Source organism: Felis catus, chromosome C2 (assembly GCF_018350175.1).
Source record: "Felis catus isolate Fca126 chromosome C2, F.catus_Fca126_mat1.0, whole genome shotgun sequence".
NCBI classification, from domain to species: Eukaryota; Metazoa; Chordata; class Mammalia; order Carnivora; family Felidae; genus Felis; species Felis catus.
The window spans coordinates 1,912,287-2,187,642 of NC_058376.1; the positions used below are offsets into that span (position 1 = coordinate 1,912,287).

Here is a 275,356-nt window from a genome sequence, read left to right on the forward strand (position 1 = left end):
CATGAACTGGGGAGGGGCAGAGAGAGACACACATACACAGAATCCGAAGCGGGCTCCAGGCTCCGAGCTGTCAGCACAGAGCCCGACTCGGGGCTCGAACTCGCAAACCGTGAGATCATGACCTGAGCCGAAGTCGGACGCTTAACCGACTGAGCCACCCGGGCGCCCCAAGCCAAAAGTATTCTTACTGGCAATGTTTGTTTATCTAGAAAAACGGGAGATTCCAAAATCACTTAGTGAATCTGAGGTTGAGAGATACAAGATAGTTTTCTTTCTTATACCACCAATAACTAATTCAAGTTACTACCAATAACTAATAACCTGTGGAAATAGGGGGGTTGTGTTCATAAAGGCGTCAGTAAGCGTATGGACGTTTACGGGGATAATTTTACCGAACACGTGTTGGGCCTCGGCAGTCACACTTTTTTGATGAACTTAATTCAAGGTTGAAATAAACAGAGAGATATCCATGTTTCTGAGTGGGGAAGACTTCATATCATAGAAATGGCCATTATTCTGAAATTAATCAATAAACTCGTCGCCATTCCAATAGGTATCCCTATAACATTTTTGCTCGTTTGATTTTGGTTTTGGGGATGGAAATGAGAACCAATAATTTTTGAAGTTCACATGAAAGAGAAAATATGAAAGAGAAAAAGAGAACAGTTAATACGTTTTTGAAGTGAGAAAACTAGTGAGTTTGCCCTTGATCTGTAGGTATGAACACTTACTCCAAACATTCACCCAAATGACGTGCTGGTAAAGGAAATAGACAAAGAGATTAGTAGAACAGAGACTGATGGAATAGTTCAAGTATGCGTGAGGCCTAATCCATCATAAATGTGACATTTTAAGGTGGTGGGGAGAGGTGAGGTATTTAATAAATGGTGCGTGCATAACAGCTTTCTGGAAACACAGCAACTCGCTGCATTCCAGATATCCAAGATCACACCCCAGATGGCATGGAGAGCCAAATATAAACAGACGATATAACAGCAGAGAAATTTAAGAGTTGTATTTGAAGACGCATAAGGAAAATGCTGCTGACTAGATAATAAATTTAAATGCCTGGCAGAAGACAAAAACGTCACAAAATTATTTAAACTAAGGGTCAAAAAAGAGGCGATCGGGGGAAAAATATTTGCAGACAAAGAATGAATTAAAAGCGCTGCTGTCCAAAGGGGTCATCACACGACAAGGCAAACTCTCATTCTCTCATCCAATAACAAGCCCTCTCCTATGAGCTCACTCTCGGAACGGAATTCTAGCCTGCGTTTCTGGAGACGGTGGGCCAGGGGCCGACAGGCGAGCGCTGGGTGCTGGGCGGGGGCCAGCTTGCCAGGTGCTCCCGAGTCTGTCTGGACTGCGGTGAGCCAGGCGCTCTCTTCAAACATCCTTAGAACCGTGTTCATTACGAGTCAAATTATGGCATACGTTCTGGAGGAACTTTTGAGTCTGAATTGAAAGCCCCTGTGGTTCAATAGTCCCCCCCCCTCAGGTGACAGGCTGGTCTCCCCCACGGGTGACAGGCTGGTCTCCCCCATAGGTGACAGGTTAGTCTCCCCCGCAGGTGACAGGCTAGTCTCCCACGTAGGCGACAGGTTAGTCTCCCCCATAGGTGACAGGTTAGGTGACAGGTTAGGTGACAGGCTAGGTGACAGGCTAGTCTCCCCTGTAGGTGACAGGTTAGTCTCCCCCATAGGTGACAGGTTAGGTGACAGGTTAGGTGACAGGCTAGGTGACAGACTAGTCTCCCCCACAGGTGACAGGCTAGTCTCCCACGTAGGTGACAGGTTAGTCTCCCCCATGGGTGACAGGCTAGTCTCCCCCACAGGTGACAGGTTAGGTGACAGGCTAGTCTCCCCCATAGGTGACAGGCTAGTCTCCCCCACAGGTGACAGGTTAGGTGACAGGCTAGTCTCCCCCATAGGTGACAGGCTAGTCTCCCCCACGGGTGACAGGTTAGTCTCCCCCATAGGTGACAGGCTAGTCTCCCCCACAGGTGACAGGTTAGGTGACAGGCTAGTCTCCCCCATAGGTGACAAACTAGTCTCCCCCACAGGTGACAGGTTAGGTGACAGGCTAGTCTCCCCCATAGGTGACAGGCTAGTCTCCCCCACGGGTGACAGGTTAGTCTCCCCCATAGGTGACAGGCTAGTCTCCCCCACAGGTGACAGGTTAGGTGATAGGCTAGTCTCCCCCACGGGTGACAGGCTGGTCTCCCTCACAAGTGACAGGTTAGTCTCCCGCATAGGTGACAGGCTAATCTCCCCCACAGGTGACAGGTTAGGTGACAGGCTAGTCTCCCCCACGGTGACAGGTTAGGTGACAGGCTAGTCTCCCCCACGGTGACAGGTTAGGTGACAGGCTAGTCTCCCCTGCAGGTGACAGACTAGTCTCCCCCACAGGTGACAGGTTGGGTGACAGGCTAATCTCCCCCATAGGTGACAGGCTAGTCTCTCCCGCAGGTGACAGGCTAGTCTCCCCCATGGGTGACAGGCTAGTCTCCCCCACAGGTGACAGACTAGTCTCCCCCGCAGGTGACAGGTTAGGTGACAGGCTAATCTCCCCCACGGGTGACAGGCTAGTCTCCCCCACGGGTGACAGGCTAGTCTCCCCCACGGTGACAGGCTAGTCTCCCCCGCAGGTGACAGACTAGTCTCCCCCGCAGGTGACAGGTTGGGTGACAGGCTAGTCTCCCCCACGGTGACAGGCTAGTCTCTCCCGCAGGTGACAGGTTAGGTGACAGGCTAATCTCCCCCACGGGTGACAGGCTAGTCTCCCCCACGGGTGACAGGCTAGTCTCCCCCACGGTGACAGACTAGTCTCCCCCGCAGGTGACAGACTAGTCTCCCCCACGGGTGACAGGCTGGTCTCCCCCGCAGGTGACAGGCTAGTCTCCCCCACGGGTGACAGGCTGGTCTCCCCCGCAGGTGACAGGCTAGTCTCCCCCACGGGTGACAGGCTGGTCTCCCCCGCAGGTGACAGGTTAGTCTCCCCCATGGGTGACAGGCTAGTCTCCCCCGCAGGTGACAGACTAGTCTCCCCCACAGGTGACAGGTTGGGTGACAGGCTGGTCTCCCCCGCAGGTGACAGGCTAGTCTAATAGAACCAGCTGGGTGATCGGCTGATACCAACGTCTTACTTCTCTAACCTGGAGTTTTTGTTTCACGTTTCTCCCATTGTGAGTCCTCGTCTTCCTGGAGAAAGCCCAGTTCCCTACTGGGACATGTGGCCCAGCCCCTGGAGAGAGGCAGACACGCTGCGGCCACGCTGGGATGCTCCAGGGCTATTGCTGCCGCTTGAGGAGGCCCGTGTCCCCAGCGGAGCGGATGAGGCCCTCCTCTGTCACCACAGTGGACAAGGGGCGTGAGGGCGTGCCCAGAGTTAAGGCGACGTCCCGGGGACCTCCCGAGGCAGTCAGCAGACCGGTAGGTAGAGCGGCCTTCCGGCCAGTTCCAGGCTGGCGGGGCCCGCGTCTCCATAGCCATCAGGGACCTACCCGGCCTCCCCCAGGTGAAAACCCGACTCTGGGAGGCTCGGACACGTCCCCAGCAATCGCGGAGCGGCCCTGGTCTGTGATGTGGTGGCGGGGACCTCTCTGTTACACACGGGTTGTACGTCAGCGTGGCTTCTGGGCCGGTGGTGAGGCGTTTCTGAGGCGAGGGAGCCCTTTCTGGCCCTGGCGGGCTTGGGGTCCGAGGGAGGGGAGGGAGGGACGTGGGCCCCGGGCCTGCGCGTCTCCTGCTTGCTGAGCGTCTCAGAGCCCGTGTGCAGCTGCGGCCTGACGTAAACGACACCCGGCATCTGATTTCTAGGCTCCCGCCTTGAGGGTCTCACCGGGCGCGTTTCGGCGGCTTGTCCGGGGTGACCTGGGAACCGGTCCGGAGGAGGAAGTTCTGAGCTTTGTTTTCTGCGTTGAGGCACGCGTTTTTGCAGTTGTAAATGTGAACAGGATTTCCACTAATGAGCCCTTGTGTGTCGAGGGAGTGTGGCTAGTGTTAGTGGGTCAAAGGTAATAGAAGGAGACTTTCCCGGAAGCCTCAAGGTAGCAGCGTATCGATTCTTCAGATCTGCTTGTTAAAGAATGATACATACATGATCATTTACCAACCAGCCAGAGACTTGGGGTCAGAGGTCGGTGTCAGGTGGGAGGGGTCAGCAGGAGTCACAGTGATGCTGCCTGGGTCTGTGTCCCCTGCCCTCCTGACCCGTGACCACCCAGGGCCACCGAGACCCACAAAGTTCTCATCAACTGGGAAAGAAGAGAGGGCGACTGTTGGGTTCAAACCGCTGTCCTTCCTCCCGCGGTGAGTTCCTCTCTCGCTTCTGGGGGGCGCCTGCACCGGTGGGGTCAGGAAGGCTGCGTCCCTGCGCTGTGTGCCGCGGGCCTGGGCTGGCGGGGGACCCGGAGCAGGGGTGCGGGAGGCCACCCCGGGGCCCACTGAGGCTGCTGTACGTAGTCATGTGCCTAACGAGCTTTTCCAGGCTTTCCTCCTGTGACCTCAGTCACAGGGTGGCGGCCGTCTGTTAACCTCTGTTGGAGATGTCTGTCTAGAGACAGAGACAGAGGGGCAGATGTCTGTCTAGAGACAGAGGCGGGGGAGATGTCTGTCTGTCTCTGACTGTCTAGAGCCAGAGACGGTGGGGGAACAAAATCTCTCCAGTCACATGGTTAGTTTCATGCAGAGAGGCTTCAACATCCTCTTTCCCTCCTGTCCTCTGTCTATCTCTCTGTCTCTCTCCCCTCCCCCCTGCCGGCCCCCCTCCCCCCAGCAAGCCCTACCCCAGGGGCTGGGCCCCGTCGCAAGCACCTGTGTCCCCCGCAGCCTCTGCCCAGACCCGGGGGCGGGGCTTCCCTGGAGGGAGTGTGGTGTTTGCAGCCACGGCAGAGTCATTCTGCGGCGAGGAAAAAGGTCACCGGCGGCCTACGAAAGGGTCCTGCAGATCCCAGGAAAGGGCCCAGGACGCAGTGTGTCCGCACACAGGCCATCGCCCCCCGCCGGCCCTGGGTGCTCTGGAGAGGGGCGGGCCGGGCAGGGCGTCATAAACAACAATAGTCGCGCTTAAGAGCTGTCCTGCCTGGAGCAGGCTTTCCCGTCTGCTACCCTGCCCGCTGCGGTTTGGAGAGGTCAGACCCAAGTGACCCTCGGCCTCGGTGAAGGGCAGCTCCCGCCGCCGTGAGCTGGGCCTCGGCGCTCCCCGCCCCCGGGCCGTCTTCCCGTGTCTTCTCATTAGCTGTTCCCGCGGACTGGCTTCCCTCCGGAGGGGAATTCCTGAAACCCACACACCCTCGGGAGGGCTGGGCACCAGATAAAAGCCGTCCTCAAAGCCCGGCCCCTCCTGGGACCCGGTGGCTGTGCTCGGCGCGCAGCTTGTCCTCCTAAGGCAGGGGTCTGCACCCACGGAAAACAGGTTCTCGGAGTTTTTCTGGTTTGCTCCCAGCTCTCCACCGGCACATCTATTTCTGTCTTTCCTTTGGGAGAAATGTGCTTTGCCAATGACTAACCGCAGTTGTGCTGAGATGCTATCACCTGTCACCTGCACGGCAGGACCCGAGCCCATGCGGAAATGAGATAGGCCCGCGCCACCTGCCTCCCCGCCTGGCAGAGCCCTGAGAAGGTCTGTGCCACCCGGGGCCGCCTCTGTCCTGTCTCAGGACTCGGGCATGGGGCCATCACAGTGACTGCCCCAGGGCCCCCTGCTGCCATCCTGAAAGGGCCCACCCGGGTGTCTGACGAGCAGCTCCCTCCCTGCGGGCCGAGGGCGGAGCCCCTGGATGGAGCTTGGGACCTATACTCCTCATGTCTGTCCTGCTGATGCTGTGTGTCCCGCTCCTGGCCCTGGCGACCCCGGGCCGAGGCACCCGGCGATGGGAACCCTGCACAGGTAAGGGGGGTATTGAGCTGGGGGCCGGGAGGGGGGCAGCTGCGCGGGTCAGGGCCACTTCCCATCCCCCGGTCAAGGTCACTGCGAGCCGGGTTGGCGTCGGGGGCACCGGCAGGTAGAGGGGGACGGGCAGAGGCAGAGATGAAAGGGGTGGGGGGGCGGCACAGTAGAAAGCTGCTGACAGGGTGGGGACTCGGTTCAAAGCCTTAACCAGCCTCCATCCAAGGGCTTCACAAGTATTTTCCTGTGCATCCTGGGGAAAGGCCTTGCACCTGCTTCAGGAATGAGCCAGCCCGCCCCCCCTCCGCCAGCCCCCCTCAGGCCGCAAGCTCAGAGAGCCCCCAGGTCTGCGCTTAGTAAAGCACAGCCCCAGACACCCACGCCAGCGCTGGGGAGAGTGCCACCGGCTGGCTCCTGGCGGGGGCGCGGTTCTGCTCCCCCTCGTTCGGAAAGGTTGACTAGCTAACGGCCATGACATCACTCTGTCTTTCTGGAGTCGCTACCAAGAGATTTTACTTATCAGAGCTAACATTAAACACAAAGTGGCCGGAGGAGGAGGCCTAGCAGCTGGAGACCCGCCGCAGGTGGGTGAGTGGGGTCCGCGGCGCGGGGCTGGGCGGGGGGCAGGTGCCAGGGGATTGGCAGGGCCCTTCCAGCTTCAGGTGCAAATTACTCAGCCGGGGTCCCTTCCATGTGAGGGCTCTTTGCTCTGATGGCCCCTGGTTCCAGTGACAGGACCGGCAGATGACTGATGCTGACCCAAGTTTGGAACGCTGACCCACAGGGTGGACGGGTGCCCCGTGAAGGGGAGCAGCCAAAGCCCTGGGGCGGGGGCAGGACTGAAGCCCCCCTTCCCCCCCGCCCCGCACTCTGGGCTCCTGTCCGCAGCGACTGCCTTGGGACTTGTGGTTTGCGAACGGTGCAGGATTTGAAGGTCACCTGTTGCAGGCAAAACCCCCTGCACGGAGGCCACCGCGCGGTCCCGGGGGGCCCCAGAAGGACCCCCAGGCAGCGCTGCTGTAGCCGCTGTCCTGAGTGCGGCAGTCTCCCCGGTGGGGAATGAATCACTGACGTGTACCTTCACGTTCCCTTCAGCCCTGGGAACAGAGTCAGCCTGCATAGTAATAATAAAGGTGATTTATAAAGCCCGCCCCCTGTGCCCTAAAGGCTTGCTGCAGATAGTTAAAAGGTGACCCAGTTATAAACACCGGGACTCGGGAGGAAAGATAAAAGTCGGGTGCGTTTGGAGTGCTCCCAAGGCACTCGTGCTCGGCGGTTCGGGACTTCAAATGGTTAAAACAATCACTTTGATTCCTCTCTGTTTTGGAAGGCACCTGAGTTTACACCGCAGGGTTGTGTGAGTGTGCGGGGGGGAGGGGGCATTTCGCCCGCCTGGGGGCCTTGTTCCTGGTCTGTGCCACCGTGTGCACGCCAGGTGCCAGGAGCCTTGGCCGCCGCAGCCCTGGGCTGTCATGTCCTGCCCCGAGTCTGGGAGCACGGATGATACCAGCCTGGGGTGGTGACTGTGGGTGCCATGCTGTCTGCGAGGGCTTTAGTGCCCCTGGGCGTCCCACCCCGCTCTGTGGAGGGTGCCGTGCTGGGGAGATGGGGCGGCTTTGGCTCCCAGTGCTGCCGTCGTCTGCCTCTGCTGCGAGGCTGTTGGGGGACTATGGGCTGGATTTGGGGGTACCCTCACCCCAGCGGGGCAGTAAAGGTACCCTTACACCTGCACTTTGGGAAGAGGTAACTCAGTGCTGGCGATGGCAGGGCGGCCAGAGGGGCCCAGGAGTCGGCAGAACTGGGAAGTGGGTCTGGAGGACTCTGAGTTCGCCGTTGGGGAGGTGTGGGCAGGACGGTCCAGGAGGCTGGGGGCGTGGGGGGAGGGCCTCGTCTGGACGGTAAGCGGGCCACTTCTGTGCGGCTTTTGTGGGAACGAGGTGGCAGGGCCGTGTGCCGGACAGCCAGGGCGGGCACGGGGTCCGGGCGGGAAAGCTGGCAGGGTCGCGTGGGTGCTCACGTTGGTGAGCAGCTCACTAGTGCTCTTTGGAGAGGGGGGGGGCTCACCACTCCCAGACACCTTACGGATAGGTGTTTTAGTGGTAGGGCAGTTGGGTCACGTGTCTGCCCAGGAGACCACCTGCCGAGGGGCGGGGCTTGGGGCCTGGCCTTTCTGCGCAGGTGTGGGTGCAGGTGCGTCTGAGGTTGGGGCAAGTCTCAGAAAGCCTTGGCCAAGCGGGACAGAGGGGCCGGCGGGCAGGCCGCATGCACGAGGCCACCAGGGGGCAGGTGGGAGGTGCAGGCTGGGGAAACCTACGTGGTGGCCCTCGGACAGGTTTCAGGGCTCAGGGGCGCAGGGTGTGCACGTGGTGTTGGCGTGGCCTCCCGGGGGGTGAGTGTGGCCAGCAGGATTCCGGGGCGACATGCCTCTTATAAGCCGTTGGCCTCCCTGGCTCCAGGAGCCAGCCCGGTCTCCTGACCCCTAAACCCCCGGCCGCTCCGCCAAGCGGGGCCAGCTGCTTTGGGACCAAAAGGTTGAGGTTCGGGTCCCTGAGGTCCTTCCTGGGTCCTGTAGGACATCCGTGGTTCTCGGCTGCGTGGTGTGCGTGGTGCCGGGAAAGTGGCTGGGGCCGTCCTGGGGGAGACGCCTGGATGGGCTGTGCTGTGGACAGTGGGGTGAGGGGGACACTGGGGGGAAGTCCCTGGCATCCGTCACACCCAGCTCACGTCCACGGGGACGGGAGGCTGAGGTGGAGGGACGCAGCTGGACCCTCCCGGGCTGGCCCGCTGGGGGGCTCCAAGGGGCTGGGTACGGAGAAGGGGTGGGGGGCACAGTTGTCAGCTGCTGCCGGACGTCAGGGTCACGGTGTCTCCCCTTCCATTTCTTCCCCTCCTGCTGCCCCCAGAGCACCCGGGGGTGGGCTCCTCGCCAGGGCTCAGCCTTGGCGTCCCTCGGAACCTAGTCCGAGTGAATCCCTTCACTCACCCCTTCTTACCCCTCCTTCCCTCCTTCATTCACTCCATACCCAGGCAAGGGTGGTGCTGTGCCCACCCCTGGGGACACTAGAATCACAGAGCCACCAGCAGCTGTGACATCCTCCAGAGTGGGAGGGGCCCGGGGGGGGGCTCAAGAAGGAACCTTGAGGGTGGCAGTGGGGGACCCAGGGTGCCAGGGACCCCAGGCTGCCAGTTGCAGGAGCAGGTGGGGTGGTCAGACCTGGGCTCTGGGTGCCTGCGGGGGCCCTTCATCCCTAGAGCTAGAGAAAGTACTCACGAAATGACAGAACAGATCCGCATTTTATTTATTTATTTTTAAAACGTTTGTTTATTTTGAGACAGAGACAGAGAGAGAGTGCGCGAGCATGAGCAGGGGAGGGGCAGAGGGAGGGCGAGAGAGTGGTTTCCCCGTTGTCAGCGCAGGGCCTGCCTCCAGTCTGGAACTCACAAACCCGTGAGATCGTGACCTGAGCCGAGCTCGAAAGTTGGGTGCCCCCAGACCTGCGTTTTAAAAGCTGCCTGGCGGTAAGGAGGCCGGGGAGCTGGCCCAGCGGGCAGCATCTGGCCCCTTGCGCGTTTGGGGGGCAGGAAGCCTGGATGGCTCTCTCGGCCACCAACTTTGTCCTTGCACTTGTTCAGCCAGAAGCTTGCAGGAGAGTGGTGCTTTCCAGCCTGAGTTCTGGGGAATCCTGGCCCCTGGGAGAGGCCCTCAAATCGGTTCCTGGAGACCCTGTGTGGGCACGACGCCCCCTCCTGGCGGCTCACGGAGCATCCTCCCGCAGGAAGAAGAGGCTTCGGTACTGTCTTTGTCCAGGGGGGGACTTCCCACTGGGGCTGGGGGCCTCCCGGCGGAGCGAGCGCAAGCAGCCAGAGCCCCAGGTCTCATCTGAGTGCCGCGCCCCCAGGAGACCCCTCCACACCCCTCACCTTCGTCTCCCCAGAATCACACCTCAGAGAGAACCACCCCACTCACTCCCCAGTGCAGAGGAGGTGAGATGCCAGCCAAGGCCCCGCACTGCCGCCAGGGGAGGCTGACTCTGTCACCCTGACGTCGTCCTCTTTAAAAATTCTCACCCATTAGGCCAGGGCACTTTTTGTTTGCACGAAAGTTAGGAAGCACAGAATATTAATTAAAAAAAATTTTTTTTACTGTTTATTTTTGAGAGAGAGAGAGAGAGAGAGAGAGAGAGAGAGAGGGAGAGACAGCACGAGCAGGGGAGGGGCAGAGAGAGAGGGAGACACAGAATCCAAAGCAGGCTCCAGGCTCCGAGCTGGCAGCACAGAGCCCGACGCGGGGCTCGAACTCACGGACCGTGAGGAAGTGACCCTGTCTGGGACTGAGGCCTGCTGTGGGGAGCCCTGGGAAACGTGGGGGCCCCGTCCAGACAGCCTCGAGGGAAGTGCCCTGGAAGGCAGCACCCCTGGGCCTCAGACGCCAGGGTGTTGGAACTCAAAGTGGCTTAGCCTCTGGGGTCTTCCTCTTGACCTCTGTCACACCGGGCGGGGTCTGCGGCCGGGGACGGCATGGCACATTGGCATGTGCAGTCAGAGGCAGGGGGACGTTTGAATAAAACACTGAAGTTCAAGGGCAGATGGAGAGAGAGAGACTCAGAAGGCAATGCCCCTTTTTGCTGTCTCCCTGGAAGGCCCGGCCCCGCCTGCCACCTGGCCCAGAAACCACCTTGGGCCCTGCATCCTGGTGCTGGACTGACCGGGGAGAGTGAGGCCTGGGGCAATGGGGCCTTCTTGCCAAGGGGCCCGCTGTCCGGGTGGCTGTGGCCACCTGAGGCCCGAACATTCCGTCCAGCCACCCGGAGCCGCCTGGAGGTGCAGTTGGTGACCACCAGGGTGGGCCTCAGAACTCACTGCCATTGGAAATGTTGCCAGGATGTGGCTCGTCAGCAGGATTGCTAAAGCCAGGGTTCCATCAGCCCGGAGACTGGGAGAGAGGGCCAGTGGAGGCCAGGACTGCAGGTTTATTTGCTTAGCTCCAGATGTGTGCTTGGGAGGAGGCAGACAGCTTCTAGGGCCAGGAGCCCCAGTAAGACTACAGAGCTGGGGGCCGTGGCTGCCAGAAACAGCCTGGGGGCCTTTCAGTAACGGGAGGGCTGGCTCTGGTTCATCTGGTCGTGATGTGAGGCTGCGAACCGGCTCGGCCCTGGTTATTAGGGTCCGAAGATGGTGAACATTCACGCTGACCTGTGTGCCCAAGATTGTGCTGGGTTAGATCGTGAAGGAGGCAGGGAAGAGCCGGGGGTCCCCAGAGTGTTCAGCTGGCCCTGGGGGGACGTGCCTATCAGAATGGTGGCCTCAGCAGGCAGGGCGGGGGCACACGGGGCGGCAGAGCAGGGACACGCTGGAGGCCGGGCGGCAGCAGGAGGAGGCAGGGGCGCAGCAGGCGGGGCGGGGGCACGCGGGGCGGCAGAGCAGGGACACGCAGGAGGAGGGTCTGCAGCAGGGGCTGGGCTGGCAGCAGGAAGAGGCTGAGCAGGGGGAGTCCTCGCAGCACACAGGGGTGCAGCAGACGGGCTTGCAGCAGACGGGCTTGCAGCAGACAGGGGTGCAGCAGACGGGCTTGCAGCAGACAGGGGTGCAGCAGTTTTCCTGGCAGGGGGAGGAGGTGCAGCAGGACGGCTGGCAGCATGAAGAGGTTGTGCAGGGGGAGTCCTGGCAGCAGACAGGGGTGCAGCAGGCGGGCCTGCACACGGGGCGGCAGAGCAAGGAAACGCAGGAGGCCGGGCGGCAGCAGGAGGAGGCAGGGGCGCAGCAGGCGGGGCGGGGGCACGCGGGGTGGCAGAGCAGGGACACGCAGGAGGAGGGTCTGCAGCAGGGGCTGGGCTGGCAGCAGGAGGGTGCTGAGCAGGGGGAGTTCTCGCAGCAGACAGGGGTGCAGCAGACGGGCTTGCAGCAGACAGGGGTGCAGCAGACGGGCTTGCAGCAGACAGGGGTGCAGCACACGGGCTTGCAGCAGACAGGGGTGCAGCACACGGGCTTGCAGCACGCAGGGGTGCAGCAGTCTCCCTGGCAGGGGGAGGAGGGGCCGCACAGGAGGGTCAGGCAGGGGGCGGGGGCGCAGCACGGGGGCTCGCAGCAGCTCTCTGGGCAGTCGTCCACCTGCCAGGAGGAGTCGGGGCAGGAGTCCGAGGCCCCGGGCAGGCAGACGCGGCTGCCATAGCTCAGGTCGCTGGAGCAGACGGACAGGGTGGACGCGGCCATGGTGGGGGCGGTGGGGCTGGAGGAGGGAGGGAGTGGATGTGGGTGTGGGTGTGGGTGTGGGTGTGTGAGTGTGTGTGTGAGTGCGGGTGTGCGTGCCAGCTGTTCGGGCTCACTTTTATAGCCCTCTGTGTTGTGTGTTTCGCCAGCAGAGGCTCAGGACATTTCCCCTTCCTTGTTGGTGTTTAGAGCTAGTTTTCAGGGACCCCTCATTACGGCTTGTTTATTTTCCCGGAAGATGCCACCCAGCTCGTAAAAGTCCCCCTGTGTGTTGGGTCCTGAGCGAGTCTGCTGAGTGGGCGTGGGGCCATCCAGCCAGGCTGGAGCTGAGGCAGGTGGATGTGGTGTGTGTGGGGGGGGTGGGCTCTCAGCCAGTGGACACTCGTCTTAGGGACGTGGTAACAGGGGAGGTGACTCGGATTCTGGCCTCAGGAATAGCTCCTGATGTGGGTGCCTGTCTCTGGGGCACGTGGTCCCCATTCTCTTGCATTTGTCACCAAGTGCAAAGAGATGAAGGGAGGGTAGAAATGCCTGAGAGGGCTCTGGCCGTGGTGCGGGCTGTCTCTGCCTGACCACTGCCTGGGTGGAAGGCTGTGGCCTGGGGACGAATGGGCTGTGTGCTGTGGGGTCAAGTTCGTGGGCAGGGGGAGGGGTGGGCCTGTGCCTGGCCAGGCAGCCGCCATAATTCTCCGGGCGTGTCTCCTTTCCAACCTCTGGGCTCCCAGGGCCCCTGTGGCTCTGGCCACAAGGTGGGCGTGGTGGGGCAGGGCATGTGGCGCCCCTCACCTCCCCCCCTGGGCTGTGGACCGGTTTCGCACCCCCCCCCCCCCGCTTGCTTGCCAAGCAGCTGGTTGCATTTCCTTCTGCCCCTTCTTCCATCTCCCTCCCCGTGCCACTCATTCTCTCCCTGCCATTGTATCTTTCCTGGGGCTGAGCCTGGAGTCCCCTCTGTGGGCCCCCGGGACGCCCCTGTGGGATATTCAGGGTCCCGGAAACAGTCACCGAAAGCTCTTGTGCCAGGCACAGCCAGGGGCCGGGGCAGCAGGGGGTGGGGGCGTGGGGGGTGGGGGTGGGCGAGCAGATGTAGATCAGCCCTGGGCCAGGGCCTCTGCCGGAGGAGGGGGAGGGGAGACACAGGCAGGTGGGTAACCGGAGGCAGGGTGCCTGTGGGGGCTCAGGGAGTCAGCGGGGCCGGCACGCGGAGGTTCTGTGATATCTCAGTCACTGTGCAGGGGTGTGGTGGCCGTGCGAGGGGTCTGGGGTGGTGGGAGGGCAGCCGGCTCTCAGAGGCCATGCACACGCGACTGGGTTAGCGTATCTGCCAGGTTTGGGGGTGGCTGGACCAGACTCCTTAGAAGGCTGAGGGTTTATTTTATTTTTGAAATTATTACTGCTCTTTTACATTGTCTCGGCGACATTTCAAACCAGAATCCTTAGAAACGATGAAAGCTACGTTCATCACACAAACTTGACCGTGCGCGTGTGTATTTGCTTCCTGGGATTGGGTGTAACAAACCACCACACTCCCGATGCTTTAAAACAACAGAAATTTATTCTCTCAGTTCTGGGGACCAGAGTTCTGAAAGCAGGTCTCTCAAGCTGAGATTGGGGTGTGGGCAGGGCTCCTGCCCCTCGGGAGACTCTGGAGGAGGGTCTCTCCTGCCCTTTCCAGCTTGGTGACTCCCCCTGGCTTGTGGCCACAGCGTCCCGAGCTCTGCCTCCCGTCACATCTCCTCCTCCTTGTCTGCCTCTCTGGTGTAAGGACCCCAGACGGCCCCTGGATGTCTAGGGCCCACGTGGCTGGCCCGGGTCACCTGCCCACCGTGGGATTCTGCATTTAGTCAGCCATCCACAGGTACCCTTCGAAGTCCTTTTTTCCGTGCAAGGGCACAGGCGCCGTTTGGGGTTCTGGTGAAGCTGTCTTTGGGAGCGTTATGTGACCTATCGCCGTGTCCCTGCAAACATACCTGCACTGCCCACTGCCCACCACTGCTGGGGCTTGAACCACATCAGCTGGGCCCTCTGGGGGCCTCTGTCCCCTCTGTGGCAAGATGGGCTCATAGGGTTATCTGAGGATGGTGTGATTTAGACACGGCAGGTGCCTGGAGCTTACTAAATGCTTCACACAAGTCGGCCGCTCTCACTGGGGTTTTATCAGCCATGTGGTGGCGTCATGCTTAACAATGCGACCTGAGTATCCACTAAGCTTAGAAAAGTCATGATGCAATCAGCTAGAAGGTTCTCAGCGGCTGTCAGGCACGTGAGTATGCCCGGAAGGTGCACAGCAGGGCCCGAGGCTTCAGGTCCCGGAGGGCGGTCACCGTCTGGCCCTGTGGTAAGGTTCAAAGCACGGATTTCTGGGACATAGGTCCTGGCGAACTGGACGGCCTTGTCCTGCACCCGCTGGGGCTTCCCTTTACAGGAGACCACGTGCCGGTCCTCACTCCCTAGATGCTTTGGATCGAAAGGGGGGCTCCAGGAGGTCCGTGCTGGCTCTTCCCGCTCAGACTTAGCAGTTCCGCAGGCACAGAGCTGCAGGGCGCGGACAGGACCACACGGGGACGGGCGAACGCTCTGCCATGTGACCTCAGTGCCGGCGCTCCCCGGCCTGCCCCGGCCGTCGGCGTGAGGGCGCAGGGCCCCGGAAGGCAGGGTCCTCTCACAGTCGTTGAGTTCCCATCATCTTTCTGCAAGGGCGGCATCTCCTACCGGACCTTCCGTAGAGGGATGGGCACGAGCCGCGGGGGGCCTGTCATCTTCTGGCCTGGCCCCGTTGCAGCTCTCGGTCCCCGTCTTATCTGCCCGGTGTTGTTTAGCAAACGAGGGACCCCTGTTGCCAGAACCAGGGAAATGGAGGCAGGCACAGACCCTGAAGGCCCCTCCCTGGAAGAACCGCCAGCCGGGCAGGGGGTGGGGGTGGGGATGGGAGGGCCACGGCAGGAGCCCCATTCCCCTGGAGGGGGGGCCAGTTCAGCTCAGATGAGCCTAAGCTCAACTTCTGCAGGTCCTGGGGGGTCACATCTGGAGGTGCACATGTGGCCTGGAGCCCAGGAGAAGCCGGACGTGTCCGGAGAGAGAGCCAAGGTGCAGGGGGAGGGAGGTCAGGGTGGGGCCCTGCAAAAGTCAAGAGCTGTGTCCTAGAGGCCGGGGCCAGCTCTGCAGGGACAGATGCATAGGAGAGGGAGCAGGAGTGACACTAACGGGAGCAGGGGGGCCTTTGGTGGCTGTGCCAGGCTGGGTCAGGGGCTGGGGTGTGGGAGGGTGGGGGGAAGGGTGTCTCGGTGGAGGGTGTGCAGAAGGAGGTCACTGAGAGCCGAGGCTCTGCTCTGAAGGGGACAGACACAGGCTGCTCTGGGCCGGGAGCGGGGTGGGCGCTGTGCTCTAATCATCACTACAGAGGGAAAGGCATTCGGCCCTGTGTGTGCGGTCTGAGGACGCAGCTCCGGAGACAGGAGGGTGTTAGGTGCTGGAGAAGGAAGGAGGGGCAGGAGGGCTCTGGCGGCCAAGGGGGTGCTTGCTGGACCCCTGCACCCCCCCTTCGTCCCCAGGGTACGCCAAACCCTGCGTCCTGCCGGGCTCCCAGCAGAGGGGAGAGATGCCCAGGGTTGCTGTGCCCAGGATGGCTGCCACTGAGTCCCTGAGGGTCTGCCCGCCAGGGCCACGGCCACGGCCACCACGCCTGTGACTGGCCCAGATCTTGCGGGACTGGAGCCCCGTGCCAGGCCAGTGAGAGGCGGGGCCCTGAGGAAGGGCTGGCGTGGCCGAGGACCACAGGGCAGCCAATCCTCACTTCTGCGGGGACCGGCTGGGTGTTCAACTAGGATTGGCCCCAAGAGAACCAGGTGACACGGGGTTAGTGCAAGTACATTTATTAGGTTTCCCCAAGCAGCTTCCGAGGAGGGGAGGCCATTGCGGCCTGTGCTTCGGACGTGGTCGCAAGTCATGACCATTGGGACCCCGGGAGGAGTGTGGCAGGGGGGTGGGAAGAGTCATCCTGAGTTGGGTGGGAACCCCCTCCCACCCAGGCCTGAGAGGAGGGGGTGCTGTCTATACTTGGCAGGGGCCTAAGAGACAGACCCCAAAGCAGCTGGGAGGCTGGTAGGTGGGAGCGCTGGGGGTCCCCACAGTGACGGCTGGTCACATCACTGGCAGCAGGACTTCTGGGCCGAGGCAGGGCAGGAGCAGGCAGGGCGGGGGCACACGGGGCGGCAGAGCAGGGATACACTGGAGGAGGGTCTGCAGCAGGGGCTGGGCTGGCAACAGGAGGGGGCTGAGCAGGGGGAGTCCTCGCAGCACACAGGGGTGCAGCACACGGGTTTGCAGCACACAGGGGTGCAGCAGACGGGCTTGCAGCAGACAGGGGTGCAGCAGACGGGCTTGCAGCAGACAGGGGTGCAGCAGGTGGGCCTGCACACGGGGCGGCAGAGCAGGGACACGCAGGAGGAGGGTCTGCAGCAGGGGCTGGGCTGGCAGCAGGAGGGGGCTGAGCAGGGGGAGTCCTCGCAGCAGACAGGGGTGCAGCACACGGGCTTGCAGCAGACAGGGGTGCAGCAGGTGGGCCTGCACACGGGGCGGCAGAGCAGGGATACACTGGAGGAGGGTCTGCAGCAGGGGCTGGGCTGGCAGCAGGAGGGGGCTGAGCAGGGGGAGTCCTCGCAGCAGACAGGGGTGCAGCACACAGGCTTGCAGCAGACAGGGGTGCAGCAGACGGGCTTGCAGCAGACAGGGGTGCAGCAGACGGGCTTACAGCACGCAGGGGTGCAGCAGACGGGCTTGCAGCACGCAGGGGTGCAGCAGTCTCCCTGGCAGGGGGAGGAGGGGCCGCACAGGAGGGTCAGGCAGGGGGCGGGGGCGCAGCACGGGGGCTCGCAGCAGCTCTCTGGGCAGTCGTCCACCTGCCAGGAGGAGTCGGGGCAGGAGTCCGAGGCCCCGGGCAGGCAGACGCGGCTGCCATAGCTCAGGTCGCTGGAGCAGACGGACAGGGTGGACGCGGCCATGGCGAGGGCGGTGGGGCTGGAGGAGGGAGTGCGTGTGAGTGTGTGTGTGTGTGTGTGTGGTGGGTGCTCGGAGTGTTTGGGGCTTATATACACCTCGGGGCTGTGTGCTCTTCATCACGAGGCCTGAAAAGCCTGTCCGCTTGTTGCTGGAGCATGTCCCTGAGGAAGCTGGTCACGGGCCCGCGGCGGGTATCTTAGCCCATTAATGACGAGGGAGGGTCAGTCACCCCTGATGCCCGCCCTCCTCTCCCAGCGTCCCTCTGCGGCTCCTTACTGTTACTTCCCGTGCCTCTCAGCACCAGAGAATTCATGGGCCTATTTTTTCATGTTGTCTTTATTTGGGGAAATACTTCTGTTCCGAATCCATCAACCAACGGATAGCTTGGGAGCTGTATTTATTTTTGGTGTATGTGCAAACACGCGTGTGTAATAGCTCTTCTGTGCCCGCAGCTATTCGGAACAAGTTTGTGTACATTTTTTTAAATGTTTATTTTTGAGAGAGACAGAGCACAATTGGGGGAGGGGCAGAGAGAGAGAGAGGGAGACACAGAATCCGAAGCAGGTTCCAGGCTCGGAGCTGTCAGCACAGAGCCCGACGTGGGGCTCGAGCTCCCAAACCGTGAGATCACGACCCGAGCGGAAGTCGGACGCTTAACCGACTGAGCCACTCAGGCGCCCTGAAAGTCTGTACATGTTAATTCCGTGACCCTGAACCTTGTGAAGTAGGAACTGTTGTTCCCATTTTACAGATGGGGAAACCGAGGCACGAGTGAACACCAACACCCATACAAAGTGAGCAGAAGGGCCCGGATCAGAAGTGGGGGGCCCATGTTCTCAGGCCAAGAGTCCTGCTGTCCCAGAGGGCAGAGAGCAGGCTGGCTTCTGGGAGATGCGAGGGCACAGGATGAACGCAGATTTAGAAATGGCAGCGAGAGGTGTCCGGGAAGGTGTGCGGTGGGTGCCGGTCGGCAGGCAGCACCTGGTAAGGCGGTGCTTCTAGAACCTGGGAGAACGTGTGCTCAGTGGCCGCAGGATCTTGTGCACGGACTGTGGGGCGAGGTTGCGGGAGGCAGGTGGTCGGTAAGAGCGGGACCTTGCCCGGCTGAGAGCAGGGAGCGTGGGACAGGGCGAGTGTCCCACGTGGGCTGAGGCAGCGGCCTGCAGGACCCCGGCAGGTGGCGCTGGTGAGCCATCAGCTGGCGCAGGCGGGGATGGGGACTCGCGGCCAGGGGAGGCCCTGCGCACGGCCTGACTGAGACTGCCAGCTTGGTGATCGCCCCCCCCCCCCCCGACTGTCCACACTCGCAGCGGGAGGGACCACTGCCCTCTGTGCGGGGAGGCCGGCCTGCAGTGGCCGCTTGGGCTCCGAGCGGGAGCCTGGTGTCATCAGGAGAGCAGGGATGCAAGGGGGGGGTGGGCAGAGCCCCTGAGCGCCCAGAAGCCTCAGGAGTGGAGGGAGAGCAGGTGGGCCCCCAGGGTTTGGGGGGCCCCTTCTGGAGGTGATGCGGGGCATTTCTGGGGAGCGTGGGGGCTCCGGGGAAGCAGGCTAGAGGGCTGTGGTGGGTGTGGCTGGTGCCGGCCAGACGGGCCGCCCTTCCTGAGCCGAGGCAGGTGCAGGCGCCGGGGTCTCTGCTCACGCGGGCACGGACGGGCCACACGCGGCCAGACGCCAGTGCCCCGCAGGGAAGACAGACTTGAATGAGGATGACGCGGCGGGGCCGAGACTTGGGCATGGAGCTGAACGGGGTGCCCCGCGCAGGCAGCAGGGTGGTTGGCCAGAGGGGAGCAAACGCTGACGTGCAGAGGGTCTTGGCTGGGGCGGGGGGCATCCGGGTTTGGGACTGGCAGTGTGGGGTGGGGCCCCTGCCTCCCAAAGAGACGGGCAGGCCACTTTCCTGATGACGCTTCAAAAGGATGGCGCCCTGCTTTCCGCGAAGCTGCGCTTGTGCCAGGCGCGCCTCCGGGGGGCTGGGGTCTGTAGCTGCTTTGCGGGGACACCTCTCGAGCGGGGGCTGGGGCTGGGGTCGGGGGCGGCCAGGCTTTCCGGGCACGTGCTTCTCCAAATGCTCCTGCGCTGAGAGTGAAGGCAGTGCCCGCCTCGCTCACGGCCGCCCACCCCTCTGACGCCTGCCCGGACGCACACTCGGTCCCCTGGGACGCTGGCGCTGCTCACATTCGTGGCCGCCCAACAGGCGAGTGCTCTGTGGGCCAGCGGGGAGCCGTCCCCCCCTTGTCGCGGGAGCAGATGCCACACGGTTATCTCGAGTCTCCCCGACCCGGTGCTGCGCCCACTGGCGGGGGCTCTGCCCGTGTTCCCTCCGCTCACCGCCTCCCTGAGACGGCCACCTGCGGCCTCCTGTGCGCGTGTGCAATTATGAGCACGCAGGGGACCACTGGGTGGCTCAGTCGGGTGGGTGTTTGGCTCTGGATTTTGGCTCAGGTCGTGACCTAACTGTTCGCGAGTTCGAGCCCTGTGTCAGACTCTGTGCTGACGGCAAGGAACCTGCTTGGGATTTTCTCTCTCTCTCTCTGACCCTCCCCCATGCGTGCTCTCTCTCAAAATAAATTAAAAAAGACTAAAATTATGAGCATGCAGTGGTTGTTATATGTTATTATTGCAGCTACCGTTACAAGTATGACAAAGCCATATTCTTCTGTTTGACTTTCTTTAAAAAAGTTTTTTAATTGTAGTAAAACAGAAATAACAGAAAATCTGCCATTGTACCCATTTTCAAGTGCACAGTGTCGGGGCACTAAGTGCATTCGCGATTGTGCAGCTGTCTCCACCGTCCAGCTTCAGGACTTTTGCCATCATCCCGAACTGAAACTCTGTCCCCGTGGGACACTGCCTCCCGTCCCGCAGTCCCCCCAGCAACCCCCTCCCCCCCATCCTACTGTTTCTGAGTCTGGCTGCTCTGGTACGTCATACGAGCGGGGTCAGACCATCGCTGTCCTTTTGTGGCTGGCTGACTTCACACAGCATCATGTCCCCAAGGCTCATTCACGTCGCAGCGGGTGTCAGCACGTCTTTCATGTCGTGAGTGAAGAATATTCCACTCTGTGGACGGACCACATTTTGCTTAGCCATCCGTCAGTGGACCCCTGGGTCGTTTTACCTTCTTGCTGTTGTGAACAATGCTGCAAAGAACATCTGACTGCCTTCTTTACTTTTGGGGGGTATATTCTTAGGAGTGGAGTTTCTGGGGGCGTGTGGTAAGTGCCAGAATGTTTCCAGGCTGGTGCACGACTTGATAGTCCCAGTGATGATGTTTGAGGGCTCCAGTTTCTCCACATCCTTACCAACACTGGTCCCTTCTTTTTTCTTTCTTTCTTTCTTTCTTTCTTTCTTTCTTTCTTTCTTTCTTTCTTTCTTTCTTTCTTTTTCTTTTTCTTCCTTCCTCCCTCTTTCTTTCTTTCTTTCTTTCTTTCTTTCTTTCTTTCCTTCCTTCCTTCCTTCCTTCCTTCCTCCCTCCCTCCCTCCCTCCCTCCCTCCCTCTCTCTCTCTCTCTCTTTCTTTCTTTCTTTCTTTCTTTCTTTCTTTCTTTCTTTTCTTCCTTCCTTCCTTCCTTCCTTCTTCCCTCTCTCTCTCTCGCTTTCTTTTTTCCTTCCTTCCTTCCTTCCTTCCTTCCTTCCTTCCTCCCTCCCTCCCTCCCTCTCTCTCTCTCTCTCTCTCTTTCTTTCTTTCTTTCTTTCTTTCTTTCTTTCTTTCTTTTCTTCCTTCCTTCCTTCCTTCCTTCTTCCCTCTCTCTCTCTCGCTTTCTTTTTTCCTTCCTTCCTTCCTTCCTCCCTCTCTCTCTCTCTCTCTTTCTTTCTTTCTTTCTTTCTTTCTTTCTTTCTTTTCTTCCTTCCTTCCTTCCTTCCTTCTTCCCTCTCTCTCTCTCGCTTTCTTTTTTCCTTCCTTCCTTCCTTCCTTCCTTCCTTCCTTCCTTCCTTCCTCTCTCTCTCTTTCTTTCTTTCTTTCTTTCTTTCTTTCTTTCTTTCTTTCTTTCTTTTCTTTCTTTCTTTCTTTTCTTCCTTCCTTCCTTCCTTCCTTCCTTCCTTCTTCCCTCTCTCTCTCTCGCTTTCTTTTTTCCTTCCTTCCTTCCTTCCTTCCCTTCCTTCCTTCCTTCCTTCCTTCCTCCCTTCCTTGCTCCCTCCCTATCTTCCTCCTTCCCTTTCTTTCTTTCTTTCTTTCTTTCTTTCTTTCATCCTTCTCTTTCTTTCTTTCTTTCTTTCTTTCTTTCTTTCTTTCTTTCTCTTTCAATTTTAGCCATCCTAGCGCATATGAAGTAGTGTTTCATTGTGGTTGTGATTTGCATTTCCCTGATGACTAATAATGTGGGGCATCTTTTTGTGTGCATGTTGGCCCTCTGTACAGCTTTGTTGGAGAAATATCAATTCAAGTTCCTTTCCCACTTAAAAAAAAGTGTATTTATTTTGAGAGAGTCAGAGAGAGTGTGAGTGGGAAAGGGGCAGGGAGAGGGAAAGAGAATCCCAAGTAGACTCTGCGTGCCATCAGCGTGGAGCCTGACACGGGGCTCAAACCCATGAACTGTGAAACCAGGACCTGAGCCGAAATCAATTTGGACGCTTAACTGATTGAGCTACCCAGGTGCCCCTCTCTGCCCATCTTTAAATTGGGTTACATGTCTTTTTGTTGCTGAGTTGTGTGGGTTCTTTATGTTTTCTGGTTATAAACTCTTATCAGACATACGACTTGCAAATATTTTCTCCCATTCTGTGGATTGTCCTGTCACTTTCTTGATGGTGTCTTTTGAATCACTAGAGTTTTTAATTTTGATGATGTCCAATTAATTTTTTTCTTTTGATCTTCATGCTTTTGGTGTCATAGCTAAGAACCTGTTGTCAAATCCAAGGTCACGAAGTGATTCCCCTATGTTTTCCTCTAAGACACTTTGGTTTTAGCGCTTACATTTAGGATGTTTATGACTTTTAGTTAATTTTTGTATATGGGGTGAGGTAGGGGTCCAACTACATTATTTTGCATGTAGGAATCTGGCTTTTCTGGCACCGTTTGTTGAAAAGATGATTTCTTTCTCCACTGAACAGTCTTGAAATCCTTGTCAAAAATCAGTTGGCCACAAATATATGGGTTTATCTCTGGACTCTCAGCTTTACTCCGTCAGTGTGTATGTCTGTCCTATATGCCAGATGCCACACTGACTCAATCACTGTACTCTCGTAGTAAGTTTTGAAATCAGGAATTGTGAATCCTTCAACGTTCTTCATCGTTTTCAAGTTTATTCTATTCTAGACTCTTACCAGTTCCATATGATTTTGAAGCTCAGCCTTTTCATTTCTAGAGAAAGAGGCTTTGGGATTTTGATAAGGATCACACTGGGGAGTACTGTCACCTTCAGGTTAAGCGTTCCCATCCATGAACATGGGATGTCCTTGCTCTTATCCTCGTCTCCTTCGGTTCTTCCAGCAGTGTTTTAGAGCGATCGGTGTACAGGTCTTTCACCCCCTTGGCTAAATTTATTGCTAGGTGTTTTATTCTTTTGGATATGATTTTCACTGCCTGAAAAAGTGTTGAAAAGCAGATGACCACGTACACACAAAATACAGCTACTTAGTTTTAGCAAAACACTCCTGCTTATTTAATACGTCTATTGCCAAGAATGTGTTGTCGTGTTTACTACTCACTTAAGCATCGTTTACGTAGTTTTCTACTCATCTGTTTACTTATAGCACACCCGTGTTTGGAAGCACAGGTTGGATTGTCGCCAGGACTTTGTGAGCACTGCTCCCGAAGTTTGCTAAAGCGTGCGGTGCTGTTGATGGCAAGTCTGATGCCAGTCTGATTTTTACTTTTCCGTAGGTGACTTTTTTGGCTTCTTTTGTTCTCCGGAGACGCTTTTGGGAACCACTTATTACCCATCCCATTCTGCAGTTCCAACAGGATGTGTCTGGGTTTTCCCCATTCCTTTTCTTGGTGTTGCTTAGTCCTTTAACCTGGGGACCGTGTTTTCCACTGTGGGAAGTGCTCCTCCCCGGGGATGCATTTCCTCATCCTCCCTGTGTCCTGACTGCCTCTCCTCCCGGCATCCCACACACCAGAGGCTGCAGCCCCCAGATGGGTCCCCAGGCTGGTTTCTTTCCTCTCATACTTCCTGCCTCTTTGATGTTTTGTTCTAAGTCTGAGAGACTTCTCAGCCTCACCTGCAAGGCCCTTTGTTTCATTTCAAATACCAACAATAGACCTTTTTGGGGTACGTTTTCTAACCGTTCCTTTTCAAAGCCTCTCGCCCCTTGCTCTATGGCTGTGACATCTTCTTGAATGTCTTTGAGTGTATTTAAGATTTGTTAAAAGGTGATTTCTGCTTCATGAGCTGTCCGCCTGCTCTGGGGTGTGTTTTCTGTTTGCTACCCCAGGCTGGCCTTCTCACGCCACTGGCTTTGCTCATACGCTGGGGTGAGTGTGGGAGTGGTCATGGCGGCCGGGCTCCCCTTCCGCTGCGTGTCTGTGCTGAGTTAGAGAAACCTCACCCGTGTAGGGAAGTTGACATGGTGCTCCGGGATCGGGGGTGGGGCCCTGCCAGGTGGCGGGCTTACCTGGGAATAAGAAAGTTGGGAGCCCAGAAGCCAGGATGAGACTTATGTACATGGGGTGTCAACAGCCCCCCAGGAGCCTTAGCCTTTCCCGGGTGAGGTGTTAAATTGTCCTAGAGATACACACTGGCGGCGTTCTGGGGAGTTGCAGAGCCTCTGGGCACTCTGCCTCCGATGGCCCCGGGTGCCCCCTCCCCCGTAGACACACCTTCCTCCACCGGGCCTGCCCATGGGGACCAGGTGCTGTCGTGCTCCAGGGCCCAGGGCTTCCCACCTGCTCCACCCTGCCTGGAGGTCGGCACATCTCTGCTTCCCGTTGGCTTTGTTGCGTCCCTCACCCGTTGTAGGCTGACTTCTCCCCACGGCGGGTCTTGGGAGGTTGAGATGGGGACAGTAGGCCCAGCCTGCCATCTTGAATGGAAGCATCAGCTCTCTTGGAGTGCTGGCTTTCCCACTCCCCCCTGGCGCTCTGGTTTGGCTGACCCACAGTCCTCCTTATTTCATTTGAATGCGGGGTCCCCAAATTCTCTTTTCACCCCAGTTCACCTGGAATATTAGGCTGCCACGGCATGAAAGCTCTTGGTTAAATTTCCCATCCAAAGCAGGAATCCCATTTGTGCCTTCTGTTTTCTTTTTAAAGGGAAATTTTATTTTGAACTACTTAGCTCAACCATCATTTTCAACTATTTTTATTTTCATTTTATTGTGAAAAAAATCTCAGACATACAGAAAAACTGAAAGAATCACTCAGCGTGTAGCCACATATCCCGTTCTACAGTCAACAACTAACATTGTGCCTCACTTCCTTTCCCAGATTCTTACCCACAGACCGTCCCTCTACATTGCCAAGTCAGTCGCAAACAACAGTACGCTTCACTCAAACACTTAGGAAGCATCCCATTAGTAGGAGTTTCTGTGCTCTTGTGTGTGAAGTACCGTGCCTCTTACGTGTGTCATTTGATGGCTTTTGACAAATGCGTGCATCTGAGTAAACCCTCTTGGGACCCACCACTGGACTGTGCAGCCAACCTTATCGGGGCCCTGGACACAGCCTGTGCCCAACCCTTTCGGCCCTGGCCCTAACGGTCCTCCCCAAATGTCCTCTGCCACCTGGTCAGTTTACCTGAACCCCCCAGAAGCAGCCCGTGTTCTGGCCGTTAAACATGTAAAGTAGTTCAGCTTGTCGCAGAGCCTCACTTAGACACAGTCGTGTGGCGGGCGCTCTCTGCCCGACTCTGCTCACCAACACCGTGTTGCTGAGACTAAACAGTGCGGTCCTCTAACTGCTGATTCGTGTGACTGTCGTGGTGTTTATCCATCCCTGTTGATGGGCGTGTGGGTTGATTGCAGTTCTGTCTGTTATTGAGAGAGTGGAAGAAACAGACCTCGTCTTCACGGCTTCGGTGCCCGGAAGCCAGGACGGTCCCCGGGTGCCTGTTATTTTGCAGGGCAGCTCTGGCTTTTAGGGAACTTTTTGTTCTTTGAGCTGAAATCTGTGTCCCTGTCACCTTGGCTCTTTGGTGCAACCTCTTTTGCAGTATACTTTTTTTAACGTTTGGTTTTGAGACAGAGAAAGAGCGTGAGCAGGGGAGGGGCAGAGAGAGAGGGAGACACAGAATCCGAAGCAGGATCCAGCCTCTGAGCTGTCAGCACAGAGCCTGACGCGGGGCTCGAACTCACAGACCGTGAGATCATGCCCTGAGCCGAAGTCGGACGCTTAACCGACGGAGTCCCCAGGCACCCCTCCTTGCTCTGGAAAGCCCGCATATGACTGTGAGCAGCCGCGGTCACTCAGGCGGTGCCCCCCCTCCATTCCTTACCCTTTGTTGCGCAGTTTCTAGGCCCTGAGGAGCCCAGCACGAAGGTCCTCGCTTGAAATGGGGGGAAGGGAGGCCCCGTCGGGTTTGACAGCCTGGCCGCCGCTTCTGTCAGAGGGGCTCCCCAGCATGCCGAGGGGCGTGACCACCCCAGGAGGCCACCCAAGACAGGAGTCGTACTCAGACATCGGGTTGTCCAAGGGGACAGGTGACAGGGAGAAACGGCTTTGGGGGACACTCACAGAAAGAGACAGCGCTGAGCAGAGAGAGGGATTTTTAATAGCTCCTGAGCTCTCATGGATAAGACACTGGGTGGGGATTCTAGCGTCTGTGGAGTGCGGCCCCGTCGGGGATTCCATCATGAGATGTGGCGGGAGAGCTCACGCTCCGGGTGATTTGTAGCCGCAGTTAGGGGTGCCGCAGGGAACAGGCCTGAGGACCAGGGTGGGGCAGGAGGGCCGGCAGCACCCGGAGGACTGGCAGGAGGGGGTCACACACACAGCAGCCTTGCCGCTCACGGGCACGCAGCAGGCCAGCTGGCAGGAGCTGGGCACACAGCTGGCGCTCACCCCCATCCACCTTCGTGCTTCCTCTTCCCACCTGCAGTCTCCCCTCTCCCCCCTAATGCTCCCTCTTCCCACCTGCACACTCCTCCCCCATCCACCCTCATGCTCCCTCTTCCTGCCTGTGTTCTCCTCCTCAGTGCTCCCTCTTCCCGTCTGCATGCTCCTCCCCCCTCCGCTCCCGTGCTCCCTCTTCCCACCTGTGCGCTCAGCCCACCCCACCTTCCCCGCCCCCCTGCGGTGCTTCCCTCCTGCGAGGGCCACTTTACTTCCCTTTCTCTGAAATGTTTCGCTTCACCCGGTTTCAAAGGACTTCTTTTTTGCTATCCATGGAGCTCTCGATGGGCAGTGCTTGTCCCCAGCACCTCAACACCGTTGCCACTTCTGTGCCGCTTCTGACGAGAAGTCAGCAGCTTCCTTCTCCTTCTTTTTTTATTTGTTTTATTTTTTTTAACGTTTATTCATTTTTGAGAGACAGAGCGAGAGCGGGGGAGGGGCAGAGAGAGAGGGAGACACAGAATCGGAAGCAGGCTCCAGGCTCCGAGCTGTCAGCACAGAGCCCGACGCGGGGCTCGAACCCATGATCCGTGAGGTCGTGACCTGAGCTGAAGTCGGAGGTTCAACGGACTGAGCCCCAGCCCCCGCCCCCAGGCGCCCCTGGTGTCTTTTTTTAAAACCAGGTTTTGGAAGCTCGTCCATCGTGTGTTCAGCACATTGTTGGGCTTTGATTTCATCCCTCCTCCCGAGGGTGACCTTGCCTGTGTGTTAGACGGTCAGATACCGGCTCACAGGCTCTTCTCAGTTTTTCCTCACTCTCGCTTCTCCTGCAGGTTAGATAATTTCCCTCGACGCGGATTCACTTTCACACGCTATTACTTCCGTCGTCGGTCCGCCGTTGGGACCTCCCAGTGGATATTTCATTTCCAAGCGCTGTGCTTCTCGGTTCCAATTCCCGGTTTTTAAAGCAGTTTCCACTTACCTGCTAACATTCCGTATCCATTCACTCACAAAAGTAATATTTTCCTTTAATTCTTCGAACATCTGTTCCTTGGATTCTTGAAACATCTACAGTCGCTGCTCCACAGTCATTGCCCAGCCACTGTCCGGGCCATCTCGGGTTTCACGACTATTGATTGATTTTTTTCCTTAACTGGTGGATTGCATTTTCTCTGCCTCTTGTGGCCAGTGGTTTTGTTGTTGTATATTGCAATTAATTACGGTGATACATTTAGAAGGCCTGCATTCTCTTTTCCTGCCTATTCACTTTGGTTCTGGGTGATCGCCAGTTATTAATTGATCATGTTGAACTTGAGCAGGTTTTACACCTGCTCAGGGTGGCTCTGCGGGAAGCCCAGGGGGATTACTAAGCTCCTTGTCTTGGTGGGGGTCGAATTCCAACCGTCTTCTCTGGAAATGTTGCCACCGGTTGGCTTTGTTGGGGCAGGCCCGGAGTAGGGCTTCCTGTGGGTCTGGTCGCTGCTCCGGACGCCTGACCGTGTGGGGTCCTAGCAGCATGTGGGGGCTCCCCCTCCGTCCTGCGGCACACGCTCAAAGTTAAGCCTCCGGTGGTGTTGCCCCGAGCACAGACAACCCTGCCACCTTGGACAGATTTACAGCAGCCTCTCACGCAGACTCACGCACGTTCCCTCCCTCCTGATGCCCCACTCCTGGGATTCTAGCTGCTTCTGCTGCCCGAGCGCGGGGGGCCTTCCTCCTCGGCAAGCGGGCCGTCTGTTCTGCGAAAACCCCAGCCCACTGAACGGCCTTCGGGATGCTGGCCTGGGCAGAGCCGGGCGAAGGCCGAGCGTCTCTCGTGTGCACTCTTCCTCTCAGCAGCCGGTCTGTGTCGGTCGGACCGGCCGCGGCCCGAAGACAGAAGGCTCGTCGCTGTTCTTGGGTCGTGTCGTTGAGGGAGCGCTAGACTACCAGCGCTCCGCGAGTTTCCCCGGTATCGTTCCGTTCTCCAGACTCAACACTTGTCTGTTCTGGGAGGTTCCTGGTCCACACAGCAAAGGCTGTGGCTTGAGGGGCCCTGCAGGTGTCATTCCTGTCTGCCTCGGTGTGGGCCCCACGGAGACAGGCAGCTACCGGGCTCTCTTACCCCCCTATCGCCACTAGAACGGTTGGAGGACGTGGCTAGGTGTGTGGCTGCTGAGACAGAACCAGGCAGACTCCTGTCAGGGACAGCCTGTCCTGGAAAACCGTAGATGACACCCCCCGCCCAAAAGAGGTCACGGTTTTACGCTGAGATGGCCCCGTCCAGGCAGACCCCCGCCGGCGCTCTCTGCAGGCGGGCGGGCCCCAGAGTCTGCGAGCAGAAAGGAGTGGAGCGGGGGGTGGGAACACTGACGGACGTCAGTCCTCACGGAGGAGACCTCGGAGTGGGGAGCGGTGTCTCCCTAACAAACAGGGAGGCCCACGAGTGTTTGTCTGGGCCCGGATGTGCATGCCTCTGTGGGGGTGCCTGCACCTCCCCGAGCTGTGTGTCCATCTTTGGGGCCGTGCGCCAGAAAATTCTCGTAAACCAGTCCTGAGTCTTGTGATGCAGCAGCCTCCTGCAGAAGCGTTTTCAGAAACGCCATCAAGTTCTCGGGGTGTTCTCACTGTCGGCGGGGCGGGGGGCATGCAGGTGGCAGGAGAGACCTCGGATTCTTTGTAGGAAAGGTATGGAGGTCATCCAAAGGCGCTCTCTGGAGTTCACAGGCCAGAGCCCCGAGGAGGGTGGGGAGTGCTCCTCCAGGCCGGCTTTCAGGCCCGAGACGTCAGGCGAGAGCCCCAGGGAGGAGAGGAAGACCCACCGCTGACTCAGCCCGTCACCCGGGTCCCAAGTGACCCTGTGTGTCCATCCGCGGCCCCCCGGTCCTCACGCGCTTCCCGGGGACGCCCCTGCTTCCTGTAGGGCCGCACCCCTGTGCAGCGGATGCCCTGGCTTTGTGCAGCCTGCTTCTCTAATGATGAGGTTTTTCTCACGACGAGGATCAGAGGTCACTGCCCGCCAGGAGTTCTCCATGACCCGTGCCCTCAGTCCACACCCGTGCTGTGGGCCAGTGGTCACCGTGTCCTTCCCGTGTACCGGCCGCCGCGTGACCTCCAGCTTCTGGGACACTCGGACGTGAGCCCGACACTCTCGATCTCCCCGTGTCTGCCCCGGAGCCTTCCTGATGGGCAGAGGCTGTTCGGGGACGTCATCGCACACAGAGGGAGGTCGGGAGGTCCGCGTTTTCAGATTCACGCAAACGTAGCTCGTGTGAAATGGTGAGGAACGAGGCGCCAGTGACACACTCGGGCAGGTTTCCAAGTGCAACACGAGCGTGGGGAGGGGCAGTTAGTCACGCGGGCGAGCGCCAAACAAACAAAACACGTGCAACAGAAAACTAAGTTCTGGGAGACGGCCCGGAAGCAGCACAAACCAGGAAGACAACTGTTCTGTCCCGTGTTGCCGGGACGCCCACGGCCCAGTATAAAGGCGGCCCAGGCAAGGAGCCTCCAGACGTCCCCGCCCTCCTCCCTCCCGGACACCGGCCGAGCCCCACGCCAACATGTGCCACACCAGCTGCTCCGCGGGCTGCCAGGCTTCCTGCGGCTCCTCCGGCCCCTGCCAGGCGTCCTGCTGTGTGCCCGTGAGCTGCAAGCCCGTGTGCGTGCCCGTGAGCTGCAGACTTGTCGTGTGCGTGCCCGTGAGCTGCAGGCCCACGTGTGTGCCCTCCTGCCAGTCCTCCGTGTGCGTGCCCGTGAGCTGCAAGCCCGAGTGTGTGCCCTCCTGCCGGCCCTCCTGCCCCACCCTGGTCTGCAGACCCGTGTGCTGTAGCTCCCCGTGCTGCTTCTGACCAGGGGTCTCCTAACACCTGCTCTGGGGGCAGAGGGGGCCCCACCCGTGCCCCTCCGGTGAGGACCAAGTCTTCGCCCGGCCTCCAGTTCTGCACGTGGCAGCTCAAACATTCCCGATGAGTCGTCTGAACCCTGGGGCGAGGACGGAGCAGGACGAGCCGGATCCCCCTGTGACCCTGCGTGTCTCCGCCAGGGTCCTTCTCTGTCTCCGGCAGGGAACCCAGCCCGTGTGAGCCCAATAAATCGTGCCTTCCTGAGGCAGCTTTCTACCCCTGTCTCTCTGTTTCTACGTTTCCTGCCCACTGAGTCGGCGCTACGGAGCGGGGAGGGCTAATCCCCTCCTCAAGGCGGCTCGTCCGCGCTGGGGGCTCCCGGTGGAGGGGGTGGCCGCCGGCCTCAGGCCCCCATGACCCGTGGCCCGGTGCGTGTGGCCGCGGCCAGCGACTCGCCCTTTTCCAAGGCTGCTCTTGCTTCCCCTGGCTGTCAGTTCCGGCCCTCAGTTCATGATTCACTTGTGTCGCTGGTCCACGTGCGGCCCAGTGTTAATTGATCGATGATCAGTTATTATTATAATAAACCCCACGAACCCACTACCCAACGTGGAAGCTAGAGCACCGTCGGTAATTCACCCCGGGCTTCTCAGGGAAACCGCTGTTAGAATCGTGTGCTACCTTCTAAAAAAGAGAGCGGAGTCACCTCTGCGTGGCCCCGAAGCGCGTGTTTTCTCATGCAGGGCCCTGAGGGACGTCGGAAGGTATTGTCCTGCACCCCTGGCCTCGGACTTGCTTTCTTCACTCCGAGCACTGTTGCTAGGATTTCTCTCGGGTCCCACGTCGTGTCCTGTGTCCTCTTGACCCTTCCCGCCTGCTCCATGCTGGGGCTGTTTCGGCTGAAACCTGGTCCCGTAGATGGGCAGGTGTGGGTGCCGAGGGAACAGGGGACCGGAGGGCCTGGCCGTGGACTGTCCATGCCCTCCTTTGGCACCTGTGACCTTTCCATTTGGGGCAGCCGACCGCCCGTCCCCCGGCAAGGCTCTCTGTCTGTCTGGCAGAGTCTCAGGCTGGTGGGCAGGTGCATGGGAGCCTGCCCCCCCCCCCCCCCCACCCCCGGGAACACGCACCTGCCGCAAGCCCCGGGCGACGGTGGAGAGGCAGGGACACCGGCTTCTCACCCACCTTGTCTCCAAAGCCACTGCACCTCCATGCCTGGTTTCTGGGGGTTGTTTTGTAATGAATTTTCTGAGTCGGAGAAGTGGGTGCGTTTGAGACCCACCGGCAGTGTAGTCTGCCGCCACCTCCCCCCACCCCCGCCGCCCCCCGGCTTTGCTCCCGGCTGAGGTCGAGAGGCCTGCACTGCGGACTGGAGCCTGGCTGCCCTCCCACCCCAGGGATGGCCTCCGGAGCCTCAGTCCTTCCTCCTCACCCAGCTCTGCGGTGACTAGATGTCACAGTACCTGGATCCTGCCCGACCCCACCCCCAGGCCCCATTGTCCCTGAGCTCCCGAGGAGGCCGGTGGGGGCCGGGAGGCAGGTCAGCTCTCTGGATGTGGCTTTTTTTTTTTTAATTTAAATTTTAGTTAACATGCAGTGCAATGTTGGTTTCAGGAGTAGAATTCTTTGATTCATCCCTTACATACAACACCCAGTGCTCATCACAAGTGTCCTCCTCAGTGCCCATCACCCACTTAGCTCCTCCCCCACCCACCTCCCTCCATTCTCCCCCAGCTCATTCTCTGTCATTGAGAGTCTCTTGTGGGGGCGCCTGGGGGGCTCAGTTGGTTAAGTGTCTGACTTCAGTTTAGGTCATGATCTCCTGGTTCATGGGTTTGAGCCCCTTGTCGGGCTCTGTGTTGACAGCTCAGAGCCTGGAGCCTGCTTCGGATCCTGTGTCTCCCTCTCTCTCTCTTTGCCCCTCCCCTGCTCATGTTCTTTCTCTCTCTGTCTCTCAAAAATGAATAAATGGTAAAAAAAAAATTTTTTTTAAGAGTCTCTGTGGTTTGTTTCCCTCTCTTCTCTTCACCCCTTTCATATGTGTTCATCTGTTTTGTTTCTACATATGAGTGAAATCATACAGTATGTGTCTTTCTCTGACTGACTTATTTCACTTTGTGTAATATATTTCAGCTCCATCCATGTAGTTGCAAATGGCAAGATTTCATTCTTTTTCATTGCTGAGTAGTATTCCATTATATATATATATATATATTATATATACCACATCATCTTTTTCCATTCGTCACTGGATGGACATTTGGACTCTTTCCATAATTTGGCTGTTGTCAATAGTGCTGCTATAAATATCGGGACGCGTGTGCTCCTTTGAATCAGCATTTTTTGTATCCTTCGGGTAAATACTCAGTAGTGTGATTACTGGGTCGTAGGGTAGGTCTATTTTCACCTTTTTGAGGAAACTCCATACTGTTTCCAGAGTGGCTGCACAAGTTTGCGTTCCCACCAGCAGTGCAAGAGGGTTCCCCTTTCTCCACATCCTCGCCAACACCTGTTGTTTCCTGAGTCATTAATGTTGGCCGTTCTGACAGGTGTGAGGTGGTATCTCATTGTGGTTTTGATTTCTATTTCCCTGATGATGAGTGATGTGGAGTATTTTTTCATGTGTCTGTTGGCCATCTGGATGTCTTCTTTGGAGAAGTGTCTGTTCATGTCTTTTGCCCATTTCTTCACTGGATATTTGTTTTTTGGGTGTTCAGTTTGAGAAGTTCTTTATAGATTTTGGATACTAATCCTTTATCTGACATGTCGTTTGCAAATATCTTCTCCCATTTTGTCGGTTGCCTTTTAGTTTTGCTGATTGTTTCCTTCACTGTGCAGAAGCTTTTTATCTTGATGAGGTCCCAATAGTTCATTTCTGCTTTTGTTTCCCTTGTCTCTGGAGACATGTCAAGTAAGAAATTGCTGAGGCCGAGGTCAAAGAGGTTGCTGCCTATTTTCTCCTCTAGCATTTTGATGGTTTCCTGTCTCGTATTTAGGTCTTTCATCCATTTTGAGTTTATGTTTGTATATTTTTATTTTTGTGTAAGAAAGCGGTCCAGGTTCATTCTGCATGTCGCTGTCCAGTTTTCCCAGCACCACTTGCTGAAGAGACTGTCTTTATTCCATTGGATATTCATTCCTGCTTTGTCAAATATTAGTTGGCCATACGTGTGTGGGTCCATGTCTGGGTTCTCTATTCTGTTCCATTGGTCGGAGTGTCTGTTTTGGTGCCAGTACCATACTGTCTTGATGATGACAGCTTTCTAATACAGCTTGAAGTCTGGGATTGTGATGCCTCCAGCTTTGGTTTTCTTTGTCAGGATTCCTTTGGCTGTTTGGGGTCTTTTCTGGTTCTGTGGATGTGGCTTTTGCGTCCTGGAGGCACCAGTACTTCCAAGGGCAGTCTCACTACTGGCCGTCTGAGATTTCCAGCCCCTTTAGTCTTCCTTAGGGACAGGTGATAAACTTAGAGCTGCAGAACTGCTTTTACAACCTTTTAGCTGCACGGACTAGAACCTATTACATTGTTTGAATTTGGGGGACTTTGGTAAACTGAGCCAGTTGACTCGGATGTATGTAGACATGCACCCACGTACTTGCATATGATGTATGTATGCACACACACACACAGTATATATGTATGCACCGTGCACACACCAGTGTATGGCCCTCCTACACACACGCACACACATGCACGAGGCATCTGGTTTCCCCAGCCAGCAGTGGGAGGTGAAACCCACAGAGTAGAGATGGGGTGCGGACAGTGACATAACAGCACCCCCTGAAGCTCCTCCCCAGAGGCCCCACTCAGCCTGCTCAGAGCCTATGGGACCCTCAGGCCACTCGGAGCCTCTGTTCTGTGGTGCTGCTTTTCCACATCGGGCATGTCTTAGGAATGAGGTTTTACAACATGAGAACCCAAAGAGGAGAATGGAAATCTGACAAATGTATTAATTAGGAAAAGGTCCTCCAGGAAAGTGCGATTTTCTTCAAAGCCACGATAAAGGGAAGAAAATGAGCAAGTCCGAAACGGGGCCTGTGGGCTGTGTTTCCACCCGTCCCGGGAAGGAGGTCTGTGGAGAGGGGAGGCTGGTGTGGGTCGGGACGGGACAGATCTCACTGGGCTCCTTGATGTGACCGGAGTGATTCCTCCAGGACTTGGAGGCCGGGAATGGATGTCCTGCAGCAGGTGGGGGCACCAAAGGGGACAGGCATGCAGGCGAGGGCAGGGCAGGAGGACTGTCATACACAGGGCCACCCGCACCTCACGGGGCACGCACGTGTGCATACACATGTGCACACACACCCAGCTGCACACAAGGGCACACACACATACGCGTGTGGGCACACACAGGGCACACATGTACGCACAGGTGCACACAAGGGCACACACATGCATGCACATGCACACACACACACGCGCGGCACTCACACACTGTGCTGTGCTTATCGGGTCCCTTGTCACACTGGCTGATGGGAATTCCCGTGAAGCTCACAGTGTAGGCGGGACACAGGACACAGGACGCCGGTTTGGGAACCTTTGGCTACTTTGCCGTGTGAGAGGCACATGGTGAGAAAAGGCTGCTGGCAGAGTCCAGAGAAGGGAAAAGAGTTTTACTGGGTTGGAAAGGCCTCCCTAGTGCCCCCCACAGGAACCCTACTTGAGGCTGGGGTGGTCACTGCAGGGTGTTTCTTCATCCATGTTCTGGGACAATGTGTTACATTCCTTAGTGTGTTTTTAACATTTACAAGGCATCATAAACTGTGCACCCTTTTAAACATTAAAAAAATTTAATGTTTATTTATATTTGAGAGAGAGACAGAATGTGAGCGGGGGAGGAGCAGAGAGAGAGGGAGACACAGAATCCAAAGCAGGCTCCAGGCTCTGAGCTGTCAGCACAGAGCCCGACGCAGGGCTCGAACTCACAGACCACGAGATCACAACCTGAGCTGAAGTTGGACACTTAGCTGACTGAGCCACCCAGGCGCCCCCTGAGTCAATTTCTTTAATGGTTTAAAGTTATTCAAGTTTTAAATGGCTAATTTGGGAAAGTTACATATTTTTAGAGATTTTATTGGGATTAAGTTGTTCATAATAGTCATTATTTAAAAAATCTCCATTATATCTGTAGTCCTGTCGCATTTTTTATCCCTAATTTCCTAGTAGTCTTTATTTGTGCTTTCTTGTTTATTCCACTGGCCAGTCTTGTCACATAGTTGTTTTTTCATAGAATCATCCTTGGCTTTGTTGATCTGTGTGGTGTGATTATTTTCTATTCCATTAATTTCTGCCTGTGATTTTGCTATTTCTATACCGAGTAACTTTAACAACATTTCCATGACACTCTCCATAGAAAATCTTCGGAAAACCGAGTACAGATGCTTTCAGTATGTCGTAGAGTGGAAGGAAGCCAACAGGGAAATCCCGGCCCCTTGTTTTATAGCGACAATAAATTCATATTTCTGACCTGCTATGGCTGAGCCTCATTCATTGTGGCAGAAACCAGTTTTTTTTCAGTCTCATTGAAATTCTTTGTTGACAGGTATAAAGGAGTCAGTGTATATACACCATGAGCTCAGATTTTTAGGCCACAATGAAATACATAAATATAATGTTTAACCTGAAAATAAAATACCCGCTATCTTACCGGGTACTGGGAGGTTTTTGAGACAGAATACTGTGTCTCATCTATAGCTAAAGAAAAGTATTTGCCACTTGTCGAATTCTGAATATGTTGACCATCGATGTCCTTTTTCTGCTTGCCCCTGTCATGTTTGAGGACAGTGTGTCACAGTCTCCCTGTGACAGGAGCTGTCACTCCTCCTTGGAATGCACCAGACATTGATATTTGAGGCTATACTTTGTGGTACATAGAAGGTCAGGATCATTCTGTCTTTCTGGAGAGTTGGATTTTATCATCACCACTGAGACATTCTCTTCATCAGTAACGGTGCTTTCTACCCTCAAGAACGTGTTGTCTATTAAAATAGTTGTACTAGATGTTTTGGGTTAGTGTTTGCTAGGTGTCCCTTTTTCTCTGTTCACTTTCAACCTTTCTGTCTGCATGCTCTGGACCAGGGGTTGGTCTGTCTGCATTCTCTGGACCAGGGGTTGGCACCCTTTTTAGGTAAAGGACCAGGCAGCAGCTGTCTGCAGCCTGAGGGCCTCCCGGTTGCTGCTGCAACCACGAAGCCCTGCTGTTGCAGCACGAGTTGCCATAGACCAGGCACAAGCAAGGAGCGTGGCCATGTCCAGTGAGCCTCGTGGACACCTGGGCAGAGGCCCAGCACTGCCCCGAGGGAGGGGTGCAGCCTGTACCCTGACTCAGACCACAATAGCACAGAGCTGAATTTCGTTTCTAAAAGATTCGATCTCTGTTTTTTAACTGGAGAGTTTAGTCTATTTATATTTATTATGATCACTAATATATTTGAATATATTTCTATCATCTTATTTTGTGATCGTCTTTGCCCCACCTTTCCATGCTGCTTCTCAAAGTCCCTTTCTACCTGCTGTCATGTTGACATTTTACAAGTTTCCTTTTGTTTTCTGTCTTCTCTGGTTCTGAAGTTCCTATGCTTTCTATTCTTGGATTGGCGGTCCTTAAGATTTCCGTGGGCATCCCTCATGTGGTCTGGCATCAGTCATGTCCCTTCTCACCTGTACATAAAGCAGGTTCCCTCCAGCTTACCGACATTGTCTGTCCAGGGCTCTGGTTTGCCTTTAAATTTTTTCTAACCCCACTAATTAGCATTGCTGCTATTCTCCTCAGTTAATATTTGTTTATCCACATATCTACCAGCTTCTTAAGTCACTGCCCCGCTCCACCTCCCCGATGGTTCCCCCTGGGTCTGGTGCTCCTCCCTGGGGGCGTCCTGCAGGTGCTCCTGTGTGTGCACTGCTGATGAGTGAGCTTGCCCGGGAACGTGCATGGAGGTGGAGGGAGGCACGCGGACCTTTCCATCTGTCTCACTGCCTCCTCGGGGGCAGCTATGGAGCCCACTGCAGCCGCTCCCCGTGGGCAAGCTGGGCTGTTCTCTGGCTGCTTCCAGCACATTCTGTCCTGAGAACTCCCGGTGCTCGTCATGTGGGGGGGACTTGGGTCTCTCGCACTTGCCTGTGCTGCTCTTTGGGACCTGAGGACGTCCTTCGTCATCCCTAGAAGACAGCTTCTGCCCCTAGTTCTCTCTGGTCTCTTCCTCTGGAAGAGCAATTCATCGACTACCGGGTCTTCTCCGTCTATCTTCCAAGTCTCCGGGCCACGCTTTGTCCTCACGGGGTCCCTGCAGCTCAGTGCTGTGGCTCGTGGCAGCCCGTGGCAGTGCACCCGCCCCGCCGTCTCTCCACGCAGAGGGCTTTCGCTTCAGTGGTTTCACCCGTTTTAGCTTTAGAGGTTACATTTGGTTCTCCCGAGTGCACGGATCTTAAAAAAAAATGGAACCTTCTTCCTCTTTCGTGTTTCTTGTTTCATCTCTTAGTTTCACCCATTTGAAGCTCATGTATTCAACGTCTGTGGTGGGATTTCTACGGCGTGAGGTTCTCGGGCGGCTGCTGCCTCTGTGGCACTTTGCCCGCACGGACGTGTGCGCTCATGCGGTCGCGTCTGTGTCGCGAGCTCACGCTTCCGCTTCTGTAGTTGTGCCGACTCTGAAAAGCCCGGACTGCAGGTGTGAGCCTCTGGAGAGGTGCGCCAGGACTGGCGTTGAGCTCACGGTGCACGGCGTCTCGCTGAGCACCCACGACGGCCTCCGGAGCCGGGCACTGGCAAGCACCCCCGTCACAGATGGGGACGCGGAGGCTGCGGAGGGGCTGTCCCAGGTGACAGTCTGTAGATGGCAGGGCTGCCGCTCAAACCCAGCTCCGGCCGCCCGTGCAGCGGGGCTCTTGAAGCCGCAGCGCCTCGTGGATGGGGGCACTGGGCCACCCTGCAAGTGAGGGGAAGGGGAAGGAGGCCCGGCCCGCCGGGAGAAGCTGAGAACAGGGAGCGGCTGTGAGCGCACAGCACGGTGCACCTGCTCCTGGCACACGTCCCTCCGCGGCCTCCTGTGTTCCGTCTGCAGCGGCACCTTCACCCGGCCTGATGGCACACAGCCGTCCACCCCGGGCCCCGGGGCGGATGTGGTGTCAGGGCCAGGGAAGGGCCCCATGGCGGTGTCCTGCTCCTCTCCGTCCCCAAGGGAAACGCGCCAGGAGCACCACAGCCCCGAGGTGCTGATGGCCACAGGCGCTGCTCGGGACACTGGCCAAGGAGCCTGTAGGCGCCGCGCTCAGACGAGAAGGCCGCGCTGCTCTCGGCCAAGGGCGGATCGGTGGCAGAAAGCGCCAGCCCACGGAGCCGAGGGGAACGGCCCAGTCGGGCTCCGCCGTACCCCGTGCCAGCTTGGTGCCGGTCTCCCCGCGGTGGCGCTGACCCAGGAGTGCTCCCTCATGGCTCTGGCCCAACATCCCGGGCGCAGCAGTGAGGGCAGCGCGGCAGCCAGCCCCGCGCGCTCGGCCTCGCAGGCTGCAAACAGTCTCATTTGTCAGTGCAGAGCCCGACGCGGGGCTCGAACTCACGAACCGTGAGATCATGACCTGAGCTGAAGTCAGATGCTTAACTGACTGAGCCACCCAGGCACCCCTGAAAAGTATTCTCTATACAAAAAAGTCCAACTAACTAACAAGCAATGCCTCCACGTACAGAAGCACATAAAAGGTAGTAATGTTCTGCTCACATGAATGCAGTGTTCCTACTGGTCTTCCTAATTGGGTTTTATTTACATATTTTGTTTATATTTATTCATTTTTTAATTTACATCCAAGTTAGTTAGCATCTAGTGCAACAGTGATTTCAGGAGTAGATTCCAGTGATTCATCCCCTATGTATAACGCCCAGTGCTCATTCCAAGTGTCTTCCTTAATGCCCTTTACCCATTTAGCCACCCCCCCCCCCCAACAGCCCCTCCAGCAACCCTCTCTGTTCTCTATATTTAAGAGTCTCTTATGTTTTGTCCCCCTCCCTGTTTTTATATTATTTTTGCTTCCCTTTCCTTATGTTCATCTGTTTAGTATCTTAAATTTCTCATATGGGTGAAGTCATATGACATTTGCCTTTCTCTAATTTCACTTAGCATAATACACTCTAGTTCCATCCACGTTGTGGCAAATGGAAGGATTTCATTTTTTTTTTTGTTTTGATTGCCGAGTATATCTCATTGTGGTTTTGATTTCTATTTCCCTGATGATGAGTGATGTGGAGCATTTTTTCATGTGTCTATTGGCCATCTGGATGTCTTCTTTGGAAAAGTGTCTGTTCATGTCTTTTGCCCATTTCTTCACTGGATCATTTGTTTTTTGGGTGTTGAGTTTGATAAGTTCTTTATAGATTTTTGAATACTAATCCTTTATCCGATATGTTGTTTGCAAATATCTTCTCCCATTCTGTCAGTTGCCTTTTAGTTTTGCTGATTGTTTCCTTCACTGTGCAAAAGCTTTTTATTTTGATGAGGTCCCAATAATTCAATTTTGCTTTTGTTTCCCTTGCCTCCGGAGATGTGAGTAAGAAGTTGCTATAGCCGAAGTCAAAGAGGTTGCTGCCTGTTTTCTCCTCTAGGATTTTGATGGCTTCCTGTCTTATGTTTAGCTCTTTCATCCATTTTGAGTTTATTTTTGTGTATGGTGTAAGAAAGTGTCCAGTTCATTCTTCTGCATGAAGAGACTGTCTTTATTCCATTGGATATTCTTTCCGGCTTTGTCAAAGAATAGTTGGCCATACGTTTGTGGGTCCATTTCTGGGTTCTCTAGTCTGTTCCATTGATCTGAGTGTCTGTTTTTGTGCCAGTACCATACTGTCTTGATGATTACAGATTTGTGATACAGCTTGAAGTCCGGGATTGTGTTGCCTCCTGCTTTGGTTTTCTTTTTCAAGATTGCTTTGGCTATTCGGGGTCTTTTCTGGTTCCATACAAATTTTAGGATTGTTTGTTCTAGCTCTATGAAGAATGCTGGTGTTATTTTGATAAGGATTGCATTGCATGTGTAGATTGCTTTGGGTAGTATTGACATTTTAACAATATTTGTTAATCCATCAGCATGGAATATTTTTCCATTTTTTTGTGTCTTCAATTTCTTTCATAAGCTTTCTATAGTTTCCAGTGTATAGATTTCTCACCTCTTTGGTTAGGTTTATTCCTAGTATTTTATGGTTTTTGGTGTAATTGTAAATGGGATTGATTCCTTAATTTCTCTTTTTGTTGCTACATTATTGGTGTGTAGGAATGCAACAAATTTCTGTGCATTGATTTTATATACTGCAACTTTGCTGAATTCATGGATCAGTTCTAGGAGTGTTTTGGTGGAATCTTTTGGGTTTTCCATCTGATCTTTTTTATATTGTGATATGGTGAGCGTGGAGGGCATGGAAGCTCCACGTGCTCTCCTCACGCCTTACCCTCCACATCCTTCCATCTGGCTGTTTCTGAGTTCCGTGAGCTGCTCTAAACAAATCAGTTGAACCCAAGGACCTCTGATCTGGAGCTGGTTGGTCAGAAACACAGGTGACAAGCTCAGCTTGCTGCAGGCATCTGAAGTGGTGTGGGGGTCAGTCTCTAGGACGGAGCCATTAACCTGTGGGATCTGACACTGTCTCCAAGTAGGTAGTGTCAGAACTGAGTTGAATTCCAAGACACCCTGGGAGGGTGTCCCAGAGCACTGTTTGTTGGAGGTGTGGGGAAGCCTTCTCACACCTATATGAAAATTGGGTCCAAGAACCCAATTTATGTATTATTCACAGTTAGTTAATTAAAATTTTTTTCAACATTTATTTATTTTTGGGACAGAGAGAGACAGAGCATGAACGGGGGAGGGGCAGAGAGAGAGGGAGACACAGCATCGGAAACAGGCTCCAGGCTCCGAGCCATCAGCCCAGAGCCCGACGCGGGGCTCGAACTCCCGGACCGCGAGATCGTGACCTGGCTGAAGTCGGACGCTTAACCGACTGCGCCACCCAGGCGCCCCAACACAGTTAGTTAATTAATTAGAAGCCTTCTTTGCACCACACAATTCAGTGCTTCCCTCCTCCCCACAGGTAATTATCATCCTAAATTTAATATTTGTCATTCTCATGCTTTTATTTATGGATTTACCACACGTGTCCTCCATAAATATTTGCATCTCTTAACTTCTCTTACCTATTTGCCACTTTGACTCTCTTTTGCTGCATGCTGGATGCTTTCTTTGGACCTGCCTTCTGATTTTTCTAATTCTCTCTTTAGCTGTGTCTAATATTCTGTTTTAAGTTGTCCACGGAGTTTTTAATTTCCATCACTTGACTTTTTTGATTTCTCGAAGTTCTCTTTGTTTCCCTCAAGTCTATTTCTTCTAGTTTAATACATTTATTCTGTTTTCATATTTACATTTCTCTCCCTAATTTCTTTAAATATAAACACTTTTTTTTATAGTCACCATGCTATACATTACATCCTGAGGACTTTTTAATTTTGTAACTTGAAATTTGTATCTTTTGACCCCATACCCATTTCACCCCCCAGCCCTGGAAAACATCAGTATCTTCTCTGTATTTATCACCTCGTTCTGTTTTGTTTTCTTTCCTTTGGTTTGTGTTTTAGAATTCACATATAAGTGAGATCATACAGTATTTGTCTTTCTCCAACTTATTTTGCTCAACATCATTATTTTAATGTTTCTGTCTGATAGCTCCAACATCTGTGTCATTTTTGAGTCTAGTTTTGTTGATTGCTTTGTTCTTAGAAAATGGATTGAGTTTTTTCCTTGCTTTTTTAAAATATGTCTTCTAATGTTTGATTGAATATCAGATATCTTGTATTAATTGAAAGGGACATACCCAGTGTTTCTTCCTGGAAACGGGTGAGTCTCTTCTGTCAGGTCACCAGGGTGGTGGGGGGTAAGTTTCGATCAGCCTGCTCAGATGTTGACCTTGGCTTGGGCGTTGCTGTTCTTGCGATGACCTTCAAGGTACCTAAGACTTCGGATTCCTTCGTGCTGGGCTTCCAGTGCCGTGTGCCCAGGGCGAGGGCTGGAGGCGCAGAGTTCTTGCTCTGCCCTAAGTTTCCAGCAGCCCCTGTGTGCCCCGCCCACGGAGGGGACCCTCCACATGCCTGCCTCTCCCCAGTGACCGCTGTTGCTCCTGCAGCCGTGCCGGCCAGGCCGAGTCAGGGGCAGGAGGGCTCTGTTGTTCTGGCCCCAGGTCAGTCCTGAGCAGGCCCGTGGGCCTGGGTCTTGGAGGGCGAGGCTTCCTCACTTCCGGCTGCTCCTCCCCGGGATGGTCAGACTCCCCTTTGTAGTGGGGGTGGGTTTGTGCGAGCTTCCCCGCCCTCCCTGTTGTAGCGATCCTCGAAGGCACCACGTCAGGCCCGGCGCCCGGCCCGATTCCCGGCCCCTGTTCAGCGGGGCGGGTTACCCCTGCACTTCCCCTTCTGCAGTGTGAGTCTCTGTGGTGGGTGTGTGGATGGCACCGCCCCCCTGCGGCCTCCGAGGAGCCCCCACCTCCAGCTGAGCTGTTGGAAAGGGGGCTCTTTGAGGAGGGGCGGCCGCGCTTATGGTTTGTATATGCCGTCGAGGAAAGAACTTCAAAGTCTGTGAAAATAAGACAGGGGCAAGCTGCCTCAGGAAGGCACGATTTATTGGGCTCACACGGGCTGGGTTCCCTGCCGGAGACAGAGAAGGACCCTGGCGGAGACACGCAGGGTCACAGGGGGACCCGGCTCGTCCTGCTCCGTCCTCGCCCCAGGGTTCAGACGACTCATCGGGAATGTTTGAGCTGCCACGCGCAGAACTGGAGGCCGGGCGAAGACTTGGTCCTCACCGGAGGGGCACGGGTGGGGCCCCCTCTGCCCCCGGAGCAGGTGTTAGGAGACCCCTGGTCAGAAGCAGCACGGGGAGCTACAGCACACGGGTCTGCAGACCAGGGTGGGGCAGGAGGGCCGGCAGGAGGGCACACACTCGGGCTTGCAGCTCACGGGCACGCACACAGTGGGTCTGCAGCTCACGGGCACGCACACGGTGGGTCTGCAGCTCACGGGCACGCACGTGGAGGACTGGCAGGAGGGCACACACTCGGGCTTGCAGCTCACGGGCACGCACACAGAGGACTGGCAAGAGGGCACACACGCGGGCCTGCAGCTCACGGGCACGCATGTGGAGGACTGGCAGGAAGGCACACACTCGGGCCTGCAGCTCACGGGCACGCACACGGCGAGTCTGCAGCTCACGGGCACGCACACGGGCTTGCAGCTCACGGGCACACAGCAGGATGCCTGGCCGGGGCCGGAGGAGCCGCAGGAAGCCTGGCAGCCCGCAGAGCAGCTGGTGTGGCACATGTTGGTGTGGGGCTCGGCCGGTGTCCGGGAGGGAGGAGGGCAGGGATGTCTGGAGGCTCCTTGCCTGGGCCGCCTTTATACCGGGCCGTGGGCGTCCTGGCCACCCAGAGGCACAGCTGTGGACTTCCTCATGGCTGTTCCCACCACGTTTCCCCAATACCCTCTTGTCCTGAGACGCCCTCCCCCGTGTGACGCTCCGCTGTAAATTATGTTTAGCTTAGAGGCCAGTTTCTTCTTCTGTAAACAGGACGTCCTGGTTCGACTTTACTTGGGGTCCCTGTCACTTCTCCAGGCCAATACTGTGCCCGGAGCACCACTGGTTCGACTCAGCGCCGAGCCTTTATTCCTTTTTGCCGTCAGTGGAGGCTTTGGGGCAATAATGTGTTTTGAGCTTTTATGTTGCACGGGAAAACATTCAAGTGGGGATCTGCAAACTGGGGAGCAGAGACGTCTGTGGGACAAAGGTGGCCTGCCGCCTGTTTGGCAAATAAAGTTTTATTGGAAATGGCCATGCTCGTTTGCTTACATGCCGTCTAGGGCTCGCGCTGTAATGTGAAGCGGTTATGAGACAGACCACGTCACTGCAGAGGCTGAAACATTTACTGTCTTCCATTTATAGAAAGGTGACCGACTTCTGCCTTATAGCCATCTATGTAATCATCGATTTGTTCGTGCAACAGACATATACTTTGTGCTGGCTATAGAGATGTCCTAGCCTCATGGGCCTTCCGGGGCAATGGATACATGAGTGCGTACAAATCAACGCCTGAAATAATTACAGAGAGGGCCGAGTCCCAGAAAGGAAAGCAGGCTCAGCAGGTAGAGAGTAATGGGGTGTTGGTGGGTGGCTGGGGGCCTCTGTGTGGAGGTGACGCTGAACTGGCTCCTGGGAGATGCGGAGGGGTCGGGAGGCAGTGTTCCAAGCAGAGGCAGCCGTGGGAGTGTTAACGACACTGCTGTAGGATGGGCATGCTCCAGGAGCAGTGGGAAGTGTGGACGAGCGCAGCGTGGATGCTCGTCTTTAGGTGTGGGTGGACGGGTTCAGACCGTGCAGCTGGGGGTCCAGGCATGCCAGTCCTGGGCCGACAGAAGAAGAAAGACAATGTCAACTTGAAGACACGTCGGGAGGAATCATCCAATCCGAAGAAGAGGGAACAGAATTACGAAAAACGAAGAGGGTCCCTGGGACAATATCGGGAAGTCGAACAACAAGCAAGTTCAACACAAGAAGGAGAAGAGAATGATACTGAAGCACAAGAATGTTTTGAATAATGGACAAAATACCCAAATTTGATCTATTAAAAAAAATTCTACCTAACAGCTCCAAGAATCTCAGAACCCCGCCCCCCCCACCAAAGCCCCAGCATAATTTGGCCCAATGGTGAGGACCACGGACTCCAGAGTGAAACCCAGCAGCTTCCAATTCCTGCTGCTTGGCCGCCCCGGTGAGAACGTGCACACAGCACGGAATCCTTCCGAACCTAATTGCACATATGTGTAAGTGGGGCACACCTGCCCCTCGAATGGTGGCAGGGACCGATAACTAATCAGTTATGAGACGATCCACGTGAGATGCTTAGCACAACACCCGGCACAAAGCTGGGACTCCCTCATTGTTATTCTTGCAATAACGTGGCCACGGCTCTCCCCGATGAGGAGCCCAGCCGCCTGGCCCTGGCCAGGGGGGAAGGCCTTGTAGATCACTGAGTTTCCAAATCAAAACGGGGGGACCGCCCCCACCCCGTTCCCCCACCCCGGGTCTGGTGACTGGGATGGTACTTGTGTGGACAGGGGGCAGGGTGTATAAACTTGGGGAGGACCTTGAACGTCCTGATGTGGAGTCCCCTGTCCCTGCTGACGGTCCTTGGCCATCCAACCTGGGGTCTGAATCCAGAAATCGCAGGGCCGCTGGGTCACAGTGAGCCTGGGGGCTGAGACCGAGTTTCCTGAACGGAGTCACTTCCCACAGAACCTCCAGGAAGAGACGCACCCAGGAGGAAGAGGAAGAAAACAAGCAGGCAACCAGGAGGAGGGCACCTGTGTGGCTTGTTGCCGGGACGCCACAGCCTGGGTATAAAAGCCGCCTGGGGAAGGAGGCTCCAGACCAGCCCCGTTTTCCACCCTGACTCCACTCCAGCCCTACATCGCCATGTGCCACACCAGCGGCTCCACTGGCTGCCAGCCGGCCTGCTGTGTGCCCAGCTCCTGCCAGGCATCCTGCCACGTGCCCAGCTCCTGCCAGACAGCCTGCTATGTGCCCAGCTCCTGCCAGGCGTCCTGCCATGTGCCCAGCTCCTGCCAGACAGCCTGCTATGTGCCCAGCTCCTGCCAGACGTCCTGCCGCGTGCCCGTGAGCTGCAAGCCTGTCGTGTACCTGCCTGTGAGCTGCAAGCCCATTGTGTGTGTGACCCCCTCCTGCCAGTCCTCCGGGTGCTGCCGGCCCTCCTGCCCCACCCTGGTCCTCAGGCCTGTTCCCTGCGGCACCCCTAACTGCGGCTAGCCCGTGGCCTCCTAGGACCCCTCCTCTGTGGGGCCAGAAGCAGCTGCTGTCTGAACTCCCGGCAGGCAGACCTCGCCCACCTGAGACCTTCTGGACCTGACTAGACCATCTTACAGCAAAGCCGCCTGATCCCCACTAACCAAGCGGACAGAGTCACCCCCGGCGTCCCCCGACCCCAGCCCGGGTCGTCCACACGGCACCCACCCTGGCTGGTGCAAGCGCCCAGGCTCTGCAGCCGCCAGCACCGAGCTCTAATAAATCCCAGAGCGCATGTGAAGCCCACCCGAGCGTGTGCTGTCTCTCCTTAGTGCTTTCCCCAAACTGCTTCCTCCAGGGCTCGCTCCCAGGCTTCTGGAAAGCTCCTTCTGCAGAGAAGCCACAGGGGACCAGATGGCTGTGCCCGGGGGACTGACCACTCAAAGGCGGCCCCTTGGGCGCGTGGGCACTCCTAGCTCAGCCTGACAGGCCCCCAGGGCTTCCTGTGTCCCTTGAACGTGAGGTCAGTTCTCACTCAGCTCTGGGCGGGACCCAGGGTGACCCTCTGACTTTGTGAGGTTAAAAGTGCCCTGCTCGGCAATTACTACGCGAGCCCACCCCGGTCTAACCATTAAAACTGTCTGCTCCATACAGAGTACAGCTCCTCCTGCAAACGTCCGGGGGCACAGGGCTTTGTGGGTAACTTCCGTGGGCCCTGGAGATGTCCGCGTCCCCATGCCCGGAATCAGCGACTGCAGCCCTACAGGCAAGGCGGCTTCCCAGACGGGGTGCACGGAGGGTCTCGCAACGGGAGACGCCCTGGAGTAGCCGGGTGGGCCCGTGTCATCCCAGGGACAGGCGGGAGATGAGCAGAGAGGGCGTGGTCGTCGGCACAAGGAAGCCGAGGCACACCGGGGTGCTGGGGGGGAAGCTGTTTGGGAACCGAGAAATAGTGTAAGAGGAACACCATCAAGGGGGGGTCCTTCCTACAGCGAACACATATCTGGAAACTTCCCTTATCGTGAGGTCACGGGATCATAGAGGATGTGAAATTCAGGAGTGGCTCTCAGAGCACCGGCCGTTCGCAGCCCTTCCTCGTCCTTGGTCCCATTCAGACCCCACCGCCAGCCACTGTCTCACTGTCATAGGTGCTCAGTCGTTGCATCAGGCCCTCGTCTTGTACACACCCTCCCTCCAGGACCCCGGGGCCACGGGCCCACCCACCAGGCAGCGGGGAGGCCCTCCCAGTCTCCTCAGTGACGCCTCGGAGGGGGCGACCGTCCTGGTCTCGGGCCTGACGGGTGACAGGGTGTCTGGGGTCGGGAGTTGCCCACAGACGGGCTCCCCCGAGATCTGGAGGGTCCCAGAACATGCTGCACCATGAACGGCGTTCAAGAAACTTCCAACGGTAATGACGGCCATCACCTCCGACTCATTCTCTCCTGGGCAGCGGTCCCCGCTGACGGTGTAGACGCTCTAGCTGGGAGTCGTCCCGCTGACGGTGTAGACGTTCTAAGAGCTGTCTGGCTGACCGTGTAGATGCCCCGTCTGGGAGCAGTCTGGCTGACCGTGTAGATGCCCCATCTGGGAGCAGTCTAGTCTGGCTGACCGTGTAGATACCCTGAATGTGAGCAGTCTAGTCTGATTGACCATGTAGATGTCTATCTGGGAGCAGTCTGGCTATGTAGACGCCCTGTCTGGGAGCAGTCCACTGACCATGTAGATGTTCCAGCTGGGACTAGTCCTACTGACTGTGTAGACGCCCCTCTGTGAGCAGTCTGGCTGACCGTGTAGACGCCCCATCTGGGAGCAGTTGGGCTGACCGTGTAGATGCCCCATCTGTGAGTAATCTGGCTGACCGTGTAGACACCCCATCTGGGAGCAGTCCAGCTGGCCATGTAGACGCCCCAGCCAGGAGCAGCTTGGCCTCAGGGTGGACGGCCACGCCTTCTGCAGCTGTGACCGACTTTCCCGGGGAGCCATCAGAAAGTCCTGGATGTTCTTGTGCCACGGGGCAGGGGTGGGGGCGGGGGCACGTCCTGCAGGGGCCCTGCCCCTCCCTCCCATGCACTATCCTGGCACCGTTGTGGGTTGTGGGTTGCTGGTTTCCACGTGAGTCAACATCCGTGCACTGCACTCTTTTTGGTTCCCGATGAGGCGGAACTTCCTCACGTCTCTCACTCTGTGCTGTGAGGAATCCAATCTGCCCGTCTATCTGTGCAGACGGTGGAATTTTTCTTAAAATTCGAATGGACGAGGTTTTGAATAAATGTGGGGAAACTGAGGGATCTAGGAGTCAAGGCAGGTAACAATCCAGCCCCTTTCTCTTCACAGGCCCCTGGGGATTTTGCTCTGTCTCTGCTTCCCTGGGAGGGGGGTGGGGAGAGCCAGCCTCTGCGAGGAGGTACCCCCCTCTCCCGGCTGCCGGCCTCTGCTGTTCTGCTCCCGAGGGCCTCTTCCGTCTGTCCCTGGCACCAGGGACAAATAGGGAGCCTGATGCTGACCTGGTGGGTCTGGCCGGTGCTCCCTGACCCTCTCTAGTGCTAGTGGTCCACTGAGACTGCAGGCTCGTCCTCTTCCACTGTCCTGAGGATTTGTTCACAAGGCAGCGTTTAGCTCCCTGTCTCCTCAATCAGGCCTTGAAACCTGGAGCAGAATGCGTGATGCCTGAACCGACCCCTGCACCCCTCCTGGGGCCCGCGGGAATCTGCTGGTGCTTCAGAGCGTCAGCCCTCGTGCCCAGACCAGCACGCAGGCGTTCCTGTGTGTGGACGCCTCTCTCCAAGGGCGTCAGCGAGGTGTTACTGGGCCCTCGGGTTCCCACCAGGTAGGGTCCCACCTTTAACCTGCACGGGCAGGGGGCCAGGCGTGGGCAGGGCCCAAGGCCCACTCAGGGCGAGAGGCTTCTGCAGCCGCACTCACATGCCGGGCCCAGCCCGGGGAAGGCCTGGCTCTTCCCCGGAAGGAGGGTGGGGCCGTGGGGTGGGAAGGGAAGTGGAGTATGCGGATGGTGTCCGCGTGCAGATCTCCTCTTTCGGGGGCTTTGAACTTGGACTTGGAGGCTACGTCTTTATCACTTGCTTCCACCAGGCAGAGCAAACGCTGCCCGCGTTGGCGTGGTCTCTGGGCTCAGAGGAGAGGGAACAACACAGCCATCTCTGTTTCATGATCCAGACATTTTATTGATGATAGCAGTGGCCTTTGTCACCCGGAATGAGAGCAACCAGCCCTGCAGGGGAGGGCTCCAGGGTGCAGCAGCCCCCCCACCCCCCACCCCGTTGAGGGACCTGTCTTTGCAGAAAGGGAAGCCGGGCACGTCCAGATCCCCGGGAGGCAGCAGCTGTGCGTCCACCGAGGGGCAGGGGCATCCTGGCGCCCCCAGAGGGGTTCCGGGGCTCCTGAGAGAGGACGCCTGTGCTCTGGAGCAAAGATAGCAGCTCTAGAGGCAGAAGCTGGAGCCGGTCAGCAGCAGGGCTGGCCCGAGACAGGGCCGCAGCAGGCAGGGCGGGGGCACGCGGGGCGGCAGAGCAGGGACACGCAGGAGGCCGGGCGGCAGCAGGAGGAGGCAGGGGCACAGCAGGCGGGGCGGGGGCACGCGGGGCAGCAGAGCAGGGACACGCAGGAGGAGGGTCTGCAGCAGGGGCTGGGCTGGCAGCAGGAGGGGGCTGAGCACGGGGAGTCCTCGCAGCAGACAGGGGTGCAGCAGGGCTTGCAGCACGCAGGGGTACAGCAGTCTCCCTGGCAGGGGGAGGAGGGGCCACAGGACGGCTGGCAGCATGAAGAGGTTGTGCAGGGGGAGTCCTCACAGCACACAGGGGTGCAGCAGACGGGCTTGCAGCAGACAGGGGTGCAGCAGACGGGCTTACAGCACACAGGGGTGCAGCAGGCGGGCCTGCACACGGGGTGGCAGAGCAGGGACACGCAGGAGGAGGGTCTGCAGCAGGGGCTGGGCCGGCAGCATGAAGAGGTTGTGCAGGAGGAGTCCTCACAGCACACAGGGGTGCAGCAGACGGGCTTACAGCACACAGGGGTGCAGCAGTCTTCCTGACAGGGGGAGGAGGTGCAGCAGGACGGCTGGCAGCATGAAGAGGTTGTGCAGGGGGAGTCCTCACAGCACACAGGGGTGCAGCAGACAGGCTTGCAGCACACAGGGGTGCAGCAGACGGGCTTGCAGCACACAGGGGTGCAGCAGACGGGTTTACAGCACACAGGGGTGCAGCAGACAGACTTGCAGCACACAGGGGTGCAGCAGTGTCCCTGGCAGGGGGAGGAGGGGCCACAGGCCAGCCGGCAGCAGGAGCCGGTGAGGGCCGACTGGCAGGGGCTGCACAGGAGTGTCAGGCAGGGGGCCGGGGCGCAGCACGGGGGCTCGCAGCAGCTCTCTGGGCAGTCGTCCACCTGCCAGGAGTAGTCGGGGCAGGAGTCCGAGGATCCGGGCAGGCAGACGCGGCTGTCATAGCTCAGGTCGCTGGAGCAGACGGACAGGGTGGACGTGGCCATGGCGGGGGCAGTGGGGCTGCAGGAGGGAGTGGGTGTGAGTGTGAGTGTGTGTGTGTGTGTGTGTGTGTGTGTGTGTGTGTGAGGAGCTCCGGCTGTCTGTCGGCTTTTATACCTCCCGGCTGCGTGTTGTCCCAGCCGACGGCTCACACGCCTCCTTCCTTGTTGGTCTGAGAGCTGCTTGCAGGGTAAGCCCTCATTAGCACTGCTTTATTTTCTATGATTGGATTTTACTCAGTTGTCTTGTGAGTTTGTTGCAGGACTCTGTTTTCCCACATGTTCATTGTTTGGTTCCAGAAAACTTGTGGAAAATATTTGAGGCAGGTTTTGCTGAGTGAGGTTAGAGGGGAGCCCTTCTCCCAAGTGATGAATTCTGGTTACAGCTCCCCTGTTTGGAACTGCTTTAAATATTTTAAAATTCCTTTGAAGTCTGATAAAGTGCAACTCACCTTATAAAATGCAGAGGACTGGCTCATAGAAAGCTAAGTAACCACCCTGTGCCTGCGTCAGGAGCAGTGTTTCCATGCCCCCAGACAGGCTCAGTCTCAGCTCCTCTTCGTCCTCCATGACTAACTCAGAGGCCCCTTGTTATATTTCGAGATACATTCTGGACTTCTTTTTTCCATTTTCATTTGGCTATGTTAGAAGATCAAAAACATTTTTACATGTGGTGGTCGGTTTTATATTTTAGGACTTTTTTCATGTCTGAAATGCAGCAATTTATGATAGTTTGGCTGGGTATAGAATTCAGATTTTTAACTGCTTGTTTCCTGAAAGCCTCAAAGGTACGTTTCCATTCTCTTGTGCTGCCATTGTTTATTCACCTTTTATCTCTCTCTTTTGTTTTATACTTGAGGAGCACTTGGTTTTCTTTTTATTGTAGTTCTGAACTTTGTATGGTTGGAACTCGTCGAGCATTTCAGTGCGAAGGCTCACTTCAGGAAATGTTTGTGTACAACTGAAAAAAATATCTCATCTTTCCTTGTCTCTCTTTTTGTGCTCCAGTTAGACATCAGACCTTCTGGAACCAGCCATTAAAAAAAAATTTAATGTTTATTTATTTTTGAGAGAGATAGAGACAGAAAATGAGCAGGGGAGGGAAAGAGAGAGAGAGAGAGACACACACACACACACAATCCAAAATATGCTCCAGGCTCTGAGTTGTCAACGCAGAGCGTGACACAGGCCCAAACTTGTGAACCAGGAGATCGTGACCTGAGCCGAAGTTGGACGCTTAACTGACTGAGCCACACAGGCACCCCTGGAACCAGCCTTTCTGTCTCTCAACTTTTCTCTCATTTTCCTTATGTTTGTCATTTGCCCTCTTGACTCTCTTGGTTTTATGTTTTGGACCACGTTTCAGTCTTTAGCCATTTCTAGCCTATTATTTGGCATTATTTACAAGCTTACAGTTTTCTTTTTTTTTTTAATTTTTTTTTCAACGTTTATTTATTTTTGGGACAGAGAGAGACAGAGCATGAATGGGGGAGGGACAGAGAGAGAGGGAGACACAGAATCGGAAACAGGCTCCAGGCTCTGAGCCATCAGCCCAGAGCCCGACGCGGGGCTCGAACTCACCGACCGCGAGATCGTGACCTGGCTGAAGTCGGACGCTTAACCGACTGCGCCACCCAGGCGCCCCACAAGCTTACAGTTTTCAAACATCATCACCTGATTATTTCTTGTTCATAGCAGCTTGATTTCATCTTGTGATGTGAAGGAGATGTGTTCTCCGCAACTCTGATTATGGTACAGGTGTCTCCATGCTTTCCACCAAGTCTTACACGTCTATTTCATTGGACATCAGGCAAGGCCTGCTCAATGGTGTCAGTTCATTTGATTTTATGAATGAAAAACTTCGGGGGCATTGAGGTCCTGTTCCAATTTATATACAAATGTTTCCATCTGCGTCTCTTTTCTACAAACATAAAAAAAATCCCGAGCTTCCTTCCTGCTTTTATACTATTTTGATTTAGTTTTCCTTATAATGTTTAAGATATCCTTTCTGTAGGCCTTCTAGGGGTTGTGGGAGAACCATGCATTTAATCCACTCCCCTGAACGGAAGAATGCAGTGTTGCTATGGGAAATACGAATAACCACCTGGTACTACAGGGTGTTCCGGTGCTTTCCTGTGTAGACACACACAGTCACGGCGGGCAGCTTCCGAGGTCAGCCACTGTGTGAGGCGCCCCTCGGGGACCCACTTTCACAGATGCAAAAATGCTGGAGAAGTGAACCACTCAATGGTGGGTGGGAAGTTCAAGAGCCCACAATTCCGGATACATCTCTCATGCCCCCTGGTCAAGCCCCCAGGCCTGGCCCCCAAAGCCTGGGGTTTTGTGAGTGGGAATGGGGAGGGAACGCGGGCTTGAGGCCAGTGAGGTTGGGGGAGGCTGACGCTGGCTTTGGGGACAGGCCCTGGTGCCAGCAGGTGTTGGGGCTCATCCTCCTCTTCTGCTTCTGATTTGTGGCCCACGTCCCTGTGTGTGATGCCCTTTCCCTTGGCCCATACACTGCCTGCTTCTCCCTTCTCTGGACGGTCACAGCATCATTCAACTGCCCCTGCTTCAACCACATCTCCTCAGGGTTGCTGGCGCCCTGACCCAGGTCCGGACCCCTCTCTGAGATGGACCACTGTGGGTCGGGGGCTTCAGGCCGGTGCCGGCAGGCCAGGGTCAGTGGGAGATGGAACGATCACATGATTTCTGAAAACAGGAAGAAAAGCTCTGGGCATCTGGGCGGGGACAGAAGGGCAGCGAGCTGGGTCCTGGCTCGCAGGCACGGAGGCGCCAGCAGTGAGCGAGAGTCCGGAAGGCTGTGGCGCAGACAGCCACGTCAGTGGCAAGGGATTCACGTTTCGTGTCTTCCTTTCCAAGCGCACGCGTTCTGTTTATTTTGCTGTCATGGCACCAGCTGGGATGCCTGGTACAGCCCGAGCCCCTGGCAGCAGACCCTCCTGCCTCACTCCAGGGGGGAGCCAGAGTGCGTGATGGAGCGTGTGGCCAGGCCGACGTTCATGGCTTTGTGGTGGAATTTGGTTGAACTTACGTGGTTTCTTTGTCTTCCCAGTTTGCCAAGAGTTTTGCTTCGGGCTTTTGAGTAAAGAATGAGTCAGATTGTGCGTGTGTATGTGTTCATCTGTTGGGAGGAATTCTAACGGCTTTTCTGCTCCCCCTCTCCAGCATCATTGATCACGTTTCTAACCTGCATTCGGACATTGACTCGACTTTTTACTCTTGTCGGGCGGCTCCGTATTGGATGAGCTAACGCTTTGGAATTTCTTACTTTGTATTCTTAGGTGAGCCCGGGTTACAGTCAGTTTCTGTGTCTCCCTCCCTCTAGAGAGAGGTTTTGGCATCAGAGCTTTACCAGGCGTGTTAAATAAACCCAGAAGACTTCTGGCTTTTTCTAAGCTCTGCAATGTTGTGAATGTAACAGGAAAGGCCTCTGTGTTGAAGGCTGGCGGTAGGCAACCTTACCGAGTCTATGCCTTTTGAAGATGAGACCCTTACATATCTTTTCAAGATCTTCTTTGGATATCGTTGTATTACAATTTTCATCTTGTTAGTCAATACAGGCAACTTATAATTTCTAGAACTTGGTATATTTCATTTACATTTTCTTTTTTTAATGTTTGTTTATTTTTGAGAGAGAGGGAGAGAGAAGGGGGAGGAGGGGCAGAGAGTGAGGGAGACACAGAATCTGAAGCGGCTCCAGGCTCTGAGCTGTCAGCACAGAGCCCGACGTGGGGCTTCAACTTACGAATCATGAGATCCTGACCTGAGCCGAAGTCGGACGCTTAACTGACTGAGCCACTCCTATTCTTTCTTAATTTGTTTTTTGAGGGACACCTGTGTGGTTCAGTTGGTTAAGTGTCAGCTCAGGTCCGATCTCACTGTTTGTGAGTTCAAGCCCCGCGTACGGGCTCTGTGCTGACAGCTCAGAGCCTGGAGCCCACTCAAGACTCTGTGTCTCCCTCTCTCTCCGTCCCCCACGCACACTCACACACTCTCTCTCTCTCAAAAATAAATAAACATTAAAAAATAAAATAAAAAAAATTTTGTTTTTTCAAGTATTTTTTTCTAGAGTGTTGAGGGGAACACTTAACCTCTGTCCCGGAAGCCACGCACCAGGGGAGGTGAGGCTTTCTCGGTAATACTGTTCCACACGCTCTTGTTTAGGCTACCGTGTTTTCGGGACTGTCCTACCACCACCGTAAGGCCAGGCCTCCCTAGGAAAGGCTTGACAGACTGCAGGCGGGTGAGTTTCTGCTTCGGAGGTGACGGATGGTGGTGTCACGGTAGGTGCCTCGGGATTCCCGCTGGGTCCCAGGCACGGATAGTATCCATGAACGTTCTGTGGACACGTGAAGAGCCCGGGCCATTTCCGTCTTGCCGGAGATCGCTGAGCAGAAGTTTAGGAGGTTCATGGGCAGTGAACTTTCCGGGCTCCTGTTGTTTAAAAGCCGTCCTCTGTGGTGAGTGGGGCAGGGCCAGAGGTTCCTCTATTTTCCGGTCTTTTCTCTTGCTAGAACCTTGTAGAAACGTCCCCCTCCTGGCCCCTGCCACCTCGGGTTACCGTAATGCTTTCATCGCCTCGTTTCATCTTGCTCCTCACAGCGTCTTCTGGCTCCAGGCGCGTTTGTGCAACTTTTATGCCATGACTTTCTTCCGTGACTGGGGTTCGATCCATCCCCTTCCGCTCTGCTCGGGGCCACGGATGCTGGCCGGCTGCGTTTGCCCTCCTCGTGTCCTGAGCGCTTCGGACCTTCCTCGCTCTGTCCTTCTGTATCGCGTTCTGTGCAGATCCTTCCAGAATTAGCTTTTACCCACACGCTCTACTGCACACACTCTTATGTCTCCTTTTATCTGGAGTGTCATGCTTTTAGCTTCCAAGAAGTCCCAAGTATTTCCGTCCTTCTTCCCTCCCTCCCTCCCTCTGTCAGTCTGTCTGTCTTTCTGTCTTTCATAAGCATCCTGTTCTTACTTTAGGAAGTGGTAGCCTCTCCCTTACTTCAGTGTCCGCTTGACCGTTAGTTCAGAGATTTGCTTCTCTTCCACACTTACGCTTTCCTTACGTGTTTGGAGACCTTCGGTGTTCCCGTGTTTATGCGAGGCTCTGGAGAGCTGGGTATTCGTTGGCGGTATGTGCTCTGCACAAGCAAACGTATCCTTCTTCGTGCAGAGCTGATGGCTGGGGCTCTGAGGAGCGGAGGGAGTGTCCTATCTTCCGGAAGTTTCTAAGAGTGCTGCGTGTTTTTCTCCAACCCTCAACCGGGATGGGAGCCTCCAGGCCACCCCGCCCCGTGTGGTTCCTCTCCCGCCACTGCTCTGCGTCAGCCGGACGCACCGGGGCCGCGCGAAGCAGGACTGCAATCCAGGAGTCCCTGGCCCAGGGGTCACACACAGTCTGTCCTCAGGTCAGCCCCTGACGCCCCCACCTCGGGCTGCTCCAGGTCCTCGGAGGAAAGCCACCGCGACAGTCTGCTGACACCTGCCGTACTTCCTGTCGAGGTTTAGAGTCAACCTGCGCTTTCTGCTCAGACTTTCCCAGAAGACCTTTTAAGGGCTTGGTCCCTGGGTGGCCCTCCTCGGTTTTCTCTCCCTGCCCGGGACTCACCGATTCTTGTTTGGATGCAGGGGAAATGGCAGCGTTCGTCAGCAAACCGGTCCAAACTGGAAATGGAATGAGGTTTTGTGTGTGTGTGTTTTAAGTTTGTTTATTTACTTTGAGAGAGAGAGTGAGCGCATGTGAGGAGGGGAGAAAGAGAGAGAGAGAGAGGGAGAGAGAGAATCCCAAGCAGGCTCCATGCTGCCAGTGCAGATCTCCACGTGGGGCTTGAACTCACGAACCGTGGGATTGTGACCTGAGCCACAATCAAGAGTCTGACCCTTAACTGACTGAGCCCCCAGGCACCCTGAGGCTTTGTGTTTTTGACAGACTTCTTCTATATATATGGCTCACCTGCCGCCGTGTTGACCTACTCCGGGTGCACGGTCCGTGGTTTTATTGTGTTCGCAGACTTGTGCCGCCACCTCCACGCCTTAATTTTGGAGCCTTTTCACCACCCCTCCCCCTCAAATGTAGGGGCTGTGATGGTTACCAGTCGCTACCCTCTGCCTTCCCCAGCCCCCAGCCCCCTGCAACCTCCAGTCGCTTTCCGTCCCTGGATTGTCCTACTCTGGACATTTCTGATGAATGGGAACCCACGACATGTGGCCTTTTGCGTCTGGCTCTCACACTCAGGCCCAGCCGTGCTGGGGTGGACGGTGCTTCCCTCCTGATGAGACTCCGTCACGTGGCCCGGCCACATTTTGTGTGACCTCTTCGGCTGGTGGACATTCGGGTCGTTTCCACTTTTTGGTTACTGTGCGTCAGGCTGCCGCGAACACCGTGTCCGGATTTTGCTGGCACACCTGTTCTCCGTCTTCAGGGAAGGCGCTGGGAGGTGGGCCTGCTGGGTCACATTGTGACTCTCGGGAACACGTTTGGAACTTTCTTTCTCCAGCCTGTGCCTGGGACCCGGGTTCAGATGGGGCAGAAGGACACCGCAGTGGGGCCTCCCCGAGGGCGGCTGACACTTCCCCCTGGCGCGCTCCCGGGGGCCCAGGGCAGGCTGGGCCACGTTGGCTGTGACAGCGGCGTAGGACCAAGTAGAAGAGGAGGGGGAGGGAGCCCCGGGCCCTCTGCTGCCATCCGCTCCCCCTGCGGTGGCCAGAGGACACAGAGCCCGGAGGCTCAGGCCGTGTGGGAGCAGGAAAGCCAGACTCTCTGCTGCCTCAGGCCCTCACTGTGTCCCTCCCTAGGGAACTGGCTGTGCTACCAGGAAGGTGGGCCAGCCTGTGTCACCTTGGCCTCTAGCTCTGGGGGTGCCTGTCCTAGGGGGCGGCCTCAGGGAGGAGCAGGGGGGCAGCCATATGAGATGGGACAGCTCAGCCCGCTGTGCGTGCCTAGCCACCTGGCCGGCTGTCCTCCGTGCCTACTTGCTCTGTCCGTGTGCTTGGGATCCCGGACCGCGTGTCCCGTGGGGCGCCCTGGAGGGGGCCTGAGCCCCAGCCTGAGGGGCGGCGGGCAGAAGCCAAGCGGCCATTTGGAGAGGCCAGGCAGACCTCGGGGTGCGGGAAGGGCAGCCTGGGGGGCAGTATGCAGTCCTGCTCCGCCCCCCCCCCCACCCCACCGGGCCCCACCGGGCCTCAGGGGCCCGGTGCAGTGGGGGTGGGGGGGTGGGGGGCCAGGTCTTAGGGAACAGCGGATGTGGGAACATCAGACCAGGTGTCGGGATCCAGGAAATGGTCAGGAGGCAACCGGGAGGAGGCCGCACAGGGGCTGTGTCCTCAGTCAGTGAACACCGTACCCCCGCCGGCCGTGCCTGAAAGCCACGGTGGGGGCTTCTCCATCCTGGTGTGGGGTGGGGACAGGCCGGAGGAGAGGCTGCTGGGTGTGGGCAGCCAGCGAGCTGGAAGGGGGAGTGTGGCTCAGGCGCCCGTGGCTGCTGATGGCGTGGGGGTGGGCGTCCACTGTGTCCCACGAACCTCGGTCTTGGTTAGAGAGACAGCTTTTCTGAGATGGACCCGGGGGCCACGTGCTGGGGCCGGGGGTCCCCTAGGGCCCACGGGGGCCTGGCCTGTGGGGTTCCCAGAAGCCAGCACCAAGTGTCCACCGTCACCCTGACCCTAGTGTGTCCACAGAAAGACAGGAGGTCGGCAGGAGTCAGAGACGGCTTTATTAGGACTCAGAGGTGATGTCACTGCTGGGGTGGGGCCAGGTCTGCTGGGGGACAAGGAACACCCCAGAGCTCATGGGGCTGGTGCCGCTGGGTGCCTTTGTGCAGCTGGGGTCAGGGCAGATGTGGTGAGCATCCCAGGTCCCTGAATAAGCGGCCAGGCCGGGAGGAGGGCGCTCCTTCCCCTGGCGCTTGTGCCAGCCACAGGGGGCACAGCTGGCTTGAGGTCAGCGTCCTGCCCGGAGAGGACCCTGGGTGATGTCTAGGAAGGCTCAGCAGCAGGACTGGCCCGAGGCAGGGCCACAGCAGGCAGGGCGGGGGCACACGGGGCGGCAGAGCAGGGACACGCAGGAGGCAGGGCGGCAGCAGCTGGACCTGCAGGAGGAGGCAGGGGCGCAGCAGGAGGGCCTGCACACAGGGCAGCAGAGCAGGGACACGCAGGAGGAGGGTCTACAGCAGGGGCTGGGCTGGCAGCATGAAGAGGTTGTGCAGGGGGAGTCCTCGCAGCAGACAGGGGTGCAGCACACAGGCTTGCAGCAGACAGGGGTGCAGCAGACGGGCTTACAGCACACAGGGGTGCAGCAGACGGGCTTGCAGCAGACAGGGGTGCAGCAGACGGGCTTGCAGCAGTCTTCCTGGCAGGGGGAGGAGGTGCAGCAGGACGGCTGGCAACATGAAGAGGTTGTGCAGGGAGAGTCCTCGCAGCACACAGGGGTGCAGGAAAAGAGCTTGCAACAGACAGGGGTGCAGCAGGTGGGCCTGCACACGGGACGGCAGAGCAGGGACACGCAGGAGGAGGGTCTGCAGCAGGGGCTGGGCTGGCAGCAGGAGGGGGCTGAGCAGGGGGAGTCCTCGCAGCAGACAGGAGTGCAGCAGACGGGCTTGCAGCACACAGGGGTGCAGCAGACGGGCTTGCAGCATTCATGAGTGCAGCAGTCTCCCTGGCAGGGGGAGGAGGGGCCGCACAGGAGGGTCAGGCAGGGGGCGGGGGCGCAGCACGGGGGCTCGCAGCAGCTCTCTGGGCAGTCGTCCACCTGCCAGGAGGAGTCGGGGCAGGAGTCCGAGGCCCCGGGCAGGCAGACGCGGCTGCCATAGCTCAGGTCGCTGGAGCAGACGGACAGGGTGGACGCGGCCATGGCGGGGGCGGTGGGGCTGGAGGAGGGAGTGGGTGTGAGTGTGAGTGTGTGTGTGTGTGTGTGTGTGTGTGTGTGAGGAGCTCCGGCTGTCTGTTGGCTTTTATACCTCTCAGGTGTATGTTGTCCCAGCCGACGGCTCACATGTCTCCTTCCTTGTTGGTGTTTTGGGCTGTGAGGACTGTCATTAGGGCCTATTCTGTTGTCGTGTCATGGTCTTGCCTCAGCTTGTAAACCTAGGACAGCGCTCGTCAGGGCTGTTGTCCCTGGCATGAGCCTGGTTCCCCTGGGACACCTGCAGGGAAGGCATAGCCTCTCTGCGGCTGACTCCGCGGCTCCCACCTGGCCGGTCATGTGCCGGGGCCCCAGGTGACGGCTCTGGGCTCACATGCTGTGCTCCTGTGGACCCAGCCTGGACCTGACCTGGAGCAGCTGGGCTGGCCCATGATTGGGAGAAAAGAGGACAGAGGCGCATGTTGTAGGGCACAGGCAATGTGGGGCTGATCCCTCTGAGTCGGCTTATGAACTTCTGTGGTCCCAATGTCAGCCATGGCCAGCAAGGAGGGGGACGTCCTCAGACAGGACTGGACCTCCCTTCCCCAAGGAGGAGCTGGAATGTCCCAGGAGGCCTACACTCCTGGGTCATTAGGAGAAGCAGATTCAGGGACTGACCTTTGGTTCCGAAATCTCGTTCCCCCGAGCCTGTGGTCAGTGGTCCTGGCAGAGGCAGGTCCCCGCTTGGGGCCTGAGGGTGGGGTGAGATTTAATCTGGAGGAGTGGGCGTGGAGCAAGGGTGATATGGGGACCGTCCATCCAGGACCTTCCATCATTGCTGTATTTCAAAATTCAAAGGGAATCTTTTTGGAATACAAATTAAGGATGTTGAACTATAAAAAATGTTGACAATGTGCCTGATGGATGAAGGTCAATGAAATTGATAAAGTCCTCACAATGAAAGCAGGAGAGGGTACGAAAGAGTCACACACAACGTTCAAGACATTCAAATTTCCACTAAGCACATGGCAACTACTTGAGTTTAGTAATAATCAAATATTCTCAAAGTAAAACAAAATGTCCTACCTGTGAGCTCAACAAGATTTACGACGTTGATCACTTCCAGTGCTGCTGAGTGTGGGGGCTCACTCCCAGAAGCCCCTAGCAGGCATGATTTTTACAAACAGAACCCATAATATATAAAATTTATGATCATATCCATTTTATTATTATTTTAAAAAATTTTTTAATGTTTTTTATTTTATTTTTGAGACAGAGAGAGACAGAGCATGAATGGGGGAGGGTCAGAGAGAGGGAGACACAGAATCCGAAACAGGCTCCAGGCTCTGAGCTGTCAGCACAGAGCCTGATGCGGGGCTCGAACTCACGGACCGCGAGATCGTGACCTGAGCCGAAGTCGGCCGCCTAACCGACTGAGCCACCCAGGCGCCCCAGATCGTATCCATTTTAAAGTGCACAAGTCAGTGGCATTTACAGGAGTCACAATGTTGTGCAGCCACGACCACTGTCTACTTCCAAAACATTCTCATCAATCCAGAAGGAAATCTTGCACTATCTCGGAGCCCCCCTCCCAGCCCCCATCAGTCACTAATCTGCTCTTGTCTCTGTGGATTTGCCCGTTCCACACATTTCACAAACAAGGAATCCCGCAGCACGTGGCCTCTTGTGTCTGGCTACTTTCACTGAAAATCATGTTCTCCAGGTTCATCCGCGTTGTAGCAGGTGTCCGTGCTCCGCTCCTGTTCATGGCTGAGTAATATTCCACCAAACAGGGAGACCACATTGTACTTACCCGTTCTCCAGTCAGTGGACATTTGGTTGTTTCCACCTCTTGGTTGTCGTGAACAGTGATGCTGTGGACATTTTTGTGCAAGTTTTTGTTGGAATAGCTCTTTTCGGTTCTCTTGGGCGTATATACCTAGCAGAGGGATTGCTGGGGCAGATGGTCACTCTGTGTCTACCTTTCAACAAACCGCCAGACACTTTCCACTGCAGCCGCACCATTTTACATTCCCAGCAGTGAGGTGCAAGACCCCAGTTCCTCCGTGGGCTCCCCAACATCGGTTCTATGGTGTTCGGCATGAAAAACATTGGAGCCATCCTAGTGGGCATGAAGTGGCATCTTCTTGTGGTTTGGACGTGCATTTCCCCAATGACCAATGACACGGGGCTTCCTTTTGAGTTCTTGTTGGCCATTTGAATATTTTCTGTGGAGAAATGTCTAGTGCTTTGCCCATTTTTAATTGGGTTATCTATTGTTTTATTGTTGAGTTATAGGAGTTTGTTATGTATTCTGGATATTAAACCCTTATCAGAATTATGATTTGCAAATATTTTCTCTCATTCTGTGGGCTGCCTTTCACTCTCTTGATAGTGTCCTTCAATGTACAAAACTTTAACTTTTGATGAAATCCAATCTATCTATGTGTTCATTTGTTTGGTGTCATAACCCGAAAAACCATTGCCAAATCTAAGGTCATGCAGATTTACCCCTATGTTTCCTTCCAAGAGTTTCATGATGTCAGCTCTTATATTTAGGTCTTTGATGCTTGAGTTACTTTTTATATATGGTGTGAGGTAGGGTTCAACTTTATTCTTTTGCATGTGGATGTCCAGTTGTCCCAGCACCATTTGAAGAGACTATTCTTTCCCTACTAAATGATACTGATACCCTTGTTGAATATAAATTGACCATAGAAATCCATTTATTTCTAGACTTTCAATTTTATTCCCTTAACCTATATATGTAAATCATTATGCCAGTACCACTGTTTTGATTACCGTAGCTTTGTAGTAAGTTTTATTTCTCCTTTCTAATTCGGATATATTTTATCTTGTTTTCTTACTGAATTGTTCTGGCCAGAACTTCCAGTAGTATTGAATAGAAGTGGTGAAAGTGGGCCTCCTTGCCTGCTCCTGGCTTAGGGGAAGGCTTTCAGTCTTTTGCCATGGTGGCTGATGTTTGCTGTGGGTTTTTCATCTGCCCTCTTATTATTTTGAGGAAGTTATTTTCTCACAGTCTGTTGAGGGTTTTACTATGAGAGGGTGTTGCCTTTGTCAAATGCTTTTTCTGTACCAGTGGAGATGATCGACTAATGTCGTTTTGCTAATGTCGTGCATTACTCTGGTTTTCATGTGTTGCATCACTCTTGCGTTCCTGGAATAAACCCACTTGGTTATGGTGTATGATTCTCTTAAAATGCTTCCAGATTTTGTTTGATTGTATTTTGTGGAAGTTTTAAAAATCTTTATCTGTAAAGATTATTGATCTGTAGGTTTATTTTGTTGTCTTTGTCTGGCTTTGATATCAGGACCTCACAGAATGATTTAGAAAGTGTTCCCTCATTTTCTGTTTTTTGGAGGAATTTGAGAAAGTTTAGTGTTAATTGTTTTATAACTGTTTAGCACAACTCATCACGAAATCATCTGGTCCTGGGCTTTACTTGTAGGGGAGGTTTTCAATGACAGTGTTATCTTGTTACTTGTTTTATGTCTGTTCCAGTTTGTCTATTTCTTCTTAAGTCAGTTCACTCACTTGAGATTCAAAGATACAAATACATTGAAAAGAAAGGATGGAAAAAGATATTTCATGCAAATAGTAACCAAAAGAGAGCTGGAAGGCTATAATAAAATCAGACAAAATATACTTTCAGTCAAATATTGTTGTAAGAGACAAAAGGACATCAAATATTGATAGGGGCACCTGGGTGGCTCAGTCGGTTAAGCATCCAACTTCAGCTCTGGTCGTGATCTCTCAGTTCATGGGTTCAAGCCCCACATTGGGCTCTGTGCTGGCAGCTTGGAGCCTGGATCCTGCTTCAGATTTTGTGTCTCCCTCTCTCTCTGCCCCTCCCCAGCTTATACTCTGTCTCTGTTTCTCAAAAATAAATAAAGCATTAAAAAATATTGATAAAAGTGTCAATATATCAAGAAGATATGACAATTATAAACACATATTCACCCGGTAGCAGGCCCCTAAAATATACGAAGCAAAAATTACAGAATTGAAGAAATAGTTTCAGTTCTACAACAATAGTTGGAGACTTCAATAAGTCATATCCACTAATAAAAAAATGACATAATAGAACAACTAGATCAAAGATCAATAATGAAACAAAGACTATAAACCAACTAAATCCATGGCATATACAAGACATTTAACTCAACAACAGCAGAATGCGTGTTCTTCTCAAGTGCCCATGGAACATTTTCCAGATTAGACCATATGTTAGGACACAGAAAAAATCTTAGTAAATTTTAAAAGACTGAAATCATACAAAGCATCTTCTCTGACCACAGTGGAAAGAGACCAATAACAGAAGAAAGATAGGAAAATTCACAAATATATGGAAATAAAACAACACACAGTGAAACAATTAATGGGTCAAAGAAGAAATCACAGGAGAAGTTAGAACGTACCTTGGGATGAAAACACAATGAACCGGTACTTACAGGATGCAGCAAAAACAGTGCTCAGAGGCAGATTCATAGCCATCAACACTTAATTTAAAAAGAAGAAACATTTAAATCCATAACCTGACTTTACATCTTAAGGAACTAGAAAAAGAAGAGCAGACTAAACCCAAAGCTGGCAGAGGAAGGAAACAAAGCACAGATTAATGAAAGAGAGGGGTAGGAAAACCACAGAAAGAATCCATGAACCCAAAAGTCGGTTCTTTGAAAAGAGCAACAGAATGAACAAACCTTTAGACTAAGAAAAAAAGAGAGAAGACTCAGATTAAAGAAAAATGGGGACATCACTCCTGACCTTACAAAAAGATAGAAGAGTATTGTGAACCACTGGACACCAAGGAATTAGATGCAACACACAAACCCTTATAAACACACACACTACCCAGTCCGACACCCTTGCTAGAGTTCTTCATCCCTAACTATGTCTCCAAGTTTAGTGCCCTTTTATTTCTGCCCAAACGGTCATTTCTTGTGGGGCAGATATATCCACTAATAATGAGCTCTTTTAACTTTCATTTACCTGGAAGTGTCTTAATCTGTCCTTCATTTGGAAAGTGTATGTCTAACATGGACTTCTTGGTTGGTGGTCTTTTCGGGACTTTAAACACATCATCCCACTGCCGCCTCACCTCGCATTTCTGATGAGGAATTGGCTATTATTATTCCCACTTGCTGCTTTTAAGATTCTCTTTGCCTTTGCCTTTGGATAGTTTGGTGATAATGTATCTTGGTGTGGATGTCTCTGAATTTATTCTACTTGGAGTCCTTTGAGCTTCCTGTATGTGTAGCTTCCTATGTTTCTTTAAATTTGGGAACGTTTTGGCCATTATTTCTTCAGAATTTTTCCTGCTCCTTTCTCTCTCTTCTTTCTTTTGGAGATTCCTGTCAAGTGTATGTTGGCCTACTTGAAGGTGTTCCCACAGATCTTGTGGTCTCTGTTCATTTATCTTATTCCTTTTCCCTATCTACTCCTCGTACAGGAGTATTTCAACTGGACTGTCTTCATATTTACTAATCCTTTCTTCTCCTGATCACATGTGTAACTGAGCCCTGCTGGTGAAGCTATCGGTTCAGTTATTGTGACTCATTCAGTGACCCTAGAATTTCTTTTTGGTTCCTTTTTATACTTCTGTCTCTTTATTGACATTCTCAGTTTGATGAACATTATTCTCTTGGTTTCTCTTAGTTCTTTGTCCACGGTTTTCTTGAACTCCTAGAATATATTAAGAGTTTATTTAAAGGCTTTGTCCAAAAAGTTCAATCCCTGGGCTTTTTCAGGGACATTTTCTGCTAATTGCTTTTTTCCCCTGTGAATGAGCCATCCTTTCTTCCTTCTTTGCACACTTCATAGTTTTTGTTGAAAACCAGAGATTTCCAATATTATAATGTAATCATTCCAGATATCAGATTCTCTCCTTCCCTATAGTTTGTTGTTGCTGATTGTTGTGACCTGTCATTGTGTTTTGTTTAGTGAACCTTCTAAACCATTTTGTAACAACTATACTCTTTGTCAGGTGTGGTCGCTGTTCCATTAGCTTAGTGGTCAGATAGTGGTTTGGCAGAGAGTTCCTTGAACACCTGGAACCAAACAGTATTTGTGTCCAGTCTTTGTGGCTGGACTCTGCTTGTGTGTTGGGCTATGCCCACAACCCTGGGCTGGGCGTTTACAGCTCTTCACCTCCACTTCCTGCCTTTCAGAGCGGGAGTGCAGCCAGCAGTGAGTGCGTGGGGCCTTCTCAGGTCCTTTCTGAGCACGGGCCCCTCGTGGGCATGGGTGGGGTCTTCTGGACTCGCGGCCATCTGTAGAAGCATTGAAAGCCCTACTCCCCCAAGAATTTCATTCCCCAGGCTTTCTGTCCTCGGTGTTTTGGGGTGTCTTCTGTTTGCCACAACTGATACCCTTTCCCCAGGCGGCAAGGGGTTAAGTTGACAGACACTCTGTGTAGCTGCTTCTCTGCCTTGAAAGAGTTCCGAGTTAGGAGAAAGAAAGCCAAGCCTTTGGTGTGGGCGCCTCCAGAGGCCACTGCACAGACAACCACCCTTCTGGTAGAACAGGGGAACGGGCCCGCTCTCTCCCTCCAGCACCAGGCCCCTCACCGGGACCAAGTCCACCAGGCTGCAGTCGCTTTTGTCTTGATGACGCATTCCCTTGGTTGTTGTAAACCTTCGGCCATTTCCCACGATTCAGATGAAATTGACTCCCACAGCTTTGCCAGTTTCTTCAGTGTCTGGGGCTGGGGAGCGGGCCCTTAGAGTTCCCTATTCCCGGTCTTTTCTGACATCACTCTCAGTAGGCACGCTCTTCAAAAGTCCTTTTGAGGGCACTTGTTGGCATCTCTCAGGAGTTAAAATTGGCAAACGCTCTGACCTGGAAGTCACTTTGGAATTTAGGTGTGGTGAAAACGCACGCCAGTGCACACAGGCAAGTGGTGAGGACCTCACAGTGCGCTGTTTGTGAAAATCAAAAGGAGAGAGACTTTAGATGCCTGTTCTCCTGTTTCTGCAAAAATAACAGACTCTTCTGAGAGAGAGAGAGAGAGAGAGAGAGAGCAGGAGAGAGGGGCAGAGGCAGAGAGAGAATCCCAGGCAGTCTCCACGCTCAGCGTGGAGCCTGACGTGGGGCTTGATCCCACAGCCCTGAGATCATGACCTGAGTGGAAATCCAGAGTCGGATGCCCAACTGACTGAGCCCCCGAGGCGCCCCTGTTTCTGCATAAGTAAAATGGCGTATCCACACTTTGGGAGGCTATATGTCTAGGCAAAAAGGAACAGCGAGAAGGTATTATTCTCTATCAAGTTGGCAGAGATAGAAGAACGTGGGCTCCCCCCTCCCCTGTGGGACAGCCTGCACCTGTGCCCACCCCCTGTGGGACGGAGCTGCTTCTACCCACGGGGGGGGGGGGTGGTGTCTTTGTTCCCAGCCCAGGTGGTGCCCACAGATTTCCCCAAGAGCAAATCTTCATACCTGTGATGGTGGCCGGACAGCAGAGCGATGGCCCGAGGGTTAGTCACGTTCAAGAGCCCCCGGCCCCCCAAACGTGGCGATCTAAGCCCCAGAGAAGAGTGGCAGAGGCCCTTGGGCGCTGGCTGATGGTCACGTGCCTCCCCTGAGCCCCCATTCCCAGATGAGCTGTGGGTCTCTTCGTCAGCAGAACGGCCACAGGACACAGAGGGAGAGAGTGTCAGACATGTGAGGATTCGCTGGGGGTTATTCTTCAGACGGGGAGCTGCATGGCCTGCCTGACCCTGGGGTTGTGTGGGGCTGAGGGAGTCAGCTCCTCGCCTGTCAGGCCCCGAATGCCCAGGAGGGTCCATGGTGTCTGCCTTTCAGGGCATCCTGGGGACACTTTGGGGGCATTTTCGGGGGGGGGCTGCAGGTGTGGTTGGGTCAGGCCTGGAAGGAGTTCACGATGATGGATTCACTGGCTGCGAAAGGGAAAGGCTGGCGTGGCTTCTTCCTGAGTCGAGGGTGGCCTTGGGGGTCAGCAGTAAGCAGGGTCCTACAGGTGACGACTTAAGTGAGATGGGCAGGACCCTGAGGGGAAGTTCATGGGCGCGTGGCTGGCTGGGCTGCAGGAGCTCCCACGACCCCGGGGAGAGGGCGGCGAACAGGGACACAGCCCAAGGTCTTGGGGGGAGCTGGCTGGCAGCCTGTGGAGCCGCTGGTGTGGCACGTGGGGGCTGGGGGCTGGCGGGAGGTCAGCGTGGAGGTCGGGGCCGGTCTGGAGGCCCCTTCCTTGGGCGGCCCTTAAATGGCGTCATGGCAGCCAGCCACACGGGTGCCTCTCTGCTGTGTTTTCCCAACTTTGTCCCGGGAGCATCTCTCTGTGGGACGCTCCTCTGGCTGTTATGAACATGTCTGCTTGGAGACCGGTTCTCCAAGTAGGAGAGCTCTTCTGGCTTTGGATAGAAGCTGCAGGCTTCTAGAGCGTTCAGTGCCTACTACGTGGAGAGCCTTAGCCATGGCTCAGGGGGTGGGTCAGAAACTGCCCTCAGCACTACCTTCGGGCCTGGCCCCAGTTCCAGGGGACCCTGCTCAGCTCCCCTCCAGCTGTCTCAACCCCCTGCCTCCGGGGTGAGGGGTCCCGGGGCCAGTAGCAGTGTCTGGCCAGAGCCAGTGACCCCCTTCTAGACCACGCTCACTTCAGTGCCAACCCCCCAGATGCCCACCCAGGTGTCCCCAGGCCTGCCAAGGGCACACATGGGTCCTTCCACGGTGTGCCCAGGGTGCACTCCCCAAGGCCCCAGGGGCCCGAGGGCTGGTGGACGGGGCTTGTGAGGAGCAGTGTGGGGCTGGGAAGAGGAGGGCAAGGCTGCGTTTGCACCCTCACCCAAGGCCCTGACCCTGAGTGTGGGAGCAGTCTGGTCTGTTTTGGGCTGTTGGGCATATGCTTCTCAGCCCCCTCTGCCAGCGGGGCCCCCGACACCCTGTTTAGCCTGTAGCCTTCTGGTACCTTCCCAGCCATCATGACCACTCTTTGTCTCAGGAGTGTCCCAGCTGCAGCACAAAGCACATGACAGAGGCCACCTGGTGGTCGGTGGGGACAGCCACCCCTGCTCAGGTGTGGGCCAGGCTTGGACCCGCCGTGGCAGCCAGGAACTGCCCCGTGGGCAAAGACTGGCAGGTGCCCTCGGGTGATCGGAGAGCGGGCCCTATGAGAGCCGGTGGCAGGGTGGCCCTTTGGGTGTGCACCAACCACGCCACTTGGCCACTTGGGCCACGTCACTCAGACCCAGAATCCCGTGTCTCCCGTGACGTGTAAACGTGCAGACAAACATCATCCTGGGGCCAAGAGACGCTTCTGTCACAGAAAAGGAGTTCTGCCGCAGGGCAAAGTTCACGTCTACGAAGTTTTCCCACAAAGGCAGCAGCCGGAGCACCACCTGGACGGGGCTGGCCGTCCCGTGTGTGGCCTCAGCTTCCTAGTCGTGAGGGGCGTGAAGAGGTCTGAGAGCAGGGACCACAGTGAGATTAGCTCCCGAGGCCTCCTGGTGCCTACAGCTGTGAGGCCCAGAGAAGGGCTGGGCCAGGCCACTGCTTCTTGTGAATACATCCACGGAATGGCAGGTGGGCTCAGAGCGTTCAAGACCGTGCGCCTTACGGAAGCGACAGGAGAGCCCAGAGGGCCCGGGCAGGAGACGCGTACCAGACGGGATCAGCAAACTGGGGCATGGCAGTTTATTAGCACACCTGCAAGGGGTCTACACGGCTGGATGGACGGAGGCAAGGGGCCTGAGCCAGAGGCACAAGACCCTGGTTGGTGTGGACAGATACTGGAAGGGTGTTCACCAGCTGGGCTGGCACGGCTCCAGAGACTGGAGAGAAGCCCGCAGAATCGCAGGTCACGTGTGCAAACCACTCAGGACAAGTGTTCCTAGGGTGGGGGCAGGGGCCGGGGCGGGACGATCCCGGCCACCGTGGTGGGTGACCTCACTACATATCCCCGCCCTTGTCAGCAGGTGCCCTCACGTGCGGCCAATGTCACCCTGACATCAGAGCGGACTGTCACCTACAGCACTTGGTACATCGTGGCCTGACGGGGTCCTCAGTTCACAGGGAGGGCCCTGCACCATGACTCCGTGTCCCTCATAGCCCCCTGGGCGGAGACTAGACCTACCAGATGGTGGCCCCCAGAGTCTGGCCCGGGACCACCTGGGGGCCCTGCCACCCACCGTCATACTTTGTTTCAAACCTAGTCGATTTCTTTGAGAGGTTGGAGCACCGTCTGCCCCGCTCCATCACCTTTCTGCTAAATGGGTAGAGCCCGCGGGAGGACCACAGGGCGACCCCAGGCCCATAGAGGCTGTGAGCCTGGAGCCCCCAGGCCTGGTTGTCTGGGCCCGGTTTGCCCGGATGGGGCAGTGGGTGGAAACGGGCCAGGCCACGACCCGTGTGCAGGTGACCAGCCTGGGAAGCCCTGGGCACTGGGCCCACCGGCACGGAGCTTCCTGGGCCAGGGCGTGAGTCCCACCCGTGGCCCTGCCCACACGAGGTAGGCCCTGCCTCTGGGACTGCTCAGTCCCTCGTTCCTAGAAATGTTTGTGGCTGGAAGAGACCGTGTCTGGGCAAAACCCTGGGGTCCCCGCACCCCCATGAGGGTCAGATGGAAGGAAGCAGATCAGCTGGCGAAGTGAGTTTATTGGGGTACCCAAGGAGGTACTGACAGGTTAGGAGTCGAGGTCAAGTGACCCAAGCAGAGAAAGGGGGAGGGAAGGACAGGTGACCCAGAACAGGTGCAGGTGCATCCTGGGAGCAGAAGCCCCGGGAAGCCACGGGGTCAGTATTCCTGGGAGGCAGGAGGTCAAGGTCAGGTCAGGAGAGTGGACACATGGGGGACCCCGTCCTGGGTGGGGGCAGCCACCTAACACAGGTAGGACTGACTGAGGGGTGGCCAGGAGGACCACAGTCACCAGGTGGGACCTGAGCCCAGCTGGCCCTGGGGGGACGTGCCCATCAGCAGCAGGACTGGCCTGAGGTGGGGCCGCAGCAGGCAGGGCGGGGGCACGCGGGGCGGCAGAGCAGGGACACGCAGGAGGCCGGGCGACAGCAGGAAGAGGCAGGGGCACAGCAGGCGGGCCTGCACACGGGGCGGCAGAGCAGGGACACGCAGGAGGAGGGTCTGCAGCAGGGGCTGGGCTGGCAGCAGGAGGGGGCTGAGCAGGGGGAGTCCTCGTAGCAGACAGGGGTGCAGCACACGGGCTTGCAACAGACAGGGGTGCAGCAGACAGGCTTGCAGCACACAGGGGTGCAGCAGATGGGCTTGCAGCAGACAGGGGTGCAGCAGGCGGGCCTGCACACGGGGCGGCAGAGCAAGGACACGCAGGAGGAGGGTCTGCAGCAGGGGCTGGGCTGGCAGCAGGAGGGGGCTGAGCAGGGGGAGTCCTCGCAGCACACAGGGGTGCAGCAGATAGGCTTGCAGCACACAGGGGTGCAGCAGGCGGGCCTGCACACGGGGCGGCAGAGCAGGGACACGCAGGAGGAGGGTCTGCAGCAGGGGCTGGGCTGGCAGCAGGAGGGGCCTGAGCAGGGGGAGTCCTCGCAGCACACAGAGGTGCAGCAGACGGGCTTGCAGCAGACAGGGGTGCAGCAGACGGGCTTGCAGCACACAGGGGTGCAGCAGACGGGCTTACAGCACGCTGGGGTGCAGCAGTCTCCCTGGCAGGGGGAGGAGGGGCCGCACAGGAGGGTCAGGCAGGGGGCCAGGGCGCAGCACGGGGGCTCGCAGCAGCTCTCCTGGCAACTGTCCACCTGCCAGGAGGATCCAGTGCAAGCACTGGGTGAGCAGACGCGGCTGCCACGGCTCAGGTCGCTGGAGCAGACAGACAGGGTGGACGCGGCAATAACACAAGTCCTAGAGCAGCAGGGGTCAGCCATGCTGGAGTTTTGTGCTGGGAGCCGAGCTGGACGGGGGTGTGTGTGGCAGGTGCGAGGGCGAGGTGCTCCGGGCCAAGGGCTTTTATATCCCTCCCTGGGGTGCTGTGCGTCGCCAGAGTCTCCACCGGACTTCCTTTTCCTTGTTATTGCCGGCGTGTCTGCTGACGATGCTGATTGGTTTACCTCCTGCGAGATGTTTGCGGCACCATCTCCAAGACCCTGCGTGTGTCTGGTGGTGGCTGGTGGCTGGTGTCCAGAAAGCAAAGCCTGGGATGCAGAGTTTCCGTTGGCTGAGAGGCCGGTGGTTGGGTGTGTCCACTCCATTTTCGCCTGTGTGCCTTTGGTGTGAATTCCGGTCTCTGCAGGTGCTCCACACGTGGCCCGGACCCTCCTCGCTGAACGAGGCTGTGTTGGCCGGAGGGGTGTCCCCTTGCCGGCTCCACCTGCAGACTCTGGCAGGTGCGCCCAGCCCTGCGGAGTGCGTGTGACTCCCGTGGTCCGTTCCAGACCCTGTTCTTAATTCCCTACTTATCTCACAGCTGCCAAACCATGTGCGTTATTCTGTTCTCTCCCGAGTTTGCAGTTTCATTATTTTCTTTTAATTTTTGACTTTTTTCCAGTTTTTATGTTTATCACCTGGTGCTCATCCCAAGTGCCCTCCTTGATCCCCATCACCTGTTTCCCCCATCTGCCCACCCACCTCCCCTCTGGTGACCGTCAGTTCTCTGTAGTTAAGAGTCTGTTTCTTGGTTTGCCTCTCTCTCTTTTTTCCCCTTTACTCGTTTGTTTTAGTTTTTAAATTCCGCATGTGAGTAAAGCCGTATGGTATTTGTCTTTGACTAATTTTACTTAGCATAATACTCTCTAGTTCCCTCCATGTCTTTATAAGATTTCAGTCTTTTCAAAGGCTGAGTAATATTCCGTTATATGCATATATCTATCTATCTCTGTATCTACACATACACACACACACACACACCCCTTCTTGATCAGTCGATGGACGTTTGGGCTCTTTCCAAAATTTGCTGTTTTAAGTAATGCTGCTATAAACATTGGGGTGCACATATCCCTTTGAATTAGTATTTTTATATCCTTTGGGTAAGTATCTAACAATGCAACAGCTGGATCGTAGGGTAGTTCTATTTTTAACTTTTTGAGGAACCTCCACACTGTTTTTCAGAGTGGCTACACCAGTTTGCATTGCCACCAACAATGCAAAAGAGATCCTCTTCCTCCGCATCCTCACCAACATCTGTTGTTGCCTGAGTTGTTAATGTGAGCCATTCTGACAGGTATAAGGTGGTATCTCATTGTGGTTTTGATTTGCATTTCCCTGATGATGAGTGATGTGAGCATTTTTTCATCTGTCGGTTGGCCATCTGGATGTCTTCTTTGGAGAAGTGTCTGTTCATGTCTTTTGCCCATTTCTTCACTGGATTATTTTTTGGGGTGTTGAGTTTGAGAAGTTCTTTACAGATTTTGGATACTAACCCTTTATCAGATATATGATTTGCAAATACCTTCTCCTATTCTGTAGGTTGCCTTTTAGTTTTGTTGGTTGTTTCCTTCTCTCTGAAGAAGCTTTTTATTTTGATATAGTCCCAGGAGTTAGTTTATTTTTGCTTTTGTTTCCCCTGCCTTGGGGAATAAATATAGAAAAATGTTGTTATGGTGGATGTAAGAGCAATCACTGCCTGTGTTCTCTTCCAGGATTTTTATGGTTTCAGGTCTCATATTTAGGTCTTTATTTTGAGTTAATTTTTGTGCATGGTGTAAGAAAGTGGTCTGGTTTCATTCTTTTGCACATTGTCGTCCGATTTTCCCAACACCATTTGTTGAAGAGACTGTCTTTTTCCCTTTGGATGTCCTCCCTTGTTTTGTCGAAGATTAATTAACCATATAACTCTAGGTTTATTTCTGGAATTTTCTATTCTGTCCTATTGATCTATTTGTCTATTTTTGTGCCAGTACCATACTCTCTTGATGACTACAGCTTTGTAATATAACTTGAACTCTAGAATTATTATGCCTCCAGCTTCGCTTTGCTTTTTCAAGGTTGCTTTGGCTATTCAGGGTCTTTTGTGGTTCCATACAAATTTTAGGACTGTTTGTTCTAGTTCTGTGAAAAATGCTGTTGGTATTCTGATAAGGATTTCATTACATGTGTAGATTGTTTTGGGTAGTATAGACACTTTAACAATATTTGGTTTTTCAATCCATGAGCATGGAATCTCTTTCCATTTCTTTGTGTTCTTTTCAGTTCCTTTCACCAGTGTTCTGTAGTTTTGAGAGTGCAGATATTTACCTCTTTGGTTAGGTTTATTCTTAGGTATCTTATTATTTTTGGTTCAATTGTAAATGGGATTTTTTTCTTAATTTCTCTGTTGACTTCTTCATTATCGGTGTGTAGAAATGCAACAGATTTCTGTATTGGTTTTGTATCCTGTGACTTTACTGAATTTATTTATCAGGTCTAGCAGTTTTTTGGTAGAGTGTTTCGGGTTTCTTATCTATAGTATCATGTCATCTGCAAACGGTGGAAGTTTGACTTTCTTCTTACTCACTTGGATGCCTTTGTTGTTGCTGTCTGTTGCTAAGACTTCTAGTACTATGTTGAATACAGTGGTGAGAGTGGACATCCCTGTCTTGTTTCAGACCTTAGGGGAAAGGCTGTCAGGATGATGTTAGCTGTGAGGTTTTTATATATTGCCTTTGTTTTATTGAGGTATGTTTCCTCTAAATCTACTCTGTTGAAGTTTTTTATCATGAATAGATGTTGTACTTTGTCAAATGTTTTTTCTGCATCTATTGAAATGATCATATGGTTCTTATCCTTTTATTAATGTGGTATATCACATCAATTGCTTTGCAAATATTGAACCATTCTTTATATTGAATAAATCCCAATTGATTGTGGTGAATAAGTCTTTTTAAAGTATTGTTGGATTCAGTTTGCTAATATTTTGTTGAGGATTTTGCATCTGTGTTAATCAGGGACATTGGCCTGTAGTTCTGTGTGTGTGTGTGTGTGTGTGTGTGTGTGTGATTTCTTTATGTGGTTTTGGTATCAGGGTAATGCTGGCCTCATAGAATGAATTTGGAAGTTTTTCTTCCTTTACTAGTTTTTGGAATAGTTTGAGAAGAATAGGTATTAACTCTCCTTTAAATGTCTGATAGAATTCCCCTGTGAAGCCATCTGGCCCTGGACATTTTTTTGTTGTTGGGATTTTCTTGATTATGGATTCAAATTCTTTGCTGGTAATTGGTCTGTTCAAAATTTCTATTTCTTGCTGTTTCAGTTTTGGTAGGTTATATGTTTCTAGGAATTTATCCTTCTCAGTTGTTAATTTGTTAGTATATAGTTTTTTATAATGTTCTCTTATGATTATTTGTATATCTGTGAGGTTTATTGTTATTTCTTTTCTCTCATTTGTAATTTTATTTTTGGGTGTCCTTTCTCTTTTTGTCTTGATTATTCTGGCTAGAGGTTTATAAATTTTATTGAATTTTTTTTTCAAATAACTAGCTCTTGGTTTCATTGATCTGTTTTGCTGTTTGTTTTGTTGTTGTTTGTTTGTTTTAGTTTCTATATCATTAATTTCTGCTCTGATCTTTATTATTTCCCATCTTCTTCTCGTTTTAGGCTTTATTTGCTATTCCGTTTTTAGATCCTTGAGGTGTAAGGTTAGGTTGTATATTTGAGTCTTTTCTTGCTTCTTGAGGTAGAGCTGTATTGCTATAGACTTCTTTCTTAGAACTGCCTTTGCTGCATCCCAAAGGTTTTGGACCCACTTGTTTTCATTTTCACTTGTTTCTATGTATTTTTTAAAAATTTCTTTAATGTTCTGGTTGACCCATTCATTCTTTAGTAGGATGTTCCCTAACCTCCATGTATTCGTGTTCTTTCCAGAGTTTTTCTTGTGGTTGACTTCAAGTTTCATAGTGTTGTGGTCAGAAAAGGTGCATGTTATGACTCCAGTCTCTTTAGATTTGTTGAGGCTTGATTTTGACCTGATATATGATTTATTCTGTAGAATGTTCCATGTGCCCTTGAAAAGAATGTGTATTCTGCATTGAAAAGAATGGAATGTTCTGAATATAGCTGTTAAGTCCAGTGTGTCATTCAAAGCCACTGTTCCTTGTTGATTTTCTGCTTAGATGATCTGTCCATTGTTGTAAGTGGGGTGTTAAAGCCCTTTACTATTATTGTATTTTTATAAATTAGTTTCTTTGTGTTTGTTATTAACAAATTAGTTTCTTTGTGTTTATATATTTAGGTGCATCTCTGTTGGGTGTGTAAATGTTTACAGTTGTTATATCTTCTTGTTGGATTGTCCCCTTTATTATTATATTATGTCCTTGTTTGCCTCCTGCTACAATCTTTGTTTTTAAATCTAGTTTGTCCTATATAAGTGTGGCCACTCCAGCTTTCTTTTGACCTCCATTTGTATGATAAATGTTTCTCCATCCCCTCACTTTCAATTAGCAGGTGTCTTTAGGTCTAAAATGAGCCTCCTGTAGGCAGAATATAGATGGGTCTTGTTTTTTTTTTTCTTTAATCTATTCTGTCACCCTCTGTATTTTGATTGAAGAGTTTAGTCCATTTACATTCAAAGTAATTAATTGATAGATATGTATTTATTGCCATTTTATTGTTTTGTGGTTGTCTCTGAAGATTTTCTCTGATCCCTTTTTGTCTTTCTTTCATGGTTGAGACTTGCTGGTTTCTTTAGTGATGTATTTGGAATTCTCTTTATTCTTTTCATATTTATTAGTAGGTTTTGACATATGGTTACCATTAGGTTTGTATATAACCTCTTCTGCATATAGCAGTTCATCTTAAGTTGATGTTCATTTAATTTTGAACCCATTCTTCTTCTTCTTCTTCTTCTTCTTCTTCTTCTTCTTCTTCTTCTTCTTTTATTTTATTTTTTGAGAGAGAGAGAGAGAGAGAGAGAGAGAGAGAGAGAGTCTGTGAGTGAGGAAAGGGCAGAGAGGGAAGGAGAGAAAGAATCCCAGGCAGACTCCATGCTGTCAGCACAGAGCCCAGTGTAGGGCTCAATCTCATGAACCATGAGATCATGATCTGAGCCAAAATCAAGAGTCAGATGCTTAACTGACTAAGCCACCCAGACACCCCATGAACCCATTCTTTACTCCTCCCCATATTTTAGATATATGTTGTTATATTTTACATCCTTTTATTTTGTGAGTTCCTGGACTGACTTTTTACAGAAATATTCATTTTTTACAGAAACATTCATTTCTTACCTTCATCCTGCCACTTTTGGTCATTCTTTCCACTCAAATAATCCTCATTAGTATTTCTTGCAGGGCTGGTTTAGTGGTCATGAACTCCTTTCATTTTTGTTTGTCTGGGAAACTCTTTATATCTCCTTCTATTCTGAATATTAGCCTTGCTGGATAGAGTATTCTTGGCTGAAATTCTCCCTTTCAGCACTTTGAAGATACCATGCACCTCCCTTCTGGCCTGGAAAGTTTCTGCTGGAAAATCTCCTGCTCGCCTTAGATGTTTTCCCTTTTAATATAATTCTTCTTTTATCTTGCTGCTTCTCATATTTGGTCTTTATCACTGTATTTTGCAATCTTAAATACAATATGTCTTGGTGTGGATCTGCTTTTGTGGATTTTGTTGGCGGTTCTCTGTGCCTCCTGCATCTAGATATCTGTTTCCTTTCCCAGACTAGAGAAGTTTTCAGTTATTATTTCTCTGCCTTATTTTCTCTCTCTTCTTCTTCTGGGATCCATATAATATGAATTTTATTACATTTTGTTACATTTCATGGATTCACTGATTTCCCTAAGTCTATTTTCATGTTCTATAATTCTTTTTTTTTTTTCCTCTTTATTCACCCTCATTGCTTTCCATTACTCTGTCCTCTAGGTCATTGACTCATTCCTCTGCTTCTTCCAACCTGCTGTTCATCCTATCCAGCATGTTTGTCATTTCATTTATTGAAACTTTTATCTCTGCTCTTATACTTTATCTCTGTGTTAATGGTCTCACTGATGTCTTCCACTCTTTTCTCAAGTCCATTGAGTATCCTTACGATCATTGCTTTAAATTTTCCATCAGGCATGTTACTGATATCTATTCCTCTTAAATCTCTTGCCGTGACCTTGTCCTGTTCTTTCATCTGGGACAAATTCCTCTGTCTTCTATTTTGCCTAAGTCTGTGTGCCTGCTTCTGTGTGTTAGGAGTCACTCTCCTGTTCTTAAAGGTAATGGCCTTATGAGGAAGAGGTCCATTAGGGCCCCTAATGTAGTGTTCCCTGTTCCCCAGAATCTAATGCTTCCAGGAGTGTCTCTGGTGTGTTCTGTGTGTACTCTGCTGTTATGTCCTGGCCACTTTATCTTTCAAGCCAGTCATCTCTAGGCTCTCTTTGCCTGTTGTGGGAAGTGTTTGGTCCCTGGCCTGAATGTGGCACATTTTAATGAGTTGTGCTCTGGCCTGCTTGTGAAATGAGACTTGTTGCCACCACCACCGGAACCAAGGTCTTGCAAAACTCCTGTGTTGGGAAGTGCAGTGTGAGCAGGGGTTTGGGCTGGTCTTCTGGGGGGGGGGGGGAAATGTCATGCTGGGACTGTGGTGAGCATGACTGGAAAGGGTGGCTCTTCTGGAACACGGGGGAATGAGGCTTGGTGTAAGCAAGGTAGATAGCCAGTGTCAGCACTGGGCTGGTTCCTGCAGGTGGCCCTGTGCTTTTGATGGAGGTTGTAGGAGGGAGATGGCATTGGCCAGTTCCTTTGTTCACAGAGAAGTCTCTCCGTGAATGCTGCCTCTCTTGGATATGCTTCTAGATGAGCGAATAATATCCCCACTGTGTGCCCCAGGTGCTCTTCAGATTGCTGTTTCCATGCTGTATGTCTGTGGACTGTTTGCCTGTCTTTTCTCCAAGAGCAACCCGGTGTCCTCTGCGCTGTCCCAGAGACAAGCACACTGATCTTTCAAACTCCAGGCTCTAAGCCCCACTGGTTGTAAGAATTCATGAAACTTGGGCCCTTTCACTTTCTTTTTTTTTTCAACGTTTATTTATTTTTGGGACAGAGAGAGACAGAGCATGAACGGGGGAGGGGCAGAGAGAGAGGGAGACACAGAATTAGAAACAGGCTCCAGGCTCTGAGCCATCAGCCCAGAGCCTGACGCGGGGCTCAAACTCACGGACCGCGAGATCGCGACCTGGCTGAAGTCGGACGCTTAACCGACTGCGCCACCCAGGCGCCCTGGGCCCTTTCACTTTCTAAGCCACTTGCAGTGGGGCTTTGTTTCCCCCGTGTGCTTCCCTGTGTGTTAGTCTGTCTCTCCCCCTTCTCCACGACCACTGTTCCTTTCCCACTGCAATGGCCACGATCTGTGTCTCTTTCAAGCCACATCTCTGCACATCCTACCTTCTTTGATGTGACCTTTTCTCCCCCATTAGTTGTGGGGTTTGTTCTGCCAGTCTTCAGATCAATTTCTGGGGTATTTAGGATGACTTGATGGTTGTCTAGTTGTATTCATGGGACAAGGCCAGCTTGGGGTTCTCCTACTCCAGTACCATCTTCCCCCCTTCTTGAGTCTTCAGTTTTAGATACGATGTGAGTTTCTGTGGTGGAGGAAGGCACTTCCTTATATTTTCCACCAGGCCCATAAAAAGTTCCTTTTCCTAGAAGGCAGCAAAAGTTGGTCAAATCGGTGTCAAATCTGTATCATTTTAACCAGGGTGTATTGCTCATAGCCAGGTCTGTGTAGTGGAGCCAGACTTAATTTCCTCATTTCTACATGTTTTGCTTTTGCTTGTGTTTTTCTGTTCTTAGAGTTAACAATTGCTTCTTATGTTTATTTGCTTATTTCTTTGTGTACCTATCATTAAATCATCCCCAAATCCTCTGACTAATGTATCCCCAAGGTCCACTCAAGAAGGTTGAACATATTGGGTAGTCTGCCAGCTCCATTTATTTTGTGGAAACATCTCTCCAAGAACTCTTTCTATTTGTGGGCTGTTGTCTGCTGTCTATTCCCTCAGCTGCACGTGTGTACAGGTGTCATCCAGGGATCTCTCCTCACCATTGTCTTTGGATTTTCCTCCATATCTCTCCTACCATGAATCTCTTATTTCCTGAATGTGGTGTTCTTTTCTTTCTGGATTTATGCCTTTTTTTTGAGGAAGCACACCCTCTGGTAGCTTTCTGAAAATGGGTGCATGGGAGATAAATTTTTGAGTGTGACATAACTAAAAATTATTTTATTTATTCTCCACTTATTCTTGATTAATAATTTAGCTGGGTATAGTCCTCTGGATTGGAAAGGTTTTCCCTTAGAATATTTTTTATGTATATTTATTTTTGAGAGAGAGAGAGGCAGAATGAGAGAGGGGAGGGGCAGAGAGAGAGGGAGACACAGAATCCAAAGCAGGCTCCAGGCTCCAGGCTGTCAGCACAGAGCTTGATGTGGGGTTTGAACTCAAGAATTGCGAGATCATGGCCTGAACCGAAGATGGACGCCTAACCAACTGAGCCACCAAGGTGCCCTTCCCTTACAATATTTTTTGAAGACAGAATGTTTCCAGAATCCCAAGTGTTCCCTTGTGCTGTTTCTCCATTAACCCACCTCCTCCAAGGAGTCGCTATTCCACCTTATCTCTGCCTGGATTGGTTTCGCCTCTTCTGCCTACTCCTTGGTTTATGGCTCCTTTTGTTCAACACAGTGTCTGTGATAAGCATCCATGTTGCTGCAGATTCAGTAGTTCGTTCTTTTTTTGCTGTGCCATAAAAGTTGTTACGTTAAACCTGCTATGTGTTATTGATTCACTCTCTTTCCCAGTGATGGAGTTTTGGATTGTTTCCAGAATTTGGCTAATATTAATAATGCTGCTATAAAAATTCCTGTGCATTTTGTTTTTGGTGGACATATCTGTCAATATCTCTTTAATGAGATTCCATGAGTGGGATTTCCAGATCAAATGTTAGGCGCAGGTGCAGTTGAGCAGATATATTTTTTTGTCCAATGGCTTTCTAAAAACATTTACATTCCCACGGACCAATCTTATGACTTCTAGTCACTCTGAATCTTTTATAAAAGAGGTATTGTCAGTGTTTTAAAATTTTTACCCATTTTGGAAAGGGTGTAGGGATACCACATCATTACATTAATTTGCATTCCCTGATGAGTAAAGCTGCTCATTAAACATTTGGATGTCTTTTCTTGTGAGGTGCCAGTTCAAGTCATTTGCTTGTCTTTTTGTTAAAAGTAGGATTATTTGTATTTCTCATTGGCTTATAAAAATTTATTATATATTCCAAATATGAGTTAGTTGTATGTATGCAGTGGTGTGTGATAAATGTTTAATAATTGGCTCTCTATAAAACAAAACAAAACAAAACAAAACATAACAAAACAAAACAAAATGAGCCCTGATTTGTTGCATGTCCCTGCTTCTGTGCTGTAAACACACCACAGCTACCACCATGATGTTCTGAGCACAGACCTGGGAAGAGCTGATACACGTGTGCTTCAGCACTCCATTGGATATGAGCATTACACAGGACTCTTCCTAGAGGGAGTTTCATTTCCTCATCCTCTTGATGGCGTCCTTTTAAAAGAGTCAACTTCAGGGGCACCTGCGTGGCTCACGATCTCACAGTTCGTGGGTTCGAGCCCCGCGTCGGGCTCTGTGCTGACAGCTGGGAGCCTGGAGCCTGCTTCTGATTCTCTGTCTCCCTCTCTCTCTGCCCCTCCCCTGCTCATGCTCTGTCTTTCTCTCTCTCAAAAATAAATAAACATTAAAAATTTTTTTTAAATAAAAAAGTCAACTTTATTGAGGTATGATTACATACTGGAATGTGTATCCATCTAAAGTTTCCATTTGTTGAGTTTTGGGAAAATCTGCCCCGGCATGCCCACTGCCATGAGCAAGATAGAGAACTTTTCCATCATCCCCCAAATTTCTCATGTGTTCTTAATCCCACCTCCTTTTAACCTTGACCTGGGAAATTCCAGATCTCCTTCCCATCTAGGTTAGTTTTGTCTTCTCTACAGTTTCACATAAATTAAATTACATTGCACCAACTCTTTGGGTTTGACTTCCTCCCCTGAGTATATTGAGATGTATAAACATGTACGTGATTGCCTTCTTTCTGTGCTGAGTAGCATTCCATTGTGTGGATATAACACAATTTGTTTATCCACTCAGCTGTTGATGCACATATGGCTAGTATGAACATTCGTGAGCAATTCTTCATGTGGACTTGTGTTATCTTTGCTCTTGGGTAAACAGCCAGGGGTAGAATGTCTGGGCCACATGGTTGGCATATGATTAAGAGACTGCCAAACCGGTTCCAAAGTGACCGTACCCGTCCACGTTCCCACAGGCACACGCGTACGCTCTGGTTCTTCCACATCCTCCCTGACACTCGGGGTAGTTAGACTTTCTGACGTGCGGCGTAGACTACCCCGAGTTAGTCTAGTTAGTTAGGCGTCCTAATGGATGTGTTGTGGTTCATGGTGTCCTTTGACGAATAGGAGTTCCTAATTTTAATGAAGTCCAACGCAGTGATTCTCTCCTTTTATGTTTAGTGTTTTTCTTAATGTACTATTTCCAGTCTTTGCCTACCACACATGGTGAGGATATTCTCCTGTGTGTCCTTCTGGACCTCCACTATTTCACCTTCCACATGAAGCCCTAAGATTCCTGCCTCCCCTCCATTAATTTTGTGTGTGGCGTGAGGTAAAAGGCAGTTTGTTTTGCCCACATGGAGAGCCGGTGGGCCGGTCTCACCACTACCCCGCTGAACCGCAGTGACATCCTGATTGGGGATCAAGTGGCACTGGGGGTGAGGGTCGTTACTGGGCCCCTGGGAGGCCCCTTGGTCTGTAAGTCTGATCCACATCTGGATCTTGTGCTTTGTGTGACAGATAGTGTCGCCTGTCCTTCAAGTTCTCCTAGGATCCCTATCTTTTCAAGTGTTTTAGCTTTCCTGACACTGATTTCAGGGATGATCTTTTCCTAGACAGTTATCCCCTTTGCCTAAAAAGTTTGATTGTGTTGACTTAAAGATGTATATTTTTCTATAATTTCACATTTTCTCCATCGCCTGTCGTGTGCCTGTTTTCATATTCAATATCCATTATCTTTCAGGTTTCCAACATTTTTATTCTTTTATAGACCTTTTAAAAACACTCCATTTTCTTGATTAGATCTACTATTGCTTTTTCTGTTTTTAATTCATTAATTTTATTAATTTGTTTCTTTTTTTTTCCTTTGGAAGTTTTTTTTTTTTAACTTTCTGAATTGAAATCTTACTTATTGTAAACTTTGCTTATTTTCTGCTGTATGTCCTTAAGGATTTGATTGCCCCCTGAATCCTGCTTCACTCAAACCCCCAGGCTCTGAGATGTAGGACTTGGCTTCCTTTATGTCCTGGGAACTTGCAATTGCGTTTCTGTTTCCTTTCCAGTTTGAGAAAGCAACTTTAAATTTTCCCAATGAAACTTCTATTTATTGCTCTAAGTTTGTCTTACTGAATCTGGCTCAGGAATTGGTCTATGTAACATGTCTTTACTTTTCTGGCTAGTATTTTGATTATAAAATATTTCAAAAAGCATAGAAAATAATATAATAGACATCTACGTACCTAGGAATTAACAGAAATCTTAACCTTTTGCCATACTTACAGAATATTCCAGATGCCGTCAACACCCTCATGTGCCCACCCCGCTCCCTCCCTTGGGGTAGCCAGCCCCTGTTTGGAGGCTGGCGTTCACACCCCCCCACACACACACACCTTTGTAGTTTTAGTAGAGTTGTTTACAGTCGTGAAGACAAGATATTCCTCTGTGCTTTTAACCTTCCGATGTGTGCTCTTCTGCATGGATCGGTTGCAACGTGATTCTTGTTCTCACTCCATGTTATGTTTTTGAGACCCGTTCACGTCGATGTGTTTCTCCGGTTCAGTCCTTTTAACCGCTACATGCACTTCCTTTGTGTGCACACGCGCACTCTAGCTGTCCATTCTCCCGCCGAGGAGTGCCCGCTGGTTTTTAACATTGACGCCTTTTGAGCTCCGTGAAATAACCCACGTGGGGGTCAGGTGCAGCCTGTGAGGTCTTCTCCAGGAGAGCCACCTTGGGGTGTGCACGGACTCGGCCTCTCCGGGTTGTTACCACTTTGCCCCGAAACAGGAGGACTGTCGCCAGAAGCACTGAACAGAGAGCTGTGCTTGTTGTCAGACTTGGACATTTCTGCCAATGTGATGGGGGGGGGTCCCCAGGATTTGGTGATTTGCCGGGGGACCTCGCACGACTCAGCACACACAGCACAAAGGTGCACGGGGAAAAGTCGAGGGGCACCAGGCACACGTTTCCAGAGCCCTTCCCAGTGGAGTCATACAGGATGCGCTTCACTCCCCAGCTAGGAGCTGTGACAACACATGTGATGTGTCGCCCCCCACTCCCGCCCCCACCCAGGGACCCATCAGAGATCACGGTTTCTATCAGGGCCCAGTCACATGGGCACCCTCTGCCTGGCTCGTACCCAAATTCCAGACCCCCAGGCAGAGCAGGTATTCAGCACAAGCCATAGTATTTGCACAATGTACACCCATTGGGGCCCTCCTATCACCTGGGTGGGAACCCCAAAATCCACATTCCCAGACAACAGCCAAGGGCTCATGCTGTGAGCAGGCCTGAGGGCGGCCATGCCGGGCCTGCGGTGCTAACTCCCAACTACACAGGGCCCGTGGCATCCATCCTTCTGGAGTGTGGGGGCTGGAGACAGTCTGGGTCCAGGGAAGTCGCCCCGAAAGGTGGCTCTTCCCCGGGGTGGATCACTCAGCCCTTATGTCCTTGACACTGTGCTCTGTTTTGGACACACACGTAGCCAGAGGCACCGCCTCGACCGCCGAAGGCCAGGAACATGCGGGCCTGGGGAAAACCACAGGCCGCGCTCGTGGGGGATGTCAGCCAGGGGTCCTTGTTGGAAAGCACAGAAATGCATCCTGGTTAAGTTGATAAAGAAAAGAATTTATTGGAGGAACCGATAGCTCGTGGGATGAGGGACGATAAAGAAACCAGCTCGGGAATCAGTGGGGGAGCAGGGGCCACACAGGGTCCAGGGGTGACGCTGCGGATACTGTATCTTCTCTCCCTCCACTCCACATACGGTCCGAAGGCTGCGGGAGGCCCGGCTGGGGTCACTGCCAACCCAGGCTGAGGAGGCAGGGCACGCTGATTTGGGAAGTCAGCACTTGAGCAAACGAGTGAGCTGTTCGTAGGAGGACAGATGCAAAATGGGGTTGGTGACCGGTGTCCACTGCAGGGACCCAGGAAAGGGGACCTGACGCCTGTCTCGGTGCTTTGTAAAGAACCCACAGTGTGTGGAGGAGCTCTCGAGATTCAGGACGCCCTTAAAAAGATCGCTCAGCGGCAACACTCCTGGCCCGAGGCAGGGGTGCAGCAGGCAGGGCGGGGGCACACAGGGCGGCAGAGCAGGGACACGCAGGAGGCCGGGCGGCAGCAGGAGGAGGCAGGGGTGCAGCAGGCGGGCCTGCACACGGGGCGGCAGAGCAGGGACACGCAGGAGGCCGGGCGGCAGCAGCTGGGCCGGCAGGGGGAGGCAGGGGCGCAGCAGGCAGGGCGGGGGCACACGGGGCGGCAGAGCAGGGATACACTGGAGGAGGGTCTGCAGCAGGGGCTGGGCTGGCAGCAGGAGGAGGCTGAGCAGGGGGAGTCCTCGCAGCACACAGGGGTGCAGGAGAAGAGCTTGCAGCAGACAGGGGTGCAGCAGACGGGCTTGCAGCACACAGGGGTACAGCAGTCTTCCTGGCAGGGGGAGGAGGTGCAGCAGGACGGCTGGCGACATGAAGAGGTTGTGCAGGGGGAGTCCTCGCAGCACACAGGGGTGCAGCAGACGGGCTTGCACACGGGGCGGCAGAGCAGGGATACACTGGAGGAAGGTCTGCAGCAGGGGCTGGGCTGGCAGCAGGAGGGGGCTGAGCAGGGGGAGTCCTCGCAGCACACAGGAGTGCAGCAGACAGGCTTGCAGCAGACAGGGGTGCAGCAGACGGGCTTGCAGCAGTCTTCCTGGCAGGGGGAGGAGGTGCAACAGGACGGCTGGCAGCATGAAGAGGTTGTGCAGGGGGAGTCCTCGCAGCACACAGGGGTGCAGGAAAAGAGCTTGCAACAGACAGGGGTGCAGCAGATGGGCTTGCAGCACACAGGGGTGCAGCAGACAGGCTTGCAGCACACAGGGGTGCAGCAGACGGGCTTGCAACACGCAGGGGTGCAGCAGTCTCCCTGGCAGGGGGAGGAGGGGCCGCACAGGAGGGTCAGGCAGGGGGCAGGGGCGCAGCACGGGGGCTCGCAGCAGCTCTCTGGGCAGTCGTCCACCTGCCAGGAGGAGTCGGGGCAGGAGTCCGAGGATCCGGGCAGGCAGACGCGGCTGTCATAGCTCAGGTCGCTGGAGCAGACGGACAGGGTGGACGCGGCCATGGCGGGGGCGATGGGGCTGGAGGAGGGAGTGTGTGTGTGTGTGGAGTGTGTGTGTGTGAGTGTGTGAGGAGTTCCAGCTGTCTGTCGGCTTTTATACCTCCCGGCTGCGTGTTGTCCCAGCCGACGGCTCACACGCCTCCTTCCTTGCTGGTGTTTGCAGCCAAGGGGACTCTCATTAGTTCCAGGTTTATGTTTGGTTCTATGAGATGTTGCTTAGCTATAAAACTCCTAGGACATTTTTGAGTCTGTTGACGCACCCTGAGCATCCAGAGCGTGCGTTGAGCTAGAAAAGGTGTGAGTGTGCAAATACCATGTTCTGTGGCTGCGTAAGAGATCCAGATATTCTAATTCCTTCTGCCCTTTTGAGGCACGTGGATGGGTTTTGCGCTCACGGGGGGGATCCGCTTGTCAGGGTGGGACAGCTTCCAGAGTGCCAGGCTAGAGGAACCAGGGTCAACGGGGGCGTGCGGCCAGAACTTTCCTGGTCATGACTCCCTGGAACTCTGTGTGGTGCCTGAGGGCACTGGTCAGGTGGCAGGCAGGGAAAGGTGGGACAGTCAGGTGTCCTTGGGTGGCGGTGCATGCCCCTGTCCTCTGCCTGAGCACTCACTGAAGCCGGAGAGGCCATCTGTCTGTGGCCTTCTGATTCCCACTTGCATTTACCCCAAACGCTGTGAGGCGCGAGTACAAACGGACCCCCTGTTTTCTCCCTGAAGAAAGCGTCGCCTCAGCTGAGCCTCTGTGTGGAAAACAGTGACTGCTTTTGCGCTGATCAAATCCTGTTGATTTTCTTGATTGTGAACTGAAAAATTCCTCGGGTGACTGCAGCCAGGAGCGTCGCGCAGGCCCCTTCCTTTCTTCTGCAGATGCTATCCAAGTGGCCACCACGTGCTTTGGGGGTCCTCTGCTGGAAGAGTTTCCATCCTCTCCGGTCCTGGAACCTTCCAAGCATGAATTTATTCACTGTGGAGCCACGGCCTCCCCACTGTGTGCTGGAAATGTAGGCTAGCACCAGAATTGAACCTTCAGTGGGCCCTGCTGGCCCGGCACAGGGAGCCTTGCGGGCCAAGGAGGCAGGCTCTCGGTGCCCTGTGATACCAGAGAGAAGCCGACTCAGCAGCAGGGCAGGAGAGGCACCCCGGTGGGAGGGCCTGTGACGCCCCCGCCCCGGGAAGTCCCTGGGCTCAAATTCTCACCTTTCCCTTCCGCCCTTCTCTTTCCAGCAATGGTTCTTACCCCGGTGAGAGGGGTTCATGACAGTCCAGGAAGGGGTTGTGAGAATGCAGTTAAACTGCGGGCCGAGTCGTCTTTCTGTATGTCTCGAGCTATAAAAATAGGATAGAGTCGAGCCTGGCATCCTGTGCTCAGGCCCCTCTGGAGGTACAGGAACTGATCCATAAGCTGGATACGCATGGCCGAGCAAAGGGGTGGGGGGTGTTTGCCTTCCAATATGCTCCTGCCGAGGACAGCATAAAATACAAAAACGTCTGCGTAAAGCCTTTGAAGGCTGCTGATGACACTCAGCATTGAGAGTCAACAGGTGGAGATGGGGTGACTTCCGAGAGGTGAGCTGGCATCTCTGAATGGCTTTTCCTGAGGTACCACTGATGAATCTTGGTGTGGGGTTCGAGGGGAAGTAACTAGCACATAGTGAGGCTGGCAGAGCTTCTAGAAACCTTGAGGGGGTGGAGAGAACTGTGGCAGCAGAGGCAGCGTGGACTCTAGGGGACAAGCCTAGATCAGTGGCGGGCACCAGGGGGAGCCCCAAAGTTGCAGGTTAAACGTCCAGGCATTTGGCATGCTTTCATGCCATGCGGGAAAGATGCTGAGGAAGCCAGCAGAAAGCCAGGACAGCCTGAGCAGAGCCTTTACAGCCTCAACCAAGGAGGCAACGACTCTGATGACTGGCCAAGGCGGAGTGGCTCTGGGTGGACCCCTGGACAGCTAAATCCCAGGAGCAGCCTCACGTCAGTGAGTCCCTTGCTCCCTCAAGGTGGTCTCAGGCCACCAGCCAGAGCGAGAGGTGAAACTCTTCGGAAGGAGACAAACTCATCCACAGCGGCCAGAATGTTTCATAGACGATGTCAAACATTCAATCAAGAATTACAGTCACGCCAACAGAAAAAACGGATGATAGAAACAAACCTGAGATGACAGGGGTGGAGTCCTCGGACAGAGACTTGCAAAACAATGGTGGTGAATGTGCTCAGGGAAATGGGTGTGACACCGTAAAACTGAAACACACGTGAAGAGACAAGTAGACATTCTAGACTGAAGAGAACAGGAGCGGCGTTTATCGACTCTTAGGTGGGTGTTGCGGTAGCACGGGTGGCGGAAGGGCCAGACAGCGGGAATGGAACAGTGGGGCGGCGTGTTTAAGGGCAAAGGAAAGGGCTGCGCAAGTGGAATATTGCTCCCCAAGAGCGCCACCCAGAGGTGAAGGTGCCCCAACACATCGCCAGACCAACAGAAATGGAGCACGGGCCACACCAGAAGATCCACTTTAAAGTAACTCCCAAGGGAGGGTTTCGGGTAGGACGGCGAAGGACAGAAATGCAGGAAGGTTGAAGAGAGCCTGGAAGGGGAAACAGAAGCACAGTTGAAGTGACAAATTCACGTTTCCATTCACAACGTTACAATATGTATTATATTTACAATTTCCCGTGGGCTCTAAACTGTAAGTGGAAATGAAACCACACATCATGAGAAGGACGAGGCCCTTAGGCTGTTGCTCTGGAAGCTGCCCAAGCGCCCAGGTCCCTCAGACTTGAATATCCCAGGAAGGTACGCTGTGGCCTCTGGGGCAGCCGCCAAGACAATCCCCAAACCGCGTACAACTAGTATTGAGTGCAAGATGGGAGATAAGTGATAAAAAATACCCAAAGCAGTCAGGAAATGAGTTTTAAATTTTTTTCCATGTGTATTTATTTTTTGAGAGAGAGAGAGAGACAGAGCATGAGTGGGGGAGGGGCAGAGAGGGAGACACGGAATCCGAAGCAGGCTCCAGGCTCTAAGCCATCAGCACAGAGCCCGACGTGGGGCTCGAACTCACAAACCGCGAGATCATGACCTGAGCCAAAGTCGGACGCTCAACCGACTGAGCTACCCAGGCACCCCGGGAAATGATTTTTAAAAGGAACATAAAAATTTGAGAGAAATAGAAGACGTGCACTCAGATAGTAGACATAAACCCAATTATCAATAATGAAATTAAATGTAAAGTATTAAACAGTTCGATTTACAAAGAAGGACCGTTAGTCTGCATGGAAATCACGGAAAACCTGTGTGCTGATTCCAAGAGCTAGATCCTAAATATAAGGGCACGAGAATGATGGAAGGGCAAAGATGGGAAAGAATACAAGTCAATACACAGGACAGTGTGAAGTTCTACGCAGCTGCAAACTAGAAAGAGAAATCGTTACATATTCACGGGAGCTGCACGTTGTATTAAGTTATGAAAAAGCCAAGTGGGTAGAACACGATACAGTCTGTATTTTGAAAACATGTGCACACATATCCGTTCTATGTGTATGTACACATGTAGAGAGAGAAGAGATGTAGAGAGAGGATGGGTGGATAGAGTCAATCTCATTGTTCGTGGATTCTTTATTTGTGGTTCACCTACTCGCGAAAATTTTACTCGTAACCCCAAATCACTGCTTGTGACGTGTGCACGGTCACGCGAGGACATGTGCAGAAAGCCCTGACCTTGAGATGCCGCCACACACCCCCAGCTGACGTGGAACGAGGCGGCGCCTGCCTTCTGGTTTCCGCCCCCAGATGTGAGCGTGTCCTTTCCACCGTGTCCTGACCTCTAGAGCCTAATCCCCAGGGGAAGAGGCGCTTGAACCACAGAGAAACCCCCTAACGCGGTCCTCCCGCCAAGTGAGCACTGCCCTGGGGCTGCCCCGGCTGGTGCCCCCAGGACTGTCTCAACACACTTACCCGACACCCTCCACCCCTGCTTGGAGACCCAGGGTTGGGGCCTTGTCCATCCCACTCCCCCTCCCCTGGGACACAATGGGACCCGCTCTGAGTCAGATGCTCTGGGAGATTTACGAGCTGCGGACAACATCCAGGCAAATAAACATCCTTAATGCAGCCTGGGAGCCGGAACTAGAGGCTTGTGGGGCCTGGGACACAAGAGCCAAGAGGGTATAAAAGTCGTCAGCCTAAAGCACCTCACACACTCTCACACACACTCACACACCCACACCCACTCCCTCCTCCAGCCCCATCGCCCTTGCCATGGCCGCGTCCACCCTGTCCGTCTGCTCCAGCGACCTGAGCTATGGCAGCCGCGTCTGCCTGCCCGGGGCCTCGGACTCCTGCCCCGACTCCTCCTGGCAGGTGGACGACTGCCCAGAGAGCTGCTGCGAGCCCCCGTGCTGCGCCCCGGCCCCCTGCCTGACCCTCCTGTGCGGCCCCTCCTCCCCCTGCCAGGGAGACTGCTGCACCCCTGCATGCTGCAAGCCCGTCTGCTGCACCCCTGCGTGCTGCAAGCCCGTGTGCTGCACCCCTGTGTGCTGCAAGCCCGTGTGCTGCACCCCTGTGTGCTGCGAGGACTCCCCCTGCTCAGCCCCCTCCTGCTGCCAGCCCAGCCCCTGCTGCAGACCCTCCACCTGCGTGTCCCTGCTCTGCCGCCCCGTGTGCAGGCCCGCCTGCTGCACCCCTGTCTGCTGCAAGCCCGTGTGCTGCACCCCTGTCTGCTGCGAGGACTCCCCCTGCTCAGGCCCCTCCTGCTGCCAGCCCAGCCCCTGCTGCAGACCCTCCTCCAGTGTATCCCTGCTCTGCCGCCCCGTGTGCAGGCCTGCCTGCTGCACCCCTATCTGCTGCAAGCCCGTCTGCTGCACCCCTGTCTGCTGCGAGGACTCCCCCTGCTCACCCCCCTCCTGCTGCCAGCCCAGCCCCTGCTGCAGGCCCTCCTCCTGCGTGTCCCTGCTCTGCCGCCCCGTGTGCAGGCCCACCTGCTGTGCCCCTGCCTCCTCCTGCTGCCGCCCGGCCTCCTGCGTGTCCCTGCTCTGCCGCCCCGCGTGCCCCCGCCCTGCCTGCTGCGGCCCCGCCTCAGGCCAGTCCTGCTGCTGATGGGCACGTCCCCCCAGGGCCAGCTGGGCTCAGGTCCCACCTGGTGACTGTGGTCCTCCTGGCCACCCCTCAGTCAGTCCTGACCTGTGTTAGGTGGCTGCCCCCACCCAGGACGGGGTCCCCCATGTGTCCACTCTCCTGACCTGACCTTGACCTCCTGCCTCCCAGGAACGCTGACCCCGCGGCTTCCCGGGACTTCTGCTCCCAGGAGGCACCTGCACCTGTTCTGGGTCACCTGTCCTTCCCTCCTCCTTTCTCTGCTTAGGTCACTTGACCTCGACTCCTAACCTGTCAGTACCTCCTTGGGTACCCCAATAAACTCACTTCACCAGCTGATCTGCTTCCTTCCATCTGACCCTCATGGGGGTGTGGGGACCCCAGGGTTTTGCCCAGACACGGTCTCCTCTAGCCACAAACATTTCTAGGAACGAGGGACTGAGCAGTTCCAGAGGCAGGGCCTACCTCGTGTGGGCAGGGCCATGGGTGGGACTCACGCCCTGGCCCAGGAAGCTCCGTGCCGGTGGGCCCAGTGCCCAGGGCTTCCCAGGCTGGTCACCTGCACACAGGTCGTGGCCTGGCCCGTTTCCGCCCACTGCCCCATCCGGGCAAACCGGGCCCAGACAACCAGGCCTGGGGGCTCCAGGCTCACAGCCTCTATGGGCCTGGGGTCGCCCTGTGGTCCTCCCGCGGGCTCTACCCATTTAGCAGAAAGGTGATGGAGCGGGGCAGACGGTGCTCCAACCTCTCAAAGAAATCGACTAGGTTTGAAACAAAGTATGAGGGTGGGTGGCAGGGCCCCCAGGTGGTCCCGGGCCAGACTCTGGGGGCCACCATCTGGTAGGTCTAGTCTCCGCCCGGGGGGCTATGAGGGACACGGAGTCATGGTGCAGGGCCCTCCCTGTGAACTGAGGACCCCGTCAGGCCACGATGTACCAAGTGCTGTAGGTGACAGTCCGCTCTGATGTCAGGGTGACATTGGCCGCACGTGAGGGCACCTGCTGACAAGGGCGGAGATATGCAGGAAGTCACCCACCAGGGTTCCAGAGCTGTTGCAAACCCGGGACCAGCGTCCCCTACCGGTGAAGGATCAGACAGACTTCCACCCTTCCTGAACCCCCCATGGGGACTGGGTGTCGGCCCCCTGCCCCCGCGCTGCTTCCTCTCCCCTTGGCTGTGGCCATGGCCAGAAGCCACGAAAGGAGCCGCTGCTGTCCCCAGGACCTCAATCTCCTTCCCTGAAACCCTGCCACCTTCCACCCCATGCCTCATGCCCCGCCTGCTGCATTTTCCTTGCCCAAACCCTTCTCCCCACTTACCAGTGTTTTGCTAATACTTCCATTAAAATTGCCTTTTTGAGGTGCAATTTACATGTAATCAGATGCACCCTATTTCATTGTTCAGTTTGACGAGTTTTGAGAAAGGTCTTCATGTTGCAGCCTCCACTTGTGTCAAGATTTCCCTCCAAAGGTTTCTTTGTGGCCCTTCCCAGCCACCACCGCTGGCCACAGCCGGGCACCACTGCTCTGCTGTGTTACTAAAGGAGTGCCTTGAGAAGAGGCAACACTATGCGTGCCCGGGGTCTGGCTTCCTTTACTTGTCCCTTTGTTGTGGATACTCGCCGCGAATTCCTTTTTAATTGCAGGGTCACGTTTTATTGAATGGATGTGTCACAGTTGTTTGTTTACCCATCGAAGTACATGCGGGGTGTCTCCAGGTGTTTATGATTATGGATGATCCCACTGTAAACACCTGGACTCTGTGTGCTCTCACCTCTCTTGGGTCAATACCTAGGGGTAGGCTTACTGGGTCCGTGGCAAGGGCAGTGGGCACAGTGATATTTGCATCTCCTGCTGACGGATCTGTGGGGGTAGGTCAGTGGCTCACCTGCCTCTTTCCCATTCGGCGAAGCATCTGTTCAAATCTTCTGCCCATTTTCCATAATTGGATTGTTCGAGTTCTTATTCACTGTTCAACTTAAAAATTTTTTTAAATGTTTATTTATTCTTTTTTGAGAGAGAGAGACAGAGGTGCGAGTGGGGGAGGAGAGAGAGGGAAGGAGAGACAGTCTGAAGCAAGCTCGTGCACTGTCAGCAGAAAGCCCAACGCGGGTCTGGAACTCACGAACTGAGAGATCGTGGCCTGAGCTGAAGTCAGACGCTTGTCGCCCAGGCGACCCTTATTAATTGTTAAGTGTTCTTTATGTATACCAGGTACCATGCATTTGTCATATATGTATATTGCAAATTCCTCCACCTGTGGCTAGACTTTGCATGTTCTTGACCGTGCTTTTGGAGAGGCTGGCATCTTTAATTTTGATGAAATTCAATGAATTCCCTTTCTTCGGTGGTGCTGAGAAATCTTTGTCTACACGCAGGGTCACGCCGGTTTTGTCCTGTGCGTACTTCTAGAAACTCCATGGCTTTAACTTTTATGTCAAGGTCTATAATCCCTTTCTAGTTAATTTTTGAATGTGCTGTTGGTTGGTGAGCATCATTTGTCGAGAGGACTATCCTTTCGCCATTGAAGTATCCTTGCCAAAAAATCCATTGGCCGTGTGTATGTGTGCGCGTATTTCTGGACGCTGTTCTCTCATCTTCTTCTGCATTTGTCCTTGCACCAACAACACGCTGTCTCCATCAATGGAGCTTCAAATTAAGTCTTGAATTCCAGCACTTAGTCGACCAATTCCTCTTTCCTTTTTCAAAATTGGTTGGCTATCCTAGGTCCGTTACATTTCTGTATTGATTTTAGAATATATTTTAGAATCAGCTCATTGCTTTCTAAGGAAGAACTTGCTGGGATTTTTATTGGAATCGCATTAAACTTGTAGGTGAATTTGGAAGGAAGTGATATTTTAACAAAACCAAGTCTTTCAGTTTATAAACATAGTATATATTTCCAGTCACTTAGGATGACTTTTTTCCACAATATTTTGTCATTTTTTAGTAGATAGATGTTGTACATATGTTAAGTTTCTCTATCACTTCACTTTGCAATGTTTTAGATAATGGTTTATTTATTACATTTCCAAGTATTCATTGCTAACATGTAGAAATTTAATTAATTTGTGTGTATTTACCTTGTATCCTGTAACCTTTGTAACTACACTTATGAATTCTAATAGCTTTTTTGTATATTCCTTAGGACTGGGCTTGGTATTTTCTTGGTGGGAAGGATCTTAACTATAATTCAGTTACTTCAACTGATAGAGGGCTATTTCGTTTTTCTGTATCTTCTTGTATTCATATTTATAATTTATATCTCTCCAGCTATTTGTCCATTTCACCTCAGTTGTTGAATGTATCAGCATAAAATTGCCTTCTTCTTTTATTGTTCTTTTTAAAAATTCTAATGTTTATTTATTTTTGAGAGAGAGAGAGATACACACAGAGCATGAGCAGGGGAAGGACAGAGAGAGAGGGAGACACAGAATCCGAAGCAGGCTCCAGGCTCTGAGCTGTCAGCACAGAGTCTGACGTGGGGCTCGAACTCATGAACCGCAAGATCATGACCTGAGCTGAAGTTGGACGCTCAACTGACTGGGCCACCCAGGCACCCCTTTTATCATTCTTTTAGTGGCTATAGAATCTCTAGTGATAACCCTTTCTTTATTCCTGATATTGTTAATTTATTTCATTTTCTTTCTTTCTTTTCTTTTTCTTGACTGGTCAAGGTAGAAATTTATCAATTTTGGTGATCTTTCAAAAAATTAGACTTAGGTTTATTGTCTCTTGTTTGTCCATTTTCTACTTGGTAGATTTCTACACTTCTCAATTATTTCCTTCCCTCTACTTATTTTGGGTTCAAATTGTGCTTCTTTTGTAGCTTCTTAAGGTAGAAGCTTAGATAATTATAGACCTTCCTTATTTTCTAATATAAATAAAGCCTACACATTTCCTTCTATATATTGTGTGAGTTGCATTCCATAAAGCTTATTTTTATTTTATTTAAAATATTTCCAATTTTCCATTGTGATTTCTTCTTTGACTCATGGGCTATTTTGAAGTTTGTTATTTAATATCCAAATATTTTTCAGTTTTCCAGGTATCTTTCTGTTCATTATTTCTGATTTTGTTGTGGTCAAACAGCATTCTCGGTATGATTTCAATCCTATTAAATATACTAAGACTTGTTTTATGGCCCAGCATACGATTTATTTTGGTGAATGTTCTATATACACTTGAAAAAATGTGAACTCTACTGTTGTTGGATGGAATAAATGTCAACAAGGTCATGTTAGTATATATTGTTTCTCAAGTTTTCCATATATTTCTCAATTTCATCAAATTTGGAAGAGTTATTTGGCCATTATCTCTTTAAATATTTTTTGTCTCCCCCCACCTGAACTTTTTCTCAGGTACTCCAATTATATGTATGTTAGACCACTTAATATTGTTCCTCAGATCACTGAGGCTCTGTTAATTTAATTTTTTTTCTTACTGTCTTTTGTTTTGAGTAATTTCTCTGATTATGTCTTCTAGGTCAGTAATCTTTACACTGAGTGTAAACTCATCCTTTAAATTTTTTACTGTTAATATTATGTTTTCCAGCTCTTGGAGCTCCATTCAGTTCTCTTTTGTACCTTACATTTCTCTCCTCATTGTGTTCATTTTTCCCTTGAAATCCTCGAACATATTTATCGTAGTTGTTTTTACTACCTTGTCTGCTAATTCCATCAACTGTTATTTCTGGGTTTATTTCTATAAACTGTTTTGTCTCTTTATTATGAGTTAGATTTTCCTCTTCTTAATGTTTCTAGCAATTTTTATTGGTTTCTGGATTTCAATTAAATAATGTTGTCATACTGTTGACTGTCGTACTTTGTTTCCTTCTTTTAAGGAGTGCTGGGCTTTGTTCTGTCTGGCAGTTACCACCTGTGGGACGGCTTGATAATTGTGATGCTTCTATGCTTGTTTCTACATTTTGTTACGGCAGATCTAGAGAGGCCTTTATTCTCAGGCAGGTTTAGCACAACTATTATGTGATTTCTGGGATCTGTACTGAATGTCTCTGGTACTCAATGAGGTCTCTCCACTCTGGTTTTTTGGAACTCCAGTGTCTCTCAGCCTTGCATAAGCTCTAGGAATTGTTCACCTTCGAGCTCCATCATTATTACTGTCCAGCCTCATGGGGTTCTGAGCTCTGAATGAATGGCTTGGTATCAACAGTGGTCTCAGGGGGTTCCCATGGAGCCTTTTGCTGTATATTTGCCTCTTCTCCTGTGTCTGCCCTCATAAATTCCCAGTGCCTCAGCCTCCTTGACCCTGATTTCCCCCTCTTCAGCTCGACAAAACACAATGCTGATAGCATTCCCCTCCATGTACTGTGGCCTAGAGACTCTCTTGGCCCTTGAGCCTGGGCAATCGTAGGGTTCACCCCCTCTGCTTTTCTTCTCCCAGGGATCCAAGTTCTGCACTGTCAGTTGTCCAATGTCTGAAAATGGGTTTCTTGTATCCTTTGTCCCATCTTCTACTTATTTAAGGTGGGAGGACAAGTCAGGTCCATCGTGACCCAAAGCAAAGCCCCACTCCTTGTTTTTGAGACTGCTGTTTCTTTTCTAGTCAATCCCTTGCTTCCCTCTTTGACTATTCAAGATCTTTCCTGACTCTGAAACTGAGTCTGCCTTTTTCACTCTGGGAAATGCTCCAGCTAGATTCAATTCCAAACTGACACATACCTGCTGCCCAGAACTGGAGCATGCAACCAACAGTCTCCCTGTAGAACTCTCATAATGGGTGCCGGAGCCTCAGCCTAACTTTTCTGGGGTTCCAAGCTCCATGAGAAACATCACCAACCCCACATCCCAACCAAGGTTCAGTGGAGTCCTGTTTGCACATACCCCATGGTAAGTATATCAAGCCCCAACTGAGGGCCCCATATGTGGAGGCAAAATCCAGATTCACAGCTAAGAATCTTGTGGGTAAGAGTGGTCAAGGGAGGTGCTTGGACTTTCGTCCTGGCATTGCTGATGGTTTCTAGTGAGTAAATGAACAGAGGGCATTTCTAGAAAGAAATGGGACATGTGTAAAGAGTCTGAAGCCAGTCTGAGAGGCAGAAGCATGTGCTTAGTTATGGGCCTTACAAATTCTCCAGGTTAAATATATTCAATCAGACTGGTCTGTAAGGGTCCAAAACAAGCTAAGGAAGTGCTTCACCTGGTGATAATGAATTTCACAGATCAGGGTCCATTCAAGGGCGTGGGAATGCTAGGTCTTTGTTACAGGCTCTGAGGACACAGACAGGGGGCATCCCAAAGGTGCTGGTCTCTGTGCCTAGTGAGAAGCACCAGTTATTCAACGGGGTAGATATGACCTCTAGTCACCGTCTTTGTCTCTCGAGTCACCAACATTTGTATTTTCGCTAAGTTAGAAATTGAAATAATATCTCTTAGTGAATGAAAGACCAATGAAGAGAGTTTTGTTTTTTGTAAACTAATTCTTCATGAGATGAGGCCCCACCCAAATGGCCAATGGAAATGGGTAACAGCGTTGGATATCTTGGTGAGGTTTGCTCCCTGCCTAGCAAATTACTTTCTGCACTCAGAGTTGACTTTGGTAAGCACACTGATGGCCTTGATCACGAATGGCCATCTCTGCTGGGCCACAGTAGGGGAGCAGCACTTTATTTTAAAGAAGACTCTCCCCCAGAATTCTCAATCTTTGGATGATCTTTACCCTCTTGTCCCATGTATTACAGTTGGCACACTGAGCTGGTGGCTGAAAACCTGTGTGATGAACATTCTCATCCATCCTGGAACCAGGCTTTCGACATGGCGGGTACTCTGGCATACCGGACAATCTCTGCCTCTTCTGCGGTCAAGTTGTAGGCAACTCTCAGACACTTTCACTTAAAATCCTTTTTGATTTTATAATCCTTGGAAGAGAATCAGTACTGCCTGCAAGGACTCCAACACATCAGTATTCCAAACATAATTTTTAAAACACTGCTAAAATACCCAGAAATCATGACAGTGTCTCTACGTTCTGACCAATCCACCTGTGCCCCACACATTCAGTGATCAGAATGTGCTTGCCCTTTGCCATTCTTACCAGTCCTTGTAAATATCGTAGGCATGAGTCCTATTAATCTGACCATGGGGAGGACGCAAAAGCCCAGAGAGGGTGAGGAAAATATCTCTGCTCACACAGGATGTAAGCAACAGATTATACCCCTGGGCGGCGATATCAGTGGGGCACGTGAGAGGATTTCAGGCAATACAGAGATGAAAACCCCTAATGCGAGTGTGTGCCAGGTTCTCTGGTTTTCTCTTCACACCCTCCTGGCTTGTGCTGTCCTAGCAGCAGGCTCCCCACACCCTCCCACCCTGGGTGCCAAGATTTTTGAATGTTGGTTCCTTGCAGAACCAGCCACCGCTGTTTTCCTTCCAGAGGTCCTTGCTCCGTTCACAGAACTCAGGAAATTGGCTTGGGAGTCTTTCCCTGTGTTTAGTTGGAGAAAGAAAACTTGGGGGCGGAGTGTGGTTTCTTGTTGTTTTAGCAGGGGTCACCGGGGGCCAAGGTAGAATCCCTGTGTGTTGGGTGCTGGGTCCTAGGTCCTGGTCTGGGGCGAGTGCTTCCGCGGAGTGCCCTGCTGGCTGAGCACAGTCATGTGCCTCTGTGCTTGGCAGGTTATTTGGTTTCTAACTAGCGATGAGTCATGGTTTGTATGTGGCGCTCAGTAGGTCACAGTAACGAAGCACCACAGACCGTGGCTTAAACAACAGATTCGTTCTCTCACCGTTTGGAGGCTGGGGGTCTGAGATCAAGGATCGGCAGGGTTGATTCTTCCTGAGGCCACGAGGGAGAACCTGTCCCGTGCTTTCCCAGCTTCTGGTGTTCGCTGGCAATCTGGGGGTTCCTCGGCTTGTAGAAGCATCTGCCGATTTCTGCCTGCATCTGCACACGGCACCCTCCCTGGGTGCCTGTCTGCATCCACATTCGTTCATTTTACAAGGACACCAGGTCGTATTGGATTAGGATCCCTCTCCCCCAATGACCTCAATGTATCTTGATCCTCTACGAAGACCGCCTTTCCAGTTAAGGTCACATCTGCGGGTACCGGAGGTTAGGGCTTCAGCACCCTCCTGGGGACACATTTCCACCCAGAGCGAGCACCTGCTTTGAAGCAGATCCAGAGCCAGAACCTGGGAGGGAAGAAAATGTCGAGCAGGCCTCCTTTCTCGGGGACTCCAGGCTGCAGCAAGTGAAGGACGGGGTGCAGGTAGCACGTGGCATGACCGGCCAGCAGCACACACACATCTGCTTGTCCAGGTGTGGCTGAGCTCACGGGACAATTTTTGGTTTTGTGCAGTTGGCAGAATACTTGTTAAAAGAGGACGGAAGATTTACGGATGCCCCTCGCCCAGCTTCCTCTAGTAACATCTCACATACCCATAGATCGATGACGAGTCTTAGAAGTCAACGTTGGCACGTTACTAGTCACTAGAGGACAGACCCACTTCCCACAAATGTCCCCTCTCTGGTCCGGGACCCCACGCTGCATTTGTAAGGTCTCCCTAGTCTTAGGGAAGACTCAGTCTGAGAGTTTCTTGGTCTTTCCTTATCCTTTCTGTCTTGACAGTTTTGAAGAGCCCTGACCAGGTGTCTTGTAGAAATTTAGGGTCGTCCGAGGTTTGGTCACAACTAGACCAAGGTTATTATATTTGGGGAAAGAATCCCACAGTGAAACAAGGGCACATGATGCTGATGTGTCTTGTCACAGGGGATATGGTTATATTTCCCTTTGTAGTTGATAAATATTTGTGGTGGGGGAGGTTCTATGAAACTTCGCAGATACCGCGTTTGTCCAATGATTTTAGCGTCCCTCTGGGGACTGTGCCTGCAACAAGGTCCCTGTGGTGTTCTGATGGTGAGTTTCCACTTCCCCATCCCACCTCCACTTATTAACTGAAATCCTTCTATAAGGAGGAGTTGCCCCTTCCCCTCCACTTATTTACATGTTTTTATTCATTTCAATGTGACTTAGAGAGTATTTGTTGTATTATTTGAGTTATAATCCAGTATCATCATCATTTATTTTGTTGTCCGAATTGTCCCAGCTTTGACCATTGGGACCTCCTTCGTTTGGCTCTTGTACCTTTCAGCACACCTGCAGCTTTCCAACATCTCACTTCTGGTCCCAGCTCATCTCGAATTCTCCCCTTCCCCTCCCTACAACCCACCCCTTCTCCAGGGAGCCCTGCTTCTCTCAGCAGATGACGGCATTTAGAAGCCAAGATCCGGAGCTAGATGGGCTCGTTGATGCTGGGCTCCAGTGGGCCAAGCGAGGAGGTGTGGGTGTGCACACTAGCACATCCCTGGTCTTGGGGGGAGGTGTTCAATATTCACGCCAGTTGGACCGTGGTCGTGGTGGTTTTGTCTAGATTAGCTTTCTCAGGCTATAAAGCTCCCTCTTACCACTGAGAGATTTCATCCTGAATGGATGTTGGGTTTCATGGGATGCTTTTCATGTACCTGTTGAGATGATTGCGTCATTTTCTTTTTTAGTCTCTTCATACAGTGAATTACATTAATTGGTTATTAATGCTTTTTATTTTGATATTTACGGGAAATTGCAAAGCCAGTACAGAGAGGTTCCGTGTACTCACATTAATTGACTTTTGAATTTTGAGCCAGTCTTGAGTTCCTAGGTAAACCTCACTTGGTTGTGATGATTGTCCTTTTTATATGGTGCTGGATTTGATGTGCTAACATTTTATCCAGGATTCTCATGTCTGCTGTGATGAAGATATAGGTCTGTAGTTTTCTTTTATTGCAAGGTCTTCAATTTTGATAGTGCTGCCCTCGTGGAAGGAGTGGGCAAGGGTTCCTCCTCTTCTACTTTCTAGAAAAGATTGTGTAGAGTCAGCGTTTGGTCTTCTTTAAATATCTGGGAGAATTTCCTAAGAAACTGGAGTTTTCTTTAACAGATACAGGACTTTCTGGTCATCTTTCTTCTTTAATGAGTTTCAGGAATTTGTGCCTACTCGGGAATTGGTCCATTTCACACAGGGTTTGAATATATAAGCATAACGTTGTTTGTGGAGGTCCCTCCTTAACCTTTTAATTTGTGGAAAATGGTTGGTAATATCCCTCTTTTGCTCCCGATATTGGTAAGTTGTTTCTTCTTGTTTTTTCCCCCTTGTCAGTCTGGCTGGAAGCTTGTCAATTTTATTCATCTTCTCAAAGAAGCAGCTTTGATTTCAATTGATTTCCTCTATTTGTCTTGTTTTCACTCCCTCTGAGTTACATTACATACAATTACATTAACTTATCCTTCTGCATTCAAGTTTCTTAAATCCAAGTTAGTTGGTCGGTCTGATACCCGTCTTCTCGTCTAATGGAGCACTTAGTTCCATAAACTTCCTTCTCCTCTAGCGGCACACTACCAGTCCTCCCTGTGCCAGTAGCCCTGATATGTCAGCCCTTTCCGGCTCCGATTCCAGAATCCCTGGGCCCAGTGCACACGTTTGAAGGCTAATAGAATCAAGGAGGAGTCGCCCACAACGGGATCGGAAGGCAGGTGAAGCTCCAGGTGCTGAGCGGTTTGGACTTTCCACATCCTGCAGCCTGGGGCCACTGCAGCCGGATTCATCCTCTCATCCTGTTCTCACTTGCCGGAAGGACGTGAGATAAGGGAACATGGGAAGCTGGCTCGATCGCAGAGATAATCTTGCCTGGCGGGGGAGAGCAGTGTTTTTATTATAAAGGTCCCCGGGGGGCAGGGACTGCCCCTTCATGTTCGCCTCTCCCACCTCTCAGCTCCTGGCAGAGGAGATTAGAGGTGGCATCTTGGATCAATAGGGACAAGTTCTGTGGGTGGGGCCCTGCGGGCAGCTGAGCATCCTGTCTCGGGAAGAGCTCAGATCAAACCCGCTTGTCCCCATGCCAGCCTTGCGGTCTGTGTGATGCGTGACCCGTGTTTCGCCTCCTGAATGCCCATGTGTCCACTGAGGCCGGGCAGTTGCTATACCTAATGGACAACACTGGAGAAAGGAGGGAAGAGAAGGTTCCGGGTTGGGGCTGGCAAGTGTGGGTCCAGCGGGTGGACTCGTTCCAGCTGTGTGTGTATTTTTCTGTGTCAGCTGATTAAGGCACCCCGGATACCCTATTGCCGATTTATGCAAAGCGGATGGAACACCATGCTGTGTACTAGCCACGTGGAGCTTACTCGGCTCCTGCTTAGCCAGCCCTGGGAGCCTGCCTTCCTGCAGGCAGCTACATCCTCCCACAGAACCCTCCTTGGGTTCAAGGGTACTCAGTGTGCACATTGCCCAAAGGGTCAAGCAGACGGTACAGCAGGGACCGGGGCCTTTGCGCCCAGCTCTCCTGAGAGCTGTGTGTCCCAGAGCCTCTGTCATTGGCCCAGCACAGGGCTGACTGCCTCGTGAGGGACAGGCAGTCCGTTTCCAGATCAGTCACTGTGAGGCTGTCCATTTCTGGGGAGCGACTTCTACCTGCCAGACAGTATTTCCAATCCCTCCTACAGCCCTGCAAGGAAGGGGGATACCGTTCCCTATTACTAATGAGGAGATGAGCCTCTGAAAGGCCAATGGCAGAGGCTCTGGGACACACAGGTCTCAGGAGAGCTGGGCGCAAAGGCCCCGGTCCCTGCTGTACCGTCTGCTTGACCCTTTGGGCAATGTGCACACTGAGTACCCTTGAACCCAAGGAGTTAAAGCAGACTTTGGCGGGAGACTGAAGCGGATGAACATGGATTGAAAAGTGTCGATGCGTGTAGAGGGCTTAGCTCTGGCCGGCCACGGGCACTCTTGTTATGCCTTTTCGAGGTTATTCTTGGTGTCATTGCTATTTTGACACCTCCCTGAAAGTGCAGTGGTCCAACTGCCACACTGCTTTTGCCTTCGCCGGTTTTGGATGTGTCCGTGCTGCAGCCCCAGAGAGCCTCAGGGTCCCGCTCAAAGCCCAGTGTGTCAACCTCTTCCGTATCCCTTGACTTCCTTTAAAACAAGTTAAGAAGAGCAGGTTTGAACACACAAAAGGGACATGAGTTACTTTCCTATTCCCGCTCCGTCTTTACATTGTTTTCCTATTTCCTTTTTTAACCAGTATAACAGGAGAAAAGTGGTCTTTTATCAGGGTTAATTTGCATTAATCTGACTCCTTATTGACTTGAGTATTTCGTCATATGTGAGCCCTTTGGGTTTCTTCTTTTTTAGGTTGCCTACCTTTGTTTTTGTTGTTGTTGTTGGGTTTTTTTTTTTTTTTTTTTTGGTGAAGATTATTCCTATGTTTTCCTTGTTGGTTTTCAGGGGCTTCCTGTTCCTTCTGTACCTTTCTTGGTGTGACAGACACCTTTCTTGTTCCGTGCTGGGACTATTGGCTTTGCCCGTGGTGTGGTGTCTTTCCTGAGCAGAAGTTCTTGTTCTGACATGAGCAAATGTACCGGCTTCTTTCTAATGGCTCGTGTTTATTGAGCTTGTTTGGGGAATCATCTGTACCCCAAAGTCACAGAGATAGCCACCAATCCTCCAACTTGGAACGTTCACCGTCCGCCCTCCTGGGAGGAGGAGGGAGGGACGTCCTGGGAGGGACGACTACATGTCCTGTTCAGGGAGGAGTTCAGCCTGGTTTTCTCCCCACAGACACCCAGCCTTGCCATCACCCTCTCTTGAATGCCCTTCCCTCCCCGCTGACCCACGCGGACTACTGACCCACGGGCATTTGAATTCTCCATCTCTTGTCATGGGTCCACCTGCCTCTTCTTAGGCCCAAACTGGCCTGATTTGTGATGATGGCTATACAGTCAGTCTTACTGTCCCACAGAGCAACACTTACAATACCCCAACCTAAATTCCTGGAAATAAACTTCTCCTGGGCTCTGGGCACACAATTTAAATCAATGAAATCCCCAGAGTAAGGGGGACTTTCTTGGCCATTGAGTTCTGCCTCCTTTCCCGCCGCAGTGGGGGAGCCCCCCTTCTTGGAGGCCATCTACAGTGTCAGGGTCCAGCTGGCTGAGGAGCTGTGGCCCACACTTGCACTGCCAGCCGACGCAGGTGGCCTCTCCCGAATAACCCGGGTCTTGATGGGCTCCAGTATAGAAAGCCCTCCCAGGACACAGTTCTGGAGCGTGAAGGGCCTGGCTCCGGGCCAGAAATCCTATGCGTGACCTATCAGCCCAGCCGCAGTCAATCACAAAGGCTTCACCCGGCGGGCGGCACGAGAAAGCCCCGCCACACACTGGGATTGGGACACAGCCAGGGCACTGCCATCCTGGGGAAACTGCAGCAGAGATCCAGGCCCGCCAGCCATGCTCCGACTACATGTGCATTTCTAGCCCTGGCGCCGCCATCAGAGGCCTCCTCGTGGGATGCCTGGAAGCCCCTCCCCCCCGACTCAGTACCCGTGCTTCATGCCCAACCCTCCCTCCCGCTCCTCCCCACTCCAGGACTCCTCGAACCACCGGAGGCTTTCATCCTGGGCTCCTGGGCATGACCCCCACCACATGCCTTTCCCTGGGGGGCGGGGGGGGGGGCAGTCCGCGCTTCCTCTGGTTTTAGCCTCTTGCTCAGACTACCCCAGTAAGTGATGACAGCCTTCACTGCTTCCTCCGCTTTGCCTTGCTGCTGTTACCGGCTCACCCACCCAGCGGCTCAGCTGGGTCCCTGACCGGGGACGCCCCACCTTCCCATCTTACAGATGAGAAAACCGAGGCTCTGAGAGTTTCAGTTTCAGTGAGTTAGTTGTGGGACGGCTCTTAAGATCTAGAGGCTCGTTTAGGACCAACGTGTGGCCGGTTTTGAGTCCATGTTTTCATGGCTACCACCGCTAAATTGTAAGTACCCTGAGGACAAGTACCCCTGAAGCTGCGCTTTCAAGAAGCCTCTGTAAAGGAAGACCCCCTAAATGAGAAGAAGCAGGGGCTGTTTCTTCCAAGCTGGCTGTGACAGGGGGCCCCCCACCAGCACCGGGTTTGGCAGACTCCGAGCCGGGTAGGGAGGGAAGTCATAGGGGTAGAAGAGAGGCTCTGGGCAGCCCGGAGACCGTGGGGGTGGGGAAGCTGCAGGCAGCCAAGGCGAAGCCCGGCCTCCGACGTGAGCGGTTAGGGGTTGAGGGAGGGGGTCAGTCGTCCGCCAGGTCCTGGCTCCTCTGGGCCGACGGCTTCGGGGCCGGCTGCTGTGGAGGCCGGGAGTCGGGGTCCTGTGGCCATGGGCACGTAGCGTGGGCACGGTCGGCACGCGGCAGGGTCAAGGTCGGCACGTGACGTGGTCGCGGCCCGCACGCGTACGCAGCCTCCGGGCGGAGGAGGGCGCTGCGGTGCGTGTGTGTCCCGCTGGTTAGAACTAACTTGCCGAGCGTCTCCGTGTGCGTCTGAGTGTCCTGCGGTGGCTCTGCCTCTTGTAGACTCGGTCACCCCTCCTCCCTGCCTCCAGCGGGAACACCTCCAGGGAGGCAGGAACTCCCCGCCCGTGCGTGCAGACGGCACGCGGGGCGGGGGTGGAGACCCGGAGGCCACGGACCCAGCGTGTGTCGCGGCGGAGCCTTCGCGTCTGCATGGCAGTGGGGGGAGGGGGCCCAGGAAGAGGCTCTTTAGCCAAACAACGGAGGGAGGGAGGGGCTCCCCGGGGGATCAGCCAGATTCGGGGCTCCCCGTGCTGCTGACGCACCCTGATTGCCTGTGTCCGGGGCGCAGCCGGGCCGAGACCCGTCCTGGGTGTTGGCGGCCTGCCTGGTGGCAGATGCGCGTGTCCTGAACGAGGGGCCAGAGCCTGGTGGGGCCTCGGCCTAAACCGTCCGGCCGGGCCGTGCACCCAGCGTCTCTCGGCGTTTTGGGGGGTGAATGTGGGGCACAGTGTTTCCTTAGAGCCTCACACCCCCCAGGGGCCCCACCTTGACACACCCCCAGAGGACTTGGAGTCCGACCCTGGTGCCCCTGCCGCCCCAGGCCTCGTCAGGGTTAGGTCCCGGAGCCCAGGCTCGCCCCCACCCTTGAGATGCCAGTCTTCTCCCTACGGTCGGTCTGGGACCCTGCCCCCCCCCCCCACAGCTGCCTCAGGGGTGACCCCTGCCCTTGGCATGCAGACCCTTGAGGGACGCAGACCCTTGAGGGACGCAGACCCTTCTCCAGGAGGGAGTTCTAGCGCTGCTCTTTCCAAGAAGCCGACGGTCTCCCGGCTCTCCACGTGCCATTTGTAACACGGGAACAATAGTGACAATGCTGATATACCCGCCCCTCCTCACAGCGCCCCCCAGAGGCATCCGTCGTTGTCCTCCCGACCCAGTTCAGGCCCCTCTCGCGCCCCACTGGCCCCCACGCGCCGTGCACAGCTTCCTCTTGACCAGGACCGGCAGGGATCTGACGGTGAAACCCATGGGGGGGTGGGGGGCGTGGAGGGGGTGGAGGGGGCAGGTGTGATCTGAGTCGTGCTCCATGCTCCTGGGCAGCGTGGGCAGGTCCATGGTCCCCACTGCAATGGCTGCTCCGGGCTCCCCTCCTGTGAACCCCGGGGGCACAGCCCTGCTCGGTGTCCTGCTGGGGGCATTAGGGAGCCGGAGTATCCATACTGGGGTGCCCATCGTTCTGCTCCCTCCGCCTGGCCCCCAAGTCCTGATGGCACTCAGTGCTGCAGCCCAGCAGCGCTTGGGACCCGTCTTCCCTGACTCCGGACCACACGCGCGCGACTCGCTGTCTTGTCATTTCTTCTTCGCACCTGGTGCCTGTCCTCTGAACTCCTGTTTCAGACTTTCCTTCTTATGTCCCTCTGATCCGAGGGGGGGGAAATGTGCCCTATCCTCACAGGTCCTGGTCCCAGGCCACCTGGCTGCTCAGCCCTGCAGGGGGTGGCCTCTGACGGGGCTGCTGGCCCAGGGCGGGGGCAGGGTTTGCGAGCTCAGCCTGCCCTGTCCTCAGAAGGGGGTCCAACTAGGGAACAGCAAAGCCCCTCTCAGATGCATCAGTCGCCACCCACCATTCTCGCTGGTGCTGCCTCCAGACTCTGCTTCTCACAGAAATGGGGAGTCGTGATCATGCCGTCCCCCAACAGGCTAGAAGTGACCCCAGACCCCCACACCCCCTGAGCCACAGCCCTTGCTTCAAGGAGGATCACTGGTTCAACCCCTAAGGGAGGGTGTCCCTGGGTTTTCTGGATTATTCTGTGGGCTGCCTGAGAACTGTAGGTGTACGTCTGCCCCGGCTGCTGGGGTCTGGTCCGGTGTGACTGCGGTGGGTGGCCATGTGACTCAGGAGAGGGAGTGATGTTCCCCAGCCTCGCTGGGAAGGAGCTCTCCACTCTGACTGGTCACCTGGTGTCCTCACCCACGTTCAGAGAGCAGACAGAGGGCTGGGCGCCCTTCCTCTGCACCCTGATCAAGGCCTTCGAGGTTTTTCCAGGCACAGGGAATCGGTCACGTCCTCTGTGCGACACCAGCCTGGGCCAGGTGTGCATGAGGTGGACGTAGCCCGCAGGGGCGCCTAGAAGCTGGCAACCGTCTGCAAATATTAGCCGTCTGTCCCTGCCAGCGGGGACTGGGCTCGGAACCCGTACAACAGGAAAGGTGTGCCGAGCGCCTGTGAGGACAGAGCCAGCCAGAGGGGCGGCAGTCACCGCTGAAGTTTTCTGGGTTTTGTTGGTGACGGCGACCCTGCTCTGAAGAGCTGTTCCCCTGGTAAACCAGAGGACCGGTCAGTGACGGCCGAACGTCCACCTACTTGGAGCCAGCCACGAACCCAAAGTGGCGCTGTGTGCTCACGGGAGGCGGTCCGGGTTCCTGGGTCCCAGCACCTGCTGCAAACTACTCTTGCCGCTGTTTCTCTGCCCACGCCCTCACCATGAGCGGCGGACGCAGCCTCTGTGCACAACCCATGTTCAAGACCCTCTGCAGGGTACCCTGCTTTCCCTGCCCAGTTCACATCAGTGTGGCAGACATTTATCCAGCGACGACGAGAGGCCAGGGGCCGGCCACACACTTCTGGGGAAATGGAGGTACCACAGTGTCCGTCCTGGACAGGCCTTGCCCTTGGGAGAGGACACAGGCCACTATGTCCCAGACCAATGCAAGCGGGTATGTGCCGTGGGCCTCGCCAGGCTGCGACGGCACAGAAAACCCTTCAAGACCCCGGTCATGGGGCCTCCTGTCCCAGGGAAGCCTCTCCCTCCTGGAAGGACACTGAATCAAGGGACCATGGCTCCTGTAGGGACGGAGGGAGGGACACCTGTGACAGACCACACTGGACCTCAGGTCAGCCTCCACTGTCATTGCCCGCTGACCTCGCGTGGCCGGGTCGGGAAGGGTCCGGGCGGCAGCCACGGGCTCTACTCCAAGCCGGCACCTCCCTTCTGGAGGCCGGGCCCTGTGAGCTGGTCCAGAAACAGCCTCTCTGGGCACAGGTGCCCCCCTCCGGGCTCCCCATTTTCCTTTCCCATCATCTGGCCTCAGCTGAGGCAGGCCAGCCCCTCAGCTGTGTTTCTGACGACCTTGAGCTGTAGGACGGAGGCTCTCCGGGAGCATGTCTGCCCCTCTGCAGGCTGTGTGAGGAGCAGTGCCCGTCCCACGGCGGCCCTACCTTCCACAGCACGCGGGGACACGAGTCACGGAGCCCCGCTGAGGCCACAGGAAATGCCATGCTCCACGTTCCAGGGTCCCTGAACTCCTGAAGCCCAGCCCCCGAGGGGACTCGTCCGTCCTCTGTCCCCTGGCTCGCCCAGCACAGGGCTCGGCTATCAACTGGGAAACAGTGGCGCCACGGGATGTGCTCCGGGGTTTGGCGGAGGGGGTAGGGGTCGCCGCAGACTCAACTGCCGTCTTAACCCTCGGGGCCTCAGTTTCCCCACTGGTTCAAGGGGAAACTCATAGGGGCCCCATGAGGGTTCAGAGCCTGCCGCGCCAGGCACCCCGTAAGCACCCGCATAACCCACGTGTGGTTTCCCTGACACAGACCTGCGCCCCCTGGACATCCTGGCAGAGGCCCTCCCTCCAAATGGCGCTGCGGGCGGAATCAGGGTGACACAGGCGAATGGCGTGCGAGGACTCCAGCTCTCGGCCGCCGCCCCCCACGCCATGAGCTTCCCCGCATCGAGGATTTTCTTCCAATGCGACCTCTTCCCTGAAGAATTTTCGATCGTCATAACCTTGAAAGTTCCCAGTCTTCCCCCTAAGGTCAGTGATGCTTTTTACTCATGTTCCTTTGTGATGTCCTCACTGCCCCCACGTACAGCAGGCACAGCCGCTCCAGACTGTGGCCAGGCTCCAGCCAGAGGCTCCTACGGTATCTGTAGGGTCAAGAGTGGCCGGATTCGGTAGGTAGTGAGGCCCCCGTCACAGTGTGTGTGCAAGCAGAACCTAAGACAACCGTTTGCTGGGAATTCGTACCGGTAATTCCTGCAATGGAAATTTTTCTGGTGGGCTGAACCGTCGAAGGCTAGGGATGATGCTTAGAGTTTTTACTTTGCCGTCTCTTCATGGGAGATGTAGACAATAAAACGGTAAGAACAGGCCCTGTTGGACGTGGTTACCTGCGATCTGCGGTTTCATCCACCTCAGATCCAGCTAATATTCCCATCCCCCCACCAGGCTGGAAGCCCCCCAAGGTGAGGCCCCCAGGGGCCCGTTGCTGCTTCCCCGTGGGGCCCAGGACAGTGCACTTCATAGGTGTGTGACCAGGTTGGAGTCCTCAGTTAGGAAAGGAGGGCCCTTCCACCCCCGGTCACGGTCCTTGTTGGCTTGTGCTGTGGAAGGCGACACTCCCCGATGCGTCAGTGACGTCTGCTCACGAAAGCCCCTCTCTTTCCTGCCGTCAAGCCTGCCGAGTTTTCTACTCCATTCGCTGCATTTTCCCCTTTCTATAATTTCTGTTTTCTTCTGCTTTACATAAATTCCACTTCTCAGCGTAAAGCCTCTGTCTTGTCAGCTACTGTCCTGAACACGACTCCAATAGTTGGACGCAAGGACTCTACTCTGGACGACTCTGACGTGTGTACCGCCCACGGACTGGCCGTGCTGTCCGCTTCATCTCTTACTTTCTGCTGTGCTCAGTGATTATTTCTTCGGGTAAAACTTGTGTTGCAGAAACGTCTTTTATCCTAGTGCTTCTACGTAGGGGATTAAGTACAGCATGTGGTGAACACGTCCTATCACCGAGATCGCGCTACCCAGGGGACTCAAATTACATCACTCCGGGAAGCAGCTTTTATACAAGTGGCTTTCTTTATGTTGTATTTAAAGCTTATTTATGTATTTTGAGAGAGAGAGGGAGGGAGCAGGGGAGGGGCAGGGAGAGAGAGGGAGAGAGAGGGAGAGAGAGAATCCCAAGCAGGCTCCGCAGCAGGACTAGAACCCACAAACCTGTGAGATTATGACCCGAACACGGGTCGAAATCAAGAGTCGGACGCTTAACCGACTGAGCCACCCAGGCGCCCCAGGTCTTCTCATCCTTAAACGGGGGTGTTTTCCCACGGATTTATATTTTCTTTAATGCAACAAAATGATGTTCTACAGCCTCTAGCATTTCTCTGTAATCCTCTTTGTTTCTGTAAAGGCTGACAGCACTGTTCTCTCTTTCATTTCTGATTCTCACCATCTGAGTCTTCTCTCTCTCTGTCTCTCCATCTGTCTCTCTCTCCCTGGTCAATGTAGCTGAAGGATTGTCAATTTTATTGATCTTTTCAAAGAACCAGTTTTATTGGCTTTATTGACGTTTCTGTATTATTTTTCCATTCTCTGTTTAACTTATTTATGGTCTGATCTTTATCATTTCCTTCCTTCTGCTTGTCTGCCATGTCTTAAAGCGGAATATAGCAACTTACAGCTGTAAATCTCTAAGAAGCTGCATCCTGTAAGTTCTAGTATTTCAATCTTCACTTTCATTCATTTAAAAGTATTTTTTTAATTTAAAAAATTTTTTTAATTTATTTTTGAAAAAGAGAGTGAGAGATCACAAGCAGGGAGGGGGGAGAAAGAGGGAGACACAGAATCCGAAGCAGGCTCCAGGCTCTGAGCTATCAGCACAGAGCCCGATGCAGGGCTCGAACCCACAAACCATGAGATCATGACCTGAACTGAAGTCAGACGCTCAACCTTCTGAGCCACCCAGGTGCCCCTAAAAGTATTTTATGATTTCCCTTTTGAATTCTTCTTTGACGTTTTGGTTATTCAGGAGTGTGTTGTTTAGTGTCCACATATTTATGAATTCCCCCGATTTCTTTTCTGTTACTAATTTCTAATTTCATTCCCCTGTGGTCAGAGAACATACTTTGCATTTTTGTATCCATTTTAACGTACTGGCGTTTGTTTATGGCCTAGCCTATGCTCTGTCCTATTGGATGTGCCGTGTGTGTTACTGAAGGACGTACATTCTGCTGTTGTTGGTTGGGGTGTCCTACAGATGTCCATTAGGTCTTGCTAGTTTACAGTACTCTTCATGTCCTTGGTGATCTTCTCACCAGTTGTTCTTTCCATTGTTGAAATTGGGATATTGAGGTCTTCAACTAATGTTATTGAATGGTCTATTTTTTTCCTTTATGTGTGTCAGCGTTTGCTTTGTCTATTTTGGTACTCAGTTATTATTTGCGTATGTGTTTATAATTGTTACATGTTCCTCATGGATTGACCTTTTTATCATTATAAAATATCCCTCTTTGTCTCTAGTAACAATTTTTGTTTTAAAGTCTACTTTATCTGATGTTAGTAAATATTAATATTTTCTTGTGGCTGCTGTTTGCATATGTTTTTCCTATCCTTTTACTTCCAGTCTAGCTGTATCTTTGACTCTAAAGTGTGTCTCCTATAATGAGTATATAGTTGAATCTCAATTTTATCCAGTCTAACAATCTTCCCCTTGATTGTATTATTTAATTCATTCACAATTGATGTTATTATTGATCCTCATTATTCATGGATTTGGCATTTGCAACTTCAGCTACTCACTGACTTTGAGATTACAGATCAAACACTTTCACAGTGTTTCATGGATGTGTATTGAGCAGCAAAACATTGGGTGTCCCCACACACAGGTTCCCAGTGGAGGTCAAACAGGTGTCTTGTGCTCTCTATTTAATGCCACATTTTCCATGATCCTGTGCTTCTTTTGGTGATGTCACTGCTTGACATGGCCTCATTATGCAAGAAGGCTGCAATGTGCCTCATGGAGAAAATACATGTGTTAAATAAGCTTCCTTTGGGTGTGAGTTATGTTGCGATTGGAGGTGAGTTCAGGGAATCAGCAATGAATGCTAGATATTCACTGTGAAATAATAATGTATGTTGAGATATATAATATGATATATATATAGAATATGTGTATAATAAAATATATGTGTCTCTGTCCCTGGTTCTTGCTAATATTTGGTCTTTGACCCCAGTTCCTGACACAGAGCTCCTAAATGCCTTGGGACTTCCTGGGTGGTAGGAATGATTTCTGTTCTAATGAGGTGATTGACTCTGGGTTAGCTTCAGGATGGGGGCTACTCACCAGAATGACCAAGCTTTGGTTAGAAGCTTCATGCTGTAGGCTCCATTCCCATCCTCGGGAAAGGGGAGAGTGGCTAGAAACTTAGTTAATGACAGATCGTGCCTGCATGAGGAAGCCTCCGTAGAAATCCCAACGTGCAGAATTCTGAGAACTTCCAGTCTGGTGAATGTGTCCATGTGCCGAGGAGGGTGGCGCACCCCAACTCCACAGGGAGAGAAGCTCCTGTACTCGCCGCCCCCTGCCACAGGCCTCACCTTGTGCATCCCTCCATGCGGCTGTTTATCTGTATCCTTTAAAATAACTTTTGTAACAAATCGGCAATAGAGCTCATCTATTTCCCTAGCAAAGTAATAACCCCGAGGGGGAGGTCACAGGAACCTCCGTTCTGTAGCCAAGTCAGGCAGACGTTGTGGGTAACTAGGCACCTACTACCGGTGGCTGGCCTCTGAAGTGGGGGCAGTCTCCTGGCCCGCACCCTTAACCTGGGGTCTGCGCTAGCGCTGGGGAGTGTCGGAATGGAACTTAATCATGAGGCACCCACGCAGCTGGCGTCAGGAGCGTTATGTGCGGGTGAAGGGAGACGCTGTGTTTTTTCCTGGACACACATGAAACGGGGTTCTGTATTGATCGGTTGATGAAAATGAGACCAGGGGCTCACAGGAACCTGACTCTAGTCCCCCAGGAGCCAAGCGTCAACATTTGCTAATCCAGCGTGAGCGGCGATTTTCCATCACGTGACCGCCGCCCGCGGGGAGAACCAGCCGCAGCTGGAGGGAGCACCTGCTACCACCCGTTCCTCTCCCTCTGCGTCTCGCGTCGCCCGCCTGCGTTCTTCTCGTCCTCCGTTGGCGCGTTCCTGTGCACCTAGTGAATGTTTTCTCAGGCGGCTTTTTTATTTAATGATTTTTCACTTTAAAGAAAAGTTTTTCCTAGTGTTTGCTCTCTAGGGCTTACGCGTGTTTATTTTACCTTAGCCGAATTAGCTTCTGATTTATACCAGCTCCACTCCCGTGACATAAAAACATTCTCCTTTTCATACAGGACGCTGTCCCTTCTTGTCCCTTTCGTGTGGGATGCTGTCCCTTCTTGTCCCCTTTCATGGTCTTGCTGTTAACACACACTCCATCGGTCCATGTAAAAAACCCAATAATGTATTGTAATTATTACCTAATGCCTTTCATGACTTCGAAGAAGCTGAGACAAGAAAGGAAAACAAGATGAAATGCAAGGCTTTTGCTCTCCTGGCCTTTTCATCATTTCTGGTTCTCTTCCCATTTTCCTGTGGATCCACGTTGCCATCGGCACCCTCGCCGCGACGTGTCTGTCTGCGGGTCTTTTGTGCGTAACTTATTTGAGTGCGTTGATCCTCCTGGATGTGTAGATTAAAGTTTTTCAATAGATTCGGTAAGTTTTAAGCCACTATTTCTTTGAGATAATAACATTTGTCCACTGAGGGCTGACTGGCAGAGCCCCCAGTCCCATCCATCAGGGGTCAGTGAGGCTTTAAACCCTGAAGCCCCCTGGGCCCCAACAAGCCCCCGCCGGAGGCCTGCAGCTTAGAGTACCATGGCCGAGTGTCCACGAGGACGTGAGGGGCCACGTGGGGTGTTATGTGCTCACTAGGTCTCAGGTGTGGAAACAAGCATGGGGCATGAAGCGGTGAAGCAGACATGTCGCCCCTCACAGTCATTCGTATGGTGCTAGCCCACGGCTGTGACCCTGGCCCCTTCTGTGAGCCAGTCTCTGCCCCCAGGACACTTTGTCCTCACACCTGCCCGAGCACTCCCTCCCGGGAGAGCGAGTCCAATCTACGCCCACTGCAACCAGCGGCATCACCTCACACGGTGCATCCTGCCCCGTGGCCAGGCCGGCCGAGCATCGTCAGACCTGTCCTCAGCTGGGCCTCCCTCCCTTGGCTCAGAGCCCAGCTTCCAGGACTGCCCCCCTCCTCGTCCCTGCCCTTGGAGACAAGGTCTGTTTACACGGGCAGTCCCCCACGGGATGGAGCCCAGGCTGTCGCTTCCAGAAAATCTCCTGATTGCTACAGTCTCCACAAAAGCATCAAAGCATCTCTGCTGTCTCTCCTCTGGGATGAACGCAGGTCAGGATGGCCTGAGGTCCACTCAAGAGCCTCATAAGCCAGCAGCTTTTGGACTGGGAAGCAGCATAGTGAGCACTCAGCAGAACAACAAACACCAACAAGGAAGGGGAGCTTCACTCAGCCTGCTGCTGGGACAACACACAGCCGGGAGGTATAAAAGCCGACAGACAGCCAGAACACCTCACACACACACACACACACACACGCACTCACACACACACACCGCCTCCTGCAGCCCCACCGCCCCCGCCATGGCCGCGTCCACCCTGTCCGTCTGCTCCAGCGACCTGAGCTATGGCAGCCGCGTCTGCCTGCCCGGGGCCTCGGACTCCTGCCCCGACTCCTCCTGGCAGGTGGACGACTGCCCAGAGAGCTGCTGCGAGCCCCCGTGCTGCGCCCCGGCCCCCTGCCTGACCCTCCTGTGTGGCCCCTCCTCCCCCTGCCAGGGAGACTGCTGCACCCCTGCGTGCTGCAAGCCCGTCTGCTGCACCCCTGCGTGCTGTAAGCCTGTCTGCTGCACCCCTGTGTGCTGCAAGCCCGTCTGCTGCACCCCTGTCTGCTGCAAGCCCGTGTGCTGCACCCCTGTCTGCTGCGAGGACTCCCCCTGCTCAACCCCCTCCTGTTGCCAGCCCAGCCCCTGCTGCAGACCCTCCTCCAGTGTATCCCTGCTCTGCCGCCCCGTGTGCAGGCCCGCCTGCTGCACCCCTGTCTGCTGCAAGCCCGTGTGCTGCACCCCTGTCTGCTGCGAGGACTCCCCCTGCTCAACCCCCTCCTGCTGCCAGCCCAGCCCCTGCTGCAGACCCTCCTCCAGTGTATCCCTGCTCTGCCGCCCCGTGTGCAAGCCCGTCTGCTGCACCCCTGTCTGCTGCAAGCCCATCTGCTGCACCCCTGTGTGCTGCGAGGACTCCCCCTGCTCAGCCCCCTCCTGCTGCCAGCCCAGCCCCTGCTGCAGGCCCTCCTCCTGCGTGTCCCTGCTCTGCCGCCCCGTGTGCAGGCCCGCCTGCTGTGCCCCTGCCTCCTCCTGCTGCCGCCCGGATTCCTGCGTGTCCCTGCTCTGCCGCCCCGCGTGCCCCCGCCCTGCCTGCTGCGGCCCCGCCTCAGGCCAGTCCTGCTGCTGATGGGCACGTCCCCCCACTGCTACTAGGACTCCCACCCAAAGTATTCGGAGCCTCGAGCCCAGTCTGGGGTCTCCTTCTGCCCCCAGGTGCCCACCGCAGCAGACAAGGCTGAGCCCTCACTGTCGGGCTGGCTCCCTAGGGCAGCTGCAGCTTCCCAAGGGCCCTGTGTGTCACCCGGTGTCCTCCTCTCTATCATAGCCAGATTGAGGTCACTTTGTCCTGTCCTACGTGAGCGACCTATCTGTTAACCAATAAAGTCACCGTCAGCCCCTCCGAAGGCCTCGAATGCGCGTCTCGGCCAGCAGGGAAGGGCTGCGATGTTGCACGCGGGCGGGGCTGCCCTGCGAGGCCTGGAGCCGCGTCCGTCACAACAGCACCGTCGGGCAGGGCGGCCACCCGCACCCCCTGCTGGGCCTCCTGCGCTGGCTGTCCCCTGGCAGCCCCACAAGCCGGCCCACCTGGGAGGCCCCTAGAGCCCTTCACCAGTGAGGGACGGAGGGCCATCTGTCGGGCCCTGAGCCTTTGCCAGGGACAAAGGAGGCCCGGTTAATAGAGCTTCCGCCTTGGGGGCATGCATGGTGCCAGCCACTCTCCGGTGGCCCTCGGCACAGGGGCGAGCGCGTCCCTCTGTGTGAAGACGCCAGGAGCATGAGTGCTGTGCGCGGTGATGACGGGAGCCCGTGTCGGTCAGGAGTCTCCACAGACACAGCCAATAGGATGTGTGCACAAACATGCGGGGTTTTGAGGCATAGGTTCACGTGAGCGCGGGGGCCAGCAAGTCCAAAATCTGCAGGGCAGGCTTCCCAGGGATGAGCTGATGTTGGAGCTTGAGCCCAGAGATGGTCTGCTGATAGACTCCGGCTACCTCTTGGGGGACCTCTGTCTGTGCTCCGAGTCCTTCAACTGATTGGGTGAGGCCCACCCACCATATGGCAGATAATCTGCTTCACTCAGAGCCGACCGACGTAAATATCAGTCTGGGCCTTCACGGCAATGTTTGTATGTGTTTGACCAAACAACTGAGCATGATGGCCTGGCCAAGATGACGCATAAAATTAACCATCTCCCCGGACCAACAGCCCAGGGTCTGGCGTACTGAAAATGGTGGGTCTCATTGGGCTGTCCCCTCAGGATTTCAAGTGTTCAGGCAGGTCGCCTTGTTGGAAGAAACGGGGAGGAGGGATTCCCACCGGCCCTACAGGCACGGTGCCCAGCAGGCACGTGCCCTGGGCCACGGATGATCCCCAGTGAGGAAGGGCCACGTCTGGGAGGCCTCACAAGCCCTCGGGCCACATTCGAGGGAAACCATGCCTGGCAACATTGTGATGTACCAACCTGCGGTCAGAAGGAAGCAGGTGTCCCTTGGGGAGCGTTTCCTGGCACAAAACATTGTGACTCCTGGATGGCTGGCCGGCCAGTCACCCGGGATCCCTGTGGATGCCAACATGCCCCCCCACTGTGGTGCAGGGTGTGTCCTGTCCCCCGTCCCCGGTCCCCAAGTCGCTCGGTGAACAGCCACACCCACCCACCCAGCAGCCTGGCCTCTCCCTGGGCGCCGCCCCTCCCCTCCTCTGCCCCATCTCACTGAGCTTCAGCTTCTGGCCCCCACCCCACCCTCCCTGCCAGGACGGCCCAGGCGCCCGGCCCCGTCCTGCTTCTCCCTGAAGACCCCTCCTCCCCTTCTTCCTCTGCCCTCCCCGGCGGGCGCCTGCCGTTGACTTGCGGTCCCTTCGACCCCCAGAACCGCTCACTCCCGAGTCCCCGTCGGCCAGACTGGCACGTGCCCTGGGGACCGAAGCGACTCTGGGTTCTGCTGAGTGCTGTGGATCAGAGCAGGGGTGCTTCCCTGGGCTCTGACCCGGGACGAGAAGAGAGGAATGGCATCTTTAGTCTCACCAACTGTACCCGAAATCCAGCACTTCAAGTGGTTGTGAACAGCCAGCAGCCCCGAGTGGATCAGCAGGGCCCGAGCCTTCGCGGCCATGGACGTCAGGTGTGCGGCCCTCACGGGGACAGCTGGCCCCACACTCACCGATGGCTGGGCGGCTGGCACCCACCCCGCAGGACATCACCTGGGGCTCACTGGAGGAGTATGCTAAATCACTCGCTTGTTTTCAAGTTTCAGCGTGCCTTCCTGTAATCCGTGCCTTTTGATTTCCGTCAGGTTTTTTCTTTCTTCATTTAGAACCAGCTGAAGGCTTCTTAAGCTGGTGGGGAGGGGGGGCAGGCACAGAAACGGTCGGGGCGCCCGGCACCCTCTGGCCGTGAGCAGCTCTCTGTCTGTGGCTCTGACCACCAGCAGGACGGTGGTCAGCCCCGCTCGCCCACAGGTTCCCGGAGGTGAGGCACAGCCCCCGTGACGCCCCGACTCTCAGGAAGGATCGTGTGTGTCCCCCTGTCGTTTGTGGACCCTTAATTCTCGAGGGGCCCTTCCCTTTCAGCCACGGTGTCTTCATTTGTCCCTCGTGGTTTTCACGGCGGGTGTGTACAAACCCGACCGGAGAGTCAGAGGGCCCCCGAGGGAGGGCAGGCGGCGGGGAGAGCTGCCCAGTGAGCCCCCGACGTGCAGGAGGCGGGCGGTCCCCACTCCGGGTCAGTGGCACCTCAGCGGGAGGCAGGAGGCAGCTGAGTGCGGCACACGGCCAAGCACTCCTCAAGGCCCTGTTGGCTCCTTGGGTCGTGATGGTACCACCACCTTTCTGGGTTTAGATATGACGAACTGTTTCGAGACTTTTGTTGTCTAATAAAAAATAGTAGATGAAATGTACTTTGGGTGGTTTTTTTTAGTTTATTTATCTTAGAGAGAGAGAGAGAGAGAGAGAGAGAGAGAGAGAACATGAGTGGGGGAAGGGCAGAGAAAGGCAGAGAGAGAGAGAATCCCAAGCAGATGCTGAGCTGTCACCGCAGAGCCCGACTCGGGGCTCAAACCCACAACCTGTGAGCTCATGACCTGAACCGAAGTCGAGAGTTGGACGCTTAACTGACTGAGCCCCCAGGCGCCCTGCCCCGATGATGAAATGGCCTTCGAAACCGACGGCTGAGCCCTGCCTGCTGTCAGTTTCTTTTTGTTTCTGCTGCTTCTTGTCTTTAAAATCCCCACCATGGATGTTTTTCTTCCACTTTCCCTGCTGTTTTGAAAGACACACATCCTGTTTTCAGTCACACTCGTGAATGTCTAAGTCTCCCTTCACATTTGTGTTTCAACTGGTCAAGTCACGAATCAATGATACGGCGTGAGAAATTCCTCCTTGAGACGGAATTGGGTGTTTCTCCCACCCTCTGGCCGCGCCCCACGCCTTTCAGCTTTCTGGGATCATCTGAAGGGCCACCGTCTGACAGAAACATGGTACGAGCCACATATGTATTACAGCCATCCCAGCAGCCGCATTTAAAAGTGAAAAAGAGGGGGCGCCTGGGAGGCTCAGTCGGTTAAGTGTCTGACTTCGTTCGGCTCAGGTCATGATCTCACGGTCCATGAGTTTGAGCCCCATGTCGGGCTGTGTGCTGACAGCTCGGAGCCTGGAGCCTGCTTCCGACTCTGTGTCTCCCTCTCTCTCTGCCCCTCCCCTGTTCATGCTCTGTCTCTCCGTGTCTCAAAATAAACATTAAAAAAAATAAACTTGTAAAAACTCAGCAATATGTGTGCAGGGTTGACTCAAAGTGCGTGATGCTCTTGAAACTCACAAGTTCTTCCAGCCCACACGCACACGTCTTGTCCATTCAGCTCCGGGCAGCACACCCTCTGTTACTTCTTTGACTGTTTTTTTTTTTTAAGTTTTTTTTAATGTTTATTTATTTTTGAGAGACAGAGAGAGAGAGCATGAGCAGGAGAGGGGTGGAGAGAGGGCGGGGGGACACAGAATCCGAAGCAGGCTCCAGGCTCTGAGCTGTCAGCACAGAGCCTGACGCGGGGCTCAAACTCACAAGCCAAGAGATCATGACCTGACCTAAGTTGGACGCTTAACCGATTGAGCCACGCAGGCACCCCCCCAACCCTTTTTAAATTTCTTTGACTGCTGTTTTGATCTTAGCTGCTCCTCTCCCTCTCTGGCCACTGGGTTATCGCGTTTGGTCTCGGCTGAACACCCCGTCCGTGCGTTACATACTGTCTGACCACATCTGTGGGTGTTTTCTTGTGTTTTGGGGGTACCACCAGCATTTGTCCTTCCGACTGCTGACATGATTGCTGTTTCCTGCCTCTGTTGTCTTTAATCCAGCTGCTTGGTGTTCAATTTCCTTGAACACTTGCTGTCTTCCACCATTTTGTTAGGAATGAGGAAGTCCCGGTTAGAGCGTAGATCCCGTATGCGCTGGCTTCAGTCCCCCTTCAGCCACGTTGGGCTGCGTGACCTTGAGTAGGTTGCTTAACCTCTCTGTGCCCAGGCTCCCTCCTCTGTTCATTCGCAGTATGGAATGACGTGTCACTTAGTTGATGTGAAAATTAAGTGGGTTACCAGATGTGAAATGCTCAGAGCCCCCACTGACTCAGAAAATGGTAGCTAACGTCACCAACATCGTCATTAGTGCTATTTTGGGGGTCTTCTCCTAAGACGTTGAATTCCCACCCCCCCCCCCCATCACCTGCACACGATGACTTTCTGTTCTGGGTTCACTGGGACCATACCTTCTTGCATCCCACGTTGCCTGACGTCTTCTTTTGAGCGTTGTTGTGGATCCACGAGTGTCCATCACTCTCGCGCAGTCTTCAGGAGATGTGCTCTCTCTGTCCACACTGTGTGCTCTGGGGCATCGTCCTGGGGTGAGGGGGTGCTGTGCTCAGCCGTGGGCGTGGAGGGCACGGGCACCTGCTGAAGGCCACCTGTGCGTGAGTGGAATATCGATGGAAACCGAATGGCCAAGCAGCGTACTGGTCATGCGCCCTGGGACCCCCACGGTTGCATCTCAGCCCCTCCACGAACCCAGACCCGTCGTGGAGTTTCACAGCGTCCCACTCTAGTCCCTTAATGCTCCTTGCAGAGAGAGAAGGAAGGGGGAGGCAGAGAAGGTACTGGTAGAGAAGCTGCCGACCGCTGACACGGACAATGAGGGGAGCAGCCTCACTGGAGGCCCCCCGGGCCCCCCAGGAAGTGTGATAAGGGGACATCATGAGCCACGTGACATGCGTGGATTCGACAACCCCAGTGAAATGGACAAGAATGTATTTCTCCACTCAAGAGGAAATACATAACCCGAACAGCCCCGTTCTATTAAAGACATTGGATGTGTCCGTAAGAACCTTCCCGCAGCCCGCCCGTCCTTCAGCAGGCGAACCGTAAAGCGGCACGGAACATCGGACCACAGAACCGTGCCTGCGTCTCAAAGGAGCCAAGTACGAGAAAACCTCCGACAGTGGCCTGCTGCGTGATTCCCCTTCGGCAACGGCCTCGGGACAGCCAAAGAGTAGAGGTGGAGAGGCGGGCCTGCGCGGCCAGGGATGCATGTGCTGGGTGTGGCCGTCAGGGGCGCTGGAGGGGGCCTCCGGTCACGCCCACACTGACCGCGGTGGCCGTATGATCCACAAATACGAACACTGCAGAGAGGCACATGCGTGCCCACACAGAGACACACACACACGGAGATGCACACACACACACACACACACACACACACACACAGACCGATGTGCGTAAATGTGGTGGGATCTTGGGCGGCCGATCTCCTGGTTGTGACTTGTGCTAACGTTACACAAGTGGCCATCACTGACGGAAATGCGTAAAGGGCGACAGGAGCTCCCAGTATAATTTTTTATAACTTCTGGTGAACTATAATTTCAAGCAAATCCACGTAGAAACCCCCAGGCCCACGTGGCTTCACTGCTGGGTTCTATCAGGGGGACACCGACGCCAGGGCAGGATCCTGCAGACCCGCCGTCCGCCTCCTGGCTGGCACAAGACGCTGTCCCCTGCTGTTGCCCCGTCACCCCTCGAGCTTACACCAGGGCACTGCCCAGATCCCCGTCAATGCCATGGAATCGCCAAAATCTCTGAGAGTTGTCCTGTGCTGTCATCACTGCTTCCGTGACACCCACACCGCCTCCCCCATGGGAGCACCGCGCACCCATGGGCGTAAGAGACAGACCCGCCCCGGCTGCCTGCCTCCCTCTTGGGGCTGCTGTCTGTGTGCTGGGACCCTCGCGCCCCGCGGCCACACCCCCGCACCTCGGCCGCGGGTGTGCATGTGACAGGCCAACGACCCCAGGCTCCCCGTGGCACCAGGTGCCTGTGACGCTGCCCTCTGCTCCCGCCCAGCACGTGCCCCCCCCCCCCCGCGGGACCCGATGTCCTCCTGGGCCCCCTGGGGCAGTGGGAGCAGGTCTGCACCTTTCTCCCACGTAACCCGCGGAACCCGGTGCAGCCACAAGCAGCCCCATGGGGGGCCGTCACAGCCGTCTGCCACAGGAAGGCACGGACACCCACTTCCCTGACTCCCCACAGGGACCCCGGCTTCCCCGAGGGCTAGACCCCGGTCATGCGGTCATCAAAACCTCCTGGGCAACTGACTCATCTAATGTGGCTTCCCTGACCTGGCACCACACCAACAAGGAAGGGGGTGAGGCTCCTGTGGAGACAACACAAGCCCGGGCAGATATAAAAGCCATGGCCTCCCAGGGTACCCGGCACACATTCGCACTCACGCACACACCCACACTCACGCACAAACCCACACCCACACCCACTCCCTCCTGCAGCCCCACGGCCCCCACCATGGCCGCGTCCACCCTGTCCGTCTGCTCCAGCGACCTGAGCTATGGCAGCCGCGTCTGCCTGCCCGGATCCTCGGACTCCTGCCCCGACTCCTCCTGGCAGGTGGACGACTGCCCAGAGAGCTGCTGCGAGCCCCCGTGCTGCGCCCCCGCCCCCTGCCTGACCCTCCTGTGCGGCCCCTCCTCCCCCTGCCAGGGAGACTGCTGCACCCCTGCGTGCTGCAAGCCCGTGTGCTGCACCCCTGTGTGCTGCAAGCCCGTGTGCTGCACCCCTGTCTGCTGTAAGCCCGTCTGCTGCACCCCTGTGTGCTGCAAGCCCGTCTGCTGCACTCCTGTCTGCTGCGAGGACTCCCCCTGCACAACCTCTTCATGCTGCCAGCCGTCCTGCTGCACCTCCTCCCCCTGTCAGGAAGACTGCTGCACCCCTGTGTGCTGTAAGCCCGTCTGCTGCACCCCTGTCTGCTGCAAGCCCGTCTGCTGCACCCCTGTGTGCTGCGAGGACTCCCCCTGCTCAGCCCCCTCCTGCTGCCAGCCCAGCCCCTGCTGCAGACCCTCCTCCTGCGTGTCCCTGCTCTGCCGCCCCGTGTGCAAGCCTGCCTGCTGCACCCCTGTCTGCTGCAAGCCCGTCTGCTGCACCCCTGTGTGCTGCGAGGACTCCCCCTGCTCAGCCCCCTCCTGCTGCCAGCCCAGCCCCTGCTGCAGACCCTCCTCCAGTGTATCCCTGCTCTGCCGCCCCGTGTGCCCCCGCCCCGTCTGCTGTGCCCCTGCCTCCTCCTGCTGCCGCCCGGATTCCTGCGTGTCCCTGCTCTGCCGTCCCGTGTGCCCCCGCCCTGCCTGCGGCCCCGCCTCAGGCCAGTCCTGCTGCTGATGGGCACGTCCCCCCAGGGCCAGCCGGGCTCAGGTCCCACCTGGTGACTGTGGTCCTCCTGGCCACCCATCAGCCCTGACCTTGACCTCCTGCCTCCCGGGAATGCTGACCCCGCAGCTTCCTGGGGCTTCTGCTCCCAGGAGGCACCTGCACCTGTTCTGGGTCACCTGTCCTTCCCTCCCCCTTTCTCTGCTTGGGTCACTTGGCTTTGACTCCTAACCTGTCAGCACCTCTTCAGGAAGCCCAATAAACTCACTTCACCGGCCGATTTGTTTCCTTTCATCTGACCTTCATGGGGGTGCGGGGACCCCAGGGTTTTGCCCAGACACGGTCTCCTCCAGCCACGAACATTTCTAGGAATGAGGGACTGAGCAGTCCCAGAGGCAGGGCCTACCTCGTGCGGGCAGGGCCATGGGTGGGACTCACGCCCTGGCCCAGGAAGCTCCGTGCTGGTGGGCCCAGTGCTCAGGGCTTCCCAGGCTGGTCACCTGCACACGGGTCATGGTCTGGGGGTCCTCAGCCCCTGGCCCGTTTCCACCCACAGCCCCATCTGGGCAAACAGGCCCCAGACAAGTGGGTCTGCGTGCTCCAGGGAGCTCTCCCATAGGGAGAACATCCTCTATGGGCCTGGGGTCGTCCTGTGTTCCTCCCACGGGTTCTACCCATTTAGCAGAAAGGTGATGGAGCGGGGGAGGCAGTGCTCCGGCCAGGATGGGGTAACAGGGACGGGATTCCTTCCCACCTGGGCCAACTCTGAAAGTTGACAAGATCATGAAGCAAGGGTGTCAGATCCCGGGCCCAAGACGCGCAGAACCAGTGCACTTGTGAGGGAGATAAGCAAGGTTCCTGTCACTGTCGGTGCCCTCACCACCTGGACAGGATCTCCAGCCCCCGTGCAGGAGGGCAAACCGCACGGAACTCCAAGGACCCCGAGTTCCATAGATGGCCTCGGGAAAAGCCCGGGCAGACAGTGTTGGGGTCAGAGTGCTGGAGAAGAGGCCCCATCCCAGCGGTCTCCCCACCTGAGACCCTCTGTGCTCTGCCGTGTCCCCTCCCCGGCCCTGGCGCCCACGCTTCTGCTTTCTGTCTCTGAAGCTCCTCACATAAGTGGAATCACATTTCACTCGGCCCAGTGTCCTCATGCCTCATCCGTGTTCTAGTCCGACTTGCTTCCCTTTACGGCTGAATAACGTTCCACAGTACGGACGGGCCACATCTGCTCATCCATCTGCTGAGGGCACCGGGGTCACTGTGAACATGTGTGTCCAAGCATCTCTTCGAATCCCTACTTGCAGTTCTTCTGAGCATATTCCCGGTATAATCCCCAGACCCTAGAGTAAGTCCGTTGCTACTCCTTCAAGAACCACCACACAAGCTTCCACGGTAGCTGGGCCTTTTCCCACTCCTACTAACGACACGAGAGGACTTCGGTTTGTCCACGTCCTCATCAACACTTGTTATTTTCTCCTTGTTACGTATGTAGATTACGTGTTATCTCCTCGTTGTGTTTCTATTTGTGTGAATATTCTATATGATATATGTGGTTAACTCCTTGTTTTTACATTTATATAAATATTATGTTATATATTATGTATATATATTTACCCTAATGGACGTAAGGTGGCTTCTCATTGTAGTTTTGATTTGTGTGTCTCTAGTGATTAGTAACGTGGAGCCTCTTTCACATGCTTATAGGTCACGTAATTTGTACTTCTTCTTTGGAAAAATGTCTATTCAAGTCCTTTGCTCATTTTGGAATTGGGTTGTTTTGTTTTTTGTTGTTGAGTTTCGGGAAGTCTCTACACGTGTTATATATAATTTCTTATCACATGATTTTCAAATATTTTCTCTCATTGTATTTAGGTTGCCTTTTCTTCTCCATTGGCATTGTCTTCTGATGCAAAATATTTACAATTTTTGTGAAGGCCACTTTTTGTATTTTTCGTATGTTGCCTGTGCCTCTGGTATCACATCCAGGAAATCACCGCGAAATCCGATGTTGCAAAGCTTTTGCCCTGTGTTTTCTTCTAAGAGTTTTATAGCTTTAGGTCTTCCTTTTAGGTCATGGGTCTATTTTGAGTTCATTTTTGTGTATGGTGTGAGGTAAGAGTCCACTTACCTTCTTGTCCCTGGGGATAGTCAGTTTTGCCTGCACCGCTTGCTGAAGAGACTGTCATTTCTCCATTGAATGGACTCGGTGCTCTTTCGAAAATGATTTCACCTAATATGTTTATTTCTGGACTCTATTCCATTGGTCTGTATGTTTGTTTTTATGCCAGTATCACCCTGTGTTCATTATTGTAGCTTTGTAGTGGTTTTTTTTTTCATATAATTTATTGTCAAGTTAGCTAACATACAGCGCGTACAGGGTGCTCTTGGCTTTGGGAGTAGATTCCCATGATTCATCGCTTACATACGACACCCAGGGCTCATCCCAACAAGTGCCCTGCTCGGTGCCCATCACCCGTTCCCCTCCCCCATCAACCCTCAGTTTGTTCTCTGTATTTAAGAGTCTCTTATGGTATATGTTACAAGACGTAACAAGACATATAGATTTGTAGTTTTGAAATCAAGGAGTGGGAGTCCTCTAGCTTTGTTTTTGTTTTTTTTTTTTCAGGATTGTTTTGGCTATGCAAGATCCCTTGATTCCACATGAATTTAAGGATGGGGTTTTAGGTTTCAGTAAAACACCTCACTGAGATTTCAGTAGTGATTGTGTTACATCTGTAGATTGCTTGAGATGACAGTGATATCGTAACGATATTGAGTGTTCCAATCCTTGAACATGGAATGCCTTTCCATTTATTTGTCTTCCTTACTGTGTTTCAGCAATGTTTTGTAGTTTTCGTTGGACAGCTCTTTCACCTCCATGGTTGTTAATTCATTTTACTTTATTCTTTTTTGGTGCAATTGTAAATGGAATTGTTTTATAAATTCCTTTTGGGGTTGTTCATCAGCAACGTATGGAAACGCGACTGAATTTTGACTTTGTATCCTGCTGTCTTTCTGAATTCATTTGCTAGTGCTAACGGGTCCTTAGGGTCTTCCACAAATAAGATCACAGCGTCTGTGAACAGAGATGATTTTACTTCTTCCCTTCCAATTTGGGCTACTGTATTTTATTCTCTAACTATTCTCCTAGAACTTCCAGTCCTGTGGTGAATAGAGGCAGTGAAAGTGGGCATCTCTGTCTGTCCTGATCTCACAGGAAAAGCTCTCAGTCTTTCACTGTTGAGTATGATGTTTGTTGTGGGATTTTCACATATATATTTTATTTTGTTGAGGTAGTTCCTTCTACTCCTAATCTGTTGAGTGTTTTATCGTGAGAGGGTGTTGAACTTTTTCAAATGCTTTTTCCGCATCAGTTGAGATGATCATGTACTTTTTTCTTTATTCTGGTAATGTTGGCTATTATATTGACTGGTTTTCATACGTGGAACCACACTTAAATTCGAGAAATAGGTCCTCCTTGGTTGTGGTGCATAATTCCTTTACTCTGCTGCTGAATTCAATTTGCTAGTGTTTTATTGAAGATTTTTGCATCAATGTTCATAAGGGATATTGTTTTGTAGTTTTCTGTTCCTGTAGTGTCTTTGCCTGGCTTTGTTGTCACAGGATTATAAGTCTCATAAGATGAGTTGGGGAGCGTTCCCTCCTGTTTAACTTTTTTAAAGTTTATAGTGAACTAGGAATGATTGAACCAACTCTGAACCTGATATAAGGCATCTGTGAAAAACTTACAGCCAACATCATACTTAATTGTAAAAGACTGAATGCTTTCTGCTAAAGATCAGGAAGAAGATACAGATGTCCTCTCTCACTGTTCCTGTTCAACATCACGCTGAAGCCTTACCTGTGCAACAAGTAAGGAAAGGAAATAAAACGCATACGTATTGAAAATGAAGAAATGCAGTTGTCTCCATTCCCAGAGGACATGATCATCCACATAGAAAACCCCCAAGAATATACAAAAAACTCCCAGAAATATAAGAGAGTTTGGCAAAGTTGAAGTATGTAAGCCTAAACTAATAAAAATTAATTCATTTATTTTTTTTATTAAAAAATTTTTTTGACGTTTATTTATTTTTGAGAGAAAGAGACAGAGCACAAGCAGGGGAGTTTCAGAGAGAGAGGAAGATGAAGCAGGCTCCAGGCTCTGAGCTGTCAGCGCAGACCCTGACGTGGGGCTGAACTCACAAACTGCGAGATCATGACCCGAGCCAAAGTTGGATGCTTAATTGATTGAGACACCAGGTGCCCCCAAATTAATTCATTTCTTTTTTTTTAATTTTTTAAAATGTTTTACTTATTTTTGAGAGAGAGAGACAGAATGTGAGCAGGGGAGGGGCAGACAGAGAGGGAGACACAGAATCCGAAGGAGCCGGATACGGGGCTGGAACTCACAAACCACAAGATCACAACCTGAGCTGAAGTCGGATGCTCAACCGACTGAGCCACCCAGGAGCCCCAATTCATTTGTATATAATAGCAATAAAGAATTGAAACTGAAAATTTTTGTTTAAAAGCTTGATTTACAACAGAGTGAAAAATGAAAGCTTAAGTATAAATCTCACAGAATGTGTGCATGAGAATGATAAAAAATACTGATGGGAGTAATTTAACAAGACGTAAATAAACGGAGAGCTCGACTATGTTCTAGGTTACGGTCGAGTAATTGTCGTGACATCAGTTACCTCCAGACTGATCCACAGATTCAAGGCAATCCCAGCAAGAGATTTTTGTCACTGTGAACAAGCTAATTCTAAAATTATTTGGAAAGGCAAAGAAGCTCCACTACCCAAACCATGTGAAGATGATGAGCAGAGTTGGTGGACTTCACTACCTGATTCCAGATCTGCTTTAAAACTATAGCAACCAAGACAATGTGATGTCGGCAAAGGGACAGAAGCGTGCAGATTAATGAAACAGGATAGACACACACACCCACACGAAAACAGGCAACTGATTTCTGACACATCAGTGACACAGTGTGTTTGGAACATCTAGATGTCCATATGCAAAAAAAAAAAAAAAAGTGAATCTTGACCCATACCTTACACTTAGTGTAAAAATGTAATCAAAATTGATCCTAGGCCTAAATGTAAAATGTGAAACTTGCAGAAGAAAACACAGGAGAACATTGTGACCGTGTGTTGGGCGGAGTTCTTAGGTTTAATACCAAAGGCATGGTCTGAAAAAGAAGGAAATTGATAAATTGGACTTTACCCATATTAACTCTGATTGCTCCTCAAAAAAGCCGGTAAGAGATACACAACATACAGATCCGTGTCCATCGACCCTGTGCGTGATCAGTAGGGCTTCCGGTCAACAGCAGGCAAGAAACAGTTAAGGTCTTGGGGAGTCAAAGTTATACACAAATGTTTGACGGTAACTCCCGTGTTAGCCGGGGGTCCACCGTATGCATCCGCGGTGCTTAAAGGACTCTCAAAATTCAATGTCAAGAAAACCTGCAAAAGGGAGAGGCCTGAACCCTTGCAGAAATACCAAAAAGACGCGTGGATGGCAAATAAACACGTGAAACGATGCTCGACGCCGTTCGTCATCAGGGCAATGCAGAGGCAAATACAGGAAGATAGCCCTGCTCACCGATTAGAATGGCTACTGTTTAACAGAAAGCCGGCAGCCTCAAGTGCTGGCAATGATACACAGCGACTAGAGCTCTCCGTGCTGTTGGGGAGGGAGGGAACGCAAAAAGGCACAGCCACTGTGCAAAAACAGTTTGGCTGCTATTTATTTATTTATTTAGAGAGCATGTGCACAAGCAGGGGAGGGGCAGAGAGAGAGGGAGGGAGAGAATCCCAAGCAGGCTCGGTGCTATCAGCACAGGGTCCGAGGCAGGGCTTGGAGCCACGAACTGTGAGATCATGACCCGAGCCGAGATCGAGAGATGCGTAACCACCCAGGCGCCCTGTAGTTTGGTGGTTTTTTATCACGTTAAACAGGCTCTTGCCCTGTGACCCAGCGACACCACTCCTAGGTGCTTACCCTGGAGAAATAAAAACTCGCTGCATTGCCAAAACCTGCACACGATGTTTGTGGCAGCATGTTCATAACCCTCAAAAGCAGGAAGCAATGAAAATTTCCTTCACCGGGAGCGCCTGGGTGGCTCAGTCGGTTAAGCGGCTGACTTCGGCTCAGGTCATGATCTCGAGGTCCGTGAGTTCGAGCCCCGCGTCGGGCTCTGTGCTGACAGCTCAGAGCCTCGAGCCTGTTTCGGATTCTGTGTCTCCCTCTCTCTGACCCTTCCCCGTTCATGCTCTGTCTCTCCCTGTCTCAAAAATAAATAAAACGTTAAAAAAAAATTTTTTTTTAAAAAGAAGAAAAAAAAAAGAAAATGTCCTTCACCCTTCGACGGAATAATCAAGTTGTGGTACGTCCACACAGTGGAGTCCACTCAGCAGTAAAGAGAGGAGAACTGTCAGTTCACGACATGCGTGAAGCCCAGTGCATTCTGCTAAATGAAAGAAGCCAGACCCGAAAGGCTGCATACTGTATGCATAGGACATTCTAGAAGAGACACAACTGTAGTGACTGAGAGTCAGTGGTGGCAGGGGTTGGGGATGGGGAACACAAGGGGCTTCCGCATGGTGCCGCCACAGAACGAGTGAAACATAGAGGGACGCGGGGTGGGGCACTGAACAGTTGCTCTATAGATTCTGTAAGGCCAAGCGGCCAAAATTCTTCCCCCTGAAGACGTCGAGGACTGCAATCTGCTCTTTGCTGATTTTTTTTTCGTTTTTGCTCTTGATTATTTGTTATGTTCTGCTTGTCTTTGTTTCTGCACCGAGTTTTGCTGGCCCACGGAGTCCCGTCTGCGTTCATAGACGGCGTGTGAGTAGCAGGTTCTCGGAGCAGCCGCGAACCTTCCCGTCCCGGGCACCAGAGGGCTCAGTGCTGCCGCGTAATCGATCCCATCTCCCTCCAGCTTTGCAGATGTGGTTCCAGGTCTTTAGGCATCTCGGTTCGCTGAGTTGCTTCCAATCACGTCCGATCTCTCTGGAAGCTTCCAGGATGCTTCTTTAGGTTTGGTGTAAGACAACTCACCAGTGTGTCCCGACGTGCAGCATTCTCTGTGTATCTCATCCCCCGTTTGGTCAGATTCCACCTCCGAAGACCACATCTCCCTCTGTCTGAGAAATGTTGCCTTTTGTCAATCGGTCTTCCTGGAAAGCTTCGTCTGATGAACGTTGGAGGCTGTGCACATCGTTTCTCTTAGGTTTTGCACAGTCCATCTCTGTCGTCCTGCGCTGAGACACTCTGTCCCCTTCCCATTCGCTCCTGACTGCCTGGCCTCCACTCAGCACTCGGGGTGCGGACGTCCTGCAGCCGATGGGCAGACCTGTCCCGGCGTTCCGGTCCTTCTGCTCGCTGAGACCCGGGGATGCACGGTGCTCACCTGGACCGCCGCAAACCCCCGGGCATCAGGGCGCACACTGGGCAGTGAGCAGGCTGCATGCCCGCAGGGCTCCAGGACTCTAGAGTTTTCCTGTGGTGTTTGCTTAGAGAACCAAAAGTAGTCAGGGGCCAACCCAGTCCTTAACCATGACAGGCATTGTCCAAGCAGCAAACCCTTTAGTGTAAATAAACCAGAAGTAATAAACACTCTCAGGACTCAGTCAAAACACCAACAAGGAAAGGGAAGTCTTGGTGACAACACACAGCTGGGAGGTATAAAAGGCGACAGACAGCCGGAGCTCTTCACACACTCACACACACACACACACACACTCACACCCACTCCCTCCTCCAGTCCCACTGCCCCCGCCATGGCCGCGTCCACCCTGTCCGTCTGCTCCAGCGACCTGAGCTATGGCAGCCGCGTCTGCCTGCCCGGGGCCTCGGACTCCTGCCCCGACTCCTCCTGGCAGGTGGACGACTGCCCAGAGAGCTGCTGCGAGCCCCCGTGCTGCGCCCCCGCCCCCTGCCTGACCCTCCTGTGCGGCCCCTCCTCCCCCTGCCAGGGAGACTGCTGCACCCCTGCGTGCTGCAAGCCCGTCTGCTGCACCCCTGTCTGCTGCAAGCCCGTGTGCTGCACCCCTGTCTGCTGCAAGCTCTTCTCCTGCACCCCTGTGTGCTGCGAGGACTCCCCCTGCACAACCTCTTCATGCTGCCAGCCGTCCTGCTGCACCTCCTCCCCCTGCCAGGAAGACTGCTGCACCCCTGTCTGCTGCAAGCCCGTCTGCTGCACCCCTGTGTGCTGCGAGGACTCCCCCTGCTCAGCCCCCTCCTGCTGCCAGCCCAGCCCCTGCTGCAGACCCTCCTCCTGCGTGTCCCTGCTCTGCCGCCCCGTGTGCAGGCCCACCTGCTGCACCCCTGCCTCCTCCTGCTGCCGCCCAGCCTCCTGCGTGTCCCTGCTCTGCCGCCCCGTGTGCAGGCCCACCTGCTGCACCCCTGTCTGCTGCAAGCCCGTCTGCTGCACCCCTGTGTGCTGCGAGGACTCCCCCTGCTCAGCCGCCTCCTGCTGCCAGCCCAGCCCCTGCTGCAGACCCTCCTCCAGTGTATCCCTGCTCTGCCGCCCCGTGTGCCCCCGCCCCGCCTGCTGCGCCCCTGCCTCCTCCTGCTGCCGCCCGGCCTCCTGCGTGTCCCTGCTCTGCTGCCCTGTGTGCCCCCGCCCTGCCTGCGGCCCCGCCTCAGGCCAGTCCTGCTGCTGATGGGCACGTCCCCCCAGGGCCAGCTGGGCTCAGGTCCCACCTGGTGACTGTGGTCCTCCCAGCCATCCCTCAGTCAGTCCTGACCTGTGTTAAGTGGCTGCCCCCACCCAGGACGGGGTCCCCCATGTGTCCACTCTCCTGACCTGACCTTGACCTCCTGCCTCCCAAGAATGCTGACCCCGTGGCTTCCCGGGGCTTCTGCTCCCAGGAGGCACCTGCACCTGTTCTGGGTCACCTGTCCTTCCCTCCTCCTTTCTCTGCTTGGGTCACTTGGCTTTGACTCCTAACCTGTCAGCACCTCTTCAGGAAGCCCAATAAACTCACTTCACCGGCCGATTTGTTTCCTTTCATCTGACCTTCATGGGGGTGCAGGGACGCCAGGGTTTTGCCCAGACACGGTCTCCTCCAGCCACGAACATTTCTAGGAATGAGGGACTGAGCAGTCCCAGAGGCGGGGCCTACCTCGTGTGGGCAGGGCCATGGGTGGGACTCACGCCCTGGCCCAGGAAGCTCCGTGCTGCTGGGCCCAGTGCCCAAAGGCAGAACAGGGGGATGTGGGGATTCGGTCCCAGCAGGTGCCTTAGCTGCGAGGTCAGTGCTCCTTCCCGGCCACCTGCCCACGTCCCAACCGTCACCATGTGAGGATTCTGTCCTAATTTAGTGGGTTTGGCTTCCACGCCTCACCCCCACTCCCTCCCCTGTTGAAGGTAAGTGCAGGCTGGGCATCCCACCGTGGAAACTAACGGGGCCACGCGTGTCCCTCAGCACACAGGCCACATAACCCAGGCCACGCCAAGTGTATTTTACTGGCTTAGGTGTTAAGTTAAATACGAGGGCCACGGAGGCTTTAATTTCTTCAGCGGAACGGTTGCACGGGTTTGATCACAGTGCCCCTGGCCGAGGCTCGCTGCAGAAACCACAGTGCAGTTTCCCCCGGCCCTGGCGCTCGGCCGGTCACTTTCATGCCGTGGCCCCTTTCCCTGTGTTAGGCTGGGAAGCAGTAGACCCTAAACCGCAACCACGGATAATCAAGGATGCGTCCTACGACGTGCGGCTGGCCTTAGCGTTCCGTGTCCATTTCAGCGCAGCCATCCCGCCGTCCTTGTGCAGACTTTTCCGTCTTCCCCGACCGGCCCCCTTCCCCGCCTCCCCAGCCCTGGCGCCCCCGTTCCAGGCTCCGCCCCTGAACGTGACTGGACTAGGTCTCTCACAGAAGTGGGCCATGCGGTATTTGTCCTTGGTGATGGCTTACTTCACTCAGCGTGACGTCCCCCGGGTTCGTGCGTGTGGACGCTGAAGCCTCTTTGCAAGGCTGGGTGACATTCCACTGTATGGTTAGAGCACATCTCACCGCCGCTGCTCCCGCACTTACCTTTGCGGACGTGGGTGCCTCTCTCCGGGACCCTGCTGTCAGTCCTGTCGGGCGTCGGAGGTGGGTTTGCGGGGACACGTAACAGTCCTATAGTAACTTTTCCGGGGACCGCGGGCTGTGTTCTAGAACAGATATACCGTTTGGCAATCCCACCACCGGGGCGGACGGCTTCCGATCTCTCCACATCCTCAGCGGCACTAGTTTCTGGTTTTCTGATAGCGGCCACCCTGACAGGTTGGAGCAGGGATCTGATGGATCACAGACCTTGGTCACTGCAGTAGGCCCTGCCCTGGGAGCCCTGTCCTCCCGCCACACCTCCCCTCCCACACCTCCCCTGCCTATCCTCCCTCACCCATCCTGCCTCCCATGCCCCGCCCTCCCCTGCCCGTCCCCCCCACCCCCCCGCTCCTCCCCCACCTGTCAATGCCTCCCCTGCCCTGCCCTGACCCTGTCCCACCCTCCCCTGTCCCCCTCCCCTGTCCCACCCTCTCCTGCCCCACCCTCACCTGCCCCGCCCTCCTCCCCTGAGCCCTCCCCCACCCTCACCGGCCCCGCCCTGCCTCACCTGCCCCCGCCCCTGTCCCGCCTGCCAGCCCCCCTCCTGTGCCCTATTCTCCCCTACCCACCCTCCCCTGTCCCCCTTTCCCTATTCTGCCCTCCCTGTCCTACTCTCTCCTGCCCCACCCTCCCCTGTCCTCCTCCCCTGCCCCACCCTCACCTGCCCCCATGCCCTGCCTGACCTCACCTGTCCATCCTCCCCGTCCATCCTCCCCTGCCCCACCCTCTCCTCTCCCCCTCCCCTATCCCGCCCTGCACTGCCCCCTCCCCTGTCCCTCCTCCCTTGCCCCACCCTCTCCTCACCCCCTCCCCTGCCCCGCCCTCTCTTGCAGAAGAACGAATACCTGTTCACTGTGGTGATGGAGGAGTCTGACCGGCTGTTGCTGGGTCTGCGGTACTCGCCCACCAGGCTGCACTTCCTGTTCCTCAGCCAGGATGCGGCGGGGGCCTGGCAAACCCGCGTGACCTTCCGCAGTCCCGCTCTGATGGACAACCAATGGCACACGCTGGTCTTGGCCGTGTCCGAAGGATCCTTTTCCCTCACCACGGACTGCGGCGTCCCCGCGGACATGTAGGTAGCGGGGCGCCCGGGGAGGGCCGGGTGCTGCCGGACACGGCGGGTCCAGGGCCGCGGGGCGGGCCGGCTGGCCGGGTGCTGCGGGCACCGTGCGCCCTAGGCTCGGGCCCGTGGGCGAACAATCTTTAGGGACCATCCCCTGAAGCGGGAGCGCAGGGTCATCAGCAGGGTCCGCCACCAAACCCGTCCTCCAGAGCGGCCGCAGTGGGTGGGAGCGAGTGCAGGCGCCCAGGCCGGGTAGGTTGGACTTGGCTGGGGGTGGGGTGGGGGACTGTGCCTTGCAGAGCAGGGTCACCATCAGGAAACACGCAGAGGAAGGTCACAGAGAGCTCAGGCACCAGAGCCAAACTGAACCTGCAGCCTGACTGGAGGGAGCCCAGCTCCTGCCTTGTGATTTTCAACACATCGTTTGGCCTAAGACCCGGTTTGCCCGTCGGGACGAGTGAATAGTCGCTCTGACCCCAAATAAACACGCAGAGTAGCCCTTCTGGTAGCTTCGGCACAGCCCCAGGCACCAGCAGCCTGAGTTCCCTCCCTGCCCTCGCCGTCGCCTGGTCACTAGGCTGGACCAGGGAGCGTCGGTCCCCATAGTCCCACCGGCTGGTGACGACCATCCTGGCTCAGTGGGGCTGGTGACTCTCTTAAATCACAAATTGTCCGGTTTACATTAAAATCCATCATTATTCCAGATACTCCTTTCAGAGGTAGAATCTCACTGTGCTCTGTTACTATGAAACTTATTCCATAATAAAAAGAGTCTTTGCCATTCGGACACTTTGTGTGAACCCGTCTCTACCACAAGGGCTCCCTCTGCTCCCAAGCGCGTCAGGGCCTTTACCAGGGTGATGACGGTGGGGACCCAGCAGTGGGAGCAGCTCTGTGATGGGGAGGGGGAGGAAGGAAGGGGAGGGAAGGAGCCGCGGCTACAGCCAGTGGCGGCCAAGGAGGACTCCGGGGCCTGGGGGTCGGGCATCACAGGCCTCGTGGGCACCACGGAGGGCGCGCTGGGATCAGAGCGCGGGGGATTCTGGGACGGCGCTCAGAAAGTGGCCTCACCACGGCCAGCTGCAGCCCGATGCAGGCCTGGAAGGAACAGGTTCTTACGTGGGGAGATGCCTGACTCATCCACCCCAGAGGCTCCAGTCAGGGCCCTCCCCTCCAGCAGGCACCCACCTTCTCCCCCACCCTCGGGGTGCAGCGTCCACTTCCGCGTCAAGACCCAGCTCTGGCCACATCTGCCAACGCCTCCCAGGCCATCAGCGGGGTCGGACACCATCTGTTTCCCCATAGGCGTGGTGGAGGGTGGGCAGGCTGGGGACTCAGTGCCGCTGGGAGGCACTAGAGTTTCCAGAGAGATGGGAGAACCCCTCAACGGACACCTCTGTGGCCACGCTTTTGCAGAAGACTCTTGTCCTGGGGAAAAGAGCGCTCCTCAAATTCACGTCCACCAGAACCCTGCAATGCAAACTTGCTTGGAGACAGAGTCTTTGCAGGTGTGATCGAGTTAAGTTGAGGTCATGACTGCAGTCGGGCGGGCCCTGACCCAGAGCCTGGTGTCCTTATAAGAAGAGGAGAGGCACAGACAAGGCCATGTGAAGACAGGCAGAGGGGGTGACGTAGCTACAAGCCAGGGAATACCAGAAAGCCCAGAGCTGGATGAGCCTCCAGAGGGAGCGGGACCCTGCAACGCCCTGACGTCTGGAGGACTCCCGGCCTCCAGAACTGTGGATAATCTGCCACCTAAGCCCCCAGTTTGGGGTGTTCATTACAGCCACCCTGGGAAACTGATACCCCCGTGCACTGCTTCCCCTGTCCTTTTCTGCATAAACGGGCTGTGACGCTGCTCTCCCATGGCCCTAAAGCACCCTCAAATGTTTTCAGAATGGCTGACGTGCCCTTCCCGGCCACCCTCTCGGTGCGAGGAGCCCGATTCTTCATCGGCAGCCGGAAGAGGACCAAAGGCCTGTTCACGGTAAGCACGGGAGGGGCTGCCTGTCTGGCCTCCCAACAGCAGTGCTCACAGAGGGGCCGTCACTACAGGCCCCGTGTCCTCACACTCTGATCCGACAGATCGGTGTGTGCCGCACGGGAGCAGGGAGCCCTGGGGTACGTGGGGCTCCACACTTGCGAGGCACAATTTACCACAGGGCCTTTTCACCCGCCGTTCCCTCTTCCTGGCACACGCATCCCCACTGTCACCACAGATCACACCCTGTACCCTCAGGACCCCGCCCCATGTCATCCTCCTTGGAGACCTTCCCCTACCACTTGGAGAAGATGAGCCCTGCACCCAACCCCTTCTCCTGGTTGTCTTTCCTCCATAGCCCTCACCACTCTCAGACCAGCTGTGTGTTTGCTCATTGGCTGTCTCTCCCATAGAGTGCAGGTGAGGGACCCTGTTCCATACTGTGTCCAGTTTCTAGACCCATGTGTGATATATAATAGGTGCTTGGTGAATATTTGTGGATGGCATGTTTGGATGGATGGATGGACAGATGGATAACTGTATGGGTGGTGGGTGGACATATGGATGGATGGATCAGTGATGTGAACATAAGGCTGAGTGACAGATGGGTAGATAGATGGATGAGTGATTGATGGACATATGGGTGAATGGATGGGTGGATGGGGGATGGATGGATGGATGGATGGATAAGTGGATGGATGGATGGAAGAGTGGGTGATGGATGAACATATGGGTGAATGGATGGATGGATGGATGGATGGGTGGATGAGTGATGGATGGAGATATGGGTGAATGGATGAGTGGATGGATGGATGGGTGGATGGATGGGTGATGGATGGACATATGGGTGAATGGATGGGTGGATGGATGGATGGGTGGGTGGATGGACAGATGGGTGATGGATGGACATATGGGTGAATGGATGGGGGGATGGATGGATGGATGGGTGGGTAGGTGGATGGAAGGGTGGATGGATGGTTGGCTGGATGGATGGGTGATGGATGGACAGATGGGTGAATGGATGGGGGATGGATGGATGGATGGGTGGATAGATGGATGGATGGGTGGATGGATGAGTGATGGATGGACATATGGGTGAATGGATGGGTGAATGGATGGATGGGTGGATGAGTGATGGATGGAGATATGGGTGAATGGATGGGAGATGGGTGGATGGGTGGATGGATGGGTGGATGGGAGATGGATGGACATATGGGTGAATGGATGAGTGGATGGATGGATGGATGGACAGATGGGTGATGGATGGACATATGGGTGAATGGATGGGGGGATGGATGGATGGAAGGATGGGTGGGTGGATGGATAGATGGGTGGGTGGATGGAAGGGTGGATGGATGGTTGGCTGGATGGATGGGTGATGGATGGACATATGGGTGAATGGATGGGTGGATGGGGGATGGATGGATGGATGGATGGATGGATAAGTGGATGGATGGGTGAATGGATGGGTGAATGGATGGATGGGTGGATGGATGGGTGGATGAGTGATGGATGGAGATATGGGTGAATGGATGAATGGATGGGGGATGGGGGGATGGGGGGATGGATGGGTGGATGGATGGGTGATGGGTGGACATATGGGTGAATGGATGGGTGGATGGATGGATGGATAGGTGGATGGATGGGTGGATGGATGGACATATGGGTGAATGGATGGTGGATGGAGGATGGATGGATGGATGGATGGATAAGTGGATGGATGGGTGGATGGATGGGTGATGGATGGACATATGGGTGAATGGATGGGTGGATGGGGGATGGGTGGATGGATGGATGGATAAGTGGATGGATGGGTGGATGGATGGGTGATGGATGGACATATGGGTGAATGGATGGGTGGATGGATGGATGGATGGACAGATGGGTGAATGGATGAGTGGATGGATGGATGGGGGATGGATGGATGGATGGATGGACAGATGGGTGATGGATGGACATATGGGTGAATGGATGGGGGGATGGGGGATGGATGGGTGGGTGGGTGGGTGGATGGATGGATGGGTGGGTGGATGGGTGATGGGTGGACATATGGGTGAATGGATGGGGGATGGATGGATGGGTGGGGGGATGGGGGGATGGATGGATGGGTGATGGATGGACAGACAGATGGACAGATGGATGGATGAACAATGCAGTCCAGTCACTCTAGGCTGGTTCACAGGAAAAACCCCTTCCATGGCTGTTGCCTTAGAATGGTGTAGAATTATCCACCATTGCTCCCAGTGCTCCCCACACTCCCAACCTATTAGCAGATTCTTGTCACCTGGCTCTTGAGGTGGCCAGACCCTCAGTCCTCATTCTCACCCCTCCACCAGGGTCTGGCCAGGCTGAGCCCAGGGGTGGGTCCAAGCACTCTCTGGCAATGATGTTCTAAGCATGCTCTCCGTCTCTCTGCAGGGCCTGGTGAGGCAGCTGGTCTTACTGCCTGGCTCGGATGCCACCGCAAGGCTCTGTCCCTGCAGGAGTCCCGAGTTGGCTGTGCTGTCCATCCCCCCAGTCCTGCAGGGCCCCCTGGGGAAGCCAGAAGATAATGAGGTGCTAAAATATCCCTATGGTTAGTAGGTCAAAGCCACCCACTCCCCCTCACTTATGGCAGACCCTGAGAGCCTTGTCACTTGGTAACAGAGAAAGGAAGGTGACTATTAAGTTGACAAAGGGGCTGGCCTGATGCAGATGGGCAGGGGTCCTGCCCAATGGCCACCAGAGAACCTGGTTCTTCCTGGACCCCCAGTGCTGTTCCCTGACCTCGTCTTCCTTCTCTTGAGCCTCTGACTTCCATCTGCTGCCTGTTTGTCCCCAGAGCAGTATTTGGGGTCTTTACCCCCATCCCTCTCTGATAGGCATCTAAACCTCAGCCCCCACCCCAGCGGGGACCCCAAACTGTGAGAGGCACATTCCAATTATCCGTGACCCCCCAGCCCAGAGGGTCCCCAGCATTTAGCCCGTGCTCGCATCTCCTGGGGCTGAAGTCACCATGCTGCGTATGTAAGCCACACACCCCACCCCGGCGAAGCCAGATCGCGCCCCCACTGCAGCCCCCACCACTCAGCGAGGCGGGGGAGACAGCCCCAGCCCCTCCTGAGCCTCACGGTCATGCCTCACCAGTCAGGGGACGCCCCTCGAGCACATCCGCCTTTACACTCCCCTCCTGGGATGGGGTTTCCAAACTCCCAGAAGCACCAGCTGTAGCTTTTTCTATCGTGCTGGAGAGAGCTTTAATAGTCTATAAACTGATGCAGTTTGTTGTCATGCTATGTTGAATAATTTTGTAGGAACGGTACAACTTTGGGTGATTTTTATAGTAAAAGAAGAGACACAGAGGAAAATAATTTCCCTGCACAGTGGAATTTTCATATGCTACACGGGAAGTTTGCACATGTGTCCCGTCATCTCAGAATAGGCGGGAGGCAGGACTGCCCCCTTGGGGCTCTGCTGGGCGCTACGTCAGGTCGAGGTGCCCCGGGTCACAGTCGAGGTGCGGGTGTCGGCTTGGCGGCGACAACGATGTCGCCGTGAATCCGCCACGCGGCATCACCGGGACGTGCGGGCCTGGCTCGAAATGAGGTGTAACCACCAGCAGCGATGGGGTCAAACGCGGCGGAATTAGGCAAAACTCAAGCTTAGATAAACTGACGCCAGGGAGAGAGGTCTGAGCAGCGAGCAGGGCAGTGGGTGTGCGATCACCAAGGCTTTTCCAAGGGGAGGAGGGCCGCCCTCTGGAGTGGGCAGCGAGGCTGGCAGGAAGCCGGACGGCGTGCATCCCGCCCCGCGGACACCCGGGGGGGAGCAGGCCACAATGGAGACCCCTGTGTCCTCGTGGTCCCCACACGCAGAGGCAAAGGTGGGACCGCCTGGGTCAGGGGTCCTCCTCCAGGGAGCATGTTCTCTGGACACTCCCCTTCCTTGTTCCCCCCAGAAACCGACCTGAAGGTGACTCTGGGGTCCCGGCCTCCGTGCACCAAAATGGAGGACGCCCAGTTCTGGTTTGATGCTAGCCGGAAGGGGCTGTTCCTGTGTGTGGGCAGCCAGTGGGTCTCCGTGTTAGCAGGTGAGGAGGGCGGCGCGCCTCCTGGGGCTCTGGGGACTCGGGGGTTCTTCTTGGAGCCAGCGCGACTTGGGAGTAGGGAGGACCCCCCCGGACAGCAGGCTGCATATTCAACCTGGAGACGCGTGTCCTCCTGGGCGGGGCGTGAGGGGGGCAGGGCTCGCCACCCCTCCCCTCGTGCACGTCCAGTCCCCGTCGAGGGGACACCCTCCTCGTGCCATGTCTGCCCCCGTCACACTTGCTGGGGATGACACCAGGAGTCTGGATGTATGTTGTTCCCCTGGGACCTTCCGGCAGAGCCTTCCGCATGGGGACAGGGGGGTCGAGGTCACCCAGGGCGCTCTGGACAGTCGCCCACGGGAAACGAGAGCTGGCTGCGGCCGCCGCCCTCGGCCGCTGACCCCGCTGCTCATGGGCTCAGCTTTGTGTAGAGCAGCGGGCGTGGGAAATGTCTAATGAGGACGCGACACGTCAGTTCCGTCCCTTCAGCGTCCCTGGGCGCCGCATAGACCTTAAAACCCACACAGGCTCCCCTGATGGCCTCTCTGTGAGGGTGAAATGCCCCCAGGTGAACCGCCCTGGCAGTCGCTGATGCCGTGGGGTCACGGCTCGGGGCCCTGGGGTCACACTCCCAAGCCGGCCTGTCGGCTGCCATGCGGGGAGGCATTAAGCGGGTCTCCACATTTCTACCTTCAGCCAAGGAGAAACTGGACTACGTGGAAGAACATCAAAGCCTGTTCACCGACTCGGAGACGCTGGGCATCGAGGTCTTTGCCATCCCCGAGGCCGGGCTCTTCGTGGCAGCCGCCAACCGCAAAGCCACGTCCGCCATCTACAAGTGGACCGATGGGAAGTTCGCCTCCTACCAGAACATTCCCACGCACCAGGCACAGTCCTGGAGACACTTTACCATTGGGAAGAAGGCAAGTCTGCGTTTGGCGACTTTCTCAATCCCTCTTATCTTGGAGAAACCCGGAGTCCAAAGGTTGGGACCCCTTCCGTAGGAAATACGGGAAGAGTATTCCTCGTGGTTTCAAAGTCTTACTTAGGTTCTGAGGAGCTTCCGAGATCAGACACTTGGTGGGGTCTCTAAGTCCAAAGTGTGACGTGCCTTTGGCTTCCTACAAAATAAAGACAAGACCATTCCTAAGATGCTGTCAAGTCCATGTAGACGCATTGTGACTAAATTGAGAGCTTGTTGGCTCACTTGATGAGCTGGTCAACAGCGCAGAAAGCATCTCAGAATGCGGACGACCACGGTCCTGTCTCCTTGACTCACTCCAGGTCCCGAGGACATGCGGTGTCCAAACGGAGAGGGACAGGCCCTTAGGTGAAGGTGTGAGACCCTCACGGACAGCCCCTTCCCAGCCAGGGCTGGATGGACCAGAGGGCATGGGGGGGTGGTCTGAGCCGCGCCCCCAGCACAATGCACTCTCTCCCCAGCCCCGACACCCTCTGCTGCAGTGGCAGTGGCCGAGGGCCTCCCCCCACGACCCCGTGCCCATCCTCCAAAGCGCTCACTCGCCAACACGAGTGTGCCCCGTGTGGCCCTGCCCTCACTAGGTGCACCCTGACGAGGAAACAGCAGGTCAGACAGACCTCTAGGCCACCGCCCACCATGGCCCAGCCGTGCTCCCAGTCCAGCATGGCGGATGAGTGACTGGTGCTCCAGCCTTTTGGTTGATGACATTTTCATTATAAAAAATGCAAACTTTTCTTTTTTTATTTTAGAGAGAGTGCGAGAGCACGAGCAGGGAGGGGCAGAGAGAGAGAGAGAGAGAGAGGGAGGGAGAGAGAATCCCAAACAGGCACCACACTGTCAGCTCAGAACCCAGTGTGGGGCTCGATCCCCCAACCATGAGATCATGGCCTGAGCCGAAATCAAAAGTCAGACGCTTAACCAACTGAGCCACCCTTGGGCCCCTAAGAAATGTTAACTTCACGTCAAGAAATATTAGGATATTCAGAAAAACATTTCACCAAAGCAGGTGCCGGGCTCACTGAGCGCACGCTCACTTCCGGGCTCAGCAGACACACCCCACACGCCGAGCCGGCTTGCCTCCTGGTCCCATCCCATGTTGGGCACCTGCGTGTCCTACTCAGCTATGTGACAACACGTGCGTCTGTGCGGGAGGAGGACGTGATCGTGTGTTTCTGCTCGTCCGGGTGATGAGCGCAGTTCTGTGCACAGAGCTGTTCCTGATTTTGGAGACAAAAATGGAGACAACAGACTGATGAACGTGACTGACAGATCCGGAGAGACAGTGGCCATCGGACAGAGACGCAGGCGCTCAGAAGATCAGCCCCAGGCCCCTCGCACAGGTGACAAGAACCAAGTGTCCCGGGTCCTGTCTTTCAGGTCTTCCTGGCTGTGGCTAATTTTGAACCGAATGAGAAGGGCCAGGAGTTCTCTGTCATTTACAAATGGAGCCACAGGAAACTGAGGTTCACACCGTACCAGAGGGTCCCCACCCACAGCGCCCGGGACTGGGAAGCCTTCGAGATGGCCGGGGAGCACTTCCTGGCCGTGGCCAACCACAGGGAAGGTAGGCTGTGGCCTCCCACCTGGAAGGGAGCCACGGGGCGGGGGGGCTTACTCACCCGAACCCTCACCTCATGACCACGTTATAATAAGCCACACCCAGCCTGATTCTTCGGGCTTGGCCATCTGACAGTGACGTCTGAGGGCGAACAACACCTGAGCACCCTGTCAGCGTCTGGGCAGGCGGACAGGCAGGCACAGTCCGTGCGGGTGCCTGCCCTTGGGAGAGCGGTTACGGAAACGCGGGCCACCTGGCTGCACAGACTGCTACATTCGAAACTGACCACCCGACTGACTAACCAACCAAGTGACTAACCTTCCCGGAGGAGGTGACTGAGACAGGTGTGAAGGCAAGCTGTTCGCCCGGCATGCCCGTGTCCCCTGGAGGGACGTCGGCGTGGACTCCCGCTGGCAGAACAGACTTGCTGGAAGGATGGGGGGGCTTGTTTGCCCCAGAACATGCCTTCTGCACACAGACCCTGTGACACAGCGGGTGCAGTGGGGGGGACAGGCCTGGCAGAGGCCGGGAAGCCTGGTTTCTGGGTCAGTGACGGCCTGAGTGACCACAGCAGGCCCTTCCTGGGTGTGTAACTCTCGAGGGCAGGGTTCAGGGCAGCTCTGCCCACAACCCGTGGGGGAGGAGCCCTGCCTCCCAGCTCATGGGCAGGGGGACCCCAGGGCCCGCTCCCCAGTGCTCCCCAGGGAAATGAGTATTCCGGGAGAGGCTGGCCCAGCCAGGGGGGCTCCTGGGAGCATGTTGTCGGGAGGGGCCTTCCGGGCAGAGGGTCAGGAAGTGCAAAGGCCTGACCCGTGGGGGACAGTGAGAGCAGGGGGCTCTCAGAGGGAGAGAGCAGGGGGCAGTGTGAGCAGTGAGGCTAGGGAGGGGTGGGGGCCCCATCTCCAAGACAGAGGGCCGCGGGGCAACAGGTCTGGAGCCCTCAAAGGCGGGGACCCAGGGAGGGCCTTCCTCTGGGCGCAGGGGCAGGGAGTGCAGGGTGAGCAGGGAAGGTGCCCGGTGGCCAGAGGCCTCGGTGCACAGGACAGACCCCTCCCTCTGGCCTGAGGCAGGGCCAGGGTGGGCCAGGGCTCCACCACGGCCGCCGTGAGGCCTCGGAAGTCTGCCTCCACCCCCCCCCCCCCGCCAACGCGGCTGCTTGGTGGCAGGTGATAACCACAACATCGACAGCGTCATCTACAAGTGGAACCCGAGGACCCGACTCTTCGAGGCCAACCAGACCATTGCCACCTCGGGCGCCTACGACTGGGAATTCTTCACCGTGGGGCCCTACTCCTTCCTGGCGGTGGCCAACGCCTTCAACGGCACGTCCACCAAGGTGCACTCCCACCTGTACGTCTGGCTCCTTGGCTCCTTCCAGCTGTTCCAGGCCTTCCTGGTAAGGAGCCGGTGGGAGGCCCGCGTCTCACCCCTGCCGGGCCGCGTGGCACCTGCGGCGTGGCGGCCGGAGCCGGGACCCCCCACCCCAGACCCTCCTCACCCAGGCACCTCCCCCACAGGGCTCAGGCTGAGCCCGTGTTGCCTGCAGCAGCCTGTTACCCCGAGTAGGGCCTGGGGGGCCCTAACGTGTGGCGGGAGGGCCCCTGGCCTGCCCTCCCTCCGGCACGGAGCTCCCCCGGGCAGCGCAGGGTGCTCGGGGGCCCTCATGCCCCCCCGACTCGCCTTTGTGGGGGCGTCAGGCTCCTGTCTTGGGGCAGCTGAGCAAGCGGCCCCGGGCCCACCCGGGGGTGAGGGACGGGGCCGCACTGCCCACTTCTCCCTCAGACCATGAGTGTCCCGTAGCTGGTTCCAGGCTCCTGGGCTACCCACTCGTGAGCAGAGGATCATGGAGAGGAAGCATAGGTGCTGGCGGGGGGCGGGGGTTGGGGGGCCACTGTCTCAGTCTCAGGGCTGGAACTGGCTGCCCATCTGTTTTCCTGGTGGAGCCGTGGGGACTCCCTGTCTACCTCTGGGAATGGTGGAGAGGATGCACCACCAGTGTGACTCCTTCCTCCCTGGATCCTTCTGGAACATTCCTTTTCTGGTTTATCTGTCCCCTCATCCGCCCGGGAGAAATGCTTCAAGGGCCCTCTGAGCCTTAGGGTGGTGGCTCCTTTGGCATTGGACGTCCCAGCGAGGCGTCCTGTGCGGGCGGTGCCCACAGCCTGAGGCTGGTGGTCACAGGACAGAGGAGGGAACACGGGAACACACGGAACCCACCCTCCCTTCGGCTCTCCAGGGAACTGAGAAGGGCAGGCGGGCTTTGTTAAGCAGCGCCTACCTTGAGACCAGCAGCTGTGCAGAGAGGCTGTAGTGACCGAAGGCAGTCTAGAACATTCCACACGCACCGTCCCATCAAGGACAAGCCTGGAGGTGGCACGTGGGGTGGGCCTCAAACGCAAGGGAGGAAAGATGAAGTTCAATGGTTCGGGCTCCTCTGCGGGGCGGTGGAGGGGTAGCATAGGGAGGTGGAGCGCTCAGAGGAGCCCGCGGCGAGGACACGGACGGGCTCGCGGACAGCCGCTCGAGCCAGTTCCTGTTTGTTCCCGCCGCCGGACTGGGCTTGCACCGGTCACGGCCGGCCGGCTGGAGGCCGAGGCGCTGTCCGCCGCCCGCTTGGGGGGCTCACGCTGCAGCCCCCCCCAAATCCCAGCCAGGGCACTGCGTCCCAGCGACGTTAGGACAAGCCCCAGAGGGCGAGGACAGCTGCAGGAGGGGCAGCCGGGTCCCCGAGCGCTGACATTGCCCCAGAGGGAGTGGGTGTGAGCGGGGAGCCAGCCCGACCCCGAGTTTCCCGGCAGGGGGAGGTCATTGCTGGGGCTGCTGGTTCCTGAGATGGGGCGCCCCGGGGAGAAGTGGGACCGGGGTGGGCACGATTCCTTTGCAGCCACGCGCCTTCGTAACGGCCGGAGGGGCTGAGCGGGCTGAGCCGCGGCGGCGGCGGCGGCTGCTGGGCGAGCAGTAACCACACAAAGCACCCGGACCAGGAGCTTCGCCCGCCTCCTCCCACTCAGTCCTCACAGCCACGCTGTGAGCTAAGTGCTGCCCCAGTCTCCCTGTACAGCTGGGGAAACTGAGGCACGGGGGTCCCAGGACTCGCTCCTGCCGGAGCCGCAGCTCTGGATGGGAACCGGGGCGGTGCGGTGCTTGCTCTTACTCCATTCGGCGTAGGACAGGGTCCTCGAGCACGCGTTCCTTACGCGGCATTCGCCATCGCTGTGATGCCTTGTGAACGCCAGGACCCGGAAAACGGCTCGGACGGCCTGGGGTGGGGCTGTCCCCAGCAACGGGCCTGGGTGTGTGCACGCCGGTTTGAAGAGCATCCCGCAGCGGGCTGGCCTGGGGTCTGCCTGTCAGGGCCCACGTGGACCTAGACGCCAGGCCTTTGAGACTAAAGACCCGGGAGCGTCTGGGGCCTCCGCTGGGGCGTCTGGGGCTGGACGGCCAGGGAAGCGGGCCTCCACGGTGGCAAAATCAGGAATCCCCAGGAGGCCCAGACACGCGGGGACGGTGGCTGGGAACGAGCATGTGGCACTGAGCAGCTGTGAAAGGCGACAGGCTGACGCAGCTCGTGTGGAAAGTCCGTGGGCTCTACGCTTACTCCGCGTCACCGGGTCGCGTGGATGTCCTACCGTGAGCGTGCCCAGCCTGAGGTGGGGTTCCGGGTGCTCACACATCTGTAGCCCACACGAGGGGCGACCGCAGGAACTGAAGGCTTTTTTCTGGAGGAAGATTCAGGAAGCTTGTTTCCAGCTTCCTGCCTGGCTTGGGGGTGCAATTTGGAGATTTTCACCAATGCCCACCGACGCCTTGACCCTAAACCTCCTGCATCTGAAAAAAGGCCAAGTTAGAGGGTGTTCGTCGTCTTGGCTCCTCATCTGGGGCCACGACCAGGGGGCCCGGCTCACGGAGCACAGCCCAGCACCGACCATCCTCACCATCACCTCCAAGCCGACGGCTGGGGCCTCCCGGGGTTTGACCCGATCACACGAGCTGGTAGCTAAAACAGCACGTGCGTCCATGCTGGAGACCAGGCTGGCTCTGGGACACAAGGGGGTTTTAAAAATTATACTGATCTGCAGAGGTGTTCAAGAAGGTATTACATTTATAAAGTCAGCACAGAGCTCTGGGGAATCACAAGTACGTTGCTGGCATCACATTGTTAACGTGACTGGAAAATCAAGGTCGGGGAAACTTCTAGAATGCAGAACCAGAAGCTGAGACAGAGAGGATCAAGCCGGGAGATCCAGAAGAAGTGATGCTGGGGAAGAGAGCAATGGGGCCATCAGAGGGGATCCCCGAGACCCGGGAACACGCCCTCGGAGGGGGCGCTGGCCCCGGAGACCGGATCACGCGGGTCTGACTGTGTGAGGAAATTCGCGGGCGTCGCAGGAAAGATCCTAGGACACTTTCCCAGTTTCTCGCCCGTAGCCGTGCGCCCTGGCCCAGAGTCTGCCCTCCGTGATCCTGGGGAGACCACTCAGCCTGGATTCTGTTGGCTGCGCTTTGTGTAGGAGGAGGGGCACAGGGTGCCACAAATGTTAGTGGCTTCCTGCCACCGAAGGTTAGTCCTCACCAGGTGAAGCACTGTGAGGTTCCCGGCTCTCCCCTGCCACGTGTCTGCACCTTCGGAGCCTCGACCACGGCCAGGAGAGGCGGGAAGGCCCCACTGGCCGGCACTGGTCACATGAGCTGGCGTAGCTGCATGGGACACTGGGAGAAGTAGGGGAAGGTGCTGTCCTGGAGGTGTGCCCCGTGGGAGTCACGCCCGACACAGGAGATCAGAATCAGAACTGGTGGCTCCAACCAAAGATGGTGGTGAAGGAAAGTTCCAGAATGGGAACCAGTGCCCAGATGGCACAGGTGGGAGGTTAGGGAAGCAGGACTCCGTGCAGGTGGGCCGAACGGGATGCAGAAGTGACCATGCGGGTAGATTCCCCGGGACGGCGTCGCAGGTGCGGCATCCGCCGGGCAGGAGGGAGCGGCTCCCGAGGTGGGGGGCTGGGGAGGGGGTGCGGCGAGAGGCTGGAAGACATGGTCGTGTGCAGAGATGGGGTCTCCTTCCCCAAGAAGGAAAAAGAGGGAAGCAGGGATGGATTCCGGAAGAAGCAGCAACGAGCATCTTGTTGAACAGCCACGATGGGCAGCCCTCCGGGGCACGTGTGCGGGAAGCCATAGGCAGAGCCGTCACCGTCCAGACTGCACGTGAGGACGGTCCCCAGGGCTGGCCCGGAGCTCCTCCCACCACTGAAACCCCCGGGCAGGGCGTGAGCTCAGCCTGGCCCCAGGCTCTGCCAGAGTGACTTTGGGGCATGGCCAGCGCGCTAGAAATGCGAACAGTGATGTCTGGATTCTAGAGCCATCCTGTGGACAAAGTCTGGGGTCCGACACTGAGTGCATCTCTTGGGGCTCGTCAGTAGAAGGCCAAGGGCAAGGGGAGGTGGAAGGAGGGTGGGGCCCCCTGTCTTCATCCTAGAGCTGCAGTGGGGTGTGAAGAGCCCATGCCCGCACTGCTCGCAGGAATCGGAGGGGTCTCCGCAGGACCCCCTAAGGGGACAGGCAGCCGCAGCCCCCAGGCAGGGGCAGCTCTGTCTCCAGGTGCCCAGGCCGGGCGTGGGCAGCCTGGGGCTCCCCAACAGGCAGGACCAGGTGGCGCGGAGGCCCGCCCTGTGCTTGGGACACGGTTTTCCCCCTTGCTGGCAGCCTCATGCAGCCACTCTGGGATTTCCACTGAGGGCCAACTTTCTTGCTTCCCCTTTTGAAAAGCTTTTCTGCCATTTACAGAGATAATTGAAGGGAGGTCTGCGGCTGCATTTACTGGCTCCTGATTCCACCTCAGACCCATTTCACAGCTGAGAAAACTGAGGCTGGGAAGTGAGGGGACCCAGTGGGGGACACGGCTGGTACGTGCAAGAGCCAGTGCACGCAGACGAGGCCCCATCACTGGTGTGGAGGCTGGAAGGGGCCCCTGGGGATGCGTGTCTCCTCGCCCTGCCTGTGTGTGCGCCCCGTCCCCCTATCACAACAGGGTCGGGACAGGTGCTGAACTCCGCCGAGCAGACTCACCAGGGTCTTGGAAGGCAGGTGGGAGGCACTCCCGGGCTGGGGTTGCAGGAGTCTGTCCTCAGCGACACGGGCGGCGGTGGACAAGCCGGCCCGGGAGGTGGGGGGCGGCCACGCTGCATTTTCGGGCGGCATCTGAGAGCCAGCACCAGCCTGTGCCCAGGCTGGAGCTGTCCCAGCAGCCAGAGCTCTGGGGGCACCGCCACCACCCGGCCCGACGGGCGACAGCAGCCCCGCGCCCGGCCCGGAGGCCTTCTCCCGCATGCCACACCGCCTCATGCCTCGACCACACCTCCAACCCACAAAATCCCACTTTCATGTTTTGCCAACATTTTTCACATCACGTTTAAGTCCTTTTAGGTCCTGGTGATGCCTTCGTGTGTTTACGATTTGGTTTGCAGTTTGTAATGTCTTTTGTGACCGTGAGCTTTGAAGCGGGCAAGGTTGGGTGCTTTGAAGGTGTGCGCACGTGGAGAGGTGCTGACCTCGAGGAGGCCCTTTCTGGAGGCACCAGCCAGACATGGGGTGCAGTGGGGGGCAGGGGGGCGTTTGAGCAGTGGCTGTGCGCACAGATGTGCTGGGAGGGAGCCGGGGGCATCCCAGGGCTGCAGGGTTTGTGGCTCACCTGGGGCGCATTCCTCAGCCTCCCCCCCTACGTCTCCCCACCTCTCCCACCAGGAGTTCTAGAACCTTCCTTCAGCTGGCAGAGTCCAAAGCTCCAATGACTTTGGCCCATCGGCTTAGATCAAAGAAGGCCAGAGTTGGGGGTGTCCGGGAAGGAATGAACCCCACCCACGGGAAACCCCGCCTCCAGCTGTGGGGCCTGGGCCCGGGTCACCCGGTGTGGACCCAGAATGGAGGGGAGAGGCGAGCGGCTGACCGAGTCAGGGTGTGGATGTGGGAGGCGGGACTGATGCATGTGCCGCTGGCAGAAATGAGGTCCAAGAGCCAGAGGGGCCAGCTGAGCGCCCACGGGAGCCCCGGGAGAAAGGGTGTGAAGTGTGGGGAAACAGGTTGTCTGGGGGGGGGGGGCAGGCAGGCCGGGTGTGCGGCCGGGGGCGTGAAGCTGAAGTTTGTCAGAAACGTAGCTTCCACCGGGAATGTAAAGGGCCAGGAAGGAACTGGAAGACAGGCCAGAACGTTGGGTTCAGAGCCCTACCGAGGGGAGGGTCGCGTAAGAGTGCCCCTCGGTGGTCGGTGCGCCGGACAGCCCTGGGAGGAGGCTTCCTCCTGGCGACTTCTGCGGCCAGGCAGCCTGGGGGATGGGACCCTCGCCCACTTCGGCCACCTGCATGCCACGAGGACAGCAGTGTCCCCCCGGGACCCCTTGGGGGAGCTGCCTGCGTGCCCCTGGCAGCTCACCCCGCCTCCCGTCCTGCACCCCAGGCACCCCCTGACCTCGATTCTTTGCTCCCCGAAGCCAGAACCCAAGGGCCTCCCGGCCCAGCAGCCGATCCTCTCCTTCCCGGGAGCCCACCCACCCTGGAGGGAGGTTGTAAGGGGCTCCAGGTACACCTGGCTGCCGAGTCCCCCAGAAGCGCCATTATCCCCGTGAGGTGCGTGGGCAGCCCGCCAGGCCGCGTGCTGGGGGCTGTTGGGACAGGGCACCGGGGGATTTCCACTCAGAAGGAGGGAGGGAGGGGCCCGCCCAGCCCAGCAGGTGCCTGGCTACCTTGCTGGGTGCCAGGCAGGGTTTGGCAGAGCTGTTTGATGTGGGAAGTTCTTCTTCTCTCTCTGATGAGTCCCTAACGTGCCTAGAATCCAGGAGCCGCCTGACATCGGGCCCCAGGCCCATACACCCCGTGCCCAGGCTGGTGCAGCCCCAGGTAGAGACTCTCCCCACTCTCACTTCTGAGCCACGGGAGCCCGGCCTCCGGCCCAGGGCGAGGGTGTTGGCCCTGTTCCGTGAGGGCCGCTGGCAGACCCGTGCGGGGAGGAGGGGTCGCTGACGGCCAACGGCCATGATCGGGGAGACCTCGTGTGGGCCTCTGCCACCCTCCGCCCAGATGAAATACAGGATGCCTCGTTCAGTTTGAATTCCAGGTAAACAATGAATAATTTCTTGTAAAATCATGTCCCGAGTCGTGCATGGGATACACATAGACTGAAAACTCATTGTTCATCTGAAATGCAGATTGGATGAGGCACCCCCATACTCGCCGTGGCAGGCGCCCCAGGGCGGTGGGCGTGCGGACGAGAGCCTCGAAACCACACACACCTGAGTGCTCCCCCCACCTTACTGCCACCAGACACACCTCGTCCTTCCTCCTCCCCCGGGACCTCTTCTCCCTGTGCTCCCAGAGCCTCCCGCAGCCCCTCCGTGCTGGGACTGAAGACAGGTGAGCAGGCCGAGGGTCACTTGGAGCTGGAAGGAAGCCGTGGCGACTGGGGAGATCCCGTCCTCAGAGCAGCTCCCGGCCGCTTGTACTGCAAGGGTGGGCCCAAGCGCATGTGTGCGTGCAGATATGCACACGTGTGTGCATGGGTGCGTGTGCATGTCTTGTGTATGTGAGTGTGCACGGGTGTGTATGTGCCTACACACGTGTGTGCATCCGCATGCACGCAGGCACGTGCATGTGTGTATACAGGTGCGTGTGTGTGCGTGTTTGTACAAGGTGCGTGTGTGTGCACAGGTGCAGGTCTGTGTGTGCAGGTGTGTGTGCAAGCATGTGCGTTTGCAAGTGTTAGTTTCCCAGTGACGTGGCTTCTTCAGCACAGGGCTGGGGGAGCGTGTGATGTTCTGATGACTCCCGTTCGGTTTCTGGAAAGTCACGGAGCCGCAGGCGGAACTCTGCACGCGTGGGTCCTGAGCAGGTGTCACAGAGAGGATGGAACTGAAGACTCCATGGGCCCCAAGTGTCTCAGAGCCTCCTCAGATGTTGTGAGGTGGCCCCAGGGGACGGAAATCGTGCCACCTCGTGGAGCCACAGCCACGACAGGACAAGCTCATCCAAGAAAGCTTTAGCCCGGCTCCTGGCCCCCACAGGGAGGCAGTGACTGCCAGGTGTCCTGGCCCCTTGTCCTTGTCCTTGTGGCTCTTATTCTTTTAGCCGAAACTCGCCTGTTTCTGCTCCTCAGGACAGGTCCGGACCCGTTTCTAGAGCAGCAGAACTGGGAGCCCAAGCGGGGCGAGGCCTGTCCTCCGTCAGGGCCCTGTTGGCTGGGTCACGGCAGGCAACGGCGCCCTCTGCTGGGCGTGGAGAGAATGCCGCCTCGTCAGGCCAGAGTTTGTTCTTTGTCCCGCGGCCGGGGTTGGCTCGGCTCTGAGGCTGACGGGGGACGGGGCAGCACATCCCGAATCTGCACGTGGGCAAAGTGACAGACGTGCCGAGGAGGGGCAGGCACGTGAGGCCTCGCTGGGCATTGTGTAGCCAGGGAGGGACGCGGTGGCGGGTCACAGGCACGCTCCTGCCGTACGGCCAGCTCCGGCCCAGCCAGGACAATCTGGGACCCGCCCCCCGGCCGGACGCAGTGTCCCCAGGGGAGCAGCCCGGTCCCCAGCCTGCCCGCTGCGTGGCTTTGGGCATCCCCTCGCCCCTGGGCTCGGTCCTAGTCCACACAAAGGAATCCCCCTAGACCCCGGCCCTGAGCACGGCCCCAAAATGTGCAGGGCGGGGACGGTGCTAAGAGCCAACTGTTGCCCAAACACAAGGAGTGTCCCTGTGTCCGGGGCCGCGACGGCCAGCAGGATGTGTGGAGGTGACCTCCCGTCCTTAGCACGCTGCAGGGGTTCCCCAGCAACGTGCCTCAGACACTGACCCAAAGCACCGAAGACAAATCTTTTTCTTGCCTCCGAGGTGCCTGTGGACACAGATCCTGGATCTATTGTCCTGTTCCAGCTTTCTCGGTGGCCGGAAAAGCTGAAAGTTAGCCTTGGAAGGAAGGAACGGACCCTCTGCCTTCCACCACGCTTCATTCTCACAGGCCCCACCCCCACGCTTTCTGCCCCCACCCCCCCACACACACACACAGCTCCCCACTACCCCCTGCCGCCGGGCAGGGGCACCCAGAACACGCCGAGCGCCTCCTCTGGGCTCCACCACGGCCCCACGGAAGATTCGAGATGAGGAGAAAACGTTTGCTTTTGTCAGCATTTTTACACATTGGGTGCGAAGTGATGTCTCTGTGTGGTTTAAAGTTGTTAATTCCCTGAGGACTCAAGATAGGGGGCGTGTGTCCATGCATTTATTGGCTTTCTGTACTTTCATTTGGGAAATGTCTTTTGTCCTTATTTTAATTTTTTTTTTTTTTGCCTTTTCATTATTGAAAGACAGCTGTGCTCACCACTATGCCACCAACACGCCTTTTCACTATTGACAACGTAGGAGTAATAGCCCTGTGACAATATAATGTTATCCCTGCCTGTGTGTCGGGCTGCTGTGCAACCTGTGTGCGCACGTGTGTGTACGTGTGTGCAAGCGCGTGCGTGCATGTGTGTGCGTGCACGTGTGTGCGCATGTGTACATGTGGGTGCTGTGTGTGCTTGCTTTAGACGCCCGGGATCTGTCAGTATTTTGCTGTGAACGCTCGGCTGTCTGTATACGCCCAGAGCTCACCTTCCCGCGCCCTTGAGCATTCGCGCGGCAGACCCTGGCTCGGCCCGGCGGGGCCCGCCCTCAGCCCTGGCAGTGGCCTCCAGCTTTCCTGCAAGGCAGGGCTGCTGGCAATCATTCTGTCGCTTCTGTCTGAAAAGGGCTTCATTTCACTTTCATTTGTGAAGGATAATCTCACCAGTTTTCGAATTCAGAGCTCACACACTTTGAGGATGTCTCTCCGTTGACGCTGGTCTCCGGTGAGAAGTCCGGGGTCACGGGCACGGCCGTCCCTGCGCGGATGTAGCGAATGTGTCTTCTCCCGCTGCCTTTGAGGTTCTCGCCTTGTCTTCTGTTTCAGTGATTTGAGCACCACGTGTCTGGGCGTGGATTTTTGTGTTTATTCTGCGTTGGGTCTCTGATCTCGGATCTGTGGTTTGGTGTTTTTAATCAAATGTGGGAAGATTTTGATTTAAAGGTTTTCTTCTGCCTCATTCTCTTTTCCTTCTGGAAGGTCCAGCTGTATGTGCGTTGGATCGCGTTGCATTATCCCCGTTCTGTTCATGTTTGTTACCATCCCCTTTGTGTGTTTCAGTTTGGGTAACCGCCAGGGGTCTCCCTTCTGGCTCCCTGCCGCCCTCTGGACGGCCGGCCGGGTGGCTCCCCGTCCCAGCCCTTTTCCCTACACTCTCATCAGAGTCATCGTGGCTTGTGCAGCTTCAGTATTGGCACCGTTGGTACATTTCTGTCCAGTATTTTCTCTTGATCAGGGGTCATGCTTGCCTTCTGCTTACACTTCTGGCCTCTCGCCTGTTGTTTGTCTGTGGGTCCCGGGAAACTCGCCCCATGTGTGCAGTTCAGGAGCCAGACAAGGACTTGAGAGAGGTTAACGGGGAGACATCGGGGCTCCCCCTTCTGAGCCTCCCTCCTCTCTCGGATATGCCCCTTCTGCCTCTAGACACTCTGGGAACTCCAGACTCTCCCCTCAAGACCCCCAGCCAGTCAGCCTGCTGCACCCACCCGAGTGCAATGCCCACGTGCGGTGGGACAAGGACAGTCCTCAGAGGAAAAGTCAGACAAGCACACACCTTGTGCATGTGATTCCCTTTGTTCAAGGGTCGCGGCCCCTCCGGTTTCTGCCTGCCCTTGGCCACTCTCCAGAACCTTCCGATAGTTGCATGCACAGTCGTGTTTACAGTTGCTTTTGGCAGGGGTCAGTCTAGCAGGCAGCCCTCTGCCACCATCAGAAGCCGAAAGTCAGGAGGCAAACTTCAAAAAAAAATTTTTTTTAACGTTTATTTTTGAGAGAGAGAAACAGAGCACAAGCAGGGGAGGGGCAAAGAGAGAGAGAGAGAGAGAGACAGAATCCAAAGCAGGCTCCAGGCTCTGAGCTGTCAGCCCTGACGTGGGGCTTGAACCCATGAACCATGAGATCGTGACCTGAGCTGAAGTCGGACACTTAACCAACTGAGCCCCCCAGGTGCCCCTGGAGGCAAACTTTTAAAGACAACCTCAATGCAAAGTGTGCCACTGGAGAGTTTCTGCAGCTCTCACCAGCCCGTGGGGACAGATGGGGTCAACAGAACCCCCTTCCCGCAGACATGGGAACTGAAGGCCCGGCAGCCTGCACTTGCCGTGGCTCAGGCTCCCCTGGGTGTTGACATGCTCTCCCATCGGCCACAGACCCCGCCCCGGGGAGCGACCACGTTCTCCCTCTCCTCGGCCCCTACCATTTGCTGTCGCCCAAAGGGCCTCTCCCTGTGCCCGCCCCTGGATTTCCCGGGAAAATGTCTCCGTTTATTTCCACCCCCGCCCTCTCCCTCCAGGGCTCAGACCCAGGGCCCGGACCCGGACCCCTCGGGTCCTCTCCTTCCCTGCACCACCTGCGTCACCACAATCCCTGAGATGCTGGCCATAAACCGGACATGAACTTCCTCCTCGTGGGCCCCACGTGCAAATCAGCGCGTGCAGCTGGAGGTCGGGGCAAAGGCTCCACGGCTCGCCACTCGTGTCCAAGTCCGCCCCGTTGTGCCACGTGCGTCTCACCCCCGAGGGCTGTAAGTGATTTGTGGACGAGCAGCCTGCATGGGAGCCCAGAGACGGGGCTGCCGCCGGGGTCCGAAGAAAGCCTCAGGCCAGGGAGAGCGTGTGGTGAGGAACACAAGTATCTAGAGGCTGCTCCCGAGTTCAGAGCCAGGACTGGAGGAAGCAGGGAGGGCTCGCTCCCTGGAAGAGGTGTCATAGCAGCTGGAGGGGCAGCATTGCACATGGGGGAGTGGGGGACTCAGAAGGCTAAGGGGCACTTTGCACAGATGACCTCTTCGGGCGTGGGTGCAGCTGGGCACCCACCCTCGGGACAGGAGTGGTGGCGACGAGGCCGGGAAAGCGAGCGAAGCCAGACGGGGACCGCCACCCCACTGGTGCGTGCAGCGCAGCGAGGCCCCAGCCGCGTCTGCGGGTTAGGGGTGTCTCCCCGCGGCCGCACCAGGACCCTTCCGAGGGCCTCTCTTCACGCCCGCCCCCCGCACTCCTCTTTCTGTCCCAGACGTTCGGCGCCGCGGACTGGGAGGTGTTTCACATCGGAGAGAGGGTCTTCCTGGCCGTCGCCAACAGTCACAGCTACGACGTGGAAATGGAAGCACGCAACGACTCCTACGTCATCAACTCGGTCATCTACGAGCTGAATGTCACCGCGCAGACCTTCGTCAGGTTCCAGGAGATCACCACCTGCAGGTGCGCCTCGAGGCTGGGGGCCGGCTAGAAGGGCAGGGCACGGCGTCCCAGGGGCTCTGGGGCGTCGGCTGCCTGCGCTGCCCGCTGGGGCCCACCCGGCGGAGGCGGCACGGCTCTGAGCCCCGCGCGAGACTCCCAGGGCACCCGCGGCGGCCGCTGGGGGCGTGACGTGGCCTCACTCCTCAACACGTTGCCAACCTCCCGCTGGGCCCGCTGACGGACTCCGTGGCCTCTGGATTGCGAGTCTGCACGACGAGCAACCGTCTCGAATAAGCTTCGACTTGGCAAACGCGCGACGTCTTGCCACACGCCCAGCGTCACGTGACCCCAGCTGAGCCAGCGGTTCTTGAAATGTGCTTTGAGATACGAGTGCTTTGGATGACGAGCCTGTTTCCAGGGCGAACTGCGCTCGAGATCAAAGTTTTACTGTATTTGTGGGCTCGGCTCTCACCGCTTTCCAACACTGTGGCTGGTTGGTTGGCTGCGATTCAGTGATCTTTATTAAATTCACAGAGATGTGCAACCACCACCAGGTAACTTGGAACGTTTCCATCACCCCAAGAAGAACCCCTACCATTCAGCTGCCCCTCCTGCCCCCACCCCAACCCTGGCAACCAGGCTCTACTTTCTGTCTCCACGGGGTTCCCCATTCTGGATGTTTTCAAGACGTGGAGTCATATGGGAGGTGGCCTTTGGTGCCTGGCCGCTGTCACTCAGCGTGGTCCTCAAGGTTCACACACGCTCCGGTGTGTGTCAGCACTCGCGGAAGAATACTCCATTATGCGTGGGCGGATCCGTTTTGTGTACCCCCTAGATGATGGACATGTGGGTCTCTCCACCTTGACCAAACGGTGTGGCTCTGGAGGACAGAGATAAACCCGTTCTGGGGGCTCAGCAGGGACTCACGGCTGGACGCCTCCGTTTCTACCGCGTTAAAGCAAAGCTGGCCTCTGCTAGGAGTCTGGTGCAGACAGCGTGAGTCCCACGCGCCTTGACTCGAGAACCCGCCGCCTCTGGACGACTACCTCCCGGGGCACCACCCGGCCCGTCACCCGCGGCCACACCGCACAGGCGAAGACGTGGCCGGACTCTCCTCGGGGAGCACTTTGGAGCCGAATCAAAACTGGCCGTCACTGGAGGCGGCCCTAGACAAGAACCTGGTGGTGGAAGAGAAGAGGCGATGCCCCCGAGTGTCCCAGGGGCCGCGTGAGCCCCCTGCTTTAGGCCAGCGCCTCGGCCCCCGCAAGGAAGGAGCCCAGAGGCAAGTCCGCAGTAACACGGGTGGCCCTCCACCCCCTGAACAGGCCACGGCTCTGAGCTGCTGGACGCAGACACACTGGCCTGGCCTTGGGCGCCCGGCCGCATCCTGCCTGCCGCACAGCGGTGGCCTCGGCTTCCCCATCCAAGAGGAGTGCGGCGGCAGGGGGTGGGGCGTGGGATGAGAAACAGAGCTTCTGAACGCAGGAGGAAGTTTCTGTGTCGGCACCTGAGCAGGTACCAAGCAGGGAGCCGAGGGGCAAGCCCGCGTCCTCACTCCTGCCTCCAGGGGCTCTGCACGCCCCCGCGGAGTGACCGCAAGCTGGGGACCTCTTCTCCGCTGGCTCCCCGCTCTTCACAGTGACGGAGTTTTGCCTTCGTTCCTCGGCAGCACAAGCACCCGTGGACGGACGGAGGGATAAGCAAACCGCCCCTCCACACGGTGGAGGGTCATCCGGCCTTGAAAGGGCTGTGACGCAGGCCACCACACGGCGGACCTCGAGGACGTCATAGCGAGTGAGATAGGCCAGTCACCAAAGGACAAAAACGGTGTGATGCCACTCGTACGAGGCCCCTCGAGCTCGCAATTCAGAGACGGGGAGCGGGGTGGGGGCCAGGGCTGGGGGCGCGGGGTTAGTGTTTCACGGGGACGGAGGCTCAGTTTGGGGACCCGAGAAGTTTCCGGAGACGGACAGTGGCGATGTTAGACAGTGTTATTAACGTACTTAACACTGCTCGACTGTATGCTTGAAAATGGACGGGATGAAAATTTGATGCCATTTGTATTTTATGATTTAAATTCAAAAAACGTTTTTAAAGTGAACGACCAGTTCGCACCTCCCCGGAACGGACCCATGCACCGTGTCACGAAATCGCTCTGGATCTTGGGTGGGCAGTGGGCCTGGGGTTCTGCGCCTGGGGGAACGGGCTGGAAGCCAGATGCCTGCCGCTGATGCCTGCTCACCTGTCTCCACAGCGCTCTGGACTGGGAGTTTTTCTCGGTGGGAGAAGATTATTTCCTGGTGGTCGCAAACTCCTTCGACGGAAACACCTTCTTGGTAAACAGTATTATTTACAGGTAAGGAGCCTCCGAGGGCCACCCCCTTCCACACAGCCTGGGTTTGTCGGCAGTGGGGTGAGCGCCGGCCGCAGCCAGGCACAGGCGGGCAGTCTGTGGGTCCCCTCAGAGCAGGCCAAGTCTGGGTCATGCCCCGGGGTCAGCCGGGTGGCCCGCTGGTCACGCAGACGCCCCCACCGTCGGATCCTGGCCGCAGGCACGGTATTCCGACACCGTGCCTTGAGAGTTCGCGATATTTCATCCTATGAAATGTTCCCGTCCAGGACTGTGGCAGCTCTGTCCCCATGTCAGATGTCCTGCCTTTCCTCACACACGCACCGGGGCGCTGTCTTGAAGTCGCCTCTGGGAGGTTTTCGAGTTGTGTGAGCACAACACCTGGGACGTTTCCCTTTCTATCTCCAGCTGTTGATCATGACGTTTTCCACCTGCCCCCCCAGACTGGGATAGTTCAAATAGTAAGATGTATCTACTTTCTTTGTGGTTAGCTTAAATTCTTTTTTTTTAATTTCTTTTTTACATTTTTATTTTTTTTTTTAATTTTTTTAACGTTTATTTATTTTTGAGAGAGAGAGAGACAGAGCATGAATGGGGGAGGGTCAGAGAGAGGGAGACACAGAATCCGAAACAGGCTCCAGGCTCTGAGCTGTCAGCACAGAGCCCGACACGGGGCTCGAACTCACGGACTGCGAGATCATGACCTGAGCCGAAGTCGGCCGCCCAACCGACTGAGCCACCCAGGTGCCCCGATTTTTATTTATTTTTGAAAGACAGAGCACAAGCAGGGGAGGGGCAGAGAGAGAGGGAGACACAGAATCCGAAGCAGGCTCCGGGCTCCGAGCCGTCAGCACAGAGCCCGACGCGGGACTCGAACCCTCAGACGGTCAGATCATGACCTGGGCCGAAGTCAGACCCTTAACTGACTGAGCCATCCAGGAAGTCCTGGCTTAAATTCTCTTATAAAGCCACTGGGGCTTTGTTCGCGTTCAATAGCGTCTCTTGAACAACTTGCCCAATTTCTCCCAGGGTTATCAGTGAAGTCAGTTTTTTCTTTTACCTGTTCTCCAGACAATTTTGGTCATCTATATCTTACTAGAAAAATCACCAAGTTTCTTTAGCCTGTTTGATTTACTAGAAAGTAGAATTTTTAACATGACAAAGTAGTTTTGAAATTCATGTGGAAGAATAAATTTTTAAATGTGGCCAAGAAGATTTTGAAAAAACACAGTGGGGGAGGAGGCCCTCAGACAATGGAAACACAGCAGGTGGTTTCTGCGAAAACTAAACACGCAGGCGGGAAGGCATATAGTCCAGAAGAGAAGCCAGCAATTTGTGAACATTTAATGTGATAAATGTGTTTCAAGTCAATGAGGAAAGCATGTGCTATGTGTTACTTAATAAGTAATTGTGTATAATTTCCTATCCGTCCGGAGGAAAACACAGCCATACCCTGCTGCATATTATACACAGAAATAAACTTTACAGGGATTAAAAATCTAACTGTAAGCAAGTAAACAACAGAAATATTAGCAGAAAAGCTAAGACAACTTTGACCGCAAGCTTACCCAGGAGGGCGCAACGCCTCCGTAAACAAGGCCTGTGCAAGGTTGCCGGGAAGATACCCTAAACTTCAGGGTTCTGGGGGAAAAGGCATCCTATTCACAAAGAAAACTATTGGGGCGCCTGGGTGGCTCAGTTAAGTGTCTGACTTAGGCTCGGATCATGATCTCACAGTCTGTGGGTTCGAGCCCCGCGTCGGGCTCTGTGCTGACAGCTCAGAGCCTGGAGCCTGTTTCGGATTCTGTGTCTCCCTCTCTCTCTCTCTCTCTCAAAAAAAAAAAAAAAAAAAAAAAAATTAAAAAGAAAACTTTTGACCACACATTTAATGGAAGAGGAACCCCTACAGGTTAATCAAAGCTAATTTTAATTTGGAAAAACGGGCAAGGGCACGAACAGGAATCACGGGAAGAAAATCAGAAACCTGAGTAGAGCAGACATTAGGAGCTGTTCTCTCAAAGCCTGAGGACGGTGCCTCCCCAGCCTTAAAGGCTGTTTGAAGGCCCTGCCCCTTGCGGAACAGCCCCGCCTTTCCTTCCCCGTCAGAACAGGACCTGCCCAGGCCTTTCTGGGAAGTTTCTGGGCAAATACCAAATGAAAACCATGGTGCCCTTTGACCCAGGTGCCCGCCGTGGGAACCCCACCCTAGAAAGTGAAGCCACCGCCAGTGAACCCCTTTTGGGTGGCAAACCCTAGAACGACTGATGGCCACACATGGTGGGCAGGTGTGGGGGCTCAAAGTGGGGAGGGGGCCGGGCTGCAGAGCCCCCTGTAAACAGACGGCACGATGGTGATGCCCTTGTGGTGACAGGTATGTGTTTGAGGGCACGTGCTGTCAACACCGACCCCAGGAGTAGGGGAGGCCCTGGCTCAGCCCCTACAATGAACCTTCTGGAACCGCCGGGATCCTCTCCACGTCCACCCTGCCTGTTGAGGGGGGGTGCCTGCCGCACGGCACTCTGGACCAGGGGCAGAATCTGGGATGGATGCGAGGAGCTGTGGGGTCTGGGACAGGGCAGTGTCCCCCTTTCTGCCTCGGTTTCCCTCTCTGCAGGCTGACTGTGGTGCGGAGAGCTTGTGCAGTCCGGTGGGGGGGGGGCAGATGGGGGCGGAGGGGCAGGAGCAGGCCCGGAGAGGGTCCCGGAGGGTCCCGCTCGGATGCCCAGCGCACCTCGCCCCCCCCTGCCTGTGGCCCGCCAGGCTGACGGTATGTCTCCGGCAGGTGGCAGGGGTATGAAGGGTTCGTGGCCGTGCACAGCCTCCCGACCTTCGGCTGCAGAGACTGGGAGACCTTCCGCACCGCGGCGGGTTCCTACCTCGTCTACTCCAGCGCGAAGGAGCCCCGCTCCCGGGTGCTGAAGCTGAGGACGGGGTGAGGGCACCGGCGCCCCGCCCGGAGCCCTGGGAGAAGCCGGCCCTTTCCGGGCCCTGGCCCTCGTCCGGGGGGCCGTCCGTCCACCTCTCTGCCCCGGTGACCGTCGCGGCGGATTTGGGGGCTCCGCGGGCGGTCGGGCCGGAGTCGGGTGCTGCCCTGCGAGCCCGGGCGGGCTGCCCGGGGTTCGCCTCAAGGGAGAAGTTCATACAAAATTTTACCTCAGAACCAGCGGGACCTCCCCACGGTCCTCCCGGCCCACCCGGGCGCGGGCACAGGCTTCACGCGGATTCACGTATCTCACACCGGCTATTTATTGTATACCGTCTGTACAGAAATATATTTATGACGCTCTTTACCAAAGGCCTGAAGGCGTCTGCGTGTTTGTGGGGGGGACGGTTCACTCGGCCAGCGCGGTGGGATGTGCCCTCGGGTCCCGGGTCACCGAGCCGGAGGGCGCCCCTCCTCTGCAGGGACCCGCTGCCTCTTCTGGCCTCGGTTTAGCCAGGAATGCGGCGGGGGTCGGTTTCGGGGAGGAACTGGGTCCCACCCCATCCCACCCCGTGCAAAGCCACGCAGGCCGGCTCCCTGGTCACTGCACTGGCCTCGTGGACGTGCGGGGTGCCCTGGGGACACCTCCTCGGGGCCCGCGCTCACTCAGCTCCCATGTCTAGAGCCCCAGCCCTGCCCGGCGGGGGCCTCCTGCCTCCCTGGGCGCGACAGGACACACGCCCTCGCAATCTGCGTGCAAAAGAACGGCCATGTGCTGCAGCCTTTGCTGGGAAGGCCTGTGGGGTGAGGGCCAGGCCAGGCCTATTCCATCACCCATGGCCACGGGCTCCAGGAGAGCGAGGGCCGGGGAGGGACGTGGAGCCGGGCCACCGCCCGAGCTCAGGGACCCACCCTTGGTTTGGTACGCTGCTGCTTCTGTCTTTCATGTTTCAACTCTCGGTGATCTTTGCCCAAGATCACAGAGCAGGGGGCACGGCGCAGCCCCAGCTGTCGCCGGGGTCTGGCTCCCCACGGCCACGTGCATGTGAGAACGGGGTGCGCTTCCCGCTCCCAGGAAGCAAACCTACCCCACGCCTCCTCCGGCCAGGCCAGATTTGGGATTTCAATACGGATTTCCAAAAGCTGAGATTTTTCTGAGCCCCCTTCAGGCCAATAAGCGGACCGTGTGCCTCGGGGAGGGCTGGAGCTGACCCCGGACGAGGATGTCCCTCCCCAGGGAGAGCCGCAGAGGGCAGGGGGGCCTGGGGCTCGAGGGAGGTCTGGGCCAGGTGGTGATGGCGACAGCCGGTCCAGGGACAGCCGGCCGAGGGTGCCACACAAAAATGCAGGCTCTCCAGCTAAATCTGAATCACAGGTGAACCACGGGTGCTGTTTTTAGTATATGTGAACCCCAGATACTGCACGGAACGTACACTAAAGGGGTATTTGTCGTTCCCCTGAAATTCAGATTCAAAGCGGTGTCCTGCACTCCCAGAGAGGGGTCGTGGGGAGACGAGACCTTCTTAGGGCCAACGGGGGGCGGGGCCTCTGATTTTATCTGAGATTTGACACAAGGCAGAAAGAGACCCCACGGGCTGGGGTGGCCTGCCGGGGGGCGGGCAGCCCTCGGGCAGGGTCGGCAGAGGGCACTGGTGGGTGGTCATCTTGGGGGCTTATTCCACAGGTGCCTCCACACAGGAGAGGGGAGGCCGGCCCGGGATGGTTACTTTTATGTGTCAACCGGGAGGATGTTTCTGGATGAGATTAACACACATCACAGGAGTCTGGATAAAGCAGGTGGCCTTCCGCAATGCAGGGGCCTCACCCAATCAGGTGAAGGGAGGAATGGAACAAAAGAGCAGCCTCCCGGGCAAGGGGGCAAGGTCCGCCTTCAGACCGGAACGCACCTTCGGCCCTGCCAGGTCTCCCCCCGGCCGGTGGCCCTCAACAGCCGCTGAAATCCTCCGCACCCGGTCCCTGTGACAAAGCTCTTGTCTCTGCACATCCCGTCCTGGTGGTTTTGATGCTCTGGAGAGGCCCGGTGAACACAAGACGCTAACAGGCAACGGCCCGCAGGAGTCCCACTTGCCACTTCCTGATCACCGAGCCTCAGTTTACGCCAGCTGGGCGCCACCCCACGCAGCTTCTCTCCCCCTGGAGTGACCCAGACGTACACCAGCGGCCTCTCTGCCAGGCTGGCGTTGCTGTGTGTCTGGCTCGCCATGGGGGACGAGCCCAGGGAGGAAGGAGGCAGGTGACAGCGGCACATACAGTGGGAGCCACCTCATCCTGCCGGGGACTTTGCAAGCAAACGGTGCCTCCGCGTCCTTGGCACAGAATCTGATCTCCGTTCTACGGGGTGGAAACACAAAAGTGTAAATCAAGATCTGTTTAAATTACAAATGCAAGCAAGAGGGGAAGTGGAGAGAACACTAAAATATTTACATCCTTTCAAATAAGCTCTCCTGGTTTTTGTCCGTTGATGAGCATTTGCAAGGCGGCCTGCGCTTTCCCACGAATTTGCACGTGGTTTGACGTGGCCACCTTCTTGTCACTTTGGCAGCTGAGCCGCATGTCACCGAGGTGGTATTCTGGAGTGTGCCGGGCTGGGCGTCTTTTGTTAACCCGTGGGACTCTCAACCGTCTTTACGGCGGTAAATAACTTGAAGGACGTGTTGGTACAGCTGCAGTTCTCTTGGGGTCATTTCTCCAAAGTCGCGATTTCCGGGAGAAACGTCCGTGAAAATTTCTGCACGGACTTCTCACTCCCAGGGCTCCCTCCTGAAGCCCGGACGAGGCTCGGCACGACCAGGGTGCGGGATGACACCTGTCCCGTCAGCCAGGCCAACGCGGGGCTTCGCCCATTTCACCATCCGCCAGGTCAGCACGTGGAGCGCCCTGGCAAGGTCGCGTGTTCACCGCGGTCGACACTCGACACTTCCGGCGCGATGGGCTCCTCTTCCGGGCACCTCTTAACCTCGGCACCACCAACATCCCCCTCACCCTCTGCCATACATGCACATGTATACCTCACATACATGCATGTCCCCCCCAGGCATACATGCCTGCACACACGCACACACACACACAGACATACGCACCTGCACACACACACCCATGCACATCCCCCTCACAGACACACCCACTCATGCACACACACATATCCACCCCATGCACACACGTGCACATGTATGCACACACACACCTCATATACATGCACACCCACACCCACCCACACACGTGCACACACCCCCACATACTCCCTCCACATACACACATACCCACTGATGCACATGCACATGTCCACCCCATGCACACATATGCACATATACGCACATACCACTTCACATGCACGCACACCTACATACACCCACACACATGCACATCCCCCATACATACATAGACACCCACTCACGCACACACACATGCACACACATGCACATACACATACATTCCACTCAAACACATATTCACTCATCCACACATGCCTACACACACGTACACGCACCCATGCATATACACCTGCATGTGAACACACACCCATGCACACGTGCATATACATTCTTACATTTGTGCAAATGCACATATACCCCACAGCTGTGCACACACACACGCACACAGGTGTGTACACACCTTCCAGGCCCTTCTAGCCAGGGACCGTGTCTTGGGCATGTCCCCAAGGTGCCCTGGGAGCTCCCAACGTTCCCCAGGGTGTAGGTGCTCCAGATGCTCCCCACTTTCTCCAGGGTGTACATGCTCTAAGTGCTCCCCAACCTTCCCCAGGACAGGTGCCCGAAGTGCTCCCCAACCTTCCCAGGGTTCACGTGCTCCAGGTGCTCCCCGACCTTCCCCAGGGTGCAGGTGCCCCAAGTGCTCCGCACCGTCCCCAGGGCAGGTGCCCGGAGTGCTCCCCAGCGTCCCCTTCTCTAGTTGTATGTTGCTGAGAAGACCGTCCAGCGGGACCGTGGAGTGCACACATTTCCTGTCAGATGGAGCGGGGTCAAGCCCTGTTTCTTCTCTTTACTGTTTGAACTCGAGCAAGTAACCGAACCCCTCAACCTTGGTCTCCTGGGGTCCCTCACATCTAAAATAGGGGACCCCTCATCCCCAGGGCTGCAGCATGAGGACGTGGTATGGCCGCTGCGTGGCCCGGGGCGCCATTCCTGGACACACGAGTAGGCAACGGTTGGACCGGCCTCGTGGCCACTTACCTGCCCAGGTGTGTTTTCCTAAACAAACTTGGATCACGTAAAATCACTTTTGAAAGAGAAAGACAGGCTGTCCTACTTCTGAACATAGATTCCTTGTCTTAAACCACATGCTAGCAAATCGGCAACACACAACGCCCAAGGGGGTTTCCCCACTCCTGGGAGGACCGTTTCGTACTGGGACAGCCTCTAAAATGATCTGTTATGATTAGCAGCTCGTAAGCGAGCCTGGAGTGAAAGGGCATCTCGGCAAGGCCCGTGGCTCCGTGACTCCGAAGCAGCTCCTTAATTTTGCCCTCATTTTTGTTTAATTTTATTTTGATTTAATTTTATTTAATTAAGACGCACGGACCATAAGTGTCCCGTTCAGTGAGTTTTGCCAATTATGCAAATCCAGACAACCAGCCCCGGACAAGGTCTAGAGTCTTTCCGGGGAGCCCCCCAGGCCCCCTGGGGCCCCGTTCCGGCCAATCCCCACCGCGCCACCTCCCGCCTCTGTCGCTGGCAAGCTTTGTCACCCTCGGGTTCCGTTCAGCGGGGTGCACACTCGCACTCCCGTGTGCCTCTGTCACTCTGCTACGTGGTGGCCACGCCTGCACTTTGCTCATTCTTATTACCGACTTTATTGTTCACTTTGTCGCTTTCTCCCCTGGTAGGACTAGCTCGTCGCTTGTGCACCCGTTGATGGGCCTCCGGGTGCTTTCCCGAGTGCGACTGCTGCAAACGTCACGGGGCGCTTGCGTGCGGCACGTGATTTCCCCTCTCTGGCTGCGTATCTAGTGGTAGAGCTGTCCCAGGACAGGCAACAGCTGGGCTTTCGGAGCCAGCCGTCCTCCAAAGGCGGGGCGCATGCGTGGTAACCAGGTAAATCGCGGTGACACCGTGCGTGCGCGGGAGTCCAGGCGGCCCGGCCTCTGGCTGAGAGCACAGGACGAGGAGGCGCCGTGTGGGGAGAGGACAGCGCGGGGACGCCTTGCAGACGGCCTCTCTGCCCGGTGGGAAAGTGCTAGAGGGTCAGTGGAAACCTGCCCGAAGCCGTCAGAGAACCTTGTGGGCTCGGCTGCCCGTAGGCACATATAAGGACCCGAGCCTGACTGGTCCTGCCTCGTCCCCAGGGAGGGAGGGCAGCAGATGCCGGGGAGAGGAACACCGCCCGCCACGTCCACCCAACAACAGGCTGGGCCCCGTGTGTCAGTCTCCTGTGGCCGCTGTCACAAATTGTCACACACTCAGTGGCCGAAAGCAACAGAAATGTATTGTCTTATAATTCTGGGGCTCGGAAGTCCCACCTGGGTCTCACTGAACCAAAGTCAAGGTGTGGGCGGGGCTGCATTCCCCCTGGAAGCTCCGGGGGAGAACCCCTTCCCTGTCTCTTCCAGCTTCTGGAAGCAAACCTCTCTTTGACTCGAGGTCCCTTCTCCATCTTCACAGCCAGGAGTGGGAGGCCCGATGCCCTCTCTCTGGATTGCTTTACTCTGGCTCCTCCCCCCACCTCGTCCACCAGCAACAATCTCGAGGACTGCAAGATGCCCACAGGGATGACACAGGATAGCGTCCCTTTCCCAAGGCCATCTGGCCAGCACCCCTAATCCCACCTTGCTGTGAGACCTGATGCATTTACAGGTTCTGGGGACTGGAGGAGGGCGTCCTTGAGGCCGAGCACTCCCAGGGGCTTTGACCCCTCCCCACTCCTACCCCTCCCGCCTGGGCCCCAGACCCCCTTCTGTGCCCCCAGCACTGGCAGAAGTCGGGTGCCGTCCTGTGCGGGCAGAGGGGCAGAGCTGCGTTCAGTCATGACCCTCAAGGTCTCACCCAACAGAGTGTGGTGTTTGCAAAGACTGACGGTCGCCCTGTGCACAAACACAAACAGTGCCTGGTTAAAACTGCCCGGCTCCTTAGATGAACTCTAAGGAGACCCCAAAACTCACACTCTTAGAGATAAGATTCGGACAAACCCTCCAATAACACCTCACACTGTCACGATTTCCTACACGTGTGGTTTTTGTGCATGTTGACCAAAAGCTCAGCACTGTCCCTTTTAATGATGAACAGAGAAATCCACAGAACACTTCAAAGAATTAACACAAAAAAAATACCTTGAAAAATAAGGGAAATCCTGGCCTCCAGGTATTCAATTATATAAAAACAATTCAATTTGGTCTTGCCATAAATTTGGAGAAGTTAAAGTTCCAGGTGTCAGAAAAAAACAGATTCTGAAATGGAATTTTTTCTATTTGGAGGGAAACTTTTTTTTTAATGTTTATTTTTGAGAGACAGAGCATGAGCAGGGTCCGAGGAGCAGAGAGAGAGAGAGGGAGACACAGAATCCGAAGCAGGCTCCAGGCTCTGAGCCGTCAGCACAGAGCCCGATGCGGGCCTCGAACTCACAAACCGCAAGATCGTGACCTGAGCCAAAGTCGGATGCTCAACTGACTGAGCCACCCAGACGCCCCTGGAGAGAAACTTTTTAAAGGTAAACACAAGAGCAGTAAATGAAAAGGGAAGACTATATATTTGTCAAATAGATATTTATATATTTTTAAAAATATCAATAAAGTTGAAATACCAGCACACTGGTACATCCAGGGCTTGACTGGTTCAAATGGCCGACACCCGAGGTCCGAGGCCGTGAGGCCCGCAGCCAAGCGGGAGCAGAGCACAGGAACCAGAGCAAAGAGCGCGAGCAAACATCCACAGCAGAGGAAATCCGAACGGTGGAAAACGGGCTTAAATTCTGATGACTTAAACCCACTTGGAATGGAATGGATGTCACAACGGCAGGTGCTCCTGGGCCCGCCGCGGTGACAGGACCGGCCCGGCCTTCCCGTGGGGCCACATAGTTAAAACCTGAGCAGAGCGGCTCCTGTCTGTCAACAAAGCAAGTCATTGGCTCCGAAAACCTCACGCTTGGTGTCCTAATTATTGTGACATCTGACTGACAGGCTGTGATTCTCGGCCCAGGGCAAGGACAGGAGGTCTGGTGTCCGTCCCGAGCCCTCGCTCCAGCAACTCCAGCGGGCAGCTCTGGAGAGACCAGAGAGCAGGGGAGGCTGGGGCGGGGCGGGGGGGCCTGGCCCCGGCTGACCACACGCAGGGCATGTCGGCACCACCAGCCCCGGGAGACGGCAGGACCCAGCCCTCCGGCCGAGCGAGGCCCACCCTGGTGGTGCCCAGGAGTGGGCGCAGAGGGGGTGCTGGCAGATGTGAGACAGCAGGAGTGCTGAGGGCCCCGGAGGGCAGGAGAGCGTGTGCCCATCCAAGGGGGCCACGGCCAGCTCACCGTGTGGATGGAGGGCACGGTGGGGGCCGGGCAGCGGTGCGGGGGGCCCGGGGGGCTCGCCGTGTGCGTGGGCTCCGACAGCCGGCCCTCGGAGGAGTCCAGCACTGAGGTGGCCGCTGTTCAGGGATGTCCCGGGGGCCTCCTCCCTTTGGAAGGAATCTCCCTGCCCTTCCGGAAGCCTGTGGGGAGGGACAGGGTGAGGAGGGGAGGGGCAGGTTCTCGGTGAGCACCCTCATCGGCCCCGGCCTCCTGGGGCTGGCTGCGAGCCGGCGGCCGGGTGGGCTTCACGAGATAAGAGGCTTTCCACAGGTGACCTCCGGGCTGCGGACTCCGCTCTGGAGCCACGCCTGCCACAGTCACCAGCTGGGCGGACACACAGTCCCCACACCTCCACACAAACGCACTCTTCCCGCTCCGGGGTTTTTGCCACACCTCAACTGCTCAGACGCCTCTGCCGGCTGCTGAGGTTTCAGAGACGGTCCGATGTCCGTCTGCCCCGACGTCTGTCTGCCGTCCACAACCAGCGGGGCATTCACCAGCCCACAGGACCTCGGGGAAGTCATCGAGTGTCCCCGCCCCCTGCCACTGCCTGTGGCCACACGCCACACCGCCCCTCCGCCCACCCCCAGGCTGTTTCTCCCTCCCTTCGCAGGCCCAGCGTCTCCAAGAGGGTCAGGAGAGCTCAGCCCAGTGGGCCTCTCGCTCTGGGACGCGGTCTCCCCACCTCCGTCGCACAGGTACCCAGCAGGCGCTAGGTGCCCGACCTGGCAGCCAGCCCTGCGCCCGCTCCCTCCAGGTCAGTGTCGGTGCCAGGGTGACAGAGGCAGACCCCGCACTCCTGGCCTTGCCGGGCCGGGCCGTGGACGGGCTCTGCTCCTCCTGGCTCCCCTGGCGCTTCGACCTGGGGTGAAACCGAGGCCCGCATCTGCTCTCTGACAGCCCTCGGGCCCGTCCTTCCCAGAGTGAGAACTTCCAGGCCTGGGCATCAGAAGGCCCAGATTCCTGCCCAGCCCAGCCCCACACAGCTGCCTCCCAAGTTGGGCATCTGTCCCCTCCAGACCTCAGAGTCTCGGCTTCTCGTCTGAAAATGGAAATATTCCCGACAGCGGCCAGGCCCCAGGGGAGTTCGCCAAGGCCGGCTGGAGAGCAGGCCGTCCCACCTGGGGCCTGGGGCTGCTGCAGGCCTCCCCGCCCACTTGCCGCAGGGCCCTGCACCCTCCTGACTCTGGTCCTGAGCTTGGGAGGAAAGCGCACACTGAGATCACAGGAACTCGTGCCCAGCAGGCGCGTTTACTGCGGGTTACGGTGATCTCGGTGACCCTCCCGCCAGCCTCCTGCCCCCACCACCCTGTCCCCAGCAGCGGTTCGTTCCCACATGGCTAACAATCTCCTGGAGCGAGAGAGCGGAGCCCGGTTGTGGTGCCATCAATCGCCTGGGGTACAGACTCTCCCCGTGGTCAACCTCAAGCTGCCATCATAATGTCGACTGGCTCACAAGATGCCCCCCAACTTAACTATTGGCCGTCGTGAGCCGGTTGGAGCCTGTACGAGCTGGCTCCCGCACCCGCGGCACCCCTCTGCCACGCCGTGGGCTCTCAGGTGTGCTGGGTCCGGAAGCTTCGGTACTGGCAAGGTCTGCAGCAAGGAGGAACGGGGGGCAGGTCTGGGTCGAGTGGGTCAGAGACGCAGATAACAGAATCCACTCCAGCCAATGTAAGCACAAAGGGGTTTATTGAGAGGTCAGAGGCAGCGGGGAGGGCAGTGAGACTTTGGACCCAGCTTCCGGGAAACAGGACTACAGAAACCATGCCAGGCTCCTGCGTTTGCCGGGAGCTGCCACAAATCCAGAACATTCCATCTCTGCCACAGTCTGCCAAAGCAGCCCTGGCTTCTCCCCAGGTAACTCAGTCCAGGATCAACGTCTCCTGTAAATGCATCTGTCGAGAACCCGCGGCAAGGGAGCCCGGGGAGCAGGTGCAGGAAAGCCGGCAGGGCTGAGGCCGGCACACAGCGCCCACCGAGCCATCTCCAGTGCTCGTGACCGGGACCCAGCTCCACCGCTCAGGCGCCCTCGCACCCCAGCCTCAACTTGGCTGATGCCCCAGCGTTCTGCTGACCCTCTGGGAGGAGCTGACCCCCTGCAGCCCCGCACAAGGGCGTCTGCATGCACACTCCTTAGACCGCGTGCGGAATCCAAGATGCCACAGGGCGGAGCCAGAAGCGCTGTGCTGTGCAGCCCCTGCTCTCAACCGCCTGACTCCCCTCCCCTGCTGCCCGCAGCCACCTTCCATTAAGAAAAGCACACCCGAGGGGCGCCCGGGTGGCTCGGTCGGCTGAGCGTCCGACTTCGGCTCAGGTCTTGATCTCACGGTTCGTGGGTTCCAGCCCCGCGTCGGGCTCCGTGCTGGGAGCCTGCTTTGGATTCTGCGTCCCCCCCTCTCTCTGCCCCTCCCCTGCTTGCACTCTGTCTCTCTCAAAAATAAATAAAGAACATTTTTTAAAATTTTTTAAAAAAGAGGAAAATACACCTGGGTTTACCCAATCGCGTGTCCAATTTAAAACCATCATCCACCCTCACTGCAGGCCAACCTGGGGACTTGGGGCCCCATGGCGGGAGGTGGCCCCTGGTTCCAGGGCTTTAGAACAGAGTCTACAAGAGGAGCCCCCAGTCCCAGCCGTGCAGGAACCCTGGCGGTGCACGTCCTGTCCTCCCCATGGAGCCCAGCTGGGGGCGCCCTCCACGCAGGGGTCTTCTGCCCAGGAGCCCACCCACCAGGGACGGCCCCCGAGTGTCCAGATGGCCCATCCCCACCACTGGGCCACCCAAGGGAGCGACCCCAAAGCCCAAAGTGGAGGCAGGCTGGGGCACCAGGAAGCCATGAGTTATCAGGCGTCCCCTCCTAGGGTCAGGTTGGGGGTGGGACTCTGGGCTCCACGAGGCACATCCACGGTAAGGCTGGGGACCAAGGGAGCAGGAAGCCTCCCCCAGCCCAACCAGAGCAGCTGGGCAGGGAGACCAGGCTCCCCGAAGGGTTCCATGAGCCTCTCACGGCCCCTCGTCACCCCTCTGGCCCTCGGGCCTCCCTAGAAGCCAGACCCCTTCCACCAACTCCCATGGGAAGGAAGGGCGGCCCCGTCACCACCCTGAGCTAGGGTGGCTGCTCCAACCTCCTGCCCCATGGGGAGCCCTGGAGTCACCCTGCCCTGACCCCCAGACCTTGTGACGTGTTACCTCCTACGGTAAACGGGCTTCACAGACTGGAATGTGTATGTGCATGAAGAGCTTTGAAGGTCCCTTGTTTGGGGATCACAGTGAGAGCCAAGGGACACCCACGTTCCATAAGGCTGTGACCCCACTACCCCTGAGACTGGCCAGCCAAGGCACCCCCTTTGTCGTGTACCTGACACTGTCACCACGGATTCTCCCTGGGAGGCCAGCTAGACCCTGCCCCACCCCGGCAGATTTAAGACGGAAGTAAATGCCCACTGGTGCAGGGCTGGGGCCGCTCAGCCGTGGGGCCCTTGGGGGCGTCCAGCGGGACGCACTCACACGTGGCAGCGAGGAAGGGGGTGGGCCCTGGCAGGGTGTCGTTAAGGGGTCCCTCAAGGGGAGGGGAAAGAGGGGAGACAATGATTGTAGCCCGGGAGAACAGAGGGCTCCCGGGGACCAGGGGGGGAGCGCACGAGCAGGAAGGAGCTTCGTGGCCCCGGAGTTTAGGGACCCGGTGGTCTTCCTTGGAGGGAGGCGTGCGCTCTGGGACACCCCCGGAAAGGCCAGGAAGGCCTGGCAGCCGGACTCTGGCTCAGGGTACGAGGGAGAGGAACTTCTGGTGCGTCCAGGGTCCTCAACAAGGGCAGGGAGGGAAGGAGCCCCCACACCCCGCGCACTCCCTGAAGAGCCACGTTTGGGTGGAATCCAGGCTCTCTGGGCTCATTCTGGCCTAAGAGGAAATGTCGAGTTCCCTGGCAGGGGACAGGCCCCCACAAAGCCAAGGCCTCCCTCACAGCACGGAGGCGCACCCACAGGACCCCGGCACGCCGCCCCCACACCTGTAGCGGGTCACCTCCATCGGGCAAACCCACAGGTGGTGAGCTCCTTGGGTGGTGGCCCCCCTCTCCCCACCACATGCACCCTGGGCGGGTGGGGCCCCTGCCCGGCTGGTCAGCCGGCAGCAGCACCTACCTTCGTCCCTGGGAGTGTCAGGCTGCGGGAGGCGGCCCTGGGCCCTGCCCCCATCCCTGCACACCTGATGTGGACGGGGGGCAGAGAAGTGGGGGGTTTGGGTGCGGGAGGGTATCTGGAAGCTGACAGCTGTTTCTTTTTAATGCACCATAACTGAAAAAATCATGACCTCGTTTGGACGAGCCTTTTGGGTCTCAGCCGGGGAATCTGAATCTCTGAATCAACACTCAGACAGGATCCCGTGTTCGTGTCCCATGTCAGATCATGTGACGCTTTCCGAGTACAGACCACCCTCTATTTTAATCCTTTCTAAGCATCTGCTCGATGAAACTTGTACCCTTTATACCTCAAGTTCATGAGCAATGTGTCCCAATTTTGTCTCCCCCCCCCAATATTTGAAGCAATTTAAAAATAAATACTCATACAAAAGACATCAAAAAATAAAACTGGGAAGACGGATCACAGTTACACAGGTGGAGGTAATGTCTGCCCCAAACATAAAGTTGTACAGGAATTAGCTCTGAGATTCCTGGTGGCAAAGGTGGAGAGAGAGGCAGAGAGACAGAGAGAGGAAGGGACAGACTTCCTGTTGCTAGAGAAAGGTAGCATCCCGTTGACTGGCCTTGAGACACCAAATCCCAGTCCTCCTGTCCTGGAGAAGGACCTGCTTTAGGCATCAGTGAGTAGAAAAGCAAGGCACAGTATCGACCCAGGATGACGGGCCTTCCCCCAAACCAGGCTCGGACAGTGGCGGGACCGAGGGCAGGGACGCACCGGTCTGGCTGCGGACACTGCCCTCCTTGACGATCCACCCTGGACCTTTTTCGGGCTTCTGTCCATGGTTTTCTCGGGTTTTGATTTTTACGATTTCTCCCCCTCTCCCCGGAGTGAAATTTCAGTACAAACGTTACTCTTAACAAACATTCTGAGAATAAACAAAGCTGTTCAAAGGTTAGTTTGAACTACGCTTTTTCACTTACCTCTCGAGAAAAACCTGGTCTCTACTACTTTGCTCTGGAAAGAGTTCTGCGGTCAGATGTGCTCAGGAACCGCTACTCGGGGGCAAGGCAACCCAGTTCTGCGGCGTAGGACTCTGCCTCCAACAGACCAGTCCGCACCCCACCCTCTGCGGGCTGACCTCACGCTCCCAGGCGCGAGCCCATTCTTCTCTGAACGCTGTTCACACCCTACGGACGCCACGGGGAAGCGGCCAGCTGAGTGCAAGGGACATGGAACGTCACGACAGGCGGCCCGGTGTTAAGTCCCGACTGGGTCGTTTCCCAACTGTGTCGTGGCGGGCGATGCCGTTTCTCCAAGCTTTGGTTTCCTGGCCCGTCAAGCGGGCCCGACGGTAACATGTTGGACTTGAAAGGCGGCGTGGTGACTAAAACACAACACGAGAGAGGGTTCTGGAAGGGTGGGGTGCTGCACAGAAGGGCTGTGGGGACCTGCCGCTCAGGGGTCTTGCAAGCAGGAGTCAGTCACCATCCTCTACAAAAGTGCTGGGGGACAGGCGGGCAGCGCGCTGCTCCGGCCAGTGGGCACTAGGGCGTGGGGCCGACGGGGTCCTTGGACGCGGGGGCGCTGGGCAGGGACTTCAGGTACTCCAGGTGCTTCCTGGCGTCCTCCTGGTTCTGGCGCACGTAGTACACGACGTAGGCGATCACCATGGTGAACCAGCCGAACATGGTGACCAGCATGGCCACGTCGGTGGTCTTGTGGTGGGTGCTGCAGAAGCTGACGCCGGAGTCGAGCGCCTGGATGAGCGGCTTGCCCACGTACTCGTCCCGCACGGCCGTGTGGCAGGCGATCTCGTCCACCGACTCGGGGTCCAGCTTCAGCTCCCACAGCGCCTCCTGCAGCGCACACTCGCAGTGCAGGGGGTTGTGGGACAGGCGGATCTTGGCGCTGAGCTTGCCCAGGGCATCCTTGGGAATCCTGCGGATGCGGTTATGAGACAGGTCCAGCAGCCGCAGGCCCCCGGCCAGGCCCGAGAAGGCAGCGGGGCCGATGGTCTCGATGGTGTTCTGGGACAAGTCCAGCTCTCTCAGCTGGTTCAGGTGCTGGAAGGCCCCGTTGGGGATGTGGGCGATCTTGTTGGCATCAAGCTTCAGGAGCACGGCGTCGGCAGGGATGTCCTTGGGGATCTCCTGCAGGCCCCTCGCGCTGCAGTGGACGGCCACGGCCCCAGCGTGGTCAGGGCACTGGCAGCCCTGTGGGCAGGAAGCGCCCAAGCGCAGGCAGAAGAGGAGGAGGAGGCAAGACCCTCCCGTGGGGCCCGGTGGGGCTGCGGGGCTCTGCTTGCCCACGGGGCCCATGCTGAGCACGCCTGGGGACACACCACAGCGTCCGCTCACTCAGTGCCGCAGAGCTGCGTTTTTCCCCACTCCCCCGGCCGCCGCTGCGCAAGCGACCATCGGACACACACACGAACTCTCGTTCCTCGCGTGCCAGGAAAAGCGGGGTTCTGTCAGTTCTAAAAGAGAGCAGCAAGCGGCATCAGTGACCGTGCTCCAGCAGGGAACCCCGGAGCGCTCTGACTTTGGGGGCATGTCACGGGCACACTGAAGCATCTGACCAGCGGGGGTCTCTGTAACTTATTTCCAGGGATTCCCAACGCCACCCAGAAGAGCAAGGACAGGTCGTGCCGACCGCTGGCTGGGTCCAGGAACCCTGGACACACCCACTGCACACCTAGGGGACCAGGGGCTTGCCCGGCCCGGCGAGGGTCCACCGCCCCCCAGCTGCTCAAGGCTAGAAACCGAGAGGACCGGGCTGCAGGGTTCTCTTAAGAAACCGTAATGCAGGGCGGCCGGATGAGCCACCGACTGGCGGCGCTCCCTCTGACAGCCCTCGGGGAAGTGTAGTAAGAGCTAAAGGTCCTCTTTGTCAGCCCCGACAGGACGGAGCACGCGGCAGCGGGGGCGGCGCCTTTTTATTTCAGTTGTGTTAGAGAAAGAAGGAAACCGAGAACAGAAAAGCCAAGCCCTGGGCGCGCGGCCGCGCTGGGGCGTGGAGTGGCGGCGCCGCGCGCCGGGCCTGGCGGGCGGGGCCCGGACCCCGCGACCCCCGCGACCCCCGCGACCCCCGGGGCGGGGGCTTTACCTGCGCGGCCGCCTCCGGACACCGTTCTGCGCGACGCTCCCGGCCGCTCGAGCCCGACCCGAGCCACACCCCGGTGCGGAGGCGACCCCGGGCCTGCGCCCACCTCTGCGGCCGCTCGGGACGCGCGCGGCTCTGCCTGCGGCTCCGCGAGGCGGGGCCTGGGGCGGGGGCGGGGCCTGAGGACGAGGGGCAGGGCCTGTGGGCGGGGCTGCAAGGGCGAGACGGGGTGGGGCCTGTGGGCGAGGCCTGCGGTGGGGGCGGAGCTGCAAGGGCAGGAAGGCGTGGAGCCGGGGGTAGGGCGGGGCTGGAGGCGGGGCTGTAAGGAGAGGTGGGGCGGGGCCTGGGAGCGGCGAGGGGGCGGGGCTGTGAGGCACCATGGGGCGGGACCTGGGCGGAGTCTTGGATGGGGCGGGTTGGGGGCGGGGCTGTACTGCATCGTGGGGTGGGGTCTGGGGCGGGGTCTGAGGCCGTGGTGGGGCGGGGCGGGCCTTAAGGCAGAATCTGGGATGAGGCGGGGATTGAGGCGGAGGAGGGGCGGAGCAGGGCTCGGACGGAGTCCGCAGAGGGGTGGGGCCAGGGCAAAGAGGGGCCTGTGGGGCAGGGGCGGGGCCTGGGCGGAGTCTGGGGTCTGTTGGGGGGAGGTGGCGCCGTTAGACCGGAGGTGGGGCGGGGTCTCGGAGGCTGTGGGCGGGGCTGAGGGCGGGCCGTAGGGCCGCAGACCCAGTCCCTGCCATGCCGCCCGGCTCTGAGGCTGGGGGCGGTGGGTGTCGGGCGGAGACCGAAAAAGCGGTGCTTTTTCCCGCAGGTCCGCTGCCCGCGGCCCCCGAGGCTGGTTAGTGACGTTGGGTCTCCGCCCGGCTGGGTCCTGCCCCAGCCCCCACCCTCTCATGTCCTGGCGAAGGAATGTGGGGGTGGGGTCTAGCGTTTAAGCTGGATCAGAGCCCTCTCCGGGGTTTCAAAAGCATCTTTATTGTGGTGTAATGACACACGTATTTGCATTCGCTGTGTTTGACACCTGCATGCACGCGTGAAGCCATCACCACGAATAATGCAATAAATAGCCCAGAGTTTCCCCTTTCCCTCCAGCCCCCTCCCCAGGCAAGTACCTGCTGAGCCCAGTCCATGAGCTCGCGCTTGCTGGAACTTGTATAGGCGGAGTCTAGCTCATTTCTCTCTGCATTCCTGGTACTGCAGCAGTCGATGGTTATTCCTTTGTAGGAGCACGTAATATGAATGTGCCATGCTGTATATGCCCACGTATGTCTCTTATCCATCTTGAGTTAGTTTGGGTACATGGCGTGAGATATAATTCAAGTCTGTTTTTTTTCTACGTGTGGATATTCAGTTTCCAGGGCTGTTTGTTGAAGTAACCGTCCCTTCTCAGCTGAAGTGCCTGTGACCCTCTGTTGAATATCAGTGGTCCTAAATGTGTGTGAGTCTCCTTCCGTGCTCTCTGCGTTCCATTGGTCTGTTTGCCTATTTTTATGCCAATTGTCCAAGCTGTCTTTATTGCTGTGGCTTTATAACAGTTCTTTTTTTTAATGTTTATTTTTGAGAGAGATAGAGACAGGGCACAAGCAGGGGAGGGACAGAGAGACAGGTTAGACACATAATCTAAAGCAGGCTCCAGGCTCCAAGCTGTCAGCACAGAGCCCAATGCTGGGCTCAAACACGTGAAGTTGGACGCTTAACCAACTGAGCCACCCAGGCGCCCCTTTATAATGGTTCTTGAATCAGGTAGTGTAAATCTCCCAGCTTTGTTCCTTCATATTCTTTTGGTCATCTAGATCTTTCGCACTCCCTCATGAATTTTAGAACCAATTTACCAACTTCCACCAAAAAAACCTATTGCGTTTTGTTTGGGATTCCACTGAATCCATAGATCAGTTTGAGAGAATTAATATCTTGACAATATTGAGTCTTTCAGTCCATGAACATGGTATATCTTCTCATTTATTTAGAACTGCTTTTGTTTCTTTCAGTTGTATTTTGTAGTTTTTGGTTTACGTATCTTGCACATCTCTTGTCATACTTATTTCTGATAGTTTTATGTTATTGTAAATGGTATCTTCATTCTAATTTCTGTTTGTTAAATGATAGTATACAGAAATAAAAGTGATTTTTGTATACCAAACTTAACTTTGCTAAAATCACTTATTAGTTCCATTAACTTTTTCATACATATCTTAGGATTTTCTACATATACAATCATGTTATCTATAAATAAAAAGAGTATTCTTTCTTTCCAGTCTGCGTGCCTTTTACTTCAATCTGCGCCTAATTGCTTTGGCTAGAGCCTCTAGTTCAGTACTGAATAGGAGGACTGAGAGCAGATATCCTTGTCCATCCTGATCTTAGGGGGAAAGCAGTCAGTCTGTTAGGAATAACGTTGGTGGTAGATCTTTTGAAGCTGTTCATATCAATTAGAGGAAGTTTCCTTTGTGAAAATAGAGGAAACCTCTTGAAAATGGAGTCAGGATGTACCGAAGGGGTACTTTCACACATGTATCGCTGCTTGAAGCCTGCATCACCAGCAGGAAGAAGGAAGATAATTATCTTGTGAGGGAGGACATTTTTCCGATAGGAATTTAATCTCCTTTTAAGAAAAGGAAGGAAGATCCCTCCCTGCCCCAGCAACAACACACCTACCACCACTTCCTGCCAATCAGGAAATGTCACAACCTCGAACTCTTGTTCTTCTCCAATAAACTCCTGTTCAACACAACCCTCCCCAAGTTCCTCCTGCAACCTAATAAAAGCTGACCTTTCCTTTGTCTCTTCGGACTTGCATGTGGCTCACTGTAGTTTGCCGTGTTCCAAATTGCAATTCCTCTGTGCTTCCTGAATAAACTCATTTTGCCAGTAAAATAACTGGCTATTTTTAAGGTTGATACCTTCTATTTCTAGTTTGCTGAGCGTTTTTATCAGGAAGCATTTTGGATGTTGTCAAATAAATGTCTTTTCTTCACCCATTGAGAACCGTTTTTAAAATTGGTATGTTTATATGGAAGATTATATTAACAGATTTTCAAGTGTTAAGTGTTAAGTTAACCTTATGCCCTTGGAATAAATCCCACTTGGTTATGATGTATCACCATTTTTGTATGCTGTTGAATTATTTAATAGAGATAGAGCTGCTGAGGTTATTTTTTTTTTCCTTGACCGAATGTTGGTACTTCATCTCTCTCGAGGAATTGTCTGTTTCATCTGAATTAATTGATCAGCATAAAGCTACTCATAATGCTCCCTAGTTATCTTTTCAATACAGAGTATGAAGTGATGTCAATCCATTCTGATATGGGTAGTTTGCATCAGCTTTCTTTTCTTTTACTCATCAGTCAGTCAGGATAGAAGTTTATCAATTTTATTGACATTTTCAAAGAACCCATTTTTAGTTGCATTGATTTCTTTTTTTTTTTTTTATGTTTTCTTTCCCAACTGACATCCATTCTGATCTTTTGCTTACATCGGGTTTAATTTTCTCTTCAATTTTTTTTTTGTTTGTTTCTTACGGTGAAAGTTGAGCTCACTGGTTTGAGACTTTTCTTCTTCTCCAGTACAGGCATTTTAGTGCTATAAATTTTCCTCCAAGTCCTGCTTTAGCTACATCTCAGGATTTTGTAATGAAATTCACTAAGTTTGAAACACTTTCTAATTTACCTTTTAATTCCTTTTTTGACTCATGGACTTAGAAGTGTTTTCTTTTGTTTCCAGATATTTGGGGATTTTCTGAAGATCTTTCTGGTTTTGATTATTCATTTAAATCCATCATCAGAGAGCACACTCTGTATCCTTTGGGTCCTTTTAAATTTGTTGAGGTTCATTTATGGCCCAAAAAGTGGGCTGTGTTAATAATCGTTATATGTGTACTTAAATGTGTTCTATGGTTGCTCAGCGGAATGTTCTAGAAGTGTCAATGAGGTCAAGTCTGCTGATAGTGTGAATCTAGTATTTTACATTATTGCTGATTTTCTATTTGTTTTATTAATTACTGAGAGACGGGTGTTGATGTCTCTGTGACTGTAGATTTGTCTGCTTTCCTTCAGTTCTACCAGTTTTTGCTTCTTGCATTTGAAGTCCTATATTCAGATTAATATGTATTTATTATTAATTGACCCTTTATCATTATGAAATAACCCTCTTTACCCCGAGATTTTTTGCCTTGACCTCGGTTTTGTCTGACACCAGCATAGTCACCATGGCCTCCTTGCGATTAGGTCAGCACAGGGGTCTGCTTCCATTGTCCCGCTTCCTTCGGGGTTTCTATAGCACCAAAGTGTCTTTCTCACTACATTTGTTAACTACAAAGGGAAAAATAATGGTTTTACGGTAGAGAAGCCTGGCAGAAGCCACCCTACCTATGTGATCAAGGTTAACATCATCGGTAATAAGACAAGCCGGCGTCACTCAGCCCTTGATGTGATGGACCCAGAAACACACAACATCGCTTCTGTGACGTTCTTGCCAAAAATGCGTAATCTCACTGCACTGGTGAGAACACTTCAGACACACCCAAACTGAAAGACATGTTACAAGGTGACTGGTCTGTGAACTTCGTAAAAGACAGGAGGAAAAGACTGGGTCACTGTCACAGACCGGAGCAGACCACAGAGTGAGAAGAGCTAACTGCCATGCGGGTCCTGGGTCAGACAGGGACGTGGGGGAGGGCAGAACAGAATCAGGCCACGGCGTTTCCCGGCGGTGGTGTCCTGGCTGTGAGAACCCACACTCGGCGCTCGGGCTCTGGCCTGTCTTCCTCTGCTCTGCTCCCTTCTCCTCTCCCCCTGCCTCTGTTGGCAGTGAGTGTTATGATGGCGTCTTCCGTCCTGAGTTGACCCCAGCTGTAACTCTCTGCCACGTTACTTCAGTGGCTGCTCAGGGTGTCACGTCCAGCTGTCGCTGCTTACCACGGTGGTCCCTCGGGCCACGTTTGGCCACGTCACGTGCAGTGGGTGCTGCGTGGCTGACACGGCATATACGTCCTCATGTGTAGGAACCCCACAACACGGGATTATTTCTGCTGTGAGCAGCCAGCTCTTTTTTAAAGAGATTAAAATCTTTAAAGATTAAAGAGACTTGAAGCTGCCAGCATGTTAGCGTATGGCAAATCAAAGAGAGGCTGGAAGGGAGCCCCAAGTTAAGGAATATCTTAATGTTTAAATTAAGCAAATTAAACGGGGTTACTACCAAAAAGTACGGTGCCGATGCAGGGGGATCCACAGACATTAAGCAGAGTGGGAGAGTCCAGACACTGTGAACTCACGCTGTGTGGTTCCACTTAGGGAACGTTCTAGTAGGGATGGGGCGGGGCGGGGGGGGGGGGGGGTTGCTCCTGGGCTGCACGATCTGGATCTGGAGCTCAGTGCTGGTTGTTACCATAAGTAAAAACACATCGGGCCGCTCATAGTTAAGATTTGCCCAGATGACGAAGCGTATTCTGCCTCAATAACGTGCCACCCAGGTTTGCGCTTCAGGGACGGTCACAGGTGTCAGTGGTTCTGCACCAGTGGACAGACGGATGGATGGATTCAAGGTGCTCGTGTAAGGCTGTGTGGTGAGCGGTCTTCCTGGTCGCAGGCTGCCCTCACAGGAGGCTCTGGCTGCCGGCCAGACCCGGGCCACAGAGCCCTGAGAGAGTCTGGCTCTCCGTCCACTCCGGACCACCAGCCCCTGCTCTCAAAACACCAGAAACCTTCTAATGCTATCCTGGCCACGCGGACCGCCCTCTGTAGCTGCCCTTCCGACTGTAATTGGGCTCAGGGCTGATTAGCTCACCCATTTATCCACCCAGAGTCCAGGCTTCCTGTCCCCAGGGATGCCAGGCAGCTGCACCAGCCGGCTAATTGCTTCCCCATCAGGAAGGTGGTTTTGCTGGGCGAGTCTGAGAGCATCTCTCCGGGGACCAGCATGGAAGAGCCGAGCTCCCGGCAGCCGCGGGAGCCAGGACGAAACCAGGCCAAGGAGTGAAACATCTCGGTGAGGCCGGAGTGCCGCTCTGCTGTCTCGACCCCCTTGCTGGCCCGGGCTCAGCCCTCTCCGCCCCAGCCTCCAGGCCGCCCCAGGAGGCCCCAGCTCCTGCCCTGGCCCAGCCAGGGGACGCCCAGACAGAACCCCAGCTGGCTCACAGGAGGGGCTGCCACCGCACCAAGGGAGAGGGCTGCAGGCTGCTGGTGGGGGACCCGAACAGGCAGGGCCAGGGGGCCAGCGGCCCTTCGAGAGCCCGGCCGGTGGATGGATTGCCACATTTTGTCTGCTTTGTCTGGACTGTCTTTTCCAAGAACCAATTTTTTAATGTATTCATCACACCATTGCTTTATTTTTTCCTCCTCCGTAAATCCTGACTTCGTTGGCCCCTGCATTTATGTCGTAGCCGTTTCTTGAGTTTCTTAAGTTATAACCCTAGATAATTCACTCTCAGTCTTCCAAGTGCAGCTAAGGTTAGAAACCTTCCCCCACGAGACTCTCCAGCCACAGCCGGCAGGTCGGGACACAAACATCCTGGCTGTCTCGCGCTGGTCTGCTCACGACTAACGGTGCGGGTCTCAGGCGGGGAGGAGGATGTGGAAGGGCACGTCCTCGCAGGGCGTGGTGGCCCCCTTGGGTTCCCTGGCCAATGCCCAGCTCCGGGTCCTCACCGGCCCCTCCCCGAGCAGGTGGGGGTGGCCCAGAGACCGAGCGCTGTGCAGAGTCGCAGGGACAGCGCCTGCTCTCCCGAGAGGCACGGCCATTCCCCACCAGTGCTCCCACCCAGGAAACAGGCAGCTTCAGAGTGAGGACAGAAGCCCCCCAGGGAGAAGGGAGACCAGAGGGACACATCATCCAGCGGTGCCCTGCCCTGGACGCCACCTCCTTGCCCTCCGAGCTGGTCAGGGGACCGGTCACTCAACATCCCAAGCACAGGCTCCTGGAGCCACTGGACATACTTTCTGTCCCTTCTGCTGTACGTTTTTGTTCTAATGTGACTGTTCTAAGAGTGTGGAGCGTGTGGCCCCGTCCCAGAGCCGCCTTGGCAAAGTTGCTGAGATCTGCTCGGTGGTGTATATAGAGCACGCCTGGTTTTTGTGAATGTCCTGTGTGTGTCTGAGAACCGTGTGTCTCCTCTGGGCCTCTTGCTGCTGCTATTGGGGTGGGGGGTACAGAGCCATATACACACACATATATAAGCAGTGTATGCTTATGTATGTGTCACGTGTGTATGCATGCTAAAAATTGTTTTTAATGATTTATTTATTTTTGAGACAGAGAGACACAGAGCACGAGCAGGGGAGAGGCAGAGAGACAGGGAGACACAGAATCCAAAGCAAGCTCCGGGCTCCGAGCTGTCGGCCCAGAGCCTGACACGGGGCTCAAACCCACAAACTGTAGGATCACTACCTGAGCTGAAGTCGGACGCTCAACCGACTAAACCACCCAGGCGCCCTGTATGCATGTTACACTTAAGTTATTATACAGACATAAATATATATTTCTTATTATGTATATAAATACGTTGTACACCATTTATATAATTTATGTGTTGACAAACTTACGTATAAGTTGTACATAATGTATATATGCTTAATATATACATTATATATATAAATACATAACATGTATGAATGTATATATGTGCACACACACACCACACAGAGTGACTTAGGTCTTCATTGTGTTATTCACATTCTGCCCTATTTTCCTCTTCCTCTTTGATTTCTTGACTCCTGAGGAAGTATCTCAAATATTACTGTGAATTTGCCAATTTCCCCTTGAATTTCTATCAAGTTTGCTTTACATATTTAAAAAGCGAGGGTGTTGGGTGGGTAACGGCTCCTGACAGCGATGCCTTCTCCGTAGATGGATGCCTTTCTCTAACCCAGGACCCGTGTGTGCTCCTTCGAGAAGGCCCGGACCGGGGTTGGCGGTCGGCTTAGCGCTGTCTCCCTAACCATTCTCTCTGAGAGCGTTTGCCCAGACGACTTCTCCACTCTGCCAGCTCTTCTGAGTCTCTCTGTCTCAGGTGATACAGAAAAATACATAGAAAACAATAGAAATGAGTCGGGTTATTATTTTTTTTAACAGTCCGAGTCCTCTATTTCCAAGCTGCTCCATGCCTCTCAGAAAACGCAGTAGATATGTTCTGCTCAGAATCCTTTCCTGAGCTACCCACCCTCCGCGGAAGAAGCCCTCCCTGCCCGTCTCTACCACCGTCACAGCGTGGCCTGGCCTCTCAACTTGAAGGTGTCTCTTGCACACTTTATGAGCCATCAGACTGACCATGCTCCCTTTTCTCCGACCCGAGTGTCCCCCGGTTGATCTGTTTTGCTGTGAATGAAAAAAATTAATTAAGGTGGTTTGATAAGGCATCGTCCTATTTATTTCTTGTTCTGCAGCCTCCGTCTCTTGGCGGTCTGCCCCTGGCCCCCTTCAAGCGGCTGCCCACAAGTCTGCCGTACTCTGCAGCTCCTGCTTAGTCTTCTTAGCGTCCTGATCCTTCCGAGCAGTGCGCCGACGTCCCTGCTGGAGGACACGCGGAGGAACAAGACTCTGGGCGCTTTGGCCCGAGGTTTCTCACCCTCTCTGTTTAGGGGCATTCTCACAACGTGCTGGTGGACGGCCTCTTCCTTGGAGAGACTGATAAAGCTCACGGATCCCGCTAGTTCGGAGTCCGTGGGTCAGTGAGGCCAGCAATATCCTTCTCCCCTGTCCCACAAGGACCAAGTGGAGAGCACTGAGATTGGCATCCGCGACGCACCCTGAGCAGAGTCGCGCTTTCTCCCCCCCCCCCCGGTCGGTAGCAGGAATCCCCCTGCTCAGCAGCAGGCGGACGCGGCCGTGGGTCAAGACACCCCCCCTTCACGGGGAGGCCTTGTCCGTCACGGCCACCTGTGACCCAGACCACGTCACCCCTCCATTCTCCCCCAAGTCCATCCAGCGTCTGCGGCCATTCGCTTCTCAGAAAAGGTGCGAGGTTTCCGTTCAAAGAGTTTCCGGCAGCCGGTAGCTGGGAAGACGTCCCGCTTCATCCTGAAGCAGACCACGGTGTCCGAGGCGCCACGAGAAAGAACGAGTCGGGCTGTTTTTTATCCCAGTATGAAAACCCCGATTCACACGTGTCCTAATCACTGAGGCGTTTTGAGTGTCTCCTCTCGTTCTATTGCACAGCGACCATCCTCCACTGGTTCCTGTTTTTCCCCGATTTTGTCATTCCACTTGACCCCGCCGGGGGTTCACAGTGATTCGTGTGTGTCTGTCCTGCCAGCGGCCGCTCGCCCGGCAACAGCCCAGCTTGCTGCCCGCGTCCGGGAGCCGCCACCGTCCGCGTGGCAGTGTGGCCGGTCAGCCCGCCCCCGTCGTCCTAGGCAAGAGGACACCCGTGCGCTGGGATCGCCCTCCATCGCCAGCTGCCAGTGACCCCATCGGGGGCTTTAGTGCTGAGCGCTTGTTAAATTTTCTTTTTACGCTGTGCCTCAACAGGTGTAAGATGCAGCCATACATCTTAATGGTCTCTTGGCTTACACAGAGCTTGGGCTGTGCACCTGTGCACACTTGTGTGTGTGTGTGTGTGTGTGTGTGTGTGTTATTGTGTCCGCCCCACCCCCAAATTCATATGCTGGAGTCCTATCTCCCCTTGTGGCTGTATTTGGAGATGGGGCCTCTAATATAGTAATTAAGGTTAAATGAGGCCTTAAGAGTGGAGCCCTGACGTCATAGGATTAGAGTCCTTCTGAGAGGAGACACCGGAGCACTCGCTCCCTCTCCGTGCACACACTGAGGACAGGCACTCGGCACACGGCGAGAGACAGCCGTCCCCAAGCCGTCTCACCAGAGTCGGGTGCTGGCCCCTGGGTCTCAGACCTCCAGCCTCCAGGACTGGAAACAAGTCCGTTGTTTAAGCCGCCCCGTCTGTGGAATTTTGTTACAGCAGCCCAGCTGAGTCCGCGGTTCGCTTTTCTGGAATCCGTCTTAGAGAAGTTCTTTTAAAGGGCAACCCTCTTGCACTGCTGGTGGGAATGCAAACTGGTGCAGCCGCTCTGGAAAACAGTGCGGAGGTTCCTCAAAATATCAAAGATAGAACGACCCTACGACCCAGCAATAGCACTGCTAGGAATTGACCCAAGGGATACAGGAGTGCTGAGGCACAGGGGCACATGTACCCCAATGTTTACTGCAACACTTTCAATAATAGCCAAATTATGGAAAGAGCCCAAATGTCCATCAACTGCTGAATGGATAAAGAAGATTATATATACAATGGAATACTACTTGGCAACGAGGAAGAATGAAATCCTGCCGTTTGCAACAATGTGGACGGAACTGGAAGGTATTATGCTGAGTGAAATAAGTCAGTCGGAGAAGGACAGATACCATATGTTTTCACTCATATGTGGAACTTGAGAAACTTCACGGAAGACCATGGGGGAGGGGAAGGGGAAACATAGCTTCAGACAGAGAGGGCGGCAAACCGTAAGAGACTCTTAAATACGGAGAACAAACTGACAGTTTGAGCTGGGAGGAGGGGCGAATGGGTGACGGGCACCGAGGAGGGCACTTGCTGGGCTGAGCACTGGGTGTGGTATGTAAGTGATGAACCACAGGAATCTACCCCTGAAGCCAAGAGCACACTGCATACACCGTATGTTAGCTAACGTGGCAATAAATTATATTCATAAATAAATAAGTAAACAATAAAAATAAAAACAAAGAAGATCCTTCAGAAAGGATGCACGAGCGACACATTTTCTGAGTCTTTCCATTCTAAAATGTTTTTATTCGGTGCTGCCAGTCGGATGCTAGTTGGGAGTCTAGATAAAAAACCAAGGCCCCCCCACACCTGGGCGTGGGCAGCCACGGAAAGGGCGTGGCCTTGCCGAGTCCCAGCCTGGGCACCGGGGGCCATGCTGGAGGCGGGTCCAGGAGGATGAAAAACGGGGGGCCGGTGGGGGTGGACCGGTCTGGGCCCAAGGAGCCTGCAGGGTGTCCAAGGGGAGGAACCCGGGGGAGATGGCCACAGGAGACGCCCTTGGGCCACAGGCAGCTGGGCCGCGGGCTGGAAGAGGTCTCAGTGGCCCAGACACAGCCCCCTGACCACTGCCCAGGTCTGTAACTTTGTCTGTAGGGAACACAGAGAGGCTGGCCGGGCTGGTACGGGCAACAGATTTAATGTTGGGTTTTACGATATCCTGGCCCTGATGACTGTTGGCGGTTTATGCTGATGGCTTGTGAGTCATGGACACTGAGCAGAGCGGCCCCCCCACCATCTAGGCCCACCGCCTACCCCGCCCTGGGCTCACAGGGAGCGCTGTGCGTGGAGAGCCCCTGCCCGGATCCCCAGGACAGCACAGAGGCAGACACACTTTGACCCCCAGAGAAGGCGTGTGCTCGCCTGGCTCTTGCCCCTCAAAGGGGCTCAGCCCTGAGAGGCCAGGGCAGTGAACTGAGGCTACCACGGGGCCCCACCCCAGGACAGGTGAGGGTCCGAGTGAAGTCACGGTGGGTGCCACCTCTGGGGTGTGGGCTCCAGGACAAGGCCACAGTCCCAACTGTGCAGGAAATGCGGGCCTTGGGCCAATGCACATCTGGTGGTGGGCGAGCTGCTCACGACGTGACCAGGAGGGAGTCACTTGGGCCGAGGGCTGAGGCCGCCAGCAGCAGCCATGACTGGCGGGATCCCAGGAGCCACGCCGGCCGTGAGGAATGGCCGTGTGACCAGAGCCGGCCCGTGCCCTGCCTCGGCTCTCCTCTCGGGGCACCCTGACGTTCTCCAATTCACAGGCTCGTCTGCTCAGTGACTCGAGGTGGCCGTGAGAAGCAGCAGATTCCCAGACCACACCGCGAGGTGTCCCAGGAGCAGCCCCTTGCCCATCCGAGGCCCAGGGCGGCCCGTGCCTTGGGTGGCCGGCCTCGGCCTGAGTCCCTGGCAGCCGAGCTTCCAAGGGGGCTGTGGGTAGACCAGCCTCACCCGCCCCCGGCATCGGGGCCCGGCCAGAGTCCACGGGTCAGTAGAAAGCCCCATACAGAGTGGCCACCTTCTGGAGGATGGTCTTGTGGTTGGCATACAGAGGGATGCGCCTGTCCACGACCTGCCATCGGACGGACATCCCGGGGTCACAGGCATGCAGGTGCTGCAAGGGCAAACGTAGGTCCTGACTCCCTCCTGAGCTGGCCCCGCCTCTGCCCCACACCCCAGAGCTGCGGCTGGGCTCAGAAGGGCCCGGGGGGGGTGGGTGACACGCGCCCCCGGTCTCTGCCTAGGGCTGCCTCCCTGTATTCTTCTATCAAAGGGGAGAAAGAACAGCTACTTCAGGCATGACGGGAAATTCCCGCCAAGCTCTGAAAGTCCTTGACGAGAAAAGAGCAGGTGGCCTTCATCTCAGGTGTTCTGCCCTTTAAATCCAGTCTGGATTAGGGACGGTGGGACTGATATAAATGTGGAGACATCATCCCCATGAAGGCGTGGGAACCAGCCTCCCCCAGGGAGTCCCGTCCGAGGGTCCCCATCCAGCCACCTGCTGGTGCCCTCTCGCCTCTCCCAGTGCTTCTCGGAGCCCTCTGCTCTCTGCAGCCCCCGCTCTCTGGTCTTGGCCAGCTCCGGCCCCCTGGGAGGCCAGGCAGACCCCTCCTGGAGGCCCCGAGTGACCCCCAGAGCTCACTCGCCTGCATCTCCCCCCCCCCCCAAACCGGGAGCCTGCGGCCCAGGCCCATACAGAGTTCAGCCTCTTCAGGTCCATGTCACTCTGGTCTGAGAAGTGGATGCTGATGGCCACGGTCTCAATCCAGGCGTTGTCCGTGTTCCTTGGGTCGTCCACGTACCCTCTGTATACCTGGGAGGCAGCGCAGGGGTAAGCCGGTCCGCCCCGGCTTCCTCCCCGAGGGAGGGGCCCCATGCACGTCCTGCGCTCCGTCCCGGCCCAGGGACACTGAGCACAGTCGTCCACTGCTCCCGGGGCCCCGCCGGGCTCTCTCCCTGCCCCGTGCCGCCTGCTCCCCAACGCCACCTCCCGCGTGCCCGACCCACCGCGGGGTCCGCGCCTCCCTCAGCGCCCTCCTGGTCTCTGGCTTGGCATCCACACCCGCCTCGACTGTCCTCGGGAGGATAAAAAGGGATGGCGGACGTCACAAACATTGCACTAAGTGAAAGAAGCCAGACGCCAAAGCCCGTGTGCGTCCTGTGTGATTCCACTTACAGCCAGTGTCCTGAACAGGCCGGGACGCAGAACAGAACGCAGGTCAGTGGGTGCCAGGGAATGGTGGGGGGAAAGGCAATGACTGCTCATGGGGGATGGAATGTTCTGGAACAGGTGGGAGGTGATGGTGGCACAACATGGCCAATGCGCTAAATGCCACTGACCTGTTCACTCTAAAATGGTTAATTTTATGTTATGTTTCACCTCCATAAATAAACTACTTAATTCTTTTCTACAAAGGGACGGTGCTATTCCCTGGGGCACTGCACAGGACAGCCCTTATGAAATGACCAGGTTCACGGGTCAACACCCTAAATATCAGCGATCGCCTGTTTCATCCTAAACTAGGAGAGACACAGGACCAGTACCAACTCTGGGTCCACCGAGAGGACGTTCAAGAAATCATGACACAAATCATTATGCGACCATGGAAAAGAGGAGGCAAATTTGTAAATATGAGCATTGCAAATTAAGTGAAAAAGCAAGTTACAGAGAAGTGTGTGCTGTGTGGCCCCGTTTTTATTAAGAGTGTATGGGTGTTCGAGCGCAGAGAGAAAACTGGCAACAGAGCCCGCGGCAGGCATGTAAAGAGGTAAACAAAGTCTGGAGCGGGGCTCCTGTGGGTGAGTGTGAAGGGGCGTGCGTTACACCAAACGTGTAACGCACCGCTTTCGTAACTAAGAAAAGACAGTGGAGAATACAGGCCCCCCGCCCCCACCCCCGTCCAGGCCTTGGGGAGCCGGGCGCTGGCCCAATGCCCCCTCTGCCCTCGGAGACTCAGACACTGTGGTCCCGTGCACCCACGTGCTCTAGGGCAAGTGTGTGTGTGGCGGAGGAGGCGGCCTGCCCCCCTGACCTAGAGAGAAGAAGGTCAGGGAGGGAAGGCAGGCGCCCAGGGACCAGAGCCAGGGCCACGCCTCCTGGTCCCAGCTCCTTCCTGGGGCGGGAGCAGGGTCCCCAGTGTCCCATCCGGCTCACCCTGCAGCCCTCCCCACCAGCACACCGTGGGTGGCCGGGGCACACAGATGGGACCGCAGCAGAGAAGCCACCTTACCTCTGTGCCCTGCGTCAGCAAGTTCTGGAAGGAAGACCAGAACTCTCTACGGAGGACCTGCTTCAGCTTCCGGGGCAGTATCTCTCCTGGTTCCCGGGAGCCCTGGGCAGAGAGGAGGCAGGGGCAGGTCTGAAGGCTGTTCGGAGACCCACCTCCACTGGCCATCTGCCCAGAGTGGGCAGCAGGCCAGCACCCTGGAGCCACAGGCAGATGAGTGTCTGGCCGCTTGGCTGTCTCAGGGCTGGAGTGACATTGTCCAGAGTGCACTGCCCACGTCAGCCTGCGCGGAGCAGGGGTGCGTCAGACCAGAGGCACAATGTTTGGGGAGTACGTGTGGGCGCCCATAAAGCAACACGCGCCCTGCCCTCCAGTGCCCTGGCCACCAGCAGAAGGGCATGTTTTAACTATTTGCTTGCATTCCCCTACATGCCGTCTCTCACCTCTGCTCCCCCAGGCTGAGCTCCCAGCCTCTCCCAACGCCACCCACCCCAGGGACATGGGCCCTGCACCTGCACTGCCCAGCCTCCACCCCTCGGAGAGACCCTGTTTGTTATTAACGTCTCTCAAAGTCCACATCACATCCATCTGCTTTGTCCCCTGAGACGCCTGTGCCCCCCAAAAGCTGCAGTGGTGGGGGGACCCATGCAGGGTCGGGGCTATAGGTGCACTGCTTGGAAGATGCCACCAGGGACTGGGCCAGTGTCCCATCCCACCCGGAGAGGCCAAAGTGCCCAAGAGGAAGGCTGAATCGTGCTAGAGACTCTCTCCCAGGGGGAGAGGGGCCGGCCCGATACCTGGTTCAGAGTGGTGCTCCTTCAGCTGGGGGGCACAGGGGATCGTGGCTGCAGGGCTGGAGCTACCCAGAATCCTTGTTGCATCCTGGGGACCCAGTGGAACCACCACCCCACACATGCTCACCAACAGGCTGCCCCCAGGAGAGCGGCCACTGGGCCATGGTGGGTGCCGAGTTGGGGCAAATCACGACTTCCCAGAAGCAGGCTCAGAGGAGAGGCTCCCAAATGGGGCTGCAGCCCAGATGCTGTGCACCGACCCAGAGCCTGTCAGGGAACGTGGTCCTCTTGCCAGGACCCCCAGAACATGGGTGGGAGTCGGGGCAGGCAGACTGATCTGGGAGTAACACCTGGGGGGTCCAGCCCAGGGCCTTCTGCAGCCCAGTTATGTTGATCCCCACAAGGCCCCGGATGCATTCTGGCCTTCAGCCCTGCAACTAGCTGCCACTCCAGAGCTGAGGGGCCATATGCCCCCTCCTCCCAGCCCTGGCCCCTGTCCTGTCCTTAGGGCTCAGCTCAGGGCTGCACACCAAGAGGCAGGTGCCTGCCTGAGACACCTGCATGGGGAGTCATATTTGCCTCCAAAGCCATGAGCTCCTCGAGGACACGCAGCCTAGCCCCTGATGCAGCCGCAGTGCTGAGCCTGGTGCTCGGGACACAGTGCTCACCCCAGAGAGTATCTGAACCCGTTTTCACTACAGCAAAATGAGTAGACAGCAGGGAGAATCCCTCCTAAAAAGCCAAGTACTGGTTTGTCCTTCAGCACCAGGGACAGAGTCCAGAACTGCCCAGGGCGGGGACTGTAGGAGCAGGTGTTCCGTCGTTGGGTGGGATGGGTGGAGGGACAGACGCTCTGGACAGACAGCTTGCACGGCTTACCCCTGGCAAGGCCCAGTGTTCCGAGAGAGAGTGCTTTACGACCAGCACTTCGAGCATTTTCTTTATGCTTTTCCTGCAGATGGCTCCATCCTGGTTCCGCCTCCACCTGTAAAAGGGGCAGCTCACAGGGACTCTGCGGTCAGCCCCCCCCCCGCCCCCACTGAGGAGGATATGGGGCAGACGGGGGCAACCCTGTCTCCTTTCCCAACATGGCTCCAGGGGAAGAACCGAGACGGGGACCATTAGGATGTCTTTCCTGCTTCCACACCACTGGAGGGACTGGAGTGGATGGGCCTATGAGGAAAATATTTTTTTTTATCATGAGCCTCAAAGAAGCACACAGCCTGGCCCCACCTACTCCTCTCCTTACTCTGGAAATGCTGGGCGGGATTATGTGTATTTTCATCTTGTCTGTGGTCCTGGGCCCTGGCCATGGCTTTGCCCTCCTCCCAGAGGCCCGCTAACCGAGGGGGGCCCACAAGGAAGCAAGGGCAGCTTCCAGGGGTGGGGACAGGCCTGGGCTTTTCCTAGGGGACAGGGACACCCCCGCCCTGCATCTCGGGTGCACTTACACTTATCCAGGCCCCACCATGAGCCTGGCACCATGTGCCACGTGCGATCTGTCCCCTCAGCTCTGAGCACGTGGGGAGGGGCCCGTGAGTGCCTCAGTGGCACACTCACCGGGTGATCACAGGCTGCAGCGTGTGGTTGGGTCCAAAGCAACCGAGGCTTCCACGTCCACGCAGTCCTGTGCGGCCCATGGGGTTCCTGGGGAGGACGGGTCTGCTTAGATTGCTGCCTGCAATCTAGATTTGCTTACCCCAAAGCCAGCCGGGGTAAGTGCTCCTCCCCAGCTCCACGCCAGTGTCCTGGGAGACGCAGAGAGGGGTCTCATCGAGTAAGGCAGCGTTTTACATCAGCATCTCTTTTCTTCTGCATTTTGTTCACTTCTATCAGAAAGATGGCTGGTTTGCCAGGACAGGACGGCTGACCCCAGAAGCAAGCCCCACAAAGGCCCGGCTGACGCGGGATGGCGGGCGGCCGCACTCACAGAGGGAGCCCGTCCTGAACCACGTAGACCCCGTGGAAGCTCCGCCGGTCTATGGGTCCGTCCACGGCGTTGTAGCTGATCCCGGACAGAGGCTCCAGGGCACTGGGAAAAGCGGAGAGGCCATGTCCCCGTAAGAGAGGGCAGTGACCAGGACTGTCAGAGAGCCCCGTGTCTCTGGCAGGTGCCCCCAGCCAGCTGCCTCCCCAGAATGTCCCAGCCCTCGGGGAGGACAGGGCACCCTGCCCAGGCAGGAGGCAGGCCCTCACCCTGAGCTCCTTCTGGCCGTCACCCCGGAGCGCCTGCTGGTCCCCCACCCTCCCTCCTGCCCAGGGCCAAGGATGTGCACACTCACTTTCCCACGGGGTCCACCAAGCCCCTGTCCTTCCTGTCGTCTGTGTAAAAGGGCGGGTCGTAGATGAGAAACGCCGTCTGCACAAAGACGCCGGTCCTGCCCTCAGACTGGCACCCCCGACCACGGCTAGGGCCCTGCGGCCAGGATGACCGACAGCAGCTCCTCTTCCTCAAAGCGCTCACGCCATGGACCCCGAGACAGACCCCAAAGTGCACAGGGTAGCTCTGAGCTCAGGCAGGCTGAGCGTACCACCCCCAGGGACCCAGCCGAGGGGGCTGGCGACGGCAGTGGTAGTCCAGAGGAGCCCCCAGGATGGGGCAGGGGTCTAGGCTGGACTCCAGAGGGACTCCAGCTGGCAGAGACTGGGGAGAAGGAATGGAGGCAACAGCCTGGAATGTTCTAGAAAGGCCAGAGGCAACGCCCGTGGGGGCGGGGAGGGCACACAGATGCTGCTGCCCTTCCTCTTCCTCCCTCCTCAATGCTATCCCTCACCTGCGCTCACGAAAGGGGCAGCGACCAGTCCCTGGGGATGCTGGGGTCTGGGATGAGTGAGGCCACTGGAGGTAACGGGGCAGTCAGCTCCCTGTAGGGTCAGCAGCCCACTGGGCGCCCAGCTCCACCACCTCTAGCTGTGTGGTCCTAGTGACTCAGTTTCCCCCTCTGCCCAGCACGTCCCTGTGAGGCTGCACAGGCTTGTCCACCCGGCGCCTGGCCGTGTCCAGAACACGGGGCACCTCTGGCCCGGTGGGAGAGCGCCAGGACCCGCACTCACCTCCCAGGGCACCTTCTCGTTGGGCACGGGGAAACGGGTGACGTGGGAGTTGGGGTACAGGAGGTGCCGGGCGTTCACGTGGTGGGTGTCGCCCATGTCCTCCTCCTCCTGTCTGCCGTCCGGCTCGAGGTCCTGCCCCTCTGAGGCCTTCTGGGGTGCTGGGAACAGCCACAGGGAGCCGTGGGCAAAGCCGGGCCCGGGCTCAGGCACCTGGCCCACAGGACAGGGGCGTCCTCGATGGTCCTTCCCCAGAACTGGGCCACCTCCGCCTCCCCGAGACCAGACTGAACACCACCAGCCCCGAAGGGGGGCTCCCCACTACGGCCCTGGGGGGACAGAGATCTGGGGTCGGGCAGTGTCCCCCCAGCCAGCACCTGCCTCCTTGTGTGGCTGCCCCAGAGCTCTCGGTAATTAGCTGGACTCACGGCCCTTACAGAAGCCCATCCGGCTAGGGAGGGCACGTGTGCCCCCTCCGGGGTCAGCACCGCCCCAGGAGGGCCAGTCTTGCCCATTTCTTGGCTGGCTGCAAACTTAGAAATATGGACTTTGGGGGGCCACCTGGGTGGCTCAGTAGGTTGTGTCTGACTTTGGCTCGGGTCACGATCTCACAGTTCGTGGGATCAAGCCCCATGTTAGGCTCTGTGCTGACAGTGCGGAACCTGCTTGGGATTCTCTGTCCCTCTCTCTGGCCCTCCCCCTGCTCACCCCTTCCCTCTCTCTCTCTCAAAAATAAATATAAAAAAAAAAAGACACACGGACTATGGTTTCTGCCACCTGGTCTGGGTCTTGGGCGCATCCTGGAGCGGCCCCTCCTGTATAGCATGATGCCCAGGCCCCCTCTCAAAGCCCCCCACCAGGTCCAGTCACGGGCTCGGTTGTGCAGGGCCCCTGCTTCTGTGGGGCAGTCTACCCTCGCCCAGGCCCATGGGACCCAGGAGCAGCTCAGTCGGCCTACCCCCAACCCCGCCAGAATCCAGCCTGCTGCCTCTCCTCCCCACAGACCCCCAGACTCAAGCAGGTGCCAGCTGCTGGCAGGGCCGCGCACTCACCCGGGGCGGGGATGCCCTCCTCTGAGCCGAAGCCACCGTCCCTCAGGGCCTTCATGACCCAGTGCAGTGCTCTGGACGTCTGGGCCACCTGGAAGGCACATCCCAAACAAGATTTGGTCCACGCCTGCCTCCGTACAGCACACCCAGCCCTCCACCGAACTGGCGAGGGCACTATGGGAAGGTGGCAGTGACCCCACGGGCATCAGAGCCTGCCCTGCTTCCCTCGGTGTCACGGGCAGTGCCCACCCATGAGACGCAATGGCCACTGGGACTGGACACGGCAGAGGCCGCTGAACCATCCTGAAGCCACAGTAGGACAAACCTGAGCCGCAGGAAGGTGGAGCGTGACCGCCTACCGAGGCTCCCCATGGCTCTTGCTCCTCCCAGAGAAAAGAAACTCCTGGAAGTCAAACATGTTCAACTACGGGGGATGGTGGGAGCCAGGGGACCAACGGGGCCAGGAGAACTCAGTTCAGCAGCAGCTGCACCCGTCTGGGAGGGCGTCAGCAAGGCAGGGACCCACAGGGCAGAAGGCAGTTGGGGCAGACCCCCGTGTACAGCTGTCCCAGGGCAGGGGCTGGCTCACGGTGGGCACCCCACCATCACAGGGCCGAGTGGCTTGCCCCCACCTGATACAGCAGAGCTGGGAAGAGACAAGATTCCTGTGACAGCGTGTGGGGCTCAGGTGTTGCCTGCTGGGAGGCTGCTATGGGCAGCAGGGGTGCTCATAAGAAAGCCCCCAGCAAGAGGGGCACAGAGGGGCAGGGACCCAACCTCCTCCCAGTCCACCCCTCTTATTCTGAAGGCCCGAGGCCTCCCTGACCGCCAGCCCCTGCATCTGCCTTGATTGCTGCACTTACTAAACCATACTGTGACAATGGGCATTTATGTCTGTGCCCCCCAGACTGCAACTCTCTGAGGGGGAGGCAATGCCCGTTTGCCTTGATGTTCCCCAGGCCAGCCCTGGATGTGGCATGGATGAGGGGCACAGGAAACATGAAATGACGGATGGATGGGTGGATGAATGGATGAAGAGAGGGAGGGAGGGAGGGGGGAAGGAGGGAAGGAAGGAAGGAAGGAAGGTAGGAAGGAAGGATGGGAGAATGGAATGATGATGGATGGACGGATGGGTGAAGAGATGTTCAAGCACCTGAGCCCAGCTGGTCTGCAAGGTGATAGATAACTCTCAGATGTGAGGCTGCTCAGGGCTGCCTGTCTCAGGTCCAGGACTTGGAGCCCAGCAGGCGTGGCCCGACTGGTGGGGGGACCATCAGTGGGCATTGATGGGGGACGAGTGGGACGGAGGCTGTTCATCGACTGCCTGCTGCCTGTTGGCAACATCCTCTGAGCTCCCCCTCGTGCAGAAGCATCAGAACCTTGACCCAACGTTCCAACCATCTGGGGCTGGTCTGAGACGTCCACACGCTTTCTGATGTTACTCAGCCCAGTGCTCCACCCAGACGTTCAAACGCATCTTGCTGCCTTGGGGCCCTCCCTCCCCAACAGCATCCGCGGTTAGCCTGGGAAAGCAGCCGCGGGCGTTTGGAATTCCCACAGCTTCTGGATGTGGAGTCCTGCGGCCACGGTCACCTCGGAGGACAGCTCTGAGGAGGCCAGAGCTGGGGAGGAGAGCGGCTCCCTCAGAGCAGCCCATGGTGTAGACGCCCCACAGGGCAGGGTGGTGAAGCTCAGTGGGGAAGTGTTTGGCAGAACGTTCTGGAGGGCAAAGATGGCACCTCTTCCGGTTGGGAACGATGGCCCCAACGTCCCCCAGCTCCTTCTCCTGGCCGTTTCCCCAGCGTGCTCATCCTCGAAGCCCCTGCACCAGAGCGGTGCCCCGGCCGGGCAGATCCATGACCTGGAAACAGAGGCGCTGGCCTGGAACTCACCTGCTCCTCCAGGGAGGCCAGTCTCTGCTCCATGGAGCCTGAGCGCTTCAGACTTTCCATTTCCAGCAGGTCCACCATGGTGCTGACCCTGAAAGAACACCCAGCTGAGCCCAGCCGGGCCGGCCCCAGGGGCCTGGATGTCGAGGATACACAATGCTAGTCTGTAGGTGCGAGTCCCTGCCTGGGACCCCTTAACTTCAGGCACCTTCCCCTGAATCTGAAAGTATTTATAACCCGCTTCTGTATAGAAGGAACACTGCCCACGGCCCCAAAGGGGAAGATCTTCCAGTAAGTGGATGCCCCCAGCTCACACAGCCACACTGCCAGCCGTGGGAGCATCGCGGGGAGTCACACAGGGATGAGCAGTCCTCCCTTCGATTTGCTGACAGGCCGCTAGACAGCCAAGTGCAAAGATCAAAGCTGCTTCTGGGCACCGATGGGCTCGGGGGATGGGCAGTGCCGCTGTTTGGGGAACGTCTGTTTGGGTTTGTCTTATTTTGCTACCACATGGGGACGTCACCCAGCTTTGGCTGCCAAGTGCATAGGCAAGGGATCCCGCGGCCGAACGCCGCTCAGACTCTCCTGCCTGGCTGTGCCCGGCGTTTCCTACTTCTCCCCTCAAGGGCACCTTCAGAGAACGCTCGTAGTGACAAAGTCAGCAGCCCCTTCAGTGACCAGTGAGTGCTGAGCTGGGCCCGGGACCCGCTGTGAACAGTTCTCGGGGTGGGGGGGGGGAGGCAGTTTACTCCCCCCTTCACCACATGTTCCCTAATCCCACAAAAGCCACGGAACCGCTTCCTGTCGTGTTCCCCAAGTCAGCCTGCAGATATGCTGTGTGGTTACTGGAGAGAAGGTGACGGGGTGGCTTTGGACCCCTGTGACTCAGTCCCCATGACAAGCTTGTCGGAGACCCCACCTCATCACCAACAAACTCCCACCCCCACCCCCTTTGTAGGTGCATGTGGGGGTCAGCTCAGCTCAGCCCCGGGGGCTGTGGGGCCGCACAGGCCATGCTGCCTCGCTGGGCCTCAGAGCCCTCACCCGACCAGAGAGAGCAGATAGGTGGCTGGTGCAGGGCAGCATGACCCCCTGCGTCTCCAGCCGAGACGCGCACCCGCTCTCCATGTGCCCTCCCTCCAGCACCCTCTGGAAGCCGTGCCAGGCGATGGCTGCCATCATTGGCTCCAGCCCACGGATGAGCTGAGAGACACCCAGCAAGGCAGGTGCACAGCTCTGAGGAGAGGGTGCTCGCCCGCCTGCAGGGAGCCCGCCCGCTGGCTGTCTCCCCCGCCCCCACCAGGCGGCAGGGTGCCCCTCTCCCTGCACGGCCCACGGGACTGCACCAGGGCCAGGAGCTGCCATAGCCACCTGGCACGTGTCCCCTCCTCTCCTGGCCCAGGGAGAGACACAGGGCCAGCAGGACCAGCTCCCCCGACCCATGCCTCCTAAGGAGGTCAAGGGTCAGCCCTGCCCCCAGTGCTGGTGCCGCCTTCACCCTCCTCCCCACCCCGCGAGATCCGGGCTTCCCAAGGGGGGAGCCACGGGTCAGCTGGAGGACACAAGCTTCCCGCCCCGGGAGCAGTGCCCGGGCCTCTCCCCCAGGTGGGCCGTGTCCCGGGTGCGACTTGGGGCCGTGGGGGGTTTTCGCGCGCCCCTGGGCTGCCCCGGCCTCCTGTACTTATTGCCAATGTCTTGAATCTTCTGCTCCGGCCTCTGCTTCTGCTGGTACTGCTGGTTCTGCAGGTAGCTCTCTTTCAGGTAGATCTCCCAGGACAGAAGGGCGGCCTCCTCGTTCTTCTCCAGCTTGCTCTCTGCGGGCGCAGGGGGGCGGGCAGAGGGGCCTGAACGCCGCGTGCAGGGGACACGGGAGGCTCTGGCGGGGAGGGGCCCTGACGGGGAGGACCCCGCCCCACGCCCGTCCGAGGGTCTGCACGCCTGCTGAGCCAGCAGGGTTCTAGAAGGAGCAGCCACGCTCACCCACCGGCCCCCCGACCGCACCCCAAGCCAGCGGAGCGCGCCCCCGGGGACGGCGCAGGCGGCCTTACTGAGCTGCTTGCGCCGCCTGGCGGGGATCTTCAGGACCACCCTCTTGATGAAGAGGTGCAGGTGGCTGAGGAGGATGAAGGGGGGCGGCGCGGGGGGCCTGCCCTGGTACTCCTCTATCAGGTCGTGACGCTGGAACTTCCAGATCTGGTCCGTGTGCTCCTGGACCTGCTGGAATGTGTAGCTGGCGGGAGGCAAGGAGAGCGCGGGTTACAGGAGCCCCGGCCGGCGCTGCGAGAAGGACCCGCCCACCGCGCTCTCCGGGGGCGAGAAGGACCCGCCCACCACGCTGCCCAGGGGCAGGAAGGACCCGCCCACCGCGCTCTCCGGGGGGCGAGAAGGACCCGCCCACCGCGCTCTCCGGGGGCGAGGAGGACCCGCCCACCGCGCTCTGCGAGCGCGAGAAAGACCCGCCCACCACGCTGCCCAGGGGCAGGAAGGACCCGCCCACCGCGCTCTCCGGGGGGCGAGAAGGACCCGCCCACCGCGCTCTCCGGGGGCGAGAAGGACCCGCCCACCGCGCTCTCCGGGGGCGAGAAAGACCCGCCCACCGCGCTCTCCGGGGACGAGAAAGACCCGCCCACCGCGCTCTCCGAGCGCGAGAAGGACCCGCCCACCACGCTGCCCAGGGGCAGGAAGGACCCGCCCACCGCGCTCTCCGAGGGCGAGAAGGACCCGCCCACCGCGCTCTCCGGGGACGAGAAAGACCCGCCCACCGCGCTCTCCGAGCGCGAGAAGGACCCGTCCACCACGCTGCCCAGGGGCAGGAAGGACCCGCCCACCGCGCTCTCCGGGGGCGAGAAAGACCCGCCCACCGCGCTCTGCGAGCGCGAGAAAGACCCGCCCACCGCGCTGCCCGGGGCCCTCACTTGAACATGGCGATGAGGAGGTTCAGTAGCAGGATGTTGGTGAAGAGCAGGTACAGGCAGAGCAGGATGACCGTCAGCCACTCGGGGAAGGCAGGCTCGTGCCGGACGGCATCGCTCTCCGGGCACTTGGGCTTGTAGGGATCTGTGCCGTTGGGGCTGCACTGGTCCAGGCTGAAGTTCACACCTGGCGGGGGGGGGGGGGGGCACAGGGAACAAAGACAGCCAACGCCGAGTCACCGGAGTCCCTCGGCAATGGGCGTCCTCAAGGCCTGGACACCTGCACAACGGGGTGACCTCAGCTGTCAGCTCAGGTCCAGAGAGAGGCGTCTGTCTACCCCCAAGCGTCCTCCGCGGGCGAGGGAAGTGAGGAGCCAGACCTGTAGTCCCGCCCCAGGCACATACACCCACCCAGCACCCAGCTGTCCCCTTCAGGCCACTTCCTGGGCCCGGGACAGGGCTGGCACCAGGAAGGGGGAGGGGCTGTCACCACTGAGACACAGCCCCCAACCACAGGGAGCCCACTGCCGTGGACAGAATTCAAGCGGAGTAAATGAACAACTCTCAGGAAAAGAAGGGAGGCAGGGGAAAGGAAAATTGTGACACAGGTAATGTACCCATACCCAACAGGTGATTACAAACAGAAATGTAGTCCCACGTTTGTAGAAAAGTGAAGGGCATATTCAACAAAACATATGTCCAGCTTGTACGTTAAAAAAAAACAAACCCTCCAAGGGGCACCTGGGTGGTTCAGTTGGTTAAGCATCCAACTCTTGATTTTGGCTCAGGCCATGATCTCAGGGTTGTGGGATCAAGCCCCACATCGGGCTCTGTACTGACAGCGTGGAGCCTGCTTGGGATGCTCTCTCTCCCTCTCTGCCCCTCCCTACCTCAAAATAAATAAACTTAAAAAAAAAAAAACTCTAAGGAAACACACTAAGTGGCAGTTATTAATTGTGGTTAACACCCGGAAGTGGGATTATGGACATTATTCTTTATACTTACTTGGATTTAAAATTGTCAACAATGAGCATGCACTAATTTTTTAAAACTGCAAGTCAGTATCCTGCTGCCCTGCGCCCAGTTGTCAGTCCCCCTACAAGAAGGTGCTATGAAAAAGAAGAAAGAGGGGTGCCTGGGTGGCTCAGTCTTTAAATGTCCAACTTTGGCTCAGGTCATGGTTTCACAGTTCATGAGTTCAAGCCCCGTGCCCAGCTCTGTGCTGACAGCTCAGAGCCTGGATTCAGATTGTGTCTCCCTCTCTCTCTGCCCCTCCCCTGCTCTCTCTCTCTCTCTTCTCTCAAAAATAAATAAGAACACTTAAAAATGTTTTTAAAAAAGAAGAGCTCAAATCAATAACATAATCTACCACTTTTTGAAAGAGAGAGAGTTCAAGCAAGGGAGGGGCAGAGAGAGAGGAAGAGAGAGAATCCCAAGCAGGCTCCACCCTATCCGCACGGAGCCCGACACAGGGCTTGATCTCGTGAACCATGAGATCATGACCTGAGCCAAAATCAAGAGTCGGCCACTTAACCGACTCGGCCACCCAGGCACCCCAGTAACACAACCTTCCACGTTAGCCAACTAAGACAAAAGAAAAGCAGACTGAACCCAGAGCAAGCAGAAGGAAGGAAATAATAAAGATCAGAATGCAAATAAGTGAAATGGAGAATACAAAAGCAATAAAGAAAGTCAATAAAACCAAAATCTGGTTCTTGGAAAAGACCAACAAAATTACAGCCTTTTACCTAGACTGATCAAGGGGGAAAAAAGGTTCAAATTGCTAAAGTTATAAACGGAAGAGAGAACATCACCACCAACCCTACAGAAATAAAAAGAACGGTAAGGAAATACTACAAAATTGTGTGCTAACAAAGTAGACGGTGTAGAAAAAATGGACAAAAGGTCCTAGAAAGAGGCAAGGCACCACAGGGGACTGAGGAAGAAATGGGAAATCCAGACAGACCTGGAACAAGGAAAGAGACAGAAGTAATAATTTTAGAACTTCACACGAAGAAAAGTTCAGGCCCAGGGGGCTTCACTCGTGAATTCTCCTGAACGTTTGAGGAATTCAGACCAATCCTTCACAAAGTGTTCCAAAATAGAGGAGGAAACACTGCTAACTCGTGCGAGGAGGCCAGTGTCACCCTGATGCCAAAACCAGACAAAAACATTACAAGAAACGAAACCACAGACCAATGCCCTTTACGAACATAGATGCAAACATCCTCCACAAAACGCTGGCAAACTGAATCCAGCATCACATAAAGAGAGTTACACACCGTGACCGAGTGAGGTCTGTCCCAGGAGGGCAGAACCGGTTTCACATCTGAAAATCAGTTACTGAACACACCGTGTTAGTAGCGTAAAGAACAAAAAATCATGCAGACATTTCAACAGGTGCAGGAAAAGCATTTGACAGAGTCGTGCCCGCTTTTATAATGAAAGCGATCAAGACACTAGGGGTGGGAGGGAGCTTCTTCACCCGGATGAAGGACGTTTACAAAAACCCGCAGCGAACTTCGTACTTAATAGTGAGACTGAAAAAAACTCCCGCCTCTAAGATCAGGCACCACAAAGAGATGTTTGTCCTGGATACTTCTATTCAATGTTGTACCAGAGGTTCTAGCCAGGATAATTCAGCAAGAACAAGAAGTAAAAGGTATCAGGTGGGAAAGAACAAGAGAAAATATCTCTATTTGCAGAAGACATGATCTCCTGCACAGCAAATCCCGGGGAATCCACTAAAAACTGGTAGTGCTATAAAGAACTTCAGCAAGATCGACGTGCAAATACAGTGTATTTAAAAAAAATTTTAATGTTCATTTATTTTTGAGAGACAGAGACAGCGCGTAAGCGGGGGAGGGACAGAGACAGAGGGAGACACAGAATCCAAAGCAGCTCCAGGCTCTGAGCTATCAGCACGGAGCCCGACGCGGGGCTCGAACTCACAAACGGCAAGATCATGACCCTGAGCCACCCAGGCACCCCACGTACAGCGCATTTCTATACCTTAGCAACAGACAATCCAAAAATAAAATGAATAAAGCAATTCTCTTTACAACAATATGAAAAAGAATAAAACACTTAGGAATAAACTTAACAAAAGCAGCGTAGCTTAGACCCGGAAAATTACAAAATTTTGTTGAAGGAAGTTAAAGATCTAAATAAGCAGAAAGACATCCCACGTTCACCGTCAAAGTCCTGGATGCTTTTTGGAGAAATTGAGAGGTTGATCCAAAAATGTGTGTGGACCCAAGGGACCTGGAGGCCAAAGCAACCTTGAAAAAGGAGAGCAAAGTTGAAGGCCTGACACGTCCTCATCGTAAAACTTACTACAAAGTGACACTCACCAGGCTGTGTGGTGTTGGCCCAAGAGCAGACACACAGATCAATGGAACAGAATGGAGAGTTTGTAGATAAACCCTTTCATTAATGGTCCATTGGTTTTTGACAAGGGGCCAAGACAATTCAATGGGGATTTCAACAAACTGGGTATTTGCATGCAGAAGAGTGACCCCTGCCTCACACTGTTTACAAAATTAACGTAAATAGCTCAAAGGCCAAAAGTAAGAAGTTATTCTAACTTCTAGAATAACAACACATAAATGGTCACGATCTTGGGTCAGGCAGCGGGTTCTGAGATACGACAGCAAAAGCACAAGTGACCAGAGCGACTGGGGGGGTGGACTTCGCCAAAATTAAAACCTGGTGCTTCAAAGGACATCATCCAGAAAGGGACAAGACAGCCTGCAGCATGGCAGAACATATTTGCAAGTCAGAAGTACGAGAAGGGACTGGCGTCCGTATAACTCAGGAAGAAAGAAAAATAACCCACTTGAAAAACGGGTCAATGATAGGAGCAGACGTTTCTCCAAAGAAGGCACGCGAACGGCTCCGTGAGCACACGAGCACATTTGCCATCAGGGAAATGAGACGCGTCTCGTGCCCACTGGGATGGCCAGAAGCAAGAAAGACAACAGTGACAAGCCCGCTCGAATCTGGAGCGCTGGGCCCTGTATTGTTGCGGTGGGGACGCGAGACATGGTGCAGCTGCTGTAGACAATAGTGTGGCCGTTTCTCAAACTGTTAAAGACAGCACACAACCCAGCAGGCATACATTCCACTGCCTGACCTTCATCCAAGCCGGAGGGAAACGCGTCCACACAGACACATAATTGGAAACATCACCGTTACAACCGTTCCGAGCAATGTTATACATAACAGCCAGAAGGCAGAAACAACTCAGGAGCTCACCGATTTACAAATGCAGAAACAAAATGTGGCCTGTCCGTGCAATGGAACATTGTTTAACAACAGCAAAGGGGGACTAAATGCTGACGCAGGCTACAATATGGCTGAGTCTTGAAAACGTCACGCTAAGACAGAGCAAGACGCAAAGACCGCACGTTGCATCATCCAGTTCATACGAGATGTCCAGCAGAGGCAGGCTGTTTAGAGGGAAGGCAGATTACAGGTCGCCAACGGCTGGGGACAAGGGGGGTGACTGCTAAGGGGGGTGCGTGTCTTTGGTGGGTGATGCAAATGTTCTAAAATGCGATTCCGTAAGTACGGTGAAGACCACTGAAGCACACACCTCAAACAGGTGAGCTTTTCCTAGTAGGTGTTCTATCTCGATGACGCTGTCGAAAAGAAAAAACTCAGGGTACAGAAAGGATTCTCTCCGTCTAGAGGAGGAGGAGGAGGGACAGGGTGGCATGTGGTGTGGGGGAGGGGTGTCAGAGCCCCAGGCCGCACCCTCGGCCCACCCCAGATCTCAGCCATGGCCCAGGCTCCCCCCCCACCCCCCGCCGCTGCAACTAAGCATCACATGCACTGGGTCTCCTGCCACACGGGCACCCGGGGAGCCACCCCACTCCCCGCCCCTCACCTCCCAGCCTTCAGGGAGCTTTCCAGGCACCCCTGCCGGAGCCGTCAGGGACCCGTGTCCTACCGTCGATATAGGCCGGCATCTGGCCGAAGATGGTGAGGTACGACTGGTAGACGACCCCCCGGAAGATCCAGTCCACCCGGCTCTCGTTGTGGATGAGGATGGCCTGCTTGGCCACCCCGAAAGACACCACCCACACCGCCAACAGGAAGAGGAAGAAGAAGACGTCCTTCATCTGCAGAGACAGGGTGGCACCAGCTGCAGCCGCCCACCCACACGCTCCCGCTGCCCCCCATACTCAGGCTGTGTGCTCTGCGGTGGTGGGAGGAGCTGCTGTCACCCTGGACAGGGACACTTGGGGCCACAGCCCTGGCCTGCCCCCACATCCTAATAGGGTGCTGGGCATGATGTGTAGGAGGGGCTGGGTATGACTGTGACCCACGGAGGGAGTGATAGGAGCTGTAACAGGGACCGGGAATGAGCTGTGGAGATCAGGGGAGGCTGTCTGGAAGAGGTGACATACAGGCAAAGACCTGCGATGGGCATGCTGGGGTTGGGAGCCCAAAGGCAAAGCAGGGACGTGCTTTGCTCAAGCCCTGGAGCACCCCGCTTGCAACTGGCATCCGGACCCCCTGATCCCCTTACCATCCGCTTCACGATGATGATCTTGGGCCCCAGTGTCTTACTGATGGTGAAAATGTGCATCAGCCGGAGGCAGAACATGATGAAGTCCAGAGAGAGGATGATGCGCCCGGGGTACAGCAACGCTGGTATGAGCCTGGCCCCCAGCAGAATCAGGGACCCCTGAGCTCACCGCTCCCAGAGCCCGTCCCCAGCTGCCCGCTCGCCTGACCAAGCCCACGTGTGCTCTGGAGGCCCCCGGACCCCAGAGAACTAAAAACAGGGTGTGAGCTCATGGAGCAGTGCCTCCAGGGAGGTGTTATCCGGAAAGGTCCAGAAGCCCAGCCTTGGGCAGGGGTGGTGGGCCATGCTGGCCTCTTGGGAAGCAGCATGGCTGGGCTGGTCCCTCTTGCCTCATGGAGAAAGGGACTGAGGCAGGGACACCCGTGGCCCTAATGGGCAGGGGAGCGGGCAGGGCCCCAGCAGGAGGCAGAGTCATTGGGCTGCAGGTGCGCAGCCCTCTGAGGGGGCGGGAGCTCTGGCAACTTCCCCTTTGCTCAGGGCAGATTTTGTCCCCCAGACAGACAGCAGACATGGCCAGAGGGGACGTGAGCCCGCCGGGCTGCAGCCGCAGACGGGAAGCCGCAGAGAAGACAGGCCGCTCACCTGCAGGTCAGTCCTGCTATGAACAGCAAGATGGCACCGATATCCAGTTTATTCCAGAAGTCACTGAAGTACAGGAGGGCCATCTTCATCAGCCCGAACTCGTCAGGGTCATAGAAGAGCTGCGAGAGGACGAGGTTAGGGGTCTGTCTTCACCAACCTCACCAGCAGCAGTGAAAACACTCCCTCCTTCCTGGAGAGTGAGGCTAGCCAGGAAGAGGACAGATTCCCACCGTCCCCGGGTACCCTGGGTCGAGGAAGAGTGGGAGAGGAGCCCAGGCAGAGGTGTTGCCAGGCGGCCCTGAGCCCACCGTCCGACCCACCGCAACCCTGCTCAGTCCACAAATGTGTGTGGCAGGGACAACCCCCTCCTGTCTGTGTGAGCCAGCTTCCCACAGGACCCCTGTCCACCTGCTTCCACAGAAGACCCAGAGAAGCGGGACCATGGCAGCCCCGGTCCCCGGCAACCGGATGGGTGGGGCAGACGGCCCCCCTCGGGGAGGAGGGCACACCCACCCTCCGATCTGGGGCTTTGCCCCCTGGGAGCGGGTCGGACTTCAGGAGGCGGCACAGCCAGAGGGGAAGCCAGCTGGACAGCGCCGCCTCCCTCACTTGTCTCCCGGGGAACTCTGATGCCACCCCGGACCCTGACTGCAGCGTCTAGGTGCCCGGTTAGCCCACTGTGGGCCTACGGAGAAGGTGAGCCTGCCGTGGGTTCCAGTGCCGGGGGACGCGGGTGGGGATGGGGACCAGTGGACAGGCCGCGGGGGCCGGGGACCCAAGGGAAGCGGGGAAGGGGGCTGGGCGGGCACACCTGCCGCAGCTCCTCGCACACGAGGGAGAAGAGCCAGAAGTAAATGAGGTACTCGCAGCACGAGGGTGTGGGCTGGAAGTCCACCATGAGCACGTAGGCGAACAGGCAGAGGAAGGCAAAGTAGGACAGGATGTTGAGGTGGAAGATGACCACGGGGGCATTGAAGAAGGCTCGGACCCGGGGCAGACCCGGCCCGGCCTGCAGCCTCCTCTCCCTGCAGGGCAGATGCAGACGGGAGGGGGGTGGGCTGTGAGGGGCCTGGAGCCCAAAGGACCTCCGCCTCCCCTAAGGAGCAGGGACACCGTGCTGGTGTGTTCCTGTCACACGGCAGAGACGGGCCTGGGCACAGGGGGCATCCATGCAGCCCACGGACTCTCCACACACAGCCACACGGGGGCTCCACCACAAGGCCCCGCATGGGGAGGGCCCTGAGAGCACCTGTCTCTGGTTCCACCGGGACTGAAAATAAATATTGGGCCCAGGGATGCTCAGTGCAGGGGGGAGCTCAGTGCAGAGCCAGTGCTCAGGGCAGGTGGGTGCTCAGTGCAAGGGGGTGTTCAGATCATGGAGGGTTCTCAGTGCTGGGGTGCTCATGGCAGGGGGGTGCTCAGTGCAGAGGAATGCTCAGTGCAGGATGGGTGCTCAGTGCAGGGGGAGCTCAGTGCAGAGCCAGTGCTGAGGGCAGGGGGGTGCTCAGTGCAGGGGGAAGCTCTGTGCACGGGGGCTGCTCAGTGCAGGGGGGTGCTCAGGGCAGGGGCCAGCTCAGTGCAGAGGTGTGCTCAGTGCAGAGGGGGTGCTCATGGCAAGTGGTGCTTAGGGCAGGGGTGCTTAGGGCAGGGGTGCTCAGTGCAGACAGGGTGCTCAGGGCTGTGGTGTGCTCAGTGCAGGGGGTTGCTCAGGGCAGGGAGTGTGCTCAGGGCAGGACCAGCACTCAGTACAGAGAGGTGCTCAGGGCAGGGCCAGTGCTCAGCCCATTTTTGGTGCTTGGCACGGTAGGTGTTCAGCACACAGAGAGACCCCTCCCCCCCTGCCTCCCGCCTGCATGCCTCTCTATCACCGTAGGACCTGGTAGCAGCCACCAAGACAGGTGTGACCTGCCCCCAGCAAGCACATTTGGGAAGGAAGGTCTGGGGCCCTGCACCCCCTCCCTCCCCCTACAGCCCAGCGGCCAGGCTGGCACCTGAAGGAGATGAGGCCGGTATAGAGCAACGGGAAGGCCAGCATACACACGATCACCCGCCAGAGCCCATTGTCCACGCAGAGCTGGCCCCACCACACCTTGGTTAGAAAGGCCTGTGGACAGAGGAGGCAGCTTCAGGCCGGTGGGCACCCGCTGTGCCCCACCCCTGAGGGTGAACAATGTGTCTTCTCGGCACCACACGCCTGCATGCCCCAAGCACGGCACTCTGAGCCCCCAGCCACGCAGCGTGGTGGGCAGCACGGGACAGGCCCCGTCATCTTCCGGCGGAGGAAGAGGCTCGGGTGGGCAGGGCCGGGCAGTCTTTCCCGGAGGTAAGGGCTGGGGCCGCGTGGAGGACTGTAGGCTCCCAGGTAGGGGACCCCCCGCCCACTCTCTCTTAGCACCAGTTTGCTGACTTGCAAAGGGAGTGGAGAGGGTGTGTCGGTCCGCAGCACAGGACCAAGGCCCAGGCCTGTCCCCAGGTCCCCGCAGCACAGGGACCCATGTGCCTCTGTGTGAGCGGGGGCTGCACCCGCACCGGCAGCACCACGGACAGCTCCTCCCGGAAGCAAGCCTGCAGCACGTCACCTGGACGCCTCCGTGAGACACGAACTTCATGTCCTTGGCCTCCAGGGCTAGCTGCAGGCAGGTGGTCTTGCCCCAGGCCTCCGACACACGGGTGAGCAGCTTCTGAGCTCGGTCCTCATCCTTCCTGTGGCACTCGGTGAACACCCCTGGGACGAGGAAGATCGTGTCATGGCAGCAGGGTCCTAGTCCCTGATGCCGGGGCACACCGTCAGGGAGCAGCCCCAGCCGATGAGATGGTCTGGACAGAACTGGGGGCAGAGGCCGGGGACGAGGATCCTGGGGTGACATGTGAGGAGGGGAGCCGTGGTCCAAGGCCGCCACCTGTGGACTCACCGATGGCTCTGTGTTCATACTCGTCAGCGAGCGCCAGCATCTCCTCCAAGCTGTCCGTGTCCTCCTCCTCCTTAGACAGCTCCTTCAGGATCTTGCTGCAGGCCAAGGCCGCGGCAATGCAGTCCTGGCTCTGGGCACCAGGGAGGCCACAGTGAGAACCTGGGTGGTCCAGCCCGGGAACCCCAGACACGCTGCCCAGGGGTGATGAGAACAGAGGCCCCGCGACACATGGGCCACTAGCTGATTACTTGTGCTCCTGTCTGTATCACTTGGGTCACCCCAGATCTAGAGGTGAGCCTTAGCTGGTGGCCCGGGCTCCCGCACTGGCCAGTGGGAGCGGTCTGCTCGCCCACCCAGAGCACGGACCCGATGCAGGCATGAATCTCAGCGCTCCCTGGGCATCTGGTCAACCCCCGGCATGGGGCTGAAGGGCAGAAATGGGACCAGGTCTACCCAAGACCTCTCAAGGCTCTGGGCGCCCTGCCTCCGCGGCACCAGGGATGTTAAGAAAATCTCAAGGAAAGCTCTCAAAGCACTGCCTGGTCAGAAGGCAGCACTGGCCCAGGACGAGGGGCCGGTGGCAGAGCCTGGAAATCTCTGGGCCTCCCATCCACTTTGCCCCACAGAGCACACCTGAGGCCACGGTCAGGCCCAGCTCCACCACGGACCCACCACACACTTTGGGAGAGGGCAAAACCCCCAGAACCACAGACCAGGTAGGAAGCCACCTATGCTACTCTGCTGGTGTCACTGGGGAGGGGACCAGTTCCACAACAACAATTTGGAAAGGCCAACACTGAGAGGTAGGGGACCTCTCTGAGAAAAAATGACACTTTGTTTTAAGAAGAGAATCTGCTTGAAGTAAAGGAGAACCACATGTGAGAGACTTGGGTCCACAACACTTGGCTTCAGCCCCCACCTGGCATGTCCTCCGTCACGACCACCAAGCTGCCCACGGACCCAGTCGCAAGGGAGCTGCTGACCGATGTTCTCAGGTGGCTCAGAAAGGGGCTCTTCCCCCATCTAAGTACCAGACTGTCTCTGTTGAGACCCCTAACGGTCAGTGGAAAGAGATGTAGCACCTCCAGGGATGTAACTTGCCTACAGACTGTCTAATGAACAGGACAGCCACAGCACAGGTGCCGACCCACCGGAATCCCCCTGTGTGGGCCATGGAGGGCGGCTCCTCCCAGCTGTGTGTGCCCCCTGAGCTCAGCCCCTGGACAGAACGGCAGGGGGCAGCACAGCTTCTTAAAATTCTTTCCTTGCCTGAGCCAAATTCTCTGTTCTCCACCACTGGGCACCCTGGGTCTCTTCTGGGGTCATGGATGCCCACCGCCCTCCCTCCAAGGCCACGTGCTCCTCCACCTGCTGTCGGCACTGGCTTTCTGGCCTCACTCCCTGGCTGAAGCCCCGTCACTAGTCCACATGTAGCCGTGTGTGCTGAGAAACAGGTCTGGTTACCTGTGCCCAGATGATTTCTGCCAGTTCCCGACGGTTCTGGATGATGGCCCAAATGAGAAGATCACGGACTGGGTCCATGGTGAAGGCCACGTGGCCTGGTGAACGCTTGTACAGGGACCGGAGACTCACTCCCTGCACCTGGTGAGCAGTGGACATTCAGAACCTCTCCTAGGTCCCCACTAGCTTCAGCATCCCTGGGTGTGCCTACTGAGCATGCAGGTCCTGAGCCCAGCTCCACACCTTTCTGGAACCACTGTTCCTGGAGGGTGAGCCCTACAACCTGCATCTTCAGCAACACTTTAGATCAATCTCATGTACACTGGAGTTTTAAGACCATCACTCTGGAGACATGTGGAAACACTCAGAAAGTGGAACACCCAGCTAACTCCTTTGCCAACAATTGTAGCCTCATGTTACACACCAGGCACCTCTAGTCTCCTTCATCTTAGCTGATGGCATCCAGCCTTTTTCTGTGAGGTAAACTTCCAACACAGAGTCTGTTATAGATTCGTGGCAGTGAGCTCCTCAAGGGAACCTACAGTGTCGCCTGCAGAGAAGATCAACAAGGAACTGTTGCTGAACAGACAAGGATTACTTGTGAGCAGGAGGGCCCCTTGCCCCCAGACACACTCAATTTACACAGTCACATGGGAATCCAGCTTCCTGGCTGATCAGTAAGTAAACACCTACTCAGATGGTCTGGAAATAATTTCCAGAGGTGAGAACAACTTCCCACTTCAAGCACAAAATTCCACTTTCTTCAAGTCATTTTGTACATTTCCTAAAAGCTTATCTTTATATTTTTAAAAACCTAATCGACAAATTAAGTTGTAGACACAGTTAACTGTAGCTTCCAATTTTGACCTTCTTAAAGGGCATGTTAAATACGCTGGAATTAAGAAATGCAGAACTGTGAATATACAAAACCAAGCCACAGCCACGTCTTTCTCCAGAGTCAGGCATAGCCTACCTGGGACGATGGATGAATTTGAAAACTCAAGGAAGCGGGTAATTTTCTAGCAGAAGAGGAAAACCCAAATCTAATCTTAGAACACATAGAAAAGCTCAACAGATCAATTATCAGAAAAGAAACTGAGAAAATCCTCAGAGCTACTACCGAAAAAGGCACTGAGCCCTGACGGACTCCTAGGAGAGCCTGCTGATCTGTAAGAACAGGGAGTTCCAGCCACATAAACTGTTCCAGAGCAAAGAAACGAGGAAGATTTCCCAATGGTTTCCACAAGGACAACATCAAGCTGATACTAGAACCTGACAAAGACAGCCCCCAAAATAAAACCACAATCAAAGCTTCAAACATTCTGATGCAAAAACCATGAAAATATCAGCAACATAATCCAGTATCATAGTAAACACATGTTACAATGAAATCAAGTTGAGATCAAAATAGGATTAACAATGTTTTGGTAGCAGAGCGTCTGGGTGGCTCAGTTGGTTAAGTGTCTGACTTTGGCTCAAGTAATGCTCTCACGGTGTATGGGTTTGAGGCCTGCGTCGGGCTCCATGCTGACAGCTCCGAGCCTGGAGCCTGCTTCAGATCCTCTGTCCCCCTCTCCCTCTGCCCCTCCCCAGCTCAAGCACTCTCTCTCTCTCTCTCAAAAAGAAACATTAAAAAGCTTAAAGAACTGGGAGACAGATACTTGCTAACATAAATTCAGAAGCCAGGCTCCCACTTAACACCGAGATGAGTCAAGATTCCCATCAAACACGGACGGACACTAGAAAACAATCTCTCCCGCGCTCCTGTGTGGCAGTGCACATGCTGGGCACCTCACAGCGATGTGGCGGAATCTTGCTGACCTGACCACATGAAAATCCAATTTCACCTGGTGGCCAGGACGGGGGGGTACAAGGCACGAAGGAGATCATTTTCCCTGCATTACCTTTTGTACTGTCTGAAATTTTTAGAAAGGGAGAATAATGGATGAAAACATGTCCCCAAAGTTCATACATTGAAGCCCCAGCTCCTAAAGTGACTGTATTTGGAGGTGATTAAGGTTGAATGAGGTCATAGGTTGTGGCCCTGATCTGATGGGACCTGTGTCCTTGTAAGAAGGGGAAGGGACCCCGTTGCTCTCCGTATCTCTCTGCCTGCACGCCGAGCGAAGACCACGTGAGGACGTGGCAGGAAGGCGGCTGTCCTCAAGCCAGAAAGAGAGGCCCCCCTAGAAACCGGCCCCGCGATGCCTCGAGCCCAGACTTCAGCCTCCAGACCGTGAGGGACTAAATATCTATTGTTTAAGCTGCCCGGTCTGTGGTATTTTTTTATGGGGGCCCTGGCAGACTACAATGGAGCATATTTCTTTCCCAAAAAAATAAAGGACAATTTCTTTTAAAAAGAAGCCCTAAGGACATAGCAGCGGCCCAGCACACGGGCCAAGTGGGGCTGGGGCCACGTCACCAGCACGCACGTTTAGCTTGATGTTCGGCACGGGAAGCAGGAGCCGCGGCCGGTCGCCGGTCCGGGGCCGGGGGTACAGCGGCTGCGTGAAGTCCCCCAGCAGCTCCCGGAGCACCTGAGCCACGTGGTGCATCTGCACCCGGGGGGCGGGGGGCGCGCAGACCGGCCGCTCCGGCTCCTCGGCCAGCACCTTCTGAAGCTTGCTGTGGAACAGGCAGGAGGGGTCCAGGTTCTGGTACAGGTAGAGCAGGGTGTCCCACGTGACGAACTCCTTCAGCCGCACCCCGTTCTCCAGGAAGAGCTTCACGAATTCGGGCTTGTTGGAGATGAGGGCGGCCGTCATCACGGGGTGCAGCTCTGAAGGCTGAGAGAGAGCACCGTGGGGGGCAGGCCTCGCACACCCTGATGGCGAGGCCGCTGGAGACGGGACTGCCGTTGTCTCCACCGGGGGAAGGGCTGGGGTCGGGCAGAGGCCCCCCTTCGGGGCCTGGCCTTGCTCCCGGGGGCCAACGAGGCCCTCCACGGGGCAGCCCAGGAGCCCTACCTTCCACTGCCGCTCATCGGTGAAGATCTCGCTCCGGGCGATGTCCACGCGGTTCCACGCCACCGCTAACTTCAGCTGGTGGTCCCAGTTCTCGTGGCCAAAGTGGTCATGGCTCCGAGAGGCTGCAGGTAAGAGCACTCGTGTCAGGAGGCTTCCGTCTGGGTCTCAGAGCCACTTCCCTGCCATCTGATAATGTCACACAGGGAGGGATTTGTCACCAACCGCGGTGTCTCCGTGTGCCCAGTGGCGGAATCCCCCCCACGCACACACCTTTGTGAAAAGCACGTTTCCTTTCAGTGCTGGAATCGGGGAATCTCCGGGTTTCGGCCTCACTCTGGCTCGTCCCCGCCCCCACCTCCTGGTCAAGCCCCTTGGCCCCAGCGCTTACAGAAGACACGGGTGTCTGAAAGGCAGGCGTGTTCGCACGAACCCTCGGAAGTCACCACTGCATATGCCGTCAGTTTCCTTTCTCACCTTGACTGCAGAACCACCGCCCCACCCAGGCTCTACAGCGGCTTTCCCAACTGCTTCCTGCTCTCCCTGGCGGGTTTCACACCTTAAAGCATGGGCTGCTATTTGGGGAAGTGAAAAGGGAACTTGGACCCTCGCCTGACACCACACACAAGACCCAAGCTGAGATGTGCCCCAGACACCTACACGTAAAGGCGGTGCCTGCAGACTTTCCACGGCGAAACACGAGACAAGATCTGCAGCCACAGAGCAGCTAAAGATTTCCTGGGGTGCGAAGGACACGGACCAGACAGGACAAAACGGACAGATGAAACTCCAGTAAAATGTAAGCCTTCTGCTCGTCAAAGACAACTTGAAGGAACTCGGAAGGCGAGCCAGGAACCAAGAGAAAAACTCCCCGGGGCATCTCTCTAACAAAGGATTCGTATCAGAGTATTTCAAGAGCTCCTGCAACTCGAAACTGAGAAGACAAACCACCAAACAAACACGGACGGACGATCTGAAAGGCACGTCCCCCGGATGCTAAGTCGCGGCCAACAAGCCCAGGAAGAGACGCATCGTGTCACGGGCCATCAGAGAGACGCAGATCCAAACCACCCCGAGCTGTCACTTCACACCCACTAGGACGGCTTCAGTTTAAAACACTGACCCTGTCAAGCACCGGTGAAGACACAGAAAAGCTAGAGCCCACGTCCACGGCTGGCAACGAGGGAAGGCGGTGCCATCTTGTTGGAAAACAGCTGGGCGGTTTCTTATAAACGTGCCCGTGCCACAGAGAACCATAATTCCACTCCCCGAGATGCGGACCCAAGAGAAACGGGAACAAACTGCAGCTTTTATCGGAGCCCCACACCAGAGGCGGCCTTCGGGTCCAGAGACAGGCGGGTGGAGAAGCGAGCTAACCCTAACCTTCGCGCAGTGAAATAACACTCAGCGGTAGAAAGGAACAGAGCTCTGACACACGCCCACGCGGAAGAATCTCAAACGTGCTGCTCTGAGCCGACGCAAGACACAAAAGAACACCGAGTGTATGATTCCATTTCTGTGAGTTTCTAGCACAGGCAAAACCGTCTCCAAGGACAGAAAGCAGACAGATGGTTGCCCAAGGCACACAGAAGCACGAGGGAGCTCTTGGGGGTGGGGGGAGCTGTCCTGTATCTGGATTGTATCGGTATGCAGGGTACGCACCCGCTCAGATGCATCCGGCAGTAAACCCAGGATGGGGGACGTCACCTTCTTTAAACCATAACCTCGATAAAGTTGATTTTTAAACGGGGGTGTCACTGGGGTGCCCGGGTGGCTCAGTCGGTTAAGCATCCGACTCTTGGTTTTGGCTCAGGTCATGATCTCGCGGTTCACGAGTTGAAGCCCCATCAGGCTCTGCGCTGACAGCACAGAGCCTGCTTGGGATTCTCTCTCTCTCCTTTTCTCTCTGCCCCTGCTGCTCGCTCCCTCTCTCTCCCTCCCTCTCTGTCTCTCTCTCAAAATAAATAAACAAATCTTTAAAGGGGATTGTTATTGAAAAACCATATACGCATTTCTATTGTTTTCATATATTACACACGTAATAAAGAGAGAGCCACTTTCTCCCAGAGGCCCACCGCCTCTCCCCTTAACAACCAATTACACTGTGTTGGCTTCCAGAAATAAATATGCCCTCGTTCTCCCCCAGGACCTGCCCTGCCCCCGGCACACGTGGGAGGCACCGTGACTTTTGGCCGACGGCCACACCTGTGTAACCACCGCCACGAACGAGAAATGAAACATTCCCACAGCCCAGAGGCCTGCACGGCCTCCCCGCTCAGCTCCCCCCGCACCCAGGAGAAACCACGATTCACAGCATTATCTTCACTTGCTCTTGAACTCGGAGAACAGGCGCTGGGCTCCGTCCTGGCCGTGAGCAGGGGTCCTTCCCCACCCCGCCCCGGCGCTGTGCAGGGATGCCCCCGCTCAGGGCCCGAGGCCCCTCGTCACCACCTCCCGGACGTGGCAGCCTGGCATTCTCTCTTCCTGCTCCGTGGTCCCTTCACGGAAGAAGGCAAGGAGGGGACAGACGCTCTCACTGCCCCGTCTGTGAACAGGAGGGTCGAGTGCCACGAGCGGACACTGTCGAACCCCTGTGGTCACGCGGATCTTCACAGCGGCTTCCCGGCCTTCGGGGTCCTTGGTGGCGGGGGCCGCACGGGCCACGGTGGCATCCCAGCTCCTGCACAGTTGCTCTGAGTCTATTCAACCGGCTCTTCCCGGTTCTTCTGTCTCCCCGGACGGGGGTCTTCAAATGAGAGCCCCGGTCCAGGTTTCAACCGTCTCACTGGCTCCGTGAGGTTTTACGTGCCATCCCGAGTCCTTCTGTCAGGAGGAGGCCACGGAACAAGCCCAGGTTTGCCCCCCTCTCCTGGCAAAGCTTCCTGCCGCCCTGCTCCGCCTGGGCCGCGTCCCTCGGGGGTGAGGAGCCAGCACGACGGCTTCCTGGCGTCGGGACGCCGTCCACAGCGGGAGGGGCGGGGCACCTGCCGTCCCCCAGAATCGGAGGGAGAGGGGAGTGTGGGGCGGAGGGCAGGCCAGGGGCTGGCCCAGGGGCGGCCGCCGCAGGAGCTCTATCGCCCAGGAGGGGCCGTGGGAGCGCCGGCACATGAGCAAGCACGGAGGTCAGCAGCAGGCCTCCCAAAGCCTTCTTCCTTCCCCGACACTGTATGGGCGGCTGCGATGCCACGGAGGGACCACTCGTGCGGCTGCACTCGGGCTCCGCTGAGGAAGGTAAGTCGGAGAAAGGAGCCCGAACCCCCAGCCCCGGCTGCGGGCCTCCACCTGCCTGGCGGGGCTGTGACCTGGGCCCCGACGTGGCCCACCCCCGGCTGCCCTCTGACCGGTGCCTCTGACTCAGGGGTGGGTCTTTTGGTGCCTCCAAGCTCGGGGCCCCGGGCACCTCCCCTCCGCTTCTCCCTCCGCCCCACCTTGCCCGACCCCCACCTTTCAGCAAGGCCTGCAGGATGGCCACGTCCACGTCCTGCTGGCCATCCTTGCCTTCCCGGAAGATGGTCAGCAGCTGCCGCCTCCGCACAATGTCTTGGATCTGCAACCGACACAGCCCAGGTGAGGTTTGGGGTGACGAGCGGCCCCCCGCCTCCTCGAGGGGAGCCCGCAGAATCGAGGCCCCGGACACACAGCCAGCGCCCTGGCACGAGGCCACCACCTCGCCTCCCCACGGTGAAGACGAAGACGTGTAAGGACCAAATACACCACGTGTGCGAGAGGTCTGCCGGGAGGAAACACACCCAAGTGTAAGGGCTTCCGCCCGCCACGAGACTGTCTGCAGAACGCCCGACACCGCTGAACTTGAGACTCCTCCCCCGCTTCTTCAACTTGCCTGCCCGCCCACCCCCAGAGCCCCCAGTCTCTCTTCCAATGTTTGTGGTGACGTTCTAGAAAATCCTTGAAATCTGGTGCCTGGCTAAATAGCGTCAGGCTTAGGAAGGAAGGAGGAAGGAAGGAAGGAAGGAAGGAAGGAAGGAAGGAAGGAAGGAAGAGAGGGAGGGAGGGGGAGGGGAAGGAAGAAAGAAGGAAGGAAGGGAGGGAGGGAGGGAGGGAGGGAGGGAGGGAGGAAGGAGGGGGAGGGGAGGGAAGGAAGGAAGGAAGGAAGGAAGGAAGGAAGGAAGGAGGAGGGAGGGAGGAAGGAAGGAGGGGGAGGGGAAGGAAGAAAGAAGGAAGGGAGGGAGGGAGGGAGGAAGGAGGAATGAAGGAAGGAGGAGGAAAGGGAGGAGGGAGGGAGGGAGAGAGGAGGGAGGGAGGGAGGAAGGAAGGAGGGGGAGGGGAGGGAAGGAAGGAAGGAAGGAAGAAGGAGGGAGGGAGGGAGGAAGGAAGGAGGGGGAGGGGAAGGAAGGAGGAAGGAGGGAGGGAGGAAGAAAGGAAAGGAAGGAAGGAAGGAAGGAAGGAAGGAAGGAAGGAAGGAAGGAGGGAAAGAAGGAAGTAGGGAGGAAGGAAGGAGGGGGAGGGGAAGGAAGGAGGAAGGAGGAAGGAGGAAGGAGGGGGGCGCATAATGAAAGGGAAAAGGCTAAACGCAATGTGGTAGAGTCTGATTTGGATCCCGGGACGGAGAAAGGACATTAGCAGACCAACGTCAAAAGCAACAGTGCGAGCTTTGGCTCGTCTCTCAGTTCTGACCGCAGCTCTGCGGGATGTGACCCTCGGGACGGGCTGGGTAACGGTTGGCCAGAAGCGCTCTACTACCTTTGCAACCATTCTACGGACCTAAAATTACCCCAGAACCAAAGGGCGACACCTGAAATGAGGGCCATGCCCGGTCCTCACGAGGATGTCCTGATGACCTGAGGCTCCCTGCTTCCAGGCAGTATAACCAGCCTGCCCCCGGGGACTGGGTCTCCCAAACACCCCGGAGACCGGGGCTGGGGTCCCCTGGAACGCTCACCGGAGCTGCGAATCCTCAGGATGGGCTCACGCCTGCCGACGCCTCCGGCTGAGGGGCGCGCAGACACCCCATGGCCCCCAGGAGCCGCGCTCAGGCCCCTGTGGCCTCACGGTCCCCCTGCCCCCCTGCCTTGCCAGGGCTCAAACGCCCCCATTAATCTGCCCGGGCGGCCTGGGGCTCACCAGGCTTGGAGGCTGCGCCAGATCCCGTGGCCGTCACCCGGCAGCCCCCGCGCCGCCTGAAGCTCGCCCTCTACCCCTCTGCCCTGCGCTGGGCTCAACAGCCGCCTCCTGCCCCCCGACCCAGGCAGTCCTCGCTCCCAAACAGCTGTGCTGTCAGTCCCGTCCGTTCCCCAGTCCAGCCTGCAGTTCTGGGGACAGAGGTTCAAGACATGCCCTCCCCCTGGGTGGGACAACGTGCTGCCTCAGTTGAGGGCTTTCCGTCCACCCTGGGCCCCCGCCTGGCACAAAGCCCCCCGCTCCTCCAAGATCACATCCATGCGCGCTCCAGGCCCGCGGGGTCTCTGTTTCTAGGCCCTGGTCCTGATTCCAGGCTAAGGGCGTCTGGGAGCCAGCAGGTGCCTGTGTGCCTACCTTCTTGGTCCATTCCGCAATCCTGCTCTCAGTGAGGGTCTCAAACACCTCCTGGAAGAACACACTCAGCTTCTGCTGGATCCGGGAGATGGTGACCTCAGATATGGGCAGGCCGGCCACCTGGGCGATGACGTCGGCCACGCGGCCCGAGCCCTCCACCACCACGCAGGGGGTGCCGTTGGTGATGGCGTTATAGATGGTCTGAAACGCAGGGGCCCACGGTGAGCCCCGGGGCCCGAGTGCCCGCCCCGCTCTGACCCCTGAACCACGGGCATCTCAGTGTCAAGGCTACAGGGCTACTGAGAAATGAAGCGAAAACACTGAGTCTGGCAGCCTCCGCTGCCGGGGGCGAAAGGCGCTAATCCTGACACAGGGGCGTCCACCCGCCAGACCAGCTCCTTCAGGCCTATTGCTCAGGTGGACCGTGGCCACCAGAACGGGAGCCCTCCGGCGTCTCAGCCCACGGGCGTGTGGGTGAGGGAGCCATCCCCGGGGGACCGTGCTGCCGGCTTGCGGTTCCGCTCCCTCGTTAAGGCCCAGGGTGAGGCCGGGGCCACACGAGGAGACCCCTGGACACCCGGCACGAGGTCAACTTCAGGAAGGGACTCGGGACCCCCGCGGGAAGGACACCCTCCACATGAGCAGGCACCGTGCTCTGGGCGTGAGGGAGCGGGGCCTCCATGCAGAGAACCCCGCGTGGGGAGGGGACAGGGGACCAGATGCATTCCTGTCCCCCGGGGACTGGGTCTGAAATGGGGGAGCTCTCCTGCCATTCCTAAGCATGAACACACATTTCCTCCAGTCCCATAAATGCAACGTCCTTGCTCCTGCCCCAAACCTGCAGGCTGTAAGAGCATCATGTGTCCCTGCGGTCAGCCTTCCTCCATCAAGCAGAATGTGTTAAAACAAGCAAGGAACGTGCTTTACGTCCAGCTGCTAGTCCCATGGGGCTGGGGTGCCCAAGGGCCGGCACTTCAAGAACTGTGCAGAGTGGCCACCCTGGGGTCCTGCAAGAAGGTGCTGTGCGGGCCCCCTGCGGCCCCTCCTACTGGTCAGCCACCCAGGCCCGGAGCCAGTGTCCCCCCACCCCGCAGCAGGGCACCTCCTCGAAGGCTGCCTTCCCACCCACAGTCACCACTCTTTCTCCTTGCCCCTCCCCCTTGCCAACGACCCCGCTGGGGTGCCAGTCACGGGGCTCTGGGCCAGAGCGCCCCCCGCGGCAGGGTTGCACCTCAGATCCCCACCCCACAGGCCGGTACTCACGTGCAGTGTGCCAGGTCCCCCCTCCAGCACCACACAGACTATGGGGATCTTGATGGCCACTCCTAGGACGAAGCATGAACCCCGAATTAGGGATGCGGGGGCCCAGACCCTCCCCCTGGGGCCCTCTTGCCCACCTCCCGCCAGCTCCAGAGGCATCGATGGAGACGGGCAGTTGGTACGGAGTGGTTTTCAAAGGCTGACGCTCGGCCGTCAGTGGACGATCTGCCTGTTGTACATAATGAGAGCAAATTCGAGCCCTGAGATAGCTCGTCCACCTTCTACTTCTGTTCCCTTTCTGGGGGTGCAGGCGAAGGCAGGGCTGTCTGCCTCGGAGGTCACCCCGACCAGCCTGCTTTCCTCGGCATGCCTTTCGTGGAGCCTCAAATCTGCACACGCCAAGCGGGTGGGCTTTAGACACCACACACATGGCAGGGGAGCACAGCGTCGGGACCTCCATCCTCTGTCCCGTCGCTCAGCCCTCGCCCTGAGCCCCCCCATCCGTCCCGGCAGCCAGGGCACCTGCAAAGACTTCAGAAATCTCTCCGGGGCAACAAACGTCCCCCCACGTGCCGCCTTGGTGTCTCCAGCCCCACACCCCCACCTAGGCTCTCTGGGACACAGCGGGGCTCTCACGCGGTCCCCGGGCCGGCAGCCTCAGCCTCACCTGAGCACGGAGAAGGGTAAGTTCTCCCCGCACGCCGGGGACTCTGACGCGCAGTGAAGCTTGAACACCATGGCTCTGAAGGGGCCCGCCCAACCTGGCACAGAGCTAGGACCTGCTGCTATTCCGGTCCCTTCTCCGCCCCTCACATCCTGTGCATTTGCCCTTCCCGTGTCCTGGAACCTGGCCCATCTCACCCACGAGGGAAGACACGTCAGGGCCGAGTTATGCACGTTGCTATTTCCAGACTGAGCCGTGCTTGTGGTGTAGAGTGACTACCGGTGGTCTACGTATGACCTGAGGGACAGCAGACACATGGGGGCTCCCTCACCTCCTCTTTCCTTTGTCTGCTCTGATATGAACTTCTCCAGCCTCGTCCTCAGGGGAATCTCGACCCCGTAGCGGCCGTGGGTCCCGTCGTCCACAAGGATGAAGTGGGAGTGGTTACTGTCCAGGCAGGTCAGGTGCCCTTGGCCTTCCTCGTCCATGATGTACTCGGCAGGAAAGCCGCCCTGGGGACGGCCGGAGAGAGTCAGACACAGACAGACAGAGAGTTCTGCATCTTGAATGCCAGAAATGGGGGCCTAGCAGGCTGGAAAGTGACCCCCAAAAATACAAAGTCGTCATTCCTGGAAGCTGTGAACCTTCCCTCATTTGGAAAAAGAGCCCCTATAGATTTAAGTTAAGGATCGTAACACAGGGAAGATTTATCCTGAAGTATTCGGGTGGGTCCTATATGTCTCCACAGCGACCTTCCGAGAGGGAGGCAGAGGGAGATTTGACCACAACAGGAGGAGAGCCCAGTGACCGTGAAGGCAGAGATCGGGGCAATGTGGCCACGGCCGGGGAAAGCCAGCGGCCACCGGAAGGCAAGGACCGGCTGCCCCCCCGCCGGCCTCCGGAGGAAGCAGGGCCCTGCCGCACCGGGATCCGGGCCAGGCGAGGCCGATCCGGAGCCCTGGCTCCGAAGGGGAGAGAACGCATTTCTGCGGCTCTGAGCCACCAGGTGCGCGATCGTCTGTTACAGCGGCCGCGGGAAACCGGAACAGATCTGACAATCAGGAGGTGGAGCGTCGCCATAAGAAACTCGCACAAATGTGGAGATGGCCTTGGAACCGGGCAACGGGCGGAGACCGGAAGGACGCTGGGGACGCGAGGGACAACGTCCGAGGGGCCTTGAACAGACTGCGGTAGGAGCACAGGTGCAAGGGCACGCCTGGTGACGCCAGACGGGAGTGGGGGGCGGGCAGAGCGAGCTTCGACCGGCTTCGACGTGCCGGCAGAGCGTCCGTAGCTCTGGACACTGAGGAGCCGCCAGCCAAGGCCCAGAAGGAAATGAGGACCGCGGATCAGAAACCGGAGGGAAGGGGGCGCCTGGGTGGCTCGGTAATGACTACCAGAACCAGAGCACCGTGGCGCCTGGGCTCAGGGCTCCTGTGAGGGCCGGGTTCACAGGGTTCAGAGGTCAGGCTTTGGGATCAGAACGCGACACTCTCTGGCCGCGCAGAGGCGGCCACGCCCCTGCTTTCTGCTAAGTCGTTTCTGTGTTTCTAAGACCCGTGGTGGCTCTTACGTGGACCCATCCTGTAATCGCAAGGGGGTCCAGCCACGTCAGCCGCTCGCCCTGGCCATCAGGGTCTGTGGTGCGGCTGGGCGTGAGCCCCGGTCTCCTGCACCCCTGTCCAGGCTCCGCCCTCCGTGCTGCAGTTACCCTGGTGTCCAGGCAGCGGCCCGTCCACCGCAGACCCAGGGGGCCCTAACGTCACCCCCTCTGACGCCGCCCACCAGGAGAGGTCGCCGAGCTCACCGAGGGGTGGATCAGGTCTTCACGGTTGTGCACGGTGCCCCACGTGGCCACTCCGACGGTGACGACTTCTCCTTCGTTGTGGCTGCTGCTCAGCGTGAAGTCACGCACCGCCTCGCCCACCTGTTTCATCACACCCGCGTGGGAGCCGCCGGTGATGATCCAGGCCCCTGGGGACAGGACCGGAGCTGTGCACCCTCCACGCACACGCCTGATGCCCGCGGCCCCGTGTGCTTCTGACGCCCACTGTCCTTCATCTGCGGGGCCTGGCTCAGGGGGCTTTGAAACTCGTCATCAGGAGGTGTTAAGTCTCGGGACCAGGACCACGGAGGAAGCGGCCACAGCGCGATTCTGCCTTCACGGAGCAGCTCTGGGGGCCGAGGGTTCCCACCTTGCTCAGGGAGGTGGTGCGGCTGGGAGCGGGGACTGTGGGCCTCTCCCCCCACCCCACCCCCCACCCCCCGCCTGCTGCTGCTTCCCTGTCCTGCACTCGGAACGCATGTGTCTGAATTCTTCTACTCCAAGTCATAAACGTCCCTTCTCCTCAGCTCTCGGGGCCTGAGTGTGGCGGACTGTACCCCTGCTCCTGGCCACTTGTCCTGCCACACTGCCCACTGCCATGTGACCTGCAGGGGCCCTGATAGGGCACACACTTCCCAGCCCTGTGTGACCTGACCAGGGGATCTGCTCAGGGCATCGCACGTGGGAAGCACCGTGACCAGGGGACCCGCTTGGGGCATCGCATTTGGGTAGCACCATGACCAAGGGACCCTCTTGGGGCATCGCATGTGGGGAGCATCATGACCAGGGGACCTGTTCTGGGCATTGCACACAGGGAGCACCGTGACCAGGGGACCCACTCTGGGCATCACATGCAGGCAGCACCGTGACCGGGGGACCCGCTCGGGGCATCGCACTCGGGAAGCACCGTGACCAGGGGACCTGCTTGGGACATCGCATTTGGGTAGCACCATGACCAAGGGACCCTCTTGGGGCATCGCATGTGGGAAGCACCGTGACCAGGGGACCCGCTCTGGGCATCACATGCGGGCAGCACCGTGACCGGGGGACCCGCTCGGGGCATCGCACTCAGGGAGCACCGTGACCAGGGGACCCGCTCAGGGCATCGCACTCGGGGAGCACCGTGACCAGGGGACCTGCTTGGGGCATCGCATTTGGGGAGCATCATGACCAGGGGACCCGCTCTGGGCATCACATGCGGGCAGCACCGTGACCGGGGGACCTGCTCAGGGCATTGCACTCGGGGAGCACCGTGACCGGGGGACCCGCTCGGGGCATCCCATACAGGCAGCACCGTGACCGGGGGACCCGCTCGGGGCATCGCATGCAGGGAGCACCGTGAACACCAGGTCTGGGAGCCCTGAATCTGCACCGGCCATCTTTGCTGCACCTTGTCTGCCAGGAGAAAGCAGGTCCCCAGTGCGCTCTGCTCCTCCAGCCCGTGTCCGGATGAGAGGAGACACGGGGTAGACGTGCAGCTGCCTCCTCAGAAAAGGGGTGAAGTTCTCTATCGTTCGGGCTGCCTACTACCGGGGCAGTGCCGGCCACAGCACACCACCCGGTGCCTAGAAACCAGCTGTGCGTGGTGCTGCCGTAAGGAACCATCTAAAACGTGTGGCCCTGGCTCTGGGGCTGGGAGATGACAGCAAGGACTTTGCTGTCGAACCCTAAAAAGATAACTGTCAAGACGAGGTAAAACCATCACCTGTGATTACCTGGGGGACAGGTGAGCACCTAATGGGCTCACTGCGCAGGTCACAAGCGTGCCTGGGGGATGGCCGGCTGCATTTAACCAAATCCCACGTGCTGCGGAAGCCCCAAGAGACGTGGGCCAGTGAGACCCTGACCGAGCCTCTGTTTCAGGGCAAAGACCAAACGGAGAGCGCGGCCCTCACGTGCTGCTAAAACCAGATCCTAAAGCCAGCGTCCTCTGGGTGGCCCAGTCTCATCTGGACCAGAATCCTTGCTCTCCTGCCCTTAACCAACCCGGCGTAGCCGCCTTGGAGGCCACGGGCAGCACGGCTGCTTCTCCGGCGTCACTTTGAGGGAGCACCCGGGGCTGCCTGCGTGGAGCTCACGCAGCCTGGGGCCTTGCCCTGTGCTCACTGGGGGTGCACCCCTGGGGGGCACGGGACCCCGAGGCAGTCACGTCATGTGTAAAGATGGACACCGTTGTCTCTCCCTCCCACATGTGAACAGACGGGTTAGGTAACAGGGATTTGGTTCGTGGAGACCCTCCCCGAAGGCCCCACGGTGAACACGACCGCTTCCAGCCTCCTCCGCCTCCCGCCGTTACCTCGCGGCTAAACGAGGCCTCCTGTGGGGGCAGAGCAGGGAGTACCTCTCGGGAGCTGGCTGGAGCCCTGTCTGCCCTACAAGCACGCCCAGCGGCAGCCGCCGTGGGCCGGCGAGGGCTGGGGAGTCTGACTGGGCCGGGCATGGCCTGGGTGGCCCCCGAGGACCCCCCTAGTCCCAACAGCCGTGGTGCTGCCTGCTCAGCCCGCCCATGGCTCCAGCCCCCGAGGGCTACCTGTGGTCTGGGCCACCTTGACCAGGCCTCTTCGGAAGACACTCTTCAGCCTGGGCTTCATGTTGAAGTCCTTGGCCCCGCCTGTCACCGAGATGAGGAGGTTGGGGACGTCCAGGCCCCAATACTGGGTCATCAGGTGATAGATCACGCTGGGGGGTGTGTCCTGGGAGAGGCGAACGTACTGCAGGGAAGTGACAGGGCGGCAGGGGGGACCCTGTGTCAGCGGGGGGCCCAGCCCAGCCCTAGAGACGGCAGGGCAGCTGTGGGCACCCCCCCACCAGCCCGCCCGAGAGCCCAGCCAGGTGGGCGGCCGCCCCCCACCCTGGGTCTAGATCCAGTGAGCAGAAGCGGCCACGCCTAAGCAGGACACGGATCGAGAGGAAGGGGGAAGGGGCAAAGGCCCAGCGGGACAACAGGCCACCCTGGGAAGACCAGCCCCATCTTCCAGCCCCCTCCGCCCAGCCTGCACTCACGGCACCCCTCTGGCCCCCGCCTGCTGTGGGACGCACCCGCCCTGCTTTGTGGTGACCGAGAACCCCGAGGGCACCCTTGGGTCTCCCGTGAGCCTCGTGAAGCCCCGCCCACCCTGTCCCTAGTGCTGGCAAGGCTCGAGGCCTCTCCGGAGGCGCCTCAGGTCACGGAAGGGTGACGCGAGTCACAGCGAGAGCAGCGGAGGGGTGGAGACCAACCTTCCCCACCTTCTGGCCCAGGCCCGTGAAAACAATGTCACCAAAGGCGTCCGTTGGCATCTCCTGGACATGCTTTTTTGGGTCCCAATCCTTGCCCTGCCAAGTGTGGGGCCTGGTAGCCTCCTCCAAGTGCTGCTGGCGTGTGTAGCCGCACTCGCACACCACCTTCCTGCAAAGACCACACGGTCACGGTCAGCGGAGGGAAGGAGGTGCCCCGCGCCCCCCGCGGGGGGTGTCAGCAGGGGCCCAGCGGAGAGTCAGGACCCCACCCCCCGCTGTGAGGAGGAGCCGTGTCAGTGAAAGCCCAGCGGGGAGCTGAGGCTCCCACCCCTTCCCACCGAGCGGCAACCCGGGCTGAGAGGGGCTTGGACTCCCATCGCCACGTGGCGGTAATGAGGCAGGGCCCCCCTCCCCCACAGACACGTCATAGGGCACCTGCTAAACCACAGGATGCAGTCTCATAACATAATACCCCAAAGGTCAAGGTTTCAGACTGAACATCACCATCACACCAGGAGCCAGGAAAATCTCCACCGGAATGAGAAAAGACAGCAGCCACCGATGCCAAGGTGACGCTGTTAGAATCATCTGACAAGGAGTTAAGGCAGCTACCATAAAACTGCTTTACCAAGGAATCACGAACACACTTGGAAAAAAGGAAAATATATAAAGTCTCAGCGAAGAAATGGAAGACATATCAAATGGAAATTTAAAAACTGAAAAGAATGCACTAACGAACCAAAATCTTTTCAAAACTCAGTGGATGGACTCAGCCACAGAATGAAGGTGGCAGAGGAAAGAATCTGTGAACTTGAAAACAGAGCATAGCAGTGACCCACCATGAACGCCAGAGAGAAACAGACCTAAATGAACAAGGACGTGAAGAGGCTCTGAGCCTCAGAGCTGTGAAGGAAGCAGGAGCAGGCACGTCACAGAGTCCCCAAGGGAAGAGGGAGAGGGGGCGGGGCCGAGGGAAGGGGGGCGGGGCCAGAAACGCGTGTAAAGAAATTGTGACCAGCCGTGATGAGCACCGAGTTAGGTACAGAAGTGGCTGTATTGCACACCCGAAACCAATCTAACACTGTATGCTGATTACACTGGAATTAAAATTAAAAACTTAATAAAAAATTATGGCCCAATGGGAGCTTTCCTAGGAATGAGAGGTTGGGTTATCACTTAAAAACCAATCAACATAGTTTATCATATTAGCAGAATAAGGGAGAAAAGCCGTCTGATCGTTTGCTTGGATGCATAGTGTTTTATCAAATTCAACACCCAGTTGTAATAACAACTGTCAGCAAAGCAAGAACAGAGGGGAACTTCCTCAACCTGGTACAAAAGCATCTGTGAAAATCCTACTGCTGACATCATACTCAAGGATAAAAGGCTGAACCCCTCATCACTAAGATTGGGAACAAGACAATGCTGTCCACCCTCAGCACTGCTATTCAGCATGGCACTAGAGGTCCTAGCTAATGGGGTGGTGGAAAGAAAGGAGAGGAAAGGGTACAGGGGGAAGGGAAGGGAAGGGAAGGGAAGGGAAGGAAGAGGGAAGGAAGAGGGAAGGGAAGGGAAGGGAAGGGAAGGGAAGGGAAGGGAAGGAAGAGGGAAGGGAAGGGAAGGGAAGGAAGAGGGAAGGGAAGGAAGAGGGAAGGGAAGGGAAGGGAAGGGAAGGGAAGGGAAAAAGAAAAGAAGGAAGGAAAGGAAAGAAAAGGCACATATAGAAGAAAAGAAGTAAAACTATCTTTATTCACAGGTGATGGAATTGTGTGTGTAGAAAACCCTAGGGAATCTACAAAAAGGTGTAAGACTGACAGTAACTCTAACAAGTTTGCAGGATACAAGGTCAATAGAAATAAATCAATTTTATGTCTATACAGAAGTAACAAACAGAAAGTGAAATTGGGGCGCCTGGGTGGTTCCGTTGGTTAAGCGTCTGACTTCAGCACAGGTCATGATCTCACAGTTTGTGAGTTCGAGCCCCGTGTCGGGCTCTGTGCTGGCAGCTCACAGCCTGGGGCCTGCTTTGGATTCTGTGTCTCCCTCTCTCTCTGCCCCCACCCTGCTCACGCTCTATCTCTGTCTTTCAAAAATGAATAAACATTAAAAACAATTAAAGAAAGTGAAATCAAAACAAAACACTACTTATAATAGCCAAGAAAAATTAAAAGTGGCCAAATTTCCCACATTTGGAAAGAAGTCATAAATTCTACATTCAAGAATCTAGGGAACACCACACAAGGGAGACCCAAAGAGATGTGTGCCACGATACTAAAGTCAAACTTGCATCAACTGAAGACAAAGAAAAAATCTTGGAAGCCGCAAGACAGAAATGAGACTTTGCCTACTGGGGCAAAGTAACTCACAGAACAAACAACTTCTCATCAGAAATCAGAAAGAAGTACCAGGAGCAGGGCGCCTGGGGGGGCTCAGTCAGCTGAGGGTCCGACTCTTGGTTTCGGGTCAGGTCATGATCTCACAGTTCGTGGGTTCGAGCCCTGTGTCGGGCTCTGCGCTAACAGCGTGGAGCCTGCTAGGGATTCTCTCTCTCTCTCTCTCTCTCTCTCTGCCCCTCCCCTCATGCTTCACGCGCTCTCTCTCTCGCAAAATAAACTAATAAACTTAAAAAAAAATTTTTTTTCAGGAAGTACAAGGAGGAAGGGGCACAACAGCTTTCAAAAAGCACCAACCCAGAATTGAACACCCAGCAGACGCATGGCTCAGTCAGACGTTCTCGGACGAAAGAAAACGGAGGGAATCTGTCACCCACAGGACTGCCCTACGAGGGTGGATAAAGGTCGTTCTCTAAGCAGGAGCGAAGTGATGGACGGTGGAAAGGTTGAACAGCAGAAGGAAGGAAGAATGACAGAACGGGTAAACGGAACTCTGGAAAAATGTTCAAGTCACCTGGAAAGGCAGGAAAAGAAAAACCTTAAAACGGAAAGATGTGATGGCGGACTTAAGTCCTAACATCAAAACTCACCTGAAATATGGTGTCGTAAATACACCAGTTTGAAAAGACACAGGTTTTGCAGAGTGGATGGAAAGAGTAAGACCCGGTTATTCATTGTCTACAAAATCCTCGCTTCCAACGAGGGAGGCAAGCTGAGAGTGACCAACCACTTGGCAGCAAAGGGGGGGGACCTGCCGATACACACAACAACCCAGATGGACGGCGAAGGGATCGCGCCGGGCGGAAAGTGACACGGTCGCTTCGGTCGGATTCCTCAGGTGACGTGCTCGAAGTGGCAAGGTTGCAGGCATGAAGAACAGACTCGTGGCTGCCGGGGGCTCAGGGCGATGGGGGCAGAGGACGCAGGGGCAGGACCAAGCTCGGAACCCGGGGAGCTCCCGCGGCATCTTTGATGGTTCCGGAGTAAGAAGGGTAAGGAGCCCCCGCGTGGTGCAGGCTCAAAGCAGCACGCGACAGACGCGGGCCAGCCCGCCGGGCACCTGGACGACGCTACGGGAGAACCCGCGCCCGGGACGCCCCACTCTGGGTTCTGCTTTCCCCGCCACAGCACCTCAGCACCTCCTTCCCACTGTGACCTCCCCTCTCGTGTCCTTCAGGTTCGGGGACTGAGACCTTTTCACTCCTTTCCTGCCATTCACTGGGGCTTCGGGAGAGAGAGGAGATAAGTGTGTTCTCTACACCTCCTTACATCGGAAATTGTGAATTTTTAGGTTCTGACATCTCGTTAGTATCAAGTGACCTGAAGGACGAGAGACAGATGAGACAAGCAAGCAGTCCGAGGCCAGGTGAGCCTGGGGCCAGGTGGCACAGGGAAGGACGCTGGGGGGCAGGTGGCTCGGGCAAGGACGCTGGGGGGCAGGTGGCACAGGGAAGGATGGGGGGCCAGGTGGCACAGGGGAAGGACACGGGGGGCCAGGTGGCTTGAGGGAGGATGCTGGGGGGCAGGTGGCTCGGGGGAGGATGCTCGGAGGCAGGTGGCACAGGGAAGGATGCTGGGGGCCAGGTGGCTCGGGGGAGGATGCTGGGGGACAAGTGGCACAGGGAAGGATGCGGCGGGGGGCAGGTGGCACAGGGGAAGGACGCTGGGGGGCAGGTGGCTCGGGGGAGGACGCTGGGGGCCAGGTGGCACAGGGAAGGACGCGGGGCTGCCCCGCTCAGACGCTCTGGCTCTCCATTTCTCCACCGCTACAAGGGGAGAACAGTACATCCCCTGACCCCCAGCCTACAGAATGCCTTGAGGGTCTAAAGAGGTTCTAGAAATAACATATAAAATTAGTGCTGAACAACTAAGCATGCAGAGCACCCAGGATGGGTTAAGACACCCGTGGCCTGCCCTGCACCCAGGTGCTGCTGGGCTCCTCCCCGAAGGCTGTCCCTCCTTCTGCGTGTGGTGACCGCAGCGGCCCCCAGTGCTCTGAGCACAAGCCCCACCCGTGGAGAGCTCAGAGTGCGCCCTCTGACCTCCATCGACCCCTCAGGGAGACTCAGGCGCTTTCAGACCTGCAGGGAACACAGGGTACACGTTATGTGTTGTGTGACCACCTCGATTTATGGTCAAAGGCAGGGAGGGGGGAGTCACTAGGACGAGGACCCAGCTCTTGTATCTTGGCCCAGCGCTGCCCCCAGGCTTTCTGTTCAGTCTCTAATGGCCTAAGACGGGTCACCTCCTTACCTCGTCTCTGAGCCACCCCCTCTGCTGAGATTAGATCTTAAATCTACGTGGCCGCCCAAGCTCTCCATCTGGGCTGCTCCGTGCAGTCTGGAGAGGCGCCTCGGTCTTACTAAGCATGCACGCCTCGTCCTGAAGACAGCTTCTGAAGCATCCGCTTCGGTCTCTGTGTTTTATGGTTGAGGGTCCCAGGGAGGAGAAAGAGCCAATACGTCAAGGTCGCAAAGTAACTGTGACAGTATGGGGAAGGTCTGGGGTGGCGGTGGTGGGAAGGGAAACGAGTCAAATCTGGGCAGAGCTGAGAAGGACCCTCAGGACGTGGGACTAATTAGATTATGGGGATGTAGGGAGGTGGGGGGTGGGGGGGTTCAGGTCTGGAAGGCGGTGGGGGAGACCCCAACGCCTTTGATGGAAATACGTAAGGTGTATAAATAAATCTGTTCCAAGGCTCCGTTCGTGACGGGGAGGACCTTCCCACCGTCTCCTCCTGGACCGCACTCTGCTCTCACAAGGGAGCACGCCCTCTCCATCCGCTGGAGGGACCCCTTTGATGGGGAACACCCTGTGCAGGACACAGTCCCCCGCAGGCCTGGGACCACTGTCTCTGGAGGGGCTGCTCACTAGGCTGGGCTTTCAGAACGGTCTGCATTCCCCAACCCACTCATCCCAGACTGTGCAGAGGACACGATTTGTGCTCAACACCTGCTTTCCCTGGGCGTCTGGAATGTGGGGGGTGCTAGGCAGAGGTGCCGATGTCACCAGCCCGGGACTAACCCCGGGCGCTGAGCCCCTAACAGCTTCGCAGGACAGAAGCCCGGCACACAGCTGCATTCTCCCCTGCTGGCATGCCCCTGGGGAGGGAGACGGGGGACAGAGGTCGCAAGCCTGCACACGGAGTCTCGGACCCGCCCGTGTGCTTTCCCCGTTGAGCCTGCTGGGCGTCCCTGCGCTGTGACTGCTGTCCTAGAACACGTACGGCGACCCCAAGGACCCCCAGAAACAAGTCTACACCGCCGTCTCTGACTCGAATCAGAACCCCATCTCTCTGGGGTCTGCCGGCCCCCGGGGAGCACCTTCCTTTGCTTTCCTTCTGGTTCCACGTGGGGAGCACAAGGGGGCCCATGAGCATCAGGGCTGTGGGCACACTGCCCACCTCCACGCCAGGCCCCCGCCACCAGGATCCCAGCCGCTCCGCACACCCCGCTCTTGCCACGTGGGGTCCCAAATCTTTGAGAAGGAAAACAGGAGGCAAGGAGATGCCCTGTTCTTCCATGAGGGAGCACCAGAAAACAATCTGCGAGCCACTGGTGCTTCCAGACAAAGACCCAGGAACCGGCCGCCCCCAGGACGTCCAACACGCCTGGTGAGTTCCCGGGCAGCAGATGACCCACTGCTGAAGCGCCCACTCGGATGCACCTCGCCAAGCTCCCCGCCTTCCCTGTGTTTCCTGCCGTCCCCGGGACCTCCGGGCACCTGCTTCATCTCTCCAGCTATAAACCCCATCCCCGGCTTCCATCAGGTTCTGAAACATAATTTAGGAAACTGCTTTAGGTCATAAGACGCAGCTAATCAGGACACCGGTACTTCATTCTAGTTGCCGTTAACCAATCACACGGTACCCTACAAGAAAATGTCTCTGGGTGCCCCCACCTTTCCGGCCATCACTGGGTCCCGTGCTTCCCAGCCCTCAATGTAACATCCGAGCGACAGCCCCCTGTAGCAGCCCCTTGCGTCAAACCTGATGCTAGTAAACATGCTCCTGGAAATTTCCAGAACCAAAGGCATCCTGAGCAGTATTTCTTCAAAGCAGGAAAGGGGCACTGAAGGGGTAGGAAGCCCCGTTTCAGCCTCAAATCCCAGCTGAGTCCCCCGGCCCTCGCTGACCCTTGTCAGCATCCTCCACTGGGTCTTAGCTCAGAGGAAAGAAGGGGCCCGGGGTCGGGTGGGTGGCGGCTCCGGGCCCCGCGAGCCGGAGACCAGACTGCTGCGTAAGTCTTCGGATCGACTTTGAAGCCAGCGAGTCCTGCACGGGCCGTCCGGGTGACACTCATTCCCTCGGAGGCTATTTTCATAAGCTTCCTGTAAACTAACGAAGACTGGAAACCTCGACGCAAAACGCTCTCTGTACGTCGTCAGAGCGAGCCGCGTGGCTGGGAAGCTCCGATGACGCACCGAGTACGTTGGCACTCCCTGCCAAGCTGCCAGCTGGAACATGCTGGCAACCCTCTCTGGCTCAAGGGTCTGCTCCCAGGACGGAGAAATGAGGACGCGGCCCTGACGCGGAGCCACGCCGGAGGCGTGAACCCCAGCCCCTCAGTGACGACGGCGGGCAGATCACAGGGCCCCGGGAACGGCCTCGTCGGCGGTGATCCCTCCTGCCTGAGCCGCGGCCTAATCTCTCTGCCTTCCCCACGCGGGCTCCTCCCCCCAGGTCATTCGACACGCGGGGGCTGGATGCTATTCGTCCACCGTGGGAAGCGGAAGACGGATTCTGCCGCCACGAAGCCACACGATCTCGGGGCGCGAGGGACTGGTAAAAAGACAGATAGGTGGAGCGTGTTGGGGAGAGAGGTTACTTCCCCGTGTGGTCAGGGAGGGCCGCACAGCAGAGCCGGCATCCGCCACAAGAGCTCAGTAGGCGACAAGGAAGGCGGAGGAGAAAGAGCGTGGCCGGTCGGTGGCACAGCACGTCTCGGGCGCGGCTGGGGGGGAGGCGCTGACACAAATCATACTCCTCAAGGAACGGCGAGGACGTGCCACACCTCCCAGGAGGTTCCTCCGAACCTGCCCGCAGCGCCCCCAAGCTCCCGGGCGGCCCTGCTGGGCAGCCAGCGGCCCAGGAGGGAAACGTCCAGCCGTGTGGAGGCGTAGAGGCCACCGCTGCCCGCGGAGGTGGTCTTGGCCCCACAAGTAGGAGAGGCAAGGTGGGGGGCGGTTCCTGAGGGTGAGGTGGCCCGGTCTGCATTTGGCACCGACCTCAGCGAGGGGCCCAGGCTGGGCGTTCTCCCTGAGTCCCTGTAGAGCCCCCACGGCACTGTGACACCCTCTACTCCAGAGGGAAATGAACATTCTAGAGGCATGCAACGTGGCGCCCAAATGAGCACGTTCAAGTCCAAGTGCCCCTGCGGAGCGGTCCCCTGATGACCCTGGATGAGTCACCTAAGCTCTCTGCACCCCACCTGCAGGACGCATGAGGCAAAGCTGCTCGCCCACAGACAGCTGGACGGGCACGTGGGGCTGCCGCAAGCGTCCGAGGCCACGCGGACACGGGCTGGGCCACTGAGGCCACACAGACACACAGACAAGGGACTGTGCCCCCCGAGGCCACACAGACACGGGACTGGGCCCCCCGAGGCCACGCGGACACAGACTGGGCCCACTGAGGCCACACACACACACAGGACTGGGCCCCCCAAACCACACAGATACAGACACACACACACACACACACACACACACACACACAGCACTGGGCCCCCCAAGGCCACACAGATACAGACACACACACACACACACACACACACACACACACACACACACACGGGACTGGGCCCGCGAGGCCACGAAGACAGGACTGGGCTCGCTGAAGCCATGCAGACACGGGCTGTGCCTGCCCAGGCCACACATGCACGGACACAACACACACAGACACACACACATACCAACGGAGCCCGCCGAGGCCCCGGCCCGTGGGAACAGGGGGAGGGGTGGCCACACTAACAGGCCCCTTACCCAGCGTCAGACAGTTTGGAGCTCTCCACAAAGTACATGCATTCCTTCTTCTTGATATTTTCGGGGATCCACGAACTGAGACTTTCTTGCTGAGGATAAAAAGGGCGCTTTGAGATCCCCGGGCAGTCATAGCAACACTGTTCGGGACAGCAAACCCTCCGCCACTCCTAGATACGCCTGGGCTCCCTGTCGAGCTACACGGGACTTTTCCAGAAGGCGTGAGCGGGGCGGGGGTGCCCGGCCCCGGCTCTCAGGTGTGGGAGGAACAGCCCTGTGGGACCTCTTCCTCCTTTGCCCTACTTAAGTAGCACGGCACTTTTCAGTTTCTCTGTCAATGCTGCCTTCCTCGGGAATAAAGCGGTGCGGCGGGTAGGGGTGTGGACACCTGCCTCTGTCCTGACGAGACGGCAGGCCAACGCCCTCCCGCCACCTGACCAGGGGCCGAGGGAGTCAAACATGCCCTCAACAGTCTTGTCGCGGGCCTTGGGGAATCTAGCCCAGGACGTCGGTGGTGTTCAGGGCCCTCCAGTGACACTGGAGACGTGAAGTCATCGCACAGTGAGGTCAGGGGTGACGGCTTCCAGCGAGTCTGCCCGGGACGGGGTTGCAGTGCTTGCCTAACGCCCTCCCAACCAGACCAAGAACAGGAAGGGGCGTGCGATGCAAGGAGGTGGCGGACCTGGCCACTGACCATTTTCTCCAGGTCCCCTTTCCCCGGCTCAGCCGAGCCTCTGCCCAAGCAAGAAACACACCCATCCCTGGGTGGTCGCCGTGCCCCACCAGGGCTCTGGGGGACCCGGCGGAGGGGGGCCCTGCTGGCCACCGGAAGCCTACCTTCTCACTGTTGCCAAAGAGGTTCTGGGACCTCCTGACCTTGCGCAGGCTGCTGTTGCTGCGCCGGAGACTGGGGACCGTGCCCAGGTCGGCGACCCTCCGGGGCTGCACCCCAAAGGCCTCCTCCTGCTTGGAGCCGGCTTTCCTCAGGGTGGGGGGCTCCATCGTGAGGGCTGCCTCCTCTCCAGCTGCCACGGTCTCCTCCCTCCCTCAGGACAGCCTTTACTCCAGCTCGTGAGGCTGAAGGTTCTGGAAACACACCATGGAGGGCTGCTGGAATAAATCAGAGAGGGGAATGAGGCAGGTGTCCTGACAGCACGGGGCACGTGCTTCCTCACGTGGGGCCTGTCCACTCGTTGGTCGGCGCCTTTCCCCAGCTGCCCCAGCTCTGTCCGCCAGCAGGGGCCCCGGGTCGTCTGGAAGCACATGCATATCCCCAGGCCCCAGAGGCCCATTTGTAGCCACAGCGACCTCAGGTCATGTGAAGGGTCGGAGGAGGCACTCCATCCCCATCCGTGGGGCCGTCCTCCCAGCACAGGCCCAGAGTGCGAGGGCCTGGGGGGCGGAACGATTGCAAACGGGGAGCCACAGCTGCCCTGCGCCCTGCTCATCTTGGGCCCGGCTCTCCCAATTCCCCGCAGCCCCAGGCGCCGCTCCAGCTGGCCCCCTGTGGCCAGGGTTAGTGGCACCTGCACGATGCCATCACTGCTGTTCTGAAAAGCGTGCAAGTCTGGGGGGTCAGCCGCCTCCACCCAGATTTTAACAGATGAGGCCACCCAGAGCCTTGGGCACCCGACCCTGGGAGAGGGCCGCTGCCAGGACAATACCCAGTGGAGCTGTGGGGTGGGGTGGCCCCAAACCAGCAGAGTCACTGGCATGCGTCTCCAGCCGGGGAGAGCTGCAGGGTGGGCTGTGCCCAGAAAAGCCATCGGGCAGGACCACCAGGCCAGGGGCCTTAAGGTTTAGGTTTGCTTGGACCCCGTCACCCCTCCGGTTGCTCCCCTTCGGAGTGGGAGTGCCCGTCCGGTGCCCCACCATTGCTGGCGGGACAGGCCCACAGCCGGAGAGGAATCCGCAGCTGGGGTCTCCCCCACCCCTGACTCGGATGAGATTTAGATCAGACTTCGGAGTAGCTGCTGGAATGAGCTAACACTCGGCTGTTGGGATGGAGTGAATGTAGTTCTCATGCGAGAAGGACATGAATCTGGGGGGCCAGGAGTGGACCGCTATGGTCCGAATGTGCCCCCCTGAAGTTCGCATGTGGAAACCGCCCCCCAGCGGTGATGGTAGTCGGAGGCGGGGCCTCTGGGAGGTGACGAGGCCCTGACGACCGGGTTCCGTGCTCTGATGGAAAGCCCAGGGAGTGCCCTCGCCCCTTCCCCACCGTGAGGACAGAAGTCTGCAACCCAGAAGGGGGCCCTCCCCACCCCCCGTGCTGCCACCCTGACCTCAGCCCTCCAGCCTCCAGGGCTGTGAGAATAAACTTCTGTTCACGAGCTGCCTGAGTGTGGCACGCCTCACACCTGAGCAGCCCTAAGGCCATCGCTGTCACCTGGCCCCTCAGGCAGGGCCAGGAGTCATGCAAAACGGTGGGGGGGGGGGGGTACTGGGGATGCTGACTGACCTTCTCTCTCCTCCCCTGCCCTCCCCTCCTCCTCCCTCCCCCATCCAAGTCTGGGCCCTGGAAGAGTCTGGAAACCCAGGGCTGACCATGACCTTACAAAATCCCCCATCCACCTTCTCGGGGGCTCCCAGCCAAATCCAACCCTCCATCGTTTTCTTCACATATCACCAGAAGGCAGTTGTGGTCACCCCGGTTTGTAACTCTAACTCTCCATATGCAATGGCAAGAACGATGAAAGTGGGGACACCTGGGTGGCTCAGTGGGTTAAGCGTCCAACTTCAGCTCAGGTCACGATCTCACGGTTTGTGAGTTCAAACCCCGTCGTCGGGCTCTGCACTGACAGTGCGGAGCCTGCTTGGGGTTCTCTCTCTCTCCGCCCCTCCTCCCAAGTGCTCGCTCACGCTCTCTCCGAAAATACATAAATAAACTTAAAAAAAAAAAAGAGCACTTTGTAAGTAAATGACTTCCAAGAAGACAGGCACATAGATACATAAATAGACAGAACATGATGGCACACGGGCCTGCACATACAGTCACACAAAATGCACATCTAAGGGTTCACTGCAAAATTCTTTCAACTTTGTGTATGTTTGGAAATTTTTATTTAAAAAGTAGGAAAAAGGGGCGCCTGGGTGGCTCAGTCGGTTAAGCGTCCGACTTTGGCTCAGGTCATGATCCCATGGTTCGTGAGTTTGAACCCCGCATTGGGTTCTGTGCTGACAGCTCGGAGCCTGGAGCCTGCTTCGGATTCTGTGTCTCCCTCTCTCTCTGCCCCTCCCCGGCTCACACTCTGTCTCTGTCTCTGTCCCTCTCTGTCTCTCTCTCAAAACTAAGCAAATATTTAAAAAATATATATAAATAAAAAGTGGGGAAAAAAACAAGGACACAGACTCAAAAAATAGAACGTAATGGTATAAACACTAATGATAATAGATATATGATACAAGTGTATCTAGATAAGTGTTTCTGAAACACAAACAAACAAATGCACATCTATAGATGCCCTTCGGCACAGGACCCCCGACAGACACGCGAAGCTGTTGCCATGGAGTGAACGGGCCTGCAAGAGGCAGGGGCACAGTGGGGTGGATGTCCAAACGCAGGGCCGAGGAGGAGAGAGGAGTGGGAGGGGCCACGGGCAGCGAGCACAGGTGCATGGGGAGGGGGCCACACGGCAGTGCCTGCGCCCAGGTGGGCCCCCCCATCCAGGCTCCTGCAGTCCGGGGGTGGCATGCTGGAAGGCTGTGCCCTGGCGACATTGGGAATAGACACCAAGTCCAAACAGAACAAAAGTCCTGAGGACTGTCCTTTGCAGCAGCCACTAGGCCCGGACCCTGGAAACTCACAAAGACAGGGTCTCCGCCCCGCATCCCACCAGCCCAGCCCAGAAGGCTGAACCCACAGACTCCCTATGTGAGGCTATTCAGGGCACGCTGGCCAGACGTCCCCCCCCCCACCCCCTCTTCCCACTTCTCTTTCTAAACCGTTTGCATGCTCCCTGCCCATCCCCAGGTCAGGCATCCTCTGAAATCCCTGCAGGGAAAACACTTTCCAGACTGTAAATAGCAGTACACCCATCAAAGGAAGTGCCTGCCGCCGGCGGCAATGGGCCCCGTGGTCTTGTGGTGGGTGGGGGTGGGAAAGCTGTGGTCAGAGCCTAAGTCCTAGATGTGGCAAGTTCCTCATCTCCCCAGGTCGGAGCAAGGCGCCCCCGGAAAGACTTCACCCTGGCCCCGTCGCAACGCCTGTGCCGGCACCCTGCCTGCAGCCTGGGTCCCAGCACCCCGCACTCCCGCCTGAGCCCAGGCCCGCATCTCCACCCCGGAGCTTACACTCGAACCTGCGCCCCTGCGGCGCCCCAGTGTGTGCCCCGCGCCCGCACCGGCACCCCGGCCTGCGCCCAGGCCCCCGCACCCGGCAGCCCGCCCTCTGCTTGTACCAGCAGCCCGGCCCGCGGCCCTGGACCCTGGGGGGCACCCTCCTCCCACCCCGCGCCCCCGCCCCTCCCCCAACCTGCGCCGGCGGCCCGCGCCCCGGCCCCAGCGCGGGTCCTGTCACGTCTCTCCGCACCCCGGTGTTGTCCATCCCGGCGGCGGGCGGGCGTACCTGCTCGGAGCCGGCCCGTGTCCCCGCGTCACCCGCGCCGCTGCGCAGGACCGCCAGCTGGCCCCGCGGGGCCGCCCGCATTTCTCGCCGCCGAGCGTGCGTCCCGCGCGCGCGGTCCGCGTCGCCCGCAGCGCGCTCTGCGTCACCAGCCCGGGGCGCTCAGCCCGCGAGTCCCGCGCCCGCCAGCGCCAAGGACGCACGGAGACGCCCCACCAGAGGGGACCCCTCGCCCCGCCCCGCCCCGCCCCGGACCGGGCTCTTGGGCCTGTACCTGCCTCCTGAGGGGGGAGCAGCCGGCTTCTCCTTGAAAGGCCCGACGGAACCGCGTCGGGCAGGGACGGGGAGTGGGGGCAGGGGTCGGCTGGTGGGCGGGACAGGAGACCGAAGTGGGCCTGGAGCCTGGGACCCACTTCCCCTACAGACCTCAGGATGCTCCTCCGCCCAGATGCCTGCAGCCACCCTCACCCCGGTCTTCCTGGAAGTACCCAAAGCCAGGAGACCATTCCCAGTAAGGCAGGGACCGAGGGGGCAGGGAAGATCTAAGCTCACAGCACCCATGTGGCAGGTGCTGGCCATGGGGTCCCACAGATGTCTAAACTCCACCCTGGTTGGACTGCCCCTTCTCAGTCCTCCTGGCTGGAAGAAGGATAAGGATTCTGACTCCACCCCCTCACACAAAAAAGCTGATCACAGCTTTCCTAAAGGTCCAGACCACCCCCCACAGTGCCCTCACCTCACAAAGACCACCGCCCTCTCCTTCCCAGACGCCAGTGCACAATGCCCCCCACAGTGGCACAATGCCACTCCCGGGCCCTGCACCTCTGCCAGCTGACTCCTGGCCGCCTGACCACGCCCTCATTTCCTCCCCTGGGCGTGCTGACCTAGTGTTCAGATTCCTGCCCATGACACCCTCCACTGGAAGGCGCCTGGCCTTTATCTGCCCCTGCCTCTCCACAGAGGGGTGAGCCACAGCGCCATGGGCCCACAGGACCCCTGTGGCCCATCAGAACCCATCAGAGCCCCTTACGTAGGGCAGTGCTTGATGGATTTCTCAAGGCACTTTGATGGGCACAAAGCTGGTTGGAGCCCTCCTCCGAAGCGGTCAGCACCGTGGAGGTAAAGGGTGGACAGCAGCGGGGGTGTGACGGCTGATTGGAGGCTCTCGCCTGCAGGAGGCGCCCCCCTGTCACTGCTGGGTTGTCAGAGTCCGGCAGCCCAGGCCTTCGGCCGGCCGGCACCCGCCGCAGGAGCTGGCTTGCCACCGCCCCCGGGAGGGGTCTTAGACCTTAGTTAACAGGCAAAGCAAGCAGAGACCCACGGCGTCTGCAGCTGGTTTCTAGCAGCCGTGCCCAGACTCTGGGCTAGCGCTCCTTCCCTGGGGGGCCTTCTGGCCTGAGAGCCATTCCACTGACTGAAAGCACACGGCGGAGGATCAGTTAATATTTCAAGAGACAGCAATCACGCAGAGCTCTGGGGGGGCAGGCACGGGCGGTCTGACTTTGGCTTCCGAGTATCCCAGGGCCTCTGTGGGAACGTCGGTGAAGGGGAAGCAGTACGTGAAACAGGCTGCTGACCAAACATCAGCGCTCACGTCGCCCCTGTGGCTCCTTCCCTTCCAGAAAAAACCACACATTTCACAAGAAGGCCACGTTGCGTCTCCCAGGACGCCGTTGCAAGAGCAATTATGAAACATCCATCCCATAAAAATAAAGAGGCGTTTGGCCATAAAGCAGGAACGCAGCAGTCCTGACTTTGATTGCGACTTGGCTCACGTCCAGCGAAAGGAAACGCGGAGGACGTTTTCACGGCGTGGACAACACGGCCAAGGTAAAAAGTTCTGGCAGCGAAAAGAAAACTCAGTCGGTGAAAAAGAGAGCAGTCTGGCCACGTGGCATGGGCATGCTGTGGCCGGCCGTGAATAATCCACGGGAGCAGAGAAGCTGGCTGCTGGGGTGGGTCCAGGGCGTGGGGCGACAACACGGCCAGAGTCTAGGGCGGGGCTGCAACGGCTTCTCTAAGGGCCACTGGTAACGCTTCAGGATCCGCAGGCCCAGGGGCTCCGTCTTAACTACTCAGCCCCCTGCAAGCCATCAGCCACAGGTACATGGATGGGTGTGGCTGTGTGCCAATAAAACTTTATTTACAAAAACAGGCAGTGGCTGTGGCTTGCAGAGCCCTGGTCCGGACAGAGCACCAAGAGAAGTGGGCTTCATGCTGGGGACACCATCGTCCCTTCATGCCTTCATGCCTGAGGTTGACAGATCATCTGCATTCTGGGAATGACCTCTCAGAAAGGATGGTTGAGATGTGATGGTGACGAGGGAGCAAATCGGCGCAGGGGCCAATGCCCTGCACCACGTGCCTTCCCGACAGCCACAGCAGGCAGCGCGTTTCCAAGCAACAGATATGGGGACAGAGCTGGGAAGGACCCCGAGGCCCAAACAACCTCTCAGGACACTGTGTTAAATGAACACATGCAGGCTACTCTTCTCTCACAAGCCGCGTGAACGAGCCCGGACCCCACTCAGGTCTCCAGAGACGGCAGCCCTGGTCCCCAGCCCCTGGCCCCGGGCCCACAGCCTGACCCCACGAGAGGCCCCAGACCAGGCCAGCAGCCCCACGGCTCCCAGATTCCCGCCCCTCGGGCACCGTGAAGAGGTAATGTCTCCCGCCGTCAGCTGCTAGGTTTGGAGCCATTGTTACATAGCTGCGGATAGCCGGATAACCAAAGGGTTTGGAGGTTGGGGTAGGGGTGGGTAGAGAGAAGGGAAGCTAGGGCGGAAGCTGGGGCAAGTCCCAGTCACCCCCGGCCCCGCGTGGTCAGAACACGATCGCCAGCAGGCCCAGCGTGGAGTCCCCCACCAGGCACAGCGTGGAGGGAGCAGGCAGCGGTTGTTGCCCTCAAGGGTATTCCTGGGTGTGAGAGGCAGCCGGCCCCACGCTGGCAGGCGAGGCCTCAGGGAGCCCTGGACAGCCGGCTCGGGGAGACGGGCCGGCGGCTCCAGGCCGCCCGAGTCCGGTGCTCTCCCAGGAGCCCCGGGGAGCTCTGAGGCCAGGTGGCCCTCCAGCTGTGCACCCAGAGCCACAGGGCCCGCCTTTGTACCCCGGCAGTGATAGGCCGGGGGCCGTGCCCGGGAGGGTCTCAGCTGAGAGCGGAGGCAGAACCGGAGGCGGAGTGGCTAAAACACGCGGAGGCCGAGTCCCCAGGGGAAAACCAGGCAGGAGGAAGGTAGGCAGGTCTGGGGACGGTCCACCCTGGGGTGACCTTGCTGGCTACTGACAGTTTCTGCTGCCATCGGAGAAGCAGAGCTCACACCTGGAGGAGGTTCCTCCCTCTCCACCCCAGGACCTTCTTCTCTGCCACCGTCCAGCCCAAACACCCCGAACTTTCCTCAGTCCCCACCCGCTGTGGGGCAGCCCCTGGGGATGAGGGCGGAGTGGTCAGCCCGTCCAGGGTCCTGAGAGGCGAGCAGGCCCTGTCCCTGGGTCCCTGTCACGCCTGCTGGAGCAGTGCTATCTCCCAGACTGCACAGGGGCCAGGACCCCAGCAGAGGGAGGACCATGCCTCCCGGCCTGGAGGCCACCTGGCCCCTCCCACTCCCCCTCCAACCCGGGGGCTTCAAGGAGCCATCAGGAGGAGACGCTGGGGGTGTAGCTTCCAGAAGCTCACAGGAGTTCGGGGAAGCCACGCGGGTCTCTGGGATGTGGTGCTGGCAGAAATGAAGCTCGTGATTCAGCTGGGCTAGAAGTGAGGGAAGGACACTGTCCTATAGTAGCCAGGGCCACGTGGGAATCCGGTGAGCAGAGCCCCAGAGTGACCGCTGGGAGAGGGAAGTTCCCCTGGAATAAGGAAGTGTGTGCAGGGGACACAAGGAGAGAACGCGGTGGGGGGCAGAAGACGAGGCATGTTCGGGCTGTCACCTTTCCCACAGCAACCGCCGGTCTGAAGCAGCGGGTTCCCTTCTTCTCTGACGTTCCTCTGGGTCACTTCCCCTCCCTCACTCCCATCATCCACCTTGGGCATGTGGCTCAGGCCGGAAACCCGGGCTTTGCACAGCCAGCCACAGAGCCGGATTCGGGGTGCATAGGACTGATGCCAGGCCAGTCCCCAAACAGGCACTCGAGTCACTGGGAAAAGCTTTCTTTCTGCTGGACTCAAGCAGCCACGCTGCAGGCCCGAAGCAGAGGGTAGACAGCATCTGATGCGGGCGAGTGTAAGCTGGGAGCGGGAGTAGAGGCCGGGCCCCAATAACGAAGACCGAGGCCCTGGATCCAGCCACACCTGAAGCCACTGCCCTTGGCTTCTCGACGACGGGAACCGGTGTTTCCGTTTTGGTTTAAGCAAATTGGTGCTGCATTTCTGCCTGTGTCAGGGTTCATTCCAGGAAGCAGGAGCCCTGGGAACATGGCAAAATAGGAGATGTGTTACAGGCGCTCATCTTTACACAGTAGCGGGAAGGAGCTGGGGACACAGAAGTCCGGGAGAAACTGGAGAAGGGGGAGCGAGAAGCAGTTCTCCCAGGGCAGGGGGGCAGATGCACAGGAGCGAGCTTGCAGGGGAGCCGGGGAGCTCGGCGTGGCCAGCTCTGGAAGCAGGACCACGAGGGGGGCTGTGGAGAGGTCTGTGGACGGCGGTGGCCTCTTCAGAGCTCTGCCACCGTGAGCTCGCGGCAACAAGGGCTGCTGGCGGCAGGTGAGGCCGCTGTCGGCAAGAAGAGGACAGACTTCAGGGAAGACCCTGGGCCCCCACCCCCACCCCACCCCTCTGAGTCCATCCATCTCTCCCCATCTGTGCCCGGGACGGCCTTCCACCTGCTGTCTTCCACCTTCCAAAGCGCATGCAAATCTCTCGTCGGAGCTACACGGGGAAGGGAGTTCTGGGGATGCACAGTGACACATCCAAACCGACACACTTCTACTTAAGCAGGCAAAGAATCCTCACTTTACAAGAGTCACCTGAGTCACCAGGACCTTCAACCGGTTCACACCCCAGCCACCCTCTTGAACAGCCACACAGCCGGCAGGGGCTGCAGAGGCCCCCAGAGGCCAGAGGGCCGTAAGCACACCTGTCTCCTCCTTCCCTCTGTGCGGGGGCCTGACAGCCCATCCTCAACTTCCGCTGAGAAGATTCCTCCCAGAGGCCCAGGCCGCCTGGACTCAGGGCCCAGTGGTTCCTGTCCCCCAGTGGTTAGTACAGGGAAATCCACACACCCTGAACCTGAGGGTCGACCTACTGCAGGCAGACCTGCAGGGTCCTCACACCTTCCCCTGTCACCCCCATCGCCTACACAGAGCCTCCCAGGTGCAGCCCTGTTGCCGAGAGCTGGGGCCTGTCCCACAGCCTCCCTGGCGTGGCTCACGCCCCACCTGGTCTGGTTCTTTTACCTGGACCACACCGGTCCTGGGAGGAGGAGGAGAGGCCATCTCAGCCAGGTGGGGACAGGCAGGGCCGGCAACTGCAAAGCCCCCTTCCCACATGTCCCCGGCCCACGGCCACAGCACACCGTGCTCTGCCTGTTCCGCCTTCCCCAGGACCGGCTTCTGCAGATGTTGGCTTCCATCTGCTGGTGGCAGGTCACCCACACCTTGGGCAGACTCTCCTGTCACCTGATGCGGCTCCCAAGTTGGGACAGCCAGAAGGCCTCTGCAAGCTTGCACAGCCTGGGCTTCTTGGACTCTTCCTGCCACTCTCGGTGAGGCTGCACTCCTGGCCTGCCCTGAGACCTGGACGGGTCGCCAGAGCCTGATACTAGACCCAGGGTCCGTCTGAGAGCTCCGACTGGCACTATTTACGGGCTTTCTTCCTCCTCAAAGAACAGCACTGCTCTCTGTTGCCTGAGGAGGCTCACACACCATTTTGAGGGGGCCACCTCACCCATGCACTGATGAGAGGCCTCAGGGCAAGAATCTGACCGATAAACTGCTCACGGCACCCCGTGGCCCAGCAAAACACAGCACGTGGACAAACCCCACAGAACAGCAATAATTGCTCAACTTCCACGGGCAGACTTTCCTCTTTGTAAAATCCCTATGTCGTCTTTGTGATACAAGCGGCAGGGCTGAGAGGGACGGGAGACCCCATAGGAAGTCTACTCTCTCCCACCGCGTCTCCCCCTCCTGTCGTGCAGTAGGCCCCTGGTACGGGCAGGCCCTCCACCAGTCTCAGGGGCCCTGGGCTTCAGAGGTTGCTGTGACGTCCTGGGAAAGCAGTCTCTGACCTCCGCTCAAGAAAAAGTTATTCTGACACTTCTTAAAACAGTAAGGAAGACTTTATTCAAGGCTATTGGAATAGGGGAGAGAGACTGGCCTCAACTCCAAATACAAAGACAAATGGGGTTTACAGCCAAGGTCAGCGTGGGGGGGTGGGGAACCCAGGGGACGGAAAAGTACTGAGACATCGCGGGTCGGGGGTCTTGCTAAAGGCAGGCGGAGACGATCAGATACCACCTGCAGGAGAACCCGATCAGACAGTGAGGGCGAACAGACATCAGGGGTGGAGCGACTTAGCAGGCTCTGCCGATGGGCCGGGCAGGCCAAAGGCAGGACAGGGGGGGCAGTGGAAAAGGGGACAGAGGAGGATGACTAAAGCTGGGTCCTGTCACCTTCAACAGCTCTGAGATCCCAAAGCCAGTCAACGTAAGCTGCGCCTCTGGCTTCTGAAACGCCTAATACGGGGGGGTGGGGGGTGGGGGGGTACCTTTATGCTCAAGGGGAAAGGGAATCCACACGGGCCTAGGGCTGGCTTCTTATCTGAACAGTGTAAATCTCCGTTATTCAGGGAGTCAAGACACTGTCACGTCTACGTTCCAGGCTCCGAGCTCGGGGGCTCAAGAGCTAGAAGGCTCGGGGCTGGGGCGGTTCAGGATCTCAGGACTCGAAGACTCGGAGCTGGGGGCCTCGCTGCTCGGTGACTCGGTATCGCCGGTCTGTACCGACGAGGAGCCTCACCTGGGTCGCAGCAGAATTACGTCAGAAGCAGACACTTCTCCGTCCCCCGTCCCCCCACGCCGCGCACGCGCAGGCCTGGACGCGCTCAGCCGGAGGGGCGGGGCGGGGCAGGCGGGGGCCGAACTAACGCGTTGAGCGCTTGCCCGGGCGGCCCCACCTCGCTCGCGCCGCTTCGCCCCTCAAGGAATGGCCAATGGGCTCGCAGGGCCCGCCCCTGACGACGCGGGCCCCGCCCCCTGGAGACAGGCCGCCATGGAGCCGGGAACCCGTGGCTAGCGGGCGGCTGGTCGAGGGCAGGGCCGGGCCCGGGGCCGCGGGCCGGGGGCGGGTTCCGGGAGGCCCTCCACCATGAAGCTGACTCGGAAGATGGTCCTGTCCCGGGCCAAGGCCTCGGAGCTGCACAGCGTGCGGAAGCTCAACTGCTGGTGAGGGCCCAGAGCCCGGGGCCGTCCCCTCACGTCCTTCCCGCTGCCCAGCACCCCCGCCCGGCACCTGGGCTCTGGGCGGGGGGCGGGAAGGGCCTGCGGAGGGGCCAGAAAAGGGTTCGGGACGGAGGAGAGCAAGTGCCAGCCCTCCCCTCCCCCCCCCCAGCATGCAGGAAGTGCTGCCACCAGCCCAGGTGGCCTTTGGCAAGGATCATTCCAGAATCTTTGCCCCCGCGGAGTGGTGGTGCTTCAGACCCAGGCCCCAAACATGCACTCTTTGAGACAATTGGCATTACCGCGAAGTCTCTGTCAGCCCTCTAGATGGCATTGGGCCCGATGCAATGGACAAACGGGTAGATGGGGCAAACGGGTCCCCTCTGGAAGGGTCTGATTTCTGACATTGCCAGCCACTGGGAGCCAGGTCTATTAATCGGGTGGGGGATCGAGGTGATTAACACCATTTCTAGTGGGAGAGAGAGAGAGCTGAGACTCCCAAGTAAGGAATCCATAAACATTCTTGTAACTGGGCCTTGTTGGGGAGGGGCTGGGGTGACTCCCTGTCTGGGGGTGACCAGGTCTGGCTGGGCTGAGGAAGGACCAGAAGCACTCCATGAACTCTGGGAAGGTCTACAGGTGTTTACTGGGGACTCAAAGCGGGCTTCACGCACCCCTGTACACTGGACAGTTCAGGTGGGGCGTGGGGAGCCCAGCCAGGGGCAGACCGGCCTCGCAGGAAGTGTGGGCAGATTGACCGCAGTGGGCCCTGCCTGTGCATTAAAAAGCCTTTCCCTCTGCCCTGGCACTTCTGACATTTGGCTCTGCCGTTTGTTCTCAACAATACGCTTCTTTGTCTTGCGTGGGGTGGCCATGCTTCCCCAGAGCGGGGAGAGACAAGGGCACTATTTCAGGCTCTCTAGTGTTGGTCTCATAAGCTGCGTGTTCAGCCTTTGAACGTGGCCTGTTACAAGGACTTGCTTGTCTGCTTACATCAGTGAGGGAAGTGGTCCTGCCTTGCGGCAGCCTGGAGGGTGAGTGGGTCTTTGTGCCCTCCAAGTGGGGCAGCCCTCCGGCTCCTCAGTCTGAGAAGCACCCCTCAGGCACCAGACATAAACAGTTTTCAGCGGTGTGACAACTTTCGACACCTTTGTGAGTCATCTGGGCAAGCTTTCCCTCACTTTATCATTGGAATTATAGAATTTTAGTTTGTAGGCATTTGTCACTAATTTGTGTCCATTTGTTTTCTTACTCAGCTTTAACAGAATTAAAGTGTGTCTTCTCTCTCCATAGGGGCAGCCGCCTCACAGATGTAAGTATTCTGCTGATCGTCTCCAGATGCCCCCTGGTCCCCAAAGGTGTCACCTGTCCCTCAAGAGAACTGTTAAATTTACAGAACCGCACACATTCAATTCAGCCCCTAATCTGGTACTTTGTTCATTTAGCAGTGCTTGGAATAGAATGACTAATGAAAAACATACCCCCGAGTGCCCAGCTTTATTCTGAAGTTCCTTTCAGTATTTAGTCGATGAAAGGCTTCGTGTCCCAGGTCTCCCAGAGGAGGGGGAAGGCTTTGGGTCACTGAGGAGTTGCTTGTTTTGGCCCTGTTCTTGGTCAGATCCAGCATTCTGCTCCCCACCCCCACCCCCCGGGCTACGGCGGGAAGAGATGGGCACCTGGGGTGGGCGGGGGCAGTGCCCCGAGCTGAGCTCTGGGTCAGTGAACGGTCTTGCCCTCTCCCTCTCCGAGAGTGAACGTCCCGGACTTACACACGGATTGTGTACCTGTGGTTTCTTTCTCACTTTTGTAACGTGAACCGTCCCTTTCCTTGAAAACAGTCAGAAGTGCTGCTGAGACACTGGGCTATCCAGAAAAGCTGATTCTACCTCCTGCTATAGCTGAAATGCTGCATATTCAGCAGCCCCAAAAAAACCCCTAAAACCCAAAAATGCCACTGTAGCAGAAAACAAACCCATTGCACATATAAAGCACTCTGAGCCAACCGTGAGCCTCTGGAGGTCAAGGGCCTCATCTGGCTCCACGCCTGGCACGTGGCAGCACAGACGTTTGTGGGGCTGTACCCCCCATCGGCCTTCCAGGCTGACTTTATGGACCCAGCCAAGCGCCCCATTGGTCTTTTCCCTGAATCAACAGTATTAATGTGGTGTGAGGTCCAGTTCCAATCCTGTCTCCCTTTTGCCCCAGCTCCGTTGGCCAAGCCTTCTCCCCGTGCCTCAGGGACAGCAAAAGAAAGGTTCTCTGTCCACGCAGGGGCCATTGAGGTCCCCTCCCCTGATGTCTTCTGCGGGCATCTCAGGGATTCTGGCAGCCTCTGATAGCGGCGATGCTCTCCAAAGTCCTAGAGAGAGCGCGTGCTTCTTCATGTTGAGGGAGTGTCTGGGTGCAAAGCGGAGTGTCGTGCGGAGCCTGCCTGCTGTCACGTGTCGTGTCAGCCCCCATGAGGCCAGCGGCTGCCCCGCGTAGGCGCGGAGGGCTGAGATGGGGCTCTCTGTGGTGCCACCCCGTCCCTGTGCCGGGCTCGTGGAGAGAGCGCCTGGCGGTGTCTGCCATCACATTCCTTTCCTTCCTAGGTCTCCATCTGCCGTGAAATGCCCAGCCTGGAAGTGATCACCCTCAGGTACCTAAACGCCTGCTATGCTCTGAGTCACGGGGCTCAAAAGGAGAAGGCTCAGATCCCCTCGGATAATCTGAAAGCTCCCAACAAGAGTCTGTCTGGGGGCGTGGGGGTGGGGAGCTTCTGTGCGCGGAGCAGGGTCGGCGGCACAAGGCCTGGCTGTGCCTCAGCCCCCCTGAGCTCTGCCTCCTTATGAGGGGCCCCCGGCCGTCCCCTTGAGCACGCCCCGCTGCATCCGTGCCCAGCCTCACCGTGCTCAGTGGGTGCAACCCCCACGTGATGAGCAGCTGCCCTCGAGGTGGCCACGTCGGCCCCCAGCACCCCCACCATTTCTGCCCTCTGGTTCCGGAGCTGCCAGGAGCTCCACCAGTGTCCCCGCAAAACACGGCCTCTGACCGATCATAGCCACCTCTTCCGGAGGCCTTGGCATCTTAACAGACTAGGGAATCTGTGGCTGAACCAGGTGCTGCCGGGACTTCTGGCAGCTGGGCCGTTTGGAGAGAGCCTGTGAGTCATCACCGCTGGCCAGATGCCGGCCCTCCCACGTCGGGCAAGGCTCAGGTCCCTGGGCCTCAGTTTCCCTATCTGTAATATGGAAATAATACCAGCGCCTGCCCCTTGGGGGCAGTGAGGAGGGGCTGCAGCGCTGAGCCAGTGCTCACACACCAGCTGTCACTGTCACTGCCTCGTATCAGTGAAGCCGAGGTTTGAGCCCACACCCCAGGAAGCCTTACCTGACAAATAAATATATTGCCTTCCATTCCCCCAAGTGGCAGGAAACCTGGAGGTAGGTGTGGCTTGAACCCCGGCTCTGCTGTGCCTGGAGTGGTTTGGGGCAGGTCGCTGGGCCTCTCTGAGCGCCCTGTGGACGGCTCTGAGAAAGGACAAGGCCCGGGGTTGTTGACTGAGCCCAGGTTCCAGGGCCTGGGTATCTGGCGGCACTGGGACTGGGTGTAAATTGCCTTGTGAACACAGGGTGCCGATCTTTGGTGAGGTGCGGTCATTTCCCTACGGTCTTAGACCTCGTGTGTACAAGGCCTGTCTCAGTCCATTCTGGAGCCGCAAGTCCAAGATGAGGGTGTTGGATTTTCAGTGTCTGGTGAGACCTGTTTTCCGGTTCACACGCCATTTTCTCGCTGGGTCCTCAGGTGGGGCCAGGAGCGAGGGAGCTCGGGGGTCTCTTTCCTAAGGTCCCGTTGTGAGGGCTCCTCTGACCCAGCCACCTCCAAACACCGGCACCTTGGGGGGTAGGTTTCAACGTATGAGTTTGGGGGGCACAGACATTCAGTCCAACCACAGATAGCCTGGTGGTCGACGAGGAGGACCGGGCCAGCGTGTAGCCTCGGGTCCCACCGCACCCCTGCCTGTGCCTTGGGCAGCTTCCGCACACCTTGAGCGCTGGTAACTGCGGTCAGTGAGTGTTCAGAATTGCAGGGGTGTCCCTGGAAGAATCAGGACATCGCTGCCAACGCAGATACAGACTCCAGAGAGAATGTTCTAGATAGGTCTCCTCGGGCAGGGTCTCTTGGAGTGGCCGCACCTGTGCCCTCCGGCTCTGCAGGGAGCAGCAGCGTCCCCAAAACTGTGGAGGAGGAGCTCCCACCAGGCCCACGAGGACGCTGGGCTCTGAGCTCAGCTGGACACTGCGTGAGCATGTGTTCATGGTCCGTTTGCTTTTGTGGAGGTGCGAGCTTTCTGCTTGTGTCCGTTTAGACCGTAGAGTCTCTGCCTAGATGCCTGGGCGACCTTCTGTCTGTGATGTGCTCACATCTCTGCGGAAAATGTAAACCCATATACCCTGCTGCTCAAGCCGGGGCTCAGAAGTTCGGTGCCCAGCGTGTGTAGGGTAGGGCTTCCTTGTATTTGCTGTGGGTTCTGCTGGCTGCTGCCTGCTTTGGGGCACGGAGACGGTCCCTTGGAGGCCTGTTTCCTGCCCTGTGAGGGAGAGTGGGCCCTCCTACCTCCCCATTGACTCGGTGAGCCTAACAACTCACCGAGTTGGGGGTTGCTCACTGCTGCCCGTACTCCTGACGCTTTCTCCTCGCCCCGGGCACCTCGTGGAACGTGACTCGTGCCTCCCAGCTTCGATCGGCTTCCCGGGGGAGGGCGGATGGGCGCGGGCCTTACAGCTGACCCCGTGCTGTCCCCGTGCAGCGTCAACAGCGTGTCCACCCTGGAGCCCGTGAGCCGCTGCCAGCAGCTGAGTGAGCTGTACCTGCGGAGGAACCGCATCCCCAGCCTGGCAGAGCTCTACTACCTGAAGGGCCTGCCGCGCCTGCGCGTGCTGTGGCTGGCGGAGAACCCGTGCTGCGGGCCCGACCCACACCTCTACCGCATGACCGTCCTGCGTAACCTGCCGCACCTGCAGAAACTGGACAACCAGAGTAGGTGTCCGCGCCGCCCCGACGGGGGCCCCTCCCCTCCCCCGCCCTTCCCGCGTGGTGCTGATCCTTGCGGACCTGGCAGGTGTACCCCACCCCCCACCGTGGGCTCTGGGGAGAGCCCCCAGGTTTGCACTCCTCGCTTCGCAAGCGTGAGTGGGGCGAGGGGCCCCGGGCACGGCCCCACGCTGCCCACGGACCCCACGCTGCCCATCGGCCCCACTGTCAGAGCAGAGTTGTTTCCGCTGCCCTTTTATTGTCAGAATGCACTGCTGCACTTCCCTGAGCGCCCTGGCGAGCGCGTCGAGGGTCCGGGAGGGCTGGCAGCGTCCCTGCAGGCAGAGGGGACCCTTGCCCTCCAAGCACCGGGTCCCCTGGTTTTCCTGTTGGAGGCGGGAGGGCGCCTCCCTGCAGCCCGGGTCTGCGCCACACCCGTTGTCCGGGACCCGTGCCCGTTTCCTGGGGTCCACTGTAATGGCCGTGCCGGTCCCTGGCCCTCCCCACGTGTGCAGTTCTGTTCCCCTGGGTGAGCAGTTTTCATATACGTTAACTCCGGGAAGTTAAGCCACGTGTGAGTGAAACGGACTAAATGTTGTGCACTCTGTTCCTTTTTAAAGTGTACCTTAATTTCACTTCTTTTTTTTTTTTTTTTAATGTTTTATTTATTTTTGAGACAGAGACAGAGCATGAGCAGGGGACAGTCAGAGAGAGAGGGAGACACAGAATCCGAAGCAGGCTCCAGGCTCTGAGCTGTCAGCACAGAGCCGAATACGGGGCTTGAACTCACGAACTGTGAGATCATGACCTGAGCTGAAGTCGGACGCTTAACCGACTGAGCCACCCAGGCGCCCCTCACTTCTTATGAATACTTGCAGAACTGCTGAAGTTCAGGCTCTCATCCAGCACATGCCAGGGTCAGGGTGTGACAGGCACGACCCCACCCTGCTGTTGAGCTGGCCAGCGGGGTGGACAGGCATGCCTCTTGTCTAAAGCAGAGCCGAATGCTGTGGTCCAGGGGGCTTGTTGGGGGGGGGGGGGTGGGGAGGGAGGGTCCGCACTGATGCTTCTGCTCCCTTCCCGTCATCTGAAGCGGTGACTGAGGAGGAGCTGTCCCGAGCATTGCTGGAGGGAGAGGAGGTCACGGCCCCCGGCGGAGAGGGAGCAGGGAACGGCCGGCCCGAGCTGTCCTACGGCCTGAGCCCCCTGAACACCGCCGCCGACACCCAGCGGGACGCGCTCAGCTGTGGCGAGGAGGAGGCCAGGTGAGACCGGAGGGACGGCAGGCCTGTCCCTGGGGTCCTGCTGTGGGGTCAGTGGGCCTTTCCCAGGCCTGCATGACTGGGGAGTGAGGGAAGGGAACCCCCCAGGGTGGTTCTTCCCCATCCCGGGTGCTCCCCATCCCAGCCTGCTTTCTGCTGTGCGTCGCAAGGCTCAGGGCCCGGGGCCTGTGTGGGTCTGGACCAGCCCTGGCAGTGGAGCAGCCCCAAGGTGGGGGCGTGTGGAGCGGACCGGCGGGCACGGGAGCGTTGCTGGGCCCAGCACCGCAGAACCCGAGGGAAAGTCACGTGGCTGTGACCGTGGCCTGCTGAGCTGCCACGGGGGAGGGGATAGGAGGGGCGTGTGCCCCGAGGGAGGGCCCTCTGGGCCACAGCACTGCCGACACGGCTGACGCAGCCTTGGGGGGCGGGTTGCACTGTCGTGGGTGTTTCTGAGCATAAACCGCACATGCGGAATGTTGTAGAAACCGTTGCTCCCAGTGAGGCTGTCGGGCTGAGTCCAGGTGACGGCAAAGCCACCTGTTCCGTTTGCCCCGCGTGCGAGGCCATATGGACGCCACCTTGGGGGCGGGCTTTGCAGCCCCTGCTCTGCGTTAGCTTTGTGTGTTCAGAGCGCCCAGCCCCGGTGGGAGCCCAGGCGCAGCAAAGTTGTCTCTGGCGGGGTGTGTGGAGGGTAGACCCACCGTCCCCCTGCCCCTTCCCCACCCCGTCCCCCCCAGTCCCCCCCGCCCTTCCCCTGCCCTGTCCCGCCCCTCCCCCACCCTGTCCCCCAGAAACATCTGCCTCCCTCGCTGCGCTCAGCCTCCGGAGGGTTTGACATGGGGCCCCGAGCAGGTCAGGCTCACACACCCTGTGCTCTCTCTCTCACCAGCAGCGTCCAGGGCCGGCTCAGCCCGAAGCCCCCTTCCCGGGACCCGTTCCCCTCCTTCTCACAGAGGGAAGCCGTGAGCAGTCGCAGGAACAGGGTGAGTGTGACAGAGACAGCCTGGCTGGAGGTGGCTGCCACTTCCCTCTGCCCAGGATGTGGAGACTGGGGGCGGCGGGGTTGGGGGATGGTTGGATGGGCTGGAGACACCCAGGGACACTGAGCCAGGCCCCAGAGGGCGGGACGCTGGCTCTAAGCTCAGTCAGTGGGAAGGAGCCGGCCTAGAGAGAGAGGAGACCCCCCCCCCCCCAACAGCTGCAGGAGAGCCCTGGCTCTGGCCTGGGGGCGGGGCGGCTGCTGTGGTGGCACGAAAGCTGTAGGGGTTCGCTGCTGGGGGGCCTCCCGCCTGCAGGTGGACACAGTCCTCATCCCTGGGAGGAGTAATGGGTTGTTGACAAGAAGCCGGTTATGTGGGCAGCTCGGTCAGAGACCCCGGCCCTTTCCAAGTGTCTGTCTACCTCCTGTGTCGTTCTGGCTCGTGCTGGGGCTTGTTCCCCTGCTGGTCACAGGGCTGGCCCTCTGATCCAGGCTCACACCGTTTCTTCCCGTGTGTGTCCCCTCATTGGTAAAGAGCAGCTGTCGCGTGTACCCCCAGCCAGCAGGCCCGGCTTCATCAGCTGGAACTGCTCACGTCCCCAGTGGGAGCCGTCACCGGCCAGGAGGACAGGGTTACCGCCGTTAGCTTGGCCCAGTGGGGACCCCGCCACCTGGTCACGTGGGAGGGTGCTGCCCGAGCAGAGCCACGGGACCGGTGCGGGCCCACGAGGCAAAGGCTCCACAGTCGGGGGGCGGGGGCCGCCAGCACCCCCTCGAGGAACTTGTCAAGCTTGTGGAGGGCACAGAGGGAGAGGGACCGAGGCCCTGTGCCGGGGAGGGGCCGACCCACCCTCCGGGAGAAGCGTCCCCCCAGAGCCGCCGACAGAAGTGACCGCAGACGGAATGCCAGTCTTGGCAGCTGCCTCCGGGGCCTGGGGACCACACCCCGCACAGCTGACGGTCCCGCGCAGGGTGTGCGCGTGGGGTCAGCTCAGCAGTCTGTGCAAGCTTCTCCGACACCTTTCAGGAGGAGCCCCCACGTACGCAGCCCCGGGGCAGGGCAGGCCCTGCGGGCAGGCCCAGGCCTCTGGAGGGCACTGGGAGGGGGGGGGCGGGGGGAGCCCCGAGACTAAACACTGACCCAGCTCAGTGCCCTCCACAAACGCAGACTCAGAGTCACCAAAGCAACTTCTGGGGACGGGAAAGAAGGAGGCCCTGGTTCTGCTGTGAACGTGGACCTGGACCGTGGCTCCTCCCTCCCCCAGGGGTGGGCAGGGGGGTGTCCTGCGAGCCTAAGTGCAGAAGGCCAGGGGGACCCTGGAGATGTAGGGAGATGGGGGTGGAGCGGGACACCTGAGCATTGCTGAGGCCCCGGTCAGCATCCTGGTGCGCGCAGGGACTCTGGCTCAGCCCGGTGACCCTCTGAGCACGTCCCTTTGCTCACACGTGACTCTCCTGTCACCCCACAAGAAGAACGAGCTGGAGTAGTCCTCACGTGCAAAATCCTTTCTTGCTCAAGCGCAGACAGAAACCTGTTGTGGGTGCACGTGTGCTCACGTGTGCCATGCGTGTGTTGTGGGTGCACGTGTGCACACGCATGGCACACCTGAGCACACGTGTCTGGTCACACGTTACTGATCGCCGTCCCGGGCCACTCAGCTCCCTTCTGCCTCCGGCTGCCTGGCTCGCTATGTGACTGAAGGCTGGCCGCTTAGCCTCTCTGGGCAGTGCCCGCAGGCGGCCGCAGCTCTGTCTGCCTGAGGGCCTGCCCGGCATCTCCTGTCTGGAAGGCTGTTCACCCGGGACGTGCACATCAGGGTGGGGGCAGCCTAGCCGTGCCCGGCCTGGCCCTCAGCCAGCGACTCTGTGCCCCCAGAACAATGTCCTGACCGCCATCCTGCTGCTGCTGCGGGAGCTGGACGCCGAGGGGCTGGAGGCCGTGCACCAGACCGTGGTCAGCCGGCTCCAGGCTCTGCACAAGCAGGAGCCGCAAGAGGACGTGGAATGACGGTCAGCCGGGACCCGAGCCGCCAGGCCTTCCTCCCAGGACCCTGTGCCCCAGCATCTGGGAGGTGTGGGGTCCACAGCCACGGCCTCCACTGCATCCTGAGTGTCCGCACGCGGGCTGTGTCCCCAGAAGCTCAGCCCCGCCTGGGAAGGCCATGCCCCGGGTGTAGAAGGCGGGAAGGGTGCCAGGCACGCTCCGCCGTGCGGGGCCCAGACGTGTGCCGCCTGCCTCTCCTTGCCTCGCCTCACCTCACCTCTTCTCAGGTGGCGTTGTAGCCACTGTCCCTAATAAACATCTTCCCCAAGTCCAGTCTGGAAGCAGACGTTTCCTAGGAGACGGACGTAGCCTTGACGTTGTTTTGAAGCTAAGGGCCACGTGCACGTGCATTTCCCCTGTTGGCTCTCCCACCGGGTCGGGGGTAGATTCCGCCCAGGATGGTGCCGTCCTCGAAGCAGCAGCGGCTCCGGGCTCCGCCTCAGCCTCGGCAGACCCACGCGGCCGTGCCCACCGCTGCCCACGTGTTTGGCAGGGTGCAGGGGTCTTGTACGCCGTGCGGGGGGAGGCCGGGGGTGGGCAGGCCCGCGCTCCTGTCTGGAGACTCAGGTACAGCCGTAGGACAGGCAGCGGGGCCGGGGAGGATGCCCGGAAACCCCGTCTAAAACGTGTTCTCCCGTGGGCAGAGCCACAGGCCTTGCCGTGGTGCACAGGCCCCGAGTGGTAGTGTTGCAGCCCGGGGCCCTTCCTCCTGCCCCCCAGCAGCTCCGGGGGCCGGGGAGGAGCGTGGCCTCTGAGCCATTAGGCTTACTGGTGCTGAAACGGCGGGACCGGAGAGGGGGGTTCCCTCCGCCTTGGCTCCTGTTAGTGTCTGTGTCGCCGTGCAAGCGAAGGGGTGGGACTTCACCCACTGTGTGCGAGAACCCAGATGGGGTGACTGTCGGGGAGACCGTGGCAGGCCGCGCTCGCACTGGCCCGGCCACACTGGGCGGGTGGTGGATATCGGGTGTCGTGGCTCCTCGGGACCTGGGGGGCGGAAGCAAGGGGTCGCCACGTGGGGGTATTCGGAAGGGTGGCCGCAGGGTCCGCGCGTGCCTTCTGTTGTACGTCTGGATGGTTGTCACACTCAATAAAGCGTTGTCTTTTTTAGAGCCAGTTGGGGTGGTCCTGTTAAATCCAGAACATCTTCCCTTTCCTCGCCCACCAGGCAGCTCACACCAGCTTCCCGCCTGCCCACGACCTCGGTTAGTGACCTTGAATCCGCCCCACCAGGCAGCTCAGAAGGGCCTGAAGTCCGGTGGTCCCGGTTGCCATCTGTCCCAGCTGTCCTTGAGCCAAGGACCCAGCTAGGCCGTGCCCGCGCCCCTGAGCCTCTGTGAGTCACAAACGGGGGTGTTGAAGCCTCTGTGTTTGTGGCTGGAAACCCCCCCAGGCTGGAAACCAACACCGTCTCCTTGGCAGGGGGGCGGGGGGGGGGGGGCAGAAGTCCTGAGCGAACTCCAGCCCACAGCTGAGCCCTGCTGCCTGCCCACAGCCCCTTCCCAGGCACGGCCCACCGCCCGCTCGCCACGACCTTCCTGCGGTGCCCGCCCCACCCACCCCTGTGCACGGCAGGACCCACAGGAGGGATCCGCCGTGGGCTCCCTCCCAGCCACATGCGTGTCTGGCTTAACCAGAGGCAGACTTGTCAGGGCCTTGGCTGTGCGCTCCCCAGGAGTCTCTCGCCTGCCCTGGGTGGGGCCTCCCACGGCGGCAAGCCCCCGGCCCTGGGTGCAGAGGGCACATTTGTCAGCGCACTGTGGCCAGGCCACACACCCCCTGCTGGCACCTTCGGGGGAACGTGGGCTCTGCACCTGACACCTTGTCATGCTGGCCTCACGCGTGGCGTCCTCGAAGCTGAGCCGGAGGGCAGAGCCCATCGGGTCTGGGTTTCGAAGCCTGCCCTCCAACGTGGGATGGCCCCAGGACACCCAGGCCTGGGGGGGCTTCCTCCAGGACAGGCAGCCCCCCTGCGCTTGGGGAGCCAGGGCCCGGCTGCCAGGAGGAGCCGACGGGACAGCAGGGGCCGGGCCGCAGTCACGGCCTGCGCGGCAACCCCCAGAAGAACGTGTCTCCAGACATGGCACGTTCAAGAAAAAGTAGCAAGAACATCCCGGAAAGTTGGGCTCCCAAGCCTCTCTGGCTCCCTCCCCCCAGCCGGGCACTGGGTGCACTGGGAGGCCTCACTGGCACTTGGAGGCCGGGAGGTGGGGGGTGGGGGGTGCGGCTGGCAAGGGAGAGGTCAGCAGGGAGCAGAGCCTGGGCCAGTGTGGCGTCTGGGCTGGGTGTGGCCATGGGACAGACCGGACTCGCGGCTGTACCCTGGAGGGTGTCTGCCACAGCCAGGGTCTCCCCCGGGAGTCCCCACCCCACGCCTAAGTACACCTGCGTGCACTCACACGCACAGACGTCCACGCACGTGCACACGCACACACATAGGCATTCACACGCAGGCACACTCAGGTTTCCGGGACCCAGGAATTTGTCCCTGGTCTCTTGAGACAGGGGTTTAAACACTTGGGACCCGTTCCTTGGCCTGCCCCAGGACCACCCAATCTCGTGGCAGGCAGAGCAGACCAGAGGCACCCCAGCTCCAGCAATGGGCACCTGGGAGCCCTCAGGCTCTGGGGCCTGCACGGTGAGGAGGGCGTGGTCCCCCGGCAGGGGCCCCAACCACGCCTGCCGCTCCCCGGGGAGCGACCACACGCACCCTGCCGAGGTCGGGAGGTGCAGGCAGCCGGAGGGACAGCGGGCGCCAGCAGGGGCCCTAGCCCTGGATGTGGCCTGTGAGCTCCAAAGGCCAGGGGCTCCCCACAAAACCCCGTGGGTCCCAGGCCCTCCTCTTGAGCCTCGGCAGGTGCTGAGGGCAGGTGCCCAGGCAACCACAGTGGGACCAGAAGCGCGCTGTGCGGTGACCTCAGGAGGAACAGGGCGGGGGTGGGGGGGGTGCCCAGAAGTGCAGGTGGTGTCACTGAGGTTCAGCTTCTCCTCCCGAGACGCCGGTGCCGCGTCATGCTGCAGAGCAAGCCTCCGTGCCACCCCCAGAACCTGTGCTGGATGGATCAGCGGGTGACGTTTCTGCCTCCCTCGTCGCCCACCTCCACCAGTGTCTCCACGGATACTCCCTCGCTCAGATCAGCCGCTTGCCCCTGGGTCTCTGGCTCTGTTGCCGAGACCCCAGCCCGGGCAGCCTGGGCACCGTTCCAGGTCAGACCCAGGGCTCAGAGCCAGGCTCAGAAATGCTCCCAAGCCTGAGGGAGGCCAGGCCCTCCCTGTGTGTGCAGGTCGGGGGGCACCACCAGCTGCCCACTGCCACCCCCCCCCACCGCCCCAGATCACAGAGGGCCTGCTCCCCGCAGACTGGTCACCCTCCACAGTCAGGTGACTTTATTTCCAGAAAAGGTGACAAGCTCTCCTCCAGGGTGGCCAGTGCACACAGAAGCAGGGTCACAGCAGGGCCCACAGCAGGACAGTGGTGTCCCCGCACGGAGGCCCCCTCCCTCGCCCCCCCCCCGGGGCAGCACTCCCCCCAGCGGGCAGCGGAAGAGAGGGGGAAGCCGTGGGGCCAGACCCAGAGGGCTGCAACCCCTGCCCGCCCACCGCCTGCCCGCAGACTCCAGGGAGGGGGAGAGGTGGCGGGGAGAGGCAGCTGGGGTGCAGCTTCAGAAGCCCTTGTCGATGCTGAGGGTGCGGCGGGTGACGTGCTCCAGCTCCCCGGACACGTAGTCGGCCATGCTGATGCGGTAATGCGCCAGCATCTTCAACATGAGCCGCAGGTTCAGCCACCACTGCTCCCGCGGCATGCGGTGCCTGGCGGAAGGGTGCGGTCAGCGCTGGGGACACCGTCCTCGGAGCACCGGAGACCCCCTCCCCTGAGCACCAGATACCCCCTCCTCTGAGCACCCCCAACACCCTGTCCTCTGAGCCCCCCGACACGCGACACACCCTCCTCTGAGCACCGGAGACCCTCTCCTCTGAGCACCAGATATGCCCTCCTCTGCGCACCAGAAATCCCCTCCTGAGTACCCCCAACACCCCTTCCTCTGGGCACCGGACACCCCCTCCTCTGGGTACCCCGACACCCCCTCCTCTGAGCACCAGATACGCCCTCCTCTGCGCACCAGAAATCCCCTCCTCTGAGTACCCCCAACACCCCCTCCTCTGAGCACCGGACACCCCCTCCTCTGGGTACCCCGGCACCCCCTCCTCTGAGCACCAGATGCCCCATTTTCTGAGAACCCGGGCACCCCGTCCTCTGAGCACCGGGACACCGCCTGGAGTGGAGCCAGGCAGCGGTATCTGGGGTGTCCGTCTCTGGGGGCTCAGCACAGGCTGGCTGGGGGAGTGAGAGGGGTGTCCGCAGCCGGACCAGCCCGCCGACCCCACCCTACGGGAGGAGCCCCGGCCTGGGCTCAGGCCTGGGTGTCATCACCGCTCTGGCCCTGGGCAGGCAGACGGGGCAGCCCCGTGGGGTCAGGGCCCGAGCGTGGCTAGGCAGGCCACCCCTCTCTTCGGAGGCACTCACTCAAAGTCGGTGTCCTTCTTGAGCTCGGTGACAGGGCTGAAGGCCACCGCCTTCTTCTGCAGGCCGATCACGCAGGCTGAGTCGGGGGCGTTGGCGAACACCCGCCCTGTGGACACAGGCCGCCCTGAACCCTGGGTCCGGGCAGAGGGCGAGGTCAGGCCCGGAGCCACCACCCCTTCCTGCCACATACGCACCATTACGGTAGACGGCCCGCAGCTTCTCCGACATCCAGAGCATGGCCTTCACCCCAAGCTTCGTACCGTAGTTCCGGTCAAAGGGGGTCGGAGCTCCGCCCTGGAAATGCAGTGGGTGAGGGCGCCTCCGTCAGGCCAGAGACGGGGTGGGGGGGGGGGCTCTGGCAGGAGCCCAGCAGAACGGCCCCGCCGTGACCGCAGGGGAGCCCTCCCGGCTCCTGACACCCCATCCCGTCCAAGCTCCCTGCATCTCTGTCTGCGGCGCCCCAGCCCCTTTGTCTACCCCGGTGCAGCCTAAGAGCCATCTCCAGAGGCCGGGCGGTGGGCTGACTGCCGTCCTGTCGGGCGGCCCCTGTGGGCCCCGCACGGCGCAGGCTTCCTGCAGGGCCACCAGGAGGCCACGAAGGAGGGGACCAGGCAGGGCGGAGGTGGCCACAGGCGTCCCGGCCCTGCCCTGTCCTGGTGGTGAGGACTCAGGCGGACAGGAGCCTCACCCCCCACCCCTCACCCGCACGGAGGGGTGACGAGCAGGAAGCGCGGGCATGAGGGGGAAGGGTCGGGTGCCCCACGAGGTCGTGCACAGGGAAGGGTCCCCATCCTGCCATATCCTCCTGGGGCCCCTCAGCTCGGGTCAGATGGAGGCAGAGGCCAGAACCAGGCCCCTGGGCCCCTACCTGCTGCAGGTGGCCCAGGACGTTGGTCCTGCAGTCAAAGACGCCCTTCCCCTCGGAGGAGTACAGGTTATACAGAAACTCCGTGGTGTAGTGTTCATGGCACTTCTCGTTTCTGGAAAGAGGGCCGGGGCCGGCTCGGGTCTCGTCCAGACGCTGAGCCCCCGCCAGGCCCGGCCACAGACCAGTGCTGGGGGAGGGTCCGGTGCCCCTCAGCAGCCCCGAGCCACCCTCTGGGTCCGGCGCCCCTCAGCAGCCCCGAGCCACCCTCCGGGTCTGGCAGCCTCACCGAAGCACCAGGCCCCTCTGGATGTGTGTCTTCATCTTCTCGGTCATGTGCTCCACGTTGGCCTGCGGGCGTGGGGGGTACACAGGGTGAGCCCGGAGTGAGAACGGCAGCCGCACAGCACCCACCCACAGCCTCAAGGCTGTCTGGGAAGGAATAGTCCAGGCTAACCGCAGGGCCAGTGTGACCCAGGGGTCATGGGGACGCACGCAGGTCGGCTGACGTTGGCGGGGCCCTGGGTGATGGGGCTGGGCCACGAGGCCAGGTGGGTGGCTGGGGCCAGGAGGCCACGGCAGCGACAACACGGACGCTGGGTGGAGGTCTGCACGGGGTCGGGGAGGAGGCGCTGGGGGTCATGAGTGGGGTCCCCTCGCCAGCAGAGAGCCCCCAGCCTGGCTCCTGTGTGTCTCAGGAGGGGACCCCCGCTCAGCCCCGCTGGGATGTCTGTGGCAGGAGAAGGGCTCGGGGCCTCGGCTCACTTTTAAGTCTTGGATGTTGAAAGGGTCCTCGAAGACGTAGGCGGCGTCGGCCCCCACGGCGATGCCCGTCACAGTGGCCAGGTAGCCGCAGTAGCCCCCCATGGTCTCCACGATGAACACGCGGCGCTTGGTCCCCGAGGCCGACTGCTTGATGCGGTCACAGCTCTGGGGGCCAGAGGTGGTCAGGGACTTCCCCGTGGGCCACAGGGAGCCACTGCCCCTCAGGGACCCGGGTCTCCCCCCAGAGTTGCCCAGGGTGCCACAGCCCACACCGCATGCTCTCCACAGGGCCCTCAGAATCAGGTCCTCAACGGGGGCAACTGTTCGCCTGGGGGACAATGGGGGTGTCTCCAGCACCTAGCGTGTGGAGGCCAGGGATGGAGCCGGGAGGCTCTGACATGGGGCCAGGGAAACACTGGGCCTCAATCCTCTCATCTGTACATGGAGCGACGCTCCAGCCACTGTAGGGTCATTGTAACAAGGGACGAGGCGACACGTGAAGGTACACATCCTACAGATGCCAGTGATGATGCGACACAGGATGATTCTAACCCAGATGTTCAGAGTTTGAGAAAAAATTATAACATTAAACAAAGAATTGAGAAAGGACCAACAAGACCAGTGGGTTAGTGGGATCTGAACCATGAGGCTAAACCCCAAGTAAGAGACAACCAGCAAAGTGGAGGAAACAGCTCCAATGTTTGCCAAAGGATCGGTGTCCTACATATATAAAGAGCGCTGACAAATACAAAAGAAAACTCACCAGGAGGAAAATGGACAAAATACAGAAAAAGGTAATTTTCCATAAAACCCATAAATGGGCAATAAATATAGAAACAAAAGTTCAACTTCATCAAAAATCAAGGTACAGAGGAAAACAACACAATTCTTCCTGTCGTAGAGGCATGAAAAACGGGACGATGTTTGGTGCTGGTGAGGGGCAGAGGCACAGAAGTTTCAGAGGAGCCATGGGTGGCCCCTATATAGCCGCCAGGATGGCAGGGGTGGGGGTGAATTTGAAGAAAACCCCTGCAAGACCACAGGTCCGGGTCAGCAGATCAGGATGGGGGCGGGGGAGGTCTGTAGTCTTTTGTTTGCTTTATTCTTATTTTCTCCTTTCTCCTTTCTCTAGCGTGAAAGCTAGAAGAAAGACGCAGAAGCTGCTTGGGTTCAGTCCCCGGGGCCCCCCGAACACAGAAGTGCTGGACCCTGGGGGAAAGCCCCCTGTGGGGCCACGGATGGCGTGGGAGAGGTCTAGAGGTGGAGAGAGCCGTGAGGAGGCCCCCATGGAACACCAAATGGGGCCAGCCCTGCTCTAGTGATGGCGCATTCTCCCGAGTGCCCACCCTCCCACGTCCCAGCCACGGGGCTGGGCTCCCCCCGTCCACGTGTGGCTGCTCACTGGACAGAACCGTGGCCCGACGTCCACACGTGCATTAGCTCAGCTGAGTCAGCTCTGGCCCTGACAGCCACCGTCGCCACACCGCAGTGACCCCAGAGCCAAGTCCTGCCTGCCACCCATGAGGCCTCGAGGGACAGCCCACCTGGGAGCTCGCCACCGTGCCACTCGCCACTTTCTCCAGGGGCCACCCCACGCCCGCCCGCGTCCAGCCTGGCACCCACCTACCTCCATGGCGGCGTTGACGGCGGTGTCCGATCCCAGGCTGAAGTCGGTGCCCGGTACGTTGTTGCTGATGGTGGCCGGGATGACGCACATGACAATGCAGAGCTCCTCGTAGCGCCCACGTGCCTCCACTAGCTGCAGCACCCCCTCGTAGGCCTGCGGGCGCATAAGGCTGCGCTGGGCGGCGAAGGCGGGCTCCCGGCCCGGGGGTGCTTCGGCCCTGCTCCCCAGCTGACGCGCTATGTGCCTGGGGCTGGGTGCCGGGACCCCTGCAACCACCCCGGGGCCGCGACCCGGCGGACCTCACCCAGGGGCTCCGCAGCCCGTCAGCCAGGGAAACGGGGCCCCAAGGAGGACAGGAAGGAGACTCGCCCACCCTGCTGGGACCACCTTCGACACCGGGCGGGCTGCAGGGGGCCTGGGGCACCTCAGGGAAAGGGCAAGAATGGGCATTTGTCACTGGGGCTGGCCAAGCACCATGTCACACCAACGATGGCCTGCCGTGCACAGCACAATGTCTGCGAGCTGCCACAGGGACCCCACCACCTAGGAATCCCACCTCCCAGGGGCCCCACCTCCCAGTGGTCACACCTCCCATGGCCCCGCCTCCCAGTGGTCACACCTCCCATGGCCCCACCTCCCAGGGACGCCACCTCCCAGTTGGCCCACCTCCCAGGGACCCTACCTCCCAGTGGCCCCACCTCCCTGGGACTCCACCTCCCTGGGACCCAACCTCCCAGTGGCCCCACCTCCCAGGGACCCCACCTCCCAGGGACCCCACCTCCCTGGGGCCCCACCTCCCAGGGGCCCCACCTCCCTGGGACCCCACCTCCCTGAGACCCCACCTCCCAGTGGCCCCGCCTCCCAGGGACCCCGCCTCCCAGTGGTCACACCTCCCATGACCCCGCCTACCAGTGGTCCCACCTCCTTGGGACTCCACCTCCCTGGGACCCAACCTCCCAGTGGCCCCACCTCCCAGGGACCCCACCTCCCTGGACCCCACCTCCCTGGGGCCCCACCTCCCAGGGGCCCCACCTCCCTGGGACCCCACCTCCCTGGGACCTCACCTCCCAGTGGCCCCACCTCCCAGGGACCCCACCTCCCTGGGGCCCCACCTCCCTGGGACCCCACCTCACAGGCGGGGGACAGGCCAGAGCAGAGTGGGGATGGACCAGGAGGCCACAGGGTTTCCTGCCCTGGGGCTGCCCACCCCCACCAGGAGCTGCTGCTCAGAAGGTCAGAGCTGCCCCCCACCCCCCCTGCTTCTCCCCTCCCCCTCCCCCTCTCCAGCACCTGGGAGCCAGCACCGATTTAAACTCTGTGAAGCCTATAGGAGAAGGTAAAAACCTTCCCAGAGCCGAACACCACACTGAGCCCCATGGCCCCATCAGTCGGCTGACTGGTGTGACTCCCCAGCCAGGAGCATGGGGTTTCCAGAAGGACCACCCCAGCGGCCCCAGGCAGAGAAGACATTCTCCAGGGTCCTTGCCCCAACCTCGTTCCCTGCAGTGGCCCGCACCTCAAAGCCGCCGATGACCAGCAGGGCCTGGATGTTGTAGGTACGGATGTTTTCCACTACCTTCTGCATGTAGCTCTTGGGCAGCGTCCTGCGGTGGACAGAAGTCACATAAACGTGGCCCAGAGCGCCTGGACAGAAGGACACGCTCCCACACCGCACCTGATAGAGACGCACGGGTGGCGGTGGGGGGAGCCAGCCCTAGATGTGCTGCTGTGATTCTCGTTCAGCGCCCGGGCGTCAGCGGGGCCCACGGTGGGACAGGGGAGGGGGAGCTGCCCGCCAGCTGCCTGACAAGATGCTTTCTGCGGGTGGGGGGCCACCTGGGCCACTCTCCTGTGCACAGGTGGTCTCGGGAGGGGGTGCAGCCCACCGTGGGCTGTCCGCCAGCCAGAAGCGAGGACCTAGTCCAGGCCACGGGGCTGGTTTCCCCCGGCAACGTCCACTCCTCCTGAGCCTGCCTCTGGATCCCCCGCCCCCCGCTGCCCACGGTGGCCAGGGAGCCGGGCCCGTCAGCCAGCAGCTCACCTCTTGGTCCCCAGCATGGAGCCGCCACGGCCCAGCCAGCCGGCCACATCGTGCCAACTCACTTCCTGTACCTGCGGTGGGGAGGTGCAGCTGTAGGGGGCCGGGCCAGGCGCTGACCATCACTGCAGGTCAGAGCAGAGCCCCAGGCCCCTCTCCCGAGGGCCTCTCATCCGCTTTCTTCAGGGACCTGCCCCGGGGCATTGCCTGAGACTTCTACCGTGAGCCCCCCGGTCCTTGTTACAAGCTGGGGGTGGGTTATAAACACACCAGCACACGCGCGAAACCATTGTGTGGTTGCCGTCACAGCCGCACCTACCTGACCCTTGGCCAGGCCTTCAAAGCCATCGTGCACGACATACACCGTGTGGCCCTGGGAGATGCCAGACCGCACCGCCGAGCGCACAGCCGCATTCATGCCGGCCGCCGGGGCGCCCACGTTCAGGATGGCCAGGGAGAAGTTGGTCTTCAGACAAGAGGAAGGAGACGGCAGCGTGAGCACGGGGCTGGGGGGGAGCCAGCCGGCCCAGACACAAGTCAGCGAGGGGGTGGCCCCCAGAAAAGGGGCCAGGCTCCCCTGCCTGCCTGCACACCGTCCAGCGAGTGGCCCCCGCTGGGAAGGGCACACATCTGTCCCACAAGTTCCTGGCAGAGACCCAAATGAGCCACAGCACAGGCCCGGCCAGCTCATCAGCTCAAGTCCTCTGGTCACTCTCGGCCAAGTGCAGCTCGTGGGGGGCAGCGCGCGGGTTCGGGCCAGAGCCAGCGCCTGTCCCGAAGCCTCCAGCAATCACCCCACACCCTGGGCTCAGAGCAGCCAGCGCCCCAAGATCTTGGCGAGCGGCACGGATGCATAGCGGAGGGGGCCACATTCGTCAAGTGCAAAGAAGCGGGTGATGCTATTTTAGTACCGGAGTTGCGGGAGGTAACCAAAACATCACCCCGACCTAGAATCAGCCGAAGAAATTACCAACGGACTATTCCACGGTTTTCCAGACCATGTCCCCAGAACCCGGTGCGTGTGGCACATACAGCCCACCTTGCTACAGGCAGCCTCGTGGCCAGCACTCCGTGGTCACATGTGGCTCTAGTGGGTCCTGGTCACACAGCCCTGTGGCCCCAGATGTGGTCACGCCAGCGGTTCCAGGAGGGGACATGGAGACAGCTCTGCTGTACTGGGGGTATGGCCTGTCCCTGACCAGCCCCTGGGACAGATGGGGGCCAGGGCCCCGCTGGCTGGGACAGTCCCAGTGGGACCCTTTCCTCGTTCCCGGGTTTCAGAAACAAGTCCCGTTATCATTCTTATTTTGAAGAAAGCCCATTTCATGAGGTTTTGGGCTGTTTTATAACATTTCATAAGCACTAGCTCCCCTCTGTCCTGACCTAAGCCTATAGGCCTGACTTAATTTCCTCCAGCTGTTTGATACATGACCAGCCAAGGTCACCTCCAGGCCCAGACGCCGGCTGTCTGGGACCCGCTGGTCAGGCAGAGGCCAAGCCTCTCAGCTCATGGCTCTGACCCAGACAGGAGGGAGAGTCCATAGGGCCAGCTCAGAGCTTCCTGCTCCCGGGGCAGACCCCGGCTCCGCGGGCGGGCGGACCCAGGGGCAGGCTCCAGAGGTGACAGTGACGAGGGCCCTGCGGCTCACCCCCCCTCACCTTCTCTGTGGAGACCTTCTGGTGTGCGAGCAGCTTGTAAATGTTCCAGTTGTTCTCAAAGCTCCTGGAAGGGAAGCCGGTCATGCCTCATGCAGCCCACAGCCCACAGCCACACAGCTCAGCACAGCCCGTGGCCCCACCACGCAGCCACGAAGAAGCTGGACGCTGGCGTGGCTCAGCACCCCACTCTGGTGGCTACGAAAAGCCCTGAAGAGCACGGCCCCCACGCCCCTCTTAGCAAAGCGACAGCCCCGCATCCGGCCTGTGCAGGGGGGTGGGGAGGGGGTGCTGCGGGTCCAGCCCTCCCGACCGCTGCAGGTTGACCCCCACCTTCCTTCTGTGGACGCCCCTCCGGGTTCCCGCCCCAGCCGCCCCTCTCCCCTCCACCCTGCGTGGCAGCTCCCGTCCACCTCGCAGCCCGCCCGCTTCCCCCGTCACAGGGACCCTGTGCCTCCGTCCTGCTGCCCCACTTCTACGCCTGGCCACACACACTCGGAAGGAAGGGTCTCTGCCAGGGCGTGCGCCCTGAGGGCCAGGGGCACAGCCACGTGGGCGTCTGCCGAGGACCTGTGGAACAGACTGCGCTCGGTGCCGGGCCCCGGGAGCCCCTCACCTGCCACGGAGCTGGATGGCCTCGTCGAACCTCTTCTCATCCATGGCCTTCTGTACCTCCTTTGTCTTCACCAAAAGAGAGGTACAGGCTGGAGGAGGCCCGGGGCACGCTCACGGCCGCCGCCCGACTCCAGGAGCTCAGTGAGCTCCGGCCGCCCCCACACCTCTCGTGGGGCCCACCTTGAGGACACGCTCACGCCTCCCTCGCCTCCCTGGAGGGCTGTAGGCCCCCGATACCCCGAAATGCGACAGGAGGTGGCATGTGACAGGGAAGCAGCGGGACAGGGTGGGGACATGAGGTGGGGACGGGGCCTGTGCCCTGACAGGACCTGGAGGGACGGGTGGTCCCGGCCAGCTGGGAAGGGGGCGGGTGAGCAGAGCAGGGGGGCAGAGCCCCCCCCCCGGAGGCATCTCTGCAGGGAGCACCCCCACCCTGGCCGGCCCGAGGCGGGGCTGGGCACTCACCACCTGCACACACTCCATGAGGGGCAGCCGCACGGACTGGTTCCCCGACAGGCTGACCACGCAGGCCTGCGTGTCGGGAGTGGCCTCCAGAAGCGCCATCACCGCCTCCATGCCCATCTTGCTGCTCTGAGCAGGGAGAGGGGCGGGTGGGGCTCAGGGAGGGGCGGCCCACCCCCGAGCCACGTGCACCCACACACCGGCCGGTCCAAGCTTCTGGAGCAGGTGATCCCAGAAATGACTTCATGTGACCACCGTTCACAACAGCCCCTCCGGGGTCTCAGACAGCCCCACTAGGACACCACAGTCGCTCAGCCTGACGGCGACAGGTGGGAGGCGGGACGGGCTTCCAGCGCTCTTTGCCCTAACAGGGCTGCTGGCTTGGGCTCCATGTCACGGCTCCTGTGTCCCCGCCCCACACCTCAGCATGCGTGAGAAGGAGGGCCGGTGGGCTGGGCTGGCCAAGACATTCAGGACCTGCTCTCCTCTGTCTCTGACCCGGGCACCTTGTGTCTTCCACCAGCTTCTACGAAACTGGCAGGCCACTCTTTTCTTGTAAGCAGGGGACACCTAGACCCGTCCCCTCACATCTCTGCCCCCCCCCCCCCCGGTTTGCGAGGAGGACAGTGCTCCGTCCCGCCATCCTGGGGCCCTCAGGAAGCTCTCCCAAGTGCTGAAGCCTCGTGCAGGCTGCAAAAAGTGCCCAGCCAGGCGGGCAAGGCCCCTGTCCGGGGTCAGCGTCCCTGCTTCTCTGTGTGGGACTAGGGGGACAGCATACGGGGTCTCCTGGGGAAGGCAGGTGCAGGCCCCAGGCGCAGGGTAACCAGCCCTCGTGTGTGGACACTTTACCACCCGTGGGGACTTTCCGGGCCCCAGACCCTGTCTCCATCTGGTGGCACAGGATTCCCACTTTGCAGAGGACGAGGTGGGACCCAGCAGTGATCAGCTGGGCTGATCAGTGATGGCACTCAGGCCACAGGCCAGGTCTCTGCCTCCCCAGGGCCTCCCCCAGGTCATAAGAGCTGTTGTGTTGGCACTGTGGGCCACACTCAGAACCACCAGACTTCAGACCCTAGAAGGGCGGAGCCGGGGTCCTGCCCTCCACGCACCGCCCCCTTTTCCGGGGGCCAAAAGCCATCACCGGGAGGCCCGGGAGCCCAGGTTGCTGAGGTGAGGGGCGGGGACACAGGTCCCCAGCCCTGCGCTTCCCACCCACACAGAAATGGAGGGGCCCTGTCTCCATTTCATCTGTGAGACCAGCGGCAGCGAGGAAATGCCCGCCGCGCTCACCCACTCGTGCACGCCCGGGACAAAGCAGCGCCCCACCTACCAGGATGCGGTCAAACGCCGAAGGGGTCCCTCCCCTCTGCACGTGGCCCAGCACAGTCACACGGGTGTCGAAGCCCAGCCTCTGGACCACCAGCTGCTCATGGGGAGAGAGTCGGGGCCGGGGGGGGGGGGGGGGGGGAGGGGTCCTTGGGTTCAGCGCCCACCCTCACTGCCCTGCCACCCCTCGGGCCCCTAACCCTGGTCCTCGCCCCTCCCGATCTCAGGGATACCAGGGTGTCAGCCCCCCAGGGCCCCGTGAGCCGGCTCAGGATTCGTGCCCATGGGGCATGTGTGTGTGTGCATGTGGAGCTCCCGTGGGGCGGGGGGGGCATTTCTCTGCATGTGTGGATGTGTAATGGCGTCCCTACAGCCCCGGTCCTGTTGCTGGCAGCATCCTGGTCCTCAGCCCCCCGGGTCTGGCTCCCCCAGGCCCTGAGTCTGTGCAGACGCAGCAGGTGGGCTGGCTCCTGACCGGGGACACGCGGACAGTGTGGCAGCCAAGAAAGGGAGGAGAGGCTCCCAGGGGCCGTGCCCTGTCAGGACGGGGGCCCGGGGCCCGGGGGGTGGACCGTGGCAGGTGGGTGGAGGTCACAGGGAAGAAGGGCGCCCCGCAGTCCGTTATTCGGCTGTGAGCCCTGCACAGGGTGGGAGTCACCGTCCCCCCGAGGGGTCACCGGCAGGGGCAGGGCCCCATCGTTGGGATGGCACTAGGGGCCTGGACTTGGCCTCTGGGATGGGGAACGGGCCTGGCCCTGCAGGGAATGTGTTCTGAATGGAGACTGGGAGCCAGGGGCAGGCGGCTCGCGACAGATGTGGGGCCACACCTCAGCCTCGGGGCCGGGCCTTCTCGGGGGGCCCCTGGCACACCTATCCCGCATCTGGCTATCACCGGGAATGAAGAAGCTCCCTCCAGGAGCCTGCTGTCTATGGGGTGCTGGGGGCGGGCCCCAGCAAGAGCACTTGGCACTGGAGATAAAGGGGTGCCCATCCCACCGAGGCCCCACCCACCCCATGTGACCCCCCCCCCCAACTCACGTCCTTCACATAACGGGACGAGATGGGCTTCCCGTTACGGTCAATGGCGCCCTCTGCGATGATGATGATGTTCAGTCGGGACCCTCTGCTCCGAGTCTAGGTCAGAGATGCCCCAGGGCTCAGCGGCCCGCCTGCAGACATCTGCCCGAGACACCTGCCGTCTGCGAGCCTCCCCTGGGGTCCACACCAAGGGGCCCACAATCCACATGAGAAGAGGGGAGGCGTGGACTGAGATGTGCCGACGGGGACCCTGCTCCCCCCCTGCCTCGGGGGTGGGGGAGGCGCTGGAGGAGGGCTCTCTGCCCGCACACCTGGCAGGTGGGGGCAGCCGGGGAGGACGGGGTCCCTGGGGCTGGGAACCGGGCAGATGGTACAGGGAGGTCGCTGCACGTACTCCCAGGGAACACCTGCAGCCCCCTTGGGACCTGGGAGCCGGGAGCTGGGACAGAGGCCAGAGGGACCCTGAACTTAGGTCTGTGAGCCAATCAATCCTCAGGCAGCTGGCCTGACACACTGAGGCAGGCCTCCGGGCCTCCGTTTTCTTAGCCCTAGAATGGAGTGACCTCACAGCGCTGGCCACCACCCAGGCCTCCCTGGACACCCGGCACTGTTGGCGTGAGACCCCCTCCCCGGGCTGTGGAGGGGCCAATGGGTCACCGAGGGGACCCACAGCATCCTGCACCAGCCCTTGGTGGGATTAATCATCACAAATCCAAAGCTCTCTGGGGAGAACACTTCTCAATCATTTCTTTCTTTGAGAGCATACAAAATATTCACTCTGGCCGACAAGCCGTGTCTGCCCCCCAGCATCCAAAGAGCCTCAGAGAAGACAGGGCCTGAGCCGCTCCTGTGGGGTCCAGGGCAGTGGGAGGGACAAGTGGGAGTGGAGGGCTGCCTGGAGGAGGTGATGCTGGTACAGGTGAGGTGAGGGAGCCAGAGGCAGGGCCGCAGGTGGAACAGAAGAGGCGGGGAGGTGGGTAAAAAAGGGGTAGCACCCGCACCTCACAGAGGGTGTCTGAGGCTCAGGGAAGCCTAGGGAGGGCCCGAGGGCCTCACACAGCAGGAAAGAACTGACCCTGAGGGCAGGCACCTCAGGAAAGGCCCAGCCCCAAAGTCGCAGCGAGTGAGCCAAGGCCGAGGTCAGCCAGAGACCATGCTACAGAGCCTCGCTCCACGTGGTGAAAACCACGAGGCCCCGGACTCTACCCAAGGACAACATGGGCCTCCAGTCAGCCCCACCCACTGGGCTCCGCGTGGCCCTGCCCTCGGCTTCACCAGCCGAGGCATCTTCACCCTGGGCAGAGATGCAAGGCCAAGGGGCTGGAGGCAACACCGCAGTGGATGAGACTGATGCCACCCTCACCGTCACACGGGGACGGGGACACTCGAGAGCCAGCCCCGGGCTCACCCGTCAGACCGACCTCCCGGGGCTCCTGAACTGAAGAAAGGGCCGAGCCCCTGGGCTGCCTTGTGCTCGCCCTGAGGTCGCAGTCCTGGCCTGAACGTGAACTTCGGCGCACAACCGTGAGGCCCCCTGCCTCAAATCCAGACCGCAGCCCCCTGATCTGAAGGCCCCCCCCAACTCCCACCATAGTCCCCCCACCTCAGGGTCCTCCTGTCCTCCACTGAGCCCTGGCCTGGCCGAGGGGCCAGCCCGTGCCGGCTGGGGCATCTTGGGGGTCCCCGGGGCAGACTCCATCCGGGGGCCGCCCGAACTGTATTCCAAACACCCTGCTCCTCCCCCAGACAAAGCCTCAGCCCCCACTGCCTCCCCATCCTGCCCCCACGGCCCATTTGGGGCCTCGTCTGCTGGGGTCACTGCCCGGTGTCCCATCCACCCATCATCATGAGGCCACTTCCCTTGGCTCAGGCTCAGCGGCCACAGCCCCCGGAGGCCGGCACGACCGTGTCCCACGCCTGCCCCCTCCCCATGTCAGCACTGACCAAGGAGCTGAGCCCAGGCCCGCCCAGGCCTGTGTCCTGAGCGCCCTCCCCTGCTTCCTCTGCCCAAGGCCACGCTCCAGGGGGACACCCATCTCTCTGCGTCCCAGCGGTTCGTGGCAGGAACCTCCAGGAGAACCCCCCCACCCCCGACACTCACCTCCCCAAGTCTCTCACACATGAAGTTCTCCCAGCCGTCCTCGGGGGGCGCCTCGGGGATGAACAGCCAGTCAGCCCCCGAGGCCAGGGCGGACACCAGAGCCAGGTACCTGGGCGAGCAGGACGCTTAGGGGCTCCAGCGGGCGGCGGGGTGTAGCCAGCACCACGTATGGCTCTGAGCTGTGATGGGACTCACCACACCCGAGCCCCCAGTCCCTCAGCACCAAGTCAGCACCTGCACCGTTCGGGCCCCGCGGAGGCGCCGCAGCCCCAGGCCTGCTCCCCAGGAGCCCCTCCCCGCCCTCCCGCCCGGCAGGGCGGTCCCCTTACCCACAGTGCCGCCCCATCACCTCCAGCACAAAGGTCCTCTGGTGGCTGTGGACACGGAACAGGGGGACGCGTCAGTGCCGCCCCCGGGGCCAGCTGCACGAGCGGGCACAGCCCAGCAGAAGCAGCCCGGGCACAGGGGCAGTGCCACGCCACCCACGGCCCCCGCCCTGCCAGGGAAACGCCCTGGAGACACAGCAGATGTAGGAGAGACAGCCCTTCCCACGCCCAGGGCAGCCGAGACCCTGCAGTGCGGGCCACCCGTGCCTGGACTCACAGCCCGCCTTTGGGCCGGTTTTCACTGATCTGCTCCTGGGGCCGAAGGCCACGTGCCCTGCCTGGGCCCGGGGGTCCCCGCCGGCAGCCTGAAGGCCCCTCGGGGACACACGGTTGCTCCGGGGCCGGCGGGCGGCCTAACGGAGACCGGGTGCACAGCTGGGGCCCCGTGGCTGGGAGATGGGACCCCAGCTCGCTGGCGGGGGAAGGGGGGCTCGCTCACCTCTGGGCGGTGGTGGTAATGGCGTCGATGACCTCCATGATGCGGTGCAGGGCCGAGTCCGTGCCGATGGTCATGTCGGTGCCGCAGAAGTCGTTGTCGATGGAGCCCACCAGCCCCACGATGTTCAGGTGCGAGTAGGTCTGCGCCGTGCTCTCCGAGATCTTGCCTGCACGAGGAGCCAGCCCTGAGGCCCCGCCGGCCTGACCCTGCTCCCTTGGCCCCCTGTCGCTCACCCCCAGCCCCCTAGCAGCGTGGCCCCCTCGCTGGTCCCAGGCTCCGAGGCCCTCTTTACCGCACTGGGTCCCCAGGTCCTGCCGCAGGGGTGGGGGAGAGGTGGGGCGGGGGGGCTGAACCTCAGACACTGAGGCCACGAGGCCTCCCAGAGAGCCTTGGAGGGGGCACCCCTCATCGCCAGGTCCCCACTAGGGCCACCGAACTGAACTCCAAGAGGTCACTTTCCGACTGGCAACCTTGGTTGGGACTCTGTCTTTCGTTACCAACACTTAGTTCTTCTGTCCCCGAGAACGGTGACTAGGTCTGTAACCCACGCCCGGGAATCAGTGACAGACAGGCGTGTCCACACAGCAGAGGATGTCACCCTGGAACCATCGTCCCCACCAGGAGCACAAACGCTGCCCGGGGGTCCCCGACGCTGCACTCCCAGAGGCCCTGGGCTCGATCACTGACCTCCTCACTCCCGGCCGAGCCCAGCCCGAGGCTCCCGGAGACGGCCGGGGTTGCCCTGACCTGGGGCCAGGCCGGGCCCCCTCCTCCCGGCCAGCGGCCAGCGGCCAGACGCATCTCACCGGCCGGTCCCCACTGCCCTGCAGCGGTGGCACAGGGGTGCTGGAGCCGCCGTGCCCCCCGCCCCAACCCACCTGCTGCCACCAGCTCCTCCAGCAGGCTGCCCCACTCGCGGCGGAAGATGTTGGCGCCCGTCAGGCTGCCGTCCCCGCCGATGACACACAGGTTGGTGATGCCACGCTGGACCAGGTTGTAGGCCGCCGCCAGGCGCCCCTCCCGCGTGGTGAAGGCCTGGCAGCGGGCACTGCCGATGACCGTGCCGCCCTGTGGGGACGAGAGGGAGCCTGGGGGCGCCGCGGGGGCAGGGAGGGACGAGCAGACCCCGCACAACTCGGAGAAGGCCAGGGACTTCTCTGGAAGCCTGGACACGCGTCCCCACCTCCCTGTGCCTTTCTCCTGGTATTTGTAACGAGGAGGAGATCTCCCCATGTCAGGAAGTGAGGAGGCTCGGAAATCTACGACACGCGTGTGCACGCACGTACACATGAGCGTGAGCACACAAGTACACGTGTGCACACGGGCGGGCTCGATGCGGGAAGCTCCCCGAGCCCCAGGGGGACCTGCCTTCAGTCCCGGGCTTGCCCGGCACACGGCCCTCACAGGCTCCGGCCAGACTCCTGAGTCAGTGGGCTGGTGCAGGGGCACCACCCTGGAGGCAGAGAGCGAATCCTCCCCGTGTGCCCCCAACAGCACCTCGGGGCGGGAAAGGAAGGATGGCGGGAGCTTCCCTGGGGCCCTCCTGGAAATGCCCAGCATTCCTCCCGGGAGCCCCTCCTGCCCCGTCTCCCTCCTGCCTTCTCTGCACCCTCCTGCCCCCTTATGACCCTCTGTCTCCCTCCTGCCCCCTCTTGCCTCCCTCCTGCCCCCTCCTGCCCCCTCTGCCCCCTCCTGCCCCCTCTGTCTCCCTCCTGCCTTCTCTGCCCCTTCTCTGCCCCCTTATGACCCTCTGTCTCCCTCCCACCCCCTCCTACCCCCTGTCTCCTTCCTGCCTGTCTCCCTCCTACTCCATCTCCCCCCCACCCTATCTCCCTCCTGCCCCCTCCTGCCCCCTCTGTCTCCCTCCTGCTTTCTCTGCCCCCTCCTGCCCCCTTATGACCCTCTGTCTCCCCCCTGCCCCCTCTTGCCTCCTTCCTGCCCCCTCTGTCTCCCTCCTGCCCTCTCTGTCCCCTCCTGCCTCCTCTGTCTCCCTCCTGCCCCTCCTGCCTCCATGTTCTGGGCTCCCTACTCCTCCCCAAACACCAGCTCTTCCCAGCTCCCTCCACCTGCTGACCTTTAGGCAAGCCTCACAGCCCAGTTTAGTACTCAGCCCAAAGCCCCCTCCCCGGGGCTGCTCACTCAGAGCAGAGAGGCCACAACCATCCTCAGACACAGGGTTAGAGAAGAGCAAATGGCCAGATCGGGGTCTGAGGCCTGAGGGACGCCTCCCTAGACCCCTGGGGTGGAGGACAGGGGA

At 57.3% G+C, this 275,356-nt stretch overlaps 18 protein-coding genes, 1 long non-coding RNA gene and 1 other non-coding gene across 35 annotated transcripts in view; 9 read left to right on the forward strand and 11 right to left on the reverse strand.

The window, feature by feature from the left end:
- Positions 1-4,770: 4,770 nt before the first annotated feature.
- On the forward strand, positions 4,771-161,361 carry TSPEAR (thrombospondin type laminin G domain and EAR repeats). Of its 2 annotated transcripts, XM_023238640.2 has the most exons (12): positions 4,771-5,889; positions 108,347-108,567; positions 133,602-133,840; positions 135,728-135,818; positions 138,231-138,387; positions 139,750-139,881; positions 140,575-140,801; positions 142,238-142,424; positions 143,585-143,814; positions 155,556-155,743; positions 157,977-158,078; positions 160,855-161,361. In XM_023238640.2, exons 1-12 carry the CDS (start codon positions 5,805-5,807, stop codon positions 161,006-161,008), a joined length of 2,013 nt encoding a protein of 670 aa, XP_023094408.2. In that variant the 5' UTR covers positions 4,771-5,804; the 3' UTR covers positions 161,009-161,361. The 2 variants fall into 2 exon arrangements, with proteins under 2 accessions (XP_023094408.2, XP_023094409.2); XM_023238641.2 differs by lacking the exon at positions 155,556-155,743 and having other exon boundaries at positions 4,772-5,889; positions 160,855-160,976.
- LOC105260904 (keratin-associated protein 10-7-like) lies at positions 11,030-12,099 on the reverse strand. The gene has a single exon (XM_045036511.1). The coding sequence runs from the start codon at positions 12,097-12,099 to the stop codon at positions 11,194-11,196; it is 906 nt and encodes a 301-aa protein (XP_044892446.1). The 3' UTR covers positions 11,030-11,193.
- LOC101088263 (keratin-associated protein 10-8) lies at positions 16,239-17,160 on the reverse strand. Its single transcript, XM_019839300.2, has one exon. The coding sequence runs from the start codon at positions 17,091-17,093 to the stop codon at positions 16,239-16,241; it is 855 nt and encodes a 284-aa protein (XP_019694859.2). The 5' UTR covers positions 17,094-17,160.
- Positions 29,293-30,122, forward strand: LOC101088509 (keratin-associated protein 12-1-like). The gene has a single exon (XM_003991381.6). The coding sequence runs from the start codon at positions 29,565-29,567 to the stop codon at positions 29,850-29,852; it is 288 nt and encodes a 95-aa protein (XP_003991430.4). The 5' UTR covers positions 29,293-29,564; the 3' UTR covers positions 29,853-30,122.
- On the reverse strand, positions 42,468-43,322 carry LOC123379838 (keratin-associated protein 12-1-like). The gene has a single exon (XM_045036513.1). It carries the CDS (start codon positions 43,179-43,181, stop codon positions 42,726-42,728), a length of 456 nt encoding a protein of 151 aa, XP_044892448.1. The 5' UTR covers positions 43,182-43,322; the 3' UTR covers positions 42,468-42,725.
- Positions 45,233-45,963, forward strand: LOC105260892 (keratin-associated protein 12-1-like). Its single transcript, XM_011285801.3, has one exon. The coding sequence runs from the start codon at positions 45,331-45,333 to the stop codon at positions 45,679-45,681; it is 351 nt and encodes a 116-aa protein (XP_011284103.2). The 5' UTR covers positions 45,233-45,330; the 3' UTR covers positions 45,682-45,963.
- Positions 48,815-50,243, reverse strand: LOC111556338 (keratin-associated protein 10-12-like). The gene has a single exon (XM_023238643.2). The coding sequence runs from the start codon at positions 50,155-50,157 to the stop codon at positions 49,120-49,122; it is 1,038 nt and encodes a 345-aa protein (XP_023094411.2). The 5' UTR covers positions 50,158-50,243; the 3' UTR covers positions 48,815-49,119.
- LOC105260903 (keratin-associated protein 10-7-like) lies at positions 57,863-59,085 on the reverse strand. The gene has a single exon (XM_045036512.1). It carries the CDS (start codon positions 59,012-59,014, stop codon positions 58,151-58,153), a length of 864 nt encoding a protein of 287 aa, XP_044892447.1. The 5' UTR covers positions 59,015-59,085; the 3' UTR covers positions 57,863-58,150.
- LOC109496909 (keratin-associated protein 10-8-like) lies at positions 69,619-70,943 on the reverse strand. The gene has a single exon (XM_045036509.1). It carries the CDS (start codon positions 70,872-70,874, stop codon positions 69,954-69,956), a length of 921 nt encoding a protein of 306 aa, XP_044892444.1. The 5' UTR covers positions 70,875-70,943; the 3' UTR covers positions 69,619-69,953.
- LOC101089539 (keratin-associated protein 10-12-like) lies at positions 83,876-85,439 on the reverse strand. The gene has a single exon (XM_019839299.3). It carries the CDS (start codon positions 85,361-85,363, stop codon positions 84,293-84,295), a length of 1,071 nt encoding a protein of 356 aa, XP_019694858.2. The 5' UTR covers positions 85,364-85,439; the 3' UTR covers positions 83,876-84,292.
- LOC109503265 (keratin-associated protein 10-7-like) lies at positions 89,537-90,784 on the forward strand. The gene has a single exon (XM_023238646.2). The coding sequence runs from the start codon at positions 89,612-89,614 to the stop codon at positions 90,446-90,448; it is 837 nt and encodes a 278-aa protein (XP_023094414.2). The 5' UTR covers positions 89,537-89,611; the 3' UTR covers positions 90,449-90,784.
- LOC111556339 (keratin-associated protein 10-12-like) lies at positions 113,929-115,369 on the forward strand. The gene has a single exon (XM_023238644.2). The coding sequence runs from the start codon at positions 113,969-113,971 to the stop codon at positions 115,094-115,096; it is 1,128 nt and encodes a 375-aa protein (XP_023094412.2). The 5' UTR covers positions 113,929-113,968; the 3' UTR covers positions 115,097-115,369.
- Positions 121,450-122,932, forward strand: LOC123379837 (keratin-associated protein 10-12-like). Its single transcript, XM_045036510.1, has one exon. The coding sequence runs from the start codon at positions 121,465-121,467 to the stop codon at positions 122,665-122,667; it is 1,203 nt and encodes a 400-aa protein (XP_044892445.1). The 5' UTR covers positions 121,450-121,464; the 3' UTR covers positions 122,668-122,932.
- Positions 130,381-131,672, forward strand: LOC111556340 (keratin-associated protein 10-7-like). The gene has a single exon (XM_023238645.2). The coding sequence runs from the start codon at positions 130,455-130,457 to the stop codon at positions 131,337-131,339; it is 885 nt and encodes a 294-aa protein (XP_023094413.2). The 5' UTR covers positions 130,381-130,454; the 3' UTR covers positions 131,340-131,672.
- An 8,836-nt stretch (positions 161,362-170,197) lies between the features above and the next one.
- On the reverse strand, positions 170,198-175,916 carry LRRC3 (leucine rich repeat containing 3). The gene is made up of 2 exons (XM_023238648.2): positions 175,772-175,916; positions 170,198-175,142 (listed from the first exon to the last, which is right to left on the reverse strand). Exon 2 carries the CDS (start codon positions 174,982-174,984, stop codon positions 174,211-174,213), a length of 774 nt encoding a protein of 257 aa, XP_023094416.2. The 5' UTR covers positions 174,985-175,142; positions 175,772-175,916; the 3' UTR covers positions 170,198-174,210.
- A 10,575-nt stretch (positions 175,917-186,491) lies between these two features.
- On the reverse strand, positions 186,492-235,029 carry TRPM2 (transient receptor potential cation channel subfamily M member 2). Of its 12 annotated transcripts, none has more exons than XM_045036515.1 (33): positions 234,865-235,029; positions 234,031-234,119; positions 225,665-225,824; positions 224,967-225,147; positions 222,419-222,585; positions 220,943-221,123; positions 219,951-220,012; positions 218,688-218,888; positions 216,639-216,741; positions 213,198-213,319; positions 212,664-213,017; positions 210,235-210,372; positions 208,771-208,900; positions 208,438-208,583; positions 207,850-207,962; positions 206,670-206,883; positions 205,859-205,977; positions 205,217-205,349; positions 204,635-204,806; positions 199,684-199,867; positions 198,817-198,998; positions 198,450-198,582; positions 196,772-196,859; positions 194,883-194,970; positions 193,834-193,991; positions 193,062-193,138; positions 192,710-192,811; positions 192,340-192,426; positions 191,659-191,764; positions 189,989-190,090; positions 188,766-188,834; positions 188,455-188,571; positions 186,492-187,872 (listed from the first exon to the last, which is right to left on the reverse strand). In XM_045036515.1, exons 1-33 carry the CDS (start codon positions 235,027-235,029, stop codon positions 187,747-187,749), a joined length of 4,569 nt encoding a protein of 1,522 aa, XP_044892450.1. In that variant the 3' UTR covers positions 186,492-187,746. The 12 variants fall into 12 exon arrangements, with proteins under 12 accessions (XP_044892450.1, XP_044892451.1, XP_044892449.1 ...); XM_045036516.1 differs by having other exon boundaries at positions 186,492-187,830; positions 225,656-225,824; XM_045036514.1 differs by having other exon boundaries at positions 225,656-225,824.
- On the reverse strand, positions 191,629-191,705 carry LOC111556447. Its single transcript, XR_002735919.1, has one exon. It is a non-coding gene; the product is annotated as a Z6 small nucleolar RNA (small nucleolar RNA).
- On the forward strand, positions 221,123-234,865 carry LOC123379839. Its single transcript, XR_006584738.1, has 3 exons — positions 221,123-221,801; positions 228,300-229,414; positions 230,746-234,865. It is a non-coding gene; the product is annotated as an uncharacterized LOC123379839 (long non-coding RNA).
- A 6,095-nt stretch (positions 235,030-241,124) lies between the features above and the next one.
- CFAP410 (cilia and flagella associated protein 410) lies at positions 241,125-256,372 on the forward strand. 4 transcript variants are annotated; one of them, XM_019839307.3, is made up of 7 exons: positions 241,125-241,252; positions 247,255-247,273; positions 248,553-248,599; positions 250,751-250,980; positions 252,068-252,239; positions 253,126-253,219; positions 255,092-256,372. In XM_019839307.3, the coding sequence occupies exons 3-7, from the start codon at positions 248,571-248,573 to the stop codon at positions 255,221-255,223; spliced, it is 657 nt and encodes a 218-aa protein (XP_019694866.2). In that variant the 5' UTR covers positions 241,125-241,252; positions 247,255-247,273; positions 248,553-248,570; the 3' UTR covers positions 255,224-256,372. The 4 variants fall into 4 exon arrangements, with proteins under 4 accessions (XP_019694866.2, XP_011284090.2, XP_011284091.2 ...); XM_011285788.4 differs by lacking the exon at positions 241,125-241,252 and adding an exon at positions 245,708-245,967; XM_011285789.4 differs by lacking the exon at positions 241,125-241,252 and adding an exon at positions 245,708-245,967 and having other exon boundaries at positions 253,129-253,219.
- Positions 256,373-258,620: 2,248 nt separating this feature from the next.
- PFKL (phosphofructokinase, liver type) overlaps positions 258,621-275,356 on the reverse strand; it is a 25,963-nt gene continuing 9,227 nt past the window's right edge. Inside the window, exons 4-22 of the mRNA XM_023238651.2 lie at positions 273,978-274,167; positions 273,100-273,265; positions 272,604-272,648; positions 272,275-272,383; positions 270,174-270,269; positions 269,140-269,232; positions 267,813-267,938; positions 267,349-267,413; positions 266,736-266,799; positions 265,396-265,542; positions 265,080-265,150; positions 264,555-264,642; positions 263,039-263,191; positions 261,412-261,576; positions 260,936-260,997; positions 260,650-260,761; positions 259,976-260,075; positions 259,782-259,887; positions 258,621-259,066 (exon numbers count right to left, since the gene is read on the reverse strand). Coding sequence (XP_023094419.1) covers positions 258,919-259,066; positions 259,782-259,887; positions 259,976-260,075; positions 260,650-260,761; positions 260,936-260,997; positions 261,412-261,576; positions 263,039-263,191; positions 264,555-264,642; positions 265,080-265,150; positions 265,396-265,542; positions 266,736-266,799; positions 267,349-267,413; positions 267,813-267,938; positions 269,140-269,232; positions 270,174-270,269; positions 272,275-272,383; positions 272,604-272,648; positions 273,100-273,265; positions 273,978-274,167 — 2,106 coding nt within the window. The 3' untranslated portion in view covers positions 258,621-258,918. The remainder of the gene's footprint in view (positions 259,067-259,781; positions 259,888-259,975; positions 260,076-260,649; positions 260,762-260,935; positions 260,998-261,411; positions 261,577-263,038; positions 263,192-264,554; positions 264,643-265,079; positions 265,151-265,395; positions 265,543-266,735; positions 266,800-267,348; positions 267,414-267,812; positions 267,939-269,139; positions 269,233-270,173; positions 270,270-272,274; positions 272,384-272,603; positions 272,649-273,099; positions 273,266-273,977; positions 274,168-275,356) is intronic.

Excerpts from the sequence above, each read along its gene's own strand:
- LOC101089539 (XM_019839299.3), bottom strand. The coding sequence starts at position 85,363 with ATGGCCGCGTCCACCCTGTCCGTCTGCTCCAGCGACCTGAGCTATGAC.
- LOC109496909 (XM_045036509.1), bottom strand. The coding sequence starts at position 70,874 with ATGGCTGACCCCTGCTGCTCTAGGACTTGTGTTATTGCCGCGTCCACC.
- LOC111556338 (XM_023238643.2), bottom strand. The coding sequence starts at position 50,157 with ATGGCCACGTCCACCCTGTCCGTCTGCTCCAGCGACCTGAGCTATGAC.
- LOC101088509 (XM_003991381.6), top strand. The coding sequence starts at position 29,565 with ATGTGCCACACCAGCTGCTCCGCGGGCTGCCAGGCTTCCTGCGGCTCC.
- LOC105260903 (XM_045036512.1), bottom strand. The coding sequence starts at position 59,014 with ATGGCCGCGTCCACCCTGTCCGTCTGCTCCAGCGACCTGAGCTATGGC.
- TRPM2 (XM_045036514.1), bottom strand. The coding sequence starts at position 235,029 with ATGGAGCCCCCCACCCTGAGGAAAGCCGGCTCCAAGCAGGAGGAGGCC. Across the intron at positions 221,124-222,418 it reads AAGACCTGATCCACCCCTCG|GGCGGCTTTCCTGCCGAGTA; the intron begins GTGAGCTCGGCG and ends GGCCGTCCCCAG. Across the intron at positions 198,999-199,683 it reads CTCCTCATCGCCATGTTCAA|CTACACATTCCAGCAGGTCC; the intron begins GTGAGGGCCCCG and ends GCCTCCCGCCAG.
- LRRC3 (XM_023238648.2), bottom strand. The coding sequence starts at position 174,984 with ATGGGCCCCGTGGGCAAGCAGAGCCCCGCAGCCCCACCGGGCCCCACG.
- CFAP410 (XM_011285788.4), top strand. The coding sequence starts at position 245,891 with ATGAAGCTGACTCGGAAGATGGTCCTGTCCCGGGCCAAGGCCTCGGAG. Across the intron at positions 250,981-252,067 it reads GCAGAAACTGGACAACCAGA|CGGTGACTGAGGAGGAGCTG; the intron begins GTAGGTGTCCGC and ends CGTCATCTGAAG. Across the intron at positions 252,240-253,125 it reads TGTGGCGAGGAGGAGGCCAG|CAGCGTCCAGGGCCGGCTCA; the intron begins GTGAGACCGGAG and ends CTCTCTCACCAG.
- LOC111556339 (XM_023238644.2), top strand. The coding sequence starts at position 113,969 with ATGAACGCAGGTCAGGATGGCCTGAGGTCCACTCAAGAGCCTCATAAG.
- LOC123379838 (XM_045036513.1), bottom strand. The coding sequence starts at position 43,181 with ATGTGCCACACCAGCTGCTCTGCGGGCTGCCAGGCTTCCTGCGGCTCC.
- LOC105260904 (XM_045036511.1), bottom strand. The coding sequence starts at position 12,099 with ATGGCCGCGTCCACCCTGTCCGTCTGCTCCAGCGACCTGAGCTATGGC.
- TSPEAR (XM_023238640.2), top strand. The coding sequence starts at position 5,805 with ATGTCTGTCCTGCTGATGCTGTGTGTCCCGCTCCTGGCCCTGGCGACC. Across the intron at positions 139,882-140,574 it reads GTGGGTCTCCGTGTTAGCAG|CCAAGGAGAAACTGGACTAC; the intron begins GTGAGGAGGGCG and ends TTCTACCTTCAG. Across the intron at positions 140,802-142,237 it reads ACTTTACCATTGGGAAGAAG|GTCTTCCTGGCTGTGGCTAA; the intron begins GCAAGTCTGCGT and ends CCTGTCTTTCAG.
- LOC123379837 (XM_045036510.1), top strand. The coding sequence starts at position 121,465 with ATGGGGGGCCGTCACAGCCGTCTGCCACAGGAAGGCACGGACACCCAC.
- LOC101088263 (XM_019839300.2), bottom strand. The coding sequence starts at position 17,093 with ATGGCCGCGTCCACCCTGTCCGTCTGCTCCAGCGACCTGAGCTATGGC.
- LOC105260892 (XM_011285801.3), top strand. The coding sequence starts at position 45,331 with ATGTGCCACACCAGCGGCTCCACTGGCTGCCAGCCGGCCTGCTGTGTG.
- LOC111556340 (XM_023238645.2), top strand. The coding sequence starts at position 130,455 with ATGGCCGCGTCCACCCTGTCCGTCTGCTCCAGCGACCTGAGCTATGGC.
- LOC109503265 (XM_023238646.2), top strand. The coding sequence starts at position 89,612 with ATGGCCGCGTCCACCCTGTCCGTCTGCTCCAGCGACCTGAGCTATGGC.